Source organism: Saccopteryx leptura, chromosome 9 (genome assembly GCF_036850995.1).
Source record: "Saccopteryx leptura isolate mSacLep1 chromosome 9, mSacLep1_pri_phased_curated, whole genome shotgun sequence".
In the NCBI taxonomy this organism is placed as follows: Eukaryota; Metazoa; Chordata; class Mammalia; order Chiroptera; family Emballonuridae; genus Saccopteryx; species Saccopteryx leptura.
In genome coordinates, this window is record NC_089511.1 from 3,785,757 (window position 1) to 4,059,896 (window position 274,140).

At 54.8% G+C, this 274,140-nt stretch overlaps 5 protein-coding genes and 1 pseudogene across 11 annotated transcripts; 1 reads left to right on the forward strand and 5 right to left on the reverse strand.

Moving 5' to 3' along the window:
- Positions 1-323: 323 nt before the first annotated feature.
- LOC136381427 (ATP-binding cassette sub-family C member 12-like) lies at positions 324-27,090 on the reverse strand. The gene is made up of 16 exons (XM_066350170.1): positions 27,017-27,090; positions 24,908-25,042; positions 24,726-24,795; positions 24,537-24,596; positions 21,373-21,462; positions 20,375-20,478; positions 18,502-18,699; positions 17,655-17,881; positions 16,883-17,020; positions 13,239-13,425; positions 9,270-9,359; positions 6,983-7,172; positions 6,380-6,525; positions 2,203-2,316; positions 514-678; positions 324-416 (listed from the first exon to the last, which is right to left on the reverse strand). The coding sequence occupies exons 2-16, from the start codon at positions 24,965-24,967 to the stop codon at positions 324-326; spliced, it is 1,932 nt and encodes a 643-aa protein (XP_066206267.1). The 5' UTR covers positions 24,968-25,042; positions 27,017-27,090.
- Positions 27,091-29,594: 2,504 nt separating this feature from the next.
- Positions 29,595-46,364, reverse strand: ABCC12 (ATP binding cassette subfamily C member 12). The gene is made up of 11 exons (XM_066348509.1): positions 46,246-46,364; positions 44,773-44,928; positions 44,105-44,252; positions 43,514-43,747; positions 41,948-42,121; positions 41,448-41,595; positions 38,541-38,689; positions 35,712-35,819; positions 33,391-33,666; positions 31,644-31,715; positions 29,595-29,723 (listed from the first exon to the last, which is right to left on the reverse strand). Exons 1-11 carry the CDS (start codon positions 46,362-46,364, stop codon positions 29,595-29,597), a joined length of 1,713 nt encoding a protein of 570 aa, XP_066204606.1.
- A 10,699-nt stretch (positions 46,365-57,063) lies between these two features.
- ABCC11 (ATP binding cassette subfamily C member 11) lies at positions 57,064-114,881 on the reverse strand. 4 transcript variants are annotated; one of them, XM_066349592.1, is made up of 30 exons: positions 114,284-114,881; positions 105,054-105,199; positions 102,867-103,000; positions 102,367-102,525; positions 100,091-100,238; positions 97,783-98,016; positions 94,016-94,189; positions 93,025-93,172; positions 92,461-92,609; positions 90,401-90,508; positions 88,601-88,864; positions 85,756-85,827; positions 84,237-84,361; positions 82,535-82,607; positions 81,026-81,229; positions 79,748-79,882; positions 79,540-79,633; positions 77,994-78,083; positions 76,177-76,280; positions 74,469-74,666; positions 70,543-70,769; positions 70,301-70,438; positions 68,592-68,778; positions 65,352-65,441; positions 63,037-63,226; positions 61,596-61,755; positions 59,528-59,606; positions 58,848-58,961; positions 57,646-57,810; positions 57,064-57,526 (listed from the first exon to the last, which is right to left on the reverse strand). In XM_066349592.1, the coding sequence occupies exons 2-30, from the start codon at positions 105,153-105,155 to the stop codon at positions 57,437-57,439; spliced, it is 4,155 nt and encodes a 1,384-aa protein (XP_066205689.1). In that variant the 5' UTR covers positions 105,156-105,199; positions 114,284-114,881; the 3' UTR covers positions 57,064-57,436. The 4 variants fall into 4 exon arrangements, with proteins under 4 accessions (XP_066205689.1, XP_066205686.1, XP_066205687.1 ...); XM_066349589.1 differs by lacking the exons at positions 57,064-57,526; positions 57,646-57,810; positions 58,848-58,961 and having other exon boundaries at positions 58,970-59,606; XM_066349590.1 differs by lacking the exons at positions 57,064-57,526; positions 57,646-57,810; positions 58,848-58,961; positions 114,284-114,881 and adding an exon at positions 108,577-108,646 and having other exon boundaries at positions 58,970-59,606.
- Positions 111,799-188,701, forward strand: LONP2 (lon peptidase 2, peroxisomal). Its single transcript, XM_066349593.1, has 15 exons — positions 111,799-112,132; positions 121,089-121,323; positions 126,341-126,472; positions 128,032-128,154; positions 130,143-130,306; positions 132,420-132,514; positions 136,908-137,166; positions 149,049-149,190; positions 151,781-151,931; positions 157,820-157,946; positions 162,564-162,697; positions 181,255-181,397; positions 184,114-184,321; positions 184,673-184,863; positions 187,962-188,701. The coding sequence occupies exons 1-15, from the start codon at positions 111,900-111,902 to the stop codon at positions 188,181-188,183; spliced, it is 2,559 nt and encodes an 852-aa protein (XP_066205690.1). The 5' UTR covers positions 111,799-111,899; the 3' UTR covers positions 188,184-188,701.
- Positions 188,702-192,942: 4,241 nt separating this feature from the next.
- SIAH1 (siah E3 ubiquitin protein ligase 1) lies at positions 192,943-213,246 on the reverse strand. 4 transcript variants are annotated; one of them, XM_066349216.1, is made up of 2 exons: positions 212,442-213,246; positions 192,943-194,378 (listed from the first exon to the last, which is right to left on the reverse strand). In XM_066349216.1, the coding sequence occupies exon 2, from the start codon at positions 194,374-194,376 to the stop codon at positions 193,528-193,530; it is 849 nt and encodes a 282-aa protein (XP_066205313.1). In that variant the 5' UTR covers positions 194,377-194,378; positions 212,442-213,246; the 3' UTR covers positions 192,943-193,527. The 4 variants fall into 4 exon arrangements, with proteins under 4 accessions (XP_066205313.1, XP_066205314.1, XP_066205315.1 ...); XM_066349217.1 differs by lacking the exon at positions 212,442-213,246 and adding an exon at positions 211,906-212,415; XM_066349218.1 differs by lacking the exon at positions 212,442-213,246 and adding an exon at positions 211,357-211,495.
- A 43,407-nt stretch (positions 213,247-256,653) lies between these two features.
- On the reverse strand, positions 256,654-257,901 carry LOC136381428 (keratin, type I cytoskeletal 18 pseudogene; annotated as a pseudogene).
- Positions 257,902-274,140: the final 16,239 nt, after the last annotated feature.

Sequence of the window (274,140 nt, forward strand, 5' to 3'; positions counted from 1 at the left end):
TCCTCCTCCAACTCCTCCTCCTCCAACTCCTCCGACTCTCCTCCTCCTCCTCCTCCTCCTCCTCCTCCTCTTCCTCCTCCTCTTCCTCCTCCTTCTCCTCCTCCGACTCTCCCTCTTCCTCCTCCTCCTCCTCCTCTCCCTCCTCCTCCTCCCCTCCTCCTCCTCCTCTTCCTCCTCCTCCTCCTTCTCTTCCTCCTCCTCCTCCTCCGACTCTCCCTCCTCCTCCTCCTCTTCCTCCTCCTCCTCCTTCTCTCCCTCCTCCTCCTCCCCTCCTCCTCCTCCTCTTCCTCCACAGTCAGCTGATGTGGCCCACACTGGGGCCTTTACAATAGGGCCTTGTTTTCCGCGGCTAGTAGCATTGCAAAGGCGGACTCAGGCTTCTCGGCAAGGACTTCAGGCTTGTCGAACTCCACCACCTGGAAGTCAGAGAAGAGGAGCTGAAAGTGCCAGGAAGTGCCACCCGCCAGAGAGCCGGACCCACTGACGCCAGGAGACACCAGTGACTTCCTGTACCTTCCCGTTTTCCATGACCAGGACGAGGTCACAGTTGAGGACTGTGTTGAGGCGGTGGGCAATAGTCAGCACCGTGCAGCCCTTGAAGGCATCCTTGATGGTGCTCTGGACAAGGCTGTCGGTCTTGGAGTCCATGGAGGCAGTGGCTTCATCGAGCAGAATGATCTGTTGAGCAGGAACCATTATAAAAAGTCACGCTAAGCCAAAGCTGTACCGAGAGGAAAATCTATAGTCTTAGCTCTACTCATATTTTTCAAGGAGAAGGGCTGAAAAGTAATGGGCTAGGTATCACCTATCTCAAAAGTTAGAAAAAACAAGGGCAAAATAGAAGTCCCATCACACCACCTTTATTTTCTTCAGAGGGACTGGCTGGGGAACGAGGTTGTATAGTCTCTGCAACGGTTTATTCTAATCTTGCAAACCGATAGGAAGAAGCACCCAGGTTTATCTGCCATGCTAACACAAGTCCGTATGTGGTCCTAATATCAACACTTACATTCGCTTTCCGTTGTTAGCTGTAACAAGTCCACACACAGTCAGGGCTTACAACAATAGGAACTTGTTATCTTGCCGTTCTGAAAGTCGGAAGTCCCAAAGTCAAGGGACTGTCCGGCTGCGTTCCTTTTGCAGGCTCTCGGGAAGGAACCGGCCCCTTGCCTTGTCCAGCTCCTAGACTCCGCCTGAACTCCTTGGCCTGTGGCCCCCTCCTGGCACCGCTCTAACCGCTATTCTGTGGTCAGATCTCTTCCTCCTGGCTCTCCGGCCTCCCTCTTGTAAAGACCTGCCGCCCCCGCCCCCCCCCCCCGGGGAGTCCAGGCTCATCTCCTCATCGTGAAACCCTTGGCTTAATTGCATCTTCGAAGTCCCCTTTCCCAGGTAAGGCAGCAGCACAGTCACAGGTTCCAGAGGTAGCAGGGCATAGACGCCTTGAGGGACACGGGGTGGGGGTGGGGTCATTATTCTGCCCTCCACTATACCAGTCTACCGGTCAGTGGGCTTGAGCGCAGGGCTCTCTCTGCTTGACCTTGGCCAGATGACTTAACTTCCCCCAGAGCTCCATTCCTGTCTTGTTGGTAAAAACGAATTGTACCTTCTTGAGAGCATGGAATGCAGAAATGACACAAAACTGCTTGGCAGTCAGCACGGAGGACAGGCAGGCCCCGCTCTCCTGCCATTAGCACATCTAGAGAACACACACAATGGCTCACATTTCCGTCAGGGGGTTCAGAGAATGAGCTTTCTAAAGCACCAGCAATCTCTTCCTCGGAACCAGTGAGCCAAGGATGTTTAAGTCGCTAAGAAAAACGAGCGTGCATTTCACTGTCCTTATATCCTCACGCTCGGAGGTGCCCTGGGTCCTATTTATCAGGCCTTGGAGTCGTCCGGGGACAGAGAGGGAAGAAGCTGAGAGGGAGATTTCTCAAACTCAGACCACTTAGGAGGACAGAGAGAATACCTACGCAACACCCCGGGGAGACCCTGGAGAGGCAGGTGCTGTTGCTGAAAATGGCTGTTATTATTCAATTGTTAGCTCCCACAACTTTGTCTTAAGGAAAAAAGCGATGGATTTCTAAATGGCCCCATTGGTCTCTCTGTGCTGAAGGACAGAGACGTGCTCTCCCCTGTGGACGGAGTGCGCGGGGGGATATCTGGACGTGGACCCATCCGTTTTCCGTGCTGCGTCCTTACTTTTGAGTTACGGAGAAGCGCCCGAGCCATACAAAGCAGCTGCCGTTCCCCGACTGAGAAGTTTTCCCCGTTCTCGGTGACTTCCGCCTGTAATTTTTCCGGCAGTTTCATTATCTGTGAAACAGAGAACACCAGGCTCACGCTGATGGTCTGTAAAACGGCCCTGCGTCGTCTGTATGGTCCTGCCCCTCCCCAGGCCTTCATCGCTGGCTTTATTTCACCGCGGGGAGGGAAGGACACAAGGGCCATCATTTCAGTATGGCAAACGGGCACCAGGGGAAGGCCGGGGAGGAGGTGGACTTGAATCATTTAAATCACAGGCTGATCTCGCCCCGTCGACAGCTCGCCCAGAGGAATGCCCGTGGTGCACAGATGGTCCCCAGGGGCACAAACAAGTGTGAATGGCTTCCAGGGTCCGTATTTCAGTGGGCAGAATAGAGATGGGATAGGACAGTTGTCTGGTCATCAAGGAAAGTAAGACAGGGTCTGATTTATCCCGCACGACAGGGCAGAGTGGCATGTGGACGTGGATGCTCACCGTGGTGCCACGTCCTAGGGGCAGAACCCCCCCGCCCCGTGGGCTGCACAGGTGACCGCTCCCCGTGGAGCCCAGCACAGCCCGTACAGGACAGGCCAGCTCGCAGAGGCCAGTTCTGCTCAGCCCAGCGCGCTGACCCCTCTGGAGCGGGCCACGCCCCCCACCTTCCCGGGCTTATTGTTCCCGAAGGCCCAGCAGTAGCCCCTCCCTCGGCTCTAAGGGGGCGGGGCGTGGGTTCGAGTGTCAGTCTGCTGTTCAGTAACCTGCACCTGTCACTTCTCTGAGGCTTCGTTTACGCATCTCTGAAAAAGGAGGGGTACCAGCCTCGGAGGGCTGTCGTCAGGGCCGAGCACAGTGACCCCCACGAGGGTCTCGGCTGGCTCATCGCCGACCCCTCATCTTCCCTATTGTTGCTTTTAATCGTAACAAGTGAACAAGGCTTGTGTTCTGACATACGTGGGGCCAAGTGATAACCTGGCCCAGTGCTGGCCCAGTGCTCCTCGGGTTTAAACCGGGGCCAGAGGTCGGGGCGTGGGTGCCAGAGAGAGCCCTGGACAGCGAGGCCTACCGTGTCTCTCATGTACGTCCTCTGCAGCACCTGCCAGAGCGCCTCGTCCGCGTGGCTGTCAAAGGGGTCCAGGTTGTGCCTGCGGCGGAGGGGGGGCGGGGGAGAGGGAGCTGGGTCTCTGCTGGAGGGGGCGGGGGGGGGAGAGGGAGCTGGGTCTCTGCTGGAGGGGGCGGGGGGGAGAGGGAGCTGGGTCTCTGCTGGAGGGGGTGGGGGGGGAGAGGGAGCTGGGTCTCTGCTGGAGGGGGCGGGGGGGGAGAGGGAGCTGGGTCTCTGCTGGAGGGGGGGCAGGGGGAGAGGGAGCTGGGTCTCTGCTGGAGGGGGCGGGGGGGAGGGAGCTGGGTCTCTGCTGGAGGGTGTGGGGGGGGAGAGGGAGCTGGGTCTCTGCTGGAGGGGGTGGGGGGGGAGAGGGAGCTGGGTCTCTGCTGGAGGGTGTGGGGGGGGGAGAGGGAGCTGGGTCTCTGCTGGAGGGGGTGGGGGGGGAGAGGGAGCTGGGTCTCTGCTGGAGGGGGTGGGGGGAGAGGGAGCTGGGTCTCTGCTGGAGGGGGTGGGGGGGAGGGAGCTGGGTCTCTGCTGGAGGGTGTGGGGGGGTAGAGGGAGCTGGGTCTCTGCTGGAGGGGGGGGGAGAGGGAGCTGGGTCTCTGCTGGAGGGGGGGGAGAGGGAGCTGGGTCTCTGCTGCAGGGGGCGGGGGGGGAGAGGGAGCTGGGTCTCTGCTGGAGGGGGGGGAGAGGGAGCTGGGTCTCTGCTGGAGGGTGCGGGGGGGGAGAGGGAGCTGGGTCTCTGCTGGAGGGGGCCGGGGGGGGAGAGGGAGCTGGGTCTCTGCAGGAGGGGGCCGGGGGGGGGAGAGGGAGCTGGGTCTCTGCTGCAGGGGGTGGGGGGAGGGAGCTGGGTCTCTGCTGGAGGGGGCAGGGGGGAGAGGAGCTGGGTCTCTGCTGGAGGGGGCGGGGGGAGAGGGAGCTGGGTCTCTGCTGGAGGGTGCGGGGGGGGGGGGAGAGGGAGCTGGGTCTCTGCTGGAGGGGGGGGAGAGGGAGCTGGGTCTCTGCTGGAGGGTGCGGGGGGAGAGGGAGCTGGGTCTCTGCTGGAGGGGGGGGAGAGGGAGCTGGGTCTCTGCTGGAGGGGGCAGGGGGGGAGACGGAGCTGGGTCTCTGCTGGAGGTGGGGGGAGAGGGAGCTGGGTCTCTGCTGGAGGGGGCGGGGGGAGAGGGAGCTGGGTCTCTGCTGGAGGGGGGGCAGGGGGGGAGAGGGAGCTGGGTCTCTGCTGGAGGGGGCGGGGGGGAGAGGGAGCTGGGTCTCTGCTGGAGGGGGCAGGGGGGGAGAGGGAGCTGGGTCTCTGCTGGAGGTGGGGGGAGAGGGAGCTGGGTCTCTGCTGGAGGTGGGGGGAGAGGGAGCTGGGTCTCTGCTGGAGGTGGGGGGAGAGGGAGCTGGGTCTCTGCTGGAGGGGGCGGGGGGAGAGGGAGCTGGGTCTCTGCTGGAGGGGGCGGGGGGAGAGGGAGCTGGGTCTCTGCTGGAGGGGGTGGGGGGGAGAGGGAGCTGGGTCTCTGCTGGAGGTGGGGGGAGAGGGAGCTGGGTCTCTGCTGGAGGGGGCGGGGGGAGAGGGAGCTGGGTCTCTGCTGGAGGGGGGGCAGGGGGGGAGAGGGAGCTGGGTCTCTGCTGGAGGGGGCGGGGGGGAGAGGGAGCTGGGTCTCTGCTGGAGGGGGCAGGGGGGGAGAGGGAGCTGGGTCTCTGCTGGAGGGGGCGGGGGGGAGAGGGAGCTGGGTCTCTGCTGGAGGTGGGGGGAGAGGGAGCTGGGTCTCTGCTGGAGGTGGGGGGAGAGGGAGCTGGGTCTCTGCTGGAGGGGGCGGGGGGAGAGGGAGCTGGGTCTCTGCTGGAGGGGGCGGGGGGAGAGGGAGCTGGGTCTCTGCTGGAGGGGGCAGGGGGAGAGGGAGCTGGGTCTCTGCTGGAGGGGGGGCGGAGGGGAGAGGGAGCTGGGTCTCTGCTGGAGGGGGGGAGGGAGCTGGGTCTCTGCTGGAGGGGGGGCAGGGGAGGAGAGGGAGCTAGGTCTCTGCTGGAGGGGGGGGGGGAGGGAGCTGGGTCTCTGCTGGGGGGGCAGGGGGAGAGGGAGCAGTTTCCCTGCGGCGTGTGGGGGGCGTAGGAGGTGGTCATGACCCAGCGGCTCCAGGCAGGGCTTGCTTAATTAGCCCAGGACGACAGCCCATAAAACACCAACCTCAGGCCAAGAGACTAAGGACCCCCAGCTCTGACGGAGCATAGACCGCCAGGCGGGACACGGGACAGCCTGCTCAGACACGGCGCCGAGCTCGGCACTCAGGAGGACAATCTGGTCCTCTCAGCGGCCGTGGGCAGTCCGGCGGGTTCGACCTTCTGCATATTCTTGGCAGAGAGGGGACAGCACGATGGCCATCGCAGTCAGCGAACCCCAGAAGCACGAGCTCCGTCTGGGGCTCCCAGAGCACCCCAGAGTGAGCAGCTCTCTTACGGGGCGTGAGCCAGACGTAGACTGCCCCTTTCATACGACACTGACCACGGCCCCTGCTGCTCCGTGGGAGAGGTGTGCCTCCCACGAGAGTGTCAGCCGCTGCACGGGACCAAGTGAGAGACCAGCTTTCTCCCTGAGCCCAGACATCGGTCTTCAACCCTGTAGGAGCTGCAGCCGCACTGTTCTTGGACCTGAACTTCTGTTCTAACACACTTTCTGACGATGGTTGGATAACCACTTACTTCACTGCACAAACCGGGCACTTCTGAGAGTGGCTGTTGCTTAACGTGATCAGATGCCAAGACACAGGCATGAGCCAGGGCCACGCGGGAGTTTGCTCACCTGCGCATAAGCACCTCTCTTACTAGCGATGGGGTGTACTGCATGCCATGCAATGAGGCCGGGGGCCCTGGTTCTCGAACCCTCCCACGGCCTCCCTGAGCAACAGGCGCCAGCCCCTGGGCATGCTGCTTCCCTCGGCAGAGCAGCCCCCGCCAGCCTCGCCGTGGGCACTTCCCAGGGTTCCTGGTCGGTCTGGGGTCACTACCCAAGATTAGGAATGCAGAGCGATCGGAAACAGCTACCTTACTGTACCTACGAACAGGACAGGGTCCTGGGGGATCACAGTCAGCTTGGTTCGGAGGTCCTCCAGAGCCACCGTGCAGATGTCCACCTCGTCGATGAGGATGGTGCCGCCGGCTGGCTCCACCAGGCGGAACAGGGCCATTCCCAGCGAGGACTTGCCTGGGGACGGTAAAAGCAAGAACGGCAAGTCCCACGTCAGTTCATACTCCTGCCACATCCACGTATGGAGTCAATGCCGTGACAGCAGCTCTGTGAGGGTGACGACCCCGTATAGACAGGAAGTCCTCCCTCTGTGGGAGTGGTCAGTGACCCTGACACGCCAGTCCACCCCCAGCGACCCGCCCCTCCCTGCAGTGGCTGTTCCCACACGGCTCATCCTCTGGGTCCCATTTCACCAGAATGGTCGTCATGTAATTAATTCAGTAACAGGTGCGTTTGCTTCCCGCTCCGCACACACAGTCCACCTGGAACCCCCGTTTACAGCGAAGGGATTTGAGGGGCCTCGCAGGCGGCCTGCCGCACGCACACCCCGCCCTCCGTGTGGCTCCGCCCGCGGGCCCCGCGGAGATGCTTGGAAAGGGCCAGGGGAGACACGCCCGCCCGGAGCCGTCCTCACCGGATCCCGTTCTTCCGACAATCCCGACGGTCTGCCCGCTCCGGATGCTCAAGTTCAGCCCGTCGAGAACAAGGGGAGTGTTGTCTCTGTACCTCATCTGGTAGTCTCTGAAAGTGATCTCCCCGCGGCTGGGCCAGTCGGGGGGACAGGTCCCCACTCTGCGGGGCTCAGTGCATTCAGGAACGCAGGTCTGAGAAGCAGAGTAGCAGCGAGGGGTCAGTACTCGCTCACGCCTCCACTCATCGCGTTCATTCGCTCACACGGTTCTAGGGACCAGTGTTCACAGTGAGCTAGACCAGCGCCCGCGAAATGCACATTCCAGGGGGAGAAAGTCAGCTAATGAGGAGCAGGAACGTCAGACATGAAGACGAGAAGACAGAGGACTGTGCTGGAATGTAGAGTGTGTTCGAAGGCGGTGGAGGAAGGCCCCTAGGAGAACTGGGGTGCAGAGAAGGTGCTGCTACAAGAAGGTTTGAGTCCAGAGCCTTCCAGACAGTGGGCAGCCCGCACAAAGGCCCTGAGGCCAGAACACACGTGGGCACTGGGAGGAACAGGGAGAAACGTCCCGTGGCTGAAGGTTCGGGAATCGAGATGGGCGGACTCTAGGGACAGCTCGTAGCCGGCCTTGCGGGCCTGGGCACGTGTCAGCAGCGTGACCGCATGCCCTGGAAGCTGGTAGCACGGGCAGAGACCACGCCTTGAGGTTGTCAGAGCTCATCTAGATGCAGCTTCTGTCCCTGCGGGCGTCATCAGGGTGTCGGGAGGCAGGAAGAGGACACGGATGCAGGATGTCAAGTTCAGGAGTCTTTAGAGTTCCATGGAAAGGACACTGACGTTTCCCAAGAGCCCAAGAAATGCGAAGTCTAATTAAGGATGGAACAGCTCGGTTTCATTACAACACCAAGCCCTCCTCTGAAGTCAAGAAGTCCCTGTTAGCGACAGGAAAGCGGGTTCCCACGGGCCCTGGTAGGGTGGCCGGCCGGCCCATTCTGGTCGATCAGCAGCCACAATTAGCCAAGAAAATGACTGTACTTCTAGACAGCATTTTTCACCCATGGAAGATTTAGAATGAATAATAGAAGTATTTCAGAGAAGCAAAATTATAGCTAACAATAATGTTTTATTAGTTTAAGGCACTGGCATAGTTGGTGTTTGAAAGTTTCATACCATTAATAACATTCAGGCCTGTGATTCTTATTTAAAACGGTAATCGAATAACTTATTTAAACATAATTTTAAGTTAAAAGCTTATTGTTTACATATAGCATTGGGATTGTTAGGCCAACTAGAGCCCACTATGTTTACATGGCGGGTTACACACATCTGTGTTTATTAGATTTATACAACCTCAGGAGCATTTGTTTATTAAATCAGATAATCAGGGTACTTAGAAAGGAAATGTAATTGATTGAATTTTAAAAGGCAGTTTGCAACGGTTTAGAGTGTTTAATGAAGTTTGTAAAGGGGCCAGATGCTATTCAAGGGCCTTGAAAAGCGATTGCTTGACTTAGCTAGACTTATTGTATTTTCAAAGAAGAGCTGGATTTGTAAATTGAACATAATAGCTTTTAAAGAAGAGTTAGACTAGTTTTGTTTTTTTAATTTACTTTTCACTGAATCGAATATTAATTTTCAGAAACTAAAGTAAGCCACCGAATTCTCTTTTCTGTGTATAGAAACAGCCTTGGCGAAGCTGTTTAGAAAACAAAGCAAATATCTCTCCCAACATCAAGGACTTCAAGTTGTTTTGTAAATATGGGTTTTAATAAGAGGGTTTGTGGTCTGAGTTCAGTGTCTAAGAAGATCCCTTTCACGTGTGAAAGGATCAGATGTTTGCATGAATTCTGCCAGAGTTACGTAACTTGTTTGCACTCATTTCCTTTCTTTCTTTCTTTCTTTCTTTCTTTCTTTTTTCATTAAGTGAGAGGTGGGGAGGTAGACACACAGGCTCCCACATGTGCCCCAACCGGGATCCATGTGCCCCTACCAGGCAATGCTCTGCCCATCTGGAGTGGCTGCTCGTTGCTTGACAACTGAGCTATTTTAGCATCTGAGGTGGAGGCCATGGGGCCATCCTCAGCACCCAGGGCCAACCCAACTTGTTCAAACCATTTGAGCCATGGCTATAGGACAGGAAGAGAGAGAAAGAAATAGAGAGGGGGAGGGGTAGAGAAGCAGCTGCTTCTCCTATGTGCCCTGACCGGGAATTGAACCCGGGACTTCCACACACCGGGGCCGACACTCTACCGCTGAGCCAGCCGCCCAGGGCTCTCCACTAATTTCTTACCGAAATATATTCCCTGAGCAGCTCCACGGAGGTGAACTTGGCCTGGGTCTCTGTCCCCGTGCGCACACACACTTGGAGCAGCCCGCTCAGCTGTGGCAGAAGAACAAGCAGTCACGGCTGGGGCCACCCGGTGAAGTCCCCGGCCGCCCACGGCGCACAAACAGCAGGCCCCGTCCCCAGCCAGGTGCTCGGAGGTGAATCTCCTCCTGCTGGGTGCGTTTGCCTTTGAACACTCCCTTTGTATTTGGAAACAAAGGGTGGTGACATTGTCCCTGGCACCACAGAGGGTGAGGATCAGCCCTCCACAGTGCCGCCTGAGCACACCTCCTGGTTTGAGTGGCGGGGCTGCGAGCAGGGGTTCTCCTGGGGCTCAGACAGCTGGGCAGGGGCCCCTGGGGAAGGGGCGGTCCTGAGCTCCTCGGCCCTCCCCGCATTTCCCCACCCGTAGTCAAGAGGCATCACGGATGTTCAGAGGTGGCAGAAAGCCACCAAGCCCATCTGCCTGCTTCCAACATGAGAAAACCCGGGCCCAGACGGGAAGATGTGGTCCATGAGGCTCAGCCACCTTCGGCCAGGGTCCCCGGAAGCCGCCCGAGAGCCAGGTGCAGGCAGTTGTATTAGGGCAGGGTGAATGTTGTCCCCGCAACAGGTATGTCCACATGACCTGTGAGTGTGACCTCACTTGGAAAAAGGGTCTTTGAGTATGTAATTAAGGCTCCTGAGATCATCCTAGATTACCCGGGTGGGTCCTAAATCCAGTGACGAGTGTCCTTTAAAGAGAGCGGAGGAGAGACAGGGAGGAAGAGGCAGGGCAGAGGAGATGGAAGCGTGAAGGTGGAGGCAGAGGCTGGAGTGATGCGGCTACAAGCCCAGGACACCGAGGGTTGCCAGCACCCCCGGGGGGACAGAAAGGAACAAACTGCCCTGGAGCCTTCAGAGGGAGGAGGACCCCTTCCTTCTTCCTTCGGAACTTCTGGCCTCAGACTGAGAGAGAGTGGATGTCTCGGCTTGAAAGCTAACAGCTTATGGTACTTTGTCGTAGTAGCCCCAGGAAGCCGGTCCGGGAGGCAGACCCAGAAAGTACCAGCAGGGGCTGGGAAACAGGCACGGAGGGGAAGGTGAGACGGGAGAGGTTCATCTGAGGGGAGCCGAGGCTCCATCCCGCTGGGGGTTCTGGGGTTCTGCGGGTTCTGGGGGTCGGCTCGGGGCTCCCCCGCGATGTCCCTGGGAAGCTGGGCTGCACCTTCCCTAACTCCCATCCATTCAGGGGACCCCCTGACCCGAAGCCTGCCTTGGGCTTGGACGGGGCACCTTCCTGCAGCACTTAGAGACCCACCGGTCTGTCCTGGGGGGCTGGGGCACCGTCGACACCCGCCTCAGTCACAGAGCAGGCTAGTGGGCTGGAGGTGGGACCCGACGGGTCTTCCCTCACTAGGTGAGCAGCCTGGGCCAGGCCGGGCCCTGTCGGGAGCTGACTTACGGGGGGTGAACATGACAGTCAGAACCCCTGCACTCACGGGGCGCACGTTCTCATGGGCTGCAGGATGAGACACGGGCAAGTTCAAGGGACGATAAGAATGTCAGTACGACATTGGCTCCCCGAGGCACTGGGCCGCTGGGGGTCAGAGTTGGCCCCAGCATTTTTTCTCCTCCACAAGGACGTCACGTGCACTGTCTGCTCTGTGGGACTTCACTCCCACGTCTCATCCATCCAGGGAGCCTCCTCTGTTCTCAAGGGATGCGCTGTCATTCGGAGTCTGTGTCCCCCAAAGGGGGCTAATGTGCCATGAGCACCCCCAGATCTCGGCGTGTGCCGACCCTCCTAAGGAACATTTGCGGACAGCCTCTGGGGAAGCCGATGGTACCTGCCCCGAATCCTGACCTCAGCAGAGGGAAGCGGCTTCACTGGAGAAAGTAAGAAAACCTATTCCACATTATCTGTTCCATATTTCGCTCGACAGCAACAAAAGACAACGGCCGTCAGCAAGGAAAATCCGTCTTTTTCAGTTAGGGTAGAGTCCTGTTTGTTCCTCCTTCCCAAAACACCATTAAAATGAAGTTGGAGAGTTTTTCAAAGAGGAAGAGACCTCATGCGGCCAGGTGGTTGGGAGGAGGCATCTTTGCACGAGAGAGTTACAATTTCTGGAAGTTGGAAAGAGGATGCAAGCATTTTGATGGGATGGAGGCAGGATGTTCTGCTGGGGCCGGACCTGCAGGACCTGTGCTCCAGCGGGACCCTCAGAGGCTCCAGGTGTGAGAAGGGCCCACAGGCTAATTAACAGCCTCTGTAAACGGCTTCTCCTCTTGGAGCTCTCTCCTCCCTTCCCTGCTTGTTTCTCCGGGCCAGAGGCAGCTGGACACTTTATCCCTTGGCCAGTGCGCGTGCACACACACACACACACGTGCACACACATACACACACTCACACATACACACACTCACACTTCTGGGAGTAAGTGGGGCTTCCAGAGCAGTGCCCTAGATAAAACCCCTTTAAATCTATGCTCAGGTGCCTTGTGGCCAGCTCCCCGGTGCTCTCCTGAGGGAAGCCCACCTGTGGAAAATCCTTGCCCACCCACCCACAGTTAGAACGCTTCCCGTCAGGACAGCCCCTGCAAGGCGTGTGTATGCAAAAGCAGAGGAAACCCTGAGCACCCCACCCGGCCCCTCCTCCTCAGATACAAATGGGTCAAGAAATGTACAAACAACACCAATGGCACAGAAGAGCAGGAGCCAGGTGGCCCAAAGGAGAGCCTACCCTGGAAGAAGACGTATCAGTCAAAGAAGAGAGGACAGTTTAAGGAAGGGAGGGAATCTCTAATTCATATACTCACAGATTTAAATTCCATTTATGGAAAGATAAGTATATAAACGTATGATTGCCAAACTTAAAACTCCAAAGAATGGCAGAACAACAAACCTCAGGAGAATTCCCAGATAAAGATGAAAAGACAAGAATGGGGAGACTCGCAGGTAAAAGAAAGGAAACAGGAAAATGTCGGTGCGAGAAACTCAGTAGTCACCCAGTGTCAGTCCCGGAGGAAGCAGAAATTGTGAAGAGGAGAGAAATGAGAAAAGGAGACCTTCTCCCAGAGATTTCGTGCCACACAGCCCAACCCCGAGCAGGATGAGTGAAGGCACACCCGCTGGGACAGACCCGTTCTGGAACTCAGAGCAGCCACAAGGGCGGCGTGGGGACAGCGTCCAGAGAGACACAGGAGGCCGCGGTCCAGGAGGGAGGGTCCGACTGAGACGGGCTCAGACCCAGATGGCCTGGGTTCAGATCCTGGCTCTCACACAACAGGTGTGTGACTCTCAGTCTCCTCATCTGTAACACAGGGATGGTGGCAGTACCCTATCTCGTGGCTAGGGTGGTGGTAAGTGACCTAATTTATGTTAAAGGGTTTAGAACAGTGTCCGAGACATTCAGTAAATGGCATGTGATTGACGGTTGTTATTTTTCAGAAGGAAAAGGCCGAAGTGACAAGAGAGAGAATCAGTGGTTACTTGTCTCGGGCGTCGTGGCTGCCCCTCCGGCATTCTTTCCCTGTCCCCACGTGGGCAGCTGTGCGGCTGGGGCTAGGATGGGGGTGTGACGCCGCCTCTTGGCCCAAACCAGTGACCCCCATCCCACCACGCCGCTGATTAGTTCTGGGATGCCTAAACCCAGAAAGAGTGAAGCCCGGGGCATTTGTTCAGTGGGCAGGGCAGGAAATGCTTGCCTCCTGCTGTCTTCCTTCCAAAACCCTCAGAAGCTGCTAGTCACCACAGCCATGAAGAAAGTCACCAAGGCAGGAGGACAGAGCCAGGGCCATGACCCACCCATGCCTGAAGCCCACACAACCATCAGACCTTTTAAAGGTGGGACCCACTAAGCTCTCTTCGTTGTGTAAACCCACAGGGGCTGAGTTTTCTGTTACGTCCCTCCTCCCTCGTGGGCTCCGCACCCAGCCTCACAGCGGCTGTTACCTGGATGATGTAGGACAGTGACAAGCCTTTGGACGAAGCGCTGATCGAGGAGAAACTCATGGTCACCAGCAAGGCCACCAATAAGGTGACGACGTTCATGAGGACATCCGTTCTTAGAGCAAACCACCTTAGCGCACAGTTGAAGTACAGGAGGTGGCTGGAGTTTTCGTCATTTAGCATCTTAAACCTGAAGTTAAGGAACGGGACAGAACAGGAGATGAGGCTGTGTGTCGCAGGTCAGCGTCACGGCCCCTGGAGAAGTAAGGCAAGGGGGCCTCTTAAGGGCGCGTGCACTGTCACAAAAACAAACGTATATCCGGGCTCTTTAAAGTCTGCTGTCATGGGCTTTTTTTTTTCTATTTCTTTTCCCCAAAGTTAGGAGCGGGGAAGCAGAGAGACAGACTCCTGCATGCACTGGACCAGGGTCCACCTGGCATGCCCACCAGGGGGCGATGCTCTGTTCATCTGGGGCGTTGCTCTGTTTCATCCAGAGCCATTCTAGCACCTGAGGCAGAGGCCACAGAGCCATCCTCAGCGCCCGGGCCAACTTTGCTCCAATGGAGCCTTGGCTGCGGAAGGGGAAGAGAGAGACAGAGAGGAAGGAGAGGGGGAAGGGTGGAGAAGCAGATGGGCATTTCTCCTGTGTGCCCTGGCCGGGGATCGAACCCAGGGCTTTCACATGCCAGGCCAACACTCTACCGCTGAGCCAGCTGGCCAGGGCCTGTCATGGGCATTTTTGATCTGCACGTGTTTTGAGACGCCGCGTGTGGCAGTAGAGTAGGCGCTGAGGGGTCTCGCTGTCTTTCCCAGGACAGGCAGTGGGAACCCCAGCTGAGAATGGAAGGGGTCGAGTACCTCCCGCGCACCCCCCCAAAGATCCCCATCTTAGAGTCGGCCACCCGCAAAGGCCGTGTGGAAGTGACAGTTGGCCTCTGGATCTACAGAAAGGGCGGCTGGGTTGTGGAGGCAGTGGCCTTTAGGGACGGTCAGTGTTGCTGATGGGGGGGGTGCTTCATTGGTTCCTCTCCCCAAATCAGGGAAGGGGGAGTCCAGGTGGTCGCTGATGGAGCGGGGACTCTCTTCAAGAAGAGGAAGCTGGCGTGGACCTCCGCCGTGCACCCACTGGGTGGAGGAGGAGGGAGCACAGGGCAGAGCGACAGACACGACAGACGCCACTGGGGGCTGTCCCCCAGATACACGGGGGGGGGGGACCCCGCCCATTCCTGTGGTGCAGACGGGGCGCGGCGTCTGGGCTGCGGTCCTGAGACAACATCACTCCCCGTGAGGCAGAGGCCTCTCCACAGAGGATCTGAGGGTGAGGTTGCCAGGCAAGGCTCATTGGAAGCCCCGGGCAGACCCTGCCCGTGGGCAGTGCCTCAGCAGAGCCGCCAGAGATCTGGTGCTGCCGGGACCTCCGCCACGTCTTCACGGATGGCTGGGTCAGCAGGAACGAGCCGCAGAGAGGAGAGATGCCCTGGACACAGCGGTCACCCGAGCATGTGTCCTCCCTGCCTCCGTTCCCCTGCATGGGCCTCAGAAGAGCAGGCCCAGAGATTGGGCACATCCTCGCAGCCCAGCAGGACCACACCAAGCCTCTGGGGAACGGGGAGGGGTGGGTCTTCAATACATTCAGGACTGAAATTTTAACTGGACTGGGCTAACCCATAACCAAAAGAGACACTCGGATCCCACTGTCACTAAAGTTTCCCCTGACCTACTTGCAAAAACTGGTAGAAATCACTGGGGGCGAGGGGGAATGAAGACTTCAACGTTCAAACCCCTTGAGAGCTGGTGAGATCCCCCACTGGCACCACCTTAAACGTCCTCAGGCCTGGTGCTCCATCCTGTTCTGAAAGTCCTCGGAGGACTCTGTTTGGAGGCACCTCTGGCTGGCCAGGCTGGGTCCTGCTGCAGCCTCCCCCCGCCAGTTTCCTCTGTACCTTATTGTCCCCAGAGCTTAGTTAAAATATTCTTGCAAACACCTTGGTGATTCTCTCTTCTAGCTATAAAGCCTTCATCCTCAACTGACAGCTTAAGTGACTTAGAAGTCATCCGGGGTCTTATCTGGGAGGTGAGTTGGATTGCAGGGAAATAAAATCACTGGCTGGGATCAAATTGGAATTGGACCTCAAGCCTCTTGTTAATGCTATAGCATTTGTGTCTGGTGGCAAAAGCAATGTGTGTCAGGAGTCCCCGGCCCTCTGGAGGACCCATGACAGGCAAGGACGTATTGAAAGAGGGAAGACCCGCCAATCACGCAGGCTCAGCGTGAGGGGACAGAGCTTGAATCCGCTTTGTCAGAAGTAGAGGGATGGCTCTATGGACGGACACGGGTGGCCCAGTGTGTGATGCAGGACGGTGGACATGGGACATTCAGGTCAAACTAGTGACAGGGCTAGTTTATGGCTGAACCAAAGGCAAGGGTGCCAAGTCCACAGTGAGGTCCTGGGTGGCGAACGGCAGAAAGAAAAAAGTAGCTGCAAACTCGGAAGTGTGTGTGTTAGGTTTTTAAGGAAGGAGAAGATAGAAAACAAAATCTCTGTTGCTCTAGTATCTTGTGAAGAGCAGAGAAGGCCCTGAATGCATGTCGGATGAAGAAATAAATAAGTAAAAAACCAAAACAAAATTTTAAAAAATGTGGCAGAGTGCTATAGATTGACCAAACTCCATTTCTTTTCCTCCTGTGGATACCGTTGGACTACATTTCCCAGCCTCCTTTGCAGTTAGGCGAGCCCATGTGACCAGTCTGGCCAATGAATATGCAGAAGGGATGAGCGTCATCATTGGGGTGGAACCAATAAAAATTTCATATGGGTCCTCCCCCCAAATCTCTCCCCTTCCAGTTAGACACAGAGGACCCTGGAGAAGTTCCCAGAACCCTTCAGATGGAAAGGTCCCAATGAAAAGAGGTTGTGCACCTAAGTGTGGAGCAGTCCCTGCACCTGCTGCATGGACTCCTGCTCAGCTGTGACTCGGGGAGGAGTCAACATGTTTGTGCCAGGTCCTTCCCACCTTGCTTGGACTTGCTTCTCACCGTGTGCTCCTGTGACCGATACCCAGTGCTTCGTGTGATGAGGTTGTGTTTAGAAGTTTGGAGCTGGAAGACACCAGAGAAATTTTCTAAAGATGGACACTGGTCTGTCCGCTAAGCACAATGGATGTGGCCTTTAGAAGTTATCTTGACTAGCAACATGTAAATGATAACATGGAAGATGGTATTTAAAACTAGAGCAAGATGAAAACGATGATAAGTATTTCAGAAAGAGAAAGAAAAGACTGGAAGGAGACATATGAAAATAGTAATAGTAATAGGATTTGGGTTGGGGGGCTATGATTGGCTGGGTTTTTTTTTTATTTCCTCCTGTTTTCTGTTGTCTCCCGTTTACCTAAATTGAATGCATTTTACCTTTGGCGTGACAACATAGAACATGTCGGGTCACATGCTCAGGGTGTCAGTGAAGGAGTTCTCGCCTTGGGCGGCGGGGCAGTCACCGGGAAGGAAGGCCGGGCGTCCAGGTCCCTCCTCGGTTCAGCTGGCCCTCCTGTCCCGCTGCCCCCTGGACCCCCCATTCCCAGAGCCAGGGGAGCCCTGACCTCCCGTTGGGGCACACGGGCAGCGGGGGCCGCAGGGGGCGGGGACTCACTTGCTGACGCAGGCCTCCTTCCTGCCGTAGGCGTGGATGACGCCCAAGCCCTGCACGGAGGAGGTGATGTGGGAGAACCAGGGCGCCCGGCTGACGTTCTCCACCTTCTTGAGCTCCCGGATTCCTCTGTGGAAGATGCTGTGGGCACAGAAAGAGGGACCGAGATGGTGGCCCAGGTGGGGTCTCCGAGGGCTCGCCTCAGCACGCGCAGACCCGACTGTGCCCTGGGACAGCGCCAGACAGGCGGCGTCTAGCTAAGGACAGGGAGGTGGCCCACCATTCTCCTCTAGGAGGGGCCTACCTGGTTGTGTGTGTGTTGGGGGGGGGGTGCTTTATAATGTGGGTCTTGGAGGCGTGAGCCATTCCTGCCTCATGTCTCAGCTCTGGGTACTTCTTGCAGTATGAGTGGCTCGTCACATGTGACGCCATTCTAGTCTCGAAGGCCAGAGTCTTTCATAGGGTGCGACCCCTAAAGATAGCCAACCACTTTCTGATGCCCAACCAGAGGACAAGGGATCCTCCCCAGCTCTGGATGCCAGTCTGGGTCTGGCGCGTCAGCCGCTGAGTGCTGTCTTCTGAAGGCTCGTTCAAGGTGGCTTTGAGCAGATGTCACGGGAGCCTCAGGAGCTGACTTTAAAGCCGAACCCTCTGCAGGGTGCGGCTCCCCTGGGGGCTGAAGCCCCGGGCGCAGGGCTCACGCCCCCCCCCCCACGTGACCCGGTGGTTGTATGGAGCCACCACACATAAAGGTTTCGCTCGCTCCTGGACCTACCGTAAGAGAATCAGGAAGCCCACGGTGAGGCCGGCCAGCACGGGCAACACGGCCGGAAACACGGCGGCCAGCACCGCGAGGATGCACAGCACCATGAAGACCTGCTGCAGGAAGTTCTCCGTGTGGAAGGGCAGCCTCACGTCCAGCTCGTCCATGTCCTTGGAGAACTGGTTCATGAGCCTGCCGCTGGGGGTCACGTCAAAGAAGCTCATGGGACTCTGTAAGACCTGGGGGCGCAGTCGGGGAGTCCGCGTGTGCAAGGCGGGCGCCCGGTGAGCGCAGGGCCCGCCCTTCCCCGGGGGCCCCACGGGAGGGCAGCCGCACTGGGCCAGGGCGGACGCTCTCCTTTCTGTGGCCCCTAAAATGCGTGCGTGTGGGACTTGGCCCCGTGTGGAGCTCTCCTCCAGATCTGGGGTACGGCCTGCGTCCCTTCGGAGGATGGAGGGATCTTGTGCACAAGGACGATGAAAATCCAAATTCCTCTTCAATCTGGGCCACACCTGGGCACCCCGGCCAGGCCCTCACAGCAGTGGCATCTTGAGGCCCTCGATGTACTCAGGGCTCTTTGGGGCGGGAGGTGCCCTCTTGGCCTGCTCACGTCTGCTGCTGTGCAGCACCCTTGGGGAAACGTCCTGAACCCTCCAGCCCAGCCTGAGGGCCCCACGACGCCCCCCAGCACACACACACACAGGTCCCTGGAGTTTGCCGCCATCGTTGATGATCAGATATTGGGAGACACTTCCCAGGCTCGGCGGTGGCCCCCTGAGCACCACGCCTGGTGCACTCCCCACGCCCACTAAGCCCTGGTGGTGGTGAGGTGGCCGCATGCTGCTCCCGGGGGCGGTACCTTGTCAAACACGCGGTCGTGCAGCGAGGATGACGCCATCAGGGTGGTCTTGGTGAAGGTGAAGCCTTTGGTGACGCTGAACACCAGCACGGACACCATGCTGCCCAGGTACACCCACTGGTAGGCGTGCTGCCCAGTGTCCGCCAGCGCCGCGCCGACCTCACACGTGCTCTTGTTGCCCTGGGGCCCACAGGTCATCTGTGTGGAAAGCAAAAAATAAAAATAAAAACAGCACCAAGAACTGGTAAACTGTCAGGAGAGTGGGAACCTTCCAGAGAGAAGGAACTGAGAAGAGGGTCGTTATTAAGAATGAGTCGGGTGTAAAACCACGTTGGTTCCCTCCAGGGCCTCTGCGCTTTGCGTGGGTCCTGCTGCTGGGCCGCCGTGGCCCCTGGCGGCACCTGACTTAGGAGGCTCGGCCCGGCCCTTGGGAAGGCGGAGGACACAAAGCAGGCAGAGACAGGGCAGCGGTCCCAGAAGCCAGCCGTGCTCCAGGACATCAGGACTGACGGCGAGCCCAAGGGTAGGATAGGAGCAGAGGGAACGTGCCTTCCAGGAGGCTGGCGGAACACCGCGGCTCAGGGACCTGCCTCCCACCTGCCCGGGAGCCACCAGGCCCCTGGGGACACGGGGCTTCTCTGTGTGACAGGACAGCCCCTGGAGGGGAGGAGGGAGCCTGGTGAACCCAGGGCTCAAGGTGATCAGAGCACTCATGTGGCTCCATCCCCCCCCCCCGAGGAGAACACATGTCTCTTCCTCCCGAGAAAGGGCTGTTTCCTTTCCCTCTGAGTCACGCGCTGAAAGCCAGGCGGCCTCTGGGGAGCAGACAGGCTCTTTTCTCTCAGGGCCATTTTCCCAGTGACAGCAAGAGCGGGAACATGAACCGCAGGGGGCAGCTGATGGATGGACGTCCACGAAGTGAAAGCGTCCGGGACCTGAGCGACCAGCAAGGGGCCTTGCTGTGCCCTCGGCTGTGCCCACGTCACCCGCCTGCTCGGCCAGCCGGCGGCCCTGCCCGGTGGGAGGCTGCCCCCCGACCCGAAGCCTCAGGCTCTCCAAGGAGGAGCTCTGTGTGAGCGAGCCCGCATCGGGGGCACGGACATCCTGGAGGCGGCTGTCTCGCTGCACAGAGCGAGCCACCCAGGGGCTGGCTTCTCCCTGGGGAACGGTCTCCGGAAGCCATGCCAAGCTCCAGGGGGGCGTGGCGCTGCCCACCCACATTTCCCCAGCGCCTCCTCCCTTTGGTTGTCATAGCAACAGAACTGTACCACAGTGTAACCCTGGTGGATGGGCAGGCACCCCACAGCATTCCTCGGGGGCTCCCGGAAAGCTTGGAAACCATTGGCCAAGAGCTGGGCCAGCTTCCAGCAAGCTGGAGGCGTGCAGATCTGTCCCTGCCCAGGAGGCCCCAGCCCCGACGGGAGCCTGGGGAGGCCACGGGGGACCCCGGGGCCTGCAGCACGCCCTGGTCCTGTGGAGGGACTCTGGGAGCAGAACCATGGAGGCTGGAACCCTCGGGCACCGGGCGGGGTCAACGGCAAGATGCCAGCGTCCCTTCAGAGGCAGGAAGACAGGGACCAGGGCGAGACTTCCCCAGCCCTTTCCGCCCCTCCTCGGGGGCGCCTCCCCACAGAGGCTGCACATGGTCCCTGCCCTGCACGTTTGGGGACCCCACAGACGTGCTGTGCTTGCCCGGCACCGTCCTTCAGAGGCTGGAGGTGGTGCACGAAACTCCAGTGCCTGCTCGTCTTGAAAACCTGAAGAGGGCTTCAGGGTCTGAATCGTGCCCGTAAGCAGCGGACCTCCACTCCGTGAGCGGGGGCCAGGGGGCAGATGAACCGCTGTGTGGCGTCGGGCGGGGTCGGGCACTCACCTGGGAGCCCTTGTCTAACCAGAGGCCCAGCCACCAGTTGCTGAAGGCGGAGCTGCCGATCATCAGAAGGAAGAGCGACAAGGTGAAGAGAGAGAGGGGGTACCCTGCAGGAGAAGGGAGGCCCGTGGGTGCCGGGGGCTCTGCGTCCTCGGGCCCAGCCCCGACCGACCGGACACTTAAAACCTACAGGAAAAGGCCCCCCGCCCCTGGGAACGGCCGAGGGGAAGTTCTGGGAGTTGCGCCCCTAAACCCAAGTTGGGGCACCTGTCCACCTGGTTGAAAAATGGATTAAAGTTGTGAACTTTCAGTAAAAAGCAGCGACCTGCACCTGAGTAGCAGTGACTCTGTTCCTGAACAACAGACAGATGGAAGCCCGACTTGCTGTGGGGGGCAGGGAGGGAAGCTGTGGGGGGGGCAGGAGGGATGCTGGGGAGGGCAGGGAGGGATGCTGTGGGGGGCAGGGAGGGAAGCTGTGGGGGGCAGGGAGGGATGCTGTGGGGGCAGGGAGGGATGCTGGGGAGCAGGGAGGGAAGCTGTGGGGGGCAGGGAGGGATGCTGTGGGGGGGCAGGGAGGGGTGCTGTGGGGGGGCAGGGAGGGATGCTGGGGGGGGCAGGAGGGATGCTGGGGGGCAGGGAGGGAAGCTGTGGGGGCGTGTCCTGCACCCCGAGCCGGCTGACTGCTCGTGGCCTCGGTGACTGAGGGGAGTCACAGGCACAGAGGCACCCTCGCGGGTCACGCTGCCACTCTGTCAGGCCCAGTGAACGGGGCCCGGCTGCTACGGGACAAAGGGCAGGGCCGTTGCGAAGGCCGGGTCGCCAGCCTTTAGGTTTTGGGGGAAACTAAAAGCACTGGACAAACAGCCCTGGCCTAGAGAGCAGTGCTCATGACAGAAATCATAAAACAGAACCCCACGGCCTGAGACAGAGTTCTTTTCTCTTTCTTTTATTTTTGTATTTTTTAATGCAAAGTAAATGAAGAAACTCGTCGTATACTGAACCTCCAGACGCCTTGATGTATGTGTGGTACGTCCTCCAGGTCACACTTCCTTCCCGGGGGAATGCCGTCTGGACGCGCTGGTGCAGAGGAGCTGCGGGGACAAGCACGGGTCCTGCAACTCCCACTGGGGGCGGGGCGCCGCGGGGGCGGGAGCAGCCGCCCCTCCCACACACCCCGTACCCCCCCCCCCAGCTCAGGGCGGTACCCTTCCTGCCCTCTGCCCTAGGACCTCTAATTCCCGACAGGCCTGCGCCCGTTTTGCTTTGTTTGGTCCTCATTCCAGCCCTGGGAGGCAGGTGGCTTTTGGTCTTTGGGGAAATATTGACTAAGCGGCTGCTAGGTGCTCAGCCCTGGGGAGACGGGGGCGGGGTAGGGGGGGTGTCTTGGTCGAGCTCTCGGACATGGCTCCTGAGGCGAGGAGGCTGTGAATGCAGGCAGGTTATGCGGGACTTGGGGGTGGGGAGCCACAAGAAGACACAGTGAAAGGCCATCCAGCCGGCCACGTCTCAGCCCCCCTGTGGGGAGGTCTCGAGCCAGGGCAGAGCACACTGCTCCGAGGGTTTCCACGTGATGGGAGAGTCCAGGATGTTTCTGTACTGGCTCCCGTCCGCTGGGGGAGGGTGGCTCCCCGGGGTGTTAATTCCCAGGGCTTCCTGCCTGACCAGCAGTCAGTCCACTGTTGTGGACCGTTAATGGCAAAAAGCCATTATAGATTCGAGGTTTGGCAGAGGGCTAAGTTCTACCCCCTCCATCTCCATATTTGGCTTTGATGCTAAGTGTTTGTACCCACTCCACTTCCTTCCCTGGGTTGCAGGAAGCAATATACATGCCCTTCCTCTGACTCTGTTTGTTTCAGATGTTTGTAAATTTCACTAATGTATCCTGTTTTTGCCTTGGGAGAATTCCTGTCTTAGCCTTTGATGTGCAACTTTGTATCAGGGTCCTTGATTTGCATAGGTCCATATAATAAAGCGAACTGGGGCTGTGAGGCACTCAGATGCTGCCAGGCAGTTTGAGGAGTCCTCCCGGTCCCATCGGTTTTGTTCTGACAAAGTGTGTTTCCTTAATTCCGCACCGTTATTTGGAGCTGCGCTGGTCCGCGGCTGCCAGAGGAGGCCCCAGGCACGCACGGGGGTGCAGAGGTGGTGGCTGGGAGTCGGGGTGCGTGCGCGCACATTGAGTTGCTCAGGGCACCCAAGCATCCCCCACGGGGACAGGGTGGAGGTGGCCTGCCCTCTCGGAGCTCACTCACGCAGAACACACCCAGGCACCCTCCTAGGTCGGCCCTGTCTGGACTCCTGAGACCCTCCACGCAGCTGTCCCGGGGAAATATCCTCTCTCCATTGTCCAAGGGGAAGGGAGGGTGACCGCCATCTTGTCACAGACCCCGCCTCCGGGGTGCGGGGATGCTGCTGCAGCCACTCCAGCCCCAGAGAACAGGCAAGTGTCCGCCCCGAAGCAGAGCCCCAGACCTTCCTGGGCTTTGTAAACAGCTGGATGCAGGTCCTCCAGTGGTGGCTATCTGCGCCCTGCCCAGGGGGAACGGCTCTCACACCTCCAAGGCCTCCGTGTTGCTGGGAGTCTCCGCGCCTTTGAACACGTTCTGCCGGACACGGCCTCCTTGTCTCTCCTTCTGGGACAGCAACATGCGGGACCACTCGGCAGGTGGGCGCAGCCTAATGACAAACACGGTCAAGTCCCAGCTGGTCGGGATGGCGGCTGGTGATCGCTCACCTTCACCGCTTCAGCTAACGCCCAGCACCTGGCCGGCAGGCAGCGTTGCCTTTAACTGGTCCCTTTCCTACAGCTGCCACATGGTCTGATTTCCTGGTCCCATTGTGTCCTCCAGGGAAGGGGCGGGCGGGTAGAGCAGCACAGGACCCCGGCCCCGGGACGGCGTGGAGGCCAGACAAGCGGCTCACTCTGGCGTGGCCACCCCCCTGGGGCAGTAACGATGTGTTGTCTTTCCAAACACGGCACCATCGCCATGCTGAGTCCTGTCCACGTGGAGATGCGTTTTGTTTTTTTTTTCACGTTTTTACGCCTCTGAAGTCATACGTGCCTCCCCTTTGGTGGTGAGCACGCTGTCGGGTTGGCAGAGATTTGCCTTCGTAAGGACAGGGATGCACAGCGTGGTGGCGATCTCACACTGGTTGGCACGTGCTCAGGTTGCTGTTTTTCAGCTACCGGTGATCGAGGAAGAGAACGCTCACTGGGACAGCACCTCTCTGTGGACGCTTTGAGGACAGAGACTGTGGGTCTTGACCCCTGTACTCTCAGTGCCCAGCATGGGGCACGGAGCAGAGCAGGGGTGCATCGGTGCTGCGTGGGGGAGGGACGGGAGGTGACAGGGGTTGAGGACCAGAGAGGCAACCTCCCCACCCTGGCCCTTCCCAGGACTGTCTCCCACCTCTCTCCTCTGCCTTCCTGGCATTCTCTCTGCCCTGCCTTCTCACCACAGTGTCCCTGGAAAACTCCTCTCTATGTATCCTTGAAGGACCAGTCCAGAGGTTGCCCCCTCTGTGAAGCCCTCCTTGATTTGCTACTCCAAGCACAACTCTCATTACAGCTTCTGTGGGGCTCCACTGGCCTGTGACCCCCGCTAGACCCTAAGGACAGGGGCATATTTTCTCTGTCCTCTCAGACTGGCTGGAGCCCAGCACCAAGCGCTTAGTCCTCGTTTGTTGAACGAATGAATAACCTGATCCCACTGCAGCCTCCTCGCGGCCGCACGGCCTTTCTCGGTGTGGGGAAGCCGTTCCGGGAGCTTCCGCCTCAGGTTAGCCTGGCCTGTCTCTGTGCTTTTAGCTTTTCAACTCATAACAACAGTGACTATTGAAGGTCGCTGGGTGTTGGGCATTCTGCTAGTTATTTTATGAACAGTTTCTTAAACAGTCTTTGCAAAAACCCATCCGATGGGTATTATTATTTCCCCATTTTTACAGATTGATAAACTAAGGTCCAGAGTGGCCAAGTTATCTTGCTCAACGTCCTAAAATTAGTACGAGGTTGAGCCAGGATTCAATCTCAGGCTGCTGCACCCCAGGGCTCACACTGCAGTGACCACAGACTCCTAGGCGCCCCAAAGGACACGTGCTGCGTGTCCGCTTCTCTGTCCCGAGCGGCGGCTGCTCTGCAGACCTTTAGGAGATGAACGGTCAGTACCTTCGATGTCCACGAGTTCTGAGCCTGCGTCAGCCTCTCCTCCTTCCTCCCTCTCGTCTCCTGGAGCCAGAACTAGAGGGAACGAGAGAGAGAGAGAGAGAGAGAGAGAGAGAGAGAGAGAGACAGCTGCGTCCCCTTGCGAGCCACAGGGAGTGAGGCGGGGGACCGGGACGCGGGTCGTAGCTGCACCTTCCTCTCTGTCCACGGGGCTCTCCTTCAGGGCTTCCACCATCGCCACGTCGTAAATGTGCTCGGGGTCCTGGGGACAAGAGGAAAGGCCTTCTGAGAGCGGGACGACAGAGCTTCCCCGGGCCGGACACCAGGAGGGAGGACACCCAGTCCCGCGCCCGGGGACCCAGGCGTGCGTTCACCTTGAACTGCAGCCCTCGGAGGTTGTGAACCAGTTTGGCGTAGCGCCCTCTCTCCTCCATTAGCTCCCGGTGGGTTCCCTTCTCGCAAATCTCGCCGTCTTCCAACAAAATGACTTCGTCACAAGACTCCAGGAACTGCAGGGAGTGAAGAGCCGTCTGCAGTGAGCTCCCACCCTCGAGGGGGCGAGATCCCCCCACCCCGGAGGCGCGTCCATTAGTGGCCAGGGGCCTCACGAGTCCATGGGGTCTTTGGCCACCACCGGGAAGCACCGTAGGGCTGCCTGAATGAGCTTCCCTGCTCAGATCTGACTGGGGGGATTTGGAGTAGGGAGTGGACACGGTCGTCACAGCCGGGGTTTGGCAGAGGGGGGGGACACGGGACGTCAGCGATGGCCTTCCTCGGTGACAACATCACCAGCCCATCACCGTCCTCACACAGCCCGGGGAGAGCGGACCACGGGGCGGACCCTGGCCACGGGGCCACACCCCTGCCTGCCACGTTCATACCAGCTTTAATCGGTGTACAAGCCACGGCTCCATTTAATGATGGCATCCCGTGAGACTTCCCCAGAGTGCTTCTGTTTCCTGAGGTTGAGTCCCCTCCCCACCTCCTCTTCACCCCGCTGCTGAGATCAGAGACTGGTGCCAAGAGGGGCTTCCTCGCCTTCGGGGATGAGACAGGGCTCTGCCCATGCGACCCACCCGTCTGAGGGTGAGGAGGGCCCTCCTGGAGGTGGGCCGGGCACTGGGGGACTTGAGACGGTTCGGCCTAAAGCAGCCTCGGGGACAGGCCAGAGTGGGGGGTCTCCCCTGGCACTTCGGGGTCTGCCCAAGGTCAGGGCAGCCTCGGATGCTCCTGACTAGAGGCCCGAGGGGAGCGGCGGCGTTTGGTCGTCACACACCCGGTGAGGGCGGAGGGGAGCGGGGTGGTGCCCAGCCTGGCGTTCAGTGTCCCGTTGGGACGCTTTCTGACCTGGGCACAGGACCGTCTCACTTTTCAAAGCCTCCTCTCGCCCCTTATTTCTCTGTCTCCTACAACCCGGCGAAGAAAGCTGGCAGCTTTGTGATCAGCCCATGCTCCGCATGGGGAAACTGAGGCAGGGGTGTGGGGTTGCCCGCCTGGGGGCACAGGTTCCTGGGGAAGCCCCTCTGGCCAGCGAGCCCGGCTCGCTGCAGTGGGACTGGGCACGGTTTGAGCAGCTCTGTTCTGCAAACTCATGACCCTGACCCTGGTGGAGTTCAGCGGCCAGGCGCCCAGTAGCGGAAGAGCAGCCGTCCAGCCCACGTGCCCGGGGGCGTCTGGGAGCATGCCTGCGGGCCCAGCGTGAAAGCAGAGAAATGTTCTGGAAAAGCCCAGGGTCCCGGTCCGGGGCTCTGAGCCCCCTTGTCTCCTACACTGGACAGCTGACTGGGATTCCAGGGCCCTCTGGTGGCTGCCTGCATCTCAACATGCAGAATGGGAGGTCAAGTGACCCTAGTGAGAGGTGGGATCTTTGAGGAAACTGAGGCCCGGGGCGGGGGGGGGGGGGAGGCAGTTCTCGCCTGAGGTCATGTTGCTGGTTACAGAGGTCCAAGGACTGGACCAGGGTGGAGTCACCGTGCCGCCCAACGAGGCCTGCTGGAAGGACAGCCATGGCCCACGTCTGTGAGGGGTCAGGGGTGCCTCTCCCCATCCCCCGATCCCCTGGACCCCTCGGGATGACAGCCTCTCCACCCACTGCCGGTGGCCTCCAGGGACTGGACCGTTGTGGTGCAGAACTGCGGGCACCGGTTTAGCCCCCTGGCTGGACATGCCCGCCCCAGTCACCTCGTGGGGGTCCAGAAGAAACCAGCCTTCCCCTCCCTGACCCCTGGCCGGCGGTACAACCAGGAGCTCTGTCCTCACCAGCCTGACGCTTCCTGACCCCTGGCCAGCGGTACAACCAGGAGCTCTGTCCTCACCAGCCTTCCCCTCCCTGACCCCTGGCCAGCGGTACAACCAGGAGCTCTGTCCTCACCAGCCTTCCCCTCCCTGACCCCTGGCCGGCGGTACAACCAGGAGTTCTGTCCTCACCAGCCTGACGCTTCCTGACCCCTGGCCAGCGGTAGAACCAGGAGCTCTGTCCTCACCAGCCTGACGCTTCCTGGAGGTGACGCAGCCGGGCCCAGGGGGCCCCACGAGCAAGACCCCGATGTGTGGGACTTATTCGGAGAGCTCCAGCCCGCAGCAGAGAGGCGCGGGCTGGGGGCGGGGCCACGGCAATGGGGCGCCTGGCTCTTCGGGAAGCTTCTCCGGCTTTTTTTGGCTGGCTCTTCTGGAATGCTAAGAATGCTAGCTGGAGCATCCTGTAGCCATGGCAACCTCCTCTGCCACCTTCTTCTCCCCGCTTCACTCACCCTAGCAAAGGCTATGAGACCTGCCTCTCACCCCAGACCAGACTCCTGTTGAGCGCTGTCCCCACAGGTGACAGGAGCGTAAAGGAGACGGGACTTCTGGTCCCTCTGCTCCAGCAGACCTCTGGGGCAGATCGGTCCCCTGGGGCCCCTCCCCCAGCGGGAGCCAGGCGTGTACTCGCACACACACAAGTGCACGCACTCGCTGCACACCTGGGAGAGGGCCGTGTGGGGCAGGGAAACCTGGCTCGTCTCAGGGAGGAGGGGTCTGCAGCCCCCCGCCCCCCGCATGCAGAGCCTTGTGTGTGGCGCTGTCACGGAGAGAGCTGTCCCCACCCTACTAACATCTCGAGCCCATTCAGGACACGCCCCATCACTCTCCTCAGTGAGATTGTGCTCCCAAGCCCGCGGATGGGCTCTGAGCAGGGAGAGCCTCCTGCCTTAGCCCCACCACCCTGGCTCCAGCCCTTTCCCGGAGCGGCGAGGCCAGGGGTCCGGAACCCTTCATCTGAGGGGCTCACTGTCCCCCGTTGTCCCCACCCAGGCGCCCTGGCCGCAGGCCCACCCAGTCTCTGCTGGAGCAAGGGTGAGTCTGAGTTATTTCCACTGGTTCCCCATCTCCCCTCCACCAATGACCCGGAGCTGAAGGAGGTGCCAGTGTCCAGAGAGGGGACAGTCGCTCCCGGGGAATCTACCCCCTGTTGGGGGAAGCGTCTTAGCCCAGCTGAGCCTGCAGTTAGGACCAGCAGAGGCCATGCAGACAGAGGGGCAGGCAGGACTCTGGGCACCCAGGAGGACTCGGGTCAGGAGTGTCGCCTGCACGCCGGGCTCCTTCTGTGACCTTGCCGGGGGGAGGACAGCCAGGACCCGAGAGGCAGGTGTAGGCAGAGGAAGGGACCACACCCATCCCGTGACCTCAGGGGTCCAGCCAGCCCGGTCACCTGCAGCTGGTGGGTCGCCAGGACGACCGTCTTCCCCCTGAGCGCCTTCCTAATGCACTCCTCAAAGATGTGCTTCCCCACGTGGGCGTCCACGGCCGACAGGGGGTCGTCCAGCAGGTAGATCTCGTGGTCGGAGTAGACGGCGCGGGCCAGGCTGATCCTCTGTCTCTGCCCCCCAGAGAGGTTGAGGCCCCGCTCCCCGACCTGCGGACAGGGGCAATGCTACTGCCCACACGGAGCCCCACCGGCCACCCTGCCGTCCGTGGGGAGCAGATGCCTCCTGGTGCTCCTCAGGACTCGCCTGCAGGCCCGTCAGCGCCACACCCCAGTCCTCAGCCCTCGCAGGGACCCCTGGCAGCCCCAGACGCCCAGGGGAGGGGAAGACCCACTTCCGCTCGGGGGGCCTGGTGAGCAGCCACGGGGAAAAGCTCTCCCCACTGGGCTCGCCGCCCCAGCTGCACATCCCACTGGGAGGGCGTCGTGGCGACCACTCACATGGACAGTGTGGAGCGGAGGGCCCAGGGGGCGTGGACAGGCCACAGGAGGGGAAATGGCGAGGAGCAGATGGACACACTCCATCTCGGGACAGGCTTCCCAGGGGCAGTGTTTGGAGGTGACCCGCAGGCTCCTGGGCCTGGCAGGGACACGAGGCAGAAAGGGGCCCTTGCGGCTTCAGCCAAAGTCCAGTCCTTGGGCTTGCGTTTCAGAGGGTGGAGCCCGCCCTCGGGGTGAGGAACTCTTCCCTGAGGTCCAGGCAGAAGCTCGGAAGTGGCCCCAGGAGTGGCCACACTGACCCAGCACCACGGAGCTGCCATGACCTCCACTGTGGTGTCCCCAAAGAGCAGACCGGGTGGAGAATTCGAGGTGGGGGAACCAGACTGTCCCTCATCCAGGACCTTCCCGGCCTCCGGGCGTCGGACGTGGATGCAGCGGGGGCTGTCCAGCCTCCGCCCTCCGCCCTCCGCCCTCCGCCCGGGCGGGCCGCTGGCCGGCTCTGCTCACCTCGGTCAGGTCCCCGTAAGGGAGGCTCCTCAGGTCCTCCTGGAGGGCGCAGACACGGACCGTGCGCTGGTACCTGTGGTCGGGAGGGGAGAGGTCAGCGCGGCGGGGAGACCCGGCCGCTGTCGCTGTCCTGGGCTGCACCCAGGGACGTGGCTGTCGCTGTGGGCCGAGGCGAAGGGTCCTGGATGTCCAGCTTCCCCCACCTGACACAGAGCTGACTCCGCATGGCCCCTGTGCTCACGGCGTCCCCGCCATGCGGGAGGAGGAGGTTGGTGCGTGTGACACCCCTCGGCACCCGTGACCCCTCGAGGGCACCAGCTTCTGCAGGGGAGGGTCCCAGACAGGAAAGCCTCTTGCTCCCAACGCTCGCTTTACCTTTGGGGGTCGTACTGCGCTCCGAACAGGATGTTCTCCCTCACGCTGCCGTGGAAGATCCACGCCTGCTGGGACACGTAGGCCAGAGTCCCGCTGACCGCCACCACGCCGTGCTGCAGCTGCATCTGGAGACGAAGCCAGAGAACCCTCAGGCGCTCACCTCACGAACTCCTCCCCCCCGGGGCCCCTGGACGCCCGCACCCCTTATCGGGTGCACCGTCACTCTGGAGGTGCAAGCAGGGGTCGGTGTGTCTCGTCCAGAGGCTGCAGAGCCCAACTGGGCAGACCGAGGGTCTCAAGGGCGCACATCTGCAGGGGGCCAGGCAGGAACGGGTTCCGCTGCTGGCCGGAGAGCACCGGCCGACCCATCGCAGGGGCCCCCTCTCCCTCCTCAGCCAGGCCACAGGGGCGGCCAGCAGCAGGGCTGGGGGCGGGGCCCTGGCACATCCCCTGCGGGCAGCGGAGTTCGTCCGGTGTAAGGACGCCGGCCGGGCGTAGCCGCAGTTCCTCATTTTTTTCCAAGAGGAGCGAAAAGTCTCATGTCATGTGGAAATTTCAGACTATTAAAACACTGAGCCGTCCAACTAAAACACACACGTGGGCTCCCATCTGTGACCCTGAGTGCGCAGTTCACTGCGGCCGTGAGGGCGTCAGCTGTCGGGACGGGAGGGGAGGCGGCTGTGGGCTTAAGGCTGACGCTCGTCTGGCAGTGGCAGTGTGTCGGGGACAGGGAAGGAGAGTCGTCACGGTGGTCAAGGGATGTGACACCGTGTCCCCTCAGGAATGGTCCACAGTTAAGCTTGGAGGTGGCAAGAATAGAAACGGCTGGCGTGAACTGTGTACGCCAGGCACTGTGTTACACGCACAGAACACGCTGACCCCATGAGCGTAACCGGGAACCGTGCTGCCATCGCCCGTTACCCACGTCACCTCCTTTAACCCTCACTACAGCCCCCTCACTGTCCTTGTACAGGCGGAAGCCCAGGCTCAGAGAGGTGATACTCGAGGGGAAACAGTGAGCCCGAGGCTGAGACAGGGGGTGGACCCGGGCAGTCCGGGGCCCACGGGCTCGACCACCCTGCCTCCCCGCCGCCCCACTGAGCACAGTGAGGGGGGCCAGGGTGAGCGCCCCCAGACAGCTTCTCATTCGTGTGGATGAGATGCCCTGGCAACTCGGAGGCCTGTGAACACCGCCGGGCTCGGCCGTCTCCCTGGGGCCGCACAGCAGGAGGTGCGGACAGGAGACAAGACCCCGGTTCCCCCCTCTTCCAACCGGGAGCTCTGCAGGGGAGCCGGCTGCGCGTCGCCACTGTGGCTCATACGCACACGCAGCCCCTCGCCGAGGGAGGCTTGGAGGGGCAGCTGCCCTGGGCAGACGCTGGTGGTGTGGACACGGACGTGGGAAAAACACGTCCAAAGTCTTCATGAGTCGCAGGCTCCTGGGTTCTGCCCCATGAAGCTGCCCCGCTGGCCTTTCTACTCAGGACAGCTTGTGTCGGGAGGAAACCATGGATTTAATGACCCGTCTCCTCCTTCGACCAAGATGGAGCTCTGGGCAAGGGGGCAGTCACCGCGTAACGCGCGTCCTCGGAGGCAGACCCAAGAGTCTGGAGAGCTTAGCCCCCGTCTGACCAAGGGCGCGGAGCTGCCCAGCACATCGACCTCCTGGACACAGTCGCCAAGCCCACTGTCTGCACGGGAGCCCACACGGGGCGGGGACCCTGCCACAGTCCTGAATGTCCAGCACATCGACCTCCTGGACACTGTCGCCAAGCCCACTGTCTGCACGGGAGCCCACACGGGGCGGGGACCCTGCCACAGTCCTGAATGTCCAGCACATCGACCTCCTGGACACTGTCGCCAAGCCCACTGTCTGCACGGGAGCCCACACGCGGGCGGGGACCCTGTCTTGGTTGTGAATGTCCAGCATATCGACCTCCTGGACACAGTCGCCAAGCCCACGTCTGCATGGAGCCCACACACGGGCGGGGACCCTGTCCTGGTCGTGAATGTCCCGCCCTCTCAGCGCTGCCCGCACGCCGTACCTGTCCCAGGAGAGCCGCCAGGAGAGAGCTCTTCCCGCTCCCAACGTTCCCGCAGATCCCCAGGACCTTGCCCTGCCAGAGGGACAGAGAAAGATACAGTCGTCCTCCCTGTCCGCACAGGGTCTTAGGAGCTAGGGGTCACTGCCGCCCCAGGAGGTGTGGTGCCACGTCACAGCCCAGCCCCAGCCCAGACGCACAGCCTGGAGGACGCAGGACCCCGGTGCCGGGTAAGCGCGTCCCCCTGCGCCGGGCGGTGGGGCGCTGGAGGGCTCAGAGAATCCCGGTGTGCCCCCCCCACCCCCCCAGCGTGTGCAGCAGCCTCGCGCTGGCCTGGGACGCACAGGCCCTGGGCGCGAGGCTGTCCTGCACCGGCTCCCGGAAAGCAGGTCTCACGACGTGAACAGCGAGTTGGGGGCAGAACGTGAGTAAGACGAGTGGGTGACGTGCAGGGTTTGTCAGGCGCCTGCCGTGGAGACAGGCGGAAGGGGAGGCAGAGGCCCTCCTGCCAGGGCGCACTCTCAGCGAGGCCTTGCAGACTCACGCCCCGAGTCAGGGAGCTGAGAGAAAGCGGCTTGTTCAGGAGGGGGCCGCCCTGTCTGTCCTTAGGTCAGCTCCCGCGGGAGGCGAGGGGTCAGTCCTGCTGGGAGACGGAGCCCAGTGCTCCCCCGGCGGCGGAGGGAGTCGGGGCCAACGCCCAGCTCCAGCTCCGTGTTGGCGAGCCGCCCCCTGGCTGTGTGATGTCGTGTCACTTTGTGGGTGATGGGGAGAGCCCTCGGGCCCCGAGGCAGGTCTGGCCATCGGAAGGTGGCCAGAGCCCTTGGGTGGGTCCCCGACTGCACCTGCACAGGTGATGTTTGAGTCAGACTGGAAGAAGGCGAGGGGGGCGGCGCTGTCCCCAGCTGCGCCTGGCACCCCAGAGTAAACAGGACCCTGCCCTGCTGCGGGGCGCCCACGGGGGAGGTGGGTCAGCAGGTGGGAGGTTAAGCACTCGGCACAGGGTAATGCCAAGCCCGCCGCAGCAACGCCAGCTCTGCCATCCCGGGAGCCCTGCTGCCCTGTTCTCAGGGCACGAGCCCGGACGGCCCCTAAGCAGAGCTCGCCTGGACGCTGGTCTCCATCCTGGGAGAGGGGCGTGGTGACAGAGACAGACCCCGGCTGGCCTCCTTCACTGGGCTGCTTGTCGACCGCAGTTTGCTTTTAACAAGGGCGGCCCTGGGTGGTGGATACGGGCCGGGCCCCCGGGGCCGGGCACGCTGAGAGGGAAGCCCTCTTCCGGCACTAACTAGCGTGGGACTCGGGCGAGTCCTCAGCTTCCCCGTGCCTTCGGCTCCTCAGCCGTGAGGCTGGGCTGGCGCTCGCACCTGCCCCGTCGGGGTGCTGGGGTGGTTAAGTGAGCCCACTGGGGACCTGCGCGTGAGGTCAGCAACTGTTACCCGTCCTAGTCCTCCGACGTAAAACTGAGAACGAGTCTGAAAACGTCTACGCAAGCCCGTCAGGCTGAGCCTCAGCCGCCCGAGTGGACGGCCCCTTCGACACTGGCGTGGGCGGCACACGCCTGGCGTGGGGCTGGAAGACTGGCACCAAGACAGCCACCATCTCCTCTGGGCGCAGAGAGGGTGTCTGCGTGGTTCAGGTGCCCGGTTTTACAGCTTGGGAAGGAAACAGCCGGCTAGAGACAGCCCGCCACCGCGTCCAGCCCCCACCCACCCGGAAGGGCGCGAGGCCAGCCCGCAGAGCCCAGACCCACCTTTCTCACCACGAAGCTGATGTCCTGCAGAACCGCCTTGGGGCGGCCTGGGGGCGCCTCGGGGCCAGCGGCCCCCTGGGTGGACGGGCTCACACCGTAGGCCTCTGACCGCTGGTGCCCGAGAAGGTGCCTCCTCTGGTGCTCTGCTCCCTGGACGTCGCTAATCCTCCTGGCTTCCTGCTCCCAGGTCAAGGTGGCGTTTGCTAAAAGCAAGACAGTGTCTGGGCCTTCTGGCTGGGTGACGTAAGATGGGGAGCTCTTAGCTACGAGAATTTTCTAAGATTAAAGAAACAAGATTAACTGGGTAGACGCTGTCCGTTTGCAAGAGTCACCCCAATGTACCTTTTAGTGTCCCCGCATTACGGTCTTGGTGGCTCTACCGAGGACATCCCGAGGAGGGTCTTTGAGGCTATTCCCCCAGGAGTGCCTGCCGCAGGAACAGTCCCCCGGCCGTGACGGTCACCCCCATGGGGAATGCTAACCCCAGCGACGTTTTACCCTCATGCCCAGGACAGCAGCCTTGCCCGTCTCCGGGGGGTGGGCTCATGGCCTGGCACTGATGCCTATGAAACCGTGGGCACATGCCCGGTCTCTGCTGGGCCCCCTTCCTGGGTCCCCACTCGGCTCAGTTCAGCAAAGTGTGCCAAGTGCCTACTCGGCACCGGATTCTGGGGTAAACGGCAGACACGCAAATATGGAAAGGCACAGTTCCTGTCCTCGAGGAGATGACAGTGGTGGGGGGGGACATGACAGGTAATTTCTGTAGTAGGGAGAAGGCGGAGACAGGACTCTGGGGCCCCCACCCTGGAGGCCCGGGCTGTGCAGGCGGAGACAAGGGCGGGCGGAGAGGAGGAGAGCTTCCTGCTACAGGGCAGAGTGTGAGCGGCAGCGTGGCTGGTGAGGGCGTGGCTGGTGGGGGCGTGGCTGGTGAGGGCGTGGCTGGTGGGGGCGTGGCTGGTGGGGGCGGGGCTGGTGAGGGCGGGGCTGGGGGTGAGACCAGCCCTTCGGGGTCACTGAGGCCCAGAGCTCAGGGCAGGAAGGGGACAGGAGATGAGGTAGAGATGTAACTGAGGACCGCTGGTGGGAGGCTCAGCCTCAGACCCGGAGGGGACAGGGATTCAAGCATCTCTAGCAGGTGAAAGAAAATCAGTGGTCAGACCAATGTTTAACAGCTCTCGGTGCTGAATGCGGTCCGAGGCTGGGGAGGGCTTGGGAAAAGGACAGCTGGTCCGTGAGTCGCCGTGATGGTTCGGAGGGGGAGGAGGCGCTGGTGAAGGCGGTGGCCAGAGGGGCAGAGCGGAGCGTGCCGAGTTAAACAGCGTTGCTCCTCTAGTCTGAGATATCTGGCCGCATGACACGCACCACAAACCTGAGGGTGGCGGCGAGTCTTGTCTTTTGTCCAAAAAGTGAGAATTCATCAGCGTACCTTCTAACCAGTCTTACCCACGGCGCCTTTTAAAACTGGGGGGCTACAGTGATCAGGGGAGGAGTCGCCAGGGCTCTCGGTGGGTTAGAGGTGGGTGGTAAGAGGGAAGGGGGACGGAGACCGGAGATGCTTCCGGTCACTTCCAGACTCCTGGCTCGAGTGAGTAGGACCTCTCGGCCAGTTCACAGCTATGTGGGCACACTGCCCTCTTGTCTGCAACGCCCTCTCCTTCCCTGTCGCCTCCACCTCTGTCGGCCCTTCGTGCGCGTCACTTCCGTCCTCACTGCGCACGGCGCGTGCCGGGTACCCGGCCCTACACTAGAGCGGAGGCTCATGGGAGTCAAGACTCTGTCGTCCTTGTGTTTGCATTCCCCGCGGTGCCTGTAGTCCACAGGAAGTGCCGGCACGGCTCTGGCGAGCAGGTACACAAGAAAAGTGACCGATAGTGTGGACATAGGGTGCCCCCCGTCACTCTCACTGACACGCCCTTATAGGACAAACCCGACCGGCAGTGGGGGAGGGGGGGGGCTCAATGCAAGCCTCCCCCTCCCCCACCCCCACCCCCCCACCCACGCTCTTGGAACAATGTAACACGAACGGCGTGGATAAAGGGCGCAGGGTCAGGGCGTCCTCTCTCTGTGCAGGGACTTCGTCTCACTTCTCCCAAAGGCGCGGACAGGCCGCCTAGAGCACGCTGCCGGGGCCCCCTCCACGCACATCTATCCACCCAGCTCTGCGCGGAGAGGGCCTTCTCCCGACGTCCACCCAGCCGCTGAGCCTGCCCTCCAGGGAGCTGACCCGGCCTCCAGGGCGCTGACCCGGCGTCCCCGTATCTGGGAGCTTCCCCTCCCGAAACCGCGACCTCTCCTCCCTGCTCACCCAGCGTGGGCCGTACCTTCATTCTCCGCAGGGCGACGCTGCCCTCGGCCGCCGCCTTGACCGAGAAAGGCAAGATGGCGATGGAGAACCTCATCACGTTAAACATGGCGATCACGCTGAAGGCCTGGAGCGGACGAGAGAGAGAGAGAGAGGAGGAGAAGGGTTAGGATGGGGTGTTGCCCTGGCTTGAGCCGTGCCCCCCCCCCACAGGGACCACCCTGACCCAGAGGAGACAGACGGCGGCCCAGTGGGACCCTCAGAGGACATTTCTTTTCAATTCCTGGCTCCGAGGTCGTAGGCTGGCAAGTTTGGAATAGCAACACCTTGATATATGTTGTTTTTAGATTTTCACCAAAGTGGTGGGAAAGGCACCCCCCCCCCAACCCTATCTCTGTCAATCCAGAGAGGATTAGACCCAAGGACAGGTTCTGAGTGAATGCATTGGGACGTCTGGCCACACGCCGTTCGTGCTGGCCCAGCCGGTCGCTTAGAACCCTGGACTGGTTTCCCAGGCCGTTCCTTTCTCTTTGTTGCTTTGGAAGCGTCCAACCCTGGCAGCCTGAGCACCCTTCCCCGCCCCAAGGACGAAGGCAGGAGCTCCTCAGAAGGACCTGCTCGGCTCGGGCTGGCTTCAGAGAATGGCCTCCGGCCCCAGGGTCTGGCCTCCACACCGCCTGCGGCCAGGGACAGGTTGGAGGGCCTGTGTTCCCCTGCCACTGCCCCCAGCCATGGCCGCCCCTCCTCACTGGGGCCTTGCTCCCTGAGCCCAGCCGGGCGTGGGGGGGGGGGGGGTGTTGTCTGTGTCACACGGACTCCATGAGGACAGGCGTCCTCGCTCGGGTGGTACACCCAGGGGCGCACGGTCTCATCCCTCAGATTTCATTTCTCATCGGTCCAGAGTGTCATTAGCAGCATCCTCCTCAGCACCCACTTAAAAAGTAAATAACACAACCTCCGTTGACAAACCTGCTGATCCCGCCTGCTGTCGACTGAGCCCCGTGGACAGGGCCCCTGGGCTCCCACTAATCCTAGTTAGTCCAGTGACGTGCCTTCCCTTCCTCACATCTGGTCCTAAATCCACCCCCAGAGAGCGTTGGCGCCCGCAGGCCCCGAAGTGCCGACCTGGCTCAGGAAGCACGGGCCTTGGGCTCAGGAAACACGGGCCTTGGGCTCAGGAAGCGCGGGCCTGGGGCGACAGACAGCACTGAGCTGCCTGGTGGGACCGGGCGCCTCGGGGCTGACCTACAGACGGCCCCACAGAGAGAGGACTGTAGACACGGGAGCCTTGCTTTCCGGGCACCCGTTCTTGGTCTAGCTTTCTTCTTAATCATCGTTTCAGAAAATAGTAACGACGCGTGTTCCATGTGGTTTCAGAGTAACTTGTCTGGTGTGTTGCTGTCGGGAAATTGCTTGTTTGTTTGTTTGTTTGTTTGGGAATTGGAGACCATTGCCATAATGGGGGTAGTGTTTGTTCAGGCCAGTCGGGTCCATGGCTCGGGTCAGGCCCTAGACTGTGTGAGCGTGAACTGGATCAGAGAGCCCCAGGAAATAAAATCAGCTCCCAGAGAAGCACGGGGCAGTGCCTGGACGCAGGGTCCGCCCGGTGCCCCCTCCAGAGCTCCCCCTCCCTCCCCTGTGAGCCCCCTGGACTCTTCCTTCTCTTTCTCTCCTTTCCATTGTCTCCCTTCTCTGGACTTCCCTAGCCCCTTGCCCTTCAGACAGTGGGTTTAATATTTCAGCTGTTTGTGTATTTCTCTGGGGGCCGTTTTCCCTCCGGCTCAGAGTGTCTGTGCCTTTGAAGGCACAGGCCCCTTTAAAGTCCCCCTGGGCACCTGGCCTTCCTCTCCTGTCCCCCCTCCGAGGCCCTGGCCTGAGGAGCCCCGGGCTGAGGAGGGCGCACCTGTGTACACCTGAAAGAACCCCTCCAGTCCTCACCGCTATAGGGACTTTATGGTCTGTAAACGGGGAGACTCCGTCCAGAGATCATCAAGTCAAGGCAAGAGAACTTTGGTGATTTGCTGTAAGTCTGGCCGTGACCCCACACAGCTTGTCCCAGGAGCTACAACCCCGCCCGCCCGGAGGACCCCCACAAACCCCAGTGTGCCCGAATCAATGTGGATAAGACAGTCTCCTCTCTGCGTCGGTAAGACGGTCAAGCCCTAGACATGAACCCCGGGTGTGGCCCCCAGAACGGAGGACAGGTAAAGCAGAGGCTAGAGCAGGCTCCCCCTCGGGACCGCCCGTTGCCTCATGGGAGGGTTGGCAACGTGCCCGCGCCCGGTGCAAGTTCAGACCTTAGCGGGCGCCAAGTGCAGGTAGATCCCAACCGGACGTCAGTTGCCTGGACGATCAGTTAGGATTCCTTCACCGGGAGAGGCAGAAACCCCACCCCCACCCCAGAGAGACACCACGTCACACCTCCCAGGGTGGCTGTAACTAAAACGAGAGACAGGAATGTAACTGCGGGGGAGGCCGTGGAGGAGTCGGCCCCCTTGTCCACACACGCTGGTGAGGATCTAGGATGGTACACCGCCACCGTAGGAAACAATGTGGCAGTTGCTCCTCTGGTTTCATTGTTGTTTTCCAAACGTGAGGTTGTGTTGCAACATGAACGGGGACCCCAGCCCTGCCTAAGACCAGAGGCATCGCTGTGAGTCTCCGCCACCCCCCGTCCGCCAACGCACTCGTGTGGGAAAGCCTGGGTGCGGTGTGGTTCTGACGCAGCTGGGCCCGCCATGACTGCGCGGTCTGGTCCAGGGCAGGCAGAGGTGGGGAGGAGCTGCCCCCGGCACCTGCAGGAGTCGGGGAGCACGAGAGGCCAGCATGGTGCGCATGGTGCTCTTACCACCGGGGCAGTGAGCTGGCGTCGCAGGAGGATGTGGCCGCTGAACGTCAGCACGATGGCGATGGTGGACGCGATGGGGGCCAGGGCCGAGTTCCCACTTTGGACAAATCCAGCTTTTTCCAGTAATCTCCTCTCCTGCTTCCTTATGTCTGCAAAACAGGAGAAAGAGCACAGCCGTCTCGCTCCGTGCGGCAGGCCCCTGCCCGGCTGGCCGGCCGGCACACGTGGTAAGGATTCCCGCCGTGATGTCTGAACGGGAGGCGGCACAGAAAGCCTGGGCACGGGGCCAGCCACCCCGGGAGCTCCGTGCCCGCGGCTCCCAGCTGGCGGGTTTCCAAGGTCACCTCCAGTCCTGACTCTCTGTGGGTCGGGAGTCACGCGCTCAGACACCTGCAGGGCCCAGGCAGGTGAGGTCGTGAAGGGAGTGGGCAGAGGGGAAGGGCCTGAGGAAGCATGGGGAGGGGCCCGAATGGGCGCCGTGGGTCTCAGTGTGAGGGGCTGGCAGCCTCGGGCCACCAGAGCTTCCATAGTCCCCGAGGCTGAGGTGGGGACGCGGGTGAGACCTCTCCCCGCTTTTAAATGTCAGGAACGCACTGGAAAGGGTTAGTCAATGCCATCGGGGCCACACAAGCCACGCCTGCCGGACTGAGACGCCTGCCCCGGGTCCCAGGAGCAGCTACAAACCACCAGGGCATCACTCCAGTTCGCGGGCCCTGCGATGACCCGTGACTGTGCACTGCTCTCAGGTTCGGGCCCTCAGTCAACTCTACGCCCCTGCGAAAGGCGCGCCGTGCGCACCGCCATTCATACTGAGCGCCCCCAGCACGTGGGCGCGTGCCAGGTGCCCGGCCGAACACTGCGCAGGGCCCCGCCCTTAGATCGCCCTCCCCACCGTGTGACGGACGAGGGAGAGGATGCCGTTGTGCCGTTCGGGCAGGAGAGGAACGTCTTTGCCAGGGCCCAGACCTCTGCTGTCCTCCTGCCTCTGTCCTCCAGAAGACCCGGCCACCTCCCTGCCCCGAGCTCTCACCCTCGTGTCCCCGCAGCCAGGCCTTGGCTCCTAGCCCCAGCTCCATGTGTGTCCAGATCCTTGATGTCCTCAGAGCCCAGCTGACTTGCCCCCTCTGCCCTTGGCTTTGCCTGGCCCCTGCTGCCCGGGGTGCCCACCTGCGGGGGTGTCTCTTGGTTTCCCTTGTGCACCCATGTGAGCCTGCAACTGATTCACGTGTCCCCTCGGTGAGCACACTGTCATCTGAAGCCTCCCCAATGCCCGGGGTGGCGCTCGGTGCTGGGAGCGTAGGGGTAGGCAAGTCTCAGCTCCCTTCCAGAGGGGGCACTAGACAGTACGCGGCTGCCCAAGGTAATTAAGGCTGTGTTGGGTCATAGGAAAGAAATGAACAGGGTGACGCGATTAAGAGGGAGTGGTGGGGACTGTGGCCAAGAAGGCCTCTTAGTGTCAGTGACCCCAGGAGGAGACCCCAAGTCAAGGCAAAGTCATCATGAACAGCTGGCAGAGGACATTCTAGGCGGTCCTGAGGTGCGAGGGAGTGTGTGTGTTGTTCTGAAGCCACCCAGAGGGTTCTCATGGCCTGCGCGGGGTCCCCCAGGGCTAGGGGGATGAGAGACGGTCAGCGAGGAGCCAGGTTGCAGCGCATCCTACAGGCCGTGGGAAGGAATTTGGAGTTTGTTCTGAAGTCCTAGCTTTGAGCCATCTGAGAGTGGGGAGAGGCCACTAAGGACTTTCCAGCAGGGGAGGGAGGGGGGGCGGGAGGGGCCCGGCTGACATTTTACAAGGTCAGGTTGCGCCTGGAAGCCCTTGCTGTCAGGGAGAGACTGTTGGCTTAGACTACGGTGGGGTGAGGCAGAGAGAAGCAGACAGGTTCCAGGGGTGTCCTGCAGGGGAAGCCAGCACACTTACAGCTGTGTTTGAGCTGAGTTAGCTCACCCTCCGTCTTAAACGGAAGTAGGACCCCTCTGCTGAGACTGGGTGTGCCCCTCGTGGCCTGCGCTGAGCAGCAGCAAGCTGGCCCATGTTTATTAACGTCCACTGAGTTGTGTGCCATTGAACTAAGTCGAATGGGACCACATGTGTTCAAATCAAATCAGTTATGCTGAAGTGAGTTCGATGGGTGAGGACGTATTTCTGGGTTCTCAAAGAGGGTCCCGTGGGGCGACCGGCGGCCCAGCCTGGGACGGTTCCTTCGGCGAGCTCGGAAGCAGGTCTCCCAGAGCCGCTGCCTGAGACCCAGCCAGCCAGCCGCGGGCCCAATTACATGCTGGTCTAGAAGTGTAATTGTGGACCTGGGGAGTCAATTGTAACAGTGGTTCAGATCATTACCCGGCCAACTACCTGAGTCTCTGCTGGCAATTATGTAAATGCTCCTGCAATTAGATTTGCATTTATATCTGATTGAAATGGTTTTAGTATCATCTTTGGAGAGAGTAGCTGTATCTCTGTGTCCTCATATCCGCCTGAGGAATGTCACGCCCGTGGGTCACCCAATGGCGATGAGGCTTCTGCAGGCCTGGAGGGGATTTATGGGTGAGAGTGTGTGAGTGTGTGTGTGTGTGTGTGTGTGTGTGTGTGTAGACATCTTCAAAGTCAAGGAGATCTCTGAGTCAGCCCTTCTCCAGCTTGCAGTGCGTAAGTGGGGTATTTTTGTAGAAGGTAACTAACTGGTCAGCACCAGCAGCCACATGCCCCAGCACAGGCTAAAGCATATGGTGCTCAGCTGCGGAGCCCCTGCGTTCATCAGAGCAGATGACTGTTCTGGTTACAAATCCTCTGCAAAGTCTACAGGGTCCCTCGGGCTGGGGGGCGCCCTCCACCCCCTCCTGGAACCTGAGAACCACTGAGAAGAGCCCAGGCTGCAGGGTACGCCCTTGTTCGGGCCGCTGCGCCCCTACCTCGGATGGTCTTGGTGAAGGATTTCTCCCAGGCGTACATTTTGATCAGCTTGATGCAGGTCACAAACTCGTTCATGGTCTGAACCCGCTTGTCTGTCACCGAGACAGCTGATCTGCGGAAAGCTGAATTGAGCTTCGCCATGAACACCTGAAATCAAGGCACGTAGACCGTGTCTGGGGACAGGTCCGGAGCTGCCATCGTCCCGAGTCCCCGGGATCGGGGCCGACCTGCGGGGGGCGGGGGGTGGGGGGGGGGCTGTCCTGAGACCTGGCCGACCTGGAGAAGCACGCTGTGCCTCCCTCCCTGGGACAGACGCAGTCAAGTGTTTCTGTTTTGTTTTAAAACGACACTGTGCCCGGGAAAGAGAGCACATCTGGGGCACCCAGCGGGCACAGGCTCCAGTGGGCACACCCCGGGAGAGACGCCTGTGCCCGGGTCCGTGACGGCGCGTGTGAAACGCAAGCGTGAGGCAGTGCCAACTGCAGCGGCTGGCCGTTACCTGGATGGGGATGAATATGACGTACACGGATATCCCGATGAGAGCCGTGGGCCCCAGAATGAAAAAGGCGTACACCGCACAGACAGCCATGAGGACGGGGATGGTGGCTGGCAAGGGACAAAACAAGGCAGCTTCAAACAAGGAATAGCTATCACTCGACAGAATGTTGAGCACCTGGAAAGGAAGCACAGGGGTTCAGGCAGGGGGAAGGTCAGCAGACGTCTTGGCCCCTGGGGACTCCGCAGGGGCCGAGGGACGCGAGGACAGAGGAGAGGCACAGCCTGACGGGACGGGGCCGTCACGGGGCCGACATGATGAGTTTTGTGGGTCTCATTCTGGTCAGTCTTTCAGAACCGAGATTGCCAAGGGAGAAAGACGCAAAGAGGAACATGCCCACCGCAGAGCATGCCCGGGAGACCACTCCTCATTTGAGGCACGGACCTGCGTTGTTGAGGGGGGCCATGTGCCCCTCTAGCAGACGGCCTTCCGCAGCCGCCTCTGTGGAGGGAGTGCAGCCATGGGACCGTGTGAAGGGCAGTGAGCCGTACAAGTGCCAGGTGGGACTTTGGGGGCACATTCCTAAAGGGCGCTAACTCCACTCAGAGGCCACACCCCTGCAGTCCTTCTCTGCTCCCTCCGACCGGCTCTCCGACTGGCTCTCTGAAACGTGGCTGTGCGCCTGCGTCCCAGCACCCACCCCGAACCGTTCCGGGAGCCATGTGCTAGCATAGGGAGGAAGAAGGATCCGGAAGCCTCTACACCAGCCCTGGGTCGCTTGACCTCCTCCAGACCCTCTTCAGACAGAGTGACAGAATTTGTTGCAATCAGCCCGTGGGTGTGCAGGGCTCTCTGATCCGTGCAGTAACAGGATCTAATCTTAACCGATACACGGTGCTGTGCGCCCACCTCACACGGCCTGGGGTCCCCCGGACGAGGGGGGGTTCTTGCGTGAATGGCGAGGACTGTATTGCCAAGGATTAAGGGCTTATGGAAACGCCAACCCCGGGCCCTGGCCGGAGGGTTTGGTGGGCAGAGCATCGTCCTGGTGCACGGGGGTCGCAGGTTTGATCCCTGATCAGGTATCATATGAGGAGCAGCCAATGAGCACACAACGGAGAGGAACGACGAGTTGATGCTGCTTCCCTCCCGCCCCCCAACCAATGGAAGGTTTTTAAATGAAAATAAGAAAAAGGATGTCAACTCGGAAGCAGCAGGCATGGTCTTGATGTGACTTTGATGGCCCACACACCACGCCGACGGGGTCGCCAGATCGGCCAGTTGGTTCTATCGCGTGACTTGGTGTGCTCTCCGTGTCCTTGCTGACCACCAGAGGGACGGGACGGGTCACCCCAGAGCCCAGGTGGAACCGGGAAGACCTCCCACTCTCTCGGCTTGCACGGGGCCCTCCTGTCCCTGACGCCTCCAGTGCTGTGAGTCCCCACCCCCTCCCCCAGCGGGGACACTGGCAGACCAAAGGGAGTCTCGCTGTGTGTCCAGGAAGCCCACCTGACACACAGAACACTCAGGTCGTCGTTTTCTGACCGGACTCCTCCCGGACCAGCTTACCTCGCCCACAGAGATGTGTGTGAGAGTCTTGAAGGACATCAGGTTCTCGAACACCAGGGTGGAGACGGCCACCTTCAGACGGATCGCCGTGCGGTAATTGATGGCCCAGGCCAGGGCCCAGAAGACGACCTTGGTGAACTCGGTGGCGAAAAGGGCTGCGCACAGGCCGACGCCAACCCAGAGGTTCCTGGAGACGCTCTCGGTGTGCCGGAGGATTTGGTGGATGAGGACCGTCTGGAAGACAGCGCAGGGGGGCGAGGAGGGGAGAGGAGAGGGCGCTGGGGCTCGGGTTCGAGTCGGCGCCCCCGAGAGTGCCCGCGAGCGGGGGGACGAGGCAGCCTCCGCTGGGGCTCGGGTTTGGGTCGGCGCCCCCGAGAGTGCCCGCGAGCGGGGGGACGAGGCAGCCTCTTCCGTTAACTTCGGGGCCCACCGCTGTGCTTGGCGAGGATTTGCTCTGTGAAAACTCGCCCCCAAGGAGCTCAGGGATAATGACAATGTACTGAACCCACCAGCTCAGAGACGGGAACTGACGGCACCCTCTGTCTGTCTGGGGACCCGGAGACGGGGCAGGAGGAGGCCGCCACCACTCACCGGCCCTATGGCGGCCATGACGACGCACAGGATGTTGGCGACAATGTCCATCAGCACACGGGTCCTCTGGAACGCCCAGACCACTCGGCCCAGAGAGGCCCTCTCGGGGCCCACCCTTTCCACCTCCTCGTCCCAAAGGGTCCGAAACCTGCGAGGAAAGAGGAGGGAGAAAGGAAGAGACCCGCTTCCCACTTGCTGTCCTAAGCCGCGCCGGTGGGCCAGCCTCGCAAGGGGGCTTCCCGCGGCCCCCACCCGGGCGCCTCAGCCGGGCAGCACGACTCTCCGCCGTCCTCTACGGGGCGGATGGCACACGTGTTTTAAAGGGAAACACAGCTGATGCCCAGCTGTGGGCAGCAGCCCAGGTGGGGGCCGGCCAGCACAGAGCAGAGGGACCCCGTGTCCTGAGGGGGAGCCCTCACACCAGGGGACACCCCTGCCAGACGGAGCGGAGCCTCAGGCGGGGCCCCAGACATCCTGCCTTCCCACCAGCTCTCCCCAGTCCTCACCTCCCCAGACACTGGACTGAGGTCACTCAGCCCCGTCCACGTCGCAGCCACTGAGAAGGGCCACCAGGGCCCGTAGCTGTCAGTGTCCACACCGGGGAAATGGGAGCGCACTCACTGGCCCCCGGTCCCCTTTCCCGAGGTGACCCAGGTGCATCCCGGTACCTTTTGGCGTTGGCGTCGGATGAGTCGTACGGGGACAGTGGGGGCAGAGTGTCCACGGTCAGCGTGTGCTTGTAGCCTCTGACCATCACTGGTGTGAGCCAGGAGAACGTGGCGAAGGAGAGCAGTCCCGCGTCGTCCACGGGGTTGGACGCCAGCCTGAGACGGACGAGACAAGCGGGTTCCAGGACGTGGCGCTCTCGCACGCCGTCCCTGGCTCATGTTCTTTACGGTGACAGCCACAGCCATGCTCAGGGTCTGTGACTCGCACCCCACGCTCCTTCGCGCAGCCGCGTGATCGGACCAACCCACGCGGCTTGTGAGAGCCAGTGGTTAAATTGTCAGGAATTTCACAAGTCAGTCGTTAAAAGTAGACAATGTTAAAAATTAAATAACATACATTTAAATAGATTATCTCAAAGACAGTAAGTACTCAAAAATCGTCACTTCCTAGTTATTTTATTAGGTGTTATTACTGTGGTATCTGAGCTCACTGGACTATGTAAGTCTGTCGTGTCTGTGTGGGGCCAACACCACACGTGATAGGGCACTGCTAAGCGTCTCCTTAGAGATGAACTGACTGTTGTCTCCCTTTCACCCAAGGACAGGAGACATCAAGGAGTGAAGGGTTGATCAGTGAATAACGGTGGATGGATGGATACAGACAGATGGATGGATGGATGGATGGTGGATGGATAAATGGATAGATGGATGGATGGAGGATGGATAGAGGATGGAGAATGGATGAATGGGTGGGATGGAGGATGGATGGATGGAGAATGGATGGAGGATGGAGGATGGAGAATGGATGAATGGGTGGGATGGAGGATGGAGGATGGATGATGGATGGGATGGAGGATGGATGGATGGAGAATGGATGGATGGATGGGATGGAGGATGGATGGATGGGTGGATGGGATGGATGGATGGATGGACGGATGGAGGATGGATGGATGGATGGATGGGATGGAGGATGGATGGATGGAATGGATGAATGGATGGGTGGATGGGTGGATGGGATGGATGAACGGATGGAGGACGGAGAATGGATGGATGGATGGATGGGATGGAGGATGGATGGATGGGTGGATGGGATGGATGGATGGACGGATGGAGGATGGATGGATGGATGGATGGATGGATGGATGGGATGGAGGATGGATGGATGGAATGGATAGATGGATGGGTGGATGGGATGGATGAACGGATGGAAGATGGAGAATGGATGGATGGATGGATGGGATGGAGGATGGATGGATGGATGGATGGGTGGATGGGATGGATGAACGGATGGAGGATGGAGGATGGAGAATGGATGGATGGATGGGATGGAGGATGGATGGATGGGTGGATGGGATGGATGGATGGATGGATGGATGGATGGATGGAAAGACAAAGGACGAGCATAGGAAGCACAGCATGGGGAGCGGGCAGTGCTCTGACCTGGCCTTCCCTCCAGCCCTCCTTCCGGCTTACCTTGCACGGGGTCTCACCGGGATCATGGTTTTCAGGCTGGGGTCGTATCTCTCCACAAAGGATCTCCGATGGCCTCGCTGGTCCAGATCGGAGATGAGGTAAGGGTCTTCCCCCACCATCCTGACGGCAGTCTGGAGCCCTGGGCTCTGGGCCTCGGGACACTTTCACTCTGCAGTAGAGAGATGGGAAGGTTCACCGAGAGATGAGGACACCCTGGGAGAGAACCAGGCAGCCCCTGCTCCAGCCTGGCCAGCTCCCTAACTCCAGCCCCTCAGACATGGCTTCACCCCAGCCTTCCACATTCAGGGGGGAGTGTGGCCAGAAGCCCCCCACCCCCCACTCCACGCTGCAGGTTCCTCATTAGCGAAGACATTCTTTCCCCCTTTCTCATGGGATCAGCTCCTCTTTCTGTCGGGACCATGACCAGTGTGAGTCCCAGTCTGACAAGAGAGCCCCAAGAAAGAGGGTTTGCTGATCCAGTGTGACTAAGAGACATTTGTCACACATACACATGCACACGCATGCACACACGCACGCACACACGTGCACACACACACACACACACACACACGTTTTCCTTCCCAGTTCTCTCAGCTGCCCAGGAGCTTCTGCGTCCACATTCCCTGTTCCAACCCCGGGGTCCGAGCTCCCACGAGCCACCCCTCAGGGCCGGGCACATCTGGACAGGCCCACATTATTCCCACTTCTGTGACCACTGCCCCCGAGGACAACCCACAACCCCGTGGAGAGGACACCAGAGCGCCCGCCCGCCCGCACACCCCTCGCCCCAGCCTCCCGTCACCCAGACCCGAAGGACAGACACCAGTCCCTGAAAGTTTTCCTCGTCCCGGACCCTTCCTGCGGTCTGTTCTCGCCCTCAGGTTCCAAGACGTCCTCTCCCCGTAGTCTACAGATAAATTCTCCTCTTTTACCTAAACTACCTCGAATTGGTTTCTGTCACTTGCAATCAGAGCCCTCACTGTTATGTATGGCAGGGAATTCTCTATGGAAGGTCTCATAACTGGGAACATCAAATAAACCAATTCCCATCAAGGCTTTCGTGGCTGACAGACCTACAGCCTGTTGGTGTTTGGAAATGTCCTCAGACGCCAGCTTGTATAAGCTCCTCGTACAGAAAAGGGGACAGGCATCGAGAGAGGAGAAGGGACTCACTCGAGTGTGTGCGCAGCGCGGACGTTGGCGTCCTGGCCGAATAAGACGCCGTGTCTCCCCATCCCCAACAACGGTTGGCACCCATCCACAAACCAAGGGCCTCCCTGGAAGCTGGCGGATCCAGCACCATGGGCCAAGGGGCCCAGGAGGAGTATCACCCCCGCCCCATGCCTCAGGTTATAGGCACGCAGACCCTGGTCCCAGCTGTGGGTCCCACGGTGACCCATGAACTGGTGCCAACCCCCGTTGGCCAAGGTCCAGGAGCCCCTGTCTTGCACCCTTACCTGGGATAAGAGGACCTGTGGGGAAGGCCAGGCTTCCAGGGGACCCTGACTGGGGAGCAGCAGGGGCTGGGGCAGTGGCCGGCGGGACCCTCGGAGATCAGAAAAGGAGCGTGGAGTCCACTAACGCCGCCGCTCCACCAAGGAGCCAGCCCCTGGGCCACTGGCCGATGTGCACGATGACAAAAAGCCAAACAATACATTGAAATGAGTGGCGACATCCCATCCGCGCTGTCCAGACACAGGGACATGAACATGCCCTGACTTCTCCAGGGACCCTGAAACATCTCTTGCTCATCTTCTATGACAAAAAGCACCCCTATAGAATAATATCCTTTTTCTTACAGTAGAACTTGAGAATTAAAATACTTCACCTCAAAAAAGACAAATCTTCCAAAGTGGAAACTGAGGCACCGTAGGGGGAACCATGGGACCTAAGGCAGGAGTTCTGTTGAAAACATCTTTCGTCGTTATGCTAATGAATCTTAACGACATGAGCACCAAGGAGAGGATCAGAAGTTACAAGACAGGAACTCCCGAAACTTCTTGCCAACCTGCACGGGTCCCCGCGCCCCGCCCTCGGCGTGGGCCGCCTGACCCTGCACTCCAGCCGTGCCCGGCGTCTTCCTGCTCCCGGCACGGACTCGGTTACTCCTGCCTCTGGGTCTGTGCCCCCAGCACCGCCACAGCCTGGCAGAGCCGGACACGTCTCCCTCCGCCTGACACGTCTCCCTCCGCCTGACACGTCTCCCTCCGCCTGACACGTCTCCCTCCGCCTGACACGTCTCCCTCCGCCTGACACGTCTCCCTCCGCCTGACACGTCTCCCTCCGCCTGACGGGTTCCTGCTCGGCCTGCAAGGTTCCGTTCTGACGCGTCTTCCTCGGCGGAAACTTCCCTGCTTGCTTAGCTGCTTCCCCGAAAGGGCTGTGGGCTCCACACATGTCCTGCTCACAGCTGTGTTTTCAACGCCTAGACAGTCCCTGGCTCTTAGATGTTTGACACAAATTTGTTGAATGAATGAATGAATGAATGAATGAGTGAAATAATGATGAGTATGAGAGAAGTCTAGGACATGCCTCCTCTCCCCCGAAAGGAAGACATAACACTTGTGAAAATGGAAACCATCGCATATTGTGAGCCCTAGGGAATAAAAATAGACAAAGAAAATAAAGACTTAACGCTAAGAGTTCCATCAAGCAAATAAAATGGAGCACCAAATAGTAGATTAACTCAAAAAAGCTAAAAAAACAAGAGGGGTTAAATAGGCAAATAGCAAGGTGACAGACTTAAACGCAACCATATTTACAATTACATGAAATATAAATAGAGCAAACACTTCAATTAAAGACCAGAGATGGTCAGATTGACTATAAAAGCAGGATGCAGTGAAATGCTTCCTACCGAGAGATGCGTTTTAAATAGAAAGATGCAAGTAGGTTGAAAGTTACAGGTGAAACAGGGAACACCACGCTCAGAGTGTCAGAGTTGTGCCCGGGAGCCTCCCCCACCAGACCTCTCTCTGTTGGTTTACCAGCGAGCCCTTCACAGACTCCGCCTCCCCAAGTGCTGCGTCCTCGGCCTGTCCGCATGGGCTGCGCGAAGACGGCAGAGCCCACACGGCTGTGCTGGCCCCAAAACGAAAACAACCCAGGAAGACCCCAAACGTGGCGAACTCTGTGACTCAAGTGAGCGTCTCCTTCCGGCCAGCAGACCGGGGGTTCAGCAAGCCCAGGTGACAGACCCGACGGCCCTCAGGCAGCATTTCTGCAAACAGTGGGTCACCAGACCCCAGCCTGGAGGAAACACCGGACAAACCGTTAGGGCCAACCGACCGACAGAGCTTCCAGCCTGTGCGCTGCAGACGTGTTCGTTATCATGAAAGACAAAAGAAAGGGAAGAAACGGGTCCCGTGAAATGCCGCCGGAGAGACGGGACGGCTTACAAGCAAGCCCGCGCTCGGCGCTGGACCCAGGATGCTGCTGCGGCAACCGGGGGATTTAAATGTGGACGGCGGATCGGGGAGCAGTAACACTTCCCGATTCTCCTGCCTGTGCAACCGGATAATAATCCTCCTAACGATCGATCGATCGTTATGCAAGGGAACGTCCTTATCCTTAGGAAACAGGTACTGACACTGAGGTGAGGAGCAAGGTGTCCCCCATCCACCCTCAGACGTGTCAGGAGAAGAAGGATGCGCAGAGAAAGCGAAGGCGGGCGGCAGGCTGTTCATTTGCAAACCGGAGTGAAGGCTGGTTAGGAGGATCTTTTAACGCTATCCTGGTTGCTTTTGTCAGCTTGACCATTTCAAAATAAACCGTTAAACCTTTTTTTTTTTTTTAAAGAAATCACCCTCAGGGGGACGGACTGTTTTCCGTAGGCGGAGCTGAGCGTGGTTGTCCACGGGTGGCGCCCCCTCTAGGAGCTGCCGTGCTGAATGCACCGTGCTCGCTTTCCCACCGCGTGTCCCTCCGCTCGTCCCCAGCAGCCCCTGGTAGGTTCGTCTCCTGGCCAGCCAAACGTCCCCAGACCCTCCGATACCGGTCTGCTCCGAGGGGCTGGTCCCCCTGTCGGTGGAAAGCACTCCCGTATGAGCTCTGTGGGCTCCCACACTTTTCTTTTTTTATATATATTTTTGTATTTTTCTGAAGTTGGAAACGGGGAGGCAGTCAGACTCCCACATGCGCCCGACCAGGATCCACCTGGCACGCCCACCAGGGGGTGATGCTCTGCCCATCTGGGGCATTGCTCTGTTGCAACCAGGGTCATTCTAGTGGCTGAGGCAGAGGCCATGGAGCCATCCTCAGCGCCCGGGCCAACTTTGCTTCAATGGAGCCTTGGCTGTGGGAGGGGAAGAGAGAGACAGAGAGGAAGGAGAGGGGGAGGGGTGGAGAAGCAGATGGGTGCTTCTCCTGTGTGCCCTGGCCGGGAATCGAACCTGGGACTCCTGCATGCCAGGCCGACGCTCTACCACTGAGCCAACCGGCCAGGGCCTTTTTCATTTTTTATTGATTTTAGCGAGAGAGGAAAGGAGAGAGAGACAGAGAGAGGAACATGGATCTGTTCCTGTGTGTACACTAACTGGGGATCAAACTGGCAACCTCTGCACTTCAGGACAGGGCTCTGACAAACCGAGCTATCTGGCCAGGGCTTTCCGCACTCTCCTCGTGGCAGCTTGCCGTGAGGGTCCCAACTCGAAGTCGCTAGACACAGGAGCGGGGCCTCCCGGGCCAGCTGGGGGGTGTGTGTGTGCCCGGGAGCCGGTGCAGGAGGCTGCCTCCTTGAGCACCCCGCGGGGAAGGCTTCATACCCACGGTGCCTCGGCCACGCAGCAGCTGGAACAGCACTCGGCTATATTTGGCTGTCCCAGGGGAAATGCGAGTTTTTAAATCAGGAAGTCTGCTGTGGCTGAGGTCTCTGTGCCCGTCTGTCACGCCAGCCTCTGCCAGGCGCGAGGCGCTGCCTGGAGTGACAGATCCGCTCGCTGGCGGGGTGGGGGCTGCCGACGGGGCTGAGAGGGGGGAGGACCCGGCCGGTCAGGGCTGGCCGGGGGGGGCGGGGACCACCCCTGTGCAGCCTTCTGCTCACTAGCGGGGTTCCTAACCTGACCTGAATAGACCAGACAAGGCAGAAGCAGGGAGGTCTCTGTTAGAGCTGAGCGCACGAACTGGTGCCTCGCGGACCACGTACAACTTGCAGGTCCATTGGGGGAGGGGGGGAGCTGCGCAGTTCTGTTTTGTTTTTTAATGTTTTGAATTTGAATTAGTAGATCACAATAAAAGAAAAGAAAAAGTCCTGTGGCTTGTGTCAAACCAGCAGGAGCTCTGTGTGTCCGTGGGCTGCAACCAGCTCATGCCGGGCCGTGTCAGCCCCTTTGGCCAGGCAGTACCAGCTCCAGTTTGCCACAGTCCCCACCGCTCCTTACTGTCCCCCGGCTCGGGGGCTCGGAGGGACTCAGCATTTATCATCACATGTGCACAACTGTCTTCCTTACGGTAGATCCATTTTCCTCTTTTCCTTGTTTGTCTCCAAAGAGGGAGGACAGAAGCTGCTACCTAGAGGGCGTTTCTGGAAGCAGCATTTTCCACCTGGCCCGATGGTGTTCTGTTTTTGCCCCTCCAAACCCAGAAAATGAACAAGGAACACTGTCTTGGTGGAAAACTGGATTCTGAGTTTTCCTTCCTGCCCATAATGGGAGTCCTTCCTGAGGACCAAAGGCAGGCACGCTTTTAATCGGAAAAGTTCCTTTCTTCCTAAGTCCATTTTTCATTTAAAGCCCCCCGAAGGACCCGTATCTGATGGTCTCACGCCCCCCCTCAACTCCCACAGCCCCTCCCTCCAGGCGCTGACGAGCCTCCAGCTCAGAGAAGCAGTTACGGGAAGCTTTCCTCAGTCCCTGCCCCTCCCCCCTCCCGCCTGTCCTCTCCTCCCGGTGTCCCCAGCACCCACGTGGGCAGCCAGACCAGGGAGAAGGACCCCTGCGTGATGTGTGTGATGTGCGGTGTAGGGGAGAGGGGATGGAGGTGGGGGGAGGGCGCAGAGAGGCATGTGTAGGCAACAGGATGGGGCGGGGCCTTTGGGGACCGGTGATGCTACTTCCAAATGAGGTCACCCATTCGGTGAGAGAGGGTCACAAGATCAGAGAAAAGCGAGAACTTCCAGTGTAGACCCACGTGAGCCCCACAGTAGTGGTTTTAAAGATAAATCCTGTGGTCCTGGTGGGTAGCTCTGTTCGTTAGACCATTGTTTCCAGGTGGTGGCAGGTTCGATCCCCAGTCAGGGCACACACAAGAATCAGCCAACAAATGCACACATAAGTGGAACAACGTATCAATGTTTCTCTCTCTCTCTCCCCCCTCCTTTTTATAAATCAATTTTTAAAATTTTTTAACCATTTATGAGTTAAAAAACCATTTATGAGTTAATCTACTTGTGAGTAGATTGTGAACAGTACAGTGTGTGTGTGTAAGAGAGAGAGAGAAGGCGTCATTTATTCAGGGTGGGCTCCACATGTCACAGCTCTGGGAAGCCTGCCTCGGCGTCACTGTATTTCCTTTCCTGATGCCAAGGGCTCCAGAAGTGGGAGTGCCCCGCCCCGGGCTCCCTGGAGCTCTGGGGGGCCCTGGTCCCCGCTTCCTCCCACACGCAGACAGCCCGTGTTCTTCCAGGTTTCACTCACCACAGCCTGTCCTGGGGCTGGGAGTCCAGTGCCCAGACCGACTGAGACTGATGGGGACAGAGAGGAGCTTTACCTGGGCAGGAAACGCCAGCGCTCGGCGGGCAGGTCGGAGAAGGGGCCCGCGGGCGAGGGGCTCAGAGGGTGGCACCCCAGCGCTGTCTCTCCACGTGCAGACTGGCTCTGTCCTACTGGCCCGCAGCCCTCCACCCCAACTGCCCCCCTCAACTGCCGCTCCCACCATGCCTGGGGAGGGAACTCCGAGGCCCCAACATTCCTCTGCCCATGTTAAAGGGCACTGCCCCCTCCTGGGAGGGGGAGGGAACATCCTCCCCTGACCCCCCCCCCCTGCTGTCCACAGGAGGAGGCAGAGGACCAGAGGTTTCCCATGACCGCCTGGGGCAGGACTGAGACCAGGAGCAGCCCAGGGCCCTGCCTCCCCCGAGGCACACGTCCCTCCTCCCTCCCCCCTCCTCTCTCCTCCCCCCCCCCCCCCCACGTTCCTGCAAAGGTGAGACAAGTCTGAGGTCAGGGATGGAAGAGGAATCCAGTCTTCAAAACAGATCTGTTCTTTCATTTCCCGTTCATTGAACCAAAAATATGTGGCAATTTGAGCTCTTTTTCTTTTTTCATTAAATGAAAGTCTGGGACTAACAGCTAACTCTGGAATATAAAATGGTCCTGTTCTCATTTCGAGCTTTCCAAGCTCTGGTGCATGGGTCTTTCCCAGGCTCTTGGGTCCTTCAAAGGTGCCTGACCAGGGTGCTTTGCTCAGAACATGTACCCAAACCCAAAGCCGGCCGATGGACCCCACCGTGGCCAGTGGACATCTGGAAGGGAGCAAAACCTCTAGGTTCGGATATGAGAAATCTTGATTTATTTTACAGAATGATTGAGACATCACAGCAGGCCTTTCTCACCTAATGCCCGTGGATTTTCTGACCAGTTTTGCGGCTGCTTATCGCCTGGTCACTTGCTCCCCCTGCTGGCTGCTTCTGGGAATGCACTTCACCGAGGAGGAAGCCCTCACTCAAGAGGACACTTCTCCTGCCCCAGGGGGAGACAGGGGACCAGAGGGGCCTGTGGTCAGCCGTATGGCAAGCAGACCCCGTGGGGAAGGTCCATAGACCCGCGCCTCAGTCAGGTGTGCTCTCCAAATACCGTTTCTAATGCATAAAGCAAAGCGCATAGGATGGCGAAGAAAACCAATTACGCTAACACAGGCGTTATCAAAATAGGCGTCAGAAAACGAAATTGAGTATCGTAACAGATGCCTCCATACCAGCGCCTGGATGACATGACCCAGCAGTAAGTCTGATGACCGCCATCATTCCAAAGCTGGGTGCACAGCCACAGTATTGGGGGCAGGGGGAGATCTGACACAATCGAAATGAGATTTGAGACTCTCTGGGATTTCAATTAGTGCCCAAGTCCCTGATCCTGCTAATCCTAATACAGTTTGTTACCTCGTCCATAATGAATGGAAATGCTAAATTTCAGTAAGGAAACGGCTTGGCCTTCTGTGCCTCCTGGGTCTGGGGCGGCCCCCCCAGGGCCGGTGGCAGGGCAGGGCGGGGTGGGGTCAGTGGGAGCACCACCTCTGTGGATCTGTGCCCACGGTCACTAGGGACACAGTTTGGGCAGAGGTTGTTGACCAAGACGAGGGCTAGCCCCTGAGGACAGATGAAGGCCGCTGGAAACCCTGGGCACCCTCCACACCAGGATATACCATATTTCCCCATGTATAAGAAGCTCCCACGTATAAGACGCACCTTAATTTTGTGGCCCGAAATTTGAAAAAAAAATGTATTATATAAAGTTACTGAACTCAAGTTTTATCCATCATAAAATTCAGACAACTCCTCATCACTGTCAAAATTCCCATCTGTGTCTGATGACAAATCACTATCTTCAAGAATGAGCACAAAAAGGTGGAAAATGCAAGTTAAAAAAACTGCAACCACTGTATAAGATGCACCCCGTTTTTAGACCCCAAATATTTCGAAAAGGGTGCGTCTTATACATGGGGGAATACAGTAATTGCAAATGCAAGCAATATCAAGCCATTAAGTAAATATAAGGACATAGAATCAAATCCTACATTTCCTCGTTACCTGTAGTTTTGTATTATGTTTTTAATCATTCTTTGAATTTTTATTACAAAATATTTCCGGTGCCCCCAAATAGATAAAGAATCATTTAAAGAAAACAAACTCATATCTCATCATCATTCAGGTGAAGAAATAAAATATTGCTAATGCTGTTAAAAAAAAAACACACAAAAAACAGTTTTTCAAAAAGTTTTGCTTTGTTGCTGCTTGAGACATGGGTTCCCAAGTCTTGCTGCACATTAAGAGTCACCCGCAGCACCCAGGGCTCGGTCTCCACCCCAGGCCAGTGGAATGAGAACATCTAGGAGTGGACATCAGTATTTTTTGAAGAATTTTTTTGGCGGGGGGGGGGGGGGGTGACTCCAATGTGCAGTCAAGGCTGCGAACTGCTCCGGGGACAGAGGCTGTTGCGAGGGAAGGTGGGCTGGGCCCTGAGAATGGAGTGGGAATGGGGTCTATTTCCTGTCCTGTGACCCAGGGCTCAGCCCTGTCCCTGGTGGACTTCAGCGGATCCAGATCTGAAACCAGCAACCCCGCATTTTTTGGGAGGAGACTGCCATCTGCTGGTCAGCATTAAGGAATACACGGTGGCAGAGTGCTTTCTCACAGGGGACAGACACCCCGCAGTTGCCCCGGCAGCTCTGGGAGGGGACAGAGTAAGAGTCACCTTCAACCTGCAGACCCTGAGATGGGAGCAGGAGGGGCCCCCAGGCATTCTTCAAGGAACAGGAAGAAAAGGCCAGAACTGAGGGGAAGGGGGTCAATCAGGACGAAGGGATTTTTAAGAGAGAGAAGACACTGACCCAGGGACCCCCCAGGGAGGAGAAGCAGGTGCACCTAAGAAGGCCAGGAAGGCATAGAAGTGAGTGCAACCTCACTGACCAGGGCTCAGGCTTTCTCCTCGCTGGTAGGCGAGCGCATCAGCCCCTGTCATAGTTCACTGCCACGGGGCTTTGTTTGCTGTCCCCTGCCTGGAACAGCCAGCCCTTCCTGTCCCAATCTCTGTCATCTGAGCAAATGTTTATTTTTTTAAGTATCAGTAAACCACAACCTCACCTCCACTAGGAAGCCTGCTCTGACTGTCCTTTGCACCTGTCACTTGGTTCTGTTCACTTGTTTACTGTTCACTCACAGGGCAAATTCCATGAGAGCAGAGGCATCATTGTACCCCCAGCACCTACCCCAGTGCAAGAAACAGAGCAGGAGATATTTGTTTACTGAACTGATTTTTCTTATGGCAAAATCAGACACTATAATCTGAAAAAAAAAAAATACTTTGAAACATATTTCCCCACAACAAGGAGGTCTCCCTAGAAGTTAAAAATAATTACCTTTTTATTGATACATCTATAAGCACTGTGGGAGGGGGCAGCAAATGGTCTTATTTACAGTTGTCAGATGTTAGGAGTGAACTCTTTATTTCACCCAGCTGTGCTCTAATCAGTAAATAAACAACAAGCACCTGGTAGTCAGCTTCTGTTTGGGGCCTGCCTAGCCTCCAATCCACTCCTCCCTCCTGTGGTGGGAACACCCTGACCTTATTCCAGAAAAACAGCCCCTTCTACTCTCCCTTTCTGTGACTCAGGGCAGTTGAGCCCGTCCCCAGGCCCAGGTGTGAGCATGTGACCCTGTATTCCAACAGCCTGGCATATGATTGGTTCAGGGATGAGCACATGATCTGAGCCAGCCCAATGAGATTTTAGCTTTGACGTTTCTGCTGGAATCACTGAGGGTTCCAGATCCGGGGGGACAAAGCTGGTGGGATGTGAGCCTAGAGCTGCTGGCAGCCGTTCTGCCATCATGAGGAGGGAGGTGGCCAGGGAGTGACCAAACAAAGCAAAGCAGAGCGGCGAGAAGAAGAGAGGCCGAGTCCACAAGGCAGACCTCCTTTTGACACTGGCACCCAACCTAGACCTTCCTTTTCCTGGACCTTCCTGTTACCTGAGCCAATCACGTCCGTCCCTTTTCCCCAGAAGTCAGTGTGAGGGAGTTTCTGTTCCCTGCAGCTGAAGGAGGACCAGCTAATGTAGAAAGCAGAACAGAGAAGGTGACTCTTTTTAACTATATATATATATTTCTTCTTTTTTTTTTTACAAAATCAATAATACATCATTTGCAATACTTTTCATATAGATCAATCATGATAAGCTTTTACATTATGATAAAATTATTCAACGTATAAGTTAAAAAGAGAGACATACGATCAGCTGACCCTATGGTCTCCAAGGATGCTGAGGTTCTCGGTTTTGGGAGCCACAGAGCAGCCCATTCCAGGTTTGCCCCCTCAATCTCCTCCTCCATCCCATCCCCAGCACCCCTCTGCCCACGTCAGCCCAGCTGTCGGGAGAAGTCTCTGCCGTCTCTGCGCCTGGATGTCACGGACTGCAGGCCTCGGGCTGAACACGCGGTGAGTCCCAGAGAGAGAGCTCGGCCACCAGCCCCCGTGTCCCCTCAGCTCAGGGAGCAGGCTTTGGCCAGCAGGGCTGCAAACACGGACCCGGGCTTCCTCTGCAGGACCTCAGGCCTGTCAAACTCGACCACCTGGGAGGTGGGGGAAGGGGTGGACACGGCTGAGCTCAGTCTGGAAGGACAGAGACCTCCCGGGGTGCTGGCCCGAGCGCCCGTCCCGCCTGCCGCTGGCCCCCGCCTGCGGCTCTCACCTTCCCGTTGCTCATGACCAGGACGCGGTCACAGTTGAGGACGGTGTTGATGCGGTGGGCGATGACCAGCACCGTGCAGCCCTGGAAGGCTTCCCGGATTGTGCTCTGGATCAGGGTGTCGGTCTCCATGTCGATCGAAGCCGTGGCCTCATCAATAAGGATGATCTGGCGGACGCAGCACAGGCTGAAAGTCTCCTCCTTGGGCCCCGAGACCTGGGTCTAGTCCTGGGTGGACCACTAATTCGCCGAGGCCCATAGCTGGAAACTGAGAGCGAGCTTCGGACCGAGTTCAAAACCCAGCTTGAGCTCTTGTGACCGGTTACGTCACAAAGAGAATGTGAGGTCTCCAGCAAGAGCTAACTAGTTTTTAGGGACCAGAGGATTAAATTCTTATTCAATGAGCCGCCTTCCTGTTTGCCTGAGTGAGCGCAGAACGGTGTCGTGCCCAGCAGGACAGGCACGCACCCCGGGCAGCTTGCAGACCGGCCAGCCGGTCTGTGGTTCATCCTTCTTTTTACCTGAGCGTGTAGGTATTTGTCTCACTAACTGTCCGTTACTAACAGCATGCCTCGGAACTAGAGCACAGAAGGCATGGTTTCCCGAACGTTACTGTTAAAGATGAGACTGTCCTTAAAATGAGGGCATTGTGCCTAAACCACAGGACGCACAGATATGACAAAGATCATGCGTGCACGTGAGTGTGGAGGTGCGTGTACACATGTGTACACGTGTATCCGTGTGTGTTGCCTTCCTTGTGAGAGAAAGCTTGCTCCTAACAAGCCCAGGTGGTCATATACCTGAAATTTACTGGCGAGTTATTTGGAAAATATCAAGAAACACCATGGGACGCAATTTTTCAAACCTATCTAATTTTGCCCTGGAATGGCCGAGCTCTCGAGTCTCCAACTTTAAGAAGGACAAAGGTGTGTCCTGCATCCCAGTTTTAGAAAGAACGTGCGGTGGACAGTTTTTAAATGGGCCCGTTTCTGAGCTTTTTGGTCCTGGGGGTGGACCGTTTCAGCTCAGGCGTGGGACGTCCGGGCTGCGCGCAGGCTGCAAGCCCCGCCTCCCACGCCTCGCCCCGCCCGGACACGAACACAAACACGACCGCCAGTGGGCGGCGCCCACCGGCCCGAGCCACAGAGAGGACCCGGCCAGGGTGTCGCCCCCACGCCCGCGTCCCCCGTGACCTCCAGGCTCACCTTGGAGTTGCGCAGGAGCGCTCGGGTGATGCAGAGCAGCTGCCTCTCCCCCACGGAGAAGTTCTCGCCGTTTTCCGTGACTTCTGCTTGCAGTTTTCGGGGCAACTTTGCGATCTGTCACGTCGGGGCAGACGAGAGGTCGGTCACGTGGGCCTGTGGGGGTGGGGTGAGACCTCACCTGGCCCCGCGAGGCTCCCGCTGTGTTTCGCCCCTGCGCTCTGCCTGCGCCCCAGCCGCCGCCTCTCCTTCCTCGCTGCGTCGCCCCTCGGTATCTGCGATGCCCCTTTGGAAGGAGGCCTGGCCAGCCCGGTAAAGGAGCTGCTGCGTCCTGAAGTGCTGGGGGTCTTACTGCAGCCTGCACAGCACCCCCCCCACCCGCCACCCCCAGAGTGCATCTCCGTGCACCGGCTTGCTGCCTTGACCCCCCCATGGACCCTAACGTGTGTGTGTGGGGGGGGGAGCACAAAGGCCTTGCTGGCCTTCCCTCTGCGTGTCCCTGAGCCTAGGACCTGCCCGGCTCGCCGCTGGTGTCCCGTGTCATCGGTCTGTATTGAGGGGTCCCCAGTCACCCCATCTCCGTGGCGTGGATTCAGCCCTGCCCCGAAGCTGCCCCCTCTGGGACACCATGTGGGAGGCGCCCTGTTGACGGGCAGGCTGAGACCAGGAGGCAGGCCACTTACTGTCTTGCTCAGGAATGTCCTCTCCAAAGCGTTCCAGATCTGCTCGTCTGTGTACCGGTCAAAGGGATCTAGGTTTAATCTGCCCAAGAGGAAGAGAAGTGCTCAGTGACCGCCACGACCACCGAGCACTCTGTCCTGTACTCAGCGAATGACCAGGAACGGTCAGAACTGGACGCTGGGTCCAGAGAAGCCCATGGACCGACCGTGAGTCGGCGTTTCTTGTGCCGGTCCGTACCCGTCCCTTGTGCAGGCAGAAGCCGTGAGTCCTGTCGGGGGGCACCTGCCTCCCAGCCCCCAAGCCCCCAAGCCCATGCGGTCCAGGTGGGGCTCTCGCACCTGAGCAAGCGACTCAGGAAGTGGGCAGGCGGCAGCCCCGGGCCGCGAGGGCTGGTCGGGGTGGGCGGTCAGCCAGCTCGCTGTATCTCAGCGCTTTTAAGGCCGTCTCTGGGGGAGAGGTCTGCTCTGTCTCGGAACAGGACAGGCGGCGACCACCTCGCCTCACGAGGGGACGCTGGAGTCCCCTAGGGCCCTCACTGGGGCCCACAAATGAAGCCAAAGTCCAGTTAGGGGGACACTGGGCCCCTGAATCAGCCTTGGCCTTCCCAGTATCATGAGCCAAAGAGGACTTTGTAGCTTAAGCCATCTGCGACGTGTGTGTGTTAAAACATACCTAACATGTTTATCATTGTAACCATTTAAGTATCCAGTTCCGGGGTGTTAAATACCTTCACAGCGTGGTGTAACCATCCACTAACCCTCGTCATCCCCAACAAAAACTCTCTTCACCAGACAACCCCCCTCCCACCCCTCTCCCACCCCCAACCCCTGCCCCCGGTCACGTCTGTTCTTTCCGTCCCTGTGAATTCGCCCGCTCGGGCGCCTCGTTTGCGTGGAAGTACACAGTGTCTGTCCCTCTGCGTCCAGCTTACTTCACTTAGCGTGATGGTTTCAAGGCCCAGCTGTGTTGTCGCGTACACAAAATTTGCATAGACAGGGGCAGACAAAAGTAGGTCTACAGTTGTTTGTGCAGAAAATCATACAATGCTTAATAAATGATAATACGTGAACAAACTCTGTTTTGCATACGCGCACCTGTAAGCCTGCTTTTGCCCACTCCCGTATAGAACTATATAGCGTGAATAATCATACTTTGTTCATATCTCTGATCTAATAGTTACCTTCTTGAATTATTATATAATTTGTCAGGTCTTATGTCTCTGCAATGTTGCCCCCGCTGCACTACACTGGGAACTCGTGGGGGAGGGGCAGGGGCAGTGATCATTCCTCATTCCTGTCTGTCTGCAGTTCCTAAGCAATGTCTGAACTTAGCAGAGTCTCAGAAAAGATAAGCTAAATGGATATATGAATGAATAATTGAATGAATGGATGAATGAATGAATGAATCAATCAATCAATGGAGCTCTGGGGTCAGTTTATCCTTCTGCCTCTGTGAATGTCCCTAAAATGTCCCTGAAACCTGAGTCCTCTGGCTTCACGTCGTCACGTCCATCCGTCTCCCTCAGTCTCCAGTCCTCGGTGGCCCCTCACAGCCAACGTGCACAGTCAAGTAGGGGCTCTCGTCTGGGTGGCTTTCGGTCCCGGCGCTGACTTCTGAGGACGGAGAACGAGCAGACAAGAGCCTGAAAGCGCCTCTTCCATCTGTTCACGGAGCGGACTGCCCAGGTCACTTCTCACTCCCCCCGCCAGGCACCTGCGCCCCGTGAAGAAGTCCTTCCCTTCCCAGAGGCCAGCCTCCAAGGTCCCCACGGGGGTGGGGGAGAGAAGAGAATGAGCCACCTCCAGACATGACAGGGTGGCAGCTGCAGTGCCCGAGCCAAACAGTGAACTGAAACCTGACCAACCCATCATGTTTTCAAAAATAAAAAGTACGTCAAGCTTTGATGTGGATGCTGCGGTTCAGAGTGCTCTCGGGTATATCCGGGGCTCCTCCGCTCCTCACAGACAGCCCAGCGCGGTGGCCCAGGTGGGCGCGTGGCCCAGACAACGAAGGCGTCCCAGCCCTGAGGTCCGGTCCTCGCCCCAAGCCAGCCTCTGGCCCCGCATTCACCTGACGGTCCCCGAGAACAGAACGGGATCCTGAGGGATGATGGACAGCTTGGACCGCAGGTCCTCCAGGCTGACGCTACAGATGTCCACGCCGTCGATGAGAATCCGGCCAGCCGCGGGCTCCACCAGACGAAAGAGCGCCATCCCCAGAGAGGACTTCCCTGTTGGGCGCGAGACGAGCGGGGTGTCTGTTTCCTGAACCGGCACAGATAACACCCGGCACGCACACCTGACCCCACTCCCTGCTGCGGGCCGTTCTTCGTCAACAGGAGCCCTGGGAGGGCTGCAGTCCCTGCACCGAGTGGTGCCCCAAACCGCAGCCGAGATCGGGGGCACCAGTGAGGCCCACGTATGAAATCCAGGCACGCATGTTTGGTTTCACACACACAGTGTTACAGTTATTGTTTAAATTCTTTGCCAACATGTAAAAAACAAATCTCAAGATCCGTATATAAAATTAAAATCGCAGGCTTCAGGCCCCGCGCCCCTGAGACGAGGAGCTGCTTCCCTGGGGAGACAGGTCTTCTCCAGCACAGCACGCGCCCGCCCCACCTTGCCATCAGACCCAGCCCACTGCCCTCCTGGGTACCACGTGCCAGGCCCCTCACACCTCTGAGTGTTTAACCTCTGCTCAGAAGACAAGGTCAATGTGAGTGGCCTGCACATCCCTATCGCCTGGCTCAGGAATGCTCAGTGAATGAATGCCTACTGAGTGAATTCGTCACTTGGTCCAGGATCAACCAAGAGCTTCTCTATGTCAGACCTCAGCCCTCCCAGGCTGTGAATAGAAAGGGAAGAATGCACTAAAGAATCCAGCCTGAAGCCCTTCACCCGGCAGCAGTATGAGCCGTGCAGGGGCCTGAGGAAGAGGGGACCCATGAAGGCGCTGGTCATCCTGGAGGGCTTCCTGGAGGAGGCACTTCTGATGCATACAAGGGTTGGACAGGAACCAAGTCTGGGCAATCTCTTTGAACACGTGACGAGTAGGAGGGAGTGACACTTGGACCAGATCCTCCCAAAGATGATTGGGGGGGGGGGAGGAAAGAAGCCAGAAAGGAGGAAACAGAAGCTGATAAAGGTCTAGGGAGGGAGGGGGGGGAGGGGCCAGGGAAGGGGACCCAGGTATGACTCCTTGCCCTGTTCTGCCGTCTGCCTGAAGCGCACCTCCCCTGCACCCCGTTCTTTCGTCCTGTCTCAGCTCCGGTCTGGCCTCCGAGCCCGGGCCACCGTAGCTCCAGGACCACCGAGCCCCTCACTCTGTTCAACGCCTTTGATTTCCTGCCCGGCCCCCACCGCCCCTGCAATGGCCTCGTTTCCTTATCCGATGACGTGTTCAACCCCCGTCTCCTCCACTGGAGCCCCATGGCAGCAGGGACCTCGGCTGGGTTTTGTCTGCCGCTGCCGGAACAGGGCTCGGAAGGGGTGCCGGGCGCTCAGCTCACCGGAGCCCGTCCTCCCCACGATGCCCACCACTTCCTGGCCACGAATCGTCAGGCTGAGGCCGCTGAGGACGATGGGCGTGCTGTCTCGGTATCTCATCTGGTAGTCCTGGAAGATGACCTCTCCATGCTGCGGCCACCCGTGGGGACAGCTCGAGCCTTCTGTTCGTAAGGGCTCCTCCGGGGCGCAGATCTCATGTTCCAGGGAAATGAAAAGAAGTCAACAGTTACCGTCCACCTCTGCCCACCCCCCCAGCCGCCGCTGGCCCCCCTCAGCCTGTCCCGCATTGTGGTCAAGCCGAGGGCTGTGTGATCAGAGGGACACCCCAAGAGGAAGGTCCGTGCCCCCGCCCACGTGAAAGGCACATCGTTTCATCCCAAAAGAGTGAGGAACCATCTCAGTAGCTCCCTCGTTATTAACAGAGAGAGTTTTTTTCTAACTCAGCATCTGGGGTTCTAAAGAAATAGAATTGGGAACGATGACAAGGACAGCAGGGAGCCCCCCCTAGAATCAGGAACGATGACAAGGACAGCAGGGAGCCCCCCTAGAATCGGGAACGATGACAAGGACAGCAGAGACGCCCCCCTAGAATCAGGAACGATGACAAGGACAGCAGGGAGCCCCCCTAGAATCAGGAACGATGACAAGGACAGCAGGGAGCCCCCCTAGAATCAGGAACGATGACAAGGACAGCAGGGAGCCCCCCTAGAATCAGGAACGATGACAAGGACAGCAGAGACGCCCCCCTAGAATCAGGAACGATGACAAGGACAGCAGGGAGCCCCCCTAGAATCAGGAACGATGACAAGGACAGCAGGGAGCCCCCCTAGAATCAGGAACGATGACAAGGACAGCAGGGAGCCCCCCTAGAATCAGGAACGATGACAAGGACAGCAGGGAGCCCCCCTAGAATCAGGAACGATGACAAGGACAGCAGAGACCCCCCCCCCCGAGTGGGGCGTGCGCTGCAGCTCAGAGCCCAGGCAGGAGGGTCCCTCTCGATCCTTAATCCCCATCCCCGTGCCACGAGGTGGGCGTTTTCACATACGCCCCACGGGGGAGGAAACAGAGGCTCAAACAACGTCAACGACTTGCTTGAGAGCGCCCAGCTGACGAGTGACCACGGAGGACTGTCACCCAGGGCTGCCTGACTCCAGCCCAGGACTCAGTCACGCTCAGCTGGGAGTGGCGGGAGGAAACGGTGATGGAGGAGAAGCAGGGTCACCTGGCTGCAAGCCACGCCCCCCACTGTCAGGACAGGGTCACCGCGAGGTGCCTCAGGGTCAAATCCGCTCTGAGGACAGGGGCACGGGGACCTGGCTGCAGAGGGCTCTGCCAGCCCCTGGCTGTGTAATCTTAAGCATGACGCTCAGCCTGGCCAGCCTCAGTTTCCCCTTCTGGATAATGGGGAATCACAGTCAGTAGACTGTGTGGAGCGGCTTTGTGACTTCGTGGGAGAGTCTGTGTAGACTCGTACTGAGCCTTTGCCACGGGCCAGGCCCTGCTCTCCCTGTTACTGTCGTCTTTGCAGTGACCCAGCGAAGCCTGCACGGTGGCCTCCCCCGTTTCAGGGACGGGGACAGGGACAGGGAGGCTGCCTGCGCTCTGCCGAGTTCACAGCTGCTTCAGGCAGCAAAGCGTGGGCTCGAGCCCAGGCGCTCTGGCTCCAACACCTGTGCGTTTAACCACCGTGACATGAGTAGAAGCAATAGTGATGATAATGATTATTGTCACTATTACTATTATTACTATTAATTATTAGGCTTGGGTGACCTTCTAAATCCTAAAAATGGGAAGGTTATTCCTTCTACACCCAGGAACACTGGCACGTGGAGAGATCAGTCCAAATGAGCCGACAGGGGTGGGAGACTTGCAGGGTGGGGGACGTAGCAGGCGCAGGGAGGGGAGGGACACCCAGCGCTCTGGTGGCCCCCTGGGAGAGCTCCGGAGCCCCTGGGGACCCGCGGAGGCTGCAGGGTGGGGGACGTAGCAGGCGCAGGGTGGGGAGGGACACCCAGCGCTCTGGTGGCCCCCTGGGAGAGCTCTGGAGCCCCTGGGGACCCGCGGAGGCTGCAGGGTGGGGGACGTAGCAGGCGCAGGGTGGGGAGGGACACCCAGAGCTCTGGTGGCCCCCTGGGAGAGCTCTGGAGCCCCTGGGGACCCGCGAAGGCTGCAGGGTGGGGGATGTAGCAGGCGCAGGGTGGGGAGGGACACCCAGAGCTCTGGTGGCCCCCTGGGAGAGCTCGGAGCCCCTGGGGACCCGCGGAGGCTGCAGAAGCCGGGCCCTGGCTCGCCACGGATACAGCGCCTGACCCACCTTCATGTACTGCCGGATCCTCTCCGCCGCCGTGAAGTGGGCCTCCACCTCCGAGCCCTTCCGGACCATGGCCTGGAAGTTGATTGCCAGCTGGGAGGGAGGTGACACGGCCCGTCAACTGGCTGCCCGGGCGTGGACCCGGGCCCTCCACGTTTCTGGAAACCGTTCACTGCCACCCCCTTCCCCGAGCGCTCCTCAGACCTAGAGTTTCCCACAGAAAGGAGCACCCCTCTCCGGTGCCCCTAAGTCCGCTCCCGAGTTTGGGGCAGCTGTACGGGGCAGCCCTGGGCGAGACTCCCACTGACATGCCCCCTCAGTGCACCTCGATGCCCAGAGAAGCCCGGAACCAGCAGGGGGAGCCCCCTGGGTGCAACCCTGACCGATCTGGGAAAGCAGCTGGTTGATGAAGGCACCTGTCTCTCAGCCTTCGGGGGACAGCCCTGGGAGCACCCTACACGCTTCTCAGGGGACCCCAGTCGAGTCAAGCGCCGGTGACCTGGAACCGTGGTCTGAACGACACACTCTCACGGTGGGGTCCCTCCTTCCCTGGCACCGTTCTGCCCACTCTGTCCCGTTTCCCAGAAACATTTCCAAATCATCTGCCTGCACCCAAGTCCTCAGGGTCCGCCCGCCCGCAGGGGAGCCCAGGCTAAGAGGCGTCTCAGGGACTCCCAGGAATTGCAGGCACCACAGATGAGGACACCGGGGCCCAGAAAGAGGAAGTGACGTGCACAGAACCCCTGGGAGCTGCAGGGTGCGTGAAGTCAGCGAGGTGCATTCGACCAGAGGAGAGCGTGCGTGCTGGGGTCACGGGGCCGAGTGTGGGGGCCTGGGGCTCAGACTTGGTGCGTGACGGCGGCAGGGAGCCCCCGGGGGTCCGACAAGGCAGTGGCGTGAGGAGCCCTGAGCCCGGAGCTCACTCCACCGAGAGGGTGGAAGGCGGACGGGAAGGGTTCTGAGGTGGACGGAGGGGGGGCAGGCTGGGAGTCGTTACCCTGGACACAGATGGGGCCGGGCCGGCTGACACGGAGCAGAACACTTGTGTTCTGCAGCCAAGTCAGGCCTCCGGGCAGAGTCCCTCGTTAGCTCCCGGGGTGACAGAGGCCAGGGAGACCTGTGTGCACACAGCACTCGGGAGACAGGGGCCCTGCCACCCTCCCCTGCACTGGCTCAGGACAACCTCTGTCCTGCCATCAGCCAGGGCAGCTTCTGGCCTCAGTGACTCGGGTCCCCATTGTGCGGCACCTCCCGCAGCGTTCTGGAAGGCGCTGGAGCAACTGTGCACTGGTGTGTGTGTGAGTGTGTGTGTGTGAGTGTGTGTGTGAGTGAGTGTGAGTGTGTGTGTGTGAATGTGAGTGAGTGAGTGTGAGTGTGTGTGTGTGAGTGTATGTGTGTGTGTGTGTGAGTGTGTCTGAGTGTGTGAGTGTGTCTGTGAGTGTGTGTGTGTGTGAGTGTGTGTGTGTGAGTGTGTGTGTGAGTGAGTGTGAGTGTGTGTGTGTGAGTGTGTGTGTGAGTGAGTGTAAGTATGTGTGTGTGAGTGTGTCTGAGTGTGTCTGAGTGTGTGAGTGTATGTGAGTGAGTGTGAGTGTGAGTGTGTGAGTGTATGTGAGTGTGTGTGAGTGTGTCTGAGTGTGTGTGTGTGAGTGTATGTGAGTGTGAGTGTGTCTGTGTGTGAGTGTGTGTGTGTGAGTGTGTGTGAGTGAGTGTGTGAGTGTATGTGAGTGTGAGTGTGTGAGTGTGTGTGTGAGTGTGTGTGAGTGTGTGAGTGTATGTGAGTGTGTGTGTGTATGTGAGTGTGTGTGTGTGTGTGAGTGTGTGTGTGAGTGTGTGTGTGTGTAGGCAGGACTGTGTGTCAGAGAGAGGCAGAGAGAACGGACACACCTGTCGCTCACTCGTGGGGACACGAACTCTCAAGCCCCCCGTTTCCTCCGTGTAAGTCAGGGACGGGAACAGCTCCCACTCATGGAGCGTTTATCCTGGGTGTTCACCGCGCACTGACCCCCATGTTTGCACACATGCCTCACCAGTCTGTGATTTATTATCCCCCTTGTACAGGTGGGAAGTCCTAGGCACGAGGAGGATAATATGCTTTCCCAGAGTCGCCCTGCTCGTGGTGGCAGAGCCCGGGCTGAGCCTGCACGCCCCGGACCACACAGGCTTAACCACTTCGCTGTGGCCCGTGGCCCGTGGCCCGTGGCCCACGGCGAGGACGCAATGGAGCAAGCCCCAGCATGTGTCTGGCTCAGCGCCGGCTCGGGCCCGGCTCCCAGTAAACCGCACGACAGCCACACCAGCCGGCTGTCTGAGGGTGCACACCGCCCAGCCGCCTGCAGGGTCTGTGCCTCCGTGGGTCCTGCCCCCGGGGACGTGGGAGAGGAGGTATGTGTGCAGACAGGCACTGCTGCGGGCTCACCAGGAGCAGCAGCCTTTTCTCACTCAAGGGCAGGCGTCAGTGTTGGGGCACACGGCTGTAAAGCCAGTTAGAGAGAGAGTCATGCGAGCAGAGAACGGTTAGCCACCGCTCCAGGGGAGGGGGACCCTGGGACATGCAGCCAGGGTTCCCGGGCAGGGGTTGGGGGCTGAGGGGCCGGCCTCTGGCCTCACAGCCCCGCAGGGACAGCCCTTCTGTGGAGTCTGGGGACGTGGACCTCGACCAGGCAGTGCCCCTCCCCCCAGCACCCCGGGGGAACGCGCACTACCTCATCGGGACCCCCCCTAGGCAGCCTGTCTTTAAAACTGGATTCCCAGACCCCACCCAGCCTGGACCTGACTCCACGCTCTGCAATGGGCCCAGGCTGAGCAAGCCTGCAAGGACTGGGACCCCTCCCTTGTCACCAGCCTCCCAGATCACTCAGAGAAGTTAGACAGCTGGGCCAGCGTATGAACAGGAAGGTGACTCCAGCCAGGCCACCGAGGGGTCAGTGCTCTGCCTCTGGCTCTAACGCCCTGTCCGTTCCAACAACTCCTTCCCCTCTCTGGGCCTCAGTTTCCCCACCTGCACAGAAGAGGGTAGGGCTCTGTTGTCTGCAGGTTCCCCTTCAACTCCAGTATTCTGTGACCCCAATCACTGCCTTTAAATACAGACTTCCCAGCTCAGAGGTGACAAGGAAACAGGCAACTTCAGAAGGCCACGCGCGTGGCTCCTGAGGTGACGAGTGGCCCAAGCCCAAGGTGTAAGGGGAGCCCGTGGGCCCCCCCTGCGGGCCACAGATGGAGCCTGCCGCCTGCACCCCTCCTCACCTGCAGGATGACGCTGATGACCATGGCTTTATAGGAATGGGAGGTAGAGGAATTGTCGAAAGCCACAAACAAGGCCACGGCCAAGGTCACCAGGTTGGTGATGAGCTCCACCCTCAAGGCCACCCACCGGTTGGCAGACAGAAACATCAGTATGTAGTTACTCTGCATGTCGGTCAGCTTTTTAAACCTGAGGGAGAAAGGACGGCCCGAAAGCCACACGTCGGTCACGGTTCCCCAGGGGCCACTCGGGGTGCTTCCTCCAGCGTCCAGCTCCCCGCCGCCTCCAGCACAACCTGACTTTCCTCTGGGGGCATTCCTCCCCTCCCCCTCTCTCAGCCGTGGAGTTGACCCGACCCCAGACCGAGGAGTCGACTCTGAACGACCCGGCCCTGGGACTGGTTCAGGGGTGGGTACGTGACCCTCCCTGGGCCAAGCAGAGCGAACCAGCACCGGGATCTGTGCGTGAGCAGAGGCAGGGACCCCTCCCTGTCCACCTCCGAGCGGGGGGCTGAGTCTGCCTAGCTCACTGCTGTGTGTCCCCTGCAGGTGCTGAGCCCCTGAGAGGCTCTCAGTGTTGACTGCACGAAAGCATCGCTCAGGGACCCCCGATGTCTGCACAGTCCCAGAGAGCGGGTGCCATGGTCGACCCACTGTACCAACTCACCAAGCACATACCCTCTCCCATGCCCACACCTGACTGGGCTCAGAGGGCAGCTCAGACGCCACCTCCCCCTGGGAGCCTTCCCTGACCCCTCCAGCAGACCACCTCGCTCCCCTCTGAACTCTTCTGGCATTCTGTCTGCTTCCCTGTGCTGTCTGTCTGTCAGAGTCACGCCTGGGTCATTACAGCCCTGTCTCCCATCTTCCACCAGACTGCGGGCCTGGTGTCCGTCCGTGCAGACCACGTCCGATGGTCTTTCCATGTAGCTAGTCTCTCTGGCACCGTGCAGCCCCACAACCATCACTGCGAGTTGTTTCAACAACCGGGTGGAAGGCAAACCCATGGGTACGAATAGTAAAGGAAATTTGTTATTTAGAAAGCTCTGTTCCTTCTTATTTTATGAAAATGAGATACCTGTTTAGAAATGAAAGAAAAAAGAAAACATGGAAAAAGCGCTGACCTGCCTGACCAGGCGGTGGCGCAGTGGATAGAGTGCTGATCTGGGATGCTGAGGTCCCAGGTTCAAAACCCTGAGGTCCCTGGCTTGAGTGTGGGATCACTGACATCACCCCATGGCCGCTGGCTTGAGCCCAAGGTTGCGGCTTGAGCAAGGGGTCATTTGCTCAGCTGTAGCCCCCCAGTCATGGCACATATGAGAAAGCAATCAATGAACTAAGGAGCCACAACAAAGAACTGATGCTTCTCATCTCTCTCCCTTCCTGTCTGTCTGTATCTCTCTATCTCTCTCACTCTCTTAAAAGAAAAAAAAAGTGCTGACCCAGGGCTACTTCTTTCTATAAATTATATTAATAGAGGTGTGCTCCACCCATAGGGGTGTCGGGGTCACAGTCATTTTCTGTGTCACGCACACGTTATTTTCATTTTCTCATAGGTGTGGTCTCCCAGAGGAGGCTGGAGGCTCAGAGAAATACACGGGGTAAAGCGAGGTCCTCTCTGACCCTTCTGCAGAGGACACCGGTCTCGGGGCTCCGCTCCCGCTCCCCCCGCCCCCACCCCGGTCCCACCACGCTGACACGGCCGCACCCACTCGCTGACGAAGTGGTGGGTCTTCCCGTAGACGTGGATGGAGCTGAGGCCGCGCAGCGCGGTGAGGATGTGGGAGAACAGGGAGGAGCGGCTGTAGTTCTCCAGCCTCTTGAGCACGTTGCTGGCCCTCTTGAAGTTCCTGCGGCGGGGAGGGCGGGGCGGAGGGCGGGGCGGTGACGCGGCCCACCCGGGTCCCGGCTGCGCCCAGCCTCAAACCCCCACCTCGCGGAAGAACCCACGCACGTGTAGAAGACGAGGGAGACGACGATGATGCCCACGCCTATCAGCAGGATGAAGGGGGACACCACGCTGGAGATGACCAGGGTGACGATCACCACCAGGAACAGCAGCAGGAAAGCTTCGGCCACGATGGGCAGTAACTGGTCCAGCTCGTCCAGGTCCCCCGTGAAGCAGTTCAGGAGCCGGCCGGCGGGGGTCGTGTCGAAGAAGCTCATGGGATAGCGGGAGACCTGGGGGGACAGGAGGGGACATGACCGGCCTCGCTGGGACGTGCCCGGCCCTGACGCTCCGGAGAGGGGCGGGGCGCAGCCTGGCGGGCAGGGCCGCGTCCGGGAGAGGCGGTGTGGAGCCCCGGTTCACAGCTCGGACTCCGGGGTCAATCTGCTCCGACTTCTCCACCTACTGCTGGGTGACCTCGGGCAAAGTACTTAACTCCTCTGAGTCCCAGCATCCTCGTTCGTGGGAGGGGGATGGCGATCACGCTTCACAGGATGGTGGTGACGCGCGTATAACTCTGTGCCTACACTGAAATACGTGTAAAGGTTCTGTGGGTTGCATCTCAATAAAGCTGTTATTTATGGAGGAAGGGAGGGCTGGAGGGGAGGGGGGAAGGGAAGGAAGGAGGTAATATACAGAAAGCTGGGAACAGAACCCCCAGGGACTCAGTCTGTTATTGCTAGCTCTTACTATTTCCCGTGACGGGACCCTGTTCACTCAAGATCACCCGAGCTCAGCAAGGGCGATTCCACCGCGATGCCACGCGACTTGCCGTCTCGGGTGGCATTCCACCACGACGGCCCCTCCTCCAGGGCGGATTCCCGGCTTGCTCTCTGAAAGCCGTGGGCGGGAGGCCCTTTGAAGAGTGTGAAGCGCGTTTCACTCTCACCATGGCATCCGGTCCAGCGTCCCCTTGACGGACACGGAGACCGAAGCCCAGAGGAGGGACAGCGGCTTACTGATCTGCTCACAGTCACCCCAGTTGTTAATGGTGACACCACGGCCACACCGGGCCTCCCAAGGCCACCCGCCCCAACCCCAGCACAGCCACGGGCTCCACAGAGCGTTTCTGAAGGCTCCCAGTGCTAACCTGGGGACCAGCCGACCAAACGCCTTCGTCAAGTCTTGACGGCAGGAAAAGCCACAAATAGAAGTTAGCAGCCTCTGTAGCCAGCAAAACTCGAGAAAGGAACGGAACAGGAGTGCGGGGAAGGAAGTGCCTTAGGGTGCCTCCTAAACAGTAATCATCTGAGTCAGGACGTGTGCCGTGCGGCACCTGCTGCCGGATTCAGCGGACCGGGTACGGCTCACCGACATACACACGCTCTCTCAGGAGGGGCCCGATCACGAGCTTTCTTGCCTTTTCTGCCTCCAGTTCTCTTTCATCTAATCTGCGGACTCTGTCACATGTGTGAGCAAAGGCAGGAAGAACTGTCATAATCACTTGGAGGCACCAAGGAGCAAAAGGACCGTCCCCTCCAGGGCCCTTAGCGCCCATGGGTACCGGCAGGAGGTGGGGGGGGGGGTGGGGGGGACAGGGAGAGAGGGGCTGGAGTGGAGCTGAGTTCCCCTGTGGTGGGGGAGCCAGCTTTGTGGGAGCCCTCCGTCCCTCAGTGCTGGGGACAGAGGGTGGGGAAGGCGGGGACGCAGGGCAAGGCTTTCTGGTTGCCTCTTTAGTATCAAAACAACCTGTTTTTGCCCTGGCCAGTTGGTTCAGTGGTAGAGTGTCAGCCTGGTGCATGGAAGTCCCCAGTTCAATTCTGGCCAGGGCACACAGGAGAAGCGCCCATCTGCTTCTCCACCCCCCCCCTCCTTCCTCTCTGTTGTGTCCCTCCCCCCCCTGCCGCAGCCAAGGCTCCATTGGAACAAAGTTGGCCTGGGCGCTGAGGATGGCTCCATGGCCTCTGCCTCAGGCACTAGAATGGCTCTGGCCGCAACGACCCAGATGGGCAGAGCATTGCCCCCTGGTGGGCATGCCGGGTGGATCCCAGTTGGGCACATGCAGGAGTCTGTCTCTCTGCCTCCCCGCTTCTCACTTCGGAAAATTACAAAAAACAAAAACCTGTTTTTGTTTATTGTTTTCACAGTTGAGCCAATTTCCTCGGAGATTTGTCCTTTCCTTGTGGTTATTTAGAACTACAAAGGCAACTTTAAAATCAAGAAAGCCAAGGAAAAACTAGACAGAAAATATTTTTAAGATGAGATACTGTCTCAACATTAAAATACGAGTAGTTATTTTGAGGCCTGGACACTGATATGTCTGGAATCTCGAGGTGTGGAGGCAGAGCCCCAGACTCCGTCCAGAGGGTGCCACCATCACAGGCCGGGCGGGAACAAGAGCCAGGCCTGGGGGAGAATCTCCGTCCCCCGCCACGCCACTGTGCTTGCCTGCCACGTGGGGAAATGCCTCTGGGGCACCCTCCAACACGCACACTCTTAATGTCGACACAGTGCGCATTTGTTCTGCGCGCGTGATGGGCACCCTCCTCCCCGCCTGACAGCCCCCACCTGACCCTCGGAGCCCCAGCCCCCCTGAGCTCCACCCAAGTCCCCGCACGCACTCTGCTTCTGTTCACCGCCTAATCTCACACTGGCTAACTCCGATTTCTCTTTCAGGTCTTAGCAGAGGCCCCTTCCTCCAAGAAGCCTTCCTGGACTCCCGTCTTCTCGTCACCCGCCCATGCCGAGGTAAGGCGCCTCTTGCGTTCTTCCCGCCCGGTGTGCCCACATCTCGGGGGGGGGGGGAACTTTGCACACTGCACCAAAACAACCCACTTTCTTGTCCGTCACCCTCCGTCGATCGTAAGGCCACGGCGGCCCAAACCACATCTGCACTGTGCACTCACCGCCGTGAGCCCAGCGCCCACCACAGAACCGGACACACGCTGATAACTGATACGTGAGAGAGGGCAGCCATGTTCCCACAGTGTTGCTGTATAGCACAGCAGCGCGATACCATGGACAAGTGGTGTTCTGACCAGGACACCCAGTTTCTCACGCAGAAACGTGAGGATACTATCGGGGGACGCAGGGCCATTGCAAGCAACTCTATTGGGAGAGTGCACAGCTAACAGAGGCCAGGCTCCCTACGACCATCGACCCCCCCCGTGAGGGACTCTGGAGGGTCAGACCACACCCCCAGCCGCAGGGAGCTTCAGTACAACCTCTCCGGCCTGCCCGTATCCACCTGGCGACAGTGTCCACCTGCAGTGGTGGGACACTCGGGGAAAGGAAATACCGTGGAGACTGTAAACAGACATACGACACCAAGGGTGGACTGTGGACTTCAGTTAATAATAGAAGGACCCTGGCCGGTTGGCTCAGTGGTAGAGCTTTGGCTTGGCATGTGGAAGTCTCGGGTTTGATTCCCGGCCAGGACACACAGGAGAGGTGCCCATCTGCTTCTCCACCCCTCCCCCTCTCCTTCCTCTCTGTCTCTCTCTTCCCCTCCCTCAGCCAAGACTCCATTGGAGCAAAGTTGGCCTGGGCACTGAGGATGGCTCCATGGCCTCTGCCTCAGGTGCTAGAATGGCTCTGGTTGCAATGGAGCAACACCCCAGATGGACAGAGCATTGCCCCCTGGTGGGCATGCCGGGTGGATCCATTCAGGCATATGCAGGAGTCTGTCTCTCTGCCTCCCCGCTTCTCACTTCAGAAAAATACAGATTAAAATAATAATAATAATAATAATAATAATAACAACAACAACAACAGTAGGTCCATCTGGGCTCATCCGTGGTAACAGATACCCCTCACCAATGTGACATGTTGCTAACAGGAGAAGGCGGGGGTGGTGAGGGGCGTGCGAGGACCCGTATCCTTCCCAATCCGTCTTTCTGAAACCAGAAACTGCTCAAAAAGGAGAGTCTGGTATAATTTAAAAAGAAGAGAAAACGGGGCCAGGTCAGGCTCCGCGGGCGCCAGGCCCGTACCTTGCTGAAGAGCTTGTTGTGCAGCGCGGTGGACGCCCTCCTCGTGACCGCGGTGAACACCGCCGAGGAGCAGACCCCCAGGCAGGTCAATGCCAGGAGGCTGAGGCCGAACACCATTTCGTACCAGGACAGGAGAGGGTTGTCCAGTATGTCCCCCGGGTCGTCGGCGGTTCCGTTGCTCGCTTGGCTGCTGTTGGTCTTCAAGAGAGAGTGGGGGATGGGGGGTGGCCGCATGTAGACGGGGTCTGTGCCCCCCACACCCCGTTCTTGGCACAGCGATCCTAGAACCCGTGGGGTTTCCTAAACGCTGGGGAGCGAGGAGCATCTTTTGTTCTGATACGTGGCTTCGAAGACCCTCGAAGTCTCTGGAGCAATGGGAGAGTCTTTGTAGGCAAGGACGTGGCAGGGGGCTGGGGCTGGCCTCAGGGTGGGGGCTGGTCACCAGGAGACCCCGAGCCATGAGCACACACTGGAACCTTCCGCCACCCCACCCCCCATTCTGCAAGTCGGAGAGAGGGGCTGGAAATTACATTATAAACTGCACGTGCCTATAGGACGAAGCCAGACTCCCACGTGGACTCTAGCGGCTTAAGGCATGTGGGGGGGGGGCAGCCCCTCAGTTAAAACGCTTGCTGAGAAAGCTCAAGCGCTGCTGTGGAGAGGTGACGAGGGTCCTAGCCGACCCCTGGCCCGTCCCGAGTGCCCTTTCCTGCTCCGGGTCTACAAAGGGCTCTGGACAGTGAGTCTGTGTCTAGGACAAGTCAGAAGCACACCTCTCTCTCTCTCTCTCTCTCTCTCTCTCTCTCTCTCTCTCTCTCTCTCTCTCTCGGACCTGAGAACCATCCCCTTGGAATGTAACCGTTGCAAGGATGGCGCCCCCGCCTGGCAGTGTCTGCGGGAGGGTAGACTCTTAACTTCAGGACCCTGAAGACACAGCCTTCTGGACCCGACACCCCCCCGAGGGCCTGGACCCGACCCCCCCCCCCAGGGCCTGGACCCCCCCCCCCCCGCAGGGCCTGGACCCACCTCCCCCCCCCGCAGGGCCTGGACCCACCTCCCCCCCCCCCGCAGGGCCTGGACCCACCTCCCCCCCCCCCGCAGGGCCTGGACCCACCTCCCCGCCCCCCCCCCCGCAGGGCCTGGACCCACCTCCCCCCTGTAGGTCTCACTTCTCTGACCGGATTCAAAGGGGCCACCGCCTTCCCTGCTCCCTTGTTCTCCCTCTAAAGTGCCCAGCTCGTCTCCACGCCGGTCAGAATGGCTTGGCACTCAGCTCTTTCCCTGCCCGCGGCCGCGGCTGCAGAAGCCCTGCCTCCCCGGCCCTCACCGAGTTCAGCACGTGGACCTTCCCTGTGGCCTCCCGCCCGCCCTCACCCCCTCCGCGGCGGGGCCTGCTCTGAGTCACGCAGAGCGAGGGCAAAGGAGAAAGGAGAGCACCCCGGGAGCTGTCTGGGGACAGAAACCCCGTGGTGTTGACCCCGGAAGACGGCAGGGTGACAGCTCGTTCTGGGAACGCTGGTCAGAGCCGGGATGGGGGAGCCACGGAAGCCCGGCGCCCGCAGGTGCTCCCTGGCGCCCGGTGCCCTCTCGGCGGGGCAGGCCCTGGGCCGGCCGTGGGCACCATTCCCAGCCCGTGCTCTGATCCTCGAGAGAAGCCACCCCACGCCGCGCGCCCACAGCAATGCGCCCCGCCCACCGGGGCACTCACCCCGGAGCCCTGCCCCAGCCAGTGGCTCAGCCACCACGTGTTGAAGGTCAGGAGCAGGACGAAGGCCACCATGAGAAGGAAAACCGAGGCAGAGACCACGTACCCTGGGGAAGGAGAGGAGAGGGGACCCTGTGGACAAAGCTGTGCGTCTACCCCTGGCCCTTCGCTCCCCCTGACCCACATCCATCCGCCTTGGACACCCCAAAGGGAACGAAAGAACTGGCTTCTGAGGTCAGAAAGCCCTGAGTTCAAATCCTGGCTGTGCTACTTTCAAACCACGTGACCCTGAGCAAGGTCCCAAAGGACAGTGACCTTCTACTTCCTCAGCTGTGAGGTGGTGACGGCAGCCCTGCCAGCCTCCAGGCCTGCCCTGAAGTCGGCACGAGGTGACACGGGTCCGGCACCCACGCCCAGTGTCTGGCACCCCAGCCGTGTCCTAGAGAAGGGAGTTCCTTACACAGGTCCCAGGCGTGCGGTTTTCAGAAGAACCCCAGCCGCCTCGTGCGTGGTGCGTCCCCTCGTGTGCGACGTGCCGGGCACGGCACTAAAGCTCGTGCATTATCTCTGAGTCGGGAACTCCTGTCCCCATTTACTGAGTCTCCGAGGGGTCAGGGGGCACCTGACACAGGGTCAGCACCCACGTCAGCGAAGAGTAAAAAGTTGTCCCAGAGTCAGAGTGACTCTCAGAAATCTCTTAAGTGACTCAAAAAAAAACAAAAAAAAAACCCGCAGAATCCTGTGCTTGGCTATGGCACGTTTGTCTGATATTGTACAGCGACATGGGTATGGGTGGGGCGACCTGCACCACTTCAGAGAGCCAGCGCTCTGACACTTCGAGTGGCCACCGTCTCCAGGACTGCACTTGACTACCGTCCAGGTAAAAGTGTCCCCGGGTTCTGACAGGCAGCGAGGCTGAGAGTTCCCACTCTAGTCTGTTCCCCTCGGGGCCGCTATGAATTCAACTCAGTGGATTTCACAGCTTTCAATTATGCGCTTTGAATTATGCCGAAATGCAGGGTCCTGCGTGAAATGTATTTTCTCGTGTCTGGTGTCCTGATGCTTTGGGCATGGGGACTTTGGTCCAGGAGAGACAGCCCTTCCCCAGGTCAGTTCGTCCCTAGGGATGGCCAGCAACTCCCGTGCACGCACTTTGGATACGCACACCAGCCCGCTCACAGCCCACCCTGCCAACTATCTCATTGTTCACACTCACACACCAAGCCAATATCCCCCCCCTGCCTGGAATTTCCCAAAGGCCAGGCACCAAACCACTGGGAACACTCCTATCACCCAGAGCTCCTCTCCCCCCCGCATTGAAATGATTCAAAGCATCCGATCCTAAGCTCACTCAGTGTGCCTGCCCTGCCTTTCCCATTCTTTCCCATGAAAACCCCAGTAAGGGTTCTGGGCTGTCCTCTCCCTTCCCCCACCTCTGCCTCTTGATCAACCCTGGTGCCTCCCCAACGTGGCTCTACATGGCATGGCCTGCCCGCTGAGTCTGGGGCTCTATGAGTATAAACCTCTTCCTGCGTGACTGTCGTGTCGCTGTCTGCGTGTCTGACCATACCTGGCCAGACAGACCTCAGGTACACTGTGACACAAGGACCTATGGAGACAGCTCCCAGCACCGACCATGGAGGGAGAGCTGCTACAACCCAGTGTGGCTGCGGTTGTGCAAGGTGAACCGTGTGGGGCGTGACTCCTTCGGGCCTCTGGACCTCCTGTGACCTCCCACCTTCTGATCTGTCCCAGCCTCAGGGGGGAGGGCTGGTTCCAGAGAGCCCCAGGCCGGGTGTGCGGCGGCGGGCCGACTGTACCTCCAGCTGCCTGAATGTAGTGGTGGTAGACACGCCAGGTCAGGGAGCCTTTCTCCATCTCCTCCTTCTTGGTGAGCTGATTGTCCAGGCCTGGGGCAGGGGAAGGAGAAGGACACAGTGTGCCTCTCAGTTTCCTTCCAGCATCAGGGGCATCCCTGCCAAGCCTCCTGCTCCTGGCTGCCGCCTCCTCCAGCTCTCTCTCCTTCTGGCCACGGTGCCCCCCAAACCTGACCACCAGCAGGTTTTCCACAGAAGACTCTAGACTCCAGCGTCTGGAAAGGGTGTCCATGCCCAGCTATTCAGTAAACCCTGGGGGGCCCAGAGTCCCCCAGCACTCGGTGGGGAGGCGAGGGTAGAGGAGAGGCAGCTGGAGTGCTCTTGGACCAGCGAGCTGGGTTCCAGAGTTGTTCACCACGATCCTGTGCAGCCTCAGGCCCATCGCTTAACCTCTCTGTGTCCCCCTCTGTCAACTGGCTGGCCCATCACTGGACGGCGAAATGTTTTGCAGCACTACGCTTCTGAGACAACTTCGCCGAAACAGCGGTGACGCCAGTGTGGGCAGATTCTTGGCCACGAGCAGAGCAGGGAGACCGGTACCCAGAGGCGCCAGGGGACGCTTCTGACGACAACACAGGAAGTCACAGCGGAGAACGTCCCCAGGCAACCACCTGCTTCTCACAACAGCGCCCCATACCTCCTGGGGGGTGGGGGAGGTATGCTGCTCCTGGGACTCAACACGAGGCTGGAACTTGTTCGGGTGGGTTCTCTTTAGATAGATCCTGCCCCCGCTCCTGAGACCCCGTGTCCGCGCAGGCCTGGGGCTCCAACCGTGCTTCCCGCACTGTGATCTACACCCTTTCCTTCCCATTTTTCTTCTGCCCAAGTCAGTGTCTGACTTTCGCAGTTGAAGACGCCCTTCGTGATGGGAGGTCTCCAAGGTGCCGGGCACCGTGCCGGGCTCCTCTCTGCCCGACCTCATCGGACCTCCACGGCAGCACCACCAAGTCGGCGCTGTTCCCTTCTTCGCTTCTGCCAGTGGGGGCTCAGAGAGGTTACGTTGGTTGGCCAAGGTCACACAGCTTTGGAAGCAGCAGGGCCGGAGCGCAAAGCCAGAATTGCTCTTCCCTTGTAAAAAGGGAGGTCTTCCTGTCCTGCGGCCCCGTCTCAGACGAGAGCAAGGCCACGAGCATCCGGACGCCGAGGACCGGGCCCAAGTCGTGTCTGACTTCAGTCCCTTCATCGTCCACAATCACGTGATGAATGAAAGTCCAGTGCAGAGTTTTCCATTTATGCCATTTCCAGCCAAAACCGCTCCCATCCTACTTCTGCCTCTGCACCCCCCCCCACTGCACCCCCCCCAACACCCACTTCCTGTCCCCCGGGCCTCCTGACCAGCCCATCCCACACCCTGCGGGTCTCGGCTCGCTGGGATCAGTAGCCTGGACGTGGGAGGTCCAGCGTTCCCAACAGTGAGGGCTGGGGCCCAGTCTGGGGCCCAGGAGGACATGGAGGTGCTGGCCCGGCCCTGTGTCCCCAGCACCCTTACCAGCAGTGTCACCGACTGGCTCTTCCTGGCTGGTGTCCTGGGCCTGGCCTTCCTGAGGCTCTTCAGCTGTCTGTGCTGTGTCCTGAAGCCTGCCCTGGGGGCAGGGGGGGGGGGAGAAGGAGCGGGGGCGGGACAGTGAGCACAGGGGGTGCCCCTCCCCACGGGGAGGGTAGGCAGGGGGCGAGCCTTGTGGAGGGGTGCCAGTCACCTGCATGGCCATCTTGTGCATCTTCTGGATGAGGTGGGCATAGTGCCCTTTTCTCTGAATCAATTCGCGGTGAACGCCCTTTTCACAGATTCTCCCGTTTTCCAGCAAAACGATCTGGTCACAGTGCTCTAGATACTGCGGGGTCAGCAGAAACAAGGCTTTAAGTCAACACACAGAGAGCTGTCCGACTTCACTATTCAGAAGGAAGACGTAAGTTCAGATCACGATATAATATTATTATTCGTTTCCAAGTTGGTAAAAAACAAACATTGGACACGCCCCCAGGTGTGCGTGGTGGTTGGAAGGAAAGGGAGCCCTCCTACCCTGTGGGGGGGGCTGCGGGTAGGCAGAACGCCTCTGGGCCACGATTTGACAATATCGAGTAACACCCAAGATGTCTGAAGAACACGAACCAACAATCCAACCCTTCGCACGCTTTCCTGGAAACTCGCAAATGAGCACGTGGACGCACGTGGGGTGCACGTTGAAGCGTTTTTTGGTGAACGTGAAAGATTGAGGGGGTCACCCCAATGTCCGTCCCCCGATATGTAAATTCTGAAATAGGCTTTGCAATACAAGTACCAGTGGGCATTCAGGTTACATGTCTCCACGTGGAAAGTCTCAAAAACATAATGTTGAGTGGAAAAAGGCCCATCAACCCAGGACAGAGAAAGTAAAATATCAGTTAGTAAAGATGTAAGACGGTGGAGGGGGGGGGGGGGAGGAGGCCTTCCCGGGTCTGCGGAGTCACACAGGTGGGGCGGATGTGCGGGACAAAGCGGGGACGGGCAGGGAGGGGGCTTCGCACTCGACTGGGTCATCTACGTGCTGGACACATGGCTTTTCATTAGATTGCTTTCTCAACCGTTTTTTACGTCTTAAATATGTTATACAAAAAAATAAATAGTAAGGCCAAAGTCTAAGAAGAAGAGGGAGAAATAAGGACCGTGTGTTGAGGCCAAAACCAAGAATGAAAATCTCGGGGGGGGGGGGGGGGGCGGGGCCCGCAGAGGCCGCGGGCTGAGACTTGGGGACTTCTCCTCTGACGGACATTTTTTTTTTTACTAATTTTTTTCAAAAGCACAGGCCCACACCCGTTAAAATGTTGAAGGTAACGGAGACCCTGCATTTTGATTTTGACTTTTACCAGCCTCCCTTCTTCCGCTGGAGAAGCAGGTCCAAGTTCTTTACCACACTCCCCGAGTTTGGGGGTGTAGTGTGAGATGCAGGGGTGGCCGCTACTAAGCTGTTATTAAATCACACCGGAAGGGCGGTCACCTGCAGCTGGTGGGTCACCAGGACGACCGTCTTCCCCCTGAGCGCCTTCCTAATGCACTCCTCAAAGATGTGCTTCCCCACGTGGGCGTCCACGGCCGACAGGGGGTCGTCCAGCAGGTAGATGTCCCGGTTGAAGTAGACGGCGCGGGCCAGGCTGATCCTCTGCTTCTGCCCCCCGGAGAGGTTGAGGCCCCGCTCCCCGATCTGCGGACAAGCAGCCAAAGGCATGGCGTCGGGAGGGCAAGCCCGGCCCCCCTGTCGGATGGCAGAGACGGAACCCCTTCAGCACATGCTCCTCCCCTTCAGCACACGCTCCTCCCCTTCAGTGCACGCCCCGCCCCTTCAATGCATGCCCCGCCCCTTCAGCACGCGCTCCTCCCCTCCAGTGCACGCCCCTCCCTTTCAGTGCACACTCCTCCTCTTCAGTGCACGCCCCTCCCCTTCAGCACACGCTCCTCCCCTTCAGTGCACGCTCCTCCCCTTCAGCACACGCCCCTCCCCTTCAATGCATGCCCCGCCCCTTCAGCACGCGCTCCTCCCCTCCAGTGCACGCCCCTCCCCTTCAGTGCACGCTCCTCCTCTTCAGTGCATGCCCCTCCCCTTCAGCACACGCTCCTCCCCTTCAGCACACGCCCCTCCCCTTCAGCACACGCTCCTCCCCTTCAGCGCACGCCCCTCCCCTTCAGTGCACGCTCCTCCCCTTCAGTGCACGCTCCTCCCCTTCAGTGCACACTCCCAGACACCTGATAATGTGGCAACCCAGGCATTTAAAACAGAGTTTTCAAAATGTGCTTAATAGAAAGTGTCCTTCAGTGGATGGCTGGGTGGAGGAGCTGCAGTACCCCCACACATAACGGGGTGCTGTTCGGCCACAGGAAAGCGTGAGGCACAGCCGGTGGCCGGAGGGCGGGTGGATCTTGAGACAATCGTGCTAAGTGCAGTGAGTCAGACAGTAAAAGATGAGAACCACGTGCTCCCACTCACCGGTGGGATCTTCAACAGAAAGCAACAAATGAAGAAGCAAAAGAAAGTCGTTGATGCAGACAACCGTGTGGCGGTCGTCAGAGGCAGGAGGGTACGGGGTAGTTCCAAGCCCACCTCAACGCACTCGAGTGGCCGGAATGGCACTTGGCTGATGGCAGGTGGCCAAGAGATTAGACAGTAAAATCGAGACAAGACGGCTTTGATCTTACCAGGGAGTTGTGTGCCCTCATGTTGGCAGCAGGTGTGAAAGGCAACGGATTATCCAGAAAACGCATGGGTTGTGGGCAAGGGATGAGTGACAGACAGCCCGGGACAGGGAGGTGGGTGGGCGGGGCCAGGGCGCAGGTGGGAGGTTCCTCATCTCCACTTCCCTCCCCCAATGGGGAGGCTCAGAGGCAGCAACCCATGGGGCTGGCTCGGGCCGGTCAGAAGACAAAGCTGGAGACTCCTCTCGTGACCCGGGACGCAGCCTGGAGACCCCCAGAACATTACGACTGAGCTGGAGGACGCCGGCCTCCCACTCACCTCCGTCATGTCTCCAAAGGGCAGGATCTGCAGGTCGCGGTTCAGGGAGCAGCACTGGAGCACCTGGAGGTACCTGCAGAGTCGGGGGGGAGGGGGCTGCAGGGAGGGCAGGACGCAGCCCTGCCACCGCCCCGCCCATGCTGGGGGGAGGGGACCTCGCCTTCTGCGCTAAGATGTTTGGGGTGGATCCTCAGTTTAATGACAAACCACTGGAGATGTGTGTTTGTTTTCCATTTCCTCCCTTCTCCCTCTTCCTTTTAATCTAATACCCGTACTTAGCGAACATCTGAACAGGACAGAGAGAGGACACGGTGAGGAGCAAGTCTCTCTCGCGTCTTTGACTCTCAGCGGCTTATCTTAGAAGCAGCCGCGAGGAGCGTTCCTTCCGTGTTTATTCAGAGAGAACCGATTCCAGCACGGACGTGTGCAGCACCCATAGGCTTATGCCGTTTTAGCAGCACCACAGTCTCCCTGGACGTGGCTGCCCTGGGAATTACTGCACCGGTTTCACCAGTACCCCGAGATGGACATTTGGATCATGTCCTGTCATCTGCCACTGTGAACGATGTGGAGGGTGGACATTCTTGCCTGTGGGCCTTTGTGTTCGTGGGTGAAATTATCTGCGCGTTAGACACCCAGCAGTGCCGAGCCCTTGGGGCAGATGTTCCGTGTCCGCCCGAGTCCTTTCCGTCCGAGGGCAGCGCAGTGACCGGATGAGGGCTGAGCATTAGGACGGCTGCCCCGGGCGCAGAACCCAGCGAGAGGCAGATGGATGGACACAGGGCGCCAAGGGCAGGGGCGGGGGAACGGTCCAGCCAGTGACCACAGCCCGCAGGTGGCCGTGGCGATGGGGAAAGGAGAACACCAGAGGCATGAAGGAGACAGGACTATCCGGGACTGGCAGCCAACGAGAGGGAAGGTCTCAGAGGAAGAGGCATCCGGCCCACCAGGGTGCACAGTGCTGCTGGGATACCACTAAACCGAACTGGGTAATTCGGGGGGTGGGCAAGCAGGGTGCTTGAGCTGGTATTGGACCTGCCGTTGAGGACCCCACAGGACGGCAGGCTGGTGCTGGTTCACAGGAGACCAGGTCTGTGCCCTCGGGGCACTCTGACTAGCAGGGGAGGGGCAGTTTGCAAAACCAAGCTCTGAGTCAGAGGTCTAAGGCCGCCGCAGCCGCAGCCGGAAGCCCAGCTGTAGCATATTTGAGGCCAGTTTTTAGGCTCCTTCACTCTGTAGACTTCATTCCGATTTTCCAAGTGAACATGTCAAGCAGGTCAGCCTGGCACCCGGGGCCAGGAAGACAGGTTCCTCCCCATTAACAACCTCATCACCCTATTGGCTTCCGACGTAGAGGTCAGGGACGAATTAATACCAAGTTTTACACTGACCTTTTGGAGGGGGTGGATTTCGGCCTCTATCCTAAGGTAGTTAAGTGTGAAATTTCTGAAAGCAACTAACTGGGTTCAACCCCAGGGCTATCAGATCCTGCCAGCGGTGTGACGTTGGGCAAGTAGCTTAACCTCTCTGGGCCTCAACTGACTGGGCCAGGAAATGGGTGTGGTGCCCGTGCCCGCACAGGGAGGGGAGCTGTGCTGTGTGTGAGCAGAGTGAGCATCAGCAGTTCCCAGATGCCCCCCCCCACACCAGCCGCAGGCAGGTGCTCATGCACACCCTGCCCTCCCCGGCCGCCCCAGCTTACCGGGCCTCGTCGTACGGGCCTCCCATGAGGATGTTTTCCCTGACACTGCCCGAGATGATCCAGGCCTGCTGGGGGACGTAGGCCAGGCTTCCGCGCAGCCCCACAGAGCCCGCCTGCAGATGCATCTGCGGGGACAGCGGGCCCAGCCTCAGGACGGGCGGGCGGGCCAGGGCCTGGACCCAGGGCCCCACTGCCCTGCGCACCCCGGGGGCCCTGCCTGCGGGACTTTCAATAACTTGGTCCCGCCCGGGCCACCCGTGAGCGAGGGCACGGCCCCAAGAACACGGAGCTAAGCTGGGCAACTCCTGTGGGACTGAACGAGAGTCACCTGACGACACCCCAGACTTCTCTCCCCGCTCACTCCCCCCCCCCCAGGCCCCTTTCCTGAGACGGAAAGCCCCCGGCCATCTGTGGATGTCCCAGAACAGAACGGTTACTAATGTGATAATAATGTCGCGGTGGTTAGACGGAGGACGGTCCCCAGGTTCCGCACATCACGAGGAAGTAGTTAGCAGGGACGTGGCCCCCTCTCTGTCATCTGAAATGGTTCCACAGATGCGTTCCTACACCGATGGGGCTCTAGGCCCCAGGCCTGCGGGTCTGGACCCTGTGTCCTTCCTGCCTTTCTGTGTGAGGAGTCCAAACACCCACCTTCCTAGAGACCACGACCCCTCACCCCGTCTCCCCTGCCCAGGGCCCCATTATCCATGTTCCCCTCTCTGCCTCGTCCTGGGCTTCCTGCTTCCGATCGGAACCCTGGCTTTCATCAGGAAGAACGAATTCTTTTTTTTTTTTTTTGTATGTTTCCGAAGCTGGAAACGGGGAGAGACAGACAGACTCCCGCATGCGCCCGACCGGGATCCACCCAGCACGCCCACCAGGGGCCACGCTCTGCCCACCAGGGGGCGATGCTCTGCCCCTCCGGGGCGTCGCTCTGTTGCGACCAGAGCCACTCTAGCGCCTGGGGCAGAGGCCAAGGAGCCATCCCCAGCGCCCGGGGTCCTCTTTGCTCCAATGGAGCCTTGGCTGTGGGAGGGGAAGAGAGAGACAGAGAGGAAGGAGAGGGGGAGGGGTGGAGAAGCAGATGGGCGCTTCTCCTGTGTGCCCTGGCTGGGAATCGAACCCGGGACCCCTACACACCAGGCCAACGCTCTACCACTGAGCCAACCGGCCAGGGCAAGAACGAATTCTTTAAATGATTCCGCTCTGTACTCAGACCACGAGCCGCAGAGGAAGGCGGCCTTGAAGGGAGGCACCAGGCGCCCCACCTCCGCGTACCCGACTCGCCCTCCGCCTGGCACGGCTCCTTCCTGCCTGCCCGGTGACCTGGGGCAGGTTCCTCTGTACCCTCCCCACCCCCCACCCCCACCCCAGGGCAGGCACCACTTTGCAATGTATCAAAGCTTTGACTCAGGCCCCTTTGAGGAAGGAAGTGATGGTGCCACTCAATGCGGGGGACTTGAACTTGGGAGGCCCTGGTCGGCCTGAGGGTGGACATGCATGATCACAAGTCACTCACCTCCCCCAGGATGGCCGACAGCAGGCTGCTCTTGCCGCTCCCGGTGTTGCCACAGACCCCCAATAAGGTCCCCTGCAAAGCCAAGGGGGACAGACAGGTGTCCGGATGACACCGCCCAGCCACTTGCCCAGGGCGGGTCTGTTGTTTGAACCCAAAATGAGAAACGGAAAGCCCAGTAGCCACAAACCCCGCACAGCCGCTCAGACAAGCAGACCTCAAGAGGTCTGCAGAGGTGGGTGGGGCCCCCCCAGAGGAGGCCATCGCACGGGCGAGGCCCAGGGGAGTGCACGGGAGGTGGTCCTGGCGGGCCGACGCCCGACTGCAGACCCTCCTGGGCTCTGCGCGATGGCTCTGGGCTGGTCACTTAGCCTCTCTGCACCTCAGTTTCCTTGTCTGTAAAATGGGGCAGCAAAGCCAGCCTCACAGGTTCACGCCTACGTTCATTCATCTACAGGCCCATTCATCCGTCGGACGGTCATTTCCGTCTCCTCTTCTGTGCCACTGAGTGTCACTGAGTGTCACCGAGCTGACATTCTAGTGCTCCTGACGTCGGTGAGCCGACAGACAGACAGTGTCAGATGGTGGTGAGGGATATGGCTCACGCGAAGTTGGCTACCGTTTCAGAGTGTTGGGGGGCGGCGGGGCTTAAAGCAATTTTAGATGGATTGACTAAGGAAGGCTTCTTAAACCGGGTGTCATGGTGGCAGCGGAAACCAGAACGACAGGAAGGAGCCAGATGGAGGGTGATGGGGGTTCCGGGCAAAGGGAACAGCATGTGCTAAGGTAAGCAGGGCTGGGGAGAGCCCTGGTGTAGGCGGCTGACAGCCGACAGCGGACGAGGAGAGGGCAGGGATGTGGGTGGGCGTGGGGGCTGGAGGGAACCCGGGCTCCCGCCTGAGTTCTGTCACCGAAGGGTTTAAGCAGGAGAGCGACTTGAACTGGTTTATAGATTAGGGAGATCCCTCTGTCCACTGCATGTGGTGAATTGTAGAAGGGCAAGAGCGGAAACAGAGAGGCTGGTGGGAAGGCCCTTGGGGGAGCCGGGAAGGGCGCAGTGGTGGCCCGGGGTGGTGACCGGGAAGGGCATGGTGGTAGCTGGGATGGTGGCCCGGGGTGGTGGCTGGGACAGTGGTCCGGAGTGGTAGCCGGGAAGGGCGCGGTGGTGGCCCGGGGTGGTGACCGGGAAGGGCATGGTGGTAGCTGGGATGGTGGCCCGGGGTGGTGGCCGGGAAGGGTGCAGTGGTGGCCCAGGGAAGGGTGCAGTGGTGGCCAGGATGGTGGCCCGGGGTGGTGGCAGGAAGGGTACAGTAGTGGCCGGGATGGTGGCCAGGAAGGGTGCGGTGGTGGCTGGAATGGTGGCCGGGAAGGGCGCGGTGGTGGCCGGGACAGTGGTCCGGAGTGGTAGCCGGGAAGGGCGCGGTGGTGGCCCGGGGTGGTGACCGGGAAGGGCACAGTGGTGGCCCGGGGTGGTGGCCGGGAAGGGTGCGGTGGTGGCCCAGGGTGGTGGCCGGGAAGGGTGCGGTGGTGGCCCAGGGTGGTGGCCGGGAAGGGCACAGTGGTGGCCCGGGGTGGTGGCCGGGAAGGGCATGGTGGTGGCTGGGATGGTGGCCCGGGGTGGTGGCCGGGAAGGGCATGGTGGTAGCTGGGATGGTGGCCCGGGGTGGTGACCGGGAAGGGCATGGTGGTGGCCGGGATGGTGGCCCGGGGTGGTGACCGGGAAGGGCATGGTGGTAGCTGGGATGGTGGCCCGGGGTGGTGACCGGGAAGGGCATGGTGGTAGCTGGGATGGTGGCCCGGGGTGGTGACCGGGAAGGGTGCGGTGGTGGCCGGGATGGTGGCCCGGGGTGGTGGCCAGGGTAGAGAAGCGGAGGGCACTGAGGCGGGTGGTGGCTGAATCCGGAGATGCTAACGTGGTCCTGCCGGCCCTCCCAGACGGTGACGGGGTCAGATGGGCCGGAAGGAATGGAAGGTTCTACTCTGGCTTCTAGGTCCTCCTCTGAGGGCTGGATGGTGGTGCCAGCTCCTGAGATGGGGGGCGGGGGCACTGTAGAGGGGGGGTCTCGCTTTGTTGGGGACGCTTGGTAATCACCGGAGAGGAGAGAATAAATAAACAGCCAGCTGAGGCTGGAGCTCGGAGGAGACTGGGAGGCTGGAGAAACCGGCACAGAGCTGGAGTTCAAAGCCGGGGGGCGGGGGAGGGGCTGTAGGTGATCACCAAGGGAGAAAGTGTCAATAGATGTTCGATGTTAATATCGACTACTATTAAATATGCTCGTCTATTTTAGGCAGATCTGTCGTCCGATGTGGCTCCGCATCATCCACGTGCCGCATGTGTGTTGTTATTCGATATCTATCATCTATACAAGATATTAATGGACAACAGAGAGGCACAGAGCAGAGCGCAGTTCGGGCAGAGTAGGGAGGTGGGCCGGGCAAAGGTGACTCAGAGCAGAAGCCAGACCAGGGCAGGTCGCAGTGACCAAGTTAAAACGCGTCGGACCGGGTCCGGCACGCACCCAGAACTGGACGAGTACTGGTCTCATCTCCTCCCCCATCTCCTCTCCCTGACCTTGGACCCTGCGATGACCAGCAGACACAGAGCACACGCCCCTGGGCTTTGCCGCATTTACAGAACGATCTCGGGTGATCGACTGATTCACCCTCCCCTAAGAGCGGCTTTCTGTCTGTGTGCTCTATGCAGGAAAACGTGTGTTTTAAAGGAAGATTCGGAGAGGCCGGTTCTTAGCCAAGGAAGGGTGGGGGCCAGGCCAGGAGCCCAGCCTCAGGCCCCGCAAGTCCGGCAGCCCGCCCGCCCGCCCGCCCCGCGTGGCCAGGAGGAGGCTACCTGTGATACTATCAGGTTTATCTTTTGCAGCTCTGGGGCCAGGATGTCCTCTCTGTCCTCTGGCCCGAGGGCGCCAGGAGGTGGCAGTGCTCCGGCCGTCCCCTGGGGAGCAGCGTGTCCGTTCCTCTCCAGCTCCAAGGCTCCGTTGACCGTCCCAGGGCGGGTCTTCCGCCAGGACAAGGTGGCCTCCTCTAAAGCCAGGGCTTTGCCCGGGTCTTTCAGTGGCTGGACGTAGAGAACAGGGATCTCCTGGAGGAAAAATTTCTGTCCGGACAGAAAGAAAGGGAGGAAGGAGGAAGTCAGACCTTCGGTCCAGTAGGAGTGTGGACCCGTCTTGCTGGTGGGCCCCTCGGACCGGTTTGTGAACTGATAAACAGTGACCGTGTGAAGAACCACCATCAATGAAGAGGAGGCTAGTTTCCGCTGGCGACGACTCTAAGTGACCGCTGGGTCACTCTTCCATGTCTGGTCACAAGCTGCCTCTCAATTATTTTCTATTTCATTTTACAATGACCAACGACCTAACCTATGTTGGCCTCATCTTAAGGGATAACAGCTGTTGAATCCTAATATGGATGTGTCATTTTTCTAATTAAATCTTATCTGTAATGATTACAAGTAAAAAGGTCTGCCCGGCCCTGGCTGGCTGGCTCAGCGGTAGAGCGTTGGCCTGGCATGTAGAAGTCTCAGGTTTGATTCCCGGCCAGGGCACACAGGAGAAGCGCCCATCTGCTTCTCCACCCCTCCCCCTCTCCTTCCTCTCTGTCTCTCTCTTCCCCTCCTGCAGCCAAGGCTCCATTGGAGCAAAGTTGGCCCAGACGCTGAGGATGGCTCCATGGCCTCCACCTCAGGCGCTAGAATGGCTCCGGCCGCAACAGAGTGACGCCCCAGATGGGCAGAGCGTCGCCCCCTGGTGGGCATGCTGGGTGGATCCCGGTCGGGCGCATGCGGGAGTCTGTCTGACTGCCTCCCTGCTTCTCACTTCAGAAAAATACAGAAGAAAAAAAAAAAGGTCGGCTCATGTACCACACTGTAAGAGATGCTGTTTGGGGTCTTATATTTCAATTGACAGGTCACTTCCCCATCTGGGTCTCCATCTTCCTGTCTGTAACATACAAGAGTTCAACTATATGAAGTTGAGCTTTAAAAAAAAAAAAAAAAAAAAGGAAAAGAAAAGGAGGGAGGGAAGTATGATCTCATGGAACTCCAGTTATACTCGGCCATCTCTACCTGCAGCTAGGCTTAGAAAGAGACCCGGAAAGGCACGTAGTGACATTCGGACGACGGTTTTACTCCTAGGCAGTGGACGCTGAGCTGTTCTTATTCTCGGCACCTTTTCGTAGTGTCTAAACTTTTCACAGGGAGCGTGTAGCATTTTGCAAAAATGAAGCACAAAGTTATTTTCAAAAGAGAAAAAGAGGAAGTCTGTTTCTTTGTGTTTGTTTTTCTTTTTTAATTGGACCTCAGGCCTATTTCTTTGGATGAATAATAACACCTGGGTCCAGGGACCCCATCGTCGTTGGGAACGGCACAGCCCCTTTCTGCTGTTGAGTTAGTTGGGCACTTCCTCGTTGAGTTATTTTTGAGACCGTACTGAGCGTCCGTGAGCCCGCCATTGACCCCAGGAGCCCTGGCTTGTACCTATCTATGGGTCCTTCCCCCTTGCACCCCCCGTGGTGAGATATCACGCTCCCTCCCTCCCTCACCCACTCCCCCGTGGCCACTTTCCCCACCTTCAGGGGCTGAGGGCAAGCAGACCCCCAGTACGAAAGGCCACGCAGCCAGTCCGGACCCCCGTACCTTGAACCTCGCTGCCGCAGAGATGGAGTTGGTGAGGCCTTTGACGGCGAAGGGTATGAAGAACACTGCCACCCGCATGGTATTCCAGATGGCCATGGTGGTGAAGGCCTGCACCGGGCAGGGAGGGGGCGCTGAGGGTCTCGGCCCTCTCGGCTCCCTCTACGCCCCCCCCCCAGAGGCCCCCATCGCCGAGCTGCAAGCCCCAGAGCCCAGCGCGCAGCTCCCCGCAAGCAAGGCCTGCGTTGGGCAGGGGCCACGCTCACGCTGGTATTTTGGGGAGACGGAGAACACTGGTAACGAGGAGCAGCTGCCCTAAAGCCTCTGCTGCGTCTGAGGCCCGGTCCCCTCCCCCTGCCCCCGCAGCATAGGGGGGCCGTCCCCTTGAGCACGTCAGCCCTCATCGCAAGCTTGGCCTCCCCCGTGGCACAGGAAGGGAGCGTGGGAGGCGCTGAGAGGAGACAGGTGACAGCTTTGTCTGGGACCACATAGCGCGGTACCGTCCTTGCTGTTAAGATCGTCTTTATTCTTCTTTCTCTTCGATGTTCTTTTCTCTTATCCAGGATCCCCCTACAGGTCCGTGCATGTCCGTGCCTCAGTCTCCCCCAGAGACCTGCCCTGACTACCACGGACCACCTTCGGCTTTCCAGGGTCCCAGGATGTGAGCTCCCTACAGGTACCTTGGGGACCTAGCTCCACTTCCCAGCTCCCCTTCCTTCCTTCCTTCTTTAATTTATTGGTTTTAGAGAGAGAGGAAGGGAGAGAGACAGAAACAGAAACACGGCCCCGTTCCTGTGTGTGCTCCGAGCAGGGACGGAGCCGGCAGCCTGGACGCAGGGGGATGAAGCTCTAACCCACCGAGCTATCTGGCCGGGCTCCACCGCCTTCCTTCTCAAGCTTGCTCTAAAGATAAACTGCAATGGGGGCAGAAGAGCTGTGGTCTGATCCTGTTTGGTCAGAATGCTGTGTGACCCGCGAGTCCCAGCGGAGGCTCTCTACATGTGGGCCCTGCTTCTAGCCTCAGACTTCCTGGGAGGGTTCCTCGGGCCGGCCTGGGCCCAACAGAGGAGACTTGTCGCCCCGAGTACCGCTGAGCCACTGGCCACAGGATCCCCCTTGCTTTGGGTGCCATCTCCTGGCCTCCTGGCTGGATCCCAGCCTCTCCGCCATCAGCACCCCGCCCTGTTCTCCTCAGAGAACGGGAATCTCTAACCCTACAAGCCCACAGCTCTGTCCCAGGGCCACGGTCAGACCGCAGAGGGAAAGATGGCAGAAATGGTCCCCTTTTCACTGAAAGTGTATTTTCGGGACCCTGCTTGGGCATCAGAGAAACACATCAGTTGAGGATTCCCAACCTCAAGGCGTCTGTCAGGATCATCAGGGTGTGAGCTACACGTCCGGCCACCCCCTGCACCCCCAGAGGACTGTTGCCCCTCCCTCCCACAGCTGCCATCTGAGGGGTGTCAGTTTCTCCCGTGGGCTGAGATGAAAAGAGAGGCTTGAGCACCCTCACTGCCTGGGAGATGAAAATCGATTCGTATTATCTGTGTTGCAAAGGCTTCGGATCTTTGGGCACGAGCTCAGTCAAGGACATGTGAGAGGCCCCGGCCGGCTGGCTCAGTGGTAGAGTGTCAGCCCGGAGTGTGGAAGTCCCAGGTTCAATCCCCAACCAGGGCACACAGGTGAAGCACCCTTCTGCTTCTCCACCCTTCCTCCTCTCCTTCCTCTCTGTCTCTCTCTTCCCCTCCCTCAGCCAAGGCTCCATTGGAGCAAGGTTGGCCCCGGGCGCTGAGGATGGCTCTGTGGCCTCTGCCTCAGGCACTAGAATGGATCCAGTTGCAATGGATCAACGGCCCAGATGGACAGAGCATCGCCCCCTGGTGGGCGTGCCGGGTGGATCCTGGTCGGGCGCATGCGAGAGTCTGTCTGACTGCCTCCCTGCTTCTAACTTCAAAAAAATACAAAAAAAAAAAACCAAACAAACAAAAAACAAAACAGAAATAAGGACACATGAGAAAGCCCCCTGCCAACAGGAGGAAAAACAAAACACTCCAGACACTTACTTCGGAAGCTGTGAGTTTCAGCCGTAAGCCCACGTGGGTGAGGAACATGACCACCATGGACACATTGGGCGCTATGAACAGCAAGAGGGTAGTCAGGCTGTGGAGGAACCCATTCTTCTCCATCAGCTTCCTCTCCTCCCTTCTCAGATCTGGGAGAAGAAGGAAGAAGAAGGAGAAGGAGGAGGAAGAGGAGGAGGAAGAGGAAGAAGGAGAAAAAGAAGGAAGGAAGGAAGGAAGGAAGGAAGGAAGGAAGGAAGGAAGGAAGGAAGGAAGGAAGGAAAGAGGGAAGGGAGGAAGGGGAGTGAAGGAGGGAGGGAGGGAGGGATGGAGGGAGGGAGGGAGGGAGGGAGGGAGGGAGGAAAGAAAGAAAGAAAGGGAAGGAGGGAGGGAGGAAAGAAAGAAAAGGAAAAAGAAAAGAAATACACTCCCGTGAACCACAAGAACGCTCTCTCCAAAGAGCACAGGACCGCCTGTGCAGAGCCCCAAGGAGACCCCTGGACGGTGACAGGCTTGGTTCACCTTGACGGCCACAGGCTCCCAGCAGGGAGCCAGGTTTTTCCGTACCTTTGATTACTTTTTCAAAGGGTTTCTCCCACGTGTACATCTTAATCAGCTTAATGCAGGTGAGAACTTCACTGGTCACACGGACGCGCTGGTCGCTGACCTCGGAGATGCGATGCTGTCTCTTCACGATCATGTGGGTCATGACTGACTGTGGTTGGGAAGCAGCAAAGGCGAGGGGCAGGTGAGCGAGGGGCAGGTGAGCGAGGGGCAGGTGAGCGAGGGGCAGGTAAGCGCTCCCAAAGCGACACCCCAGACGTGGGTGGAATCCCCGGGTTTAACCTTGCGCTGTCTGAATCCATGGAGACTCAGTTCTAGGTCCCCGCTGAAGGCTTTCCGATGGGAGCCTCCCTGGGCCAGCATCCGTTAGGGCACCTGCCTCACCCATCCTGGGAGCTGGGGTGGGGGGAGGTCTTTCTCTCCTGGGGCACCCAGCCAGGCTGTGGCTAACTAAACAGAAATTCAACTGCTCTGCCTTCGGGGACCCTGCCCGTCTAATGACGGCAGCCACCTTTTCAAGGTCCCCTTGCCGAAGGAGGGACACACCCCAGGTCAATAACTCAGAGCACGCGCAGTCCTGAGTCGCTCCCGCTCCGCCCCGCGGGACTGCACCCGAAACTGAGGCCACCCGCGAGCCTCCCTCGCCCTGCTATCCCGCGCTCGGCCAGACGGCGGGTGCTGTCCGTATTATCATGACATCTGCCCGTCCTGAGTGGGTGAAGAGGGAACAGAAACCCTGGAGGCTGCCCACGGGGTGGAAGCTGTGAAACACGTCCTGCCCGGTAGAGGGCTGCGAGGGGGACCTTCTGCATTGGTCACCGCTCTTTTCTCAGGCCAAGCCCCGCGGCCAGAGAGCCGGTCTGGGCTGGGGATCAAAGCGATTCTCACACACAAGGGAATAAACCAAGTCGGCAAGGGCCAAGGCTTCCCCTCTGCAGCGCCCCCCAGGGACGGAGCCTTGGGCGGCCCCCAGGGCGTGAACGCCCCACATTACCATCAGCACTAGAACCAGGACGTAGCAGAGCATGGCGACCAGCGAGGTGGGTCCCAGCGTGAGGAAGGAGGCGGCAAAGCAGGTGGTCAGAGACAGGACGCTGGCGGAGATCAGGGGGCCATAGTAGACCCCTTCAAACAGGTAGTTCACGTCGCTGGTGAAGAAGCTGATGGCCTAGAAGACAGCGAGCCCGCGGGGCGTGCACAGGGCGTCACCTCTCCAGTCCCCGGAGGGGGCTCCACGCACCGAGCCGGCAGCAGGAAGGGTAGAGGAGCAGGGTGGGAGAATGGAGACGGACGGACGGACGGACGGACAGACCAGGTTCACCGAGGAGCAGGCTGGGAGAGTGGAGACGGACGGACGGACAGACCAGGTTCACCAAGGAGCAGAGTGGGAGAGTGGAGATGGACGGACGGACAGACAGACCAGGTTCACCGAGGAGCAGGGTGGGAGAGTGGAGATGGACGGACGGACAGACAGACCAGGTTCACCGAGGAGCAGGGTGGGAGAGTGGAGATGGACGGACGGACAGACAGACCAGGTTCACCGAGGAGCAGGGTGGGAGAGTGGAGACGGACGGACAGACCAGGTTCACCGAGGAGCATGGTGGGAGAGTGGAGACGGACGGACGGACGGACGGACAGACCAGGTTCACCGAGGAGCAGGCTGGGAGAGTGGAGACGGACGGACGGATGGACGGACAGACCAGGTTCACCGAGGAGCATGGTGGGAGAATGGAGACGGATGGACGGACGGACGGACAGACCAGGTTCACCGAGGAGCAGGCTGGGAGAGTGGAGACGGACGGACGGACAGACCAGGTTCACCAAGGAGCAGGGTGGGAGAGTGGAGATGGACGGACGGACAGACAGACCAGGTTCACCGAGGAGCAGGGTGGGAGAGTGGAGATGGACGGACGGACGGACAGACCAGGTTCACTGAGGAGCAGGGTGGGAGAGTGGAGATGGACGGACGGACGGACAGACCAGGTTCACCGAGGAGCAGGGTGGGAGAGTGGAGATGGACGGACGGACAGACAGACCAGGTTCACCGAGGAGCATGGTGGGAGAGTGGAGATGGACGGACGGACAGACAGACCAGGTTCACCGAGGAGCATGGTGGGAGAGTGGAGATGGACGGACGGACAGACAGACCAGGTTCACCGAGGAGCATGGTGGGAGAGTGGAGATGGACGGACGGACAGACAGACCAGGTTCACCGAGGAGCAGGGTGGGAGAGTGGAGATGGACAGACGGACGGACAGACCAGGTTCACCGAGGAGCATGGTGGGAGAGTGGAGATGGACGGACGGACAGACAGACAGACCAGGTTCACCGAGGAGCAGGGTGGGAGAGTGGAGATGGACGGACGGACAGACAGACCAGGTTCACCGAGGAGCAGGGTGGGAGAGTGGAGATGGACGGACGGACAGACAGACAGACCAGGTTCACCGCTGTCGCAAACTGTGTGACCCTGGACAAGTCGCTCGGCCGCTCTGAGCCCTGGCCTCTTCACCGGGAAAGCTAGGAGGATAGCGCCTGCTTTCTACGCTGAGAATGTCCGGGAGACAGAGCGCAGCCGCGCGCAGACTAGACCGTGCGCGGTAACGGCCACGTCTGACCGCGCGGCTGCTACGAGCTCTCAGACCCAGGTTCCAGAGAGCAGCCCGGTCCGCCACGCTATGCTGTCCCATTCTATTCACTCTCTCCTACTAATATTAACAATCACCGAATTTTTACTTATTTTTTTGACAGAGACAGAGAGAGGGACAGATAGGGACAGTCAGGAAGGGAGATGAGAAGCATCAATTCTTCATTGCAGCATTTTAGTTGTTCGTTGACTGCTTGTTCATTGATTGCTTTCTCATATGTGCCCTGACCGGGGCGGGGGTGGGGAGGCTACAGCAGAGCAAGTGACGCAAGTGACCCCTTGCTCAAGCCAGCAACCCTGGGCTTCAAGCCGGTGACCTTTGGGCTCAAGCCAGCGACCGTGGGGTCATGTTTATGATCCCACGCTCAAGCTGGTGAGCCTTGCTCAGCCCAGAAAAGCCAGTGACCGTGGGGTCATGTCTGTGATCCCACGCTCAAGCTGGTGAGCCTTGCTCAGCCCAGAAAAGCCAGTGACCGTGGGGTCATGTCTGTGATCCCACGCTCAAGCTGGTGAGCCTTGCTCAGCCCAGAAAAGCCAGCGACCGTGGGGTCATGTCTGTGATCCCACGCTCAAGCTGGTGAGCCTTGCTCAGCCCAGAAAAGCCAGTGACCGTGGGGTCATGTCTGTGATCCCACGCTCAAGCTGGTGAGCCTTGCTCAGCCCAGAAAAGCCAGTGACTGTGGGGTCATGTCTATGATCCCACGCTCAAGCTGGTGAGCCTTGCTCAGCCCAGAAAAGCCAGTGACCGTGGGGTCATGTCTGTGATCCCACGCTCAAGCTGGTGAGCCTTGCTCAGCCCAGAAAAGCCAGTGACCGTGGGGTCATGTCTGTGATCCCACGCTCAAGCTGGTGAGCCTTGCTCAGCCCAGAAAAGCCAGTGACCGTGGGGTCATGTCTATGATCCCACGCTCAAGCTGGTGAGCCTTGCTCAGCCCAGAAAAGCCAGTGACCGTGGGGTCATGTCTGTGATCCCACGCTCAAGCTGGTGAGCCTTGCTCAGCCCAGAAAAGCCAGTGACCGTGGGGTCATGTCTATGATCCCACGCTCAAGCTGGTGAGCCTTGCTCAGCCCAGAAAAGCCAGTGACCGTGGGGTCATGTCTGTGATCCCACGCTCAAGCTGGTGAGCCTTGCTCAACCCAGAAAAGCCAGTGACCGTGGGGTCATGTCTGTGATCCCACGCTCAAGCTGGTGAGCCTTGCTCAGCCCAGAAAAGCCAGTGACCGTGGGGTCATGTCTGTGATCCCACGCTCAAGCTGGTGAGCCTTGCTCAGCCCAGAAAAGCCTGCTCTTCAGCCCGCGACCTCGGGGTTTCGAACCTGGGTCCCCCGCATCCCAGTCCAACGCTCTGTCCACTGCACCACCGCCTGGTCAGGCATCACCGAATTTCTTAGGTAGTAGCTATAGAGTCTACCCAGTCCTGCCTCCCCAGACGGGTGCAGTGTCCCCAGGACCCAGAACAGGGCGCACCCCCAAGGAGGCCTACGGGACGACCTGTTGAACGGACGGAGAAATACTTTCTCATTGTCCGGATGCAAGTGGCATCTCCCCTGCTTTTTTTTTTTTTTCATTTTTCTGAAGCTGGAAACAGGGAGAGACAGTCAGACAGACTCCCGCATGCGCCTGACCGGGATCCACCTGGCACGCCCACCAGGGGCGATGCTCTGCCCATCCTGGGCGTCGCCATATTGCGACCAGAGCCACTCTAGCGCCTGAGGCAGAGGCCACAGAGCCATCCCCAGCGCCCGGGCCATCTTTGCTCCAATGGAGCCCTGGCTGCGGGAGGGGAAGAGAGAGACAGAGAGGAAAGCGCGGCGGAGGGGTGGAGAAGCAAATGGGCGCTTCTCCTATGTGCCCTGGCCGGGAATCGAACCCGGGTCCTCCGCACGCTAGGCCGACGCTCTACCGCTGAGCCAACCGGCCAGGGCATCTCCCCTGCTTTTTGCTGACCTGCTCTGTGACTGTCCCTGGTGATCGACACCCCCCCCCCCCGGGGCATCATAGTTTTTCCTCTCTCCCTCCTCTCCCGGCTCCCTGTCCTCCCTGCCTTGGCCCCCGGGACGGTGACGTGTGGAGAGGCAGGGAAGGACGGCCCAGGCGTGCCGTCCGGGGCACTGACCTCTCCCGTGGTGATGTGCGTCAGAGACTTAAATTGTGTGAGCTTCTCAAAGGCCAGGGAGAAGAGGGCCGTGCGAAAGCGGACGGCGGTGCACTGGTTGACGACCCAGCACGCGCACATACACAGCGACTTCAGGCACTCGATGAGGAACAGGGCGAGGCAGAGCCCCACTCCGTAGCCCGGGTCCCCCGGCGGCTCCTTGGAATATTCCAGGATCCTTGGTATAATGAGCACCTAAAAGAAAGACCAGGAGTTTGGGTCACTCAGACCTACCAAGCCCTCCTCTCAGGCCACAGGCTGGGGGCGAGGGGTCTCGGGTCGACGCTGGCGGGGGCGGGCGCTGGCAGAGCGACTCAGACTGACTCCAGCCCCGGTCCTGCCTGCAGGAGGTCACACAGTCCAGTCAGGGGAAGCTGAGTGCCGCTGACCCAGACCTGAACCCGGGCTCCGCCACCACCTCCGGCCTGACAGGAAGCAGAAGACCCGGGAAGGGCAGGCGGAACTGAGGAAACCCCACAGGGGTGGCGGAGCGCCACAGAGCTGGTGACAGCAGAGACTGTGACCTCCCCTGACCCGAGGACAGAGGGTAGGGTGAGCTCGCTGGAACCCAGGAAAAGAGAGTCCCAGGAAGGGCCCCTCCAGGAGTCGCTCGCCTCCAGGGAGGAAGAGGGAAGCAGTCAGAGGGGACAGATACGCTGCCCTGACTCTTCTTCCTTCCGGCCTCCTGTCGGCCTCTCCCCGTGGTCAAACCCCACCGGAAGCCAGCGGGCCGGGGGACCCCACTGGTATGCTCTGAACAGATCACATCCTCGGGGCACGGAATGGCACGGACAGTGACTCTGGGGGCCACAGCCTCTGTGGCGTCATCAGCTGTGGTCTCTCCCCTGCCTATGTCCCTTCTCCCGCCTGGCTGGTCACAGCACTGTGTTCTCTCTGGACCAACTCCCCCACGCCCGGTCACACACAGGCAAGGCTGGGTGACCGTTGAACGTGCCCTACCCTCTTCTGGCCAACAAGGTCTCACAACACTCTTCTGGACAACCGACTCACAACTCTGCACTCAGATCCTGGGGCCGAGGAGCTGGAAGACCCAGAGTCGTCACTGCCGGTTCATTCCAACCACGGGACGTGGAGGAGACCATGGTTTCCTGCCACCGACATTCCCAGGGCTGCCCAGCAGCTCCCGGAGCAGCTCGTCTGGGCTGCGCCAGGCCAAGCTCAGGGCACTGCAGACACCTAACTCGCTCAGGGTCAAGCCAGGCCAAGCTCAGGGCACTGCAGACACCTAACTCGCTCAGGGTCAAGCCAGGCCAAGCTCAGGGCACTGCAGACACCTAACTCGCTCAGGGTCAAGCCAGGCCAAGCTCAGGGCACTGCAGACACCTAACTCGTTCAGGGTCAAGCCAGGCCAAGCTCAGGGCACTGCAGACACCTAACTCGCTCAGGGTCAAGCCAGGCCAAGCTCAGGGCACTGCAGACACCTAACTCGCTCAGGGTCAAGCCAGGCCAAGCTCAGGGCACTGCAGACACCTAACTCGCTCAGGGTCAAGCCAGGCCAAGCTCAGGGCACTGCAGACACCTAACTCACTCAGTGTCGGCCCGCGAGGCAGAGCACGGCGTGGTCTCCGTTTCCCACGAAGTCTCTCACTGAGAGGGTCATGGGATTCCACGAGGGAGCAAGGCTCAGAGAAGGTCAACAAATGACCTGAAGGTCCACCAGCATTTAAGCAGCAGGGCCAAGGTTTGAAACCCAAGCAGTGTCTGCAGAACCCACACTTTTTTTTGTATTTTTCTGAAGTGAGAAGTGGGGAAGCAGACAGACAGACTCCTGCATGTGCCTGACCGGGATCCACCCGCGTGCCCACCAGGGGCGATGCTGTGCCCATCTGGGGCATTGCTCTGCTGCAACCAGAGCCATTCTAGTGCCTGAGGCAGAGGCCACAGAGCCATCCTCAGCGCCTGGGCCAACTTTGCTCCAATGGAGCCTTGGCTGCAGGAGGGGAAGAGAGAGACAGAGAGCAAGGAGAGGGGGAGGGGTGGAGAAGCAGATGGGCGCTTCTCCTGTGTGCCCTGGCCGGGAATCAAACCCGGCGACTTCCAAACACCGGGCAGACACTCTACCTCTGAGCCAACTGGCCAGGGCCTCCCACATTCTTATTATTAGCACTGTCACCACCCCCCCCCCCGAAAGATATGCACCTTCTGAGCAGCAGCAGAGAGACAGACATCCCAATTCCTGGTGTGGACTCGAAGGGGCCCATCTCCAGAGCCTGCCCCCCGCCCCCATTTCACCCAGCCTGGCACTTACCGGCCCCAGCACACTCGTGAGGGAGAAGCAGCAGCTCAGCAGCGTGTCGAGAAGAGCCCTTGTTCTTTGGAACCTCAGCATCACCCGCAGCACGGAGGCATTCTCCATCCCTCGCCTGGAGACTTCTTCTTCCCAGAGGCGGCGAAACCTTGAGCAGAGGGCAGTTGAGCCCCCGTGAGTCCTCTGCACGCAGGTGTCACCCAAACGCCCCAGGCCTTGTGAGCGTGGGCTTCGCGTTAGAGAAATTTTCAAATGTAACAACAGTGGGACCGTACAGGGCATCGCGCCCAAGCGCTCATTCCCCAGGTTCAAGAATGACCAGCATTTGACCCATTGTTTGTTTCCTCTCTCCTCCCTCCTCCCCTTCCTTCCTTCCTTCCTTCCTTTTCTTTTCTTTTCTTTTGCAGTATTTCAAGCAAATCCCAGACATATCATTTCATTTCTCAATGCTTCAGTGTGTATCTCTCCCAGGTAAGCCTTTAAGAAACCCCACTGTGGCCCTGGCTGGTTGGCTCAGCGGTAGAGCGTCAGCCTGGCGTGCTGGGGACCAGGGTTCGATTCCCGGCCAGGGCACATAGGAGAAGCGCCCATTTGCTTCTCCACCCCCACCCTCTCCTTCCTCTCTGTCTCTCTCTTCCCCTCCCGCAGCCAAGGCTGGAGCAAAGATGGCCTGGGCGCTGGGGATGGCTCCTTGGCCTCTGCCCCAGGTGCTAGAGTGGCTCTGGTCGCGGCAGAGCGACGCCCCGGAGGGGCAGCGCATCACCCCCTGGTGGGCAGAGCGTTGCCCCTGGTGGGCGTGCCAGGTGGATCCCGGTCGGGCACATGCGGAGTCTGTCTGACTGTCTCTCCCCGTTTCCAGTTTCAGAAAAATACAAAAAAAAAAAAAAAGAAAGAAACCCCACTGTAACCATAATTTCAATAAGTAACAATTAATAGTTACATATTAGAAACATGGTAACAATAATTCCTTAATGGTATTGAATACCTAATCTGTATTCAAATTTCTCTAATTATTTCAAAAACACGTTCTTACAGTTAGCTTGCCTACATCAGGATGCAAACAAGGCCCATATGTTACCTTTAAAAGACACCTCTTGCCTGACTGGCAGTGGTGCAGTGGATAGAGCATCGACCTAGAATGCTGAGGACCCAGGTTTGTAACCCGAGGTTGCTGGCTTGAGCACAGGCTCACCAGCTTGAGCGTGGGATCATTCACATGATCCCATGGTCGCTGGCTTGAAGCTCCCAGTCGCTGGCTTGAGCAAGGGGTCCCTGTCTCTGCTGGAGCAATCAGTGAACAACTAAAGTGATGCAACTATGAGTTGATGCTTCTCATCTCTGTCTCCCTTCTTGTTTCTCTCTCTTTCTTTCCCTGTCACACACACGCAAAAAATAATAGTAAGATAAAAGACACATTTGATAGGCCACCGGCCTCTCATTTGAACTTGTCCCAGTTTCTCCTCTGCACTTCCTGCCATGACGTTGTGGGAGAAACTGAGTCATGGATCCTGTAGCATTTCCCACATTCCAGGCTTGACTGAGTGCGTCCCGGGGGTGGTGGCCAGGTTTACCCGATGCTGGTTTCTCAGCGCCTGAGATCCACGCGCTCGCTCTGTGAGTCTCTGAGACCTGGCTACAGCACCCAATGCCTCACGGACACCCCTGCCCACAGGAGGCACTGCTCGGGGAGGCCCCGTGTGGGACACCACGTCCCGAAACACTTCTGGAAAAGGACGTTCGGACACCAGGCGACTCTCAGGAAGCAGCCAGAGGTGAGGACGTGTGTGCAGAACATGTCGAGTGACTTCTGCCTCTCCCCCCACCTCACTCCACGGTACAGTGGGCAGGGCAGGAATCTTAATCACACGACTCATTCGTGGTGACTCAAGGGTTAGAAGAGGAAGCTGCCACCCCCAAATTGAATGGCAAGAAAGCAAAGAGGACTGAGAAGCAGTGATTTCTACCTTTCTTGGAGTCCTGAGCCCTTAGGCAAATCTGATAAAAGATGTGAATTCTTGCTCCAGAAAAGTCTCTAGCCATAGGTATCAAATATGTGTACAGTGTCAGGAGTTTCCTGAACCCCATGTTAGGAAGCTCCGGACTAGAAAGAGGCCTCTTGCTACAAAGGAAAAACCGACATTCTCTGGCTGTCCAAGGACGGACCTTACCTTACTCCTAAGCATTTCTGATCACCATCCCCACCCCACCCCCCCCCCCCACACACGCACAAGACATGGTCTTTAACCGACCCGGTGGCTCGCCCACCACCCCTGTACCTCTCAGTGTTTCGGGCTGAGGCGTCATTTTCCGACAGAGGCGGGGTGCTGTTCTCATCCAAGCGTTTCCGCAGGCCTCGGACCATGAGCGAGTTGATCCAGGACACCGTGAGGTAGGAGAACAGGCTGGCGTCGTCCAGGGGCTGGGGAGAAGGGGACCTACAAGTCACAGGCAGTGTGGTCACCGTTAGGGTATGGGCTCTCGGGAGGGGAAGTGAAGTCGAGGGCGAGATTTTGAGACGAGGCGTTAGGACGATGAGCAAACCACGGCGCGGTGGTCCAGGTGGACCCCAGAGGGTGTCTTCTCGGGACTCTCTATGTGTGAAGGTGAAAAACCAGATACAACAACAACAAAACCCACGAATAGAAGAACGATTCCAAAGAAGGGAAAGGGGTGGGACGCCCATTCCGTGAGCAACGGCGCGCGCGGGGTGTCCAGGGGGAGGCTGACCTTGGTCCCCCGCGTGGGTCCCGCCCCGCCTCCCCCCTGCAGGACTCACTCCGGCTTGGGGCGGAAGGGGAGCATGACCTTCCAGCCATGGGGCTTCCCCACCGCGGGGACGCGCCCCGCCTCCGGGGCCTCGGCCTTCCCAGCCTGCTGTCTCCAGGGGCCGTCCTCCACGGGGAACGTTTTCTAGGGAAAGAAGAACCGAAGGGCATCAGTCTCAGACCTCACAGCCACTCCTCCGAGGGAGGGCTGGCCCAGCTGCCCCAGGGACACGGATCTTTCCGCACCCAGCTTCCTAAAAGGCTGCCCGGGTTGGAGAGAGAAGGAGAAATACTGCACGTTCTCACTTACATGCGGAATCTTAAAAAATAATAATAATAATAATATATATATATATAAATATATATATATATTTATATATATATATATATGAAAGTAGCTCTGACTAGATAGCTCAGTTGGTTAGAGCTTCGTCCCAACACACAGAGGTTGTGGGTTCAATCCCCAGTTCGGGCACATACAGAAACAGATTGATGTTTCTCTCTCTCCCTCTCTCCCTTCCTCTCTCTCTCTAAAATCAATCAATACATTTTTTAAAAATAGTAAAAGTAGCTCATAGATAAAGAAAACAGGATGGTGGTTGCCAGAGGCCAGGTGAGTGTCATAGGCCGGCAGGCAAACGGGCCAAGATCCAAAGGTACCCACTTCCAGTACAAACTAGAGGAGTCCCGGGGAGGGCGACTGTGGGTAACAATTCTATGTGGTATATTGAAAAGTTACTGAGGGCCCTGGCCAGATAGCTCGGGTGGTTAGAGCACCGTCCGGAAGCACAGAGGTTGCTGGTTCGATCTCCAGTCAGAGCACATACAGGAACAGATCGATGTTCCTCTCTCTGTCTCTCTCTCTCTCTCTCTCTCTCACTATAATCAATATATAGAAAATTAAAAATAAATTAATAAAAGTTACTGAGACAGGAGATCTTGAAAATTTCTCATCATAAAAAAAGATGTGTTACTATGTATAGTAATATTATGTTAAGCAGATTGAATGCAGTAATCATTTCACAACATATACAGGTGTCAAATTATGTCATCCACCTGAAACTAACATACTTGTTATATGTCAGTTACATCTCACTAAAAATAAGCAAGTAAATAAATAGATAAATGAAAGACTGCTAGGCAGAGGATGAACAGGGAGTCAAGAGTCAGGACAGCCAGGTCACAGCCCTGGTGACCTGCAGCGGGTCACTCCACCTCCCTGGATTTTTACCTGTGGCCACTCACCGCAGGCAAGGAAAAAGGGTGCTATGGTTCGTGACCCACAGAACCTGAGGCCCAGTCACCCTCTGAGGGTCGGCCTACTGAGAGAGATCTTTAAGTGAAAGAGTAAAACACCCAAAAAACATTAGGTGGGACCTTTTTTTGATAAAGTGGGAAACAACTAAAGTTAGAAAGGAGATGTATCATGTCTAGGGCTTCCTATAGCAGGGGTCCCCAAACTACGGCCCGCGGGCCACATGCAACCCCCTGAGGCCATTTATCCGACCCCCACCGCACTTCCGGAAGGGGCACCTCTTTCAGTGGTGGTCAGTGAGAGGAGCGTAGTTCCCATTGAAATACTGGTCAGTTTGTTGATTTAAATTTACTTGTTCTTTATTTTAAATGTTATATTTGTTCCCGTTTTTGTTTTTTACTTTAAAATAAGATATGTGCATAGGGATTTGTTCATAGTTTTTTTTATAGTCTGGCCCTCCAACGGTCTGAGGGACAGTGAACTGGCCCCCTGTATAAAAAGTTTGGGGACCCCTGTCCTATAGCATCAGTAAGACGACCTGCAAGGCACAGCCAGGGGGTGATGGGGACAGGCTCAGGATGCTGGTTCCTGCCGGTCAGGGGGGCTGGGGGAGGCGAGTGAGGGGACCCACATCTGGATGCGATGGTCAGGGTCCAAGGGGGCGTGCTGGTGACGGGTTTACGGGTGCTCAGTGTATTATTATCAGTACATACCTAGATAAGTAGGTAATAGATAACACATATGTGCATATGCATGGGCCATGAGGGATGTCACGAACAAGGATTATGATTCATCTACTCATAGAAGCCTGAGGTCCATTAAAAAAGATTTTCAAGGCCGAGTAACCAGGGGACAGCATCCCCTGACCTGACTGATGACCACTGAGAACGACACCCTGCCAACCCCGTTTCCTGGCGTTTGGACGCGCAGGAGATCCACTTACGTAGCTCAGTCCGGAAACCATGTCATCGTCACCGTCACCCACATCCAAGCCGAGATTCGCCAGGCCACTGGTGGACCCGGGGACCCAGTACCTCTTCTTCATTTTCAGCTGTCTTGCCAACTCCTTGTTTTCTCCAATCAGAGAATCTGGAAAAGCCAACGGGTGGGAGCCGCTTAGGTCCAGCCTTGGGCAGGCAGGAAAAGAGGACAGACTCCCTGCGGGAAGCACCCCCAGACCACGCACAGGCCATGGCCATGGCCCCTGCTCTCCCTTCTGCCTGCAGTGGACTCACCTGCCTCTTTTGAAACATCGACTTGGGCCTCAGCCCGACATCCCCTAGGGAAACCTTCTCACCCTGCCCGCTCCCAGCCCCCCGGCCTTGGGCCAGGTCTGTCTCCTGTGATAGAACCACATCTGCTCAGGAAACCATGCTTCTTCTCCTATCCCAGTTGGGACCTGACCATTCATGTCAATCCTTCTTTATCCAGAGTCCACGGCCTGACCAGGCGCTGGTGCAGTGGATAGAGCGTCGGACTGGGATGCCGAAGGACCCAGGTTTGAGACCCCAAGGTCACCAGCTTGAGCGTGGGCTCATCTGGTTTGAGCAAAAGCTCACCGGCTTGAGCCCAAGGGGTTACTCAGTCTGCTGAAGGCCCGCAGTCAAGGCACATATGAGAAAGCAATCAATGAACAACTAAGGTGTCGCAACAAAAAACTGATAATTGATGCTTCTCATCTCTCCATTCCTGTCTGTCTGTCCCTGTCTATCCTTCTCTCTGACTCTCTCTCTCTGTAAAAAAAAAAAAAAAAAAAAAAAGAAAGAAAGAAAGCAGGAAAAGGAAATTCCATTTAAAAAAAAAGATAATCCTATATCCAGAGTACACGGCCTGCACTAAAGTGAGGACAGGAACAGAGCCGCTCTGCTCAGCGATCCCCGGGGCCTGGGACGGTGCCAGAGGCCCAGACCAGGTGCTCAGTCAGGAAGTGACAAGCGGGTGGGGGAACGTGTGAAGGACGTGGGGCTTCACCATTCTCTGACTCCTGGTTTTCAGACTCGGGGCCTTGGGTCCGGGCACAGCTTAGGAACCTTACACGACCCAGGCGTCTGTGCAGGGCACTAATGTCCTTCCTGTTCTTGCCTTTCCGAGTATGGGACCCACTCCCGGAGCCACCACTGGCTGCGATGGGAAAAAGATGGTGACTGGGAACAGTTCTGCAGGAGCGGGAAGAGGAAGTGGACGCCACAGCCAGCATCCGCGGTAAGAGCCCTGCCTCCAAGGGCTAGCGTCGGGGTGGGACCCCTGCCCCCTGGGGCCGGCGTCGGGGTGGGACCCCTGCCTCCCAGGGCCCCGTACTCAGAAGGTCCCCTGGCTCGGTTTCAAGCTCTGCTGTCACCAACTGGAAATTCTTTTTTTTTTTTTTTTTTTTTTTTGTATTTCTCTGAAGCTGGAAACAGGGAGAGACAGCCAGACAGACTCCCGCATGCGCCCGACCGGGATCCACCCGGCACGCCCACCAGGGGCGAAGCTCTGCCCACCAGGGGGCGATGCTCTGCCCCTCCGGGGCATCGCTCTGTCGCGACCAGAGCCACCCTAGTGCCTGGGGCAGAGGCCAAGGAGCCATCCCCAGCCCCCAGGCCATCTTTGCTCCAATGGAGCCTTGGCTGCAGGAGGGGAAGAGAGAGACAGAAAGGAAGGAGAGGGGGAGGGGTGGAGAAGCAGATGGGCTGCTTCTTCTGTGTGCCCTGGCTGGGAATCGAACCTGGGACTTCTGCACGCCAGGCCGACGCTCTACAACTGAGCCAACCAGCCAGGTCTGAAAATTCTTAATAATTTCCAACAAGGAGAGCCGCCTGTTCATCGCTCCCCTGGCCCCACTGAGGACGGAGTCGGCCCACACTAACGATGGTGTTGGGACACAGCTTCTGACATTCGCAGCTTGGATGGCGCTTCAAGTCACCAGACTCCCAGGCTGGCCTGTCGTCCTGGGAGAAGATTCTCTCAGTTCCCCTCCCTCCCCTCCCCACTTTCTTTTTTGCAAATCAGAGCCCAATTCCGTGAACTCGGTTTCTGGATAGACAGGCTTCCCGGGGTGGCCCAGGCCCCGAGCTAGACTTGCCCTGCGATGGTGGAAGTGGGTCTTTCAGGGCTGATGGAGAAAAGAGAGAGAGAGAGAGAGAAAGAGAGAGAGAAAGAGAAGGAGGTGTGTGAGGTTAGACGGTGTCGCAAACTCCCTGTTGAAGACTCTGGGAAGAGGCCGGTTTTCCAGCTGCCAGGAACCAGCCTAGCTTGCAGACATTCAAGTGAAATTGGCACAGGCTCCCATCGGAAGAGGCCCGGGGAAGGGGCGGGAGGGAGGATGGTGTTGGCTGCTGCTCAGTTTGTTCACTATGCAAAGCTCTCCCGTGGAGGGAAAGGGGGTGGGGAGCTGGTGGAGTCAGCAAATTCGAGATTGCAGAGTCATGCACCCTGGCACGGGGCTGTGCCCGCAAGTGCCTGTGTGTCAGTAACCTCCGGGTTGCAACTGGTGAGTTAGTGTCGTTCCGGCGTGAACGTTGCTTGACATTTTGCTCTCTGCTAATGCGTGGAGAGGAAAATGAAATGTCAAAGAGGGATGCTGGCTGGATCTCACTTGCTGGTTGGGATGCTCATTTGCCAGTGACCTGAGTAACTGTGCTGAACAGCTTTTTGAATACTGAAAGGCTATTTCCTGGTTTTTTGGTGGGGGGCTCCTCACAATGTCGTGGCTTGCGGGCACCACACTCTTGTCGATTTCATCATCGTTATGACCATTTCCTGCACTGATTTCTTAAGCCTAGACAATCCACAAAATAATTATAAAAGCAAGCCCCAATTTGCAGCCTTGGCTGATTTTCGTGGTGGAAACATTCCCATCACAGCGGCAGATTCCAAACGACCGACCCGACAGCCTAAGACGGAGTGTGGAAGGAGGTGCAGTCAGACCTCTGGGTGGCACTTCCACTGTACAGATCCCATACGTATAAATAACCTCAGCAGTGAAAAATGAGGGGAAATAATTAGGAAGTGATACATTTGGAGCATTCCCTTTGTCTTCCGGATAGCACATCGAGTAGTTAAATGGATACAATCTAATTTTCATAATGTTGACATTGAACAACCAGGCTCTCAACATCCCTGATCGTTTGACAGTTCAGGTCCCCTTGAACAAGCAGATCGCTGTTGCATCCATCTGGAAAACGGGGTACTTTTTTCTAAGTTCTTCCATGAGGGACATCTTTGTCCAGTTCACTCCCACATGCCCTGAGGGGCTGGTGCTGGCAGCGCCTGGACTCGGTTCCCTAGCTCCCCTGAGATACAGGTGGGAGCAAGAAGTAGCTGAAAGTCTGGGTGAGGGCCTTGCCTGCGGGGGCCGAGTGGACCCCCGGGCTGCAAATATACGAGAACCACCCACGGGCGGGGAGTATGGTGCCAGCCGAGGTCAAGCAACCCTGGGACAACCACCAGGCCACGAGCAAGCCAAAGAGCGTCACTTGAGAACGTACCCAAGATCCTCCGGTGACAGTAGGGCAGGCAGTGACCAGGGGGACAAAAGACATCATTTGGGAAAGCTGAGGAGCAAAGGACACTGTGCCTGGGACCCCGACTCTTCCTCCGCCGGGTGACCGCAATGAGGCCGCGCCTTTACTGAGCGGTAGTTACTTAAGGGAACCGCCTCAGTGACTAGATTAAATGAGATCCGAAAATGGTCAGTAAGCAAGCCTCAACAATTACTGTCTCCTCCTTCAACAGCAAGTAGGTTTTCACGGGGAAGACCAGGTTCTGAGAGAGCAGGTTAGGTTTTCTCTCCCCTTTCAGCCACGGTGTGCTTTGTCCACCTGGTTTATTTAGACTCACCTGCAAAGAAATGCAGTGAGGGGGTCCCAGGTGGGACCGTGCAGAACTGGCCCCGGAAACTGACACCAGGGGAAAGCGAACCAAACGAAAATTAATAAGGAAATGCAAAAATGCAGAATGGGCTATGTTTGCAGAGAGCCAACGGCTCGTCTCAACACCAGTGGGGCTCAGCCTCACACGTTATGTTAGCTTGAGCCACCTTCCAGTCCTCTGAGGCCCACCTCCGCTTCCTGGAGTGGTCAGGAGACTGTCCCCCAAGAACTTCCTTAGGCAGTCCTTGAGAAGTCCCCTGGCCTCCCGGCTTCCTCTCAGGGAGAAGTCAGAGAGAGCTGGAGTTTATTCAGTCAAATGAGTGGCAGGGCCGGGGTGGGGACCAGGATATACTGGGAATGAAACCCAGAGGAGACATGCTCCCCCCCCCCCGCCCCCCCAGGGGCCACAGTCATGATGACAAACTTGGCTGAGACACGAGCTGTTTGCATATGGTGCAATGGCCTGGGAACAGGAGGGAGGCAGCGGAACAAGGTCAACTGTGGCCAGCGTCCAAGGCCAGAAGGGGCACCAGAGGGGAGGGAAGGTGTCCAGGACAATGGGGCCAAGGCAGCAGCCGGCCAGGCCCCGAGGAAGTTGGAGGTCAGACTTTCCCTTCCATGTGCCTCTCCTGTCCAGGCGGTTCACTCCCCACGCTGGTTCACCTCCCCGGCTCTCAGGTTTCCTTCTTCCTGCCCATCCCAGTCGCTCCTGGAGGCCATCGCTGGCCGTGTGTTGACTGCTGAATCCCCACCTCCCAGGGCCTGGACTTTCCTCTGTTCCAGAAACTGGGAAGCTCCTCCCACCTCCACCTTTGCCCTAGTTCTGACCTCTGCCAAGGACACTGTCCTGCCAGGTCCTTCCTGGGCCAGTCCACTCTTGTCACTCGGGACTCACTCAGCTCAAACACCACCTGCCCCAAGCCCCCTGCCCAGCGCTTCCTACCTCATGTCCCACCCCCCCTCCCTATCACCGGCTACGTGTTTTCCTACTGTAGTTTCTTTCCTTACCCCTTTCCGAAATTGCATTTCCTCTCTGTTGGCTTATGTATTTTCTGCCAACCTCACTAAAGTGTGAGCTCTTTGAAACCTAGGGATCTTGTCTGTCTGGTTCATGGATGTCCCCAGATATCTAGAATTGTGCCTGCACACAGGAGAAGCTCGGTGCACATGTGACAGCTAAATGAGTGAAGTCGATACAGAGCCACGTGGTCACTAAAGACCTCACATCTAGATGCTGGGTGTTCAGCCAGGGACGGGTGGACAGGTCTGAGGAGAAAGCTCACCAAGCAAGCGACTGGAGCACAGACCTCTTCCTGCACCGCACCTCCCGTTGCGCAGGATGAAATTGTATTTAAAAAAGTAAACCCAGCCTGACCGGACCTGTGGTGGTGCAGTGGATAAAGCGTCGACCTGGAATGCTGAGGTCGCCGGTTCAAAACCCTGGGCTTGCCTGGTCAAGGCATATATGGGAGTTGATGCTTCCTGCTCCTCCCCCTGTTCTCTCTCTCTCTCTCTCTCTCTCTCTCCCCTCTCTCTCTAATAAAAATGAATAAATAAAATCTAAAAAAGTAAATAATAAAAAAAAAGTAAACCCAGCCATTACTATGGGGAAAACACACTTAACATGGTTTGTTGATGGTGGGGGGGGGGCATTAAAAGCATAAAACATAAGTGTTTAAAAAAATACACTGCAAAGTTTGTAAGGTGGTGTTTGAATTTCTTTGTTAAAACACTGGTAGCCTCAAAAAAAGGGGGGGGGCCTCTCCCTTCTTTCCCCTTGCCCTTGGAGAGGCCTTGATGAGAAGGTAAGCCCTTGGGGTCCTGGGTCCTGCATGTGTATCTCTGTCCCGCCCCCACCGTCTACCAGAGGACAGGGTTCTGGGTGCACATCCAGGGAACCCAGGCCAGGCTTGCTGACTGTGCTCAGCTTCTTCAGCTACCCCTGAACTTCTCTCTCTAAGCCCCAGAGGCTCAGGTGCGAGGCCAGGAGTCATCATCCTTGGCAGCTGCTGTCTCCTCCACTCCGCTGGTCCCGTCCATCAGCACAGTCTGCTGCGGATACACTCGGACACAGCTTGACCCCACCGCTTCTAATCTCCTCACCATCACACGGCTGCAACTACTTTCTCATCCACCTCCCTGCTTTTCACCTTAACCCTGAACATTCCACTCTTCACACAGCAGCCAATTAAAAAAAAAAAAGATTGAGGAGATATCACAACTAAAATGAAAAATGGAATCCTGGACCAGAAAAAAAAATGGGGGGCATCAGCGAGAAAACTGGCCAAATGTAAGCCAGGTCTAGAGGTCAGACCACAGTGACCCTAACATCCTGCGGGTGGCAAACTCATTAGTCAACAGAGCCCAATATCAACAGTACAACGATTGAAATTTCTTTTGAGAGCCAAATTTTTTAAATTTAAACTATATAGGTAGGTACATTGTTATTAACTTAGTTAGGGTAGTCCTAAACTAGCCTTTGCTAAAAACGTCCTCAATCTGATTAAGCCGCATGTGGCTTGCGAGCAGCGGTTTGCAGATCACTGGATAGGAACTCTCTGTTGTCTTTTTTGCAACTCTGTTGCACATCTAAACTCAATCAGAATTAAAAGTTAACATTTCAAGGAGCTATCACCCACACTGGATCGTCCTTCCGAACACAGCAGGAGCGGGGATTCGCGGTGCATAAAGCGGGTGAAGAGAAGGCCGGGAAAGGCGAATTGCCCAGGGCGGGCGGGCGGGCGCGTGTGTTCCTCGTTTCGCGTAATTACTACGCCGTCGCCGTACCCGGCGGCTCCGCGAGGGGGCAGCGCGAAGCGGCGGCGTTTGGGCCTGGGGGCGGGCCGTAGCGCGGGGCCGGAAGTGCCGGCGGCCGAGTGCTCTGCCGGCGGCCGCGCGGGCGGCGCAGGACTGTCGCTGCGGCTCGGTGCGCCGTCGCCATGTCGTCGGTCAGCCCCATCCAGATCCCCCGCCGCCTGCCGCTGCTGCTCACCCACGAGGGCGTGCTGCTGCCCGGCTCCACCATGCGCACCAGCGTGGACTCGGCCCGCAACCTGCAGCTGGTGCGGAGCCGCCTGCTCAAGGGCACGTCGCTGCAGAGCACCATCCTGGGCGTCATCCCCAACACGCCCGACCCGGTCAGCGACACGCAGGACCTGCCGCCGCTGCACAGGTGGGGGGAGGGGACGCCACGGGCGAGGGGGGGGGGCGGCGGCCCGGTCCGGCCCAGGCCAGCCTCCCGCGCGCGAACGCGGTGACAGGTGTCAGCTCGTGACCGTTCCGCGAGGTCATTCGTGAGGCCCTGAAGCGCCACGGCGACCTGTCACTGAACAGTTTAATCAGGGTCCCCTCCCGCGCGCCCCCCACCCCCACCCCTGTCGCTTCTGACCTCTGACCTGCGACCCTGGCCCGTCCTGGGCCGCGTCACCCACCCCGCTCTAACCCGCTCCCCGCCTGGCCCTCCTCTGTGTCCCGCAGGCCGCCGTCTTCCTCGTTCAGGGGCGTCCCTGCTCGCAGGTGCTGGCAGGTGCTGGCAGGTGCTCGCAGCGCTCCTGCTGGGGGGCTAGGCCCGCTTGTTATCTCTTTTGTTATTTCGCCCCCCCCCCCGGCATTTCTCAGGCCTCCTGCTTATTACCAAGAGGTGTCCCTACCCCCGAGGCCCTGGTGGTGTAACTTGGGGTGACAGACAACACCTGTGCCTCCATCTTTCCTCATGTGTTCTTTGGAAACTCAAGGTGCCCCTCTCTCAGGTGGAGGAGGGAGATGAGTTAGATGAGTGTGTGTGTGTGTGTGTGTGTGTGTGTGTGTGTGTGTCGTCCACTTTGCGCCATCGCTCGCTACTGTGACCACGAGCCACCTGCGGCTGTCCAGCCCTCCTCCAAATGGACTACTTGTCCCGGGTTGCTTGCTGGTCACCCTCCTGGTTTTAGCGCTGCAAGTCCCCGTTCCGGGCACACCGCTCACCCTGGATGCCCCGCAAGTGCGTACAACACGCGCTAGGTTTTGAGAAAACGTAGGGTGAGCAATGTTTTGTTGATGACTCAGTGACTATGTGCTACGTGGGTTAAATGTTGGAAGGGTCATATTTTTGGCTCCTTGCACTTAAGTAACACGTTAGCGTTTTACCTGTTTCTTTTCCCTTTATCCTGTGCGCACTGACATTACATATGTGGCTTGCATTGTATTTCTGTGGGGACTGTGCTGGGGTCCGGTTCGCTCTGGACAAATGCTGCTACTGCCTTCCGACTCGCCTCCCAGGCCCTTGCTGCCTATCCTTAGCACCTCTTGAGATGTTTTCAATGCAGCTACCTGCAGTTGTCCTCTCTTAAAATGAGGACTTCCTGACTCGGTGGATTTTGAGGTTAGGAAAGCCTTATTTTTATCTAAAACCTTGTGACCATATGCCTTTTTTTTTTTTTTTTAGGAGGCTCCATAGCTTTCTTCAAATTCTCAAAGGAAGCTGGTAGCTCCCCCCACCCCTCCTAACACGAAACAGAGCAAAACAAACCAACAAAACACCTAACACCCGTCACCAGTCCACGGTGTGGAGGCCTTGCTTTTCTCAGCACTCTGGCTCCCATCTCACCTGCTTTGGTTATTGCTTGGGTGGAATTGGCTACATGTCAGGTTTCAGTAAACTGGTAAATTGTACTGGGTTCTGGTTTCCCTGCGTCTGACCCCGCTCTGTGAGGCTCTGTTTGTGTCTCCCCTGACTTCCGTTCTCTGTGCCCAGGCACCGCCATCTTTGTTGTCTTTCTCCCGGGCATACGGGTGGTGATTGCCCAAGAGTCCCCTGCGAGTCTCAGAAGTAGATGTAGTCATAGTGGAGGTCTGAGTGACCACTTGGTAGTATTATTCTGGCCAGATTCTGGAGGGTTTTTTATTTCTCTTAATGTAAACTGCTCCAAAATAACAATAACCGAATTCTAAACTCTCCTGCCTGGAAGAAGTCACTCACGTTCCGATGTGCATAATCGAGCCTTGATGTTCACGTCGCTGCCTTTGTTTTACGTGAATGATGTTGTTAAGATTTCATCGTTAAGGTTAGAAAACATACACTGAAAACTCCCCGTAGAATTCCAACATTGTAAGGACCCACCAGACCACCCCGTTCTCCTAGAAACACTGTTTGCTGCCTGAAAAAGTCTGTGTAGAAAGATCACACTGCATTCCTCAGTATCAGCTTCCAGGGTTTTTTTTTTTCTCTTAGTACGACCTTGACACACTCTTACATTAAAAAATGAAAAACTTAACTAGCACAGATATCGAGTTATTTATAACATTATTCTGTTTTCGCTACACAAGTCTTCCCTTCGCCAGTTACCTGCTCTTCCAGATGGTGGTCGCCTGAGGGACGGCGAGGGGCTCTCTCTGCTCCTGTCTGGCTCCTCTACCCCTTCCAGGTGACACTACCCTAGTCTTCACGGAGCAGCAGAAGTGAGTGTGTCCCCTGGACTCCTTGTCGCACGAAGGAGCTGGTCCAGATGGTGACTTCCTGAGCCGCCGCCTCTCCTGTTTGGAGCAGCGGCCCTTTTTTGCATGTTTGTGAGCAGGTTACGCCTGATGTAGGAGCCAGATCCCTGTAGGGTACAACTTGGCACCGGACACCCATGTCTTAGCGGCCCCCAAGGGGCCTATTTCTTCCTAGTGAAGATGTGTACTAATTTAGCATTGCTGTGCACTGTCCTTTCTTCTGTTCCACGTCACCCAGTCCCCTTCCAGCCTGGCCCGTCAGGGCACACGGCCCCCTTTCCTCACGGGGCTGCTTCTCGCTCCCTCTCCACTCTGTGACTTCTCTTTCGTCTCCGAGACCCCGGCCCAGTCCCACTGGCACTTGTCTAACCGAAACTGAATGCTGTGTACATAGCAGACACATGGTTGTGTAATTTCAGTCAACCATGTGTCTGTGCGTTACTTCTCTTTCTAACAACCTCAGGCATTCAAGAAATACTGCCTGGTCATAGTAAGATTTTAAAATTTATTATTTTATATTAGCAAACATGGAATAATTAACTATTTAGATTTTTCTAAAGCTGTATATACTTTTTTTTTAAGGGAGGTCTGTCTATAAGAGGCATTGCTTCAGCCCAAAAAGAAAGTTTTAAGGCAGGAGTAAGAATAAAAAATTATATAGCAAAAGAAGCCTCCTTTATTATAGAAATTGGGGCTGTCCTAACAGACTCCTTCCTTGTTTCTAAACCGTTATTCGCCTGACCAGGCGGTGGCGCAGTGGATAGAGCATCGGACTGGGATGCGGAGGACCCAGGTTCGAGACCCTGAGGTCACCACCTTGAGCACGAGCTCATCTGGTTTGAGCAAAAGCCCCCCAGCTTGAACCCAAGGTCGCTGGCTCCAGCAAGGGGTTACTCAGTCTGCTGAAGGCCCGTGGTCAAGGCACATATGAGAAAGCAATCAATGAACAACTAAGGTGTTGCAACGTGCAATGAAAAAACTAATGATTGATGCTTCTCATCTCTCTCCGTTCCTGTCTGTCTGTCCCTGTCTATCCCTCTCTCTGACTCACTCTCTGTCTCTGTAAAAAATAAATTAAAAATATATATAAATAAGTAAATAAAAAATAACTAGAGAATCCAACTTGCACAGGTAGTGAGAGAGTCTGCCACTTCTTTAAAAAAAATAAAATAAATAAAAAAATAAACCGTTATTCGCCGTGGTGAGACATTTTGCCAGAAATTATCAAATATTCAAGAAGACAAGTGGGGGGGGCACCAAGACAACTAACAGCATGTCCCAGTGGCCCCGTTCCCGGGACTGTGCTGCACAAGTGTCAGTACGGTGTAAACCAGGGGTCCCCAAACTTTTTACACAGGGGGCCAATTCACTGTCCCTCAGACCGTTGGAGGGCCGCCACATACAGTGCTCCTCTCACTGACCACCAATGAAAGAGGTGCCCCTTCTGGAAGTGCGGCAGGGGCCAGATAAATGGCCTCAGGGGGCCACATGTGGCCCACGGGCCGTAGTTAGGGGACGCCTGGTGTAAACAGTGAGTGTTAAACATGGCCCTGTTTTCCAGTAGTTTCAGCTGTCGGGAGCTATGCTGATAAGTGAGGGTTTTATTTTTAATTGAATGTACTGGGATGACACTGGTTAACACAATTACACAGGTTTCAGGCACACAACTCCACCGCACGCGGTCCGTACAGCCTGTTGTGTGTTCCCGCCCCCAGTTCCAGTCTCGGTCCATCACCGTTTGTCCCGCCTTCACCCTCCCCCACCCTCCCCAGCTTTACACTTCTTGTGGGCACAGACTCTTGTTGTCCAGGGTGGTAGGAAAGGGGTCCGCCTTGTCGTGAAGCTTCCTCCGGGTCCCCCTTTGCTGTTTCATGCCCTTGGGACTTGCTGGGTACCTGCCCTGTTTGCTGTTTTGCAATCTCAGGCTCTCGTTTACACAGGAAGACGGTGCCCCGGGTCAACTAGGGTTAAGTAATAATGCTCGTAAAGCCTCCTGCAAACCACCGGGCAGCCCGTCTCTGTGGGCTTCCTCCACCAGATGGGTAGCTTTCTCTGTGGGTTTCACAAGTGGGGGCTGGAAGGGGGAGTGGGGGACGCCCTGTTTTGCATTGTGGGCAGAACCGAACCAGCAGCATTATAGAAAGGACTTGAAAAATAGAAGATTCCAAGCAAAGTGGAGGGCTTTAGTTGGTTGTGTTTTGTTTGTTTGTTTTTGTTTTTCTAAAGCAACTGTTTGGCACGCAGACTGGAATTGAGAAGTTAGCGATTGTCCCCGTCCTGGGGACACACTTTTCCAGGGGCACAGCTCTCAGCGTTCCCACCGCACGGGGGTGGCCCTGGACGCTCTGAGAACTCTTAACTCAGTCCGCTTCCGAATCGCACAGATGGGACCCGTGGATGTCAGACTTTGCTCGGAATAAAAGAACACTACCACCCTGGAGGTAGATCCCAGGGAGCACTTGCAAAAATTCATGGAACCGTAAAAGGTGCTGGCGATCAAGGTGTAGGTGTGCAGAGCTGCCTCCTCAAAGGAAAGGGCACCCATTTGTCTGGGTGTAGCAGTTCTCATCCGTTACAAAATCAGAATGTTGCTTTCTGGTCGTGTCTAACAAAGCACCCACTAACAGACACACTGGAATATTTGGAAGGGTGACTAAGCTGGTGAATTAAAAATAAAACCCCCACTTATTAGCATAGTTTCCAACAGCTGAAACTACTGGAAAACAGGGCCGTGTCTAACACTCACTGTTCACACCTCACTGACGCTTGTGCAGCACGTTCTGTTATGTGTCACAGTTAGAAGGAGAGTGTTGGGTTGAGTATTTTGTTTACTTGATGTCTGTTTTGAGGCGCAGGTGTACACTCTGCGGGCACTGCGTGTTTTGCGCACTGCAGGTGTGTGGCCCCCTGCGTCGTGCAGGCCTCCGCACCTCTCCCGACAGCACGCGCTCACTGTCTGGCTCTCACAGCTCGGTAATTCTCGCAGAGTTTCAGACTTGGCCATGGTTATTATACTTGCTGTGGTGATCGTGGCCTTTGATGTTACTACTGTCATTGTTTCGGGGTGTCGTGAACTGCACCCACATGAGATGGGGAACTTATCGTTGTGTGTTGTGACTGCTCCGCCGACCAGCCGTTCCCCCGTCTCTCCCTCTCCCTGGCCTTCGTATTCCCTGAGACGCAGCAACACTGAAATCAGGCCAGGTCGTGACCCTGCAGTGGCCCAGGGGGAGTCACGTGTCTGTCACTTAAAACCAAGAACTAGAAGGATTCAGCTCAGTGAGGAACACGTGGAAAGCTCAGCCGGGCTGAGGTTGGGCCCTTGCGCCAGTTAGCCAGGCTGCGAGTGCGGAGGACAGGTTCTCCAAGGGAGTTAGCCAGGCTGCGAATGCAGAGGACAGGTTCTCGAAGGGAGTTGGAAGCGCTGCTCCAGTGAACACGCACGACAAGCACGGGAAACAGCCTGGCTGCCCGTACGGAGGAGGCGTCAGTGGTCTGGGTGGCAGGACAGGTTCTCGAAGGGAGTTGGGAGCGCTGCTCCAGTGAACACGCACGACAAGCACGGGAAACAGCCTGGCTGCCCGTACGGAGGAAGCGTCAGTGGTCTGGGTAGCAGCCCAGACCAGCCGCAACATCCCCGTGAGCCGGAGCCTAACCCAGGGGAGGCAGGAAGCTGCAGGAGGAAGGTCTGGTAGTTTCAGCTGGCAGAAGCTGGCAGAGGTGGGTCCACGGGTTTAAGGAAAGGAACCGACTCTGTATCCTAAAAGTGCTGCCAGGTGAGGCAGCCAGTGACCCCGATGGTCCAGCTAAGATGGTGATGAAGCCGGCTACACTCACAGAGATCTCCAGTGTAGACGAGGCAGCCTCCTGTTGGAAGAAGATGCTGTCTAGGACTCTCATGGATGGAGAGGATAAGACGGTGTTCGGCTTCCAAGCTTCAAAGGACAGGCTGACTCTCTTGGTAGGGCTAATGCAGCTGTGACTTCAAGTGGAAGCCGGTGCTCTTCCACCATTCCGGAAATCCTAGGGCCCTTAGGAGTGAGGCTCGCTCTTCTCTGCCTGTGGTCTATAAATGGAGCAGAAAAGCCCAGATGATAGCACATCCGTTTGCAACATGGTTTACTGAAGATTTTAAGCCCCTTGTTGAGACCTGTTGTTCAAGGAAAAAAAACCCTTTCAAAATGTTACCGCTGATTGACAGCGCACCTGCTCTGACGGACACGGACGAGGTCAGTGCGTGTTGTCTCCATGCCTGTGAGCACGGCGTCCATCCCGCAGCCCACGGGTCAAGGAGTCGTTTCAACTTTTAGGGAAAATACACTGTTCAAAAATTTTAGGGAATATTTCAAAATGAATATGAAGCTATGAAATATCCCCTCATTTTTGTGTATAGTATATTCCACAAGTAGTGGTTTCTCTGGTGGATATAGGCAGAGTAAATTGGAAACCTCTGGAAAGGACTCGCCATTTCTAAGGGCCCATGAAGAACACTCACGATTCACGGGAAGAGGTCAGGATATCAACATGAACAGCAATTTGGGAGAGGTGGATCCCAGCCCTCATGGAGGCTGTTTCCAGCCATCTGGCATTGAACAGGTCGTGTTTTCCTTTAAAAGGGGTGCATTGGAGGTACCTGTAATTTAAAATAAGAACCAATCAATGTACTTTATTTAGAAAGAGAGAGAGGGAGAGGGAGGGACAGACTAGGAAGGAAGAGAGATGAGAAGCATCAACTCGTAGTGGCGGCTCCTTAGTTGTTCATTGATTGCTTTCTCATACACAGTGTGTTGACTGGGGGCTCCAACTGAGCCAGTGACCCCTTGCTCAAGCCAGTGACCCTGGAGTCTTTTCTACGATCCCACACTCAAGCCGGGTGAGCCTGCGCTCAAGCCAGCGACCTTAGGGTTTTGAACCTGAGACCTCAGTGTCCCAGGTCAACACTCTATCCACTGCGCCACCACCTGGTCAGGTTAATTAATGTACTTTAAAACCTCTGTAGGTTTGGTCTTTTTGGAGAGGAATGGTGTGCATCCAACATAATCTCTGCCGTTTGGAACTTCCTTTTACAGTTAGCAAAAGTATGTTATTTGCTTTGTGAGAAAACTTGTTTTTAGCCTCACCTGTAATCAGTGATGTAGGTCAGATGTATACATAAACTTACCTCCTGATCTGGATGTTTGCAAACCCCTCAGGGCAGGGATCCGGTTTCTTCCTGCTGCTGTTTCAGGTGGACAGAATCACGCGCTGTGGAAATGTTATTGGTGAACACCACGCGCGGCGAGTCCGCAGCATAGCTGCTCTCTTGCCCGTTCGGTCCGGCTGCCTTTCTTAGGCAGTCTGAGCTGGTTTCTGGAAATGGGAGCCACACCCTACTGCTGACCAGTGAGTGAAGAAGTATGGCCCCAACACACATACCTGCATCACAGGCCATTGCCACGCCGTTTTGTTTGTGAAGCGTCTGACTTTTTTCTCCCCACAAACCGGCTGCCCGATATTTTGGTTGACGGTACTGTTTGGGGGGACTGTGGTCCCCGCACACGGGGTAGGATGGAGAGGTGGGAAGGGGACACGTGCCGCTCAGAATAACCTGGTGGCCGGGGAAGCTGAAGGCTGCCTGTCCTCTGTGGGGGGAATGATTCACGTGGGAGTCAGCACGCACGCCCCACGGACAGAAGCAGGCGGTCACCGAGGAGTCACGAGCCCTGTTTACACGTGCTGCAGTCTCTGTGTGAGGAGCACGCAGCAATGGACCCTCCCTGTTTCCCGGGTGGTGGTCGCTCCATCCTTCTCTGAAACGAGAGCCTTTCCCAGGGCCAGAGAGAGAGCATTGGTTTCACTTTAGGATCTGGAAGTGTCTTCTGAATGTTGATCTATTTAGTGTGACTTTGGCTTAGTTTGGATAAGACTTGCTCTCTGTGAGGCAGTTTTTATGTTACTTGGCCAGCATTGTATGCTTTGATAAGGAGCTTAAACTTAAGTAAAATACAACTTTTTCAACTAGTATTAGGTGAGATGACGACCAGTTAGAACAGAAATGAGGTCTGTAACTCCTAGAGATATGTGTGGGTCAGTAGCTAGCCGTCTCATCCATGGCAGTGTGTGTATGGCCTCGAATATTTAACCATCACATCTGGAAACTGGGCGTCCAAGAGCATGGATCTTCACTCTCAGATCCTGTGGCACCGTGTGTTAGGGTGGGAACGTAGAGGGTTTACAGATTGCGTAAAAATCCTGGCTTGATGTTAATAATGAAACCAGTAGGGAACAGAGATTTCTTAGGTTGGTGTGTGTCATGCTGTTTCTATTTAGATCTGTTTAAAATGCTAATATTTGTTCTGGTATAAGATTGCCTCATGCCTAGTTGGGAAAATAAACTTAAGCTATGTGTTTGTCAACCGCTTTTACATTTTTATGTTCAAATCCCAATGTTTAGGAATTTCTCCCTAATTCTTAAAAGGGGTGCTCCTGGGACTGCAGGGTCCTGCCTGCGCCCCAGCTGCCGAGGTGACCAGCAGACCCCTCCTGGTGTGGGATTCCACAGAGCAGTGGCAATCCGATTTTTAACCAAGTTCTCTGGAAAGGCCATAGTTTTTGAGGGGGATTTCTGTTTCACCGGATTGACCACTGGTAACATGGGCGTATGGTGTGTTTTTCAGAATCGGGACGGCCGCGCTGGCCGTGCAGGTTGTGGGCAGCAACTGGCCCAAGCCCCACTACACCCTGCTGATCACCGGCCTGTGCCGCTTCCAGATCGTCCAGGTCCTGAAAGAGAAGCCGTACCCTGTCGCCGAGGTGAAGCAGCTGGACTGGCTGGAGGAGTTTCCCAGTGTCCACAACACGAGGGAGGAGCTCGGGGAGCTGTCGGAGCAGTTCTACAAGTACGCAGTGCAGGTGAGCTGTCCGAGCAGTTCTACAAGTACGCAGTGCAGGTGAGCTGTCCGAGCAGTTCTACAAGTAGGCAGTGCAGGTGAGCTGCCCAAGCAGTTCTACAAGTACGCAGTGCAGGTGAGCTGTCCGAGCAGTTCTACAAGTAGGCAGTGCAGGTGAGCTGCCCAAGCAGTTCTACAAGCACGCAGTGCAGGTGAGCTGTCCGAGCAGTTCTACAAGCACGCAGTGCAGGTGAGCTGTCCGAGTAGCAGTTCTACAAGCACGCAGTGCAGGGGAGCTGTCCGAGCAGTTCTACAAGCACGCAGTGCAGGTGAGCTGTCCGAGCAGTTCTACAAGCACGCAGTGCAGGTGAGCTGTCCGAGCAGTTCTACAAGCACGCAGTGCAGGTGAGCTGTCCGAGTAGCAGTTCTACAAGCACGCAGTGCAGGGGAGCTGTCCGAGCAGTTCTACAAGCACGCAGTGCAGGTGAGCTGTCCGAGCAGTTCTACAAGCACGCAGTGCGGGTGAGCTGCCCGAGCAGTTCTACAAGCAGGCAGTGCAGGTGAGCTGCCCGAGCAGTTCTACAAACACGCAGTGCGGGGGAGCTGCCCGAGCAGTTCTACAAACACGCAGTGCGGGTGAGCTGCCCGAGCAGTTCTACAAGCAGGCAGTGCAGGTGAGCTGCCCGAGCAGTTCTACAAACACGCAGTGCAGGTGAGCTGCCCGAGCAGTTCTACAAACACGCAGTGCGGGGGAGCTGTCCAAGCAGTTCTACAAGCAGGCAGTGCAGGGGAGCTGTCCGAGCAGTTCTACAAGCACGCAGTGCGGGTGAGCTGTCCGAGCAGTTCTATGAGCACGCAGTGCAGGTGAGCTGTCCGAGCAGTTCTACGAGCACGCAATGCTGGTGAGCTGTCCGAGCAGTTCTACACGTACACAGTGCGGGGGAGCTGTCCGAGCAGTTCTACAAGCACGCAATGCTGGTGAGCTGTCCGAGCAGTTCTACACGTACGCAGTGCAGGGGAGCTGTCCGAGCAGTTCTACACGTACGCAGTGCGGGTGAGCTGTCCGAGCAGTTCTACACGTACGCAGTGCTGGTGAGCTGTCCGAGCAGTTCTACAAGCACGCAGTGCGGGTGAGCTGTCCGAGCAGTTCTACAAACACGCAGTGCGGGGGAGCTGTCCGAGCAGTTCTACAAGCACGCAGTGCAGGGGAGCTGTCCGAGCAGTTCTACAAACACGCAGTGCAGGTGAGCTGCCCGAGCAGTTCTACAAGCACGCAGTGCAGGTGAGCTGTCCGAGCAGTTCTACAAGCACGCAGTGCAGGTGAGCTGTCCGAGCAGTTCTACAAGCACGCAGTGCAGGGGAGCTGTCCGAGCAGTTCTACAAGCACGCAGTGCGGGTGAGCTGTCCGAGCAGTTCTACACGTACGCAGTGCGGGTGAGCTGTCCGAGCAGTTCTACACGTACGCAGTGCTGGTGAGCTGTCCGAGCAGTTCTACATGTACGCAGTGCTGGTGAGCTGTCCGAGCAGTTCTACACGTACGCAGTGCTGGTGAGCTGTCCGAGCAGTTCTACAAGCACGCAGTGCGGGTGAGCTGTCCGAGTAGCAGTTCTACAAGCACGCAGTGCAGGGGAGCTGTCCGAGCAGTTCTACAAGCACGCAGTGCAGGTGAGCTGTCCGAGCAGTTCTACAAGCAGGCAGTGCAGGTGAGCTGTCCAAGCAGTTCTACAAGCACGCAGTGCAGGTGAGCTGCCCGAGCAGTTCTACAAGCAGGCAGTGCAGGTGAGCTGTCCAAGCAGTTCTACAAGCACGCAGTGCAGGTGAGCTGTCCGAGCAGTTCTACAAGCAGGCAGTGCTGGTGAGCTGTCCGAGCAGTTCTACAAGCACGCAGTGCGGGGGAGCTGTCCGAGCAGTTCTACAAGCACGCAGTGCGGGTGAGCTGTCCGAGCAGTTCTACAAGCACGCAGTGCAGGTGAGCTGTCCGAGCAGTTCTATGAGCACGCAGTGTGGGTGAGCTGCCCGAGCAGTTCTACAAGCACGCAATGCTGGTGAGCTGTCCGAGCAGTTCTACACGTACGCAGTGCGGGGGAGCTGTCCGAGCAGTTCTACAAGCACGCAATGCTGGTGAGCTGTCCGAGCAGTTCTACACGTACGCAGTGCAGGGGAGCTGTCCGAGCAGTTCTACACGTACGCAGTGCAGGGGAGCTGTCCGAGCAGTTCTACACGTACGCAGTGCAGGGGAGCTGTCCGAGCAGTTCTACAAGCATGCAGTGCGGGTGAGCTGTCCGAGCAGTTCTACAAGCACGCAGTGCGGGTGAGCTGTCCGAGCAGTTCTACAAACACGCAGTGCGGGGGAGCTGTCCGAGCAGTTCTACAAGCACGCAGTGCAGGGGAGCTGTCCGAGCAGTTCTACAAGCACGCAGTGCGGGTGAGCTGTCCGAGCAGTTCTACACGTACGCAGTGCTGGTGAGCTGTCCGAGCAGTTCTACATGTACACAGTGCTGGTGAGCTGTCCGAGCAGTTCTACATGTACGCAGTGCTGGTGAGCTGTCCGAGCAGTTCTACACGTACGCAGTGCTGGTGAGCTGTCCGAGCAGTTCTACAAGCACGCAGTGCGGGTGAGCTGTCCGAGCAGTTTTACACGTATGCAGTGCTGGTGAGCTGTCTGAGCAGTTCTACAAGCACGCAGTGCGGGTGAGCTGTCCGAGCAGTTCTACATGTACGCAGTGCTGGTGAGCTGCTGCTGTTGCTTCCGGAAGGCTCCTGTTCGGCTCCTTTGCTGCCCCAAGATAGGAGGAGTGCAGCGGGCGGTGAAGTTCTAGGGCAGCCCGTGTTTAAACGATTTCATAGTATAATATACAGTGTGTCCATAAAGTCATGGTGCACTTTTGACCGGTCACAGGAAAACAACAAAAGACGATAGAAATGTGAAATCTGCACCAAATAAAAGGAAAACTCTCCCAGTTTCATACCTATTCAGTGCAGTTCGATGTGGGCTCACGCACAGATTTTTTAGGGCTCCTTAGGTAGCTATCCCGTATAGCCTCTACAGACTCCTCACTGACTGATGGCCTACCAGAACGGGGTTTCTCCACCAAACTGCCGGTTTCCTTCAACTGCTTATCCCACCGAGTAATGTTATTCCTATGTGGTGGCGCTTCATTATAAACGCGCCGATATTCACGTTGCACTTTGGTCACGGATTCGAATTTAGCGAGCCACAGAACACACTGAACTTTCCTCTGTACCATCCACATCTCGACTGGCATGGCCATGGGCTGCTCCGCTGTATACACGGTGTTACATCATCATCTGTGCATGCGCACATGCTGCCACATTATCCTACAAAAACTGGGAGGGTTTTTCCTTTTATTTGGTGCAGATTTCACATTTCTATCATCTTTTGTTGCTTTTCTGTGACCAGTCAAAAGTGCACCATGACTTTACGGACACACTGTATTAATATCAGTTTGCTTGTCTCTGGGATTGGACCTAAATCATTCTAGGACATGCTAGCCAACCATTCTAAATTTTCCTGAAAAGTATTTCTAGAATTTTTCTTACAACTTCCAGTGTCTCCAAACCAGATAGCTATGGAACATAAATAATGTAAAAGATTAAAATACCGCTATTTGTCACTAGAACATCTGGGCACCCAATTATATGTTATATGGGTTTCAGAAGTCGAGGTCACCCCATGCCTGACGGTAACTGTGGAGAGTTAAGCCCACGGTAGACAGTTGTTGAGTTAGGGACCTGCGTGGGTTAGAGGTTCACCTCAGAACACACTTCTGTGATTGCTGGGGCAGGACAGGTGTGGCCACTCTCAGTGCCCGGAGGACCTGTCACTTCCCCTCCTGTCTCAGGGTCAAAGCAAAACTCACAGCCACATGCGCATTCAGGAGAGGTGAGGGGGCGGTCCTGCTGTGGGCCCAGAAGAAGGCAGGGACACTGAAAGCTGCCTTGACCTTCACTCTCTTAACTCCACAATGTACCCTGGAAGTTGTTTTATAAAAATGTTTCACTGTCAGTGCTCAGATTCTAATTACTCCAGGCACTCTACTAAAAAGCAGTGTTTTAGCTATCATAATGGCATCAACTATGTTAAATTTCCAGAATTTGGTCATCATACTATGATTACGTAAGAGAATGCCCTGTTCTTAAGAACAAAGGTCATGATGTCTGCAACTGACTCTGAAAGGCTCAGCAATAATAGTGTGTGGGAGTGTGTGTGTGTGTGCGCGCGTGCGCAAGCAGAAAGGAAAAGAGAGAGAGAGAGAGAGAGAAAAGAAAAAGAAAATGTGACAAGATATTAATAATTGGTGAATTTAGGGGAAGGCTATATATTTTATTGTACTATATCAACTTTGCTATAAATTTTAATTTTTTCTTAATAAAATTTAAAATAAAATCACAAATTTATAAAGCTTTTTATAAACATTATTATCCCCTGTTGAGCCATTCTTCTCATTCTGATTGACATCTTTTCCTCCGAGGCCTGTGAAATTCCTGGGCTATGATAACCAGCGGGCTTTCAAAAACAAAGCCTCAGAGGCCCAGACGTGAGCCCTGTGCGCAGTGTGATTTTTTGATTTTTTTTTTCATTTTTCTGAAGCTGGAAACGGGGAGAGACAGTCAGACAGACTCCCGCATGCGCCCGACCGGGATCCACCCGGCACGCCCACCAGGGGCGACGCTCTGCCCACCAGGGGGCGATGCTCTGCCCATCCTGGGCGTCGCCATATTGCGACCAGAGCCACTCTAGCGCCTGGGGCAGAGGCCACAGAGCCATCCCCAGCACCCGGGCCATCTTTGCTCCAATGGAGCCTCGGCTGCGGGAGGGGAAGAGAGAGACAGAGAGGAAAGCGCGGCGGAGGGGTGGAGAAGCAAATGGGCGCTTCTCCTGTGTGCCCTGGCCGGGAATCGAACCCGGGTCCTCCGCACGCTAGGCCGACGCTCTACCGCTGAGCCAACCGGCCAGGGCCCGCAGTGTGATTTTTGAAAAGCAGAACTAACACCAGGTTTCATCTCTGCCCTTGCAGCTGGTTGAGATGTTGGACATGTCGGTGCCCGCAGTCGCGAAGCTGAGACGGCTGCTGGACAGTCTCCCGAGGGAGGCGTTGCCGGACATCCTGACGTCCATCATCCGCACGAGCAACAAGGAGAAGCTGCAGGTACGGCGTCCGCTCCGCGCTCTGCACGCGGGGCCCCGCGCTCTGCACGCGGGGGGCCGCGCTGCCGCTTTTCTCCTGGAGCCCAGTAGTGAGCTGGCTGGCCCTTCGGGCAAGAGACGCGGCAGACTCACAGGCGTAGCTAAGTTCTTCTCGTGTCAGTGCTAGTAGGTGGTCAACTTATGGGAAAACTCAAAGCAGAGAATAATAGCAAAGGTAGGTATTTAATTTAACTTGAATATAGAAATATACTTTGTCTCGCTGTGGACAGGCCTGCTTTATTAGGATTCCTGGGGTTTCTTACATAAGCCACACTTAGGATGCATTGCCTGTGATTTTCAGTCTCTATTTCTTTAGTGAAATGAGTTTTAAGGACACTTGAAAATTACTCCAAATACAAATTCTTAGATTTGCATGTTTTTTTCCCCAAACCATAAAAATTCTCTTGCAAACTTATTTTTATACTATTTTAAAGCAGTCTGCTTTATTGAACCTTCCTAGAGGATTTAAGCTAGTTTCTATTGAAACAACCTTTCCTACTTTATCAGTTTATTTTATACTTAAGTCCAACAATCATAACAGCACATGCAGCTAATACAGACAGGCTGGGAGTAAACAGGAATTCAGTAAGAGCAGGAGGTGCGGGAGCACGGGTCACTGGGGTCACCGGGCGTGTGCAGGTGTGTCAGTTACACTGAGGGTGCAGAGCGTTCCTTACTCACACCCTGGGGTGCAGGTGCTTCTAGTCTCTTGTGTGTATGAAACTTGAATATTTTGAACCTAGTATTTGTTTAGATCTAATATGGAGACACATTGTAGATTTTAAGAGAATAATTCCCAGAAGGTCAGTTGATATAGAATGTGTTTGTTGTTCTTGGTCTGGCAACAATACATGCAGTTTCATCTTTTTTTATTTTTTAAGTGAGAGAGAGACAGGAAGAGGAGAGGGGAAAACATCAAGTCATACTTGTTCATTGGTTACTTCTCATAGGTGCCTTAGCCAGGGGGCTCCAGCCAAGCCAGTGACCCCTTGCTCAAACCAATGACCTTGGGCTCAAACCAGCAACCATGGGGTCATGTCGATGATCCCACACTCAAGCCAACGACTTTGGGCTCAAGCCAGTGACCTTGGGTTTCAAACCAGTGTGGCCTTTGGCTTAAGTCAGTGACCTTGGGCTTCAAGCCAGCAACGTTTGGGCCCAAGCCAGTGACCATGGGATCATGTTGATGATCCTGCACTCAAGCCAATGAGCCCGTGCTCAAGCTGGCAACCTCAGAGTTTCGAACCTGGGTCCTCAGCATCCAAGGCTGACACTCTATCCACTGCGCCACCACTGGTGAGGCCAAATGGCTTCCTCTTTACATGAAACTCAAGATGCTTTCTCCATATGTTTTTTAGGATTCTGGTATTGGTGCCAGACAACCTTGTTGACTTAACACAGTTAATTGGGTTGTGTTGGGGGGGTAGCTGTGACTGCTGAATCTTGTGTGACTCTGACCGCCCTGTGGGTGGGGCCTGCGTTTCTGGATGAGCAAGCCTAGTCCCGGATGACGTTTCTTAGATTTTAGACGCCGTGAGTCTGGAGGAGCGGTTCAAGATGACCATCCCGCTGCTGGTCAGACAAATCGAAGGCCTGAAGCTGCTCCAGAAAACCAGAAAACACAAGCAGGATGACGACAAGCGAGTAAGGATTTCTCATAGAGATTCCCCCTGGTTCCAGGTGTTATGGGGATGACATTCTTTCTCTATTTAAAAAAAAAAGGAATAAACAAAGACAGAAATGTTCACTGTCTCTTACTACCCCAGTACTGATAATATTTTCAGTTTTGGTATGTTTCCCTCTGGTCCTTTTTCACATCTGAATCTTTTCTTTTTTCTCTACGTATGTAAACATTTTATTACTACTGTTACTATTATTCAGTGAGAGGTGGGGAGGCAGAGACAGACTCCTGCATGCACCCCGACTGGGATCCACCTGGCAAGCCCACCAGGGGGCAGTGCTCTGCCCATCTGGGGCCTTGCTCCATTGCTTGGCAACTGAGCTATTTTAGCACCTGAGGCAAGGCCATGGTGCCCCTCAGCACCCAGGGCAACTTGCTCGAGTAAGCCATGGCTACAGGAAGTGGGGGGACAGAGAGAGAGAGAGAGAAGGGAGAGGGGGAGAGGTGGAGAAGCAGCTGGCGCTTCTCCTGTGTGCCCTGACCAGGAATCAAACCCAGGACTTCCACATGCTGGGCTGACGCTCTACTGCTGAGCCAACTGGCCAGGGCTAAAATATTTTAATTTTATTTGCTAATGACTTATGTAAGAATAAAAGTGTATATATAATATTTAATATTTCTGTTTTTATAAAATTACACTTTTGTTTACTGCGTTGTTTTTAACTTTTATATATGAATATATTAAATGGATAAATTCATAGATTAAAAAAATAAATCATGAGGCTTTTGAGTAAAATACCAGTAATCATTTTGCCCCAGTAATGGATGCAGCTCAGTTATTATGTTAATGATTGAGAATTTTACAAGAGCACATAGGTAGTTTTAAAGTATGATTGTTTAAAATACGACTGTTGGGTTTCGAAGAACAGTGTGAGCAGAAGGAGGCAGAGCCGCAGTGGGCGGAGCCGCAGGGGCACAGCCGCAGTGGGCGGAGCCGCAGCGGGCAGCACACATGCTGAAGGGAGGGGGGGGGGGCTGGGGCGTGGCCGCTGCTGGGAGGGAGCAGCACAGGGAGGGGAATCATGGCAGGTGGTCACCAGGGGGCTGCAAGGAGACCAAACTTTTTTTTTTTTTTTCATTTTTCTGAAGCTGGAAACAGGGAGAGACAGTCAGACAGACTCCCGCATGTGCCCGACCGGGATCCACCCGGCACGCCCACCATGGGGCGACGCTCTGCCCACCAGGGGGCGATGCTCTGCCCATCCTGGGTGTCGCCATGTTGCGACCAGAGCCACTCTAGCGCCTGAGGCAGAGGCCACCGAGCCATCCCCAGCGCCCGGGCCATCTTTGCTCCAATGGAGCCTTGGCTGCGGGAGGGGAAGAGAGAGACAGAGAGGAAGGAGAGGGGGAGGGGTGGAGAAGCAGATGGGCGCTTCTCCTGTGTGCCCTGGCCGGGAATCGAACCCGGGTCCTCCGCACGCTAAGCCGACGCTCTACCGCTGAGCCAACCGGCTAGGGCAAGACCAAACATTTTTTAAGGGAGAAGACTTTCCATGTCCAAGACAAAGACTAGAGCCAGTGACGGATCAGTTCGGGTGTTCGGGATGCTGTTTGTGGGAGGAAAATGGGACTCCTTCAGTGGAGAGGGTCTGTCGGGATGTATCTCCACGGGCAGTGGCTGCAGCAGGAGCTCAAACAAAGGGAATTGCTGGGTGTTTTCACTTCTTCTGGTCGTCAGCCTCCTGACCCGTTTGCTCACTGGTGTTGGCGGCGGATCGTTTGCTCACTGGTTGGTTTGCTCACTGGTTGGTTGGCGGCCTGCTCTTGGCCTCCATTTGTGTTCCGCTGCCTCCAGCCGTGCGCGTGCCCCTCCGCCCTCAGTCCCACCTTCCGCCCCTGAGGATCCGACTCTCGCCTAAACATTAAACGTGTACCCAGCACCTGCTGTAGCCAGGAACTTCAGTTCCAGTTCGCATTGACATCAGTGTTCCCCTCCCCCTTTCTCCTGCAGGTGATAGCCTTTCGCCCTCTCAGGAGGGTCAACCATGTCCTGGGCACTTTAGAGGATGAGGAAGAGGAGGAGGATAATGACGACATTGTCATGCTGGAGAAGAAAATACGGACCTCTAACATGCCAGAGCAGGCCCACAAAGTCTGCGTCAAAGAGATCAAAAGGTGCTTTGTACACACTCTTCCCAGCCTCAGGGTTGGCATTCTGCTTGTTAATGTTCCCGAGTGTTGCCTGTGGCAACAGATCTGCTCCTTGGCTTCACAGACTGGAAGCGGAGCATGCGTTTATGTGCTCCATCCCCTTTCCTTCTGTCTGACACTGTCTTGGACCCCTCTGTGCGTCTTGTCCTGGTGCCTCAGCTCCTGGCCCTGCTGACTTTCCACCTCCAGTTGTAGGCGTGATCTGGAGTGCTTTTCCTGCTTCAACCCTCATCCAGAATCGGACGTTTACAACATTCCTAATACGCCCGAGTTCACACCCTCTCCCTACTCCTTTTATTTGTTTTTTTTTTTTTTTTTTGTATTTTTTTGAAGCTGGAAGCAGGGAGAGACAGTCAGACAGACTCCCACATGCGCCCGACTGGGATCCATCCGGCACGCCCACCAGGGGGACGCTCTGCCCACCAGGGGGTGATGTTGCTCTGCCCCTCCAGGGCGTCGCTCTGTTGTGACCAGAGCCACTCCAGTGCCTGGGGCAGAGGCCAAGGAGCCATCCCCAGCGCCCGGGCCATCTTTGCTCCAATGGAGCCTTGGCTGCGGGAGGGGAAGAGAGAGACAGAGAGGAAGGAGAGGGGGAGGGGTGGAGAAGCAGATGGGCGCTTCTCCTGTGTGCCCTGGCCGGGAATCGAACCTGGGACCCCCGCACGCCAGGCTGACGCTCTACTGCTGAGCCAACCGGCCAGGGCCCCTACTCCTTTTCTGCTACACTGAACATGAGTGGTCCAGCCCCTCCACTGTAGCACGCTGTCCAGTGTGCTCCCGGCTGCGGCGGCCTCTTCGGTGCCCTGAAGAGCGCGCCGTCCTTAGTGGAGACGCAGTGTGTGTTCACTAGCCTGTTCCTCACGAGTCACTGTTTTCTTTCGATTACACATTTGAGAGGGCAGGAACTGGCAGTTTCTCATGGTACATGGACCTCCATGACCGTGTGTGGGCTGACAACATTTTCTGGACAATCCCAGAGTTAAATAGAAAACCTGGCCCTGGCCGGTTGGCTCAGCGGTAGCGCGTTGGCCTGGCGTGTGGGGGACCCGAGTTCGATTCCCGGCCAGGGCACATAGGAGAAGCGCCCATTTGCTTCTCCACCCCCCCCTCCTTCCTCTCTGTATCTCTCTTCCCCTCCCGCAGCCAAGGCTCCATTGGAGCAGGGATGGCCTGGGCGCTGGGGATGGCTCCTTGGCCTCTGCCCCAGGCGCTGGAGTGGCTCTGGTCGCAGCAGAATGACGCCCTGGAGGGGCAGAGCATCGCCCCCTGGTGGGCAGAGCGTCGCCCCTGGTGGGCGTGCCGGGTGGATCCCGGTCGGGCACATGCGGGAGTCTGTCTCTCCCCGTTTCCAGCTTCAGAGGAATACAAAAAAAATAAAAAATAAAAAAATAGATAAAAATAAAAATAAGAAAACCTGTTTTTTTCTTTGCATGCTTGTAATATAACAACTATATTTTGTTTTCTTTTATTAGTGAATTATAATGAACCTAGCTAAAGATTTGACTTTCTGAGGCTCAGAGTTAAGAACATTAGTAAATGTAGTTGGGGGACATTTCACATAGACTCTGACATTAGTTAATAAAGGCAGAGCCTCCATTGTGCACATTATGAGACCCATTAACTAATGAGTGCCTTGTGCACTGCCTACATTGTGGGAGTTGCATCGTTGTTAAATATTTGGAGTTAGCTTGCTTTTGTGAGCTGACTTCAATTCAGATATAAAAAATACGAAATTATTGGTTGTGCCTGGCAAGGCACTTAAACCGTGTTGTGATAAGTAAACAGGGGGCAAGTGACTGGAGACTGAGCTGCTAGCGCTGGGCGGGCCACGGTCAGGAGTGGCCCCGGACACAGGGTCCCCACGTGGCCCCCTGGTGGGCAGGTATCCCTCTAATTTTGTTTTGTAACATACCTTCAAAACAAATGTTTTGTTAACTAGGTTTGCTCAGAGTTTTCAGGCCTGTTTAACCAAGTACGTACGATGTGTCTGACCGAGGAGTGGAGATAAGCTTGGCTTTTCTGTTTTTATGGACTTCTTTATTCTTGAACGTGTTTGCTCTGTATTCTGTCCCCACAGACTCAAAAAGATGCCGCAGTCAATGCCCGAGTATGCCCTGATGAGGAACTACCTGGAGCTCATGGTGGAGCTGCCTTGGAACAAGAGCACGACCGGTGAGCCGAGCGCAGTGCCGTCACTCGGGGCCCTCCCGCCCCTGGCTGCTTCCTGCTGTGTCGCGTTGTGTGTAAGCGAGTGAGAGACAGGAAGGGCGAGAGATGAGAACCGGAAGGGAGAGAGATGAGAACAGGAAGGGCGAGAGATGAGAGCAGGAAGGGAGAGAGATGAGAAGCATCAACTTGTACTTGCAACACCTTAGTTCATTGATTGCTTTCTCATATGTGCCTTGACCGGGGGCTCCAGCCAAGCCAGTGACCTTGGGCTCCAGCCAGCATCCATGGGGTCATGGCAATGATCCCGCGTTCAAACTGGCCACCGAGGGGTTTTGAACCTGGGACTTCAGTGTCTTAGGTTGACACTCTATCCACTGTACCACCACCAGTCAGGCTACATTCGCTCTTGATGTAAATTATTTAGAGACTGAACTTTGTATCTAGGTCTTGAGATTAAACAGGAAGGGAAGGGCCCTGGCCAGTTGGCTCAGTGGTGGAGCATCGGCCCAACATGTGGACGTCCTGGGTTCAATTCCTGGTAAGGGCACATCTGCTTCTCCACTCCTCCCCCTCTCACTTCTCTCTCTCTCTTTCTTCTCCCCTCATGCAGTCATGGCTCAATTGGAGCGACTTTGCCCAAGGTGCCAAGGATGGCTCCATGGCCTCCACCCCAGGCCCTAAAAAAAAAAAATGGCTCTGGTTGCAGTGGAGCAAGGGACCCAGATGGGCAGAGCATCACTCTCTAGTGGGCTTGCCAGGTGGATCTCAGTCGAGGCACATGCAGGAGTCTGTCTCTGCCTCCCCTTCTCTTACTAATAGATAGATAGATACATAGATACATAGATACATAGAGACAGGAAGGGAAGGTGCTATGTGGACGTCCCTTGTGCCTGACTTTAGAGAAGAAGGATTTTCTGTACTTGGTAAAGTACTGCCATTCAATACCATTTGGTTTGGGTGGCACTAACTCCTGCCCTCCAGGGCCTACCCGCCAGGTACAGTGGTCCCAGCGAGCGATGTGGGCAGGTCCGGCTCCCTGGCGCTAACGCTCAGCGGGAAGGTGAAGTGTCAGCCCCGTGTGCCAACTGCCCTGCCTGGGTATATGCTGGCTCTCGCATTGCTGCGTGTTTGAGAGGCTTTTCTTTGTGTCGTGGACGGGTTTTCTCTTTGGACGACAGGGCTAGTGCACAGTGTGGGGAACAGCTAGATAATTCGGTAACACCAAGAGTCTTGTTTTGAAATTAGTGTTTTCAGTAATATTCTATGTTGCAGAATTTATTCTGACTAATGACTTAAGAGAAGTGCAGGGTATAGTGTATAGTGTGATGGCACAAGATTATTAAAATTACAGGTCTGAGTCTTGGCCATTAGTAAGTTGCTCTCAGCCCCCCCCCCCCCGCCACTGGTCCTGTTTATGAAGTGAAATTAATTATGAACCAGGCTTAAAGAGGGTAATTACCGAGATTGGGGGGCAGAATATTTATTTGAACAGACCTGACTCCCATTCTTTATGAATAAGCAGCCCAGACAGTATAAAAACAGGGTGAAGCAATTATTATCTTTACCACTAGGGAGGGAGGCCACCCACGTGCCTGAAACTGCACGAGTTTCCAGCACATGCTTGCTGCAGAGAGCACTGCTCAGTGTGCAGATTTCGGGGGGCGTGTGGGGGAAGGCCAGGAGTGCGGGAGGTGAGGGGTGGGGGGTGCAGGGGTGGAAGGACCACCTCTCTAATTAGCCGTCAGGGAGGCAGAGGAAAGCAAGGGAGCTGGGGAGTGGGTTTCTATGTTCTCATCTCGGACAGATGAGCCACGGGAACCTACTTCCAGCTGTAAGTAGGAGAATACCCAGTCAGGTGAATTTTAAGTGTTTTACATGTAACCACATGTATTATTCAGAATAGGAAGCACGTGTTCTAAACCATTAAAAAGAATAGTCAGAAGAACTATATATACCCTGTGGAGGAAAGAGACAAAGCAGTCGTTTATATGGCACGGAAGTTATCTTTCCTCACAAGTTTGAAAGAACTTACTTTTAAATGATCTTGACTTGATCTATTTCTTGGAAGAAATTCCTTCACAGTATTCTTCGTTTTTTCTAAGTTACATAAAATTTTACTCTGTTCGCTGAATGTTAACCAGGCACGGATGTTGTGTTGTAAACCTGCCTTTTTAAGGTGCAGAAATGGCAGTTGATGGAAAGACTTTCTCCTTGGACCTGGTGATATATAAATATATAGATAACTATTATCAACCCATCTTTGTGTGACCAAAATAAATCCCAGTGGGGCATTGTAGTTTAAGTGGACAAGGTGAGGTGGATCTGGAATTTTCTCTGCGTGCATGGTGCCGGGTGGGGGTCGGGGGGCTCTGTGGGAACGGCCGTGTGCACGGTGCCGGGTGGGGATCAGGGGGGGCTCTGTGGGAACGGCCGTGTGCACGGTGCCGGGTGGGGATCAGGGGGGGCTCTGTGGGAACTGCCGTGTGCACGGTGCCGGGTGGGGGTAGGGAGGTTCTGTGGGAACGGCCGTGTGCACGGTGCCGGGTGGAGGTAGGGGGGCTCTGTGGGAACGGCCGTGTGCACGGTGCCGGGTGGGGGTAGGGGGGCTCTGTGGGAACGGCCGTGTGCACGGTGCCGGGTGGGGGTAGGGGGGCTCTGTGGGAACGGCCGTGTGCACGGTGCCGGGTGGGGGTAGGGAGGTTCTGTGGGAACGGCCGTGTGCACGGTGCCGGGTGGGGATCAGGGGGGCTCTGTGGGAACGGCCGTGTGCACGGTGCCGGGTGGGGGTCAGGGGGGCTCTGTGGGAACGGCCGTGTGCACGGTGCCGGGTGGGGATCAGGGGGGCTCTGTGGGAACGGCCGTGTGCACGGTGCCGGGTGGGGGTCAGGGGGGCTCTGTGGGAACGGCCGTGTGCACGGTGCCGGGTGGAGGTAGGGGGGCTCTGTGGGAACAGCCGTGTGCACGGTGCCGGGTGGGGATCAGGGGGGCTCTGTGGGAACGGCTGTGTGCACCGTGCCGGGTGGGGGTCAGGGGGGCTCTGTGGGAACAGCCGTGTGCACGGTGCCGGGTGGGGATCAGGTCTGGCTCTGTGGGAACAGTTGGGCAGCTTTCTGCCTTTCACTTGCTCACATATTTACCAGGTGGGTTCTGAACGAAGCCCAGTTGCTAAGCTGGGCCTCTCACTGGAACCAGTAGCACTGTGATAGATCACCACTTAGCTAGGTTCATAGAGTGGCTTGGGAACCACACTGTTTAAGAACGTTTCTTCCCGTATGAAAAACACAAAGTTGCAGATGACTGACCGAATCAGTGGAGCTGTGCTGTTCTCTCTCGTCCTCTTCTCTCACGGGTAGCATGTCTGCCACGTGGCTGCGTGTCACCCTGGTGGCCACCCAGATGACGAGTGTGTCTTGGCTTCATGTTTAATCTGCGAGCGTTTTAAGTGCTAAAGCACATCCATCAGCCTGCTGACAGCTTGGCTTCAGAAATAGCCCAGTCCAGACATTTCTGGTGACATCTTAATCAGCAGAACCCAGGCTAGTCTTTGTCTCCATTTGTTTTGTTTTGTTTTGTTTTGATCTTGATCCCGCACTTCTGTTTGCGGAAGATGAACCGCAGGAAAGATTTACAGATGGATGCGGAGATTTATTGTAGTTAAAAGGACGCACGGAGAAGCGTGCTTTACCTCTAAAGGTTTGCAGGCAGTGCAAGTGCTTGGCAGTAGGGAATTCAGGGAATTCGTTATATGAGTGGGAGGGTGACTCGACCAGAAGTTATGTAGCCACTGAAATGTTACTAAAAAATACATCTGGCACTGAAAGATGTCTGTAGTGATTTCGTGGAAAAACCTTTTACAAATTCCAAGGCCTCATGAAGTTGCCACTTTGTAGGGTAGGTATGTAAGATACACACACACACACACACACACACACACACACGCATGCAGAACCTGGAGTAGTACCCACCAAAGCTAAGGTAGTGATGCCAACTGGGGGCCGGGAGGTCAGGGGTGACTGTTTCTTTTCTGTTAACACCATCAGGTTTTGTGGAAGATTATATGTTACAGAAATAAGAAAAAAAGCACTTCAAAAAGGGGGAAATGCCAGCATAAATAGAAACATTGAAATCATGTTTCCATAGAAATAGTGTGAAATCTAGAAAATCATTCCCCATGAAATGATAGCATTTCGTGGAGTTTTTTCTGTGGATCCCAAATCTTCTTAAGCAAACAAGAGAACAAGTTCAGGTCTCCCTAAATCTCATTTCGGAGGAGGACCCCAGTGTGTCCTTGTCACCTCTTTTTATCTGGAAAGTATTCGGACTCTTGCCAGCCCCCGAAGGCGCTGTCCTGGGCAGAACTCCGTGTGCTCACTGGTGTCCATTGGCTCTCCCGCAGACCACCTGGACATCCGCGCAGCCCGCGTGCTCCTGGACAACGACCACTACGCCATGGAGAAGCTGAAGAGGAGGGTGCTGGAGTACCTGGCCGTCAGGCAGCTGAAGAACAACCTGAAGGGCCCCATTCTCTGCTTTGTGGGGCCCCCCGGAGTTGGCAAAACCAGCGTGGGGCGCTCGGTGGCCAAGACGCTGGGCCGCGAGTTCCACAGGATCGCGCTCGGAGGCGTGTGCGACCAGTCGGACATCCGCGGGCACAGGTAGCGTCTCCTCTCGGTTAGGCCTGTGGCTCTCTCCTCACTTTCCGTTACCTCGAGCCCCCCAAAGCCTAGCATAGGTCTTTTCTGAAAGGGCTGTTTGGGACGCTGAGCAGAAGGCCTGTGGGCCGCACCGTGCTGGGTCCCCCCGGCAGCCCTGGGGTCTCGCCTGCCTGCAGTTACTGATGCCTTGTGGTCAGGTCGCGTAGTGTCTACATCGCTGGGGCCCAGGAGCATTTCGTAAACAAGGACCTGTAACTCTTGGAGTCCAAAACTACATGTATTGCAGCGGGTGGGCAAGAGGCCTTAAGGCAGAGGTCCCCAACCCCCGGGCCACAGACCGGTACCGGTCCGTGAGCCATTTGGTACCGGCCTGCAGAGAAAGAATAAATAACTTACATTATTTCCATTTTATTTATATGTAAGTCTGAATGATGTTTTATTTTTTAAAAATGACCAGATTCCCTCTGTTACATCCATCTAAGACTCACTCTTGACGCTTGTCTCAGTCACGTGATACATTTATTCGTCCCACCCTAAAGGCCGATCTGTGAAAATATTTTCTGACATTAAACCGGTCCGTGGCCCCAAAAAAGTTGGGTACCACTGCCTTAAGGGGTCCTCAGTAACAGTTCCTTGTATTTGCAGTTTAACCTTTCTTTTCAGAAGGCTGGTTTAAAGGAGGAGTATGAGTTATAAGGAGAAAGGCTACGGTAATTATTTAGGTTTATCCTCGCATTTTTCAGACTTTTTCTCTAAAACCATGTGGAACTGTAAGAACGGAGTCTGACTGACCCGACACACCGGAACCAGAAGTCATGTCGCGTCCGCGTCCATTGTTTGTTCCCTGGCGCTCAGACTGGGGAGGCTGTGGCTTAGGGCTCGTGGCAGCTGCAGGTGGGGAGACAGCACACCCTCAGTGGACGTGTCCCTGTGTGTCACTCCCTCGTGTGTGCTTATAAAAGAATGTGCTGACGTGCACTGTGTGATGTTACCTGGCAATTAAATCTGTTTTAAATATTTTTTTTAAAGAAACTGCTTACCTTACCTTTCAGTCAAAGTAATTAAACTGACTCTGAAACCTCCGTCCTCAAGTTCGTAGCCTTAGTCTGTGATGATGAAGGGAAGGCAGGTTCTAAGTGGAGGCTCAGCAGCGGGGCAGCCGGCGGTGACCGCCCGCCGTGGCCAAGGGTCATGCAGATGCATGGTTACAGTCTGATGAATGGGAGTTAAACTCGGATTTTTTTGGAGAGTAGAAAGAATATGATGCTTTTATAACATTTAAAGTTTTTTATTTATTTTAGAGAGGAGGAGAGGGAGCAGGAGATGAACAGGAACCTGTTGTTCCACTGACGTGTGCATCCCGTGGTTACACTGGCTCACGCCCTGACCCTGGGCCTGTCGGGACGGCCTCTCGCTGCCTATTGTCCGTGTGCCTCCTCACAAGTTCCCTGGCCCCAGGCCAGGAGAGGAAACTCCAGAAGCTTGCATGAAAAATGGTTCTTTTTATTCTTTTTTTATTTTAAGATGTTAATATTTTATGAATAGGTTGCGAGGGCTGCAGGTGAGGTCACGCATTGATTTGGATCATTCTTTGTGGCGCTTTCAGCGATGTTTTTGTTACCGAGACTGTCTTATTCTCTCTTGGGCCACTAGAGGCTGTAGTTGGCTTTTGTAAAGAAACTGACATCTTGGACAATGTTGGAGAAGCTGGATCCAGGGCCCAAACCTTCTCATTTTAGCTACAGAGCTTTGGGGAGGTTTTCCTCGTGCCAGTGACTGGCTGGTGCACTCGAGCTGTTCGGGTTTATTTCTTCCTCTCGCCATCTGTAGCGCGGTGTTGTGTGCATGGCCGACAGAATCTGGAGGGTGAGTCTGTAGAGCTGTGGTCGTGTGAAGTTAATACCGGGCGGGACGGGCAGGTGGTGGCTCCTTCTCCCTGGTCCGGGCCCTGGCTGCTGGGGGGGCCTGGGCGGGGCTTGCTCTGCGCCGGGTACGGGCAGTGGCTGCAGAAGCCGCTTGCTTGTTTCAGCTCTGAGAGCTCAAGTTCAGGTGTTCGAGCATCAGCACCACTTTTATCAACTTCAATCTGGTTTTTAAATTGTACCAAAATAGCCTGTTCTTGGCATGGTTATTTAATTTGTGTAGGAAAAGTGTGGAGAAAAGTACTTTTAAAAAGCCTGTTGGGCCTGACCAGGCAGTGGCACAGTGGATGGAGCGTCGGACTGGGATGCCGAGGACCCAGGTTCGAGACCCCGAACCTCATCTGGTTTGAGCAAAGCTCACCAGCTTGGACCCAAGGTCGCTGGCTCAAGCAAGGGGTCACTCGGTCTGCTGAAGGCCCGCAGTCAAAGCACATATGAGAAAGCAATCAATGAACAACTAAGGTGTCACAACGCAACGAAAAACTAATGATTGATGCTTCTCATCTCTCCATTCCTGTCTCTCTGTCCCTGTCTATCCCTCTCTCTGACTCTCTCTCTGTCTCTGTTAAAAAAAAAAAAATTAAATTAAAAAAAGCCTGTTGGTGGCAGTGTGTAACGCCGTAGTTCTCAGCACTGTTGGTGGCAGTGTGTAACGCCGTAGTTCTCAGCACTGTTGGTGGCAGTGTGTAACGCCGTAGTTCTCAGCACTTCTATGAGCATTAGGTTGGGTTTGCACAGACCTCTGTTTTACATCTGCTGATACTGATGGATACAAATTGGTTCACTTTTTTCAAGTGGACATACTTGTGTGACTGTCGTTAGAGAACTGAATGTAAAGATGGCAAGAACTTGTAAAAGAAGGTTGTGCATTTGCTAAAACGTGTAAACGTGAGCTCTTCAGACACGCATGCTGTGACCGCTGCCAGGTGGGGGGTGTGGATTGTCTGAGGCGTCTGTTCTGGGGAGGCCTGTTGCCGTGCACCCCGCTGCTGAGCCTCCTAGCCATTGCCGTGATTGGGGGCTCATTACCTGCCTGCCCTCTCCCTCAGCAAAGCCTGGAGAGGGTTTTTATCTCAAAACCAGCTGGGAAGCGGATGGAGGGGGGCAAGGCTGCTGGAGAGAGGAGAGGCTGCATGCAGAGGACGTGCCTGTGTCGAGTGGCCGGGAGGTGGGCTGGGGAGGGGACCACGCAGGGTCACAGTGCAGCCGTGGGGCGGAGTGTGTGGGCGCAAGGACTGCCATGTCACAGCTGGGCATCTTGGGAACGCCCAGGTCTGGGCGTGGAATATGGTCACACGTTAGCGATGGAGCTCATGCCAAGTTTGTTTTCCCTCTGCCGCTGAGGAGGCAGCCGTGCTGCGGCTTTAGAGTCGTCACGGACAGACAGAGCTGCCTTCTGTCACTGCCTTTGTGTTGTCTTGATTTGGTCACTCGCTCTCCCAGGATGAACTCCACGTCCACAAGGATCTGTTCATGTGAAGGAGGCTGCTAGTAGGTTAGGAACTGATTTTCAAAGTAACCAGAGCTACGTGCTAACGAGGTGGGAGACCGGGGAGAAAAAGGAAGGCGTGATTTCCACTCAAACCCGAGCTGAAACGCCAGTGACCGGACCTGACGTGCCGTTGTCTCGGGCCCGGTGTGTGGAGCAGCCGCAGGGAGCGCGGTCCTCTCGGGAAACGCCAGTGACCTGACCTGACGTGCCGTTGTCTCGGGCCCGGTGTGTGGAGCAGCCGCACGGAGCGCAGTCCTCTCGGGAAACGCCAGTGACCTGACCTGCGTGCCGTTGTCTCGGGCCCGGGGTGTGGAGCAGCTGCACGGAGCACGGCCGTGTTTGCGCTCGTGTCACCTGGTGTGTTTCTGTGGTCTTCTCCATGCTTTCCGCCTCCTCTTGTAAGCCACAGAGTCTGTGTTCCCAACCATCTGTTTTTCCAACTTGCATTTTTACATTTGTTACATTTAAATAATTAAATCAGTTCATAGAAACTAAATATGAAATAACGTGTTTTAGGATGAAGTTTTATGACCTCATGTTTGCATAGTAGTCTGTTTTTCATTAGTTTTTCCTGCTTGAACTAGATCAGTTGCTGTGCTAGGTGTCAAGTTATTGTGGATATTAACCCTTTGGAAACACCTTACCAGCCATCTATCAGGTGATAAAATTATATCACTGCAAGGAACCCATGGCTCACTATTTAAGCAGAGTGAGAAGGAAAAGGAGCTTCTGCTTTTGTGAGAGTCTGCTGTGTGCCCTGACGTGGGGGGTTTGGGGTGGCGGGCTCTCCGGCCCTCAGCGCAGCGCCGGACACGCCCTGGTCTGCGCAGGGCCCTCCGGGGCCTTCCACGTGGGCACATGGGTCCTCTCTGCTGCCCTGGAATGTGGGATTATGTTGAGGCCCCAGTCCAGGCCCCCCTCCAGGAGTGTAAGTGCGGTCAGTTATGCTCTGACTTTCCTCCAGACTGACACTTCCTGTCCGTTGTGCACTTGGAATGGTCGAACAGTCCAGGCCTCCGGCCTTTCTAGTTCACAGCTGTAGAGAGGAAAAGTAAGTACAGCATAGGAAAAATAAGGCTCTGTGGAGTCGGAGCCTGTCGTACCTCATACAGGATGCTGTGGTATCACTGCGTGCTGTTTGGTATCGTGCTGAGCAGGCAGGTGCCTCTAAGTGCTCTGTGAACGTGAGGGTTGCCACCTGATTATGCCACGTGGTCCTCGGATGATGCGTCCATGAGATGCATATGGGAGAAGGCTCAGGGTTGACCGCTGTGGTAGTAACAGACCTGTCAGACACGCTACATTGAAGACTTCTTTGAGTTTCTTAATGGCTTTCTTTTTAGATCATTAGGATCCCTTTTAAGGCATATTACCTTTTCCAGTCTGAGACACGCATACAACCTTGGTAGGGAAGATACCCTGTGTTTTTCTGCCGCAGAAAGATGGTCGCATCTAACGTTTTGTTTCCTGCCAGGCTTTTCACCGGGCAGTGTTTGCCCTTTTATTTTAAAGCATCAGAATTGCAGTCCTACCTCTTACACTTAATGGTATAACTGACACTTTTTTTTTTTTTTGCATTACAGTCTTTTGAGATCAGACAAGACCCAGTGTAGTGCTCATTCTTCGTCCCTATCGCTGTAATAGTTTGCGTTGTTGCCCGCAAGAGTCCTTAACTGGCGAGGCATGAGAAGGGGTGCTCAGCGCCTGTTCCCTCCCTGCCCACATCTGGCAGAGAGGCGACCGGCCGGCCTTCCGGGTCACATTGGGTTTGAGGCTGTCTAGGGATGGAGTGGAATGATGCAATAGCCGATTACCATGGAGCTGTAAACAAATCACATTGCGATTCTCTGTAATAATTTCCCAAAGCAGAAGCCAGGCCATTTTTTGGAAGATGAAAAATGCTGGTCTTTGTCACTCGACACTGTGGGCAGTGCAGGCACTTGCTTTCGTGTGCCTTCCTGCCAGCTGCCCGGGCCTGGCGAACCTGCGGCTGCCCACAGCCCTACAGAGAAGCGTGGCTTCCTACGTTGGCACCTTAACTGGCGCACTGCAACCTAGAGAAAAGCTTCTAGGGCATTGTGTATCAGGCTGAGCAATACATAACTAAAGTGATGCATCCTCTGTGGGTGTTCCTGTGTCATGCTGTGATTTTTTAGATGTGGTTTTATGAGGAAGAACGTGGAACAAACTAGTATTTCTTTTTTTAAAAGGGATAAGAATATTAACTTATTGTTTACTCATACCATTACACATACAATGAATATATTTAAGCATTTTAAACAAACAGGCTTCCATAATTAGCAAACAACATTATATGTTAGATAAAACTACTATTCCAATCTTATACATGAAAGAACACCTTTAGGTTATGTGGGGCTAGTAAGTGATGGAGCAAAATCTCAATCCAGGCGATTCTTCAGAGACTATGCTTTCAACTATTTTGCTACCAATACCTCTAAAAAGAAAAAAATATATATAGCCATTGAAATAAGAGATAAGGTTAAACAATGAAGTGGGTGTAGCCAAAGAGAGAATTAGCAAACTGGAATATGAAGATTAAGAAATACCCAGAATGCAACAAGAATGATAAAGAAATAAACATTTGAAAAGGCTAACAATCGTGAGATTAGAATAAGGTTAAGCAAACTTCTAATAGAAGTTTCTGAAGGAGAGAATTAAAATGATTGGGCAGCATAATAATAAAGAGATGATAAGTATTAGAAAACAGTAGTATTTTGCCCTCAAAAATGTTAGTTTGTATGAGTGCTAGTTTTATTTATATCCTACACATGTAGTTCCTCAGGATGTATTCTTGTATGCTACCGTGTTTTCCTGAAAATAAGACAGTGTCTTCTACTATTAATGTTTGCTCTTAAAGACACACTAGGTCTTATTTTCAGGGGATGTCTTATTTTTCCATGAACAAGAATTCACATTTATTGTTGAACAAAAAATCAACATTTATTAATATGCTGTAGTCACGTCATCACAAACATCAGCATGACCAGGCAAATTCTGAATTCCATCGAGAATTTCTTGTGACTCTATTTCCACATACAACAATCTACCCTGTTTCCCCGAAAATAAGACAATGTCTTATATTCATTTTTGCTTCTAAAGACGCGCTAGGTCTTATTTTCAGGGGAGGCCTTATACTTCTAAGTTTGAAATAAAATTGCACTAGGTCTTATTTTTGGGGAAACAGTAATTTTTTTTTAAGGGTTGTGTTTGGTGATGTTGTAAGAGAATGTATTTGAGTATTGCTACATTTTTATCTGATTCATATTCCAGAGGTTCATTCAAAATACATTCTGAATGAAATGGTAGAAGTGCGTGCTACCACACCGTCTGGCAAGAGGTGAGTGCCTTGCAGACATTTCCCGTAGCTTATGGGCTCTGTGACGCAGCTGTCTTCTTGTCTGACCTCTGGACTGTGGCCCCCGTGGGGGAGGGCGCCCGTGTTGAGGAACACCGAGGCCCTGAGCGTGCTGGGTGCCGTGCACAGGCGTTTATAAGAGCTGCTTCCACGAGCCAGAGATTGAAGTGGGCCCCACATTTAGGTGTGCTGAGGGCTGCTTTTGTACTTTTTTCCAGGAAACAAGAAGTGGACTTTAAGTAGCTGTTAGTAATAACAACCACAGTTCACATATTTTGAAAGCTTGCCCTGTGCCTGGCACTATGCTACGTGCTTTGCCTGTTATCTTCTCTCATAATCCTCACAGAATCCACGAGGTTGGCGCTGGTATTGTCCCTGTTTGACAGCGGAGGAAACGGAGGCTTAGGGCAAGTAATCCAAAGACACAGCGGCAACAGGCAGATACCGTGGGCGCTGGCATCATTGAGGCAGTGTACTCAGTGACTGGGAGGGACAGCTTCTATGGGGGACAGTGTCACAGCCCTGTGTCCAGCGCCCACTCCCTCTGTCGTCCAGGTGCTCACTGGTCTCCAGAGGAGGCTGTGTATTCGGGACCCGGGAATAGAAACTGCGGTGTAAGTGTGCATCGGGGGAATTGCAGGGCCGCTAAATGCTGCAGAGACTGCCTCATGGGGTGGTGGTCGGGGAGTGTGTTGGCCTTGCGGGCTCTACGTAGGCAGGGAGAGCGCTGCGGACCCGGAGGTGCGGTGAACAGGCTTTGCGTGGGGGTGTAATGGCCTCGGATATGATTGTGGATGAAGCAGGAGCGTAGTGGCAGCAAGTGAGGAGGGCTCTGGGGACGGTTGTGACGAGCCCTGAGCTCCAGACAGGAGCTGGCGCCTGAGTCTCGGGCTGCCGGATGCAACGGATCTGTCTGCGGGGACCAGCACCTAGATCTCCGCTTCTGTAGAAAGGGTGCAGGCCTAGGCTGTTCTTTGCTCTCCACGACATTTTTTTAAATTTATTGGGTGACATTGGTTAATAACAGGTTTCAGGTGCACAGTTCTACAACACATCACCTGTATATTGCATTGTGTGTTCACCCCAAGTCAGGTCCCCTCTATCACTTCTACCCTCCTCTCCCCTTCCCCCCCCTTCCCTTCTCATCCCCACACTTCTCTCTGTGACTTTCTAGACTGATCCGTGGCTGTTTATCAAAAACAGCTGGCGGAGGAAAAGAAATGACTGAGCAAGAAATGACCCTTAGAGGTTTTTTGAGGGGTTGTTTTTTTTTTAATGTCTTCCTTTGCTGTTTATCACAGAATACTGGCAAATCTGGTTCTCTAGAGAAATAATTCCAGAGGATGTATCAGTTTGAGTCTTGTCCTTCCTGTATCCCATGAGGAAATTGTGAATGTGCTCATCCTTCTTACAACTGGGCAGCTTAGTCGACTGTGTCTGATTCCAGCACCTTGGTTACCTCCCCCACCCCCACCCCCGCCCCCTGGCCTGGGGATGGAAGGCATTCCCACGATATTTTTCAGGCCTTCTCGTTGTTTCTAAGGTCACACTGTCTGCCCCATCGTGCTTCATACCAGTCCCGTGGCGGGGTCGAGGGCTGCTCGGCGGACCACACGGTAGCTGTTCCACTCGCCACCAGTCCGTTCCTCTGGGTGTCGCCCTTCCTCCCTTTCCACAAGCAGCACTTGGCTTTGCATACGGCGTGGACAGCTAAGTTGTAATTAAAATTAGTGCACTGCTGCTCAAAGTAGTTTAGCTGTCTTTAAAAAAAAATGGTGCTTTTTCCAGTTGAACAAACGTACCGGTAGTTGGTTTTTTCCCGCCACACCCTACACCTGTCATAACGACGTGGACCGCCCTATTCAGATGTGATGAAGCTTCCTCTGACACGTCAGGACGTAACAGAGCATCTCGCCGAACTTGGTTGTGCCAAGGAGGGTATGGAGCATATGGACACAGTTTTGTTCAGTGGCCGGAATTAATGGAGTTTCAATGTCAAGACTGTTGACCCCAGATCCTCCTACTATCCAGTTAGTAATCATTGATCGCTTCTGAAAATGAAAAGGGTGGAGGTCTGCATTTGAGTGGCCCTTGAACCAATTCTGATTCCCTTCGTGGAGATGAGGATGACTTACCAGCCTGGACAGCCCTTTCACCATGTGGAGAGCGGGTTGTGGGGGGCCTGGGGGGCCAGGGGGGGCCCTGAGACACTGAGCAACATGGGGGTCCAGTCACAGGGTTTGGGACAGCTTGGAATCTTCAGGAGTGAGAATCATCACTGTGGCTTAATTGGCATGTTTTCCAGTCTTACTAAATGGTAAAAAGTACATAGAGACAGTTGTTTGGAGATACCCTGGGCCTTTGCTGCGTTACTGTGCCAGTTAGGTGACTGTTCCCAGTCCTGCCGTCCGAGTGCGCAGCGGCACTGCGCCGTGTGCCAGTTAGGTGACTGTTCCCAGTCCTGCCGTCCGAGTGCGCAGCGGCACTGCGCCGTGTGCCAGTTAGGTGACTGCTCCCAGGCCTGCCGTCCGAGTGCGCAGCGGCACTGCGCCGTGTGCCAGTTAGGTGACTGTTCCCAGTCCTGCCGTCCGAGTGCGCAGCGGCACTGCGCCGTGTGCCAGTTAGGTGACTGTTCCCAGTCCTGCCGTCCGAGTGCTCAGCGGCACTGCGCCGTGTGCCAGTTAGGTGACTGTTCCCAGTCCTGCCGTCCGAGTGCGCAGTGGCACTGCGCCGTGTGCCAGTTAGGTGACTGTTCCCAGTCCTGCCGTCCGAGTGCGCAGCGGCACTGCGCCGTGTGCCAGTTAGGTGACTGTTCCCAGTCCTACCGTCCGAGTGCGCAGCGGCACTGCGCCGTGTGCCAGTTAGGTGACTGTTCCCAGTCCTACCGTCCGAGTGCTCAGCGGCACTGCGCCGTGTGCCAGTTAGGTGACTGTTCCCAGTCCTACCGTCCGAGAGCTCAGCGGCACTGCGCCGTGTGCCAGTTAGGTGACTGTTCCCAGTCCTACGTCCGAGTGCGCAGCGGCACTGCGCCGTGTGCCAGTTAGGTGACTGTTCCCAGTCCTACCGTCCGAGTGCGCAGCGGCACTGCGCCGTGTGCCAGTTAGGTGACTGTTCCCAGTCCTACCGTCCGAGTGCGCAGCGGCACTGCGCCGTGTGCCAGTTAGGTGACTGTTCCCAGTCCTACCGTCCGAGTGCGCAGCGGCACTGCGCCGTGTGCCAGTTAGGTGCCTCTTCCCAGTCCTACCGTCCGAGTGCGCAGCGGCACTGTGCCGTGTGCCAGTTAGGTGCCTCTTCCCAGTCCTACCGTCCGAGTGCGCAGCGGCACTGCGCCGTGTGCCAGTTAGGTGCCTCTTCCCAGTCCTACCGTCCGAGTGCGCAGCGCACTGCGCCGTGTGCCAGTTAGGTGCCTCTTCCCAGTCCTACCGTCCGAGTGCGCAGCGGCACTGCGCCGTGTGCCAGTTAGGTGCCTCTTCCCAGTCCTACCGTCCGAGTGCGCAGCGGCACTGCGCCGTGTGCCAGTTAGGTGCCTCTTCCCAGTCCTACCGTCCGAGTGCTCAGCGGCACTGCGCCGTGTGCCAGTTAGGTGACTGTTCCCAGTCCTACCGTCCGAGAGCTCAGCGGCACTGCGCCGTGTGCCAGTTAGGTGACTTTTCCCAGTCCTACCGTCCGAGAGCTCAGCGGCACTGTGCCGTGTGCCAGTTAGGTGACTGCTCCCAGTCCTAACGTCCGAGTGCGCAGCGGCACTGCGCCGTGTGCCAGTTAGGTGACTGTTCCCAGTCCTACCGTCCGAGTGCGCAGCGGCACTGCGCCGTGTGCCAGTTAGGTGACTGTTCCCAGTCCTACCGTCCGAGTGCTCAGCGGCACTGCGCCGTGTGCCAGTTAGGTGACTGTTCCCAGTCCTACCGTCCGAGTGCGCAGCGGCACTGCGCCGTGTGCCAGTTAGGTGACTGTTCCCAGTCCTACCGTCCGAGTGTGCAGCGGCACTGCGCCGTGTGCCAGTTAGGTGCCTCTTCCCATCCTACCGTCCGAGTGCGCAGCGGCACTGCGCCGTGTGCCAGTTAGGTGCCTCTTCCCAGTCCTACCGTCCGAGTGCGCAGCGGCACTGCGTCGTGTGCCAGTTAGGTGACTGTTCCCAGTCCTACCGTCCGAGTGCGCAGCGGCACTGCGCCGTGTGCCAGTTAGGTGCCTCTTCCCAGTCCTACCGTCCGAGTGCGCAGCGGCACTGCGCCGTGTGCCAGTTAGGTGCCTCTTCCCAGTCCTACCGTCCGAGTGCGCAGCGGCACTGCCAGTTAGGTGCCTCTTCCCAGTAAGTCCGAGTGCGCAGCGGCACTGCCGCCGTGTGCCAGTTAGGTGACTGTTCCCAGTCCTACCGTCCGAGTGCGCAGCGGCACTGCGCCGTGTGCCCAGTTAGGTGCCTTTCCCAGTCCTACCGTCCGAGTGCGCAGCGGCACTGCGCCGTGTGCCAGTTAGGTGCCTCTTCCCAGTCCTACCGTCCGAGTGCGCAGCGGCACTGCGCCGTGTGCCAGTTAGGTGCCTCTTCCCAGTCCTACCGTCCGAGTGCGCAGCGGCACTGCGCCGTGTGCCAGTTAGGTGCCTCTTCCCAGTCCTACCGTCCGAGTGCGCAGCGGCACTGCGCCGTGTGCCAGTTAGGTGCCTCTTCCCAGTCCTACCGTCCGAGTGCGCAGCGGCACTGCGCCGTGTGCCAGTTAGGTGACTGTTCCCAGTCCTACCGTCCGAGTGCGCAGCGGCACTGCGCCGTGTGCCAGTTAGGTGACTGTTCCCAGTCCTACCGTCCGAGTGCGCAGCGGCACTGCGCCGTGTGCCAGTTAGGTGCCTCTTCCCAGTCCTACCGTCCGAGTGCGCAGCGGCACTGCGCCGTGTGCCAGTTAGGTGACTGTTCCCAGTCCTACCGTCCGAGTGCGCAGCGGCACTGCGCCGTGTGCCAGTTAGGTGCCTCTTCCCATCCTACCGTCCGAGTGCGCAGCGGCACTGCGCCGTGTGCCAGTTAGGTGACTGCTCCCAGTCCTGCCGTCCGAGTGCGCAGCGGCACTGCGCCGGCCTCCTGACGTGTCCCCGCGCTTGCTCTCTGCAGGCGCACCTACGTGGGCAGCATGCCCGGCCGCATCATCAACGGCCTGAAGACGGTCGGGGTGAACAACCCGGTGTTCCTGCTGGACGAGGTCGACAAGCTGGGGAAGAGTCTGCAGGGCGACCCCGCCGCGGCTCTGCTTGAGGTGAGACTCCACGGGCTCTGCCGCAGCAGCGTGGACATGGGTGGGGACCAGAGCCACGGAACACGCGCTGCTGGGGGTGTCATCACGGGACAGTTAGATGCAGACTAACGTCTGAAGCAATCTGATAGTTAAATTTGTGCCTTAGACATTTCTTTCTCTAATACTTATTTTCTTTCCTTTTCCCTGTTTGTTATTATCAAATGGTTTCTCAAAACTTGATGCAGGCGTATTGTTTAGAGAGCAGTGATTACTGCTCAGAGACGGGTCATTACAGGAACGTCATGCGGTCTCCTGCTCCCGGGCGCCCCTCCTCCGTACACGGCTGGCTGCCCCGTTCTCGCGGTGGCATGGCTGCAGTTCTGGACGTCACAGGAAATGGGGCTGTTTGCTTTCTTCTCTCTGCCTCTCCTGGGTCACTTCTGTGCCTCGCTCTCTCTGCCGAGGGGCTGTGTGTGTGTGTGTGTGTGTGTGTGTGTGTGTGTGTGAGAGCCAGGCCGCTGGCACTCGGGCAGATGGTGCACAGCCCCGCCCTGGCCTCCCCTTCCTGCTCCCACACAGCCTCAATGCCCTGCATAGGTGAGCTTTCTGGGCCTCTCTGGGTCCTTCCTGGTCACGCTTACAGCCCTGCACATTTGCATGGCTTTCTAGACCCCCAGGAACACTTCAGAGCTTTTAAAGGCCCCACGAGGACTTCATTCCCCAGTTTCTCCTTTCCCTCTGTGGTCAGCCCCTGTCAGCCCCCGCTGACTGGCACCGCTGCCTCAGGCAGCTGCTGGGGACACCTGCAGACAGGGCTGCCTTCCCTGGGTTCCCGGAGTCTGGTGGAATAAACGTACATCCCCACAGCAGAGCCTCCCCTGAAAACTGCCACAGGGTAGATTGTGACAGTTCTCTGGGGAGGGGCCAGGGGGCGCTCTGATCCTGTCGGCCCCTCTGGTCGCCAGCTGCCGGCTCTCATGGCTACGCCGAGGGTGGTGCTGGTTTCCAGGCTGCCATGAATGTGGGAGAAGACAGGAGTAAAGGAGAGAAAACACAGAGCTTGCTGTGTCTGCTGAAATTCAGTCGTCTTTCTTTGACAAGCACTTCTCAGATTGTTGCCGGTTTATTTCCGGAGCTCTGAAGAGGTTGGTCTTGACAGGTTCCGCTGGTGTCCGCCCCGTTGCGTTCACGGAGGGCAGGTTTTCAGGGTGCCTGCCTCCGCCATCCCAGAAGTGCTTCCTCCTACAGTCGGTTTTCGTTCTTTGCTTACGTGAGTTATTGCTCCCTTCTGACCCTTTTGTTTTGATTTGTCTGTTGTTCAGACAGAATATATCTTTCAGTTGCCTTTTTCAGGGATTTGTTTGGAGATTGTATTTAGAGGCCTTTTGTTGTCTGTACCTGTAATCTCCATATATTTTGTTCACATAGCAAATCAATAAAAAAAATTGAAAATATATTCCTATGTATATATAAATATATACATATATAATAAGATGTATCAGTCTCCTAAGGCTGCCATAACAAATACCGCAGACTGGGTGGCTTAAAAAAATGTACTGTCTCCCAGTTCTGGAGGCTAGAAGTCCAAGGTCAGGGTGCTGGCAGGTCTGATGGCTCCTGAGGTCCCTCTCCCGACCTTGGGACCACTGTACTCGTATTATGTACCTGCATATGTAGCATGCATGGGATAGACCTTAAGAGATATTAGTTCATTATTTTTTAGTGAAGACGGTATACTCCAATTAGATAGGTAAAATTGTGATTGGTAAGTATTTTGGTCCTTTTGCTTCCCTTTTGGATACATGTGTCCGCCCTACCTGCATCCGGAACTAGTCTGGGAAAAGTGGCGGGTGTGCCAGGGGCCAGGGCCTGCGGGGGGCGCTTGGCACCTGCTCTGAGGTCCTGTCGGGCATCTCCACAGTGTCCTCTGACCCCAAACAAGATACAGTTGTCAGCAGTGTAAGACTCTAATTGGTTTATTATCTCATTGACCCAGTTAAAATATTTTTAGTAGGTACTGGTATTCTGCTCATTATAAACAGAAAGGTTTTGCTCCAAGGCATTTTTAAAAAGTGAGTTTGTCCTCGTGCTGTATCAGAAGATAAAAGCAGGGTCATTTTTACTGGTTTACTCTTGTGGGGCATTTCCCTTTCAGTTGAAAACTGGACACCAGACTGTGTGGCGACCTTTGAGAAGGAATATGCTAATTATCATTTCACCTGTTGCTAGGAATTTCACCTTTGCCCTATATTCCATAGCAGTGAGAGCGGGTGTGTCACCAGGAGGGAGGCTGGTCCTGCAGGGTTGGTGACTGAGTTATGGCCACACAACAAGTCAGGAATAAGTCGGTGATGTAAGAATAACATCAAAAGGTTAATTTCTCTTCTCTGTAAAAGCTTTTAAGTTTTCAAAGTTTTTGACATGGAACGTGCTTCATTTTTTAAAATATACTAAGAATGTGGGAACTGTAAGTGAAGCCAGGTTTAGTGATGTCCCCGTGTCCCCAGCTGTGCTGAGAAGTGTCAGCCTTGCTGATGGCGCCTGTGTGTTCTCCTTCACGCAGCTTTCTCTTCACCCATCGCACTTGTTTAACGGGTCTGTTCTCCCCTAGGTGTTAGACCCCGAGCAAAACCACAACTTCACCGACCATTACCTGAACGTGGCCTTTGACCTTTCCCAAGTGCTTTTCATAGCGACTGCCAACACCACAGCCACCATCCCCGCGGCCCTGCTGGACAGGATGGAGGTCATCCAGGTGCCAGGTACTGGACTCGTTAGGAAGTCTTCATTTGCTGGCTCTTGCCTTTCCGAACATAACCTTTTAAAACCGGCTGATCGTGGAGCTCCGAGCAGAAAGGTGACTTGCGGGCGGGTGAGCTTCCCGGGCTCAGACGCTGGGGTTTCGTGAAGCAGCTCTGTCGGTTCCGAGTCGGGAGCAGCAGAAGTCGCGCGTGTGCTTGCACCGTGAGGGACAGACAGCGGGTCGGGAGTAAGTGTTGCTTATTAATTTCAGATCAAAGTTAGCATCAAAGAATGGTCATTTTTTTTTTAATGAAAAACAAGACATTCTTTGAAGCAGTGTCTATTAAAAAATTTTTTTTTCAAACTAAGTCTCTTAGAAACGAGAAACGGCTCTTCTCATGGCCAATTTCGCTTTCCTGTTGTCAGATTTGAAGTGTTTTCCGTCTCTGGGAACGTATGATCCTTTCCTCTTGTTCGGTAAAAGCGGGGTCTCCTCGTTACCTGGGCTGTCCTGGTGACGCCCAGCCTCCCGTTTACTGCAGAGGGCGGGGCGCCTTTAAATGCCTCCTCTCTCTCCATGGCCAGGTCTTCCGTTCCTCTTGTTTTCATTTATACTGTCTCTCCTTCTCTGGAGCGCCCCAGACACGCCCTTTAGTTACTAACAGCACAGGAACCCCGGTGTCTTTGTTTTAATTGCTCAGAACTATTTTTCTCTAGAAGGGCTCTACTATCTCGTGGGTATTTGATAAAATGAAAATAGAGTAGAATTGAAATAGAAAGTAAGTGTGTATTTCATGTTTATCTGAAATACATTTTTACTATTAAGTGAATGATAATTGGATCACTTAGCCATCTGTGAGCCCTGCCAGTTCCTGTACTTAGTTTTAAAATATGAGACGGAGTAAAAAATTGCTGTGTGCATGCTTATGAGACTGAAATAAATGTCACGAAACCGTGTTGCCGGGAACTGCAGATTAAGGCACCAAGTCTGTGAGGTTCCCCAGTGTGGAGGGGACCTGGGGGTGCCTCTTCCCACAGGTCGGTCACCATCTCTCGAGGTTCCCCAGTGTGGAGGGGACCTGGGGGTGCCTGTTCCCACAGGTCGGTCGCCATCTCTCGAGGTTCCCCAGTGTGGAGGGGACCTGGGGGTGCCTCTTCCCGCAGGGCGGTCTTCCCATCTCTCGAGGTTCCCCAGTGTGGAGGGGACCTGGGGGTGCCTCTTCCCACAGGTCGGTCGCCATCTCTCGTTCCCCAGTGTGGAGGGGACCTGGGGGTGCCTCTTCCCACAGGTCGGTCACCATCTCTCGAGGTTCCCCAGTGTGGAGGGGACCTGGGGGTGCCTCTTCCCACAGGTCGGTCGCCATCTCTCGAGGTTCCCCAGTGTGGAGGGGACCTGGGGGTGCCTCTTCCCACAGGTCGGTCACCATCTCTCGAGGTTCCCCAGTGTGGAGGGGACCTGGGGGTGCCTCTTCCCACAGGTCGGTCACCATCTCTCGAGGTTCCCCAGTGTGGAGGGGACCTGGGGGTGCCTCTTCCCACAGGTCGGTCACCATCTCTCGAGGTTCCCCAGTGTGGAGGGGACCTGGGGGTGCCTCTTCCCACAGGTCGGTCACCATCTCTCGAGGCTCCCCAGTGTGGAGGGGACCTGGGGGTGCCTCTTCCCACAGGTCGGTCCTCCCATCTCTCGAGGTTCCCCAGTGTGGAGGGGACCTGGGGGTGCCTCTTCCCACAGGTCGGTCGCCATCTCTCGAGGTTCCCCAGTGTGGAGGGGACCTGGGGGTGCCTCTTCCCACAGGTCGGTCGCCATCTCTCGAGGTTCCCCAGTGTGGAGGGGACCTGGGGGTGCCTCTTCCCACAGGTCGGTCGCCATCTCTCGAGGTTCCCCAGTGTGGAGGGGACCTGGGGGTGCCTCTTCCCGCAGGGCGGTCTTCCCATCTCTCGAGGCTCCCCAGTGTGGAGGGGACCTGGGGGTGCCTCTTCCCACAGGTCGGTCTTCCCATCTCTCGAGGTTCCCCAGTGTGGAGGGGACCTGGGGGTGCCTCTTCCCACAGGTCGGTCACCATCTCTCGAGGTTCCCCAGTGTGGAGGGGACCTGGGGGTGCCTCTTCCCACAGGTCGGTCTGCCCATCTCTCGAGGTTCCCCAGTGTGGAGGGGACCTGGGGGTGCCTCTTCCCACAGGTCGGTCTGCCCATCTCTCGAGGTTCCCCAGTGTGGAGGGGACCTGGGGGTGCCTCTTCCCACAGGTCGGTCACCATCTCTCGAGGCTCCCCAGTGTGGAGGGGACCTGGGGGTGCCTCTTCCCACAGGTCGGTCACCATCTCTCGAGGTTCCCCAGTGTGGAGGGGACCTGGGGGTGCCTCTTCCCACAGGTCGGTCTTCCCATCTCTCGAGGTTCCCCAGTGTGGAGGGGACCTGGGGGTGCCTCTTCCCACAGGTCGGTCTGCCCATCTCTCGAGGTTCCCCAGTGTGGAGGGGACCTGGGGGTGCCTCTTCCCACAGGTCGGTCACCATCTCTCGAGGTTCCCCAGTGTGGAGGGGACCTGGGGGTGCCTCTTCCCACAGGGCGGTCGCCATCTCTCGAGGTTCCCCAGTGTGGAGGGGACCTGGGGGTGCCTCTTCCCACAGGGCGGTCGCCATCTCTCGAGGTTCCCCAGTGTGGAGGGGACCTGGGGGTGCCTCTTCCCACAGGTCGGTCACCATCTCTCGAGGTTCCCCAGTGTGGAGGGGACCTGGGGGTGCCTCTTCCCACAGGTCGGTCCTCCCATCTCTCGAGGCTCCCCAGTGTGGAGGGGACCTGGGGGTGCCTGTTCCCACAGGTCGGTCTTCCCATCTCTCGAGGTTCCCCAGTGTGGAGGGGACCTGGGGGTGCCTGTTCCCACAGGTCGGTCTTCCCATCTCTCGAGGTTCCCCAGTGTGGAGGGGACCTGGGGGTGCCTCTTCCCACAGGTCGGTCACCATCTCTCGAGGCTCCCCAGTGTGGAGGGGACCTGGGGGTGCCTCTTCCCACAGGTCGGTCTTCCCATCTCTCGAGGCTCCCCAGTGTGGAGGGGACCTGGGGGTGCCTCTTCCCACAGGTCGGTCACCATCTCTCGAGGCTCCCCAGTGTGGAGGGGACCTGGGGGTGCCTCTTCCCACAGGTCGGTCACCATCTCTCGAGGTTCCCCAGTGTGGAGGGGACCTGGGGGTGCCTCTTCCCACAGGGCGGTCACCATCTCTCGAGGCTCCCCAGTGTGGAGGGGACCTGGGGGTGCCTCTTCCCACAGGTCGGTCACCATCTCTCGAGGCTCCCCAGTGTGGAGGGGACCTGGGGGTGCCTCTTCCCACAGGTCGGTCACCATCTCTCGAGGCTCCCCAGTGTGGAGGGGACCTGGGGGTGCCTGTTCCCACAGGTCGGTCTTCCCATCTCTCGAGGCTCCCCAGTGTGGAGGGGACCTGGGGGTGCCTGTTCCCACAGGTCGGTCTTCCCATTTCTCGAGGTTCCCCAGTGTGGAGGGGACCTGGGGGTGCCTCTTCCCACAGGTCGGTCACCATCTCTCGAGGCTCCCCAGTGTGGAGGGGACCTGGGGGTGCCTCTTCCCACAGGTCGGTCTTCCCATCTCTCGAGGCTCCCCAGTGTGGAGGGGACCTGGGGGTGCCTCTTCCCACAGGTCGGTCACCATCTCTCGAGGCTCCCCAGTGTGGAGGGGACCTGGGGGTGCCTCTTCCCACAGGTCGGTCACCATCTCTCGAGGCTCCCCAGTGTGGTGGGGACCTGGGGGTGCCTCTTCCCACCGGTCGGTCGCCATCTCTCGAGGCTCCCCAGTGTGGAGGGGACCTGGGGGTGCCTCTTCCCACAGGTCGGTCACCATCTCTCGAGGTTCCCCAGTGTGGAGGGGACCTGGGGGTGCCTCTTCCCACAGGTCGGTCACCATCTCTCGAGGCTCCCCAGTGTGGAGGGGACCTGGGGGTGCCTCTTCCCACAGGTCGGTCTTCCCATCTCTCGAGGGTCCCCAGTGTGGAGGGGACCTGGGGGTGCCTCTTCCCACAGGTCGGTCACCATCTCTCGAGGCTCCCCAGTGTGGAGGGGACCTGGGGGTGCCTCTTCCCACAGGTCGGTCTTCCCATCTCTCGAGGCTCCCCAGTGTGGAGGGGACCTGGGGGTGCCTCTTCCCACAGGTCGGTCACCATCTCTCGAGGCTCCCCAGTGTGGAGGGGACCTGGGGGTGCCTCTTCCCACAGGTCGGTCACCATCTCTCGAGGCTCCCCAGTGTGGAGGGGACCTGGGGGTGCCTCTTCCCACAGGTCGGTCACCATCTCTCGAGGCTCCCCAGTGTGGAGGGGACCTGGGGGTGCCTCTTCCCACAGGTCGGTCACCATCTCTCGAGGCTCCCCAGTGTGGAGGGGACCTGGGGGTGCCTCGTCCCACAGGTCGGTCACCATCTCTCGAGGCTCCCCAGTGTGGAGGGGACCTGGGGGTGCCTCTTCCCACAGGTCGGTCTTCCCATCTCTCGAGGTTCCCCAGTGTGGAGGGGACCTGGGGGTGCCTCTTCCCACAGGTCGGTCACCATCTCTCGAGGCTCCCCAGTGTGGAGGGGACCTGGGGGTGCCTCTTCCCACAGGTCGGTCACCATCTCTCGAGGCTCCCCAGTGTGGAGGGGACCTGGGGGTGCCTCTTCCCACAGGTCGGTCACCATCTCTCGAGGCTCCCCAGTGTGGAGGGGACCTGGGGGTGCCTCTTCCCACAGGTCGGTCGCCATCTCTCGAGGCTCCCCAGTGTGGAGGGGACCTGGGGGTGCCTCTTCCCACAGGTCGGTCACCATCTCTCGAGGCTCCCCAGTGTGGAGGGGACCTGGGGGTGCCTGTTCCCACAGGTCGGTCTTCCCATCTCTCGAGGTTCCCCAGTGTGGAGGGGACCTGGGGGTGCCTCTTCCCACAGGTCGGTCACCATCTCTCGAGGCTCCCCAGTGTGGAGGGGACCTGGGGGTGCCTCTTCCCACAGGTCGGTCACCATCTCTCGAGGCTCCCCAGTGTGGAGGGGACCTGGGGGTGCCTCTTCCCACAGGTCGGTCACCATCTCTCGAGGTTCCCCAGTGTGGAGGGGACCTGGGGTGCCTCTTCCCACAGGTCGGTCACCAACTCTCTCGAGGCCCCAGTGTGGAGGGGACCTGGGGGTGCCTCTTCCCACAGGTCGGTCCGCCCATCTCTCGAGGTTCCCCAGTGTGGAGGGGACCTGGGGGTGCCTCTTCCCACAGGTCGGTCGCCCATCTCGCCTTTTTTGTGCTTTTGTTTCCTTGTTTCTCTCAGAAGATGCTTATCAGTTCATCTTTCTAATTTTGTGTGATGGAAAGGGCAGTCGTGTTCGGGGAGTTTTGTCTAATAGGGTTGAAGACAAAGTAAATCCATAGTCATTGAGGCTTTTAAATAAGTAAGAAGATAAAGCTTTTTAAATATATAAATAATTCCAACCTGTAGAGCTGAAGAGGGGAAACTTTTACAGGGACATCTTAGTTTTGGGTTGTTTTATTCTTTTGCTAAACTTTATGGGTGGCTCTTCTCTTGAAACCGATGCTTGTTTTCTGAAATCTTGTTGTGTTTTAAGTATTTTCAAATATATGTCAAATTATGCTAAAGAAAAAGGATGAATTTCCTATGAAATAATAAAACACAAACTCAAATTTCCTATGAAATATAATTATAATAAAACATAATCTCTAAGGTTTGGTGGAAGTCTCTTTCCTCCTGTGAGGAGATGTGTCTTTGATCAGAAGACTCACACTGGGCCCAGTCCATGCTTGTTTTGTTTGGGAGGAAGTTGGACACTTTAACAGTGGGTTCATTCTGATCGTGACATCTTAGCTAAAGTAACCCTTTAGGAAGCCGGGCGCTGGAAGCCGGGGAGTAACCGCAGCACGAGCCCCTTCCTTGCAGGGTACACGCAGGAGGAGAAGATCGAGATCGCCCACAGACACCTGATCCCAAAGCAGCTGGAGCAGCACGGGCTGACCCCGCAGCAGATTCAGATCCCGCCCGTGACCACCCTGGACATCATCACCAGGTTGGTCGGCAGTCCTGGGGCTTCTCTAAGGTCTGAGTCTGGCGTGCCCTCTGCGAGCGCCCGTCCGGCCCCTGCGGCGGTTCCCAGCGAGTGCTGTCCTGACACTGGTCTGCACCAGGCTCCATGTGGGGTAGCGCCCAGAGCAGCTCCCAGCAGGGGACCAGCCAGAGCCGGAAGTCCGCTTCTCCACCGGGGCAGAGTAAGGGCTTCATCTGCCCAGTTAAGATCCAACCCGGGCCGGGCAGCTCCGCTGGTTAGAGCAGGAGCCCAAAGCGCAGAGGTTGCCAGTTCGATCCCCGGTCAGGGCACATACAGGAGCAGATCGATGTTATTGTCTGTCTGTCTCTGTCTCTCTTTTTTCCCCTCTTTCTCTAAAAGCAATAAATAAAAAATTTTTTAAAACAAAAACATGGAAAATATTGAGACACCTTTTATGGCCCAGGATCTTAAAAGTTGAATTCTCTTAATACGTGACACATGCTTTCAGACCTCTGGTCTACACTATTCAGGTCTTCCTTTCTCTCTCAGAGATTTAAACTCCTTAGAGCCTTCATCTGCAGAGTCAACGCTGGCACACCAGGGAAGGGACCTGCCCAGGTTGGCCAGCAAGTACTCAGGCCCCGGGCCAGCAGTACTGGACTTAGCTGAGGTCGCTGCTTGGTCCAAGTGTCCCCTGTGGAGAACATGAACTATAGCAGCCTCTCCCAGCTCTGCTGGCCCACACTGCGGCCCCGCCGCAGCCCCTGGCCCGTCCCCTGCCCCTGCGTCAGACCACCCGTCCCCTGGCCCATCCCTTGCCCCTGAGTCAGACCACCCGTCCCCTGGCCCGTCCCCTGCCCCTGCATCAGACCACCCGTCCCCTGGCCCGTCCCCTGCCCCTGCGTCAGACCACCCGTCCCCTGGCCCGTCCCCTGCCCCTGCGTCAGACCATCTGTCCCCTGGCCCGTCCCCTGCCCCTGAGTCAGACCACCCGTCCCCTGGCCTGTCCCCTGCCCCTGCGTCAGACCACCCGTCCCCTGGCCCGTCCCCTGCCCCTGCGTCAGACCACCCGTCTCCTGGCCCGTCCCCTGCCCCTGCGTCAGACCACTCGTCCCCTGGCCCGTCCCCTGCCCCTGTGTCAGACCGGCAGGCACTCGCTGGCTCTGGCTCTGGCTCGCAGGCAGCCCTCCCTGGTAGCCACTGTGTTTCAGGAGAAAGAGCTAGCCCTCCATTCTGAACTTTGACTTGGAATTGGCTGGTCAGACAGCTTTTTGATGTAAGCCAGCCTTCTTTGGAAGTCTATTTAAATTTATATACAAAACAGACTGAATCTGACCTGAGGGTTCCTTTTCTTAACCGGAGGAGGTTTACAGTGTGGGTGTAGGCTTTGTACCCCAGTCTTCCGGCCAGGATATTGTTCCCGAAAGGCCCCTGGAGCGGCCGGGACTCCCGGGAGGTCCCTGCACCTTTTCACAGCTTCCCCTCTGTGAAAGCTGAGTGATGGACGGAAACAGCCGTAGCTTATCTGGATCTAAGTAATCACTCAGGAAGCCATACCTGTTTCAGTTTCCCAGTTGTTGACTGAAGAACTGTTTCTTTCTTACTCTTCGTTAGCTCAAAACATCGGGTTATAAAAGCTGCATATTAGGACATTTCTCTGAGCAGTTTTCTGGTTTGTTTGTTTTTTTAAGATTTTACTTATTGATTTTACAGAGGGGGGAAGAACGAGAAGTATCAGCTCATAATTGGTTCACTTTAGTTGTTCATAGATTCCTTGTTGTTTGTCCTATGTGCCTTGACCGGGCAAGCCCAGGGTTTCCAGCCGGCGACCTCAGCGTTCCAAGTTGACGCTCTGTCCACTGCGCCACCACAGGCCAGGGTCTCTGAGCAGTTTTAATACTTTTAAAACCAGCCCAGGTATTTGCTACATACTACATGCTTAGTGAGTTACCGAAGTTAGGACATGGCTTTTCATCTTTAATGTGTTCTTCACGTTTCTGTGTGTCGTAGGCATAGACCCTAATGTTCAGGAGGAGGGGCTTAGAAGTCACTCGTCCTGCTCACCCCCCCTCCCCGTGCGAGCAGCCTGCCTCAGCGCCTCCCCTGCTAGAGGGCTCCCTGCTCCTTGGCGGGTACATGCGATTTTTTATGGGAGCCCCTGGCATCCAAGTATGACCCTCCCTTGTCCAGCCCTCTGAAAAGATGCCGTCTCTGGTCCACATCCCATGGTGTTCTCTCTCCAGACTTTGACCTTCCTGACCACCTCCTGCTGGGTGGCCGCCTGGACCCACTGCGGGCGTCCCTGCCTGGTGCTGGCAGAAGAGGACCCGGCTGCCTTACTCTGCGTCTCCAGACTCTCAGCTCCTCCGGGTTCTCCTTCCTGTGTTTCTCCCAGTGACTCAACACCCTAGTCCTCTTTCATGTAGACTTCTGTTCAGTTTGGCCTGGATTGTTCTGGATTCATAGGGTTGAATTATTTTAAAGCCCAAATATAGAAGTTTGCAATTTGCATATATGGTATTGTTCACCTCAGCTACTGTTGCAGCAAAGTGACCTTTCTCGTCTTGCTGATCACTGAGGATGTTAGTTTTTCATCCTACGAGTTGGCGTGTGTAGCACCTTGCGTCTTAGTCAGGATGAGGAAGCGAGCCGGTTCTCGCTGACACTGGCAGTGCGTCCCTCCACGGTGCCCAGGTGCAGAATCGGCCGGGGTCTCCTTCCCTTGCGTCAGCTGTTCCTGCCAGACTGTCTGTGTGTGTTCCGAGCCCATTGTTCAGCTGCCTAAAAAAAGCTGTTGCATTGTTGCTGCCGTCCTTGTGATTGTCAGCACACTCGGGGTCACCCTGAACTTCCTGCCCCGTTCCTGCACGTCCATGCAGTCCCCGCAAGCTTCCCTGCCCCCTCCCCTCATCGGCTCTACAGACCCATCATCTGAGCTGATCAGATAGCTGCCTGGGAAGCCAGCTTGGGTGTTTGGTTTGGTTTGTATGTGTTGTTTTGTTTAGTTTTTTTTTTTATTCTTTCTTTTTCTGAAGTTGGAAACGGGGAGAGACAGTCAGACAGACTCCCGCATGCGCCCGACCGGGATCCACCCGGCACGCCCACCAAGGGGCGATGCTCTGCCCCTCCGGGGCGTCGCTCTGTCGCGACCAGAGCCACTCTAGCACCTGGGGCAGAGGCCAAGGAGCCATCCCCAGCGCCGGGGCCATCTTTGCTCCAATGGAGCCTCGGCTGCGGGAGGGGAAGAGAGAGACAGAGAGGAAGGAGAGGGGGAGGGGTAGAGAAGCAGATGGGCGCTTCTCCTGTGTGCCCTGGCTGGGAATCGAACCCGGGACTCCTGCACGCCAGGCCGACGCTCTACCTCTGAGCCAACTGGCCAGGGCCGTTTTGTTTAGTTCTAAGGTGCCTCCCTGTTCTCCCTGCTGAGGAGTGTGCATCATGGAACATGGACTGTCCTACAGTCTCTGTCCTTTAGTGTTTAGCCAAGAGCTTTTATTTGTCTTTTCTTAGAACCTTAAAAATCTGCTTCCCTGAAGTCTAGAATCTGTGTCTGACGGCCCCGAGATCCAGTTTTCCACATAGAATGAGAACTGCATTCTGTATGCTTCCTCCTGCCCGTTCAGAGCCCCGCACAGCTGGTGGCTGGAGACGGCCGTCCTGTGTCACGGCTGGTGGTGTGGCTCGCGGGAGCCAGGTCCAACACAGAGGGTCTGGAAGAGGGCGCTGCTCAAGCCGTTGAGCGTCATACGCAAAACCCCGGTGCGGGCGCCCTGCAGGCGGCCTTCAGACGCCCCTCCGGGGAGCGCATGTGGGCGGAGGGCCAGGTCCCCTAATGGCCAGAGTTCTGTCTCGATTCTTTTTGCTTTAGTGGGAAGAATTTTTTCTTTATTTTTGCTTTTTTAGATTTTTTTCAGCAATATTTGAAGTAGAATAAATTTATCTAGAATTTTCTTAAGTTGACTAAATGTGTTTCTGAAAGGGCTCCCACATCCCCCAGGAGAAGGTGATGTCCGTGCTGCCAGCTGAACTGGGAAGAGCCGGGGGCCCATCCGCGGGTCGGGGGCCCATCCGCGAGTCGGGGGCCCATCCGCGAGTCGGGGGCCCATCCGCGGGTCGGGGGCCCATCCGCGGGTCGGGGGCCCATCCGCGAGTCGGGGGCCCATCCGCGAGTCGGGGGCCCATCCGCGAGTCGGGGGCTCATCCACGAGTCGGGTACTGGTTCAGGGGACTCAAGAGGGGACAGTGGTGGCTGAGGATGCGTCTGAGGAGTTAAGAAATAACAGCAATTTTATGAGGGATATTTTTTTTGTCTTTTTTTTTTTAATTGCTTTATTGAGAGGGAAAGGGGGAGAGAGAGAGAGAGAAAGACAGGAACATCGATCTGCTCCTGTACATGCCCTGACCGGGGATCGAACTGGCAACCTCTGCGCTTTGGGAGGATGCTCCAACCGACCAAGCTACCTGGCCAGGGCTGTGAGGGAGTTTTAAATGTGAAGGACTTAGTACTCAGGAAAATGAACCTAATGGACTTCTAAAAGTGTGCTGTTTACACATTGAATGTAAATGCCAATCACAGTGCTTCTGTCTGTTCTTACAGGTGGCGCTTAGCCGAAAATTTATGTTGTTCTCTGCTGACAGGTACACCCGAGAGGCAGGGGTGCGCTCCCTGGACCGGAGGCTCGGGGCCCTGTGCCGCGCGGTGGCCGTGAAGGTCGCAGAAGGCCAGCACAAGGAAGCCAAGCTGGAGCGTGCGGAGGCTGCGGAGCCGGAAGGTCTGGGGTCCCGCAGGGCGCTCGGGCAGGGCGGCGGCAGCGCAGGAGGGGGGGAGGGGATGGTGCCGGGTCGCCCTGGGAACCCTGGGACCCTCGTCCCGGTCAGTGTGTCCAGCGAGGAGGAGCGGACCACGCGAGGCACTTCATCAGGAGTGTTCTTTATAGATGCATAGCCCAGGGTTTCCGCTGGAGTCATACTTGGTCTCAATGCTGTAAGGTCTCAACTTTCAACCTCTCTCATCTCGCGGCACACATAAACTAAGTGCTAAAAGTCTGCGGAGCACCAAAAGGTATACTTTTTGCCAATATGACAGAAAAAAATAGGTATAATTTTGACTGATTTACCAAAATAATAGTAATAGTAATTACCTACTCTTTTTGCTCCAGATTGACTTTTTAAAAAATTAGGTGCCTACATTGGTGTGTAAGGATTTCTGGTACCAAGAAGTAACCAGTCAGACGCAGCCTTATTTTGCGACCTGACCAATAAGATGCAGCCGTATTCTATGACAGATATTTATGGTTCACACCAGACAGCTGTTGTTGTGTTGGCTGTTGTCATTTCTTTATTTGACAATCTAAAGGGAGGAAATACCCCTGACTAAACAGGAATTGCATGTTTTAGAAATTCTTGCGGCACACCCGCTGAAATCTCCGCGTTAAGGGTACAGTTCTCCAGATTTATCATGATGGTTCAGATTGTTGTTAAGTCTTACCTTTATAGCGTAGAAGGTTGTTAAACGTAAGAGCGTCCACGCAGCCCGCGTGGACTGGGGGCCGGCCTGTCCACGGCGTGGCTGCATGAGCCATCGTGTGCTATTCACCGTTTTCTCTGGTAACTACCCAGGGTTTTGCAACTGCTGGTCTTCCAGAAAGTTCGCGCTGGTCTGCAAAAGACTGTCATCTTCACCCAACATCGTGTGGTTAGCTCAGGCATGAATTTTCTGGCAGACCAATCCACAGACCAGCGGTTGAAAAACACTGAGCTACACGATTGAAATGTAAATGAAATTATTTTTTCTTAAAAAAAAAATTATGTGTAGGCAGTGACACGGAGAGAAAGGGAAGGGTTCTGTTACTGGAACTAGTCAAGGGTGGACTCTTGGTACCCAGTTAAAGTCTTCTAACTGCCTGCCAGGCCTGTGTGCGGGCTCAGTTACGCTGCTGCACGGCCTCCCAAAGTTGCCCCGACGGAGGTGACTCTGGTGGCAGGGAGCTGGAAGCTTCTTTCTCATGGCAAAGAGATGACCTAAGTGCCGGGCCACGTCCATCGCCTTTCTAGAAAGGAGGCTGCTGAGTGTGGCCAGCCCAGGGGAATGGGTTCACGATTGCCTGTTTCTCATTCTGTTGCACTTTGCTGCAGTATCGTCAGAAAAGCAGACTTTCCCAGAACCCCGGTGTTCCCAGCGTGGTCCTGCCCTTGCCCTGCGCCAGCGCCCTCTGGCGCCCCGTCCCGGGGGGCACGCCGCCCGCCTGCGCTGCGTGGTGCCCAAGCGCCCTCGTCTGCGGTCTGTGGGGTCAGGGAGGGCCTGCAGCTCTGGCTTGTTCTCACACAGACTTGCGTTTCTGCTTCAGCCCCACACCTGGCCCTGTCTGCAGGACGAGCTCAGGTTCCTGAGCCTTTGTAGGCTGTGGGTCACCCCACCCACAGACACCCAGCGGCCATTGTCCTGCTACGCCTGTCCTCCCTTTCTCTCTTCCAGAACGAGTCGGCCCCTCCCATCAGCTGTTGTCTTCCGTTCTTTTTGTTCTTGTGGATTTCTTCCTTTTCAAAATGTCTTGTCATTTTAATAGACTTTGGAGAGGAAGTTTCAAGATAAACACATGTTCAGACCACCATTTTTTAACATCTGAATTTTTTTTAAAAGTGCCCTACCCGAGTGATAGCCTATCACAGATGGAATCACGGGAATGGGCTAAGAGGTACAGACTTCCAGCTGTGTAAAGTAAGTCACTGAGACACACTGTACAGCCCAGGGAATGGAGTCCGTAACATTGTAATGACGGCGTGTGGTGCAGGTGGGTGCTAGACTTCCTCAGGGATCACTTCGTAAGGGTATGTAAGTAATATTGAATTGCACACCTGAAACGATCACGATACTTTGTGTCAACTATAATTAAAAATAAAATTTTAAAATATTTCTGAGAGAAAAAAAAAACAACAACAAGGCCTCCCTAGCGTTAGCTGGCAGTGAGTGGCAGCTGTTACTGCCTGTCCCTTTGTTCCCTTTCTGACAGGAAGGCCGGGACCTTCCTGAATTTCCCCTTTTTATTCTTAGAACACTCCCTTTGCCTGGGCCTCAGGCCACCAAGCTTCTGTCTCACTGTTCCTGTCCTTAAAATAAGAGAAAAGCAGAGTGTGACCTGAGCCTGTCTGGTTAACACGTTTTGAAAATTGTGTCCAGGATTTCGATGGTGTGTTTCTGGTGATAAAGGATTCAGAGGAATTTGATGTCACAGGAAACATTTCATAGTACACAACCCTCACTGTTTATACATACCCACCAGCGTATTTCTAATAATGTCTGTGATCACAGTAGCTATTTTAAGATGACCCAGAAATATGCAAGAACTTGTTCAAACAGCTTGTGGACTGTGAGAACATAGTTTTTCCTGGTAATATTTATTTGGTTAATTTAAAATCTGTGATTCACAGAAAGAAAAAAAAACCCTAAATGATTACAGAAGTAAGTAGATTTGGGTAGTTACAATATTACCTGGGATATCCAGATGAATACATAATTAGGATAAATGCTCGTCTCTCGAGTGTGACTTTGGTTGTAGTTATTAGAGGCATGTGGCCTCCAAGCGGTGTTGATATTGTAAGATGCCCTTCAGTTACTGTAAGTGACACTGCCCCAGGCTTTCGTAAGATAATTATAAGGCATCCTGAGTTTGGTGTTCTTGACCTCAACCAAGCCAAAGAAAAATTCCTACAAAAAAATACATATTAGGGTTTCGTGCCACGAAGTTCAGGATGGGGCTCGCTTAGTAACTGAAAGTGTCTCATCAAGAAATGAATAATTTAAAATTCGAGTATAAAGTAAAGCAGTTGTTTAGAAATGTCAAGTAATGCAGCGAGGTGGTTATTTTTAACGTTAAAAATACTGCTGGCCCGAGAGTTCCTGCCAGGAAAAAAAGTAATTTCAGGCCACAAGCTCCAAACCAGGCAGAAACCTCTGGTGTAGCGGACAGACTCTGGAGGCGGCCCAGCAGCCCCGGCCTGCTCGGACAGCCTGTCTCTGTGTCTGTGGGGCCCCGGCCTGCTCGGACAGCCTGTCTCTGTGTCTGTGGGGCCCCGGCTGCTCGGACAGCCTGTCTCTGTGTCTGTGGGGCCCCGGCTGCTCGGACAGCCTGTCTCTGTGTCTGTGGGGCCCCGGCCTGCTCGGACAGCCTGTCTCTGTGTCTGTGGGGCCCCGGCCTGCTCGGACAGCCTGTCTCTGTGTCTGTGGGGCCCCGGCCTGCTCGGACAGCCTGTCTCTGTGTCTGTGGGGCCCCGGCCTGCTCGGACAGCCTGTCTCTGTGTCTGTGGGGCCCCGGCCTGCTCGGACAGCCTGTCTCTGTGTCTGTGGGGCCCCGGCCTGCTCGGACAGCCTGTCTCTGTGTCTGTGGGGCCCTGGCCGGCGAGAAGCAGAGCAGACAGCAGGGAGTTCAAGGCAGGTGGGGTGACAGGTCAGAGTGGATCCGTCAGAGGACAAACACTTAGGGCTTGGGTCACTTCCCAATAAGTGCGGGAATTACTTCATAAAAGCAGGACTGCCCATAGTTCTGCGTGTTGTTAGCGTGTTCTGACTGCCCTTTTGTTCCTGGGATTCTAGTTGGGTTGAGAAATAAAAAGATGTGGCTGAAGTTTGATTCCGCACGGTGCCCACCTTCAGCCAAGGACGGGGGCTCCCTGTGGTCCTCGCTGCGTGCACGGGTGCCTCTCTGGGGCCGGCCGAGGCCATCTGGGCACCCCAGCTGGCCTTTAATGTCTAGGGAGGCGTTTTCCTCGGAAATGTGCTCAGCACAGGATTGGTATTGCAATCAACCCTTATAGGGTTGCTCAGAATGTGGAGCAGCTCAATTATTTTCTTTAAGTAATAGTATTTAAAATAACTGAATAGTATTTAAAATTAAGATTCTTCTTAAAAATAATAGTATTTACCAGAGCAGCAACATTAAACTTAATCTCAAGATGTGAGTTTCTTATTATTCTCCTAGAAGTCACCTGAAAATCTAGTTAGGAAAAAAAAAAAGGCAAAAGAAATGCAAACTTGGTCCTGGCCGGTTGGCTCAGTGGTAGAGTGTCAGCCTGGCATGCAGGAGTCCTGGGTTCGATTCCCGGCCAGGGCACACAGGAGAAGCGCCCATCTGCTTCTCCACCCCTCCCCCTCTCCTTCCTCTCTGTCTCTCTCTTCCCCTCCTGCAGCCAAGGCTCCATTGGAGCAAAGATGGCCCGGGCGCTGAGGATGGCTCCATGGCCTCTGCCTCAGGCACTAGAATAGCTCTGGATGCAACGGAGCAACACCCCAGATGGGCAGAGCATCGCCCCCTGGTGGGCATGCTGGGTGGATCCTGGTCGGGCGCATGCGGGAGTCTGACTGACTGCCTCCCAGTTTCCAGCTTCAGAAATTTACAAAAAAAAAAAGAAAAAAGAAACGCAAACTTAAGAATTAGTAAAGAAGTGTGTTGGAAATCATTGTAAATCAGCTTTATAGGTATCCACACATGGGAAGGAACACTGCAGAGAGGTTTGCTGTGAGTTCTCAGCTAGACACACAGGAAACACAGGTCAGAAAGCAAGCACACGCTGGTGAGCGGTCCTGGGAACCGGGGACAACTTCCTACGGCAGCCCCGTCCACGGTTCCCGGAGTGGCTGTGCCCAGGGGCCGTGGTGTCTGGCGGGGGCCGTGGTATCTGGCGGTGAGCGTCCTACAGCCTTGCTCTTCTTGCAGGCTGCTGGCCTGTGGTAGGTACTTGAGCGTCTGCAGTGACTCGATAATCGCTTGACCAATTTCTACCAGTCAGTAAAGAAAACCTCCTGGTATTTTGACTGCGATTGCATTGAATCTGTAAATCAGTTTTGGGGAAATTGACAGTTTGATATTCCCAGGTCTTCTGATTAATGACTAGCTTTGTTTAAGTCTTAGTAAGTGTTGTTTTTAAGTGTTTAAATAGCTTTCAGTGGTGGGCGTTGGCATTTTTTTTTAGATATATTTCTAGTTATTTGATCTTTGTGTATGTATTATTGTAAATGATATTTTTAATTATTCTAATTTTTTTTTTGCCAGTACCTGGGGTGCTGCACTGACCAGTATCTGGCAGGCTGTGTCAGGTCATTCATCCTAACTGCAGGTGCTCTTGGGTTTTCTGTGTGCCCACCAGTCGGTACACATACAAATAATGTCCGTTTTTACATTTTCCCTTCTGACCATCTACCTCTTGTTTCTTCCCTACTGCACTAGCTGGGACCACCAGGACACGGCCAAAATAGTGGTGGTGGACAGGGCAGCACACGAGCCGGTGGGGCCACCGCTCAGCACCCCGCTGAGTGTCAGGAGGTCGCAGTAGAATGGGGTTCTCAGAAGCCACAGTGTGACTCTGACCTGATTCATGCGTTCCTGTATAGCGTGCCCGGTACACACGGCGCCCTGCGTGTTCACTCCGATAGCAGACACACCGTGGTGGACAGGGCCGCTCCCCAGCCCGGAGGGAGAGAGAAGCCTTACGTGGGAGGTGGGCTCGGTGGCTGGGGGCTGGGCGTCAGCGGCCGGAGGGTTCCACGTCCGCGACAGCACGCCTGTCCCCCTGGGGTTCCCGGGCCCTGCTGCCGCTGAACCTCGGGCTGCTGGGCCACACGGCTGACCCGCCACCATTTCCATAGTTGGGTTTGGGTCTCGGTCTCGGTTTGACACGTGTTGATTCTCTGGTGTGTCTGTCTTGTGGAGGGCTGTGACGTCAGTCAGTCGGATGGAGTGAAGGAAGGCAGAGATTCCAGACAACTGTGTGGCTAAAAACACGTCACAATAAAGGACTCGACTCCAGCACTGCCTTGACCCTGCTGGCCCACTGCACTCTGACAGGGCGGGGGTCTGCGGGGCGAGGAGGGGTCCTGGTGCCCCAGGAGAGAGCCCGCTCCTCGCTGGAGTGTGTGCCCTGTCCCTCCTGCTCGATCACTCCCCCAGCAGCTCCCCAGCCCCTGACTCAGGTCAGTCCCCGAGTGCCGGGGTGCTCCCAGGCCCCCAGCCTGCCACGTGGGGTTGTTCGAAGGGTGGCTCCTCTCCCTTGTAACCAGAGCAGGAAGCTGTCCCGTGGAGGGGGGCTTTGGTCCCCTCTGCTCCGCTGCCCTGAGCGCATTTCTCGTAGTGACGGAAAGGACTCAGACGTCAGGGACGTCTGCGGGAAGCCAGCCCGAGCTCCGCGGAGCTGCCGAGCCCTGTCCCGGGGCAGCCGTGTGCTGGTGGCGGGTCTCTCTGTCTTCCGGATTTTACAGTAATTCTCCGGGGCTGTGTCACAGATCGCCCTAAACTGGTAGGTGAATGCACTTGACCAGTGTTTACCACCTCACAGTGTCTGTGGGTCGGGCACAGCTTAGCTGGGGGGCTCTGCTTCGCCCCCGTGGGGTTGCAGTCAAGCTGCCGGCCCGCTGAGGGCTCAGCTCGGGACCTGCTTCTGAGCCGCCCGCTGGCTGCCGCAGACCTCAGTTCCTTGCTGACCACTGGCCAGGCCTCAGTTCGCACCTGGGGCCTCTCCTGAGGCTCGCGCTTGGCCTCTGGCTTCCCCGGAAAGAAACAGAGCCCAGGACAGAAGCTGTGCCCTTCTGTGATCGTCACCTTTGCTGCGTTCTGATGGTCACACCAGCCTGGCGCTGTGGGAGATGGCCTGGCACAGGCTGTGACATCCAGAGGCGGGTCCGTGGGGACTGTCTTCTTGAAGGCTGGCTCTCACAGATTTTTTTTTCCCTTAAGGAAGGTTTTTATACATTTTGTTTCTGTTAATACACCCCCCCTTTCCAAGCGCTGGCACAGATTGTATAGCGCCCTAAAAACCTTCAGGCGGGTGTGGGTAGAGGGGGGCCTTTCTGCGCCGGGAAACTGAAGTGTGCTGGGCACTGTTTGGTGAGCCCTCGGGACAGACACTTAATGAGACCAACAAACAAACGAATCATCTCCAGCAACAATTGAAATAACCTTTATTTGTCAGCTTTTAATGTGGATTTTGCTGGTGGTGGTCTTGTTTTGTTTTTGGACATAAAAACTGTTAGTTGTTTTTAATTAAGCAAGGGTAATTGTCTGTTTCTTGGTTCTAGCTACATATAAAAGCCCTCAAACATTTTAACCGCAATGCCTTATCTTCCTTTCTGGCTAGAGTTAGAACAAATAAGAGAGCAATGAGTGTGCCTCTGAGCCCAGAAACTCCAGCCCAGATGCTCTGGCTGCTTATTTTGGATTATTATCATATCAGAAGTCAGATTTTTAGTTTCTGAAGAAGTGCCTGTGTCTGGGGTGAGAGGTCTAGAACACGGCGTGACAAGCGGTGGCGAGGGGTCTAGAACACGGTGTGACAAGCGGTGGCGAGGGGTCTAGAACACGGCGTGACAAGCGGTGGCGAGGGGTCTAGAACACGGCGTGACAAGCGGTGGTGAGGGGTCTAGAACACAGTGACAAGCGGTGGTGAGGGGTCTAGAACACAGTGTGACAAGCGGTGGTGAGGGGTCTAGGACACGGTGACAAGCGGTGGTGAGGGGTCTAGAACACAGTGTGACAAGCGGTGGCGAGGGGTCTAGAACACGGCGTGACAAGCGGTGGCGAGGGGTCTAGAACACAGTGACAAGCGGTGGTGAGGGGTCTAGAACACAGTGTGACAAGCGGTGGCGAGGGGTCTAGAACACGGCGTGACAAGCGGTGGTGAGGGGTCTAGAACACAGTGACAAGCGGTGGTGAGGGGTCTAGAACACAGTGTGACAAGCGGTGGCGAGGGGTCTAGAACACGGCGTGACAAGCGGTGGCGAGGGGTCTAGAACACGGCGTGACAAGCGGTGGTGAGGGGTCTAGGACACGGTGTGACAAGCGGTGGTGAGGGGTCTAGAACACAGTGTGACAAGCGGTGGTGAGGGGTCTAGGACACAGTGTGACAAGCGGTGGTGAGGGGTCTAGAACACAGGGTGACAAGCGGTGGCGAGAGGTCTAGCATACAGTGACAAGTGGTGGCGTGACAAGCGGTGGTGAGAGGTCTGGAACACGGCGTGACAAGCGGTGGTGAGGGGTCTAGAACACAGTGTGACAAGCAATGGTGAGGGGTCTAGGACACGGTGTGACAAGCGGTGCTGAGAGGTCTAGAACACAGTGTGACAAGCGGTGGTGAGGGGTCTAGAACACAGTGTGACAAGCGGTGGTGAGGGGTCTAGAACACAGTGTGACAAGCGGTGGTGAGGGGTCTAGAACACAGTGACAAGCGGTGGTGAGGGGTCTAGGACATGGTGTGACAAGCGGTGGTGAGAGGTCTAGAACACAGTGTGACAAGCGGTGGTGAGGGGTCTAGAACACAGTGTGACAAGCGGTGGTGAGGGGTCTAGAACACGGTGTGACAAGCGGTGGTGAGAGGTCTAGAACACAGTGTGACAAGCGGTGGTGAGGGGTCTAGAACACAGTGTGACAAGCGGTGGTGAGGGGTCTAGGACATGGTGTGACAAGCGGTGGTGAGAGGTCTAGAACACAGTGTGACAAGCGGTGGTGAGGGGTCTAGAACACAGTGACAAGCGGTGGTGAGGGGTCTAGGACATGGTGTGACAAGCGGTGGTGAGAGGTCTAGAACACAGTGTGACAAGCGGTGGTGAGGGGTCTAGAACACAGTGTGACAAGCGGTGGTGAGGGGTCTAGAACACAGTGTGACAAGCGGTGGTGAGAGGTCTAGAACACAGTGTGACAAGCCGCAGTTTAATGGTCTCACGAGGTGGGATTTAAATTGGCCTGCAGACTCCTAATCTTTGAGCAGTGTCAGTTTTGAAAAATTCTATTTATTCCTATAGAATTTTACTAGTTTAAATTATGAGAAGGACTTTTCTAAGCCAGCATTGAAGTGTGTGCTGTAGAACATGCACGGATCCATCAAACTCAAGCTAATTTGTTGTTAAGGACCCGGGTTGCACAGAGAGGGCTGAGAAGTTTTAGTTCAGTTCTGCATCTTGAGTGAAGTCCTGCCTCATATGTTCACGCTTATCTTCCTCGAGATTGTGTTAGTGGCTCCGGGTAAAGAAAGTCTTCTGCAGGTCAAAGGAACTGAGCTTAACTGGTGAGGGGTGTGGCCACCAGGAGTTTTAGTTCCAAGGCACCTGTCTGGCTTGCTGCTTCCAACACTCAGGGGTATATAGGGTTCTGATGGAGCCAACCAAGATTATTTTTAAAAATAAATCTAGAGAGAGGACTTTTTGTGCCAAATCCTTTGCATTTGTAGGGATATTACGCAGCATGTGGTGTGCACACATATAAAATCAAGTGGTGTGCTAACACGGAGGTGAAAACACCACGTGGGTGTGCATTGCCCCTGTCGCAGGCTGTAGTGAGCCCTGACAGTGCACAGGCTCATGGCTGCACCCCCACCGGACTGCGTGCTGCAGCGGAGTGTTTGCCCGCTGCCCAGAGGGAGCTGCGCTGCAGCGAAGAGTCAGAACCCCGCTGACGAGTCCCTGTTTAATGAGTCAGACTGGAAGATGCAGTGGCCTCTGGACGTCCTTGTCATGTATTATCAAAAACAGTCTTTTGCCTGACCAGGCAGTGGCACAGTGGATACAGCGTCAGAATGGGACACAGAGGACCCAGGTTCCAGACCCTGAGATCGGCAGCTTGAGCACAGGCTCATCTGATTTGAGCAAAGCTCACCAGGTTGAGCCCAAGCTCGCTGGCTTGAGCAAGGGATCACTCAGTCTGCTGTAGAGAGGAGGGGTCCTGCCACTCCACCAGGGACCTGGTGCCCCAGGAGAGAGCCCGCTCCTCCCTCGAGGTACATATGAGAAAGCAATCAATGAACAACTAAAGCGCCACAACAAAAAATTGATGATTAATGCTTCTCATCTCTGTCCGTTCCTGTCTGTCCCTTTCTGTCCCTCTCTCTGACTCTCTCTCTGTCTCTGTAAAAAAAACAACAAACAGTCTTTTGCAAGATATTAAAACAATACATTTTAAGTCACAAATCATTTCTTCATTTTAACTGCTAATCAAAATAATTCTCCAATACTATTTTCTCTAATACAGGAAATGAGATTGATTAATACAAAAATCCCACTAGAATACAGGGGCAAGCTCCCTTGTTGGTAGTCAGAATCCCATGTCTTGGGCCCTTGTATGGTATCGAGTCATTTAATCAGGGAGTCAGCTAGCATTTGCTGAGTGCTTACTATATGGCAGGGTCTAGATTGGATTCTGGGAAGCAGGTGGGATGGAACTAACAACTATTTATTTAGTCCCTTGAGAGAAGGAGGTATAGAAACAAACAATTTTTAGGTGTGTGATAAAGGCTGGTTTTTAAAGGGCTGTAGGGGTACTAAAGTGATCATTGAAAGCTTAATTTTTTTATAGACATTGTAGGTTTTTAAAGTGGCTTTTAGTAAAGTGAGACAAATGGTCATTTGTTTACATCTCAGCATTAATTTGAATGGATAGATGGAAAACATGTTTTCCAGGAACTCTTTTTTTATGTCCTTTATTTTCATGAATAGATAACTATTACTAAAATTGAGAAATGGTTCACAGTCGTAATTTCTACCTCTACCAACAGTAACTCTGTAGTAGAAATATTTAATAGGTAAACTTGAAAGAAATTGTATTTGATAATGTTAAGGTTGTTTTATCGTCCCCAAGATAATAAAGAAAATATTGGCAGAAAGAACTTCAAAGGTTTTCTTGCTCATGTGAGGGTTTTTCTGGGCATTTGATCCACAGATTTCTCCTTTAGAGTTAGTTCTTTTAAAAACAGAATGAAAATATGCAGGCACAAATGCCTTGGCCGCCCCAGCCAGTAACTTGAGTTTCTGTTGCACTTAGCACACTTTCTCTGGCTGAGAGTGAGTGTTTTCTGGAAAAGATTAACCTGAAACTGACAGCACAAATTATACAGTTGGAAACATTTAGGTTTTTCTGATTTGTTTTTAAGATACTTTGTTTTTTCCTTCTGCCTTCCCAAGGGGAGGCTCTCAGATACACTGTATCAATGGACAGTTCGCTCTGACACACATACTTCTATCTTATAAGAAATAACAAAGTCACTAATAATCTCAGCATGTCAGCTCAGTATTTTTATTTTATTTTTACTTATTGATTTTTAAAGAGAGAGGAAGGGGATGAGAGAGAGAGAGAGAGAGAGAGAGAGAGAGAGAGAGACAGGAACATTGATCTGCTCCTGTATGTGCCCTGACTGGGGGTCGAACCGGCCACCTCTGGGCTTCAGGGCAGGGCTCTAACCAACTGAGCTACTGGGCCAGAGCTCAGCATACTTTTTAAAATGGACTCAGTTTAGGGGGGAAAAACCTTGGTAGTTTTTATAACTGCAGCCATACCAGCCTTTCTCTTCGTGTCCAAACGGGCTAGAGCCACGTAGCCTGCCCGTGCGTGCTGAGGAATTAGATGTACATGGTATTCTTCACGGGCACATGCCCAGCCTGCCTCCCGGGCACTGTCACTGCACCTAGTGACGTCCCTCCTCCACTCTACACACACACACACACACACACACACACACACACACACACAGCCCAGCCAGCCTCTGCAGGGGCCCAGTGTGGCTGGATTCAACTTGCAAGAAAATTTTTAATCATTTAGTAATAATTTTGGTACATAATTAATTTTCACTGATGAAAAATGTTGTTTACTTGCCAAAGTCAGCATTGTTAAAAACTGAGTAATTTTTTGGCAAATCAAAGTAATGATTTCAAGTATTTTGGTCATTTGTCAGTTGGCCACAGATGTTATTAAAATTAAAAATCTAATAACTCAAACAGGGTTTACCTCGGGAGACCAGTGGATACCTGTCCGGCGTGAGGCCTGGTGGGGCGGGGCAGGCACACTGGGCCGTCAGCACGTCTGACCACTAGGTTCCGAGGACAACTCAGGGCCCAGTTTCTTACCCAAGACTGTGCCCCGTAAATGCCGGTTATGGCCCGGGTGATGGTCACTCCGTCAGCCTGGACAGCACCCCAGAATCGCCGTCAGAAACGTCAGGTGACCTCAGACTGTGGTGGGTCCCAGGTGCAATTCTGAAGAGTTAAGAATTTGCTTAATTTGTGGAGAAGCGCAAAGGAAGATCTTCAAGTCCAGACCCGACATCATGACAGCAGTGACTTAGACGCACTCACAGGGAGTGAGGAAAACGGGCGGAAGAAGGCTGGACAGAGAAACCAAATCGTAGGCCATTGTGCCAGCCCAGGCAGGAAGGACAGTTGTCATTTCTAAAGCTCCTGCTATCTGCTAGACAGTCCTACGCTTTTTACATGTATTGACTCATTTAATCCTCTAATGACCCTATAAGAAAGGTGTTTTTTGGGCCCATTTTACAGATGAGAAAACTAAGGCACAGAAGGTTAAATAATGTCCCCAAGGTTCACAGTTCATTAATGTCAGAGTCAGAATTTCAGCTGAGGCAGACGGGCTCTGAGTCTGAACTGAGGGGCCAGCCTGGGCTCTGTTAGTCCCATCGGTCCTGTGCCCACAATCCCTGTGACAACTGTTTGAAGTGTGGGCACTATTTCTGTCATTTCAGATGAGGAGGGAGCAGGGAAGCGAACAATCCAAATAGGAAATTCAGATTGCAGTAGTGTCTAAGAGACTTAAATACGTAATAAAGCTCACCAAGGAGGTGAAAGACTTCTATACTAAAAACCACAGAACACTGCTGTGAAGAAATTTTAAAAGTAAATGGAAAGGTACCATGTTCATGGATAGGAAGGCTTAGCATTGCTAACATCTACAGATACAGTGTCTCCTCTTCCAAAGTCAGCCGCCCTGTTCAGAGAGGTGGACGAACCCGTCTTCAAATCCATAGGAATTGGAATGGGTCCCAAATAGCCACAACAATCCCAAATAAGAAGAACAAGATGGAAGACACCTCCTGGCTTTGGGCCTTGTACAAAGTGACAGTGATTAAGATAGTGCCGTGCAGGCATTCAGACAGACATGTAGACCAGTGGTATAGAGGGCACAGGACAAAAGGCTTGCGTCTGCGGTCACTCGACTTCTCACAGCAACGCCAAGACCATTCAACAGGGAAAGGAAAGTCTTTCTAGCAAATGGGGCTGGAAAACTGGACGTCCACTGGCAAAAGAATGCCTCCCCTTATACTGTGTACAGAAGTCAAGTGAAAACTGGCCAATGACCTAAACTAGTGGTTGGCAAACTCATGAGTCAACAGAGCCAAATATCAACAGAACAACGATTGAAATTTCTTTTGAGAGCCAAATTTTTTAAACTTAAACTATATAGGTAGGTACAGTCCTTATCGAGGTAACGCCCGCACGTGGTATTTTGTGGAAGAGCCACACTCTAGGGGCCAAAGAGCTGCATGTGGCTCGCGAGCCGCAGTTTGCCAACCACGGACTAAACTGAAGAACTAAAATTATAAAACTTAGAGGAAAACATTGCGGGAAATCTTCATGCCGTTGGATTTGGCTGTGACTTCGTGGATATGACACCACAGGCTACAAGAGAAAATAGATAAATTGGGTTTCATCAAAATTAAAATTGTTTGCCCATCAAAAAACCATCAAGAAAATTAAAAAAAAAAAAAAAAGAATAACCTTGAGGTGGGAGAAAATAATCATGAACCATACATCTGACAAGGGATCGATATCCAGAATATATAACGAACTCCTACAGCTAAACCCACAAGCAGCAGCCCAGTCCAAACAGGAGCAAGTGGGGTGAATGGGCACTTCTCCAGGCAGCACAGGGAAGGCGTGAACATCGCTCATCCTTAGATAATGCAAACTGGAACCCCAGCAAGAGTTTTACTTCCCACCTAGAACAACGGCCATGATTTTTTAAATGGAAATAAGAAGTGTTAGTGAGGATGTAGAGAAATTGGAACCCCCCTCCACCCCACCTCACCCCACCCCCGTGCATCGCTGGAGGGAATCTCACATGGCGCAGCTACCGTGGAAACCGTTCCTCACTTCCTCAGGAAGTTGGGCGTAGAACTACCATGTTGCCAGCACCCCACTGCCAGGTGTGTGCACCCGTTGAAGGCAGGGCTTGCTGCCTGTGTGGGGGGCGGCTTCCCTAGGCCGGCGTTTGGGCAGTGATGGGAGGTGCCCTGGAGGGGTGGAGGCAGTGTCCAGACACTACCGTCTGGGGGGCCGCAGTCTCAGGCAGCTTGCGTGTCCTCCCTGGTCTTAGTTTTTTTGAGTATAAAATGCGGGGTTGGACCTGCTCTTGGGCTTTCTGCCTGGCTTCTAAAATGTTCTGTGTCGCAGCTCTGTCCTATGCTCGGTGAATTCCTGATCCTTCCTCAGCAGTGCCCAGCCCCCGAGTGAGACCCAGATACTCCACAGGAACTGTGTCCGACCATTGTTTTAGGATGGCAGAGAGACGGTCTCATTTCTATGGGGGGTCCGCCTCTGGCGAGCCCCGTGTGTGCTGGCCGGTGTTCTTGTGCCCCTGGCCCTCCCTGGCCCTCTCCCTGCAGCCAGCACAGTGCTCCTCTTTGTGCGAATGGGTGCCATTGTGTCATCTGGAAGGAGGGTGTCTGCTGTCACCCTGCCACTGAATGAAGGTTCTCAGCTCCCGGCAGCTGGAGAGGACAGCGTGTGCTTCTGGCTGGCAGAGCCCGGGAAATAGTGATCGCCGACACTGTCTGTCCTAAGTGCGTATGTGGAGATATAGTGTTGGGCCCTGGGGTTCAGTGACTTGTTTTCCTACCACATTCTGGAGGTTTTTCTGGGTCCCTGGCCTCTGCTTCCGTCCATGGGTGGACCACCTGCCAGGAGAGTTTGCTGCAAGAGGCACTCTTGAGACAAGAAGCTTGTTTTCTAACAGAGTTCCCGGCCCGCTGACCGGAAGCCGGCGGGAAGCAGGTGAGGAAGCCAGAGCCAGGGGGCAGCCGTTCCCGACTCCTCGTCCTGGGACTCGGAGCAGCTGCCCGGTTCACACAGGATTGCTGTGCGCCTTCTCATGCAGACGTACCTCCCACCAGTCACCTTCGTGCTGTGAAGCTTTACCTCTTCTTTCCTCAGTTTGATGTCATTTCAAAAGACCTTTCTCACATGACCTAACACCAGGAACGCGTGCGGAGTGCGGTGCTGGGTCGGCTCCGGCCGCGGCTGCCCTCTTGCACCTGAGCCGAGTGCGTAGCCGGGCCGTGGGGGCTGCGGGGGCCCAGGGCCGTCTGCACGGGGCTGTGTCCTTAGGGATGGCCCCTGCGAGGCGGACCTGGGTCTGACATGACCCGGGGGGCTTTTGCTGTTCTGACAGATGCCTTTCCTGAGAGAGTGGACCGATTTGTCTTTTCATAAGCCCCGTGTTAGAGATCTCGTCACTCTAACGTTGCTCTGTTACTCCCTAAACTTGTTTACTAGCTACTTTATTTTGGTAACCAGAAAATGGGATTCTGCTTTTAATTTAACTTCTTTACTTCTTGGTGAAATAATCATTTTTTCATGTGACTACTATTTGTTCAGAACCCAAGAGAATGATCTAGAAGAAAACGTGGCAGTTCTGGTAGGAAGATTTATGGGACACAGTCCAAGCGATGTTGGTGGTTTGGAGGTTGGATTTTTGTTTGCCCAGCCTGGAAAGGTCCATCTTGCTGGAATGTTCCAGCCTGGGCAGGGCCGGCGGGGGATCCAGGGGCTCGCCTCCGTCTCGCCATGCTCCCTCCTGATGGGGGTGGGGCGCAGCCCCAACAGTGGCAGCTGAAAGCTGCACAGGGCTTGGGTGCGGCTGTGACCGGGCCCGAGGCATCTCTGGGGCGCTGCTCGGCTTGCCGCTCACGGCTATGATGCGGGCGCAGTGCGTGCCCTGTGAGGACCCAGCCCCTCCTCCGACCGCCTCTCACAGCCCCATGGGCATCCCTCCCAGCTCAGCTGCCTGGCTGTGCACACGGCGGGCCCCAGGATCCTGACCTAGGCTTTAGTTTTCCAGGCTTGGGTTCTAAAGAGGGAACGTTCTGAAGCACAGGTTAGTTCTAAGTTTATTTTTATTTTTTTAAGATAGTCCCGCATGCACCCCAGCCGGGACCACCCAGCAACCCTCGTCTGGGGCTGATGCTCGAATCAACTGAGCTATCCTCAGCGCCTGAGGCCGACACTCGGACCAGTTGAGCCACTGACTGCGGGAGGGGAAGAGAGAGAGAAAGGAGAGGAGGAAGGGTAGAGAAGCAGATGGGTGCTTCTCCTGTGTGCCCTGACCAGGAGTCGTACCCAGGACATCCACATGCCGGGCCAGTGCTCCACCCCCTGAGCCAGCTGGCCAGGGCCCGTTCTAAGTTCATTAGGTTTTTCACAGCACAGCTGCTGTGCTTGGAACCTAAAGTGAATTGTCATCTTTCATGGGACAAGGTGCAGTCACACTGGAAACCGCTCCCCACCCTCCCCCTCAGCGCTTAGGGCTCTGGTTCATCACTCCACCTAGAAAGGGGCTGGCTGTGCTGACACGCTGGCTACATAACTGAGTTGGCTTCCACCCACCTGGCTTTCCTTCCTCCCGTGATCGTGGGATCTGCCTGCTGCAGTGATTGGTCTCAGAAAAGCCGGACACGGAGCACGGCAGGCCGAGCAGCCTACATCCCGTCCCTGCATTGCCGAAGCTCCAGGCACCCTCCCCTCTAGGTGCAGAAGCCGGAGCCGGGCCTGCGTCTCCCTCTGCACATCACTGTAATGAAGCCATGACACCTGCTTTTGCTGCTGCGCTGAGATCTGCTTGTCGCTGGACTGACAGTTGAGAGCCTTGCCCCCCTTGTCTCCTGGCATTGCTCAGACAGGCTGCAGCAGAAGCTCTCCCCTGCCCACAGGCTGCGGGGGAACCCTGTGATCGCAGAGTCTGTGAAACAGGTGTTCTGAGGAGCTGTCAAGATCAGTGAAGACCTAAAATCTGGTTGAGCCAAACTCTGAAACATCGGGTGACATGAGAAAGACGTCACAGTCCTGCAGAGACAGGTAGTGGGAGGACTCATGCTTTGTACGTGGTCAAAAAGTCAGCGAGTGGCAGAAGTGTGGCCTGCCACTCACATCTTCTGTGTCACCGTGACCCAGTCCTGAAGGGGAGCCCTGCAGGCCCAGCGTGGGGGGGACCCCATCCTGAAGGTCACACCAAGGCTGAGCATGCGGGCATCATTCAGGGGCGCTCCAGATGTCTCCTGTAAAGAGTCTAAAATTAGGGTCTTGGCCCTGACCGGTTGGCTCAGTGGTAGAGCGTCAGCCTGGCGTGCAGAAGTCCCGGGTTCGATTCCCGGCCGGGGCACACAGGAGAAGCGCCCATCTGCTTCTCCACCCCTCCCCCTCTCCTTCCTCTCTGTCTCTCTCTTCCCCTCCCGCAGCTGAGGCTCCATTGGAGCAAAGATGGCCCGGGCGCTGGGGATGGCTCCTTGGCCTCTGCCCCAGGTGCTAGAGTGGCTCTGGTCGCGACAGAGCGACGCCCCAGAGGGGCAGAGCATCGCCCCCTGGTGGGCAGAGCGTCGCCCCTGGTGGGCGTGCCAAGTGGATCCCGGTCGGGCGCATGCGGGAGTCTGACTGTCTCTCCCCGTTTCCAGCTTCAGAATTAAAAAAAAATTAGGGTCTTATATTACCAAACACCATCAGTTTTGGAAGGAGTTAGTGAAAAACAGTTTTTAACTTCATATCAGAATGAAGAGTCATAGCAAAACTAAAATGAATATGCTAAGTATACAGTGTTAGGTAACTAATTATTACCTGTATATTAATATATAATCAATTCCCAAAGGAAGGGCGTACGTAACAGGAAGTGGAAGGTAGTATCTGACAGCGCATCACGAGATGGCGCAGGAGCGAGGGGACGGCACAGAGCACGAGGCTCCCTCCAGCCGGGGCACCCCCAGGCACACCTGCTTTCACTGGAAAACAGTCCTCTGAGCGCTGAACTGTGTGTGTACAGAGGAGGCATTGCTCGTGTGGGTTCCCGTCATTTTCAAGTTCATGTTGCCTGTCAGGAAACGGGACACCTGATGGGACTCCTCTGCCGAGGGGAGGGACAGGTGTGGGCTTGGTTGACCGAACAGAGAATTGTACGAGGTCATCTGTCACACTCGACCCTTCCTCTAAAGACCGTTGGTTGAAACAGTGCCAGGCGTTGTTCCTGGCTTCAGAGCATCGTGTTTAGAAAGAAGGCAGGCCGGGTGCTCCCTCCTGGGGCTTCCCCTTTCGTGTGGACGACACTCGTGACGCGGAGCAAGGCGGCGTGCAGCCCCCGGGGGCTCTGGTGGGACTGACTCTTGGGCCTGAGTCCTAGGGACACAGTAAATGTGTGCGCCTCCCTACATGCAGAGGGGCTGACATGCACTGTGCACGTGTGAGGTTTGCTGCTAGTGAGCTCAGACTGCGCGCCTCAGAGGGTCTAAGTGCAGCTCTCTCTCCCAGGGTGCAGAGAGCACGTCTTAGAAGACACGAAAGCGGAGTCTCTCAGTGACACTGCCGACCTGGCCCTGCCGCCCGAGATGCCGATCCTGATTGACTTCCACGCGCTGAAGGACATCCTGGGGCCCCCGATGTATGAAATGGAGGTGAGCAGCCTGGTTCTGGTCCCCCCTCCATTTACTCTGCTGGCTGCTCAATGGACCAGGGAGGTGTGGAGGTGGGTGTTTGGGGAGGCTGCATTTTATCTAAGAGGGAACCGTGTTTCTCTGTGAGGTGGAACATCATAGGATAACGAGGCTCCTGCAGAGGCAGACCCCCGTGGCGTGCCCCTCCCCTGCCGGCCAGCCCAGGTGAGAGTGGTCTCGCTGGCCCTCACTGGCCTCTTAGCAAGTCTGCAGCGGTGGGCAAGAGTGCTTTACAGTTGTTCCACAGGAAATGACAGTGCAAAGTAAAATAATGCAGTAATAATAAGCTGTTCACATACAACAAGTCCTGTTTTGGGCCCCGCTGCGTGTTCCTGTTGCACGTGCTTAGCTAAGGGTCCCTGCTGTCCAAGGCTGGGGGCGGAGGCAGGAGACCACGAGGACAGGATCCTGGGGGTGGGAGCCTCACCACAGCTCTGGGCAGCACAGGGCGACCGCGGCCCCTGCCAGGGCTCTGGTCTCGTTGTCCGCAGTCCCTGTGGGGTTGAGTGCAGTTCTCCCACCTGCCCTCCCCAACGGGACGCCACCCCTGAGGCGGAACCGGGAGCCGAGGGCTGATGGCAATGGGTGCTGGAGTCTGTGACCACGGAGGCCCCGCGAGCTTTTATGGGTCAGTGACTAGAAAATACTGTCTTCTGCACTAAACTGCAGAAGCTTTGCCATCACCACCTTGTCAGTGTTTAGGGAAAAAAAGAGTTTCAGAAGGTACAGGTGATGAACTGTGCAGATGATCTCTAGAAACCACTGCCAGTAGGTGTGGCTTCAAGTCTCAAAACTGGGGAGAGGAGAGACTGTCCCCAAACCCGCCTCCTTTATGTGTTAAGCTCTGAGCTGGCTGTCAGAGCGGCCGGGTCTGCGAGCAGCTCAGTGACCAGCATAGAGCTCACCAGCTCCCAGCGGCAGATCTGGCTTGAGCAGGGGAAACAGAGGCATCACGTGGTGGTTCCTAAATTGTGGTGGATTTAAATGTTGAAGTGTTGAAAGAGATGGAGTGAGACTTTTCTTGGTCGAGAAACTGAGCAAAACCTGCTTTTCTGTTATGAGCATCCAGGGATTTCTTAAGCAGGGATGTAGACAGGCTCTGACCCCACGTGTGTGATGGGCGTTTCTCCTGGGCTGTCCCAGCAGCTGCTCCTGCAGGGCCTTGGGCGTGCGGACTGGAGCACCAGGTGGGCGCAGGTCAGCACTTGTCCGTGGTTCTGGCACCCCAGTCTCTGGCCTCGCTGCTCTGGGGCAGGGACAGGGACAGGGGGGTGAACATGGCTGGCGTTCTTGCAGTTTTGGCAAAGAAAGGGCCAGAAGACTAGAAATGAGACATTTTACAAACACTGCTTAACAGCTCTGGTATCACAAGAAATTCATCTTTCTTGCAGCAGCTGAGCTGTGATGTGTGTGTGGCCTGCATGGTGGGCTTCAGGGGCCACTGTGCCTCTAAATGTGGCATCTTAGAGCAGAGAGAGGATCTAGTGTCTGGGAGTGGGAGACGTTCTCTTCACCTCCTCTGGGGTTTGTCTCTACCTCTGGTGGTCTGACCATCAGGCCATATGACTTAACCACCTCTGCCCCAGGCTGTGCATCTTAGAAATGATGATTTACGGAACATCCCTCTATTGTCCACGAGGGGTATCCCTGTGCTGGGAGCCTCACGTACACACAGGGAGAGGCTCGGCATGACACGGATCGTGAGACTCCCACAGGTGCGTGGGTAAAGCGGTGTTCCCTGGAGTCCTCTCAGTCAGCCGCGGGTCGGACCAGGCCGCTGCCCGCCCTTCCCTGCCACAGGATGGTGGGTTCCTGGGCGGCAGCTTTGCAGAAGGCTCTGACCCACTGCAGTGTGGGGGGAGGGACGATGGGGGGGGCGGGACATCCATTTGTGTGTCTCAGTATCGGGACAGGGGCGACCCTCCACAGTGATCCCTCACTGACAGCCATTGCAGGGGGTAAGGTTAGATAACCACTTGGGCTGGAACCGTGGAACAGAGGTGTGGCCCCAAGCTGCGGCCCTGAGCCGGCCACGCCCTCTGTGCTGTTGGGAGGCGGGGCCTCTGCCCTGGGCCCCGCCCACAGGGCCGTCTTCTTCTTCTGTGCAGGGCGAGCTTAGACGAGGAATACTGGGGTACAGGCCGTGTTCCCCAGGTATTGCAAGGCACCCTTTTTGGCCTAAATGTCTGTATTCTCTACAAAGGGGAAAGTCTAGGGTCTGTCATTTCTTCTCGTCACTTGTTCAGTAAGTGTGTGCTGAGGACCTGATGGGTGCCAGCAGCGCGGGCCAAGGCCCCACCGGGCCATCACTGCCCTCTGACATGGCTGTGCCCCCTACTGGGCTCATCACGGGGCCAGGGCCTCCAGCGCAGGGCGGGCCTCGGGCCCCGGGCCGGGAAGCGGCGGCTGTCTCTGTGCAGCCCCGGCAAGGAGCAGGGCGTACCATGGAGGGGTTTTGATGCGCACTGTCCTCTCAGCCTCTGCGCTGACTGACACTTCCTAATGTGCGTGTCCGGAGCAAGACCGTGGTGACTGTTTATAAACACAGCCTGAGGAAGGGAGTCCGGGAAGACAAGGTCCGTGCCCTGAGCAGGGGCAGGTGTGCGGCTAAGGCGCTCCTAGGGCCCGCCCTTAGTGGCCGCTGCTGACCTGACCCGCCCGCCTTCCCCCTCTCCAGGTGTCCGAGCGCCTGAGTCAGCCGGGCGTGGCCATCGGGCTGGCGTGGACGCCCCTCGGCGGGGAGATCATGTTCGTAGAGGCGAGTCGAATGGACGGCGAGGGCCAGTTAACGCTGACCGGTCAGCTGGGGAACGTCATGAAGGAGTCCGCCCACCTCGCCATCAGCTGGCTCCGCAGCAACGCCAAGAAGTACCATCTGACAAATGGTGCGCTGGGCAGCGGGGTCCGCGGGGCGCAGGGGGCGCTCGAAGTCGTGAGGGGGACAGAGGCAAGCCGAGCAGGCAGCCGCACCAGCACCAGGCAAAGCCCTGCCCTCCTGGAGTCGCGGACACCGGCCCCCACGCAGGGCTGGCCCCCAAGCAGAGCTGTCCGGAGGTGCCTGCGCCAGACGCCACTCCTCCACGGCGCTGTTTTCAGGCCCTGCTCCGCTCATACTACCCATTATTTTGAAGGAGTCCTTTACCCAAAACATTCATTTTTTTATCTGATTTTTTTTAAGGAGAAAAAGAAAACAGGTTTAAGTTTTCTACATTAAAATACTTTTTCCCTTTTTAAAGCTTCTGGAAGTTTTGATCTTCTTGACAACACAGACATCCATCTGCACTTCCCAGCTGGAGCTGTCACAAAAGACGGACCATCTGCAGGCGTTACCATGGTAACCTGCCTTGCCTCACTTTTCAGTGGGCGGCTGGTCCGCTCCGACGTCGCCATGACAGGAGAAATCACACTGCGAGGCCTCGTTCTGCCAGTGAGTATGAGAAACCTATTCAGTTGGCCTTTTGTTACTTTTAAATTTCAAATCATATTTCTAAATTTAAAATAGTGGTTTGCCTTCTTCCTATGAATACCTTAGTTTTTTTAAGTTGGTATAGCTGTAATGCATATTTTTTAATTTTGATCAGATTTTTTTTAAAGTTTTTTCCATGTTTTGTTTTAAGATTTTATTTACTGATTGTACAGAGAGGAAGGGGCAGGGCAATGAGAAGTGCCAACCCCTAGCTGCTTCACTGGAGTTGTTCACTGCTTGCTTGTCCTATGCGCCCTGACCCGGCAGGTCCGGGCTTTCGAACCCAGACCTGTGTTCCTGGTTGGCGCCTTACCCGCTGCACCACCACAGGCCAGCCCCCATGTGTTTTCTTGTTTCCCTTGCTCAAGGAGATACATTAGAAAAAATTACTGCTACAAGTAATGTCTGATTATGCTGCCTGTATTTTACTCTAGAATTTTTATGGTTCCCAATCTAACGTCTTTAATCCATGTGAGTTTATTCATGAGTATGATGTAACATGGTGGTCGTTTCATTTTTTTGCACATATCCGTCCAATTTTCCCAACACCATTTATTGAATAGACTGACTTTACCCCATTTTATTATATGTTCTTGCCTCCATTGTCCAATATTAATTGACCACAGAGGCATGGGTTGGTTTCTGGGAGCTCTCTGTTCCACTGAGCACGTCTGGTTTTATGGTAGTACCATGCTGTTTTGCTTACCGTGGCCTTATCGTATAGTTTGGTATCAGGTAGCATGATTCCTCCAACTCTGTTCTTTCCATGACTGCTGTGGCATTCGGGGGTCTTCTGTGGTTCCACAGACTCAGAATATTTGTCCTAGTTCTGTGAAATACACCATTGGTATGCTAGGGACTGTATGAAGCTGTAGATTGCTTTGGGCAGTGTGGGCATGTTAAGGGCGTTAACGCTTCCTGTCCAGGAATGCAGTGTGCAGCCACTTACCTGTGTCTCCTTCACTGTCTTCCAATTGGCTGAAGACAGGTTTTTATATCCTTGGTTAAATTTATTCCTAGGTATTTTTTTTGATGCAATTGTAAAGGGAGTTTTCTTTATTTAAAATGTTTACTTATTGATTTTAGAGAGAAAGAGGAAAGGAGAGAGAAAAGAGAAACAGCAACTTGTTGTTCCACTTATTTAAGTATTCACTGATTGATTCTTGTTTGTGCCCTGACCAGGGGTTGAACTGCAACCTTGGTCTGTCAGGATGACACTCTGTAATCACCTGGTCAGGACATTGGGGTTGCTTCCTTTTCTGATAGTTCATTATTAATGTATATAAATACAACTGACTTCTGGGTATTTTGTATCCTGCTTCTTTACTGAATTCAATTTTAGTAGATTTTTTTTGGTAGAATCCTAGGGTTCTTCATATACAATATCATGCAAATAAGTTTTGCTTCTTCCTTGCCAATTTCGATGCCTTTTATTTCTTCTGGTTTGTTTTTTGCATCCCCAGAATAAATCCCACTTGGTCATGGTGTTATGTATGGTCTTAATAAATTGCTGGATCCAGTTAGCTAATATTTCTTTGAGGTTTTTATCTTTGTTCACCAGGGATACTGGCCTCTAGTTTTCTTTGCATGGTTTGGAATTAGGATAATGCTGGCCTCAGAAAAGGAGGTTGGGAGTCTTCCCTCCTGCAGAACTTTTTAGACTAGTCTGAGGACAGGTGTTGGTTCTTTGACTGGTAAAACCCACCTGTGAAGCCATCCGCTCCAGGACTTTTGTTTGTTGGGAGTTTTCTGATTCTTGATTTAGTTTGGGAAGATTGTGTGTTTCTACAAATTTATTTATTGGTATATAGTTGTTCATATTTTCTTACAATCATTTGTATTTCTTTGGTGTCAGTTACTACTTCTCTTTCATTTCTGATTTACTTAACTTATTCTTGATGAGTCTGGTTAAACATTTGTCAGTCTTGTTTCTCTTTCCAGAGAACCAGCTCTTGGTTTCATTGGTCCTTTGCATTGTTATTATTATTTGTATTTTTCTGATAACGGGGAGGCAGTCAGACAGACTCCCACATGTGCCTGACCAGGATCCACCCGGCATGCCCACCAGGGGGCGATGCTCTGCCCATCTGGGGCGTTGCTCTGTTGCAACCAGAGCGATTCTAGTGCCTGAGGCAGAGGCCATAGGGCCATCCTCAGCGCCCGGGCCAACTTTGCTCTAATGGAGCATCGGCTGCGGGAGGGGAAGAGAGGAAGGAGGGGGGGGGGGTGGAGAAGCAGATGGGCGCTTCTCCTGTGTGTCCTGGCCGGGAATTGAACCCGGGACTCCCACACGCCAGGCTGACACTCTACCACTGAGCCAACCTGCCAGGGCCTGCATTGTTATTTTAAGACTTTTGTTTATTTCTGCTATAAGCTTTACTATTTCCTTTCTCCTATTCACTTTGTTCTCCTTTAAGAGTGAAATTAGATGGAGTTTCTCTTACTTCCTGGGGCAGGCCTGTAACACTATGTATTCCCCTCTTAGGACTGTTTTCACTGTGTCCCTCCCATAGGTTTTGGGCTGTTGGGTTCTCATTTTCATTTGTTTCAAGGTCCCTTTCGATTTCTTCTTTGATCTCCTTGTTGACCCATTCGTTGTTTAGTAACAGGTCATTCAGCCTCCGTGTCTATGTTTCTCAGTTTTTTTGAACATCTTTTCAAAGCACAAGAGCCTAGATCATTGGGGACAGGTTCTTCATCAGGAGACACAGAGGCCCTGGCTCTGAACCTGTGCAGAAGGCAGTGATCCTGGCACAGACCTAAGCTGTGTAGGAATGGTGTTTATAATGCTTTCTCCAAATTGAGCCCGACAGCGAGTTGAGCACAGAATGCAGTGTAAGCCGGGACCTGGGCACACAAAGGGTTCAGGACAAAAGAGGTGCTGCCTGCCAGTCTTCCCGGGACCATCAGAGGACTTAATAGCAGGCTAGCTGAAATGAAAGCACTCACTAGTGCCCCTCCTAGCCGCTCTCCCACCTCGTGGTGTGACGGAACGAAGGGGACGCGGTGGGCTGGGGGCGGGTGGCCGCAGCGGAGTAACAGCACATCCTCTCCCACAGGTGGGCGGGATCAAGGACAAGGTGCTGGCAGCACACAGAGCGGGGCTGAAGCAGGTCATCCTTCCTCAGAGGAACGAGAAGGACCTGGAGGAAATCCCGGGCAACGTGCGTGAGGATCTGAGCTTCATCCTGGCCAGCTGCCTGGACGAGGTCCTCAACGCGGCCTTCGACGGCGGCTTCCCCGCCAGGGCCCAGCTCGGCCTCCTGAACAGCAAGCTGTAGGCTGGGAGCCCCGCCCCTGTGGAGAGCCCGCGGGCACCGACAGGGCTGTCTCAACCCGGCCGGGTGACCAGATGTCCCTTCATTTCTTAACATAATCGCCAGCAGCCACGAGCTTCACCCAAGTGGTAGCTCGTGTGACTACAGAAACGTTAATTTAATAAATTGATAAAAATTAAGTTCTTCTGTCTTTCGTGGGACCAGTGCTGTCCCTGGAAAGGTACAGGCCACGGGTTCCCATGTGGCCCCAGCACAGAAGCCTGTATACCTTAGAGAGTGTGTCAGAGACGCACGTCCCCAAACCTGTCACTCAGGAACCTGTCCTCAGAAGCCATCCAGGTCAAGAACGGTTGGCAGGGCCATGGCTGGTACCTCAGCTGTTGTGGGCTTGATCCCCAGTCAGGGCACATAGAAGAATCAACCAATGAATCATGAGTAAGGAACAAATCCATGTTTCTATCTCTCTTTCCCATTCCCCTTTCTCTAAAATCAATCAGTAAATAAAAAGTTTAAAAACAGAACTGCTGGTAGAGACCATGACCTGAGCGGATTCCCCCGTGGGTGGTGTTGGAGCCTGAAAACAGTCGTGGAGGAGGGGACATGGGCGAAGATGGAAACAGAGCCGGCGCTCAGTCCCTGAAAAATGAGGTGTTCGGTTCCAGGGACCCGATGAGGAAGTCTGCACATCCGACCCAGGTCCCCTCTCACGCACGCCCAGGGTCAAGTCGGGCAGGGCGGCCCGGGTTAGCACGTCACAGGAACTCGCCGGGCCTAAATGCCAGTCACCTGAGCCAGCCAGCGGAACAGTCCCCCCACTTGTCGCCCCCCCCCCACCCCTTCTCGCCACGTGTCAGGTGCCGATTCCCCAGTCTAGACTCTCCGCGTCTGTCTGCTCCCGTGGCTCATCCAGGGTACGGATCCCCAGAAGTCAAGTGGGGCACACTTCCTGGGCCGTAGCCCTCACCTGTCAAGTGTAGACTAGTGTCCAAGTCAGTGTAATTATGAGAATTAGGTTAGAACGCAGTCAGTGAGCAATTTCTAATTATTACTCTAGCCAATAATGGACTTCAGAATCTTATATTTCAAAATACAAGAACAGATACATAAGGACACTGTAATTTCTTGGATGAGAATGGGGTCTGCAAATGACCAAGGACTGCCCAGCCCTGCCAGTAGTCCTGAGTGTGCTCTGGGGGGACCAGCTCAGAGTGGGGCTCCCAGCACACTGCCTGAGCAGAGGGGCCAGGCCACCCACGTGGCACAGCACAATGACCTGTGTCTTGCGGGGCCAGGTCCTCTGTGCCCTGAGCACGCCCTCCTTTCTGAAGGAGCTGGCTGAAGACCAGGCCGTGTGTGATGGTTGCCAGTCGGACCTTCATTTCTCTGGTGCTTTTTAGTTTTAGAAGTCTAAGCCCCTGGTCGGCAAACTGCGGCTCGCGAGCCACATACAGCTCTTTGGCCCCTTGAGTGTGGCTCTTCCACAAAATACCACATGCGGGCGCTACCTCGGATAAAGAATGTACCTATCTATGTAGTTTAAGTTTAAAAAATTTGGCTCTCAAAAGGAATTTCAATCGTTGTACTGTTGATCTTTGACTCTGTTGACTAATGAGTTTGCCGACCACCTCTAAGCTTTTTTGTTCACTGTTCTTTTTTACTAGGGCAGAACACCACAGTTTACCACTTTAACCATGTTTTAAGTTCTAATTCAGGGACATTAATTACATTAATTACATTCACAATGTTGTACAACCATCACCCCTTGTTCACCGTTTTAACTGGAAGCGGATGCACAGGAGGGCCCCCGCCCCGCCCTCCCCACACTGCCCCTTTCAGTGTCTCCAAGCTCGCCCCCCAGGGGGAGGGCTGCCCAAGGCTCCAGCGCCTCCAGTGCGCAGTCTCCGTGACACTGCCCATGTCTGTCCCTGTCTTGTAACCACGTCCAGGGCCACAGTCCCAGCTCGTGGGTCAGAGCCATCACTCCCCTAGGTCTGAGCTTACGCTACACAGCCACAGACCGGCCCTGGTGTGGAGTCTGACCCAGGGTGTTCTTTCTTTTTTAGTTTGGGTTATCCTTCCACTCAGGAAGCTGAAAGAAATAAAACTCCATTAGTGGGATCGCTGCAGAAATCCCTGCGTATAAAGAACTCTGAGCTCTGAGGGGGAGGGGAAACAGGACAAAGATGGAAAGTCAGACACATTATAATTAAAATCACTCAAAGCAAAAGAAAAACTTGTTCCCTGATGGTCATTAGCATATTAAACTGGCCCATGATTCAATTCAACCACAAATTCAAGTTTATAGAAGCAAAAGAAGTTCAAGCGTGTGGCCTCCCCTCCCTTCCACAACCCCCTGAAGCAACAGCCCGACCTGGACACTGAGAGAAGGGGTGGGGGCAGGCACTGGAGAGAGGGGACTCCTGATTAAACAAAGGTGGTCAGAGCAGGAGCAACCTCAGAAAGCTCAAATGGACCACAAGGTATGGCTCTGGAGCTTATCCCTGTAGGCCAACAATATGAAGAGACAACTAAGAATATAGTTAATATTAAAATGTCAACCTTATTAGCTGTTGAACACAAAATTCACTATCTTAATTTGCATAAGTTAGCAAAACATGAGGTTATAACCAAGTGGAAAATTCTTTACACTGTTACTGTGTCCACTGAAACCACCAAAAGCAACAATAAAAGTATCAAGACCTTAAAAAAAGAAAATCCCAAGAACATCAGAAAACATAGAAATAGTCACAGGTTATTTATAAATAGCCTAAAAAAATTTACCTGAACAAAACGGACAAAGCAAGTATCTAACATCAGGAAACAGGCTAAATATTAGTCAATCACCACAAAACTGACCCAGAATGGAGTCTTTCCAAGATTATTAAAGTGATGAAATGCATGATCACATGTGTGGGGATGAGGTGGGTACAGAATTACATGATCCAAAGTCACACAATTTCAAACTACGTGTGTGTAAACACATGTAAATACACAGAAATGACTGGAAACTATAAACGTCCAGTCTCCTCTAGAGGGTGAGGCACAGATCTCCACTGTGCCGTCTTCTAAATCCCAAAGTCTGTCTATTGAGCACGTTTTTAAAAATAATTAGTATTTTAAAAACAAATAATACCTCTGCCAAACTATTCAATACAGTTGATCCTTGAACAATGCAGAGGTTAGGGGTGCCAACCACCCTCCCCTAAGAATAACTAGTAACAGCCTACTCTTTACTGAAAACCTTATAAACAGTAGATTAACATTTTGTGTGTTACATGTAACATATACTGTATTCTTACAGTAAAGTAAGCTACTAAAAAAATCATAAACAGATTTACAGTACTATGCATACTTACTGAGAAAGATTCACATATAAGTGGGCCTGCACAGTTCGAACTCGTGTTCAAGAATCAACTGTCTGTTAAATGCAGGGGAGAAACTGCTTTTCTCAACACGCATCTCCCAGGCATAGCCCTGGGCGTACACTTGTGGTTGACCTGTGTTTCTCTCTGCCACAGAAATAGTGACATAAACGTGTCCTATAATCAAGTACAGAAGACAGAGCTTGTGTAGGGAAGGACAACAGTGTTCCTACCTGAAAATGTAACAGAAGTAACCCTGCCACCCAGAACTGTGGTGGCAGTGGGGGAGGGGAAAGCCCAGAGTGATTTTAACTGACTCTCCAATTAGGGAACCCTTAAAGCCACACAAAATAAAATGACCTTCGGTCCTTCAGAAAACAGTCTCAAATCTCCCCAGATGTCTCAGGGTTGGAGCTACAGTGCTGGTTACAAGCACAACAGCGGCAGCTCACATTTGTTGGGTGCTTGTAATGTGCAGAGCACCAGGCCCGATCTAACCCCATTTCACACACTAGGAATCTGGGTCCTGGTCACACCGCTGGTGAGTGGATTCGAGCTGGGACTGCCTCTAGGACTTCCAGGTCCTCGGAAGGATGGCCGGCCAGGCTGATAATCACTACGCTATGAAATACTAAGTCACTTTTGTTTTGTTTTCAAGGAGGGAAAAAAGTGACAAGAATTCTCATCAGTCTCCTACGAGCTGTGAGGCTCAGAATGTGAGTGTGTGTGGGGGGGGGGGGACCACGCAGACGGGCTGTGCCCGTACTGTGCCCAGCTTCACGACACGACACGACTCACCGCACTGCGGCGCGGCATGCTGGTCCCCGCTGTCCCGTGCAGAGCTGAGCAGACTCAGAGCTAAAGCAAACACAAAAGAGTTTTTAATTTTCCAGATATTATTTTAATGAGAATTATAAAAGACCAAAAACATTTGTTCTGCAAACTGCTTTTAAAACAAATTATTTGCTTTTAATCATAGATACTGTATAAGATGCCTTTTTTTGCAAAACCAATAAATACAAGAACAAATTTTAGACAGATGATTTGTCTGAGATATCTGAAAAGAAAAAAGCCTAATTTTTTTTTAATCAGTATATCCTAACCTTTCAAAGAAGCCTGAAGGTATGACGACTCAACTGGAGGAAAAAAAAGACAGAATGACCTACCATCTTCCAGCTGCTTTAAAGAGCTCCACATGGTTATCCCGATGTCACCGTCCCTTCCTGGAACTCCTGTCTTCACAAAGTGGCTGAATTTAAAATATTTCTAATGAATTGATTAATGGGGGAAAATGTATGTATGGAACACAGATGTATAAACTTGACTATAAACAATTATGCATATCAAAAAGACACTAACTTTAAAAAAGGTACCAAAAAAAAAGGTGGGAAAAGCCTGAATTACAGAAAAGAAAGTCAAATTTATTTAATGAAAAACTAGAATTAATAAAAATTAGCAAATACACACACAAAAAAATTATACACACACAGCAGCACTATGTATGGACTCAGAGGGGGAAGCAGCGGCCTGAGGCCGCCCAACATGGCTTGTCAGTTAGAGGGAAAGATAAAACCCACAACGCACGCGCTCACACGCACGCACTCACGCACGCACTCACACACGCAAAAAAAACAAACAAAACAAAAAAAACCCCAGTACTTCTCAACAGTACACTCAATCTACAACAAACACAAATTCAGAATTATTTTACAATGCTTTCCTTTCTTAATACAAAAGATGCCCATCTTGGGTGTATATATATATATATAATTTTTTTTCAGTGGTTTACTGTTGACTTATTTTAAATATATTAGTGTTACTACATGCAACTGTTTCCTGCATTGAACAGCCTTTCCTTTCATTTACCTTCGTGTGACCAGCCCCGCCGACCCGAGTTTCAGGTCGGCAGGCAGAGGGTGCCTGTTCTCCGGGAAAACTGAATGCAATGGTTATAAACACTGGTCAGAAAATGTTTGATTGCCATTTCAACACATGGAAATAGTTACATTGATGCCTAAATTGCCATTTTCTGCAAAGAGCTGTGCGATGCTGGTGTCGAAGACCAGACAGTCACTGTTCATGATGGCGGTGGCGATCCCCTCATGAATGGACCGGGGGGTGGCTTCCCAAGTCAGTCGCCTCCTGTGGCCGTTTAGCTCAAGTCGATAAGCGAAGTTCTCGGCCTGCTTGCGCGTCCCTATCAGCTGGACGATGGCGAAGAACTGCTGGTGGCCGTCGTACTTCTCCTGCTTCTCCAGCACCAGCATGAAGTGGAAGCCGAAGCAGGACTGCATCATCACCCAGTCCACCGCCCCGGGCAGGTTGATGTCTGTGGCCAGGAAGACGATGTCCTCTCCCTGCAGGGTGGTGATGGACTTGTGCTGGTGCATCAGGTGAGGCATGACGGCGTCCAGCGAGCCCTGCCACTTGCAGGACGCGCCGGGGCACGGGCAGGAGTAAGGCCGGAACTCACAGAGCTCTTCGTGGTCGGCTTTTTCCGTGTGTGGCAGAGTTATCTCACACCCAGAAGAGGCGTATTTACAGGGGAAAAGTACTGAATTGGCCACTTTCTCCATAGCCAAGTTGCGAATGGACCCCAAGGGGCCCCGGCAGGTTGGACAACATGTGAGCTTTGGGCGACAGTTGCTACAGACAAGGTGGCCACTCTGACACTGAAGAATAGGTGGTAACACATAGTCAAAGCACACGGGACACTCAAAAAGACTGGCCAAGTCATTGTTGGAAGCGGTGGTGCCCGTCAGGGCGGGTACCCTCTGCGACGGCGTGCACTTGGAGGTCCCAGTAGGTAACGCCGTGGCAGTCTGGCGGCTCATTTCTGTAACAGAATACAGTAGAAATAAAAGGAAGAAGGAGAAAAGTAATTATAGTTGTCACTTTACTAAGTTATACTTGTTTCATGTAAATTCACCCTGAGCAAAACAATAAAGGAAAACACAAGATTAAAAACCCATAATTACACAAAATATCCTTTTTGATTATTAGGATTTATACCCTGGGTGAACTCTCTCTTCAAAATGTTCTAGAACACATTAGGATTCCTTTCTTAAAAGAAAGTTGACCATCCTTGGCTGTATTGCTGGAATAAAGGCTGAAATAAAACCTGAACCTTAAACATCTAAGAAACACTATGTCCATAACGTAGCCTAAGTTCAGTCAAATAACTTTCTACTGGACCTTCTTCCTGTGTTCAATTCCCTCCTCAGTCCACTCCCCCCATTCTGAGTCAGCTGTTAATAGCTTCAGGGAATTATAAGTGACCGAAAGAGTCACCACGGTATAGATGGTAACTTCTTGCTCTAGAACAGGGGTAGTCAACCTTTTTATACCTACTGCCCACTTTTGTATCTCTGTTAGTAGTAAAATTTTCTAGCCACCCACCAGTTCCACAGTAATGGTGATTTATAAAGTAGGGAAATAACTTAATATTAAGTTAAAGCATATAATAATAATTACCAAGTACTTTATGTTGGATTTTCGCTAAGTTTGGCAGAATAAATCTTTATAAAACAACTTACTATAGTTAAATCTACCTTTTTATTTATACTTTGGTTGCTCCGCTACCGCCCACCATGAAAGCTGGAACGCCCCCTAGTGGGCAGTAGGGACCAGGTTGACTATCACTGCTCTAGAAGTATACTTGGGGAATGGAGAAAGTCACCAACGGCCAACTGTCACCCCATCACCCATCTACATTATTAACAGTCTTTTCCCAAAACGTTAAGACCAGCTAGATATTAATCTTGTGTCCTACTGACGGGCCCCCTCCAAAGTGAGGGGGATAGAGGACAAATGCAGGGCTTTCCTCAAAGTTTTTAGTCTGATGTTTAGAGAAAACAAATCATTCCATTCTACTTCCGGTCCACAATATAAATCAGACATAATCTGCAAAGGGCAAGGAGAGTCAGGAAAAGAAGGTAAAGAAAGAAAGAAGCCCCAGAGACACACGCAGGGGACGGGGAGGCTGAGTCCACAGAATTCCTGGTGTCCTGGGGCTCACCACTGTGCTCACTCAGCAGCAGAGAAAAACACACTTATGGGAAATGTTATCTGGAGGAAATGACCAACAATGTCACTGGCTTTCAGGTTGAATGAAAGATAAAACAGCATCTTTCCCCAGGAATATGCCATATCTAGGGGTTAGTGACAAAAGACCACCCTAGTGGCCTAAAAGTGTAGTCCCAATGAATACATAAGCCATATTTCTACAAAAGTAAAACATAATGCTTCAAATGTAACATTTTCTCAATTACTATCATTGTTGCAAAAAAATTTAACTTTGAAAAAACAATGCTAGCTACCAATGTGACCATGTAAACTTTGGTGGTACGTTACTGAAGACCAGACGCCTCAAACTGGGGGCTGAGGATTCGGAGAGAGATGAATTCCACTGTCACAGAAATACTCTGAAATTCAGTATTTTGAAATTCAAAAGTAGTGTAATGCCATCACAATGCAGCTCGTCACCCAGACTCAGGACAGCACAGGCCCATGCTTGTCATCAGAAGCCCTGCACACACAGGCGGTCTGGCCCAACAAAGGACCACCCTGTAACCTGCTTCCCTGAGACTCCTGTGCACGTGCTGACCCGCCCATTTTAGGTCTCTTGTAAAACAATGGGTCAGTATCGCCAAAATGCCCTCTGTGCACCAGGCCTATTTCATGGTTCACTGTATGCTGCTCAATGCGCAGTACAAGAAGTGGAGAGTGGTTCCCTGGGCACAGAACCGCCTAAGTCACCAATGCCTTTCAAATCACTGAATCGAAACAGCTCATCACACTGAGGGTCAGTAAACTCTGTAGTCAACATAATATAACTACTAAGCAAGAAAAACACAACTGTTGAATTTCTTGGCCTAGTAAAATAATTATGCATTTAACAGCAGTTCAGGTTCATGCTACAATATATCTCTATTTGTTCAAACACTGTAGCAAGCACAATTTAAATTCCTACTCAAAGTGTGAAAACTGGTGAAATGCGGCCAGTATTTCTTGGGACTGACAGCTGCTAGAACCTCCCAAGCTGCACAGGTGGAGTCCAGCCACGTCTCCAGAGGAAGAGCATGCCAACCACACCGCAGCCCTGCGGTAGGCGGCCTGGGCGCCAGCGTCCACGGGCAACATGGTGCTCCCTGGAGTCTGACTGACACCGAGGAAAGTGCACATCCAACGAAACGCCACTGCAAGCCCAGAACACCGCGCCGTCCGGATGCTGTCCGGTCCCACGGCTCACAACTTCCCGGCTCAGTTTAAGCAACCCAGGCCCTTAAATGCCAGTACCTTTCCTCTTCCTCGTCCCGGCGGCCGGTAAACACGTGAGCAAGACGCCCCTCCAGGAGTACAGGGAAGGCGAGGGCGACTTCCCAGGCATGAGCAGCCAGGCCGCGCGCAGCCCTTCCCCCCAGAGCAGAGACACTGCAGCAGAGGCCCCTCCAGGACGCCTCCTGTCCCCAGCATGCCGGGTCACTCGGCCAGGAAGCAAGGGCAGTGCCCGCTGCGCCCGCTGCGTTCACTCCTCAAGCGCCGGCTGCGGAGCCGGAGACAGGAAGCCTCTCCGGTCCCAGGGGTGGACCACACCTCCCCGAGCTCAAACTCGCCGGCGTCTCTGAACCCGGGCGCCATCGCCGAGCGGACGGCCCAGATCCGCAGGGCGGCTCCGGCCAGTGCGGGGCAGGGAGGCGCCCGGGGTGGCTGCACTCTAAGTCGGCTCAGGAGCTGCTGGGCGCTCGGGCGCCGGAAAGCCCCGGGAGCCCAGGCTGGCCAGGCGGCCTGCTGCATGGGAGAGGCTGCGGGCTGCAGGCTCCCGGGGCTGAGCCGCGGGGCGGAGCCGCGGGGTTGGGGCGCGGCCCGGAGGCCCGCAGACTAGGCCCCGCCCACTCCCGCCCACAAGGCAAAAAGCCCTTGACCCCAGCCCTTCCCACCAACATGCTGATTTTGTAGGCCGAAATACTCAGATATCGGCAATTTCATAGTTCCCACCTCAGCTGCAGACTGCGGGGGGGGGGGGGGGGGGGGGACAGGGCCGGGCGGGCCCCGCTGGCTCGGTGCGGTCCCCCGGCGGGAAAGCACTCCCGCGGCCCGGGCGTGGCCGTCACGCTGCCTGTCCCCCTGCCCGCCTGGCTGCCCTTGCGGTAGGCACCACACTTTCGGCTGCCCCTGTGGCTACCGCGGCACTGAGCGGTGACTCGCACCTGCACCCCCACGGGGACTACATTCTCTGCCCACCCTGCGAAAGCCGTCCCGGTCAGCCTCGCGCCACACGGAGCCCGTCCTCTCTGACAAGCACTACCCTCGCTCTGGCTCGCTGTGTCGGACGGGCCTTTGGAGCGGAACCTGCCCCCCATCGCGCTGGCTCGGGGCGCCAAGCACCCGCTTTCAGCAGCCAGCTGAACTCGGACCCCCCCCCCCCCCTATTAATGGAGTACTCAATGGCCTCGGCCTTGCTTTACTATCAGGCTGCACAAAACATCACTAGGAGAAGAATATAACTGAAAATATTGTCTACTGACAAATATAAGTTACTATTATCCATGTTTTATTTTCTAATACATATTCAGTCTAGATACTCTGAGGTTCCTAGGGTAGGAGACTTTCAATGTTTTTAGGCAGCGAAACTCTCAACAGTTAAGGCAGAACTCAAATGTATAAAACAACTAAAGAGGATTACTGAGTTCTCAAGCCTTAAGGAAATTTCGTTTTCCCACAAACTTCCAAAGGACCTACCTGCACAGAGCCTCCCAGCACCCTTTGAAAAGCATGCATCTCCGCATCTCCGGACAAACTATTCCACACGTGAGTAAGACAGTAGAGCTAGGTGTTCTAGCACCCCTACGCTCTGAATCAAACCCAGTCTTCCACCCCACTCAACTGTAAAAACAGGACACTTCCAGCCTCGTGGCCTTTGTCTGGACTAAGGGAGGGGGGTAACTTACATATATCATAGGAGATATATATCCCCAAATATGTAGCTATTCACCAAAGGCCTCCACAAGTTACTCTCCTGGGGTCTTCAACTAGTTAGAGACCTAGAACTAGTGGGTTCCAATCTAAAAGATCCTTTCAGCTTATAAAGGTGAACAGACATGTCTGCCAAAGATCAACTGCCATTTACCTCATTTTTAGTACAGTAAACCTTAAAAGATTTTCCCAAGTAGGTATATTACTTATCTACACTGGTTTTACAAAGAGCTGAAAATGTCACAAAAAAACGCAATACACAAAGACAAGCCCGTAGAATCCAAAGTAAGTAAAAATCCAAAATTTTGCAAGAATGCACTAATTACCTAGACTTTCTAAAGACTACATCTCAAGCTCAGTTTGATATAAAGTTTAAACAAAATTTAACCTAAATAAAAACATTTTAGAATCAGCCTTGAATGTTGTCTTGGTCATTTCAGGGCACTTAACCATTCCTCTGATCAACACAACTGACAACACTAGAAGTAGATAGACAAATTTTATTCTCAATTTCATGTGGGAACTTGTTTCCTTTTATTAAATGGGTAATGGAGAATTTCTGAGTAGTCGTAATCACATGCCTGGCTACTCTAATACATAATGTTGTGCTTACCATTTTCTTCTAATTTACAAATGTTACAATAGCAGGCAAATAATGCCCCCTCAAAGATATCCACATCCTAGCACCTGCCACTGAACCTGTGAAAATGTTATATTCCAGCAGCAGCAGCAGCAGGATGCTAATAAGTTTAAAATGGAGGAACAGTCAGATATGGAAAATGGATCACAATGTTTCATGAAGCAGGTTACAAACAGAACACACATGGGAGTTGCCGGGTGGGGCGTGAGAAATCAGGAAGACGGCATCAGAATATGACCAATGCGTTAGTTATCTGAGTGGAAGGAGACTGGTGGCTGTAGCTTTATTTCCTTCAAGGGGACAATAAAGAAACTGCTTCATAAAGATTACTCTGAGAAATGGGAAAACAGTCAAATTAATTTACTAAAAAAGGTATCATTACCCCTTTTACTTCTCCAAAAATTATTCCTAGAAATGACATAATGTTTACTGTAAAATAAGAGTACAGGTTTGGATTATAAATTTGCCCTCTGCTGTAGAAATCAATGGATTAAATGAAACCACTCCATTCAAAACACTTAAGGGCTTTCCTCCTTTCTTCAACTGCGTTTTGCAAACTGGGTACTTTCAACATTTGACATTGTGGTGGGTATTAAAGTGTTTGTTAAATTTAATATTAAAAATTTCTTCTATTTTAAGGTTTACCTTTCACACATGGACAAAATTAAAATTTAGGCAAGTCATTAAAAATTCAACAGCTTAAAGCACCAAGTTAAAAATCAAACTTCATTATAAAACAATAATGCTAAGAAAAAGAAAATTAAAAACCTGTTTTTAGTTTCCAAACTGTAGCAAAGCAGTAAGAAAAATTTTTTTAACTGTATGTATTTTCCTAAGAGCTCCCTCTTCCTTAAGGTAATTCTGAAAACTTCGTAGCTATAGAGCAGTGGTGGTCAACCTGGTCCCTACCGCCCACTAGTGGTAGTCAACCTGGTCCCTACCGCCCACTAGGGGGCGTTCCAGCTTTCATGTGGGTGGTAGCGGAGCAACCAAAGTATAAATAAAAAGATAGATTTAACTCTAGTAAGTTGTTTTATAAAGATTTATTCTGCCAAACTTGGCGAAAATCCAACATAAAGTACTTAGTAAGTAATTATTATTATATGCTTTAACTTGCTGTAACTCTGCTTTATAAATTTTATAAAGTAAAGTTACTTCCCTACTTTATAAATCACCATTACTGTGGAACCGGTGGGCGGTTAGAAATTTTACTACTAACAGAGATACAAAAGTGGGTGGTAGGTATAAAAAGGTTGACTACCCCTGCTATAGAAGAAACATTAGGGAAGGCAGGGATTAAGAAGATATATAAAAACTCATATGTGCATCAACATTAAAATAAACTGTATCTTATATTCTTATAGAGAACATAAATAACTATTTATGTAATCATAAAAAAGAAAAAAGTAACAGATACGCTTAGACATGCAAGAATTCAAGGAACTCAAGAAAGTATGAATATAGTACCCATAAACCTTTCAGAAAATTATTTGTAAAAAAAAAAAAAATCAAACCAATCAAGTGATGAATCAAAATAAGTAATTTAGAAATGGTGATTCAGTTGTAAAAAGATTAAACTTAGTCAACAGTGAGTTCATTTAAATACAGAACTAAGACTAAACTGTAGGCATTATAATTACAAATTAGAATGTAAATATTATAAACCTTGTTAAGGTGCAAACAATTATAAAATAACAATCATATGATAAGGAAGTAGTAAAAAAAAAAAATAGCACAGTCAGCCACATCAAACCACTAAGAGGTCAAGTAAGATCAGGCCATGGACTGGCAATTATGGAAGTTAAAATAAATCTAGAAACAGATCTTAACACCTTCACAAAAGTTAAAATGAATCACATACCTAAATGTAAAATGTAAAACTATAAAATTCCTAGAAGAAATCTAGATGACCTTGAATTTGGCAATGACTTCTAGAAACACCAAAGACATGAACCAGGAAAGAAACAACTGATGAGTTGAACTTGACTAAAATTAAAATTTTCTGCTCTGCAAAAGATACTGTCAAGAGGATGACATGACAAACCACAGACTGGGAGAAAATACTTGCAAAGGACACATATGATAAAAGACTATTATCCAAAATATACAAAGAACTCTTCAACTAAAGTTTTCCTCTGTTCTGTAAAGTTCTGTACATAGTACTTCAGTTTCTGCAGGAAACTTTTTTTGTGTGTTTGTGACAGAGAGAGAGAGAGGGGCACAGATAGGGACAAAAAGAAGGGAGAGAGATGAGAAGCATCGATTCTTCATTGCGGCACCTTAGTTTCTCATCGATTGCTTTCTCTTATGTGCCCTGACGTGCGGGAGTGTGTGTGGCTACAGCAGACCGAGTGACCCCTTGCTCAAGCCAGCGACCTTGGGCTCAAGCTGGCGACCTCAAGGTTTTGAACCTGGGTCCTCCGCGTCCCAGTCAGACACTATATCCTGTGCGCCACTGCCTGGTCAGGCAGGAAACTGTCTTGATCTTGTCTTGAGGAATAATAACAGCATTTTGACAATTGTTTGAAATAAACACTGCAGACAAAAGGGGGGGAAATGCAACAATAAGAAAACAACTTGATTAAAAAATGGGCCAAAGGCCCTGGCCGGTTGGCTCAGCGGTAGAGCATCGGCCTAGCGTGCGGAGGACCCGGGTTCGATTCCCGGCCAGGGCACACAGGAGAAGCGCCCATTTGCTTCTCCACCCCTCCGCCGCGTCTTCCTCTCTGTCTCTCTCTTCCCCTCCCGCAGCCAAGGCTCCATTGGAGCAAAGATGGCCCGGGCGCTGGGGATGGCTCTGTGGCCTCTGCCTCAGGCGCTAGAGTGGCTCTGGTCGCAACATGGCGACGCCCAGGATGGGCAGAGCATCGCCCCCTGGTGGGCAGAGCATCGCCCCTGGTGGGCGTGCCGGGTGGATCCCGGTCGGGCGCATGCGGGAGTCTGTCTGACTGTCTCTCCCTGTTTCCAGCTTCAGAAAAATGCAAAAAAAAAAAAAAAAATGGGCCAAAGACCTTAACAGACACCTTACCACAGATACAAGGATGGTAACTGGGCCCATGGAAACGTGCTTCACACCTCTCATCAGAGAAACGTGTATTCAACAACAGGCACTACTACACACCTATCAGAACAGACAAAATCCAGACCACTGACACCACCAAATGCTGGTGAGGATGTGGAGCAACAGAACTTCCTTCATTGCTGGTGGGAATGAAAAATAAAAAACCAACAACAGATTTCTGGACAGTAAGTGAGCTCGAACCTGTGGGACATTCAGGATATCACAAACAAACTCACTTAATGATGTTTACAGAGCCCTACTTGGAACCCTGGAATGAATTTCTAAATAAAAAGACTGGATTGTTCAGAATTTTGCTGAAAACTCTTGTCTCAACCTACTGTGTTAATTTCATGACCTCCATCTGGGCTTCTGTCTGAAACCTGATGAAGACCAGAGTATGCTGAGGAGGCTGAACGGGCCGGCGACAGTCGGGCACACCTGCTAAGCCTCCCAGGGACTGCACCCCACTCCGCGGATGAGGAAACCAAAGATCAGCCTGCCTACTTTATTCCAAAATGTCCTTTTCTTTCAAATAACCCTAAAAAAAAGTATGAATATTTACCTTAACGTTGAACACGTCTTTTCAAAGTTAATAAAAATTGACCAAAATATTTAAAATCTCCCTAAATTCTTTACATTAAACCTCTAGTCCTAGCAAGTAGTTGCTTGTTAAAATTTTTTTGTCTCAAAGTGGTAGAATCTGACAGTCTGACTTTGTCACTAAATGATCAGACATTACTCTGACTAGGTAGCTCAGTTGGTTAGAGCATCGACCCGATATGCTGAGGTTGCGGGTTCGATCCCCAGTCAGGTCAGACAAAAAACCACCAATGAATACATAAGTAAGTGGATCACCAATCAATGTTTCTCTCTCCCCCCACCCCACTCTCTTTTAAAAAAATAATTTAAAGAATTCATGGAGTCCTATTCAAATTAAACTATACTCCACTGAAATAGTTATAATGTGTCTTCATAAAAATTATACCTGAAACTAAACAAATCATTTCAGTTATTTCAAAGAAGGCTATAGGCCCTGGCCGGTTGGCTCAGCAGCAGAGCGTCGGCCTGGCGTGCAGGAGTCCCGGGTTCAATTCCCGGCAAGGGCACACAGGAGAGGCGCCTATCTGCTTCTCTACCCCTCCCCCTCTCCTTCCTCTCTGTCTCTCTCTTCCCCTCCTGCAGCAGAGGCTCCATTGGAGCAAAGATGGCCCGGGCACTGAGGATGGCTCTGTGGCCTCTGCCTCAGGCGCTAGAATGGCTCTGGTTGCAACAGAGTGACGCCCCAGAGGGGCAGAACATCGCCCCCTGGTGGGCATGCCGGGTGGATGCCGGGTGGATCCCGGTCAGGCACATGTGGGAGTCTGTCTGACTGCCTCCCCGTTTCCAGATTCGGAAAAATGAAAAAAAAATAAAAATAAAAAAAAGAAGGCTATATAACACATGAATTAACATATACTCTAATTTTTCTCAAAGAATCTATTCTCAGCCCTGGCCAGTTAGGTCAGTTGGTTTGAATATCATCCCGCAACACCAAGGCTGCGCGAGTTCAATCTCTGGTCAGGGCACATAAGGAAGTGGCCAATGAATGTATACTTTAGTTGAACAGCAAATGAACCCTTCTCTCCCACCCAATCTAACTCCCCCCCCTGCCGTCTCTCTAATAATCAATCCAGGCCCTGGCCGGTTGGCTCAGTGGTAGAGCGTCGGCCTGGCGTGCAGGGGTCCCGGGTTCGATTCCTGGCCAGGGCACACAGGGGAAGCGCCCATCTGCTTCTCCACCCCTCCCCCTCTCCTTCCTCTCGGTCTCTCTCTTCCCCTCCCGCAGCCGAGGCTCCACTGTAGCAAAGATGGCCCGGGCACTGGGGATGGCTCCTTGGCCTCTGCCCCAGGTGCTGGAGTGGCTCTGGTCCCAGCGGAGCGATGCCCCGGAGGGGCAGAGCATCGCCCCCTGGTGGGCAGAGCGTCGCCCCCTGGTGGGCGTGCCGGGTAGATCCCGGTCGGGCGCATGCGGGAGTCTGTCTGGCTGTCTCTCCCGGTTTCTAGCTTCAGGAAAAAAAAAAAAATCAATCCTGTAAGATGGGGGTGGGAGGTTGTCCAGATTTTTCTACAAATATTTAATGTTTTATACTTTCTTATGTTTAACCATCTAAAAAGCAGTGTTAGCACCATCTGAATCCTCTGAGTCATGCTGGCCCTGGGGCTGAGAGCTCCCAGGCGCACTGTGCCAGGGGCTGAGCGACACCCTGGCCCACCTCGGTACTGCAGGGCTCTAACGGCGGGCTCAGGCGAGCGGGGGACTAGCACAGAAATGATGCGCGTGGGACAAGCAGAGCCAAATGACGGCATGTTCTCACTGAAGCATTTACACAGTGGTAAGAAAACGCGTCGTGTAGCGAGCACATCATACAGGGCAATTTGGGTTCGCTCAAGTCACAAAGAACTTACAGCCACCAGCCATGTAGTCTCAAGACTTCATTTTAGCAGACATTACCCAGTACTTCATGGCAGTGTAGCTGACTCACTGGTTTTGTAGTTGCGGTTTTACATATTTAAATTGCAAGTGTTGAACTGTCACCAGCATCTGACAGCTGACTGGTCGCTGGCTGATAAACTCAGCTCCCCACTTCTGAAAACTCCCCGTGTCCCTGACCCGCCGTCCCTCTCAGCTGCCTGCCGAGCGTACTCTTTCTTTCCCCGGACTCCTACAATCGGACTTGTCCAAAGTCCACTCTTCTTCCCTTTGGTGACTTCATTCAGTCTGGTAGTTTTTCAATTCCACCAATATTGACAAGGACTTCAAAATTTTTATCTCCAGGCCAGATAAAACAAACAAAACCCTCCAGATCTGTCTTAAACCCCAGATCTGAACATCCAATTGCCTCCTAGATATCCCTGCAGGGGGAGGGTGTCAAAGCTGACCTTGCCTCCCGGACTGCTTGCCCCACAGCCTTCCCTCACGGGAGGGCAACTCCATCCTTCCAGTGACTCAGGTCCAAAAGACCAGGACGTCGTGCTGTTCCTCTTTCTAAAATACATGTATCTGGCACCCAACCAGCCCTGACCCCTCTGCCACTGCCATCAGTCTAAACCAGGGGTCCCCAAACTACGGCCTGCGGGCCACATGCAGCCCCCTGAGGCCATTTATCCGGCCCCCGCCGCACTTCCAGAAGGGGCACCTCTTTCATTGGTGGTCAGTGAGAGGAGCATAGTTCCCATTGAAATATTGGTCAGCTTATTGATTTAAATTTACTTGTTCTTTATTTTAAATATTGTATTTGTTCCCGTTTTGTTTTTTTACTTTAAAATAAGATATGTGCAGTGTGCATAGGGATTTGTTCATAGTTTGTTTTTTTTTATAGTCCGGCCCTCCAACAGTCTGAGGGACTGTGTAAAAAATTTGGGGACCCCTGGTCTAAGCCATCACTGCCTCTCCCGTGGATCGCTGCAGTACCCTATGACCAGTCTCCCTGCCTCCATCCTTGCCCCCACCCCACACCCCAGTGTGTTCTGAGCACAGCAATCAGAGAAACCCAGCTAAACTTTGTATCAGATCACGTCACTCCCATGCTCAATACCCCCCCCAAAGACCCCCACAGCTGCTAACAGCGAACACCCTAGAAGAGCCTAGCAAGCCCAGCCCACTCAGGTGCGTGTGCCCGGTGCTCTCACTTCGTCTCACATGTGTGCCCCTCACGCTGCACCAGCCTCCCGGTCCCACACGGCCAGGCTGTAATCCTTTAGCCTCTGCCTTCAAGTTCTTTTCTCCTGAATACCCACATGACAACCCCTCTCTCACCTCCTTCCAATCTTTACCTTCCCAACAAGACCTACCCTGTCCCTTCTATTTAAAACAGTGACCAGTGCTCTGCCAGTGACCTGTCCACTGTGCATTCCAAATCCTCACCCATTCCATCCCTCTTCCTCTTCTTCCCCTCCCTCATCCCTACTCTCTTCTCCCATGGAATGTGTTAGTATTTCTAACAGGCTATATATAATTTACTTCTTAGTATGTTTGTCGTTGTAGCCTCCCCACCCACCCATCCCCAACCTGGAAAGTAAGAATTTTTGTCTGGTTCAATGATGTATCCCAAACACTAAAACTGTGGCTGGTACATAATACAGACTCAATAAATATCTGTTGAATGAATAAATAAATCAGAAAGCAAAAGAACTTTGGACTTTTGAGCAGTAACAACCAAAGCTAGATCCAATAGAGCAATGATTTTTAAAATTCTCAAAGAACAATGATCATTCCAGAGTTCTATGCCCAAACAAATGATCCCAGAAGTGTTGAGGGCAGAAGGAGGATGCAAGATTTCAAAACATACTCCCCCGGACGGGACGCTCCTGACCGATACAGCTCTTCAGATACACGGGGATGGACCCGGAAAGAGGAGACAGACTTAGCCCACAGGAGAGTGAAGGGAACACCGAGGGTAATGACAACTTGACACCAGAGAAAGAAGGCAGTGTGAGGCATCCAAGCAATCTGCACACTGAGACAGTGGTGGGAGGCGGGGCGGCATCAGCAGTAAGCAGGGAGAGCAAAGCAAAACAATAAAGAAAGACAAGTTTTACCTACAAGGAAAACTGTACAAATACAAAACAAACAGTGCAGGAAAAAGGTCACACACGGCAGTCTACCTTCATGTATGGAGGCATGTATGTCCCGTGCAATGGAAGAAGAGAACATGGAAAGTGTCACTGGCTAGCACCTCTCGCTCCCCTTCCCGTCCCCGCTGCTGTTTACTTACTGCCTCTGTAACCTGCCAGTCTGTATGCGCTACCGGTAAATGCTCGCAACTGACCGCTGCATCCGTGCTGCCTTTAGAAAACACAGAGGACACCCTCAAATGCTGACTTATCACCTCCCTCCTCCCGCCAGAATGGAACAAGTGACCTGACTGGGGCGCTGTCCTCTCGCCCTCCAAAGACTTCATGCCTTTCCTTATTCCTCCTCTGCATTACTAACAGCTCCCTTTCCCGGCTGCAGTCCCTCTACCTCCACACATGCTCTCTGGTCTCCCACCTGGCCTCTGGGGCCCACATCCCGCCGGCCCTGCGTCACTGGATCGTTTTGGATGCCTCTCCAATACATCAAATCCAACAGACCAGAACTTCACCCTGTGTCGCCATCCACCCCACCCCCCAGGCAGCCCATTCTGGTAGCCAGCACCATGAGCCCTGGCAGCTCCAGCCAGAGACCATGTAATTCTTTCTTTCCCTCTCTTCTCAGATCTAATCCATCAGCAAGTCCTGTTAATTCTGTCTCCAAAATATATCTGGACTCCATCCACTTCTCTTCATTTTCCCTGCCACCACCTCAATCCAGGTCATAATCAACTACTGCCTTCTACCCAATCAATTTTCCAAACAACAGTGACAGCAATCTCGAAACTTCAAAAAGGATCATGTTACTCCTTTGATTAAAATCTTCTCATGGTCTCTAAGGACCTAAAATAAAATTCACATTCCTTACTTGACCCTGCCTCTCTCTTCCCCTCATCCATTTGTTCCAGCACACTCCTCTGAGCTGCGGCAACAGTCCGTGGTTCTGTGACTTGGGACCTGGACCTGCTCCTTTCATCTGAGGGATCGCCCCCCCTCCTTCAGAGGGCCCCCCACCAGGGCCACCACTCTGACAGCAGGCCTGCTCCTGCTCCTGCTCCTGCCCCCGCCTCTCGTACATGAGCACTTTTGACTCCCTTAGAGTACACTCTGCAATGTGCAATTCTGTTTATTTCCCTCACTGGAATATCAGTGGTGATACTTAGAGAAATTAAGTAACTTACTCAACAACTAGTTTATTAAAATTACTTAAGCACTTTCTTTGCATGAAGTAACGTGCTTTTAGATGTAAAATAGGCAGTGTCCCTGCTCTCCGGGGGCTTAAAGTCACAAACACAACTAGTAGGTGACAAAAACCAAGAGACACCTCCAGGTCTACCAGGGTTAACTCTTAAGAGCCTGTCTTCTTAACCACTCACTCTACTGCAAGTCGAGTATTAGGGCATGGGGAGAAGGGGACAATACACTTAATAACTGTTCACATGCTAATGGAAAATAAGGCTTGGAGAGGTTAAGTAATCTGCCCAAAGTGGCACAGACAGACATTTGAGAGATTAAGAACAATCGTGAGCAAAGGAACAGAGATGTTAAACTACAGAGTTCAAGAAACAAAAATAATCCGGTTTGACTAGGTAGGGCAAAGAGAAAACGCTGCCAGAGACAGCTGAAAAAGCACATCAAGGGCAGTGTGAAGGCAGGAGTCAATAAATACACACTGAGCACCAACTACATGCCAGAACAATGTTACAATCTAGACATCGGCAATCGAAACCAAGTCCCCACAGAGAGTGCAATTCTATGGGGGCAGGGGCAGGGAGCTATACAGGAAAAAAATTACAGTTAAGGGATATACATGTTACAGTGGGTCCAAACAGGGAGTGATATGGGAGCAGAGAGATGACACCGAATTCAAGCTGGGAGTCCAAAAAGAACATCTCAGCTAAGAGAGGTCTAGGCTGAGATTACAGAGCTTAGTAGGAAGAGAGAATGTGGTCCACACAGGCACCCGCAAGCACATAGTTGAAAACAGTAAGGAAGTAACAAGAGAGCCTGCTCAGCAGGGGCTGTGTACTTCCTAGCAGTAGGAACTTGGAACTTTATAAGTCACCTGTTAGAAAGCTCCCTTAAACTGCATGAGGAGGAACTGGGCGGAGGACAGAGACCAAAACCCGGCAGATCACTTTATTATTTTTTTTTTTCCATTTTTCTGAAGCTGGAAACAGGGAGAGACAGTCAGACAGACTCCTGCATGTGCCCGACCGGGACCCACCCGGTACGCCCACCATGGGGCGATGCTCTGCCCATCCTGGGCGTCGCCATGTTGTGACCAGAGCCACTCTAGCGCCTGAGGCAGGGGCCACAGAGCCATCCCCAGTGCCCGGGCCATCTTTGCTCCAATGGAGCCTTGGCTGCGGGAGGGGAAGAGAGAGAGAGGAGGGCGCAGCGGAGGGGTGGAGAAGCAAATGGGCGCTTCTCCTGTGTGCCCTGGCCGGAATCGAACCCAGGTCCTCCGCACGCTAGGCCGACGCTCTACCACTGAGCCAACTGGCCAGGGCCCGGCAGATCACTTTTAAGGCAAAAGAGGATTGAAAGTAAACGTGATGAGAGAAGCAATGCCAGATGTGAGAGGACCAGACAGCAGGAAAATCAGGGCTTGACAACCACCTGGACATAGAAGGTGAGAGCCTTAGACAGTTAGAAAGAATAAAGCTGTTAGTTCTGGACACATCAATGTGAAGTACCTTGATATATAAAAGTGGATACATTATCATCCTGCATTTGTCAAAACTCATGATATACAACATCAAAAGTGGTAAAACATGAACTTTTGGGTGATAATAACAAATCTGTCACTCTGGTAGAGGATGCTGGTAATGGGGAAGGCTATGTACGAGTGGGGACAGGGACTATATGGGAAATCTCAGGACCTTCTGTTTAGCTATTAATCTAGAACTGATCTAAAAAAATAAAGTCACTTAAAAAGAAATGACCTACAGGCAAGACAATACATGAGTCTAGAGTACAGCAAGTAAAGAGATCTGAGTATCATCAGCATGTAGGTGGTAGTTAGTGAGGAAACAAGTATGTAGTGAGTGGCAGGCATTGATGACGTGGGAATAAAAACCACAATCCCTGCCATTCTGCAGCAGATGCTCTAGTAACTGTACCCATGCAACACCAAATTATTTCAAGTACATTAGAAATAACTGCCACTTGAAACCATTCAAGAAGCATTAAAGAGAAAAAATTTATCCCATTTTGTTTTGAGTTTTTTTGGAGAGGGTGGGAAGTGCTACGTAGGAAGTCTGAAGTTTTCGTACATTAATTATATTTGTAATGAGGTCTGTTCCAAAAATGTCCAAAATGTAAACATTTTCAAGGAGGTTTACAGAAAATCTGTAATTATAATCAAAAGTTGATAACCAATCGTTTTTAAGAAAGAAAAACCTCCTTTAGACAATGAGTGAATCAACTGCTTTAAAATACAAGTGGTTACTTTGCAAAGTTACTAAACTTACTGTGTTACCCTCATTACATAAGACCTGTTTTCAAAACACCGAAACCTATTCTTCAAATTATGTCATTGTTGCCATAGCTAGATATTTCCTTCCTAACTCCAATTAATTTTAGCTTGCTAATACTATTCTTACAGATATTAAAGAGTTTTGCTCCATAGCAATTTTATATAAGAATTTCACAAAGTTTAGAGGGAACAGATACTAAGCTAAACTAAATTTGTTTATGAATTTATAGTCTGTGGGATACTTATCTTTAAAGTTCCATGTCTATTAATTTACTGTACTTCAGTTTAAAATATTATTAAATGATACTAAATTATGCTGGAAAGGTGCCAAGAGAGATCATTTAGACCAGGTCTGTACTATAGCTAAAGAAAATATTCGGCAAAGCAAACTTTAGGGTTTCAACTAACCATTCCAGGTCACAAATTTAATTTCCAGAACAAAAAAGTGCACAATTTGTATAATCCACTATAACTCTCAAAATCTACTTGTCACAAAGTCCTCCTAACAGCTAATCCAAATCCTCTCCCTACAGTGTGAGCCACTATCTCCCTGATAAAATTTGCTGACCTACTACATTTATCACCACACTACACTCTTGCTCTTCAGGAATGTCTGAGGGAGACGGTGACACCATAGACACCTAACACTCAGAGGGACGCGCTGCTCTACTTTCCCGAGTCAGTTACCTCAGTCCCTGGAAGCAAACTGACCCGTCAATGCAGAAGCGCTCAAAGGACACGTCATTTCAACCCATTTGATTTTTTAAGTTACAGACCACACAAAACCTGTCCAAACCCCTTACTAGCGAAACTTCTGCATGCCACCATATCAAAACACCTGTCAATTTATCAACTAAGCCTCTTATTTTTCATTTTTAACAAAATGCACTAAAAGAATAAACCCAAGAACTAACCATGTATTGACATGACTGCACAAATTCTGGGCTCTGCGCTTCCCACGTCTCCATCCTGCAAGACAACCTCCTAAGTTTAGTAACTTAAATAACAGCTGTAGCAGCAAACACTTACTGAGCACTTGAACTCACCCGGGGCCTGCGACAGCTCTAAGCTATCATCTCATCAATTTTCCTAAACAATCCTATTAAGTAAGGTACCGTCATTCCACCCATTTCGCAGATAAGGAAAATGAAGCGGAGAGGGTTCAGTTTCTCGCCGCCCAAGGTCACAAACCGGTGGGGCCGGACTGGAACCAGAAGTAGGCGAGGCGGTCAGACCACCGAGTCGGCGCTCCCAACATGCAAACTACTCAGGAGAGTTAACCATTTACCCTTGACGGGCGCTTATCAAGGATGGTCAACGTTCAACCGCCGGGACCCGGCGGCCCGATCCCTGCCCTACATCCACGCTCACGGCTGCTGCGACTGACAAGTCGGCGGCACAGCCGGGTTTTCCCGACACGCACACGGGACCTCTCTGGATGTCAGAGAGACACGCGTCCTGCACCTTTCCAGACACACAACTCACGCAACGCCGTGGCCCAGGTACTCCACATGCCCAAAGTGGGGAGTCTGGGAAAGTCGAGAAAAGACCCCAAAGTGCCCCAGAGGCGGACGCTTGGGGAAAGCGAGGCTTACAGGCGACAGCCGGAGCCCGCCTGGCCGACCGCCGGCGCCACCGCCTCCCAGCGACACAAACAAGCAGGGAGGAGGCTGCGTTCCCGCCGCGCACAATGCTGCGCGGGCCGGGCGGGAGGGCGAGGGCGAGGGCGAGCGCGGCGTCGCCGGGCGGGCGGGCGGGCCGCGCCGGGTGCGGGAGGGGCCGCGGGGACGGCCCGCGCTCAGCTGACCTCCGCCATGTTGGCCGCGCACCCCGGGACCCTTCGCAACAAAGGCCGGCGCCGGGGCGCCTCCCCCAGCCGGGCCCGCCTCCCCGGCGCGGGGCCGAGCCGGCGGCGAGCAGGCCTCCCCTCCCCTCCCCGCCCTCGCCCGGCCGCGGGGTCGGCCCGCCGCGGCGGAGGCCCGGGGTGCGCGGGGCGGCGGAGGCCCAGACAAAGGCGCCGGGCCGGGGCCCGCCGCGCCCCTCCCCGGCCGCCGCCATGGCCGGCCAGCGCGTCCTCCTCGCCGGGCGCCCCCCGCGCGCGGCTCCTCCCTCCGGGCCGGGCCGCACTTACCTGTGGGCGGAGAGCGCGCCTCGGACCCCGGCCCCGCTGCACACGCGCTCCGTCGCCGCCGCCGCCGCCGACCCCCGCCACCGCGGCCAGCGCCGCCGCCTCCGCCCCGCGCCGACACCGACCGGACGCCCTGGGCCGCCGCCGCCGCTCGAGAGCGCGCCCCGCAACGGCCGCGCCGGCTCCCCCCTGGCCGCCGCCGCCGCCGCCGCCGTTCCGCGCGTCCTCGAGCCCGCCGCGCGCTCCCGCTAAATACCACACACTGCGGCGGCCGCCATGAGGAGGCGCGGCCGCGCGCGCCGGCGGCTCGGAGGGGGCGGGGCTGCGCTCGCGCGCGCAGGCGCACAGGCGCTGGCGCGGCCGGCGGGCCGGCTCCGTGAGGGTGGCGGCGGGCGCACGGGCTCCGCGGCGGCGACGGCGGCTGCTCCTCGCGCCCAGCGAGCGCCGGCGCGTCCTGCTCGTGCCCGCACCCGCCGCTTCCGGAAAGGAGCGCTGCCTGCCCGCCGCGTGGGGACCCCGGTGGCGTGCCGCCCGCGGCGCTTTGTCCCGGGCCCGGAGGGGTCGCCTGGTCGGGAGGACCACCCAGCTCCGCCCCGTGTGCCGGGCTCGCTCGGCGCCTCCTCGGGCCCTTCCCAATTCCACTCTTTCCCAAAGAGAAAGAGACCCGCTGTCTCTTTGGCCGCCGACCGGGGACCCCACCCTGAAGGAGATGAGGTCCAAGCCCCTCCCTTAGGTTTGAGTTGCTCTTCCCTCCGAGCGGGACGAGTTTCCAAGGTTTGTTTTAGCTGAAAAGCACGCCTCTTCCCCTGTGTTCTCGTCTGCAAGCTAAAGGGGACGCCGCTTTCTTCTCTTGCAATAAAAAGTAAAAGGAAATGTCATTCACAATTCTTTGATGGATACAATGTAGTATATATACCTGAGCGAACGCCAGTGCCTGAGACATTTACAAGCCCTGATTAGAGCTCCTTGTCAACACCCTCTGTAGAAATGGTAGTCTACGTGGAAACAGACAAAAAAAAAGTTACTTTTTATATATTAGAAACGATACAGGGAATCGTCTCCTCATGTCTCCAACTTCCCCACCTCTATGAAATCTTTTCTGTGGGAAGTTTTTAAGCAAGGAGTCCACTGACCACACGAAGGTTTCTGCTGGAAACCCAAGGCAGAGAATCAGTTATCTTAGGTACTAAAGCGAGCTGCTCGTTTCCAGTGTCCCCAAACAAATGGGCAGACTCTGTGGTGACACTGTTAATTCAGTTCTGTCCCAATGCTTTGCTCACGGAGGCCACTGTCTGGGACCATATAAGCACATCTGAACAGTGTTTTTCGAAAACGTCTCAGCCACAAGCTATACTACCAATATGCTGAACCCCAAAGCCCAAAAGTCATTTGAAGAACTTGGGTGAGTTGTTTCAAGTTTGTATGGTGACTGATGGTGTTATGTATTTCTTCAACAATATTGACAGAGGGGTTCTAAGATGTTCCGCCATACACTGAGCTTGTGAGGAAGACCTTTCTTTCTTCCTTTTTTCTTTCTTTCCTTCTCTCTCTCTTTCCCTCCCTCCCTCCCTCCCTCCCTCCCTCCCTTCCTTCCTTCCTTTTTTCCTTCCTCTCCACATGCCAGACACCATGCTAGGTTCTGGGAATACAGAGCCACTAGCCCTGCACTCATGGTGTATATACAGTCTAGTGGGAGACACATATATTACCCAATCTCACAAATAAATGTATTACTACCGCCTGACCTGTGGCAGTGCAGTGGATAAAGCATTGACCTGAAATGCTGAGGTCACTGGTTCAAGACCCCAGGCTTGCCTAGTCAAGGCACATACGGGAAGCAACTATGAATGAGTTGATGCTTCCCACTCCTTCCCCCCACCCCATAAAATGAGTAAATAATTTTTCTTTAATATATCACTACAGCTAAAAAGTATTACAAAAGAAAAAAAGGGTAACACCTGATGCTAAGGTGTCATAGGCCAGGTATAAAACAGGACAGGTGACTGGGCCAAGAACTGAAGGATTAGCAGGAATTAACCATGTTGGGAGTGGTGGAGGGTGCGGGACTTGAATAAGGGGGAAAGCATTTCAGGGGAAAGCCTTGCCTAGTAAGAAGAGTGCCGAAACCCGGGAACCCAGAAAACACTCCACTGTGGGAATCCACCCCCCCGGGGGGGGGGGGGGATGGCAGTGGAAGGGCACAGGCACCGGGATGTGGTGTGGACAGGGATGCTGATGAAATCAGCCGGATCCCAGGAGGGCTGGGCTCTGTGGGCCCAGGCACCCAGATCATGGAATGGACAATAATACTTCTGAGGTTGAGAAAGCCGAGAAAGGATTCACTGAGGAAGAAAGGGCGAAAGGGGAGGAGTTTCCCAGAGGAAGGTAGAAAGGCTTTGCAGGGCCAATGTAACTTATGCAAACGGACAATCACAAAAGAGAATAGTTGCGTCCAAACTGAGTGGGGGTGAGAAAATCATTAGAGAAAAAGAAAATCAGTGTAATTGTTGAAAATCATTATTTCAAGATGACCCTTGGAGGTAAAGCTTGGCTCAGGAGATTGGCCCAAATGAGCAGGGACAACACTTTTGTCTGGACGAGAAAGAAAGCTCTGAACCAAAGAGGTGGCTGTGGGCACGGAGAGGGAGTCCTGGAGACATCTGGAGAGCCGGCTGGACCTGGGGGGGGCATCAGCTGAGTTTAGGGAGGGTAGGGCGTGAAGGGAAGGGAAGAGCCAAGGCTGATGATGACAAAGATAAGAGGGTTAGCTAATGACTAATCCTGGGTTTTTTTGTTTTGTTTTGTTTTTTCAGAGACAGAGAGAGCCAGAGAGAGGGACAGACACACAGGAACAGAGAGAGATGAGAAGCATCAATCATCAGTTTTTCGTTGCGACACCTTAGTTGTTCATTGATTGCTTTCTTATATGTGCCTTGACCGTGGGGCTACAGCAGACCGAGTGACCCCTTACTCGAGCCAGAGACCTTGGGTCCAAGCTGGTGAGCTTTGCTCAAGCCAGATGAGCCTGCACTCAAGCTGGCGACCTTGGGGTCTCGAACCTGGGTCCTTCCGCATCCCAGTCCGGCGCTCTATCCACTGCACCACCGCCTGGTCAGGCATGACTAATCCTGTTTTTAAGCATCAATTCCATGCCGGGCACACACACACATTATTACCTCATCAGTCCTCACAAAAACTCCTCGAACTAGTATCATTATTCCCATTTCATAGGTGAGGCAACTGAGGCACAACGAGATCAAATTGTTTGCTGGAGATGCCCCACCCAGCTGCTAAGTGGCAGAGCCAGGGTTCAAACCCCAGCCCAGCTCCGCTGCTCTGCTCGAAGGCCTGTTCTGAGATTTCTAGTGCCGGAAGCACGAGGTGTGAATTGCCTGGGGCCAGCTGGAAACAGGGAGGTCGCAGGTCACTCCCTAGGGGGTGGGGGTGGGGGTGGGGGTGGGGCAGAGGGTTCAGGCAGGCAGGGCTGCTGGTTCCAGCCAGTCAGAGCATCTGAAGTCAAAGTCAAGGGGGGGGGGGGGGGTGGCAGGTGAATTAATGGGGAAAGCCAAGAAGCCAGACTCTTTGTAGAGCCACCATTTTGCAGTTTGTCAATTTCAATTCCATTAAGGTAAAACTTGACAAGATGAAACAGAGAACATATTTTAAAGACAAAAGATAGATAAAAAAAGTAGACGTGAAGCAAACACATGGTGCATATAAACATGTGGACCCAGAGTGACAGACCATCTTACCAGCGGTAGGTTCTAAACTCCGCCATTAGAGAAAAAGAAAATCAGTGTAATTGTTGAAAATCATTATTTCAACCCTTGGAAATCCTTTGAAATGCCCGTGAATTACAATAGCCATTGTTTTGTTTATACAACGTGCAGGCTTGTAACCCAGGTATATATGTACAAATGTCCAGCGTGTGCTAGAGTTTACTTATACAAAGCACAAGATTACAGTATTCCTAATCAGACTATTGAAACTGCAGTCTTTCACATTTGGGGGAGAGTGGTCAATAGGGTTCCGTTTCACTTCACTTTGGAGGTGAATTTCCTATTTTCACAAGCAGGGCACTACAACTAGCCCCGGGCTTTGTACTGGGTTGTAAAAGATACAGGTGTCACTTTCTGGCCCCATGGGGAGGGAGGAGGCATGGGGGTGAGATGTCAATGTCACCCACTCTCGGGAACCTCTCAGTGTCTCCGCGAACAGTGTAATGGGTTTGACGAACGAGAACCTGCCAGTGTAGCCATTCAAGTCCCCAACACTCTACTATCCTGCTGTCCCCGTCCCTCCTCCTACCCAATGGCATTTTGTCCACCTGAAAATGACAGACAGCACTCACTTGACCCACTGCTGACAGTCAGGGAGCTTACCGTATAAACTGGGGGGTTCAGTGAAGCTGCAGAGTGCCTGAGACAGTGTGTCCCCGGAAGACACCACACACCCATCGGGCAGTCTCGAAGTGTTGGGGCTTCTGAGTCAGTCCCTTAGCAACTTCCGCGTCTGGAAACCCCTCCACTCGCTCCACTAGCTCCCTGCCTGCTGGTATCTAGAAGAGTCTGAATTACTTCTGCTTCTTTCTCCCACTTCCTTTTGTACAAAACTAATCTCATTAATTTTTCTCTCCATAATGTTAACTAGATTTAGGAGGGGTTCAATCTGATTGAGCTTGATTGAGTTAATTCCTACTGAATGAATAAATGAACGGCTGGGAGGCATAGGTGGGACAGGAACAGTACTGCTATAAATTCTGATCCTTTGGAGGAAAACAGCCCTGTTGTGAAGTAACTAGACATCCCTTTCTGCCTCCGAGGCAGGCAACTCTGCTTCCATGACAGTGGACCTATAAATGTCAGCAAGGAAAATATTTCAGGGTAGGGAGCCTCTCTGGTCCCCTCAAATCACACTGGGTGGCAATTCCATCCACTCCAGTGGAACAGAACGTGCTAGCTCTGGAGCTGACCCTTAGGAAACACTCCAGAAATAGCCAGGAGACTTCATTTCCCTCCTTCCCTATGAGGGGAGCAAGTACGGGTGACAGCATCTATATTTTAGGCTCCTGTATGAATTCACATTAACTCGATATTTAATATCAGTCAAATACCAACTCACTGGCATCCTCCCAAAAACAACTCTTCTTCCCATGATGCCTGGTGAGCTGTTACCGAGCGCTGCAGTGGGAACGTGTGGACTCAGAGGAAGGTGGTTTGACTTGACTGCATTAGTCCGTGATTTCTGACAGCTGAACCACGTTTTTTCAGAACTAGATAACACTGCGCCTTTTACGTGAGAATTCCCTAAGAATAGACATACACACACACACACACATACACCTTCTCTCTCCCACCCGTTCTCATATGCCTACTTTTAAACTAAAGAGCACGCAGGCACACCTCTCTAGCCAGATCCCTGAGCACACCAGTGTACTTGATTGAATAAACATGAATTCAAATCATACCTACATAAATATGTATCAATTATATTTTATATTTTTATTTATTACATTTATATATTTTACATATATAGATTTCAGATAGATAAAATTCTAACCCTCCTGTCGTCCCTCCAATACAACAGTATGTTGCTATAGTTACCGGTACTTGGCAAAAGCTTAAAAACAACCTTAGCCCGACTCTTCCCACCTCCCCGTCACCAACGCCCTTTTTCCGTCCCATAAATCCCGCCTGGGTTAGATCCTTATCCTGCTGCAGATCTAACTGGTAGCTTTCTCTATGGGTCTTTGCCAGCCCAGCATTTTTGGAAGTCCCATTTCTCAAACCTCTCCTCCTTGAAGCCTCTATTTCATTCCCTGACCCACTGGACGCATGTGTTATGACCGTTCCAGTCACCCTCACGGTCCTCTGCGTCATCAAAGCACGTGGTCCTCTGCGTCATCAAAGCACGTGGTCCTTTGCGTCATCAAAGCACGTGGTCCTTTGTGTGGATCACACACAATCCCAGATAACGTACTGCTAAACTGGCAAACCCAGTGAACACGGGACAGACAGATGGTTTCCGAGTAGCTAGTGTCGACACCATTGTTTTACCACAAACCGGTTCGCAAGACCGAGCCTGCCGCCCCTGTATCCCTCCGGGGCCGCGTGGTTTCCATGCCAGCGTGGAGATCTCGTGCTTGAGACACCACTTCGGTCCCCTCTGACGTTAGACCGCGAGCCCCCGTTTAACACGCCGCTCGGAAGGCGTCAGCATTCCCTTCCAAGCTCGGCTCTCGCTGCTAGCCAAGCCGAGCGCCTTTCTTGGCTTGAGAGTAGGAGACACTCCTCCCTCTCGGATAGATTCCTATCAACTGGGCAAAGGAAAGCAGGTCCCCAACATGTCAGACGCGCCTGAAGCAGAGCAGAAACAAGCTTTTCATTATCAGACACACCTGTTACCAGTCATTCACCAGCTGGGGCTGCTGAAATGTGTTCAACAGCATCCAGAACAAATCCTGCCAAACGTGGTGGAGAAGAAATCGGAGAGACAGCACCCGCATCCCCAAAACGAGGCTGCTGCTAATTGCGAAAAAGTTCCCCGAAGCCCAAGCGATCAGGAAATGCATGACCCCACCTCAGTTTTTTTCCCCCTCGAATTTAATCTATTTCTTCAGGAAATAGAAAGGTTATATGCTAGGCACTACATTTTTGCAAGAAGCTAGACATTCATTTCGGTTTTTATGTACCTAGTGGTCTGTAGGGGGAAGTGATATTAACATTTACTTTCTAAATGTCAGTCTAAGTGGTCTGAAATGCAGTTAGTATCTGTCTGGTGCTTTCGTACAATTCCTAACCTCTCACCCGCCTCCCCAAAACACACAAGTACTCAGTTCCGTGGAACCATATCTTTTCTTTATAGTCATTAGAAATTAGCCTTTGAAAAAGTCTGTGTTAAACTCCTGAATGCTTAGGAGTACACTTAGATCCCTTTGAAGGCAGGGGGCAGGTCACCGTCACCATTGTACCCCCACCAGGGCTGGGCACACACACAGCCCTCGCGTTTTTGTCGAGCAAATGAAGAAACAATTAGACCAGGACCCTGTCCCTAGAACCTCTGGCCATTTACGGAATCTAAGGGTTAATTTTTCTTTCACGTGGTTTCCGCTCCTCGTGGGCAGGTACGGACTCCTTCTTTCCCGAGAGAACTAGCATCTCCTGAACTCCTGATGTGTGCCTAAGTTATGAGCTACTCGATTGAAATGAACATTCGGAACAGAGCCCTTTCTGGATGAGGAAACTCAGGGAGGACAAGGAACCCGTGGACAAGTCCGAGGGCACACACTTGTCAGCGGTGAGCTGAAGGTGGGCGTCCCGGGCTGCCTGGCCCCGGGACCTCCTCTCTTTGACCAAGCCTGTGCGCATCTCAACTCAGGGAACATGGCTCTCTAAGGGCTTACACATGAATTCTTTTCTGATACTTTATTTTGAGGAATGCAGTTTTATTTTTTAATATTTTTTATTTTTTGAATTTTTAGGGAGGGGGTTGGAGAGAGAAAGAAAGAGAAGGAAGCAGGAAGCATCAACTCATAGTTGTTTCTCCTATATGCCCCAGTGGGACCAGCCTGCAGCCTCCAACCGGGGACCTCAGCACTCCAGGCCGATGCCCCTCCACTGTGCCACCCCAGGTCAGGCTAGGAATACAGTTTTGTCCACATGAACTCTCCTCCAGAGCCCTCTAGTCTTCTTTGAGAATTTTTTTTTTTTTACAGAGTCAGAGAGAGAGTCAGAGAGAGGGATAGACAGGGACAGACAGACAGGAACGAAGAGAGATGAGAAGCATCAATCATTAGTTTTTCGTTGTGACACTTTAGTTGTTCGTTGATTGCTTTCTCATATGTGCCTTGACCGTGGGCCTTCAGCAGACCAAGTAACCCCTTGCTCGAGCCAGCGACCTTGGGCTCAAGTTAGTGAGCCTTGCTCAAACCAGATGAGCCCACGCTCAAGCTGGCAACCTTGGGGTCTCGAATCTGGGTCCTCCGCATCCCAGTCCGACGCTCCATCCGCTGCGCCACTGCCTGGTCAGGCTCTTCTTTGAGAATTTTTAAGTTCAGGTTTTCAGAGCAATAATTCTAAAAGAATTAGTAAAAGTCTATTTTATGTGATCTGGATAACTCTCCAAAACTCTTCTCTGTGGATTTAAAATAAAAAAAGGTATGTACGTAACATTTAGGGCAAAGAGGGGGCCCCTGGAGGTGCCCACGTTATGCTAGTCCAAAAGGGGACCCGGATGGAGGTGAGGTGGAAGAGAGGAGACTGGTTTCCATTCGATGTATTTTTAATTACACAAACTGTGTTACTCTTATTTAGAAAACAGAGACGTTAGAAAATCTTTAAGGGCAACGTCTGTGCGCTCTTTGAGAAAGAATGCGGGCTCAGACGCCATACTGCGGCGGCCGGAGCACTAAGCGCCCCTGGAACGTCATTTAACCTTTTCTGCCATAGGTCCCTCCCCTGTCATCACAGAGCTCTCCTCTGGGGTAACTGTGGAGAGCAAATGAGTTAACACGTGTAAAACATTTAGGTCGGGGCGTGGCTTGCCTAGGCAGGAAATAAACAGGAGGAGGCGGAGAGATGGGGACCGTGGGAGACAGAAACATAGCCCCGCCCCCCAAAAAGCCCACACCCTAACCCCGCACCAAACCTGAGCGCATGCCGCCTTGCATCGCAAAAAGGGCCTAGCCGGTGTGATTGAGTTAAGGCTCTTGAGCCAAGGACATGATCTTGACCCCTCCCGGGGGGCTGCCAGCGTTAACCACAGGGTCTTTCTACAGCGGGAGGGGAGGGAGTGAGAGAGGGGCTGTGAGGGTGGAGGCAGAGGTCGGGCTGACGTCCAGGAGCAAGCGGAGGGCCGAAAGCAGGTGGCCTCCAGAACGCCACCAAAAGCAAGACGCTGGCTCCAAAAGGGGCCAGCTTGGCTGACACCATGACTTTGGCCTGATGAGACAGACATCAGGCCTGCGGCCTCCAGAACTGTAAGGTCACATGCTTGTGTTGTTTTAAGCCATGCCATTTGTGGCCCTTGGTTACCGTGGCCGCAGACGAGGAAGTGAGTCCTCCGTCAGCACAGATCAAACGGAAGTGTGGGTCCACCGAGGAGGGCACCCTTTAGACGTCACATCTGGGAACAGAGCGAAAAGGTCCCCGGGGCAAATGTGGCCGACCAAGCGAAGACAGAGGGCCCCTGCCTGGTTTAGTTCCCACGGAAAAGGCCATCAGAGCTCCGTGGTCACGTGGGTTCAATCCCTTGGTCCTGTGGAAAGACAGCAAGTGCCTGTCTGCTCATACTTGGCTGGAAGTGTCCCTCCACATCTGAGCGACTGATTCTTCGGGAGCTGCCCTTTTGGTCATCAACGGCTCTCCCCGCACCTTTCTCGGCCGGCAGAACCACGGATGCACCCAGCAGGCGTGCATGCGTGCGCGGTCGCAGACACACGCCTCCTTCCTCTTTCTCTGTTACTAAAAACGCAGCTCTCAGAGATACCCTGAAAAGAAGCCCTCCAGCCATGGTACAAGTGAGCCAAGAATCCTATTTTTCTCCCCTCTTCCACAGAACAATCATTTTTAACAGCTTACGTTGGCAAAGCACTTCAAGGGCATTTAATTAATCCTCTCCGTGGCCCAGCCTGAGCCAGCGGGCGGGAGGCAACGGATACTCATAGGATCTCCTCTTGACATCCTTTCGTTTGGCAGGACTTCCGCGGGCTCGAAAAAGCGTCTGTGCCGCTGAGGTTATTTGGGCCACTATTACTTAATCGGCCCTCCTTACCTAAGGCAACCTGGTCATCTGGGTGGTTTAAATTGCCGTCTCATCAGGGCTGGCTGGGGACGGGAGTGGGGTGGGGGTTGGTGGCCTTGAGCTTGGATGACAGTCGGCAGAGATTCCCTCAGAGAAGTGACAAAGCCCGTCTGTGCCGGCCCGGCGAGATGGGGCCGGTGATCTGGGCCACCTGCCAGCGGCCCTCAGCGCCTGGTGGACGCGGGGGAACTGGGGCACGATGCCTATCGTCAGGCCCTTCTCAGAACCCGGCTCTCCTGAGGCCCAGAGAGAATCGGGCTGAAGTTGGCTCCCCTCCGCGCTCGGCCCCCTCGGCGCGGTGTGGGGAGCTCCAGGAAGCTCTACTTTTCTCTCTGTTCAGACCTGCTTCCTGCCCAGAGTTTCGCTAAGACAGACCAAACCATTCTCGAGGCCACATGTATGGCCTTTCCCCTCCTGAGCCTCCCCCAAGGCCCGATCCATTTACAACAACTTCGACTGTGGGTTCAACCCCTTGGTCCTGTGTCTGTTCAATCCCTCCCCTCGGTCCTCCCGAAGAATCGGTCGCTCAGATGTGGAGGGACACTTCCAGCCAAGTATGAGCAGACAGGCACTTGCTGTCTGACACGGTGGCCAGAATGACGTCAGATCCCAGGGCCAGTGGTCCACAGCCGGTGAGGACCTGAGGTGTCCAGGAAGCAACCTTGGGGGGGGGAGCGAGTTGTCTTAGAGGGGCTCCTCCAGCCGCAGTCAGGCCTTCAGATGACAGCAGCCCCTGTCCCCGTCTCAACAGCCACCTCACGAGAGACTGAGCTCCCAGCTAAGCCACTCCCAAATTCCTGGCCCACAGAAACTGTTTTAAAAAAAAATCTGTGTTTGCTGTTTCCAGCTGGTACATTGGGGGTAATTCAACATACACGGATAGATAATTAATCCAGTCAGCAATAGGAGACTCGTGGCCGGGAACCACTAGGGTTTTCTCCCTTCCTAGAAAGTCCCAAGAAATTAAAAACCTAGACAGACCTCGGGGACTCCCCCTGTCAATCCTCCCGAGTGGGGAAGGGCTGGGGGCAGAGCAGACACGGAGACCCACGTTCCCACACTCCCCGGGCGAAGTGAAACGTGTCCGCCCAGCTGCAAGCCCCCGCCTCCTCCACGCCTTCGCCCGCCCATCCACTCATCCAGCAAATATCAATTAAGCACCCACTCCATCCAGCTGCTGGCAAAACAGCACGGAGCAAGACAGACCCGTTCTCTGGAGCTCCCCGTCGAACGGGGAAAGGCGGTGGCCAGACAAGCAAGCACATCAGTAACCTCAGGCAGCCATAGGTGTTGTGGAGAAAATAAAACCAGGTGACAGGGAGATGGATTGGGATGGGGACAGGGTGGGTGGGGTGGGGTGGGGTGGGGTGGGGTGGGGGCGGGTGAGACTCTAGGTGGAAAGTGAGCCATGCATCGGCCTGTCCGCCTCCGTCTGGGGCCCCAGAGCACCAGTAGAGGCCCAGAACAGATGCCTTAGTGTTTGAAACGTGTCAGCAAGCTAACAGACTCTTAGTAAAAATATGAGTGAAGGAACAGGGAGTGCTGATAGGGCCCCTGTGACGCCGAGAACAAAGAGTTCAGATGAGTCAGAGACCCTTATCAGAAGTTTATGTTTGAAATTCTCCACTGAGCAATACCCGCCCCCCGTAACTGCGCACAACCTCCCTAGCCAATGGCTAACAGCCACATCAGCTTCTGTATAATGCTTGCTCAACCTAGATAGCCACCCTATAAAAAGGAGCCATTTTAGAAGCTCGGGGCTGCAGTGTTCCCCTGTGTGGGTTGCCTGCAGTCCCTGCGCAGGTTTGGGGGGCTGCAGTGTTCCCCTGGGTGGGTTGCCTGCAGTCCCTGCGCAGGTTTGGGGGGCTGCAGTGCTCCCCCGTGTGGGTTACCTGCAGTCCCTGCGCAGGTTTGGGGGGCTGCAGTGTTCCCCTGTGTGGGTTACCTGCAGTCCCTGCGCAGGTTTGGGGGGCTGCAGTGTTCCCCCGTGTGGGTTGCCTGCAGTCCCTGTGCAGGTTTGGGGGGCTGCAGTGCTCCCCCGTGTGGGTTGCCTGCAGTCCCTGCGCAGGTTTGGGGGGCTGTAGTGTTCCCCCGTGTGGGTTACCTGCAGTCCCTGTGCAGGTTTGGGGGGCTGCAGTGCTCCCCCGTGTGGGTTACCTGCAGTCCCTGCGCAGGTTTGGGGGCTGCAGTGTTCCCCCGTGTGGGTTACCTGCAGTCCCTGTGCAGGCTTGGGGGGCTGCAGTGCTCCCCCGTGTGGGTTACCTGCAGTCCCTGCGCAGGTTTGGGGGGCTGCAGTGCTCCCTTGCGTGGGTTGCCTGCAGTCCCTGCACAGGTTTGCAATAAAACTTATAAAATTCACTTGGTGTCTGCTGTGGCCTGTCTCCTGGGATGTAACATTCTAGTCTCCCTCGTGGACAAATAGACCTTCCCAGAGACCTGGTGTGCCAGGTTTGAATTTATCATCTGCAGGCTACCCAGAGTTCCGCCCGGGACATGGCAGCGCAGAGAGCCAGCTCGACCTTGCACCTGCTCCCGCCCTGCTGTCCCCCTCTCCCTCGCCCTACTGTGCGCTGAGCATCCCCGGGCCGCACGGTGCCTGGCTGAGGCCTCGCCTGCTGCGCGCACACACACACACACACACACACACACACACACACACACACACACACACACACACACACACACACACACACACATGGGCCTGTCCGAGAGGTGGCTGTCAGCACTGAGTCCCCTGCCGTGGTCGGACTGAGGTCCCCTTATCCTGGCTGGCTGTCAGCTGAGGGCTGTTCCCACCTGCTAGAAGCCACCCGTGGGCTTTGGCTTGTGGTCCCCTTCATCCATCTTCAAAGCTGGCGATGGGGGCAGGAGTGCGCCGATTCCTTCTTACCTCGTTTTCAACCTTCCCCCCTTTCCTCCATCTCCTCTCTCTGCCTACCCTGCTTCCCTACTTCCTTCTACTGTGTGTGTGTGTGTGTGTGTGTGTGTGTGTGTGTGACAGAGACAGAGAGAGGGACAGTCAGGGACATACAGACAGGAAGGGAGAGAAATGAGAAGCATCAATTCTTTGTTGCAGTACCTTAGTTGTTCATCAATTGCTTTCTCATATGTGCCTTGATGGGGACCGGGGCTACAGAAGAGCAAGCGACTCCTTGCTCAATCAAGCCAGCAATCTTAAACTCAAGCCAGCGACCATGGGTCATGTCTGTGATCCCAGGCTCAAGCCAGTGTCCCCGTGCTCAAGCTGGTGAGCCTGCGCTCAAGCCAGCGATGTCGGGGTTTCGAACCTGGGTCCTCTGCATCCTAGTCTGACGCTCTATCCACTGTGCCACTGCCTGGTCAGGTTCCTACTTTTCAGCACTCCTAGGATTGGGTTGGGCCCAACCAGAAAACACAACCTTCCCAGTTCAATATCAGCCAACTAGCAACTAAATTCTACCTGCCAGCGTCACCCCCCTCTGCTGTGTAAAGTAACTTAGCCCTAGGCTCCGGGAGCATGGCCATCTGTGGGGGGGGGGGCACATTTTCTTAGGACTGGGCAGTCCTAAGGGACAGCTTCTCTGAGAAAGCTGTCGACCGCTGAGATCTGAACACGGCCCAGGAGCTGGCCTGAGAAAGTCCGGGAAGGTGGTCCCCGTAACAAAAATGAGATAAAATTACAAACGTCTTCCTCCGTCACTCTAGCCACATACCGCCGGCGGTTACTGTGCGGGACGGCACACGGTAATAAAAACACTTGCACCATCCCAGGAAGTTCTACTGGACGGAGCTGATCCAGGGAAAGTGACTTACAGGGAACAAGAAAGGGCATCGTCCCACTGTGCTGCGGAAGGATGTGGCCCACATCCAGAACAGAGGCCTGAGGTCGCCGTACCCCTGACCCCTCCCCGAATCACAGACGGCTCGCAGACTATTATATTAGCATTGCCAAATGGCTGTGAAGACCCCAAGCTGCCCCATTCCCCAAGCCGAGCTCCCGCTGCAGCTCTGAGGCCGCCTGGACGCCCCGCCCCCAACAGCCTGGACGCCCCCCCAGCCCTCCTAAGGCTCCCTTGATTCTCCCTCCTCTGTCCCCTCCCCTCCCCTGGCAGGAGGCCACCCCTCCCCCAGTCCACCTCTCCTGTCTCTCCAGAGTCCATGCAGAGGGCCCTTTCCCCAGCTTTGTTTCACTGGCCTTCTGCTAAGTCTCCCTTTGTCCCTGTGGAGGGGGACGTGGTTTAGCCAGCACGCCCTCAGTTTCCATCTCGGTGAAGTATCTGCTTTCCCCTGTAACTAAATTGCAGAGGGGCTGTGACGTCTCTGAGCTTGGTTTCTGCATAACGGACAACATAGGTGGTGGGAGACTTTTCAGGGAGGGAAGGAAGAAAGGAAGGAAGAAAGGGAGGGAGGAAAGGAGGAAGGCAGGAAGGAAGAAGGGAAGGAAGTAAGGAATGGTGGAGAAGAGGAGACAGGAGTCCAGAATCCTAATGGTAATTTCAGGATGATTGTTGTGCAAAATGTCTGTTTAGCTCTGGCTAGTGGCGCAATGGACAGAGCGTTGTCCCCGAGCGCTAAGGTCACCGGTTCAAGCCCGGAGTTGCTGGCTTGATCCTGAGGGTGCCACTCAACCTTGAGGTGGCCGGTTGGAGCCCCGGTCAGGGCACATATGAGAAGCATTAATGGGCGCACGACTATGTGGAACAAGTCGCTCTCCCGCTTCCTCTCTCTCTCTCTCAAAAAAAAATGTATAGTTCATGAGGTTGCTGGGATTAAAACAGGTTGACAGGAGGTCAGTCACCCATGTGACCAGAGCTCTCTTGGGACACCGACCTCCCTAGTCAACCTTTTCTGCATCTTTGTTTTGTCTTGGGGCGGTCCCGTCGAATATGTATATATCCATTTTTTGTTCTCTTTGAGTTCACTCACACTTTCTAGATTCCTGGAAAGAAAGTTATACAAGGAAACAGACTGGAAATAGACAACCAGACATCACTGTGCTAGAGACATCTTGCAGGGAGTCCAGACTTGAAGAGGCTCCAATTTGTAGATAATGTCTTGATTTTTTTTTTTTTTTCTCTGCCAGATTAACATGCCAACCAAAATGATGTTCCAAACACAAAGAGGGGAAAAAAACAAACAAACAGGAGTTTCTCTACCCAATTTAAATGTTTTCTTTTCTAATTAAAAATGAAAACTTCTGCTCACCCCTTCCCGGGAGACTGACTCTGTGGGAAGGTGTGGGACAGTTATGTGAAGGTGGGTATTGCAACTGTAACAGGTTGGTTGTTCCCTTTCTGGCCCAGGAAAGGGAGACAGGCACCTACTGAAGAACTCAGTCCTCGCCTCTGACCCTGGGCACGTGGCCCTGGTGTCCCCAGTGTGTGTGTGTGTGCGTGTGTGTGTGTGTGCGTGTGTGTGTGTGTGTGCGTGTGTGTGTGTGTGTGTGTGTGGTGGGGGGAAGGAGAGGGGGATGGTCAGCTCTCTCAGTGTCCCTTGCCAGCTTGATAAGTGTCCCCAGACCTGAAGGCGCTGCTAGAGAGAGCCCTCAGGGCTGAGACAGGACGCTAAGGCTCTCGGGTGGCAGGCGGTCAGCATCCTGTCAAAGCAAGTCACTCGGCAGCCTCCAAGTAGTTCACGGGATTCTTTAAACTACAGCGACTATGGTGTGGGATTCTCTTTTCTTTTTTTTCTTGGAGAGAGTATAAGATCTGAGTGGACCCATTTTTTTATTTTTTCCTTCTGGGTTTTCAAGAGCAAGGCTGGGCGTGATGCAACTAGCACCCCGCCCTCCCCGGACCTTGTTGTTATGGCAACAGGGATGGGCAAGCATAGGTTTCCTGACACCCAGGGCCTCCAAAGTCAACATGAGGATGCGCCTCTGTGAAACCCAGGGAGTGAAAGGGAAGAGCAAATAAATACTGTCCCCTCCTGTTCCCTCGCTGGGACCACACAAAGGAGTCCATTAAAGTAATTGACGCAGGCCAGCCTGGGCGCTGACAAAGGCCCGGGCAGGTTAGGTTTCTCCCACTGACTCCCCAGCAGGGATCTCAGATGTCCTCCGTCCCTGTCATCCAAGCTGGGTCACAGCCCCCACCCCGAGGAACAGGGCAGAGCAATGGCCAGGGACCTGGGAAAGACAGAGCATGCGGACAAGGCCGTCGCGTCCCCCCGAGTCTCCCCACCTGTGAAGTGAGGGGCTTGGCTTCGGAACACTCCCTCTCTGACTTTGTAGAAAGAAAGAACAAAAGTCAGTACCTCCCTAGGAAGACTGCTCACCTTGACGGCAGGCCTACCGTGCTGGCCCACATTAGGAGCTCCCATAATCCTCACTCAGCACCTGTAGGGGTTCCCCACTGTGTCATCTGTTCCCCCCGCTTTATAAATGAGGAAAGGAGGCTCAGGAATCGTCACTTGCCCAAGCAAGGTCGTGGCAGGTAGGCAGTCTCATAGCCGGCCTTCCACCTGCGGTCTGTCTGGGTCCGAAGTCCATTTCTTTACACCACCGTGGTTTTCAAGCACCGGTCCGCCAGAAATTTCATGCCGGTCCGGGAAAGAGTTAACCACCCCGATGTAATGAAGATTATAGACCCAGTGATCTCAGTCGAATCCACTCATGCTCAGGGTGGTTTCTGCCATAGCAATCCCCTGAAATAATTCTATTTTCACCAGCCCCCAAGTGTAAAAAGACTGAACATGGTCATTGCTTTGTAACCACCCTACCTCCTGTCGCCTTTTATATCTTTGCCACTTTTTATTACAAGTCACACAGGCCTGAGCAAACCTGCTCGAAGGACAGCTGAAGCCCTCCCGCCCTCCCAGGAGGCTTTCAGAGTCTGTGTCACCGTCTTTGCTGCCCAACAGCCTGACAGCCTGTCCGCCTGGCCACCGAATCCCTTGACTGCCCCGCAAACCCAGGGGGAATCCCACCGTGGGCCACGCGCTGGACTGAGCTCTTCACGTGCTCCCCGCCCCCAACTGCAACCCCAGGAAACGGGCACCACTGTCACCCCCACTTTACGGAGGACACAGCAGACCGAGGGAGGGTCGGGAACTCGTCCGAGCTGCACAGCCGGGCTGAGGTAGGAACCCAGATGGTCTCGTCCACCGGACTGCCACGCCCTTGGGTGAGACGGCCCTGCCCCGGCACGGGGCACGCTCCTGAGCCCAGGCAGCCTCGGCAACCAGAAACCCCACCGCCCCGGAGTCGAGAATGTCCCATCAGGTCAACTCATTCTGTTCCGTAGTTGTTTTCTTTTTTTCCTTTTTAGCTTGGTCACACTTTATTAGCAAAGGTGGAAAATAAGAACAAGCCATAATTAAAGTATCTTTCAGAAGTCAGAAAAAAAAAATCTTAAAATGTCAAGGAAAAAAACAATTAAACCTGGTTTAAAATAGCATCTCATTTCTTACGCATTTCTTACCAAGTACGATTTTAGACAACTGTTCACACGTGTGCTCTGCCGTCTCCCATTTCTGTGAAGGGCGACTCGGAAGACTGGCCTGGTGGCACAGACTGTGAAGGCGCCGCCCCCGGACGACAAACGGAGTCTGTCCGCCCGCAGCTGGGCTGCAGGGTGACACAAAGCATGCTCAGGGGGCTCGGGGACTCTGCACCTCGGTTCAGAAGAAGCAGGAGTCATGTCTAGTGTTTGGTGTGAGCATAAAACAATCTCACTTTCGCATCGGCCTGGCGTGCAGAAGTCCCGGGTTCGATTCCCGGCCAGGGCACACAGGAGAAGCGCCCATCTGCTTCTCCACCCCTCCCCCTCTCCTTCTCTCTGTCTCTCTCTTCCCCTCCCGCAGCCAAGGCTCCATTGGAGCAAAGATGGCCCGGGCGCTGGGGATGGCTCCTTGGCCTTTGCCTCAGGCACTAGAGTGGCTCTGGTCGCAACAGAGCGACACCCCGGAGAGGCAGAGCATCGCCCCCTGGTGGGCGTGCCGGGTGGATTCCAGTCGGGCGCATGCGGGAGTCTGTCTGTCTCTCCCCGTTTCCAGCTTCGGAAAAATATAAAAAAAACAACAAAAAAAAACCAATCTCACTTTCGTCCCTACAACCCGGGGAAAAGCGTCCAGGGAGGAACCCTGGGGGTGTGTCACCACTTAGAGCAGTGGTCCCCAACCCCCCCGGCTGCAGACCAGTACTGGTCTGTGGGCCATTTGGTACCGGTCCGCAGAGAAAGAATAAATAACTTACATTATTTCCATTTTATTTATATTTAAGTCTGAACAATGTTTTATTTATTTATTTATTTATTTATTTTTTTGGTACTTTTTTTTTTTTTTTTAAATATTTTTTACTTTTTTTAAATTAATTTTTAGAGAGGAGAGAGAATGAGAGAGAGAGAGAGAGAGAGAGAGAGAAGGGGGAGGGAGGAACAGGAAGCATCAACTCCCATATGTGCCTTGACCAGGCAAGCCCAGGGTTTCGAACCGGCGACCTCAGCATTCCAGGTCGACGCTTTATCCACTGCGCCACCACAGGTCAGGCCAATGTTTTATTTTTTAAAAAATGACCAGATTCCCTCTGTTACATCCGTCTAAGACTCACTCTTGACGCTTGTCTCAGTCACATGATACATTTATCCGTCCCACCGTAAAGGCCGGTCCGTGAAAATATTTTCTGACATTAAAATATTTTTATTTTAATGGTTGGAGACCACTGACTTAGAGCACAGGCACGGGCAGAGGTGCCATGAAGGGACCTGGGCCTGGGACCAGAGACACCCGGGGGCAGACTGAAGCCCTCGCCGGGCCCAGAAGCACACGGTGGCGTCTGCCTCAGCTCCGGAGGCCGGCAGCCCAGGATGGACAGCGCAGGGCAGGGGCTCAGGTTCTGCAGAGAGCTCCCTCCTGGGCTGCCGGAGGTCCCGTTGCATCAGACGCGTGTGAAATCCCACTAGCATTGCGGGGTGTGTCAGAGTCGCAGCGCAAGGATGTCGCCAACTTTGCATCATCCTCAGAAAGAGGAAGAGGAAGAGGAAGAGTGAGGCTGATCAGGCACCTGGCTCTGTCTTTTCGTGCATCTGTGCCGTCCGACATCACTGTCCCCGGCCATGTCACTGGACAGCACCGTGAAGCGTCCATCCCGTAACCCTGCCAGACCAGCCCGGGGTGGGGGTGGGGAGTGGACTTCTGTTTTCATGTTACATGCTTGTGTGTCCTTAGCTTTTTTACCACTGTCTATATGACTTTATTTTTTTGTTTGCTTATGAATGTTTTTGTCTCTCTAAATGACTCTCTAATAAGATTTTTAATACTAAAGAAATAAAACAAAATTTGTTATAATGGCACAAATAAGTTCCAATGTCAAATAAGAAGAAAGAAAATGTCAGAGCCTGATAAACATTTTGAATATCAGTCCCTTCTCTTCCCCCATCTTACAAAGAGAACAGTTTCTTTGTTTTGTGGGTGTGTGTGTGTGGGGGGGGGACCCATCATTGCACTAAAACAGAGCAAAGAGAAGTTCTTTAAAAATTAGTTTCCTCATTTTAAAAATATTGGTTTCCCCTCTAGACTGTGCTCAGTGGGGACTAGAGAAATGTAGGCGTTTCTTCATGATCCTCAAGGAATTTACGGTCACATGAGAGAGGTGTGCCTTGTGCACAGATAATTTGACTAAAAGCAGAGGTGAGGGTGTGGAGGGGCACGGAGGGGCGGCTGCCAGGCCGCCGGGCCACACTGGGCAGCAGGGCTGCCCCCTCTGGGCACAGGTGGGAGTCAGACCGGGTGCAGATGCCTAAGAAAGTGGGACGGTCCAGATGACAGGCGTGCAGGTGTGGGTGGGCGGGGTCACGCTCTGAATCTAGAAAGGCCGCGACAGGGAGGCAAGCAGAAGAACGGGGACATGTGGGCGGGTGGAAAGTCACGAGGAAGGAAAAGGCAGACATGGAGGAAGAAAGGGAGATTGGAGAGACGGCTCTGCCCTCCCTGGCCCTCGTCCCCCGTCACCAGCACCGGGAGCCAGCTGGGACACAGGCACGTCCGGGGCAGGAAGGATGAACACAAGTCCCTGACCCTTCTCCCCATCTGAGAGCATCGATGCAATGACGTTAGGGCTTCTCTTTGTTTTCGTGAATTCTGAAGTCATTACCTCGGGCGTGGCGGCTTCGTTCTGCTCTGCTGAACATATTCGAGTGACACAAATCTCTGGGGTCCGTGGGGTTTTAAAATGTTAGAGTGGGAGATGTTCTCTGGTTATCGGATCTAATTTCCACAAACCCTTATTTAATATGTAACTTTTAAAAATTGAATCTGAGATTCTTTGAGATTGAGCAACAATTCTTAGCAACTTAGAAGAGGAAAATAAGAGCTTTTTTCCCTCTCTCTTTCTCTCTCTCTCCCTCTCTCTCTCCTTTCTCTCTCTTCTCTCTCGCTCTCTCTCTTTCCAAAAGCAAATAGACAAACTTTCTGAAGGGCTCATCAGGAGGGACATTTCAGATGCCTGAAACACCCTGAATTAACCTCACATACCATTTTTCCAAGCGGGGCCTCAAAGGAGCACCCAGCAGCAAAGGAGCTTATCAGTCACTTTCCTGAGTCACTAGGCTGCTGCGGGCACAGTAATTACCTGACGTGCAACAACAAATCAGAAGTAGGCCAGGGGTCACGGCGTGCACACACCCCAGCAACGCTTCAAAAGAGGCCACAGAGTAGCCAAGGGCATCCTCCTCACTGCGGCCCCACCCGGCTCGGGTCCCTGAGTCCCGGAGTCTGAACAGTCGGCGAGGGGCTTTCCTGGGGTCCTTCCGAGCTCAAGGACTGGCCAGGTGGCTCCTCTCTCTAGTCCCGCCCCTTCTTGGCGTGCTCATAAGAATTCTGTGACATCCCTCCACACCTCCTCAACGCTAATTACAGACGTGTCTACGCACGGCACTGCCTCAGCAAGGTGCACGGGAGGCCCTGCTGGTGGAAATCTCTGAGCAAGGAAAAGGGAGGGGGTCAGGGGGAGGGCGCAGTTGCACGACCCCTACCCAAGTTTTTCACTAAAAAAAAAAAATGGATTGTTACTTAGCAACCGAAGCCATTTGGCCTGGCTCAGAAAGTTACCTCCCCCCCAAACAGGACACGGTCTGGGACCCTGGTCTCGTCTAGTGGTCTCGAAAGGTGGGCGTTAGCATGGAATGAGACGTGCATCTGTTGAACACAACTTACGTGCAAGCAGCTCAAAAACATATCTGTGGCCTGACCAGGCGGTGGCACAGTGGATAGAGCGTCAGACTGGGATGCGGAGGACCCAGGTTCGAGATCCCGAGGTCACCAGTTTGAGCGCGGGTTCATCTGGTTTTAGCCAAGCTCACCAGCTTGGACCCAAGGTCGCTGGCTCGAGCAAGGAGTTACTCAGTCTGCTGAAGGCCCGCGGTCAAGGCACATATGAGAAGCAGTCAATGAACAACTAAGGTGTCGCAACGAGAAACTGATAATTGATGCTTCTCATCTCTCTCCATTCCTGTCTGTCTGTCCCTATCTCTCTCTCTCTCTTACTCTTTCTCTGTCTCTGTAAAAAAAAAAAAAAAAAACCCCAAAAAACCCAAACCATATCTGTGGCCAAGGAAATGAACTGGTCAGAGAAGGTAGCTGGTGGATGTGATGCTCTGAAGGATGGTGTTAACTGGTATTACCCTTTTCCTAGCCCTACGCACCTCTAATCTCGGGGCCCCTAGCCCAGGTGAGTGGCTGACTCAGGGCAAACGGCTCTTACAACTGCTCCACACGGGCTCCCATAAAAGTGGTTGTGTGGACAGGATGTCAGAGTATGAAGGGCGGGCTGGCAATGCCCCCCGAGGGGTGCCTCGCTGCTCCTCCAAGGCACCCCGCTCCGCGTGGCTGTTTCTAGAGCCCTGTAAGAGTTCTCAAATGTGCCCTGGCCAGGTAGCTCAGCTGGGTAGAGCATCGCTTCAATGCACCAACATTCTGGTTTGAACCCCGATCGGGCACATACAAGAATCAACCAATAGATGCATATATATTTATATAAGTGGAACAACAAATCTCTCTCTCTCTTTCTCTCTTCCTCTCTCTCTAAAATCAATAAATTAAAAAAAAAACTTTTTAAGGAGTTCTCAAATAACCCTTAATTTGGTGAGTGCTGAACTGAATTTGTGGATTTTAAAATCAGCCAGATGACTCACGAGGTTTATTTTAAAATCAGCACCTGATCAACTGGTCAATGAGGAAGGGTGGGTTTGGCAAGGAAGTGAAATTTTAATTTTCCTACTAGTAACTGTAGATAGGGCCAAGTGGATACAATTTTGGGGGGAGGGAGAGAGGAAAGGAGCTGATTCCTGTGAAGAAATCCCACCCCCAGGGGAGCAGGCGCCAGATGGCACAAAAACCCATGAAATTGTGGGTAAATGTGCACGTGGAAAGTGGGAGGGGCTGCTGGGGGCTGACGTGGGACAGTCCTACAGGTCAGATCACGGAGTTTCTCTTTTATCTTACATGGGTCAGGAGACGCCAGAGAGTTTAAGTGATGTCACTTAAAGGAAACTTCACTCAATTTCATTAGGATGGATCGGACTTGTATCTGAACAGAACCATCCGGCTGCTAAGTCCAGGAGGACCAGAGAGGGACAAGAGTGGCGTCCAGGGACCAGGGAGGGTGCTCTGGGCTTGGAGGGAGCTCAGGTGTGGAGAGAGGAAGGTGAACCAGAGAAGAATCTCTAGGACTGGGGTCCATGGTCAGGAGGGAAGACAGAGGAAGAATGAACACCCTGTAGTGTGTAGTGTCAGCCACATAGGATTTATTTATTTATTCATTGTGATGGTAAAGACTGAGGGGGAGGTTGGAGGCCATGTGTCAAGGATGGCGTGCGAGAAAACGTTTGGAACCTTACAAGGAGTTTCTGAGAGGCTTACCGTGTGCCTGCGGCACACCTAGAGAAAGTTCAAGAAGCAGACTGCTCACAGCGACAGACACCGTGCTCCCCGCACAAACCCTCTGTGGTTCCCTCTCGCCTGAAGCCCCGGGCCTGAGTCACCCACGAGTCTCCTACTCCTCATGGGGCGGGGCCTCCCGGGAGTTTATCAGTCACTGTTCCTGCCTTTGAACATTTTGTCTGCAAAAGTAATGTATACACATTGTAATAACTCAAATAAAACAGAAAAAGAAAATTTTAAAACACTTGAAACCTATGTGATCCTATGAACCAAAATCACCCCAATAAATGTAACAATAAATAAAGTGTTAATTAATTAACAGCCTAGAGCTGGGAAAGTGGCACTGCCTCCCCTGACCGTGCCTGGTGTCGGTCAGCAAACAGGAGGTGCGAAACACCCTCCGTGAGTCACTCGGGGAGGCCTGGGGCGGCCTGAAGTTCCGAGAAGGCTGAGGAATTGCAGCATCAGGAGGGAGAGCTGCAAGCCCTGCTGTCCGATCAGCCAGCTGGCCGGCATGTGCTCAGGCCAGGCATGGCCAACATACAGCCCGTTAAATTTTTAATATTCTCCGCTACTTTAAAATCTCAGCTACTCAGAAGCAGAAACGTCTTTGATTATTGGAAATCGAGACATTTAAGAAGATAGTGATACGCAGAAAAGAATTCCATGTGTGACTGATCTAGGGTTAACTTCCAATAATTGGTCGAATGGATTCGCAATAATTCTTTATTTTTTTAAAGAAATTCCATTATAAAGATTTACAACTTTTGTACTTGTCTGTACTCGATATGAACTGTTTGACGTTTAGCGGCGATGTGAAACCCACATTCTTTTAGGCGGAGTTTGCCAGTGCGCACCCAAGGTCAAACGGCTTGTTATTTTTGTGGTCAAGTGTGCTGAATCAAGCGGCATTGTAGCATAGACAATAGCTGCAGTTGATAACTGAAAACGTGTCCAGGCTGTTTGTAAAACGAAATAATTGTTTTATTTGCGGTATAACCCCTTCAAGCTCATTTTATTATTTTTTTAATTAAAAAAATTTTTTTTTATTTATTCATTTTAGAGAGGAGAGGGAGAGACAGAAAGAGAGAGAGGAGAGACAGAGAGAGAGAGAAGGGGGTGAGGAGCTGGAAGCATCAACTCCCATATGTGCCTTGACCAGGCAAAGCCCAGGGTTTCGAACCAGCGACCTCAGCACTTCCACTGCACCACCACAGGTCAGGTAAACTCATTTTATTAATTAAATATTGTTTTGATTGATTGTGATACAGTTTGGATATTTATACAGCATGTAATTATATTTTTATTAAAATATATTTTTATTAAAATAATATTGCATATTAATTTTTTTCACTCACTACATTTAGTCATAAACAAATTACATAATAAAATTTTGTTTAAATGAATCAGTTTTGTATTTAGCACTTTTTAATTTTAATATTTTGTCCGGCCCATGAAAAAAGTTTTCTTTCTAATCTGGCCCCGGGGGCAAAAACTGTTGGCCACGCCTGGCTCAGGCCCCTGGGGCAGGGAGCAGGCAGGGCCATGGATGGGCCACGTTCTCAGAGACTCTGAGAGAAGCCCAGAGTGAGTCAGAAAGTCTGCCAATATGGTGACAACTTTCACTTTTAAAATCAGCATTTCAATTATTTTACAATAGAAGATACATGCCCATAGTAAAAAAAAAAATTTTAAATAGCTCCGTTGGTTGGAGTGTTGTCCCAATGCACCAGGGTTACAGGTTCGAAGCCCGGTCAGGGCACATACAGGAATCAACCAATGAATGCATAAATATGTGGGCCAACAAACTGATGTTTCTCTCTCTCTCTCCCTCTCTGTCCTCTCTTGTCCCTCACCTCCACTGCCCTACCCCAATAGCTCTCATAACAAGCTCAAAACCTGACTTGAACCTGACCAGGCGGTGGCACAATGGATAGAGTGTTAGACTGGGATCGGAAGGACCCAGGTTTCAGACCCTGAGGTCACCAGCTTGAGCGCGGGCTCATCTGGTTTGAGCAAAAGCTCACCAGCTTGGACCCAAGGTCGCTGGCTCGAGCAAGGGGTTACTCAGTCTGCTGAAGGCCTGCGGTCAAGGCACATATGAGAAAGCAATCAATGAACAACTAAGGTGTCACAACGAAAAACATGATTGATGCTTCTCATCTCTTTCCGTTCCTGTCTGCCTGTCCCTATCTATCTCTCTCTCTGACTCTCTCTCTGTCCCTGTAAAAACAAAAAAACAAAAAAACCTGACTTGAGTTTTACCTTCAGGCTGACTCATGGTGAAGGTTTCGCTGAGAAGTTCATTGCCAGATTTATTCGTTTCTCAAGTAAACGAATGTCAGGGAAACCAAGAGCAACAAAGCCCTGTTGATGCCCCTGATGAAAGAGCCAGCTCTTGACACCCAGGGAGTGCTCTAGTAGACGGACAAGTATGGGTGGGGGACCAGTGAGATGGGGGTGCTGGAACACAACACAAGCTCTACAAGGCCCACGTGCACAAGTGGCATCACCTATCTGGGTCTGTGCCCTCTACCGAAATCGTTCTTCTTCAGAGGCTACACGAGATGAGGAAGGCCAGATGCCTCCTTTTCACGGCATCCAGCACAAAAGTATGTGTTCAACACCAGCTGGTGCCTTCCCCCTGCATTCCACAAATATTTCTTCCATGTAACAGCTTCAGACTTCTTCTGTTGCCTCCTCCAAACTGAGCCCAGGACTCTCCTTTACTGAGAGCTCTGATTCCGTCGGGGCCAACCTCTCTGCACTAACCTACCCGAGCTGAAACTGCGTTTCGGAGGCTTAATCGTCAATTCTGTGCAGCCTGGGCTGCCTCCTGCCGATTCAGAGGCGCTACCACCCTGTCCAACATCCGACAGCAAGCACAGGGATTGTAATTTGATTCAAGGAAATATGCCAATTAGCACTTCTCTGGGGGAGAGAGAGAGAAAGAGAGAGAGAGAGAGAAGAAACCACATGAGTTATTCGTAAATGTGGAATGTGAAGTCAGAAACAAGGGATCTAGAAATCTGCCAGCAGAGTGTGAATGGGGGAGGGGGCATACTTACTAAGATGGGCTCCTGATGGCTAACTAGGCACACATTTTAAGAAACAGAGCTTACCAGCCATTTCTGCACATGGGACTTGCACACAAACTGTATTTCAGGAAGAAGTTTGCACTGGGCCTGCCTGTTGGCACTGTTTCTGCTAGCTGGGTCAGCCTTTATAAAGGAATTCCTGGAATCCTATTCCAACCAATGGGGTTGAGGCTTTCCCCATCCAATCAGAGCTGCACAGCTCCAGCCAATCAGAGGGCCTCTGCTATGACCTATCAGGGCAGTGCCTTTTAGACCAATCAGGTTGTGGGGATTTGGAGTCCTCATTTGCATGAGGACAGACCAATAAGCCAGCTCACCTCTGGCTCAAGAGAACACTTTCCCTTTCCACTCAAGTCTGAAGACTGTGTTTTTCTGGCTGAGCTGAAACATCAAAGATATCTCACCAGAGTAGAGTGGAGCAGACCAGTGAAGGCCAGAGCCGACTGGCACAGAATGGAGCGGACCAGAGCACAGCAGGGCAGACCAACACAGAGCAGAGAAGAGCTGTCCAGCCAGAAGAGGGCCTGGCCCAGGAGGGGCCCACCGCATACTGTGCTCACAGCGTGCTGCATCACAGTTAAGCTGGTTTGCATTGGGAAACGTTTCCTTCTTCACCACACCCCAAATTGAGGATTCCCACTGGCGCTGAATTGGTGCCAATGGGCATTTATTCAATGGCTATCTTTGTTTTAATGAGTTACGTTAATTCTGAAATATTTAGTGTTCTATCAGTTCCCCTTCAGCATATCCAGGAAAGGCATAGTCCCGTGCATTGACACAGACGTCTAATGGAGGTCCTTCTCTGTGCCAGTGGACAACAAACAGTCTGCAGATTCGGAGATGGACGAGACTCGGGTTTTGGAGCACAGCTCTGCAGGAGAAGAATAAGACATGGTATTATACCTTGTGATAAATATCAGAGGGATGGGGAGAGCTTCAGGGACGCCTGGGGGCAGGGTTTCAGCAGCCTACCCACAGAGGCTGCCCGGTCACAACGCCAGGCGCCATTCACATAAACCATGGCTTGGCAAGCATTTTCTATAAAGGGCCAGACAGTAAATATTTTATGCTTTGTGGGCCATACCATCTCTGTCGCAGTCATTCAACTCTGCTCTTAGAGATGATGTATACACAAATGAGCTGGCCTAAATTCCAGTGAAACTTTATTTATAGGCACTAAAATTGTGTCATGAAATATGATACTTTAAAATTTTTTTTTTCAACCATTAAAAAAATGTCAAATATTCTTCTTGGTTCTGGCCCTATTACAAGAACACAGGGTGGGCTGGATTTGGCCCGAGGGTTGTACTTGGCTGACCTTTGAAGTGGATTTCAATGAGAGCGGTGGTCCCCGGAGTGGAACAGAAGAAGGGCCTGTCTAGCTTCACTCCGAGTAAGTGCTGCCTAGGTGGACACTTCAGGGAAGGGATGACAAGCAGAGGGAACAGCATGGGCAAAGCCTTAGCGCAGCTGCACGGGAAGGAACAGAGATGGGACAGAGACGGGCTGGAGACAGACTGTGAAGCATCTTGAACGCCACGCCCAGCAGTTTGGACTCTGTCCTGTGGGTAGCTGGCAGTCATTCAAGGTGTTAGGCAAGGAGTGACATGGTCCGGGGTTGCATTATAGGGAGGGGAATGGGAGATGGGAAGGCCAGTGGGGAGGCATGCAAACCAGTCATGGAAGGGACGGTGAGGGCAGGCAGGGGCAGAGGGCGTCTGAGAGAGCAAGCAAAGCTAAGTCGGATGTACGAATAGATGCTCAACATCGTTAGCCACCAGGGACATGCACCCCAAACCCACAGTGAGATACCACTCTGCACCCGGTGGAAGGGCTGTCATAACAAAAGAACAGATCGCCTGACCTGTGGTGGCGCAGTGGATAAAGCATCAACCTGGAACGCTGAGGTCGCTGGTTTGAAACCCGGGGCTTGCCTGGTCAAGGCACATAGGACAAACAAGAAATGAACAACTGAAGTGAAGCAACTAGGAGTTGGTAATTCTCTCTCCCTGCCCCCTTCTGTCTCTGTAAAATCAATAAATAAAATCTTTAAAAATAAAGACAGATCATAACAAGTGTTGGCAAGAATGTGTTGAAACTGAAACGCTCTGGCACTGCTGGTGGGGAGGGCAGATGGGACAGCCACCACGGGAAACAGTCTGACAGAAGCTACCGTATGACCCAGCAACTTCACTCCCAGGTATACCCCAAGAAAATTGAAAACCTACGTCCACACAAAAACTTGTGTCATCGAAGCATTATTCATACTAGCCACAAAGTGGAAACAAGCCAACTGTCCCTCAACTGATACATGGATAACTAAAATGTGGCATGTCCATACAATGGAATCTTGTTCATCAGCAAAAAGGAATGACGTATTGATACACAACAGGGTGAACCTTGAAACGAAGGTTGCTGCTCAGAAGCTATTCACGGAAGACCCCGTATGATATGATTACATCTATGGGAAGTGTCCAGCATTCGCATCTCTATACAGACAGAAAGATGTGGTTGCTTCAGGCTGGGGAAGCGGAGAGGGTGGGGGTGAAGGGTCATTGCTAACGGGTAGGATTCTGGGTTTCCTTCAGAGTAAACAAAATGTTCTGAACTGCATTGTGGGGCCCTGGCTGGGCAGCTCAGTTGCTTAGAGCATCATCCCAATACATCGAGGTTGTGATTTGATGCTCAGCTGGGGCTTGTCCAAAATTCAACCAATGAGTGCATAAATAACTGAAACAACAAATGAATGTCTCCCCCCCTCCCTCTCACTCTCTCTCTCTCTCTCTCTAATAAGTAATTAAATAATTAAACATAAATAAATAAATAGACAATTGTGGTCATGGTTACACAACTATGAATAAACAGAAAACGATTGAACTGCTCCCCCTGGAAGGGGCTGAAATGTACAGTTGTGAATTATATCTCAGTAAAGCTGTTTAGAGAGATTACACGACTGTAGCTCAGGAAGGGTCATTTTCTCTCTGCACCTCGCTAAATAAACGATCTGTCAAGTGCAGCGGACAGCGCTCCTCACTGGCTGTGAAACAGGCGCAGGCCTTTGTGATTTAGGCTTTTGCATTTCGTTTAACTCGAGGCATATGTTTTCATCTGAGGAATGCTAGTCCAATAACCACTTTAAAAAAAAAAGAAAGAAAGAAAACACTGTAACCCGGAGGGAATTATGCCCGGAACCAAAGAGACTCAGAAATATCTTGGATCTCATACTTTCCCTTCATCCTCACATCCAGTCGGCCAAGATCATCATTTCAATTTACTTTTTTTTTTTGGGGGGGTGCTATCTCCAAGGAAGACAAACTCCAGGCGGCGCCTTCAGGCCAAAGGTCCAGCTGAAGCAGGAACAGGGCTCTTGCTTCCAAACACGCAGGGAAGGGCAGGGTCTTCTCCCTCCCCGCTGGGCTCCGCCTCGGCCCACGGCTTCCCACTCGGCTGTTTGGGCCTGACTTTCTTCCCACCAGCACGCTTCCATTCCCCCGTCCCGTCCCCACGCAGGGACCCTCTCCGCAGCCCCTCCAGCGGCTGCTGACCCTCGCCTGCCCAGATGTTTATTTAGCCTCCCGGGTTGAGCAGTCGAAACGTTTGCCCTTGCCATCCAAGCCGCAGGCAGCGGTGTGACCTCGGCCTGGCGTTTCCCCCACTCAGAGCCTCGATGTCCCTCACTGTGCCCGACGCCTGCCTCTCGGGGCCGCTGTGGACATCAGCTGAGCGCAGGCTTGAGCTGGGCCCAGCCCGGTGCCTGACACACAGTGAGTCGTCTTCAAGGGACGCTGACAAAAACCGAGAGAGGACGGACACCCGGCTTTTGTCGCTGGTTTCTCTCCGCGGCCAAGACCTGCTCCCGGACCTGTCCTTCCATTCTGTTGTCCTGTAAGTCCTGCTGTTGCCTGGGGTCATCGGACCAGCCGTGCGCCGGGACCCTGCCATGTGGGCTGCCGGCAGGATTCTGAACCTATGGTCACTGAGTCACGTGGCCAGACTGTGGGTAAAATCCACAGACAGTGATAAACCTCCATAGTGGGGGTTTTCTTCCTTTTTCTTTTAAAGCATGTGCATCCGGAATGGGAAGTGGAGCCGGTGCTGCCTTCCGGAGGCCCCCGTGCGCAGCCTGGTGACCACCTCTTTCAGTAAGGGAGACTGGTGACCTCTTAGGACCACATAGCAATGGGGTGGCCGCTTTGACACCAGGCTGCTCTGCTTCTTTCTGGCCCTCTCGCCCACGGTGGCCTGTTTCCAAGGAGAAAATGAGCACAGAGTCCTGGGCAAAACCCTGGCCGCACGTGGCCTTCCCTCCCTCCGCCCAAGGGTCGCCTCCTGCTGCAGGGTCGTCCCTGCCTGGGCTGGAACGTTGGACCCCCCCCCCCCCCCAAGCCTTCCCATTCTCAGCGGCACCACTTAGAAACAACAGAGGGAGTTAGGTCTCTTAAATCCACCTATTTAAGTGGCTCCGAAGTGAGTCCCGCTGTGATCTGCTTCTTTACACCCTGGTTGTTAATGAGCGGCCCCCCTGCGCCAATGGGCTGCCAGGACGGAGTCCCGTGGGGCCGGGTGGGGCCGGGTGGGGCCAATGGGGCTGGGTGGGGCCGGGTGGGGCCAGGTGGGGCCGGTGGGGCCGCTCAGCTGTGTTGAGGGGGGAGCACGGGTGCAGAAGTTCAAGGCTGGGGCTGGGGGCCCTGGTGGGCTTCCGGGGGCCCTGGAGCAGTTGATTACTCCTCCTCTATAGCCCGTCTGGGTTTCCCAGCTGGCGAAACTGGGCCTCACCTTTGGGTCAGTCTCTCAGCCAAACCACCTTCCCGACTGACCGATTTGTGCTAACCCTCTCTCTGGTGACTTTGCAAACAGACATCGTGGGTAACTCCCTTGGGTCACTCTGGGTGCTGCTTCTCCCATCAGGGTCCAGAAATCACTCCAGACCTTTCAGCAGAGGGAACTGAATGCAGGAATTGGTTGCACAGAGAACAGATGGGAGGCTGACCAGGGCACTGTGAAGAGCATGGCTTAGCGTCGGCAGGAGGCACTCCCCAGGGCTGCTCATGGAGCTGGCCGCGTGGCTGGACAAGGGCTGTCCCCAAGGAGTCGGAGCCACGTAGGGTTGTCCTCTGCGAGGAGGAGCCACCGGCGAGACACAGCCACGGCTGAAGGTGCCACGTGAGGCGGGTCCTCCCCCTTCCTGCTCTCCAGTCTCCCACCGGCTCCCTCCTGTCACACACAGCCATCGGGGAGCTGCCTGGCCAGGGAGCCTGGGGCTGTGGCTTCCTGTAATACAGAGAACAATGGAAAGGCAGGGAAGGGACCCAGGAGACAATAACGGGCAGAGTCTCCAACAAGCCAAGGTCATGGGACGAGGCAGGAAATAAGAAAGCACTGACTGAGCTAGGGGGGCGGAGTCCCAAAGTGTGGGACACAGCACTGAGGGAGGCAGACAGGCCGGCGGGCGGCACGGCCCAGTGTCCCAGGGAGGAAGACAGCCTGTCCCCCTCCATCCTCTTTCCAATCGCCTGGCTGCACCATGAACAGGTGTCTCCCTGCCTCTGCATAGCCACGCGGGTCCTGACCTCTGAGCTTTTCTTTTAGAGAGTAAGGGAGAGAGAGAGAGGAACATGGATCTGTTGTTCCATTTATTTATGCACTCATTGGTTGATTTTTTAATCTTTTTTAAAATGTAATTAATTGCGTTTACGTAAATTCTAGTGTTGCCCCGGATGCATCCCCCCTCCCCCATATTCCCCTCAACATCTCCCTTGCCCCCTCCCCTTAGCGCCCTCCCCCCTTCCCTTCAGGTTTATCCCATCCTGTCATCCCCTTTCCCTCTGTCCTCTTTTCCTCTGGTCCCTTTGATCCCTCCTCTGTCTCTATTCCGCTCCTCAGTTCTCATTGTTCCTTGGATTCCTCAAATGAGGGAGGTCATATGATACTTTTCTTTCTCTGCCTGGCTTATTTCACTTAACATAATAGTTTCCAGGTCCATCCATGTTGTTGCAAAAGGTAATATTTCCTTCTTTTTCATGGCCCCATAGTATTCCATTGTGTATATGTACCACTGCTTTTTTTTTTTTTTTTTTTTTTTCATTTTTCTGAAGCTGGAAACAGGGAGAGACAGTCAGACAGACTCCCGCATGCACCCGACCGGAATCCACCCGGCACACCCACCATGGGGCAACGCTATGCCCACCAGGGGGCGATGCTCTGCCCATCCTGGGCGTCGCCATGTTGCGACCAGAGCCACTCTAGCGCCTGAGGCAGAGGCCACAGAGCCATCCCCAGCGCCCGGGCCATCTTTGCTCCAATGGAGCCTTGGCTGCGGGAGGGGAAGAGAGAGACAGAGAGGAAGGTGCGGCGGAGTGGTGGAGAAGCAAATGGGCGCTTCTCCTGTGTGCCCTGGCCAGGAATCGAACCCAGGTCCTCCGCACGCTAGGCCGACGCTCTACCACTGAGCCAACCAGCCAGGGCTGTACCACTGCTTTTTAATCCACTTGTCCACTGACGGACACTTGGCTGTTTCCAGATCTTCACTATTGTTACAATGCTGCCATAAACATGGGGGTGCATTTTTTAGTTGGTGATATGGAGTTCTTGGGATATATTCCCAAAATGGGATGGCTGGGTCACAAGGCAGATCCATTTTTAATGTTTTGAGGAATCTCCATACTGTTTTCCACAGTGGCTGCACCAGTCTGCATTCCCACCAGCAGTGCAGGAGGGTTCTCCTTTCTCCACATCCTCACCAGCACCTATCCTGTGTTGTTTTGTTAATTAGCGCCATTCTGGCTGGTGTGAGGTGATATCTCATTGTGGTTTTAATTTGCATTTCTCTAATGATTAGTGATGTTGAACATTTTTTCATCTGTCTATTGGCCATCTGTATGTCCTCTTTGGAGAAGTGTCTATTCATTTCTTGTGCTCATTTTTTGATTGGATTGTCTTCCTGGTGTTGAGTTTTACAAGTTCTTTATAAATTTTTTTATTAACCCCTTATCAGACGTATTGTCGAATATGTTCTCCCATTGTGTGGTTTGCCTTTTTATTTTGTTCATATTGTCTTTAGCTGTACAAAAGCTTTTTAGTTTGATATAGTCCCATTTGTTTATCCTGTCTTTTATTTCACTTGCCTGTGGAGATAAATCAGCAAATATATTGCTGCAATAGATATCGGTGAGCTTACTGCCTATGTTTTCTTCTAAGATGCTTATGGTTTCACAACTTACATTTAAGTTTTTTATCCATTTTGAGGGTTTTTTTGTGAATGGTATAAGTTGGTGGTCTAGTTTCATTTTTTTGCAGGTAACTGTCCAATTTTCCCAGCACCATTTGTTAAAGAGATTGTCTTTACTCCATTGTATGCTCTTACCTCCTTTGTCAAATATCAATTGTCCATAAAGATGTGGGTTTATTTCTGGGTTCTCTGTTCTGTTTCATTGATCTATATGCCTGTTCTTATGCCAGTACCAGGCTGTTTTGAATACAATGGCCTTGTAGTATAACTTGATATCCGGAAGTGTGATATCAAGTTTATTCTTGTGATATCACTTTATTTATTCTTCTTTTTCAAGATTGCTGAGGCTATTCGTGGGTTTTTGGTTTTTTTTTTTGGTTTCATATAAATTTTTGGAATATGTGTTCTATATCTTTGAAGTATGTCATTGGTATTTTAATTAGTATTGCATTGAATTTATAAATTGCTTTGGGTAATATAGACATTTTAATGATATTTATTCTTTCTAACCATGAGCATGGTATATACTTCACTTGTTTGTATCTTCCTTGATTTCTTTTATCAATGTTTTATAATTTTCCGAGTACAAGTCTTTAGTCTTTTTGGTTAAATTTACTCCTAGGTACTTTATTTTTTTGGTTGTAATAGTGAAGGCGATTGTTTCTTTAGTTTCTCTTTCTGACAGTTCATTGTTGGTGTATAAAAATGCCTCTGATTTCTGAGTATTAATTTTATATCCTGCCACTTTGCTGAATTCATTTAACAGGTCCAGTAGTTTTTTGACTGAGACTTTAGGGTTTTCTATATACAATATCATATCATCTGCAAATAATGATAGTTTTTCTTCTTCTTTTCCAGTTTAGATGCCTTTTATTTCTTCTTCTTGTCTGATTATTGTGGCTAGGACTTCCAGAACTATGTTGAATAAGAGTAGTGAAAGGGGCACCCCTGCCTTGTTCCTGATCTTAAGGGGATTGCTTTTAATTTTTGCCCGTTGATTATGATGTTGGCTGTGGGTTTGTCATAGATGGCCTTTATCATGTTGAGGTATGTTCCCTGTATTCTCACTTTGCTGAGAGTTTTGATCATGAATGGGTGCTGGATTTTATCAAATGCTTTTTCTGCATCTATTGAAATTATCATGTGGCTTTCCCCCTTCCATTTATGTGATGAATCACATTGATTGATTTACAAATATTGTACCATCCTTGCCTCCCCAGAATAAATCCCACTTGATCATGATGTATGATTTTTTTCATGTATTGCTGGATCCAGTTTGCTAATATTTTGTTGAGGATTTTAGCATCTACGTTTATCAGGGATATTGGCCTATAATTTTCTTTCTTTGTGTTGTCTTTGCCTGGTTTTGGAATCAGAATTATGCTCGCCTCATAAAAGGAGCTTGGAAGTCTTCCTTCCTCTTAAATTTTTTGAAATAGGCCTGACCTGTGGTGGCGCAGTGGATAAAGCATCGACCTGGAACGCTGAGGTCGCCGGTTCAAAACCCTGCACTTGCCTGGTCAAGGCACATATGGGAGTTGATGCTTCCTGTTCCTCCACCCTTCTCTCTGTCTCTCTCTCTCTTCCCCCCCCCCAAAGTGAATAAATAAAGAGGAAAAAATTTAAAAATTAAATTTTTTGAGATAGCTTGAGAAGGAAAGGAGTTAGTTCTTCTTTGACTATTTGGTAGAATTTTCCTGTGAAGCTATCCAGCCCAGGGCTTTTGTTTGTTGGGAGTTTTTTAATAACTGTTTAAATCTCATTTGTTGTAATTGGTCTGTTTAGGTTTTCTGATTCTTCCAGATTGATTTTTGAAAGATTATATGTTTCAAGGAATTTGTCCATTTCACCTAGATTGTCTAGTTTTTTGGCATATAGTTCTTCATAGTATTTTCTTACAATATTTTGTATTTCTGTTGTCGGTTGTTATTTCTCCACTCTCATTTCTAATTTTATTTATTTGAGTCCTCTCTTTTTTTCTTAGTGAGTCTGGTTAAAGGTTCATCGATCTTGTTTACCTTTTCAAAGAACCAGCTCCTGGTTTCATTGATCCTCTGTATTGTTTGTTTAGCCTCTATGTCATTTATTTCTGCTCTGATCTTTTTGTTTGTTTGTTTTGTTTTGATTTTTCTGAAGCTGGAAACGGGGAGGCAGTCAGACAGACTCCCGCATGCACCCGACCGGGATCCACCCGGCATGCCCACCAGGGGGCGATGTTCTGCCCCTCTGAGGCGTTGCTCTGTTGCATCCAGAGCCATTCTAGCACCTGAGGCAGAGGCCACAGAGCCATCCCCAGCGCCCGGGCCATCTTTGCTCCAATGGAGCCTTGGCTGCGGGAGGGGAAGAGAGAGACAGAGAAGAAGGAGAGGGGGAGGAGTTGAGAAGCAGATGGGCGCTTCTCCTGTGTGCCCTGGCCAGGAATCGAACCCGGGACTCCTGCATGCCAGGCCGACGCTCTACCGCTGAGCCAACCAGCCAGGGTCTCCGCTCTGATCTTTATTATTTCCTTCCTTCTACTACCTCTGGGCTTTACTTGCTGTTCTTTTTCTAGTTCTTTTAGATGGAAGGTCAAGTTTTTATTTGAGCTTTTTCTAGCTTTTTAAGGTGTGCCTGTAGTGCTATGCATTTCCCTCTCAGGACTGCTTTTGCTGTGTCCCATAAATTTTGAGTTGTTGTATGCTCATTATCATTTGTTTCTAGAAATTTTTAAATTTCTTCTTTGATCTCATTGTTAATCCATTCGTTATTTAATAACATGCTGTTTAGTTTCCGTGTGTTTGAGAATTTTTCGGTTTTTATGTTGTGGTTGATGTCTAGTTTCGTGCCACTGTGATCAGAGAAAATGCTTGATATGATTTCAATTTTCTTAAATTTGTTGAGACTGCTTTTGTGCCCTAACATGTAGTCTATCCTAAAGAATGTACCATGAGCACTTGAAGAGAATATATATTCTGCTGCTTTAGGGTGAGAGCTTTTTAAAAAAAATAAAATATTCCTAGCAAGACAAGGAGGAGGAGGAGGAAGAAAGCGGTTCCTGAAGCTGGTGGCAAAGAAGGCTCGTCCCCTGCTCAGCCTGTGAGGTGGGAACAGGAAGAGGGTCCGAACCTGACGAGGAGTGCGACTCGGGGCGCCCTCGGCGAGACATGGACGGCCGTGGGAACGCCCCCGGGGCCTCCTGCCAGGTGTTTCTGCCCTCAGCCTCAGTCTTTCAACCTTCCAGTTTCTTTTTTTCTTTTCTTTTTTTTTTGTATTTTTCTGAAGCTGGAAACGGGGAGAGACAGTCAGACAGACTCCCGCATGCGCCCGACCGGGATCCACCCGGCACGCCCACCAGGGGCGACGCTCTGCCCACCAGGGGGCGATGCTCTGCCCATCCGGGGTGTCGCTCTGTTGCGACCAGAGCCACTCTAGCGCCTGGGGCAGTGGCCAAGGAGCCATCCCCAGCACCCGGGCCATCTTTGCTCCAATGGAGCCTTGGCTGCGGGAGGGGAAGAGAGAGACAGAGAGGAAGGAGAGGGGGTGGAGAAGCAAATGGGCGCTTCTCCTATGTGCCCTGGCTGGGAATCGAACCCAGGTCCCCCGCACGCCAGGCCGATGCTCTACCGCTGAGCCAACCGGCCAGGGCCACAACCTTCCAGTTTCTTAAGGGTTGTTTCTCTGCGGTCTCCCATTTCTGGCCCTGACTCTGTGTGATGGAGGACTGGGCTGAGCGGAGGTGGGATGCCTTTATTTCAGCTGAGGAACCTGCTCCCAGAGTCCCAGCAATGTTGACTCTGTACAAAGCTGGCTTGTCCAAACGTCATCCATCACGATGAACCCGACCGTATTTCCTCAGATTAAACGGCTTCTTCTTGCAAAGAAGTTCCTGTACTAATATTTACCTTGTATCTTGTAAAAATCATATGGAAGCCGGATAATGACATTGAAAATAGAAAAAGCGAATCAGAGCAAAGGGTGGGGCTGAGCTGAGCACCCTTGCTGGGCCCAGGGAAACCTCCTCCCTGTCCCGTCCTCACACCGTGGCGGCCTCGGCCCCCGGCAGCGGAAGGCAAGGGGCAGGCTCCGCAGGTGACCTGGAACTCACAATGCCAGTCTTTTAGATGTAGGCTCAGCCCATGCTTCTCCCAGTGGCCTTGACTGTCTAACTTGATAGGAAACCCAGCGGTTGTGTGGTTACAGAAAAGTCTGTTTCCAGGAAATATGAACGGACAATAATGGGAAAAAGATGATTTTGGTTATCTGCTAAGTGTTCTGCATATTGTTAATAATATCATTCATTATCTATGGCCATACCACCCTGAACATGTCTGATCTTGTCTGATCTCAATAATATCATTCATTAATTGTCAAACATTTACAGGGCACATACCATGCACTAAATGGTATGCGCCCATTTATTCATTCAACAGATATCCTGCATGCGCCCTGGCCAGCTGGCTCAGAGGTAGAGCTTCGGTCTGGCGTGCAGAAGTCCCGGGTTCAATTTCCAGCCAGGGCACACAGGAGAAGCACCCATCTGCTTCTCCACCCCTCCCCTCTTCCTCTTTGTCTCTCTCTTCCCCTCCCGCAGCTAAGGCTCCATTGGAGCAAAGTCGGCCCGGGCACTGAGGATGGCTCCGTGGCCTCCACTTCAGGCACTAGAATGGCTCCAGTTGCAGTGGAGCAACACCCCAGATGGGCAGAGCATCACCCCCTGGTGGGCATGCTGGGTGGATTCCAGTCGGGTGCATGCAGGAGCATGTCTCTCTGCCTCCCTGCTTCTCACTTCAGAAAAATACAAAAAAAAAACCCCAGAAAACAAACAGATATCATGCAGTTTGCTGTGGCCCCAGCAGCTCCGAGGCAGGTATTGGAAGAATGGAATACGTGGGTCAGGTTCACTCAATTTTGCCCCATGAGAGGCCAGGATGAAGGCTCCCTCTATTCTGTCGTTCCTGCCCGTGTGAACTCACTCCGTAATTCCAGCCTACCCTTCCTGAGGGCAGACTGTGAGACCCGGGTCTCAGCACTTACCTGCTCCCTAATTCTCGCTCACAGCAGCTCTCTGCTGTAGCCACGATCAGCACCCCCACGCCAGAGATGAGGGAACCGAGGGTCAGTATATGCGAATCACTCCCTCAAAGCTACCAGGCAGCAAAACAGAGCTCAGGCTCTTAACCACAGACGTTCACATCTCCCAGAAGGGCAGCTCCTCTTTCTGGAAACTAAAATGGGAAGAGAAGTAAGGAAGGCGGGAAGAGCTGTTACTTTGTGGGTCACAGCTAATTAAAGCATGTTTGTTGGCTGTCAACGGAAATGTTTTCTGATGTAAAAAAAAAAGAAAAGGACCGGAAATATCGCTTCATTTTTAGCAATAACTGCTACCAGCAAGACCATTTTCCTGTTTGTAATATTCTATCATCCCAGGATTCGGGAAGCAGATCACACACACACACACACACACACACACACACACACACACCCAAAACCTCTGAGCACTGGAATGAGAGCCAGCGGGACCGGTGACCCACCTGCAGGATTCAGGTATCCCAGCTGTCCCGACAGGCCGGCCACCCTTGCCCCTCGCACAGGGCACAGTAGCTGGGCACAGCCAGGTCCCCAGCTGCAGAAAACACGGATAACCCGCTGGGGATGCCGCTAGAGACCAGGGCTGCCGCCAAGGGCTGGAGGAGCTTGAGTTGGCATTTGTTTTAATAATTAAGAAGAAAACCAGACAAAGCAGCAAGGAACTGGCACAGAGCCCTCCGAAGAGGACCCCGGGGCCTCAGAGAGAAGAACCCAGGCCCAGCGGGGGCTCCTTTTGTCCCATTCCAGCAGCTACACGCAGACCCTGAGATGTCTCAGCAGGAGCACGAGGTGAAGCGGAGGAGAGAATGTTCCTCCCCTGGCTTCTGAGCTTCAAAAACCAATGCCCTGCCCTGGCCAGATGGCTCGGCTGGTTGGAGCATCATGCCAAAGTGCAGAGGTTGCCAGTTCTGTCTTCGGTAAGGGCGCATACAGGAACAGATCTATATTCCTGTATCTCTCTCTTCCTTATTCTCTCTCTAAACTAAAACAAAAAACAATGCCTTTAGGGAAATAGGATAAATCAAATGCTTGAAGATGAAGGTGAGGCCGTGGTGAGTAGGGCCCACACCCTCCCCCAGGATGGTGGATTCCAGGCCTTGGGAGAGGGGCCAGCGCAGAGGGGCAGCCCTGCAGGAGACGCTGGTGGTCCGGCAGGGGGCCTTGACCCCTGCACTTTGTACACCTCAGCCTGGCGCCAGACAGCCGAGCCAAGGGCCAGAGCAGCAGGGCCCCTATCCGGGAAGGGCTCAGGGAGGTGGCCAACCACAGAGAGAGGCCTGGGCTCACAGGCAGCTTCCAAGGCGAGGGGCAGGGGGGGTGGGGGTGAGCAGGGCAGGATGCTGGGCCCCCAGCCCTGAGAGAGGACCCCCACCCAAAGCATGGAGGAGGGTCCTTCACCACAAGCTTGAGGACAGATGGGGCCGTGGGCCCTTGACGAGTGCCCCAGAAATCAGAGGCGGCCCCAAGCTGCCTGAGACGACGTGTCTGCCACCCAGCAAAACGGAGGCTCAGAACAGAATTAAATTGAGTAATAAAAGAAAATAGAAATAAAATCAGTCCCCTTTCACTGCAAGAGGGAGTCCAGAAGCCGCCAGCGCCCCACCCTGCACGCAGAGGGTGCTCTGTCCTTACGCAGTGGGGGCCGCTCTCAGCAACTGGCGCTGCTTCTGCAGCTTCATGAAGGTCCCCGGGGCGGGGGGCGGGGGGGGGGGGACAGGCTATGCAGCAACAGGGCCGTGGTCCCCTCGGGAAGCTCAGGATCCTTCCGCGGCCCAGGGAAGGTTCCTGCACCATTTAAGTGAACTTGTCGGGTGTTCTTTCTTGTAAAAGATAATTAACTTAAAATTTTTTTTTTAATTTATTTTTACAGATTGAGAAAGGGAGAGAGGCAGAGAGGATAAAACGAACGAACAAACAAAATATTGATCTGTTCCTGTATGTGCCCTGACCGGGGATTGAACCCACAACCTTCGGGCATCTGGATGACACTCTAACCAACCAAGCTATCCGGCCAGGGCGAACTTGTCAATTTTAATGTCATTTCCTTCCATGCCAAGACGTTGTGTTTTAGGATGAGGGAGAAAAAAAATGAAGGGAGACGGGAGACAGGAGATGGGGGAGGGGGAGAGAGAGAAAGGGGAGGAGATTGATGGACGGCTGGGGAACAGGGTCGCTAAAGATCTCGCTGTGTCAACAGGTGCTTACGAAAGGCTCCCAGGTCCTCCCCCACCACCAGTCTTTCATAAAAGCCAGGTAACAGTCATACACAAAGTAATAGGAAGGGCCCTGGCCGGTTGGCTCAGTGGTAGAGCATCGGCCTGGCGTGCAGAAGTCCTGGGTTCGATTCCCGGCCAGGGCACACAGGAGAAACACCTATCTGCTTCTCCACCCCTCCCCCTCTCCTTCCTCTCTGTCTCTCTCTTCCCCTTCCGCAGCCAAGGCTCCATTGGAGCAAAGATGGCCTGGGCGCTGGGGATGGCTCCTTGGCCTCTGCCCCAGGCGCTAGAGTAGCTCTGGTCGCAACAGAGCGACGCCCCAGAGGAGCAAAGCATCGCCCCCTGGTGGGCAGAGCATAGCCCCCTGGTGGGCGTGCCGGATGGATCCCAGTTGGGCGCATGCCAGAGTCTGTCTGACTGTCTCTCCCCGTTTCCAGTTTCAGAAAAATACAAAAAAAAAAAAAAAAAAAAAAAAAAAAAGTAATAGGAAGGTCACAACCTCGGAGCTCAGGATGGCGCTTTGAAGAAAGCAGTCTTGACGTCTCCGTGTACTTACACACGTTGGCCTCATATTTCTCATTTGTCCTCAGGTCACAGGGTGGGGACCAACTTTTGAGACCTTCTGTCAGAGACTGTGAGCCCTAGCAGGGTGCCTGGTGGCCTGTGAGCTCACAGCCCCCCCCATCTATGGTTTCCTTGGCAACCAGAGCCCGAAGGGTGTCCTCCAGACGCGGCCTGGGCAGCTTGCATGCTCCCAGCAAGTGCTTTCTCAGCAAAGCCACTGGCTCCAGGCCGTGCCCTCTGGCTGCTGCAGAAGGCCAAGGATGTGGGCAGAGCCCCAGGCAGCCGCTGGGGCGGGCATCGCCCAGAGCTCTGGGGAACCCCTTCTGCCTGCACCTGTGTCTCTGCTGCCTCTTAGCAACTGTCGGTGGCGTCAACACGAATGGGGCTGCCAGAGTGGGGCTGGATTCTATTTCAGCACTTCGGACATCTTCTGAAGAGGCCCCCTTTTTCTCACCAGTGGGGTGCCCCTGCGCCCAGGGTCAGCCTCACGACACAGGCAGGGTGGACCCTGCCCCGGTAGCAGGGCCGGAGCACAGGGCGGCGGAGGGCAGTCTGCTCCTCCCAGGCCCCTATGCCGGGCGCCTCCGGAGTGTGAGATGTCATATCTGGGGTGCCCTGGCAACTACTCCACCAAGGGTTCCAGCAGGTGCCAAGTTTCCGGTCTCAGGGGAAATGACCTCAGAGCTTTGGATGTGGCTGGCAGGCTACCGCCAGACTTCAAGTCCCCTGGCAGGCACCTGTCACCCGAGCTGAACAGTCATCCCTTCCCCTGCCACAGACCTTCCCGAAGGGAGCAGAGGGTTCTGGGAAAGACAAGAAGCTTCCAGGGCGAGGCGTCGGAATTCCAAAGCCCCTCTTTGAGTGTTTGGATCCTGGAAGTCTGCAAGTGGCTGTCCTGTCGTGCCAGTGCAGTTTGGGCGAGCGGGAGAGGCCTGGAGGAGACCCTCTCTTGCCCCAGGGACCAACCACTACACCCCGTGGGGGGGAGAGACATTGAAATACGGGCTCCAGGGCCTGCAACCCCCCACCTACCCCTGCCCTTTCTATCCCCGGTGATGACTGTGACTGTTGTCAGGGAGTCTTGACAGTGGAGGGAACTCGGGCCAGAGGGGTTATTTGTGACCCATCCACAGACGGGGACCAAAGCCACCTGGGTGTTTTGGGCAGAAGGAGCTGCACTCGTGGGTCAGCGTGCACAACGCAGAAAAGCCAGGGTCTGTCTGAAGTTCAAATTCCGGACCCACCTCTTTCGGGTTGTGTGACCTCCCTGCACCTGCGCCTCCGTGAGAAAACAGAGGCAATCATTATGTCCACCTCCGGGGTCGTCCTGGGGGGTTAACGAGATAATGGATATGGAGCCCTGGGCGCAGCGGCCTCGCCCACAGAGTGCGCCAGCCATTCAGCTTCACGGGGTTCCTGCTGGGGGCCTCGTGTAGGCTGGAGGGGCGTCCGCCCTGAGCTCAGTCGTCCCGGCCCCTCTCCTCCCTGTGTCTCCTGCATCCGGCCACGGGTCTTTCAGATCTAATTTGCTCTATAATTTCGGTTGCTAAGCAATAGTGCCATTTTCCATATTGGCTAAGCATTAAAAAATATGCGAGTATCGGCCCTGGCCGGTTGGCTCAGCGGTAGAGCGTCGGCCTAGCGTGCGGAGGACCCGGGTTCGATTCCCGGCCAGGGCACATAGGAGAAGCGCCCATTTGCTTCTCCACCCCTCCACCGCGCTTTCCTCTCTATCTCTCTCTTCCCCTCCCGCAGCCAAGGCTCCATTGGAGCAAAGATGGCCCGGGCGCTGGGGATGGCTCCTTGGCCTCTGCCTCAGGCGCTAGAGTGGCTCTGGTCGCAACATGGCGATGCCCAGGATGGGCAGAGCATCGCTCCCTGGGGGGCAGAGCACCGCCCCTGGTGGGCGTGCCGGGTGGATCCCGGTCGGGCGCATGCGAGAGTTTGTCTGACTGTCTCTCCCTGTTTCCAGCTTCAGAAAAATGAAAGAAAAAAAAAAAAATATGCGAGTACCATGACAGAGCCTGGCACAGGGCCAGGCCCCGGGGGGCTGGCTTTCCACTCTTTGTTCTGTAACAGGGGAGGGTTTTTCCTCCTTTCTTTTTTTCTTCCTTTCTTTCTTTTTTTAATCAAATAAACCAGCCGGCCACACTCTCCGCCCTCAGGGGTGATCTCTCACAGTCTGTAGTCTGTGGGTCTGATTCCCCCACGGGAATGGAGAAGAGTCTAGTACCCAGAGGGGATCAGGCCGAGGTGACTAAGGACGCCTCTGAGATCAGCAGCTGCTGGGACAGATGACGCCCCACCCGTGCATGCGTTAGCATTGGGCACCAGGGGACCAGCCCAGGAGCACATCAGCTGCCGCCTAGCTCCCCAGGAGCCTGTCCGGTTCCTATTAACGGAGACTAATCATGTGCTGTTTGGAAGCACTGGCTGTTCCAGCTCTGGTAAAGACATCCGTGACCAGGCATACATGCGACGTGTTTGCGTTTCCAAGTCGTAGGTTGCAAATGGTATCGTTTTCTATTTCCTCAGCAGCGTCTCCTAAGCAGGAAGCGTCTCCTGCCCTGTTTGCTGGATCCTGGGCCGGGGGTTTCGTTCCAGCAAACAAAGTTCTCAGGCCACGGAAGGAAAGGAACACAACATTGGGAGTTGGGAAAGCTGGGTTTCTTCCCCGTGTCCGTGGGGACGATAGACCCGGCGGCGTGTTTCAGGCACTGGACTAGGAGCTCCCTTCCCAGGACCTCGTTTCCTCCTCCCCACGCCGGCGCGGTCCCCACGATTGGGAGTCTTTGGCTCAGTGATTGGATCCAGTTGCTGTCCCCTCGTGAAGGCATGGGTTTGCTTTTCCCCTTAAGTGTTTCCAGGAAATAAAAATACTAATTGTCAACATCTGTCCCTTAAATAGGAGATTAAAAACTTTTTTTTTATCTTCACCTTTGATGGGCCGCGTGCCCCCGCCCCAGGGGTGCCCCCGCTTCTGCTGCCTATAATGCCTCTGCATGTTGGTGTCGTCGACCTCAGACACCACCTCGCCGTCCACAGTCCTGCGGGGGGTGGCCTTTCGGATGGAATTCACGGAGGTGCTATTCGTTGTCCAGGGCGTCACCAAGATCCAAGTCCTCTCCTTCTTCCAGCAGGGGGTGGTAGGTGGTGACCTCAGCCGGCTGCTGACCAACTCTGATGGTCGGCAGGGTCTCCTACTCCTGGGTCAGCACTGCCCCTCTGCCCGAGTCTGGGCAGGCTGCCTCCAGGTGCGGCAGGATCCCTCTGAGCTGTTCCAGCTTGCCTGGCACAGCATGGCACAGCGTGGCACAGCGTGGCACAGCATGGCACAGCGCGTCTCCACCTCACTCAGTCTGCCCTCCGAGAGGCCTACAGATTCCTCATGAATCCAAGTCCGTCTCCAAGGACTGGACTGTAGGTCTCGGCTCCGAGAGTGTCATCTCAGCAGCTCCTGTCTCAGCGGTCTGCGAGGTGACCCCTGGGGCGCTCTCCTCAGTCTGTGGGGACCAGTCCTTGTCTAGCTCTTCCTGGTTCTGCCAGACTAGCTCGTCCGGCTGGGCCCGGACGCCCGCCGAGACCTTGCTGAGGTCCCGGGACCTGGGAGCACTCAACTCCACGGTCAACCCAGAGCTGGCAGTCTGGTTCTGTAGACCACTTACTTCCTCCGCGCGGGTCTTCTTCACGAAGACCAGCTCCTCCTGGAGAGCCTCGGTCTCTGTCCCTAGCTGCGGCCGAGTGAAACTGAGGTCCTCAGTGACCTTTAGGAGCCCACTGATGTCACTCGGCACGGACGGGCGCATGGCCAGCTCTGTCTCGTACTTGAATCTGGACTCGTCAGCGGCAGGACGGGCACTGTCAATCTGCAGAACGATGCCGGCATCATCCACAGAGCTTGCAAAGATCTGAGCCCTCAGGTCCTCGATGGCCTTGAAGTAGTGCCCCCCAGTCTCTGCCTGGGGCCCCTTCTCCAGGTGCGCCCAGAGTTCACTGCCCCGTCTCTACTTATCGGCCCCCAGGCTCCTCACCCTCTCCAGGTGGGAGGCCAGGAGGTCATGCAGACATTGCCTAGTCTCCTTCCCACTCTAACTTTATTTTATTTTTTAAAATTATTTATTTATTTATTCAGAGACAGAGTGAGAGTCAGAGAGAGGGATAGATATGGACAGACAGACAGGAATGGAGAGAGATGAGAAGCATCAATCATCAGTTTTTTGTTGCAACACCTTAGTTGTTCATTGATTGCTTTCTCATATGTGCCTTGACCGTGGGCCTTCAGCAGACCGAGTAACTCCTTGCTAGAGCCAGCGACATTGGATCCAAGCTGGTGAGCTTTTTGCTCACACCAGATAATCCTGTGGCTGGCGACCTCGGGGTCTCGAACCTGGGTCTTCCGCATCCCAGTCCGACACTCTATCCACTGCGCCACCACCTGGTCAGGCTCCTTCCCACTCTAGATACCCGCTAGTCTCCTTCCCACTCTAGATGCCCGCTACGCCCACCAGTCCCCTGGACATCCCCGCAGCCAGGCCTCCGGACCCCCAGGGGGCCGGACACCGGTGGAGTGGGTGGGGTACAGAGATCTGGGCGCCTGCGCAGTCTGTGATCTCGACAGCTAGAGACACGTCCATGCCTCTTCCATCCTAACCCCTCTCTGATTTTCAAGTTCCTGTGCACCAGCCGAGGGTGTTGCCAAATCTCACGCCGCCCACAGCAGGACCCCGGCTTACTTTCTCTTCCTCCTCTTCGTTTTGTTGCGTGGTGTTTGTTTTAGAACAAGGAACAGGCTGTGAGAAAATAAAGTAGCGGGTTACAATGCCACTCTTATCTTGAAGATACCAGATCTGGGCTCCTTGGGTGACAAATAAAACACCTTTTTTTTTTTCTCCCTCAGAATCGAAAATGAGTGTTCCAACAGAACCGGTATGCGAACGTTTGCAGCAGCGCTGCGCACAGTAGGCCAACAGTGGGAGCGACCACCTGTCCACCAACAGAGGGGTAGGCGAACAAAATGCAGTCTATACATACGATGGAGTATCAGTCAGCATCAAAAAACAAAGGGCGGCCTGACCAGGCGGTGGTGCAGTGGATGGAGCGTTGGACTGGGATGCCGAGGACCCAGGTTTGAGACCCCGAGGTTGCCAGCTTGAGTGCGGGCTCATCTGGTTTGAGCAAAAAAAAGCTCACCAGCTTGGACCCAGGGTCGCTGGCTCCAGCAAAGGGTTACTCGGTCTGCTGAAGGCCCACAGTCAAGGCACATATGAGAAAGCAATCAATGAACAACTAAGGTGTCGCAATGCGGAACGAAAAACTAATGATTGATGCTTCTCATCTCTCCATTCCTGTCTGTCTGTCCCTGTCTGTCCCTCTCTCTGACTCTCCGTCTCTGTCAAAAAAAACAACAACAAAGGGCGGATACATGTTACAAAGATGATAAACCTTGAAAACATTGTGTTAAGTCAAAAAAAATAAGGGGGGGGGGTGGGCAGACACAAAAAGGCACATCCTGTGTGACTCCACTCCCATGAAATACCCAGGTGTACATCTGTGGAGGTACACCTGTGGGTCAGAGAGCAGATGAGTGGTCGCCAGGGGCTTGGGGGGAGGGGAACAGGAAGTGACTACGCAGCGTGCATCGGGCTTCCTGCCGGGGTGATGAAAAAGTCCCAGAACCCAGTAGCAGCGATGACCTCACAACATTGTGAACGTATAACAACCGTCACTAACAGTAAAATTTGTGCTATGGGTATTTTTCCATAACTTTCAAAAACCAACTTTCCTTTAAAGCAAATCTTTTTCAGAGATTTTTTGAGTACTATCTCAAATTAATATTTACCTTATATTCCTCAAAAAAGAAAATTACCCAATGATGCCCTGGCCAGATAGGTTGGTTGGTTAGAGCGTTGTCCCTGATATGCAAAGGTTGCGAGTTTGATCCCTGGTCAGGGCACAGAGACGGATAGATGTTTCTGACTCTCTCTCTCTCTCTCTCTCTCTCTCCCTGCCTCTCTCTCCAAAATCAATAAATAAAATTTTAAAAAGAGAGAGGAAAAATTATCTGATGAAGATGTTGGTTCTGTGGGTGTATGCATTCGTCAAAACTCCTTGGATTGTACTTACTGTCTGTGTGCTTCACTGTATGTAAATCTTGCCTTAATAAAAATCAGCCAGTCAAGAGTAACAGAAGACCCTGGATGGTTTGCTCAGTGGATAGAGCATCAGCCCCACGTATGGACGTCCCGGGTTCAATCCCCAGTCAGGGCACACATGAGAAGCGACCATCTGCTTCTCTTTCCCTCCCTCTCCCCCTTCTCTCCTTCTTCTCCTCCCACAGCCAGTGGCTCGATTGGTCTGAGTGCCGGCCCTGGGCACTGAGGATAGCTCGGTTGATTTGAGCATTGGCCCCAGATGGGGTTGCCTGGTGAATCCCAATCAGGGCACGTGCAGGGAGTCTGTTTCTCTGTCTCCTCTCCTCTCACTTAAAAAAGAAAACGAGCAAATAAATAAACAAACCAAAGGGTAAGAGAAAATACAATTATGCCACCTATAAACATAATCTGTGGCAATGTGATATTGTGACACTTAAGAGGATGGACGACACAGCTTCTGGGAACCCAAGAATTCATCTGTATCGCTGTGCAGAGCTCTAAGAGGCGTATCATAAAGTTATGTAAGGGACCGCTCACGTCTCCAAGGGGTCACATGTGGAATCGCAATCAGGGTAGCTGCTCAGCAGTCGGAAGGTCACAGCACGTCCTCGTTGCTGATGTCACAGCAGTGGGGAGCTTGCTCCCTGGTCCCAGGAAGTCTGAACATAATTTCAGGAGTTCTTTGGCGGGAAGTGAATAACCACTTGCAGATAAAACGCTTACTACTGTTACATGGTTAGCTTATCCATTGCTACATCCCTCCTTCACCTTGCCTGCTACAACTCTTGTTACTGTATCTGACAAATGCATCAGTGAAAGATCTTCTTCATGTTTGAATTCATTGCATCCAGTGAGACTGTTCTCAAACTGATGCGGATGCTTAACAACACTCACCAAATGTTTACTGAACATAAAGTACCTGGGATTATAATATCAGCACTCGGCTTGGTTCTGTGTGCCTCATTTCTCGTTAACTAGATTCCTCAGTTATTTATATCCTTGATAAAGACTGTGATCACTAGCAGTTCCCAAGAAACTGGGTCAGTTTAGTGTTTAGCTCCTCCGGCTTTTTCTTTCAGACCAGATAGAAATGGGGTTATATGAACAACCCTTTAAAATGGCCTAAGTGGCCGGGTAGCTCAGTGGGTTAGAGTGTTGTCCCGAAACGCTAAGGTTGAGGCTTTATACCAGGTCAGGGCACAGACGGGAAGCAACAAATGAATGCTAACTAAATACTAACTAAATAGAGCAACAAATAGATGTTTCTTTCTCTCTCTCTCTCTCTCTCTCTCTCTCTCTCCCCATCTCTTTTGCTAATGTCAATCAATTAAAAAAAATTTTTTTTAAAGGATATATTTTAAATGGCCTAAGTCAAACAGCAGTACCAACTTCAGGAAAACCAAAGAGCTGTTAAAAACAACAACAACAAAACAAACAAACAAACAAAAAACCCCACATAGTTTAAAAAACATTTTTGGCTCTGCAGTGAACATTTATATTGTCAAAATAGCCATCCTGCTTCTTAAATTTAAACTTTTATAATCTCCAGTTAGACAACACACAGGTATATAACCTTGATTAGAGGACAGAAAATAAATAAATACTGTTAACTTGGTCAACGTCAAAGTACAAGTTCAAATCACAGGAGGTGAAAGACAGAAGGGAGAGGAAGAATTCAGAACGAGGGGGCTAATTTCATCTCACAAAGAGGGGGCCGAAAGACAAGGCATAATTAATGGAACCAAGAGGGAAGGTGTGGGTGTGTGACCACAGGCACCTGGACAAACACACCACCTGACCAACATCCCCTCCCCTCTGTCTCCTAGCAACAGACACCCGGTTTGTTCAGGGCCTCTGTGTGCCGCGCCACAGGCCGTGGACCATTCACCACCCGATGGCTCAACTCCCTGGAGGAGATCATCACTTTCGATCCTGTCTATGACAGTTGGGTGGGCAGACTTTCTCCATGGCGACACTACTGACATTTTGGACTGGCTAATGCTCTGTTGTGTGTGTGGGGGTGGGGTGGGGGCTGTCCTGTGCCTCTCCCCACTGGGTGGATGTCAGAAACACCCTTCCACCTCCATGACGTTCAAAACCACTTGAAAGGATCCACCAATACATTTCTTGGCGAAGTTGAAAGTGATTTTTTCGCAGGCCAAGAAATTGTTGCTTTTTTTTTTTTTTTATTCTTCTGAAGCAAATTGTTGCTTTTCATTATGGTTCCTTGTATACCCCTTGATTAAAAAAAAAAAAAAAAAAAAAAAGAGTGTGGCTGAATTACTTCAGTAAAACTGTAAAGAGGCCCTGGCTGGTTGGCTCAGTGGTAGAGCATCGGCCTGGCGTGCAGGAGTCCCAGGTTTGATTCCTGGCCAGGGCACACAGGAGAAGCGCCCATCTGCTTCTCCACCCCTCTCCCTCTCCTTTCTCTCTGTCTCTCTCTTCCCCTCCCACAGCCAAGGCTCCATTGGAGCAAAGTTGGCCCGGGCGCTGGGGATGGCTCTGTGGTCTCTGCCTCAGGCACTAGAATGGCTCTGGTAGCAACAGAGCGACGCACCAGATGGGCAGAGCATCGCCCCCTGGTGGGCGTGCCTGGTGGATCCTGGTCGGGCGCATGTGGGAGTCTGTCTGACTGCCTCCCCGTTTCCAACTTCAGAAAAATACAAAAAACAAAACAAAACAAAAAATTGTAAAGGAAAATTTAAAGGAAGAAAAGGTGACGTAAGGACATTTTTTTCTTTGTAGCCTTGGATGAGCGAGCACCTCTAGTGAGGAAGGACATTTTGCCTCCCGTCCTGTCCTGCTGGTCTCTGCCATCGCGAGCCACGTCAGACTCCGAAAACCAGCTTTGCGGCCAGAGAGTGTCTCAGAAAATTAAAAAGCACACTCTGACTTGAAACCACACCTGTGTGCCCTTGACAAGCACAATGCTCTTCCTAAAGGAGAAAGAGTGAGGAATGCCCTAACCCCAAATCAATTCCAAACGCCTTTAAGAGATTTTCAACAGAAATAAGACACGAGCGTGTCGCACAGCGGTGACCTGTCGCGTCCACTCTGACCTCCATCCCGAGCCAGTAGACTGGTGGACACGGTCATTACAGACAGGACTCCGAAGACACCAAAGCAGAAGCTTGTGTTCCCAACGGGACAAGCGACTTCTTTGGAAAATGCAGTTTCTCCCCTCAAATGACTGTCAACAGATCAACAATTCCAGACATGTGACCAACCGGTCCCTGGATGAAGCCACCGTCCAGCTCCTCACAAGATGCTCTCTCCGACTGAGAAACAAAACAATGTTATTTTGCCCAGGCTGCTTCATGCTTATCGTAAGAAGCACAGCTCACCTGACCAGGCGGTGGCGCAGTGGACAGAGTGTCGGACTGGGATGCGGAAGACCCATGTTCAAGACCTCGAGGTCGCCAGCTTGAGCACAGGCTCATCTGGTTTGAGCAAAAAAAGCTCACCAGCTTGGACCCAAGGTTGCTGGCTTGAGCAAGGGGTCACTTGGTCTGCTGAAGGACCGCAGTCAAGGCACATATGAGAAAGCAATTGATGAACAACTAAGGTGTCACAACAAAAAACTGATGATGCTTCTCATCTCTCTCCATTCCTGTCTGTCTGTCCCTATCTATCCCTCTCTCTGACTCTCTCTCTGTCTCTGTAAAAAAAAAAAAAAAAAGAAGCAAAGCTCTGGCTTCTGACCGGCCACATGGCTCTCACCAAGTCCATGGGGTATTTGGTTACCGTATTTCCCCAGGTATAAGACACATCCTTTTCCAAAAAATTTGAGGTCTAAGAACTGGGTGCGTCTTATACAGTGGTTGTAGTTTTTATTATTATTTAATTTTTTTTATTTAATTGTGTTTACATAGATTCTAGGGTCACCCCGAATGCATCACCCCTCCCCCCTATTTCCCTCAACATCTCCCTTGCCCCCCTCCCTACAGCGCCCTCCCCCTTCCCTTCAGGTTTATCCCATCCTATCATCCCCTTTCCCTCTGTCCTCTTTTCCTCTGGTCCCTTTGATCTCTCCTCTGTCTCAATTCCATTCTTCAGTTCTCATTGTTCCTTGGATTCCTCAAATGAGGGAGGTCATATGATACTTTTCTTTCTCTGCCTGGCTTATTTCATTCAACATAATAGTTTCCAGGAAACAGCCCAAGTGTCCGTCGGTGGACGAGTGGATTAAAAAGCTGTGGTACACATATACAATGGAACACTATGGGGCCATGAAAAAGAAGGAAATATTACCTTTTACAACAATATGGAGGGTTGTAGATTTTTTTACTTGCATTTCCCACTTTTTCGCACAAATGAGGGGTTGTATGAATTTTATGATGAATAAAGCTTGAGTTCAATAACTTTATGCAATACATTTTATTTTCAAATTTCGGGCCCCAAAATTAAGGTATGTCTTATACATGGGGAAATACGGTAGTTCTTCAGGCCCAGCAAGGTCCTGTCTTCAACCTGTTTTTTATGTGACAATCCCACTGTTTCTCTCTACTTTCTTTCTTTTTGTGTGTGTGTGTGTATGACAGAGACTGAGAGAGACAGAGAGAGGGAGAGATAGGGACAGACAGACAGGAAGGGAGAGAGATGAGAAGCATCAATTCTTTGTTGTAGCTCCTCAGTTGCTCACTGATTGCTTTCTCATATGTGCCCTGACTGGGGGGCTCCAGCAGAGCGAGTGACCCCTTGCTCAAGCCAGCAACCTTGGGCTCAAGCTGGTGAGCTTTGCTCAAGCCAGATGAGCCTGCTCTCAAGCTGGTGATGTCGGGGTCTCGAACCTGGGTCCTCTGCGTCCCAATCTGACGCTCTATCCACTGCGCCACCACCTGGTCAGGCTCCCTCTGCTTTCTTAAAGCGTCCTCACTGTCTGGTGCCTCGCAGCCCCCTGCCAGGTGCCCACACGGGGGCGGGGGGGAGTTTGATACGTCCATGTTATTACGGAGGACGGACAAGACCGGATGCTCCCAGGGCCATCAACGCCTGGCTCCCCAGCATGGGGTCCCAAGACTAACCCTTCCTCCTTGCCATCTCGTCTTGCTGACCTCACTGGATTCTGAGGTCCTGTTGGGGTGTTATTGTCACCAAGCCCCACAGCAAGTGGGCCCCAAGGGGAAGATTCTGACCCTCTCCAGTTGTTCCCACTGGACAAGGCTCTCCGAGGGCGTCGCAGCTCCGGGTCGGGAAGACCCGCCTGGGCCCGCAGAGATGCGGTGGTCATGGCTGGTGGCTCGGAGGGCCGCGGCTCCCACCAAGAGGGGCATCCCCCATGAGGAGGAGGGGGCAGCCCTCCACCCGGGGCGACAGGATGGATGCCAACAGCGCCAGGCTCAGCCCCTGCGAGCGTCGTAATGTGTGTGAGGAAGACTGTGTCTCTCCAATAGCGCCGAGTCGCAGAACCCAATCCCACTGGCCTGGCTTAAGTCGATCACAGGGTCAGGCGAGTGGGTTCCGATTGGCCCTGAGTGGGCCTGGGCCCCCCACCTCCTGCCTGGATCACAGGCACTGGTGGTGGTGGTGGGGGGGACAGAAGCCAGGTGTTGGGGTTCTTCACGTCCGGGTGATGGATGGCAGGCAGACAAGAACTTTTCTCTGCAGATGCTGCTGGAGGGACAGGCATAGCGACCAAAAGAAGAAAAGATGAGGACAAATTCCAAGAACCACAAAGTCACTCAGAATCCTTAGACGGAGGTGTCCTCGGTCCCCATCTCTCCCTCCCACTGTGCCACCTAATCTTTTTAACTTGGTGATTGCATCTAGTGTAGCCCACGCTCTGAGCTCAGCAGGGAGGTCTGCCGTAACACTCAGGACCAAAAGTGAGGATGCTGGGAAAAGTCTCAACGCCAGTGACCGAACCGCCGCAGGAAGATGTCGTCTCGGACCCCCCTCCCAGGTGAGGCCCGCTCGCCACCCCCACCCCACGCAGCAGAGCCGGAAAACTGTCCTCCCGTGGAAGAGGTGTAGACAGCCGGGGCCTGTGTCTCTCACACTCTCTCCCGTCTCTGTGCAGGAAGTCCCTCACCCTGGAGGCCCCCCCTCCTGCTCCCCGCAGGGGTTGGCTGTGCCTGGTTAAAGGTGGGACCTCTGGGGGGGGGGGGTGTCACTTACCTGTCAAGCACCACGGGGCCCAGGGAGACTGGATGGTGGGACTTCAGGCAGCTGAGCTACAGTGGAGGAAATCCTATCGTCTGAGGTCAGGCAGACCTGGGTGTCCCTCCTAGGGTTAACGACTCACTCTGACTGAGCCTCCGAGTATTTGGGGGGATTTCATTTAAAAGAATGACTGCATTTCAAATACCCACCTGGGAGTCTGGTTTAAGTTAGGCACCCAGCAGACATGTTTTGTTACCATTAATAGATGCGACTTATTTACAGAGGCGGGGCCCCGGGATCAGGGAGCTGCGTTGCTGGCTGACTTCTGCCGGGTCCCGGCCCCTGGCGGACGGTGAGGGTTAGACGAGGTGTAGTCTGAGAGCCTGGGGACCCCAAGTGAGGGTGTGATGGACGTCCCGATGCCAGAGAGGCCGGTGTGCCTGCGTGCACGCAGGTGTGTATCTGTGTGTGTGTGTTTGGAGGGGAGCATGAGATTGTGTGTGTCCCTTTGTGCTAGGGGGAGATGTTACCTGCAAAACCCAAAACCCAGGCAGGCAGACTCTTGCAGCTCCCCGCCAACGTGTCCTTGGCGGTATCACTTCTGCATTTGGGGAACCCTGGGCCACAAGCAGGGGGGCCAAGCTGCAGGGAACAGAGGGGCTGGGTTGCTAGCCGGTGCTGGCCACCCCTCTTCTTCCTCGGGCTGCCTGAAGGCACAGGGGGCCGGGTGGGCCCTGGGGGCGTCCTCAGCAACTCTATCTCCGTGGAAAAGGGGCCAGCAGGCTCCGGCCCTCCTGCGGGGTGCTGGCTGGTTCCCCAGCTAAATTGGATCCGGCTGTTGCCCGGGAATCTGATATCAGCAAATGTGTTCCCGGGGCAGCTAGTCCTTCCTACTGCGGGGAGCCTCAGGCCCAAGCGGCGGCCGGATGTAGATTTTTGGGAGGAGTCCTAGGCCTGTGGAATCCCAGGAGAGCAGTTTTGGGGGGCCGTGAAGAGGACGCTGTTCGTCTCAGAGCTCGGGGAGGGCAGGATTGGAATGTATGCTTTCAAGATGTCTCCAGCCTGGCTGGGCAGTCCAGTTGGTTAGAGCATCCACCCCATATGCCAAGGTTGTGGGTTTAATCCCCAGTCAGGGCACACACAAGACTCAAACAATGAATGCATAAATAAATGGAAGAAAAATTGATGTTTCTCTCTCTTCCTCTGTCTCTTTCTCTCTCTTCCTCTTTCTGTAAAATCAATAAAAATAACAAACAAACAAAAATAACGACTTCTCTCGTGAGGGAATGGAGGGCAGTGGGACAGGCTGGGGAGAACGGCGGGGCTGAGCAAAGCCCATCGGGCGGGAGAGGCGGAGCCCGGAATCCTCTAGGAAGACGGCAGAGGGCAGATGGGGAGAGAGAGTCGAGGCAGAGCAGAAGAACCGTGTCTATTTCTTCCTGCCACAGTGCGGAATGACCTCACGGTGCTGACCGCTCGTCTTCCTTCCCCACCGGAGGGTGAGTCCCATCGAGGCGACGCGCCCCCGCCTCCCCCCCCCCCTCGTAATCCTCATCGCTGCCCCCCTTACACACACCTGGGGTTCGGTGTTTGAATGAGTGAGCGAGGGAGGGACAGGCGTGTCTCGTTTCCTAGGGCTGACCGAGGCACCCGGGCTCTGGTGCCAGCGAGGGGCCACCGTCGAAGTTCTTTCTGTCCCCTGTCCTCCCGCTCGCATCTGGCCGCGGACACCAGCTCTACGTGGGCGGCCCTGCAGGGAGCTGGACAGGACGCCAACCACAGGGGCCCCAGTGTGGGAAGGCTCTGTCCACCACCCGTGCCTTCCCTGTGGAATGCCACCGGACTGGGCTGCGTGCAAAGTGGCCCTCACCCTTGGGCCCCAGCACCGACCTTGTCCCCAGGCTGGCCCTGGGTGGGTGAGGACAGCTCGGCTCTGGGTCAGGGCCCGTCAGAAATGACAGGCTGGGCCTCTGTGAGACTCGGTTTCTTCATTCACACAGGTGAGAACAGTAGTCATTAGTCATGGGGGGGGGGGACAGTGAGCAGTGGAGGAAGACTGGGATGGAGCCAGGGCAGGCCTGGGTTCAAATCTCCCACTTCTTGACTTCTCAGCCTTGTGACTGGGCAAGTCACTTAACCTCAGTGAGCCCGTGTCTCACCTGTGACATGGGCGTGACGTAGGCCCTGCAGGACCACGAACAACGTCACATTCCTCAGTGCTTGCCCCTGGAGAGCCGTTTTTCTGGGGACCCCGTGAAGATCGGGAGTCTGGGCCTCTCTGTCCCCTCGGCTTCCACGCCCCCGTCCCTGCCTGCTCCAGCCACCCCGCCAACCGCCAGACGGCGCGCAGGAGGGGACGAGGACCACGCTTCCTCGGCCACCGCCGCCAACCGCCAGCCAGCGCGCAGGAGGGGACGAGGACCACGCTTCCTCGTGGTGAGGGTGCCTCCCAGGAGCTGTGCATGCCACGCCCACGAGTCGCATCAGCGAACCTGCCAGGGAAATGGGCACGTCTACCCCCGGGGGGGGGGGTTTCCAGGGACGCGGCGTCCGCCACAGCCCACGGTCCCTGTTTATTGAGTGGAGAAATGATCTCATTTGATACAACAGCCCTTTGAGGGAGGTTTTACTTCCCCCATTTCAGAGTTGTGGGGCATCCTGGACATTGTGGTGCCTGTCTGTGCAGTGAGTCTGTGGGTTCTTTCTGCTCTGACCGTCTGTGTTCCCACAACACCTCTGAGGTCCCACACTAGAAGAGCCAGAACATTCCAGTTCCCAGCACGGGGCTCCACCCAGGGGATGTGGAAAGTCTAAGGCCAGCTCCACGCGGGCCTGCTCCCATCCCTGCCACCCACGGCTCTGACCACCCAGACAGGACCTGCTCCCAATACTGTCCTCGTGCCTGTACCCTAAGCTCCTACCAGCCTCCCCCTGCTCAGTCTCCTAGACAGCCGACCAGAGTCCCAACCTCCTGGCCACCCAGACAGGACCTGCTCCCAATACTGTCCTCGTGCCTGTACCCTAAGCTCCTACCAGCCTCCCCCTGCTCAGTCCCCTAAGCTCCTACCAGCCTCCCTCCTGCTCTGTCCCCTAAGCTCCTACCAGCCTCCCTCCCGCTCAGTCTCCAAGACAGCCGACCAGAGTCCCAACCTCCCTGCCAGCCCCCCACTCCTTGGGTTAGAGGGGCGGTTTCCACCTCCTGCCCAGAGGCGGTGCAGGAGTCAGGGGCTGCTGGGAACACGGAGTTTTCTGGGTGTCTGGTCCCAACAAGCTAGCTCACCCTCAACCCCCGGGCCTGCCCACTGTCTCTGTCTCTGCTTTCAGCACGAGCTGCAGACTCCGGCCAGCCCCACACCCACCAGAGCAGCACGCCCTGCCTGCATGATCCGCAAGAAATTTGGCCTCCAGGTGCAAGACGGTCCTCGTGGCCATCTCCCCAGAACCAGAGGTCACGGAGCACGGCTTCCCGCCGTCCCTGCCTCCACGCTCACACCCCTCTGCTGGGTGAGGGGCGCCCTCGCCGCCCGGCACCCACTCACTAAGTACTTGTTGAGCATCTACTCTGTGTCACGTGGTGCTATGTGTCAGGAATGCAGTTATGAAAAAAAGAAGTCCTGTGGCCCAGACCAGAGGGGAAGCCGGATGTTATAAATAGCCATCCCGGCGAGCGCTCGATGACAGCGGGGCCCCACGCGCCCTCGGCCCTCATCGCCGCCGCGGGGACTTCCTGACGGCCTGTGTGTGCCGGGCTGTTCCGAGACTGGACGTCAGACAGACTGCGGAGCTGTGGGCTGGGCTCAGACGTCAGAGTGAGGAGCTGTGGGCTGGGCTCAGGGGGACCTGGAGGAGCCGCAGCCAGACCCCATGACTGGGCCACCCCGTGGCTGCGAGCGTGGGCTGGTGACAGACAGCAGAGAGGCTGCCCTGTGAGAACGGTCACACCCCACTGGCTGTCCCTGGTGGGTGGCCATCCCTTTGGCTCAAGGTGGGACAAGTCCGGGAGCATCTTATGAGTCGCAGCTCCCCGCAGGGTCAGGCTCTGCTCCTGACCCAACCCTCCTCCCTCCCGCCCCTTCTCCTGAGGACCCCCCTCCGCCAGCCCTGTGCTTGCACTCACCTGTTCGAGGCCCTGCTCTCGGCCTCTCTCGGCCTCACCTGGTTCCTGGGCTGCCGGCCCCAGCTGTCAACCCCTCCTTGTCAGTGTGTCCCCTCCCTGGGGCCACATCAGAGCTGGAGCAACTCTGGCATTCAGCCTACACCCAAGCAGCCGAGGTCTGGGGCTGGGTGGTTCTGGCTGTGGGCGGGGCTCACCTGTGAGGTCAGAGGGTTGTTCTGTTGGTGAACCGCGAGCCCACTGGCGTGCAGTGTTTCCCACAGCGCTGGGCACGTGGTGGGTGCTCAGTCAATTCAGGCAGGACCAGCTGCCAGGGGCTGGGAGGGTATAGAGCGGGGGTCCCCAACTTTTTACACAGGGGGCTAGTTCACTGTCTCTCAGACCGTTGGAGGGCCGCCACATACAGTGCTCCTCTCACTGACCACCAATGAAAGAGGTGCCCCTTCCGGCAGTGTGGCGGGGGCCAGATAAAGGGCCTCAGGGGGCCACATGTAGCCTGCGGGGGCCCTAATTTGAGGACGCCTGGTAGAGGGTTACACCCTGGGAAGACTTCCTGGAAGAGGGGGCTTGGAGCTCACAGCGCTCTTACCTCCAAGGGTCTGTCTCACAGCTGGCCAGGCCAGTGGCAGGCTGGAGACTTACGTATGTCTCCCGTACCGAGATGCTGACACCCAGGGAGGGGACGGGCCCAGCCTGAGGGATCCCCAGCAGGGCTGAGACAGGGCTGGGGTGTCCTTGACCTGAGAAGATACAGGTCGTGGGAGGCAAGGGGGGGGACTTCCTCCCTGCGCCCCTCTAGCTCCTGCTCTGCACAGCTGGCTGCAGCAGCAAGCGTGGGGACAGGCTGTCAGGAGCGCCCTCCGGTTTCCAGAATGGGAAAAGGCACAGGTCCCCCCTCCCCTCCGAGGGGCACCGGGCCGGCAGGGGCCCAGGGGCCTGCGGCCCTGGGAGGCGCTGGTCTGGCGAGCACAGCAGTGTCTATAGCCCCTGGGGTCAGCTGCAGCGGCCCTCTCCTTCCTGCGGCCTTTTTTTGGTGGCTGAAACCTAAGACTGATCCTGGAGCCAGACAGGCGGGCAGACAAGCACATTCTTTTTGGGGCGGGAGGGGGGGCTCCTCTTCTCCTCGCTCTGGGAGGGGAGAGGGGGAAGGGCAGGGCCTGCCCAGGCCTGACCCCAGACTGGGTTTCCGGCTGTGTGGCCCACAGGGCTGCCCTGGGACACGCTGGGAGGGGGCTGGACTCGGAGCCTGAAGCCCCTGGCCGCCAGCTCCAGCGCTGGCTGGAGCATATCTGCCCCGTTTCGGGGCACATCCGGCTGCCAGGCCTCAGTTCCCCCAGGGAGTGCCGCCAGCCACGAAACCACAGGTGTCAGAGGCCTGACACTGGAGCTGTGAAAAAGGCTGCTTTTGGTTTTCAAAAACCATCACGGGTCATTTTACTGACCCGCGTCCCCAGCGAAAGGGCGGGTGCGGGTGATGCACACGGCTCGCTGCGGACAGAGCCCTGGACTGCTGCTACCTTCTCTCCTGAACAGGTGCTCCCCGCCCCGGAGCAGGGCTGGACAGGCCCCTGGCAGTGCAGGAAAGGGAGCGGAGGCAGCTCCCCTCCCCAGCTTCCCTCTGCCTGCAGGCTGACAGCCTTGACCTGGGCCGCCGGCCTCGGGTCTGCTCATGGGCGGGAGCAGGGGGTCATCTGGGGCACCATCCAGGCTGCCAGGTACCTGGTGGGGGGTGCCTCTCGGGGAGGTGGCCTGGGCTTTGGAAGTCCAGTCTCGAGTCCTGGACACGCGGGCTGTGTGAGCTGCTGCCCGCTGGCCCCACGGCTCAGCTCCTCTCCGCCCTGGGCCCAGAGGTGGCCGAGGACCGGGAGCACGGAGTTGCCGGTCAGCTCTCCCAGGCCTGGTCCACGCCCTCGTCCGCCTGGACTCCGGGCCCTGTGGAGGCCCCCGGGGAGTCGGCAGGGACAGAGGACTGTGTCCAGAACCCGGAGGAGGAGGTGGCTGAGCTCTGGAAGACGAGGTCTCCGACCTCTGGCGGGGAGCAACATCGGACGGCCTGTGACGTCACAGGAGTGTCCGCAGGGCTGCTGACCAGAGCCGCAGCCGGCAGGAACTGTTCCAGGTGTGAACACACTGTCCTCCACAACACCCCGGGGCGGGAAGGGCCACTCTGTGTCCCGTCTCATAAGTGAGGACATGGAAGGGCCAAGTGCAGATGAACAGGCCTGGTCTCGGCGGGCAGGGAGCCGAGCTGAGAAACTCACACTGTGGACGGGAGGGCGACCCGGAGACTCGGCCTCGGGAGGCCGCGGGGCACCGGGGAGGAGGCACAGTGCCAGGAGCCGGCCTGCCCAAGGGCGCGGGGCAGCCCTGCCCAGGGCTGTGGGGCTCTCACCCCTTTCTGCCCGGCCTGAGCGCCCTGACTTCTGTCTGCACACGTCCTCGGGGTCTTGGCACAAACACAAGCCCCCATCTGCCCAGTCAAGGGCCATGACATAAATTTTACTCGACTTTTGATTTTAGGGGATGCAAACCCAACGTGAACGGCTTGAGGAAAAGGGAAGTGTGCGAGGATAATGCGGCCTCTGGACAGCTGGGGAAGGCTGGGGTGAGACCAGGTTTCCATGGCAACAGGGACCTGACCGTGACTGTCTGGGGGGTCGGCCTCTGTCCTGCACACCAGCTGCCGAGCGGCGGAGGAGCCGGGCTCCCACCACCCGGGGGTCTGCCGCGGCTGACTTGTGAGCGAAGTCACAGCCCGTGGCATGGCTCGGCCTGCCAAGCGCCCATCCCTGCACCGGGCTGTGCTGGAGCCTCGCAGAAGGCAAGGGAGGGGCCAGGCGGACACCCTCCGGAGGCCAGAACGTGGTGCCCGGTCTCCCCAGCTGGCCGACGCCGCAGTGAAGAAGGCACCGACCTCCGGTTCCATTGAGCAGACGTTTATTGAGCACCTAAGTGCAAGGCACTGTGCTAGGTGCCGTGGGAGTACAGAGGGTGAACAGAGGTCCCTGCCCGCGAGGAGCTCACAGTCTAGAGAGGGAGGTAAGACACAGTACACGATCAGCTGCAGCGGCGCCGGCCTGAGCGGCGGAGCCGGAAGCGACATAGTGCGCGGGGTCCCCGAACGCCATGGGGCTGCTCCGCTGGCAGCACCGGGCGAGGGCACAGAGTGGGTTCCGGGCCGGTGGGGGGAAGCCGTCTGGGGGGGGCAGGGGCGTTCCTAGCAGAGAGGGGCACGCAGAGGCAGGAGCCCACAGGTAACCGAGCAGAGGTGCCCGGCGGCAGCGAGCAGGGGTGGGTCTATACAGACTGGGCGGCAAGTGTGGCCGCAGGTGGACAGCCACGGGGCCCAAGCTCAGGGCGTGTGACCTCGGTGCTCTGGCCTCGAGCCCCTGAAGACCACGGAGGAGGAAGGGGCGTTTCTGGAAGATAAATCAGGCAACACTGTGGAGCCTGGGGGGCTGGGCAAACAGCAAGAAAGGGGTGGCAGTGGATGAGGGGACCCTGTGGGGGGAACAGACAGGGAGGCAGGTGCCCGCTGGTCTGGGGGTGAGTGTGAGGACCTCCCAGGGTTCCAGGCAGAGCTAGAACCGCATGCCTGAAGGGCAAAGAGGGGACAGCTGGAGTCAGGGAAGAGTGGTCACTCTTAAGGGTGACAATGGCAAGTTTCTCAAAATGTGGTCCACGGACCCAATGTGTGAGAGCCACCCGGGGAAGACGGCAGACAGCACGGGGTCGCGGGCTCCCCTCCGGAGCTGCAGACAGACACCTCTGGGGCGGTGCCCGGGAATCTGCATTTCCTGTGAGAGCCAGCCACCGTCCCCACCAGGACACCCACAGCTGGTCCGACATTTGAGAACCCTTTGAAACCATCAAGAAGAGGAAGATGTGAAAGGCTGGCCTTCGGGTAAATGGAGGCAAAGGAATGAAGAACAGTGAGGAGTGAAGGTCATCTCAGATCCTCGGAGCCATGGCCACTGAGCGTGGACACGGAGGACTGGGCAAAGGCGACCCTCCGGCAAGGAGGTGGTATCAACGATTTCTACACTGACTCCCACCTGGAGGGGCGGAGGCCGAGGCTGCCAGGCGGGGAGATGAGGGAAAGTGGCCAGGAACAACGATGATGCTTACAGGAAATGAGGTTACTTAATCCAACCGCTCTGAAATGTGCAGGGAGCGAGGAGGTAGATGAAGACACGGGTAGTCGGAGGAACTGCACAGACCAGTCAGGAGAGAGGAGGAGACGCAGGAAGGGGGAGGACGGGCCAGGCTGCGGAGAGCCGGGGAAGATGCCCAGGGTGGCCACATCCCGGGCCGCAAGGGTGAGGGAGGCGGGCGGGGCGCCGGGCCGGGGCTGAGGGTGCTAAGAACACCCTGGAGAGCACGGGTTTCCAGGTGCAGCTCCGATCCACAGGAGCCCAGCAGGTCAGACCTCTCCTCACCAACACCAAAGGCTGTATCGGCCGCGTCCCTGGCGACCCAGCCAAGACACAGTCAAGCCTGCCAGA

Coding starts and splice junctions, on each gene's coding strand:
- LONP2 (XM_066349593.1), top strand. CDS start 111,900: ATGTCGTCGGTCAGCCCCATCCAGATCCCCCGCCGCCTGCCGCTGCTG. Junction 112,133..121,088: donor GACCTGCCGCCGCTGCACAG/GTGGGGGGAGGG, acceptor TGTGTTTTTCAG/AATCGGGACGGCCGCGCTGG. Junction 132,515..136,907: donor TTGGAACAAGAGCACGACCG/GTGAGCCGAGCG, acceptor GCTCTCCCGCAG/ACCACCTGGACATCCGCGCA.
- ABCC12 (XM_066348509.1), bottom strand. CDS start 46,364: ATGGTGGGGGAAGACCCTTACCTCATCTCCGATCTGGACCAGCGAGGC. Junction 31,716..33,390: donor TCAGCTTCGTGGTGAGAAAG/GTGGGTCTGGGC, acceptor TCCCTCTGGCAG/GGCAAGGTCCTGGGGATCTG. Junction 29,724..31,643: donor TGGCGGCTCTCCTGGGACAG/GTACGGCGTGCG, acceptor CTTCGTCTCCAG/ATGCAGCTGCAGCACGGCGT.
- LOC136381427 (XM_066350170.1), bottom strand. CDS start 24,967: ATGGAGGAGAGAGGGCGCTACGCCAAACTGGTTCACAACCTCCGAGGG. Junction 24,597..24,725: donor CCCCGTGGACAGAGAGGAAG/GTGCAGCTACGA, acceptor TTCTGGCTCCAG/GAGACGAGAGGGAGGAAGGA. Junction 17,882..18,501: donor ACGACCGCGTGTTTGACAAG/GTACCGCCCCCG, acceptor CTGCGCCCCCAG/GTCTTACAGAGTCCCATGAG.
- SIAH1 (XM_066349215.1), bottom strand. CDS start 196,931: ATGCCTGGGAAGTCGCCCTCGCCTTCCCTGTACTCCTGGAGGGGCGTC. Junction 194,379..196,840: donor CGGGACGAGGAAGAGGAAAG/GTACTGGCATTT, acceptor ATTCTGTTACAG/AAATGAGCCGCCAGACTGCC.
- ABCC11 (XM_066349589.1), bottom strand. CDS start 105,155: ATGAAGAAGAGGTACTGGGTCCCCGGGTCCACCAGTGGCCTGGCGAAT. Junction 103,001..105,053: donor TGGTTTCCGGACTGAGCTAC/GTAAGTGGATCT, acceptor TTCTTTCCCTAG/AAAACGTTCCCCGTGGAGGA. Junction 98,017..100,090: donor TCACGAGTGTGCTGGGGCCG/GTAAGTGCCAGG, acceptor TCTTTCTTTTAG/GTGCTCATTATACCAAGGAT.